Raw genomic sequence first — 288,358 nt, 5'->3', positions numbered from 1 at the left:
CATGAAGCTCAAGATTTCTACACCTGGAATTTTATTAACTCTTGCAATAAATATTATACATCACCACAGTTACATAACTATGTTCTTTGAAATAAATAAAATAAAGACACTCCAGATGTGTGTCTACTTCATACCCTTACATTAAAAAATATCCTACACATTCAGAAATATAATAAAATGGATGGTGGTTTAAGTTGCTACAAATCTAATGTTGTCATGTAATCATTTAACATAAAATGTGATGTGTTGACATGAATATTAACACTGCCAAAAAAAACATTTACTTTGAATTAAAATAAGTGTCCCTGGCCAAATGTCCATTTGCTTAATATCCATATGGGTGAAACTTTCACCTGCATCACCGTCATCCTTAATTGGTTGTGTGTTGGGCTATCCCAATTAACTACCCGTCATGGCAGATTTGTTCAAAAGAAAACAAGTATCAATGTTTGAAGAATTGTTATTGCTCTTACAGTCTTGACGCTAACCCCTAGCCCAATAGCCCGGGGCTAGTGATATGTATTAAATTTGGGCTATTAAAATTTCCTGATTCATATAGTCGAGCTAGTGGGTATTTTAATCTGTTCTATTAAAGCATAAAGATTCAGGCTGCCGTTAGTTGTTCAAAAATGCTAAAGTGAAGACTGCTTGTATATGCTGGTTAGTCTGAGACATTCCAACCAACAAGCAATAACTATGACAGTCCAAATACTTTCTCATTAAAGTGTGTGTATGTGCAGGAGCTTGTGTGTGTGTTTGGTACAAGCTAATCTCAAAAACTGATTCACTATTTAGTTTTTAACCTAATAGAAGTAAAACCTGACTGTAAAATGAATACTATCATTGTAAATAGTATGGTGTTGGGATGAAATATTATAAACTGTAATCCCTATGATTAACACAGAAAACATTAACCGAAAGCTTATTCCTGTTGATGTAGCTCGATTGGTCATTGTCGGCTCGGGTACTACTTACATGTACCCCGGGTACTCTTAAGTATACTTACATGTACCCCGGGTACGATAAATATACTTAATCGTACCCGGGAAATTTGACGCTAAATCGGTCGTTGTCGGCTATTTTTTTCAAATTTTAATGATATTGACATTTATATCAATTTTCTGTAAAATGGCGTCTATATTATCGAAACTCATACTCAAAAAGCATGTTGATGCAGTTTTTTTAAAGAGAAGTTTGTTTAAGTTAATCGAAAGCGCGTTTTACAACATCGGATTTGGGGAGGAAATACTACTCGGGTACAGTCTAATATCGACCGGGTACGATAAAGTATATTTACCGTACCCGGGGTACATGTAAGTATACTAAAGAGTACCCGGGGTACATGTAAGTAGTACCCGAGCCGACAATGACCAATCGAGCGTTGATGTAGCAGAGCCAAAGGACCTGGCAGTATAAATGGTTAATGGGTGATGTTCCTTATGATAGTACTAGTAGGTACTAGTTGGTTTGTCGTTTTGGATACATCTAATAGTAATTTTTTTCATTAATAATATGGGGTTAACTCAGTAATCCTGCTCAGTGGTTGAATCTTCAGGAAATGTTAACATCAGCGCATAGTTACAATGTATTTGATACATGTATGCCGGTGACCCTCAACTGCAATTTTGGTAACAGACAGGGTAGCCTAAGGTGTAATTATTTCTAAGAGATGAACCCGAGTTGAGGCTTAACTTACCAACCCATGAGTGAGTCAGAGATCAGCACTCTACCGTTTAACTGGCCGGGGTAAGCTTGGAATTGGGGACTTACTTTTGCTTAATAATGATCTTAAATAATATTATAGTTGTCAACAATAGATTTTTATGTATTTTAAAAGCACAACAAGTTAGGCTTGCAACAAAAGTAATAAAAATATATAGATTATTATACAGTTTACAAATTTAACAATACAGTAGTCTTATGTTTACTGAAATGTGCAAATAGATCTACCTGTACCAATTGGTTTTTATTTCTGAAAATTTAGAAAAATGAGCTAATATAATATAAAAAAAAATTTTTTTTATTAGTGGGTGGGTTTAAATTGACTTGCACGCAAAAATTATTAGTCTGGGGTTGATTTAATTTCTGACACTTCAGCACACAGTACAGTAACATGAGTAAGGTATGATCTTGTTATTTTTGTCAGTACCGGTAGTTAATTACGGAGCCGTTAATTACAATGATACTGAACTATTATCGAGCAGATGGTCGTTGAACGTAATAATAAAAATTATGATTGTTTTTATTAGTAATAAATCGCAATTTATCGCTTTTATTTTATTTATAAAGTCAATATAGCGGATAGGTAAGGTGTCTACTGTAGAGCGAATACTGTCAGACCCCACCCCCGAACCCTTAATCTCGCGTTATCTCGGCAGTCTCGTTACGCGTGATTTAACAATGTCGAAATCGTCAATTAAGTTTTATGCAGATTCGTTCATACGACACAAAGACACTTATTTTGTTTCACGGATCATTTCGTAATGTTCAATCAAGTAAAATAGTATAAGTCACAAATCAATAAGATTGCATATTATTTTATTAAAGTGATATTATGAATTGAGCTGACAAAATTAACAGGTCAAAAGAGTAAGTTAAAATGTGGTTAATGACCAATTATCTGCAATGCATCTTGCTACCAGTTGTTTATATTTTTTTTTATTATATTCGATAGTTTACGTGACTGGTGAGTCCTCTTAGTCGAAATAATCCGTAAAACAAAATAGTGTCTTTGTGTCGTATGAACGAATCTGCTTAAAACTCAATTTCGATTCACATTGTAAATCGAATCATTTCTGTCGTTAGTTGTCAAACGAAAGTACGGTTGATATTCAAAAGCATTAAATTTCTCTTTCCGGGATATTTTTTCAATATGTTGATGCTGCATTTACGAATATACGTGTATATGAAGAGAAAACACCAAAAATAAACAACGGTTGCGATAGACACCTATAAACTGCTAGATGCACATAATATCACTTAAACATAAGCTCATTTTTGTTGTTGCAGAATTTATATATGTCGTGCATTAATTTATGACATCAATCTTAACTTGTTATATCTAATTTAAATTTAATTAGCATAATTCATATTGTTTCACATGTTTCTCATTAAAATAAACGCTTGCATTTATTCGGCTACTGCCGTTTGCATATTTTTGCTACTGACGTTTGCCATTCCTAAACGTACTACTTACGTGTGCCATATTTGTTTTCACTCTTTAAATGTTTATTTAATATCTGATATTTATTTGTGTTTGTTTATGCACAGACATAGGTAATATATGTTCGTCCGGTATAGCATAGACAGTTCTGTGATCGTTAATTTTCGAGAACACTGACTCTTTGTAATTTTACTACTGACGTTTGCTTCTTAAATGAAAATTTACGCCGAGGTGTTTTCGAAAACCAGAGCAACGCACAAAACGCGTGATATACCGATCGAAAGCTATATGCATGCCATATTGCCTGCACTAGGTCGTATGAAAGTCAGAGGATGATCAGCAAAGATATTGGAAAAAATACCTACCTTGCGCGGCTGTTTGTTGTCATAAAATGACTACTGACGTTGACTTTTGTAGTCACGTGACAGTTTTTGTTTATTCACAGTGAAAAGGATAAGTTTGTGCGTGAGGCGATAGTCATATCACACCCCTACCGGCACCACATGTACGGTGGAACGATCGTTCAGCACGCTGAGCCGAGTCAATACATCGTCGCTTTATTGCTATAGTGCTCTATTTCCATTTTTTTTTCAAAAATGAGTTTTTTTTTATATCGCTGTGTTCGTGAGAACGAGATCTTTAATATGACGTAATCGGATTCAAGATTCAGTCGTCACAGAAGAAGTTGTTCGATTCCATTTTGCTCTATCTCCCACATTTTGTATATAATACAGAAGTTTTCCATGGGTGATAAGTTGGTTCCTTTTTCCTAGTTCCTTATTCCTTTTTCGAATAAGGAATGAGGAACTGTTCCTTATTCCTTATTCACGCGTAACATATTTGATATAGGGTTAAAAGAACAATAATGCAAACATTTTTGAAGTAAATCTAAACAAAATAACTCGAATAATTTACTTTATGTATTACGTTACATATATTCATGTTTCTTCTTCGCGCTTGCATAGGATTTCTTGTTTAAAACAAACCGATATTTTCTAATTCGAATACTAACTTAACATCAACAAAACCTAAAGCATACACTATTATTTTACATGTATGTAATAAACAAAAATCAAACTTGTACATTTAAACATGTTTGTTTTTATTTATTATCCAGTTCCTTATTCGAGGCTGAATAAGGAAAAAGGAACCAGTACCTTATTCATTATTCAAGCCAAATAAGGAACTGGTATTTTTTACTTAAACATCAATACAATTGATCCAAAATTAGCCACATATAAATGTACATATTATTTATATATTGGTTTATATAAAATTCTAATTGCAATACATTTCTGCTAAGTTTTTAATGATGATTATCCAGTTCCTTATTCAGTGTGAATAAGGAATACGGAACTGGTTCCTTATTCCTTATTCAAATCGAATAAGGAACTGGAATTTTCTTCCTTTAAATTATAAGTCAAAATGAATCAACGAGACGAATAACTCATCGAAAATTATTGTAAATGTATGTCGGGTTTAACAAATATTAATTGAACCAAATTTCTACTTTGTTTTATTTAATAATAACATAGTTCCTTATTCGGTCTGAATAAGGAAAAAGGAACCGAAAGCATGTATTATGGAGAGGATAATTAGAAAATGGTATTGCCTTTCTCAAACATAAATTAAAATTAACCAAAGAATATAAAATGTCGATGAAAATCGTGGTTTATGTAGGTTCGAAGTTAAAAATATGTATTGCAATATATTTCTACCTAGTATTTTTTAAAATTTTCAAATCGAATAAGGAACTGGCATTTTTATACTAAACAAACCATTAAAATGAACCAAAGAGACCGATATATCAAAAAAAATAATTATAAATTCAGGTTGGGTATCAAAATCATTAATTGAAGTACATCTCTACTTTGTTTCATTATTGATAACTAAGATCCTTATTCGGATTGAAAAAGGAATAAGGAACTGGTACCTTATTCCTTATTCAGATCGAATAAGGAACTGGCATTTTCATACTTAACAAAATATTAAAATGAACCAAATCATCAATAAGTCAAGGAAAGCATTGTAAATGTAAGTTGTTTATAAAAAAACATTAATTGCAATGCATCTCTATTAAGTATCATTTAATGAGAGCCTAGTTCCTCATTCGGATTGTATTCAAATCGAATAAGGAACTCGCGTTTTCATACTAAATAAAATATTAACATGAACCAAAGAGACCAATAAATCAATGAAAATCATTATAAATTTAGATTTGGTATTAAAAACATTAATTGCAGTACACCTCTACTATGTTTCATTTAATCATAACCTAGATCCTTATTCGGATTGAAAAGGGAATAAGGAACTGGCTGCTTATTCGAATCGAATAAGGAACTGGCAGTTTCTTACTTAAACATCAATGACATTGATCCAATATTAACCACATATAAATGAACATATCATTTATATATTGGTTGTATATGTACAATTCTAATTGCCATACATTTCTACTAAGTTTTATGTGATGATTAGCCAGTTCCTTATTCAGTTTGAATAAGGAACTGGTTCCTTATTCCTTATTCAAATCGAATAAGGAACTGGAATTTTCTTTCTAGTAATTATAAATCAAAATGAACCAACGAGACGAATAAAGAAAATTATTAAATATATGTTGGACGGGTATAAATATATTAATTGCAGTGCATTTCAACTTTGTCGTATTTAATTATAACATAGTTACTTATTCGATATGAATAAGGAATAAGGAACTGGTTCCTTACTTAACAAATTAAAAAATATGAATTAAGAGACGCATAAATCAAGGAAAATCACTGTATATGCAGGTTGGGAATAAAAAAAATATGTATTTATTACAGGACATTTTTTTAGTACTCTTGTGTAATGATAACCTAGTGCCGGTTTTGTATATGTACTATTCTATATGCCATACATTTCTACTAAGTTTTAAGTGATGATTAGTCAGTTCCTTATTCAGCTTGAATAAGGAATAATGAACTGGTTTCTTATTCCTTATTCAAATCGAATAAGAAACTGGAATGTTCTTTCTATTAATTATAAATCAAAATGAACCAACGAGACGAACAACGAAAATTATTGAATATGATGGACGGGTATAAATATATTAATTGCAGTGCATTTCAACTTTGTTGTATTTAATTATAACATAGTTACTTATTCGATATGAATAAGGAATAAGGAACTGGTTCCTTACTTAACAAATAAAATAATATGAATTAAGAGACACATAAATCAAGGAAAATCACTGTATATGTAGGTTGGGAATAAAAAAAATATGTATTTAGTACAGTACATTTCTTTTTAGTATTCTTGTGTAATGATAACCTAGTGCCGTTTTCGCAGCTGAATAAGGAAAGCGTAACCAGTTGCATTATCTAAAGATATCACATATAAGTTATAACCACCGAGAACAGTGCAATTGTGTCGGTTCTCACGACTTTTAATCGTGCGCCAATGTTGAAGGTTGCCGGATGTAAAGTAGGCATCCTAGAGCGAAGAAACGCGCTTTCGGAGATAGAAAATCTATTTAAATAAAACCACCCAATTACAGCTATGTTAGTTTTGGTTTTTAATGCGAAATAAACAACAGCAACAACGAAATACAGAGGAATTTCGATGAAACTTTCCAGTCTAATAGAGGCACCGTGGCCGCTGCATCCGGTTCAGTCTCGCTTTATTGTGACATCAGTGACGTCGCACTGATGACAACTCTGTCCGGAACATTGGCATTCGTTTTGTGCCGAGGTTGAAAGTCGCCAAATGTACCGTCGGTCTGCATGACCGAGAAAACGCGTATTCGCACTAACAATATTTCAGAAGAAAAGACACCTTTACAGCTAGTATGCGCGCTTTTTCGTTTCAATTATAAAATAAAACTAGAAATGGCGCGGCAGAGGCCGACGCGTATCCCCACGCCGAATGTTTGACCTAGGTGTGCCCCAGGGTTGGTAATGGGGCCATGCATAGCTGAGATTGACCGTATTGTCATAAGAGAAGTTCATCATCAAATTAGAAGTGAATTGGTGTAGAAATGAAGAAGTTATAGTAAAAGGCAATTTTGGGTGGGTGTGACATATGTGGGCAGGGCGCCCCAGGGTTGGTAATTGTGCCATGCATAGTTGAGATTGACCGTATTGTCATAAGAGAAGTTCAGTATCAATTTGAAGTGAATCGGTGTAGAAATGAAGAAATTATAGTAAAAGGCAATTTTGGGCGGGTGTGGTCTATGTGGGCGGGGCCCCAGGGTTGGTAATGGGGCCATGCATAGTTGAGATTGACCGTATTGTCATAAGGGAGGTTCAGTATCAATTTGAAGTGAATCGGTGTAGAAATGAAGAAATTATAGTAAGGCAATTTTGGGTGGGTGTGGTCTATGTGGGCGGGGCGCCCCAGGGTTGGTAATGGGGCCATGCATAGTTGAGATTGACTATATTGTCATAAGAGAAGTTCAATATCAATTTGAAGTGAATCGGTGTAGAAATGAAGAAATTATAGTAAAGGCAATTTTGGGTGGGTGTGGTCTATGTGGGCGGGAACCCAGGGTTGGTTATGGGGCCATGCATAATTGAGATTGACCCTAATTGTCATAAGAGAAGTTCAGTATCAATTTGAAGTGAATCCGTGTAGAAATGAAAAAATTATAGTAAATGGAATTTTTTGGTGGGTGTGGCCTATGTGGGCGGGCGCCCCAGGGTTGGGATTGGGGCCATGCATAGTTGAGATTGACCCTAATGTCATAACAAAAGTTCAGTATCAATTTGAAGTGAATCCGTGTAGAAATGAAAAAATTATAGTAAATGGAAATTTTTGGTGGGTGTGGCCTATGTGGGCTGGGCGCCCAAGGGTTGGGAACGGGGCCATGCATGGTTGAGATTGACCGTATTGTCAAAAGAGAGGTCCAGTATCAATTTGAAGTGAATCGGTGTAGAAATAAAGAAGTAAATGTAAAATAACCTAAAAAAATGAGTGATAATTTCTGACGCGGCCCCACCCCAACCGCTATAACTTTTGACCCAGGGGTCAGATCAAAATTCCAAATAGTGCAGGGTCGCACATATGCTCATAGCTACCATGTGTGTAAGTTTCAAGGTTCTAGTGCTTTTAGTGTAGGAGGAGATAGTGGCCAGGACGGACGGACAGACAGACGGACGGACGGCGGAGATAACCACAATATCGCCACCTTTTTTTCAAAAAGCGTGGGGATAATAAAATATTGAGGCGTTTTGATGAAACTTTACAGTCTTAAAGAGGCACTTAGACTGCTTTTATGGAGACATGTTGAAATCAATTTGCATTCTTAACCATATCCCTTCGTAACAGTTTTCGTATGCAAACGGAACAAGATATCTAAAACATGTTTAGTTTTCAGCTATTGTATAGTCTTGACCAAAGTTCAGTGTCAGATAAGACTTAAAGAACTGTACCAGAGATATAAGTAACAAATCTTACACAAAAAATCGCAAATAATAACGAATATAAAGCTGTGCTATTCTTTAATCATCCGAATTAAAGTATCCGAAATTATGGCCCCTGAATAATGAATTAGGTGTAAAGTTAGTTCCTTATTCGGAAGCCTGTATTTCGGACAATCACTTTCGGATATGTTATATTTTAGATGGTGTGTGGGTTATTTAAGCTTGAATATGTTATATGGACGTCTTCTGTCAGATTTCTTTTAATATTCTACGTGACGATACACGCTGAAAACAAGTATTATGAAGACGAAAATCAGGAAATGGTATTGCTATACACAAACATAAATTGAAATTAATCATATAATATTCAATGTCGATGAAATTCATGGTTTATGTAGGTTCGAAGTAAAAAATATTTAATGCAATATGTTTCTACCTAGTATTATCTAATAATAACACAGTTCCTTATTCAGTGCGAAAAATTAAATTTAGGATGGGTATCAAAACATTATTTGCAGTACATCTCTACTATATGTTTCATTTAATCATAACCTAATTCCTTATTCGGGTTGAAAAAGGAATATGGAACTGGTTTCTTATTCCTTATTCAAACTGAATTAGGAACTGGATATTCCTCACTTAAAACTTAATAGAATTGTATTGCAATTATAATTTTAATATACAACCAATATATAAGTAATATGTTCATTTATATGTGGTTAAGGAATAAGCAATAAGTAGCCAATTACTTATTTCTTTTTCAATCCGAATAAGGAACTAGGTTATGATTAAACGAAACATAGTAGAGATGTACTGCAATTTATGTTTTTGATACCAAACCTAAATTCACAATGATTTTCATTGATTTAGTGCTCTCTGTGGTTCATTTTAATATTTTATTTAGTATGAAAACGCCAGACCCTTATTCAATTTGAATACAATCCGAATAAGGAACTAGGCTTTAAATGAAACTTAATAGAGATGTGCTGCAATTAATGTTTTTGGATAACCAACCTACATTTACAATACTTTCATTGATTTATTGATCTCTTTGGTTTATTTTAATATTGTGTTAAGTATGAAAATGCCAGTTCCTTATTCCTTTTTCAATCCGAATAAGGAACGTAGTTATTCGAATAAGGAATAAGGAACTAGGAAAAAGGAACCAACTTATCACCCATAAACTTAAGCGTGACAAGTGTTTATGTTCCATCTACTTTCAAAACGCGAGTACGTTCATTAAATGTAAGGACCAATATCTCATACGTCAAGTATGTAGGACATTACATAATGTTTTGAATTGCATTAAAATAACACTTGTGCACACTTAAATGTCATAACAGGTGGCAAAGTGTCACGAAAAGAACTGTTAAAATCTTCATAATTGCCTTTTAAGAGTGTAGCATTTTGAAAACTTTCTTTCGCGTCATTCAGTTGTAAGAGTTTGATAAATACATTAACATACGTTGAATGAAGTTAAGTATTTAAGTGTGTTATATGGCAAATTACCTATATTTATATTTGTATTGTTCGTTATATAACGGCGTACACAAATATACAAATAAGACTTTTAATTCCGCAACCTCAAAATCATGTTTGTATTATTTATAATTATTTCGTTACGCATATTAGGTTGACTGATAAAAAATGTATATTTATATCCCTGGTCGTATATTGAAATATTTATAAAAAAAACACAAGTCATATTTGAAATTTCCTTACGAGTGCCAAATCTTCAGCGCTTAATCTATTCAGTTTGTATTGTGTAAGACCATGAAATATCCTCGATTGTTTAAAGCAGAAATTAATGCTCTTTAAAAACTATGACAATTTTGCCAGTAAGCAGCATGACATGGTTTCACATTAGTATATGTTATTTTTAGAAGCCCTATGTGCAATAAGTTGGTATTGTCTTGTTCTGATATACCCGCAAACATGAACAAATCATCTGCGTTAAAATCATATTGTGTGTCTACTTTAAATGGATAAGTAATGATAGCAGTGTGTTTTACGTTTAATGGCGGTCTTTCTCCAGGCATAACAATATAAAAACAATAATAACAAAAAGATGTACGTGTATATGACGTTTGCGACGGCGTTACTCGACGTCGCATCAAATTCCCAACATTGTCCGGGACGCAAAATGTTAATAAACATAAAATACAATAATTAAATCTACTGATACTATGACTGATACTTATAGTTTCAATAGTTTGAAGCTGGGTCACACAGCATCCTAAAAACTAGAAATGGCGCGGCAGAGGCCGACGCGTATACCCACACCGCATGTTTGACCCAGGGGCGCCAAAGGGTTGGTAATGGGGCCATGCATAGTTGAGATTGACCGTATTGTCATAAGAGATGTTCAGTATCAATTTAAAGTAAATCGGTGTAGAAATGAAGAAGTTAATGTAAAATAACCTAAACAATGAGGGAACATCTCTGACCTTGCTCCACCCCAACCCCCATAACTTTTGAATCAGGGGTCAGATCGAAATTCCAAATTGTGCACTGTCGCACATATGCTCAAAGTTACTATTTGTGTAAGTTGCAAGGTTCTAGTGCTAATAATGTAGGAGGAGATAATGGCCAGGACGGACAGATGAGGGAGTTAACCACATAATAGATTTCGAAATCTAAACGCGGACCCTAAGTTCAAGGTCAAGGTCATAGGGGTAAAAAAATTCGCGCATGGAAAGGTCTTGTCTAGATACACATGCATACCAAATATGAAAGCAATATCTGAATGGACACAGTAGTTATAAGCCTTTTTCGAAGCGCGGTCGCAGGAAAATCTCTGACCCGGCTCCACCCCAACCCCACTAACTTTTGACCGAGGGGTCAGATCGAAATTCCGTCTTCGTCACCGTCGCACATAAGCTCATAGCTACCATATGCGTAAGTTTCAAGGTTCTAGTGCTTATAGTGAAGGAGTAGATAGTGACCAGGACGGACGGACGAACGGGCAGCGGAGATAACTGCATAATTGTCCACTTTTTCTCCGAAAAGCGTTGAGATAACAAGGTCGCTGAGTCGAATCTCAGAAAAAAAACGTTGTCTCCAATGTTGTGTCCAAATTAATGACTCAAAAACCTAGTTCATCACTTCATTCGGTTGAAAAAAAAAAGTTTTTTCAAGTCTTAAAGGTCCTTTGTATTACTTAATTTTGATGAAACTAATGTCGATATTGATAATATCGTACGCGAGTTGAATACGGGTCAAGTGCTTCCAAAAAACAAACTAAGTGACCAGGTCAAATGCTTAAAAAACCTACAAGTGTGTAGACCATATTTTAATTTTTATCAAGAGCGGTCAAAATCTGTGTCATTAAGTTACGTCCTCGACAATAAGTGTATCACGATGTCAGGTGAACCTGCAGGAAAATCTTTGTCCACTTGTTCTTACTTTTCACATGTGTAACAATTTTATTACAACATATCGTATTTATTACGACATGCGGACTCTTTTTAATGGGTGGGGACATTTGTCCACGTATAAAGGTTATGTTATTTTAAACTCCTTTCATCAAATATAAACATACCTAGTTGTTTACTGATTGCTTTGAGTACTTGTATGAAAGAAGTCTCTTACTCGGCTACATGCATGTACTTTTTGTTATTTGAAGTGTGTTTTTAACAGTTTATACCCGACATTATTCGTATTAAATATACGACGTTCCTATCCGATTTAGTCACTGTGGTATGCGCATCGTAGCATACAGCTAACCTAGAATAAGTGAGACAAAACGTGGACGAAATAAACATAACTCTTTGATAAACACAGTTGACGGAATATGCAGTCGTAGCTAAATACCTGCTTTCGCCATTTCTCGATAATCCACGAATGTTCAGAGCAACGGAAGCTTAAGATCATACGAAACCTCAACGGAGAGACATCGCAGCACATCGAGTAACAGTGTGTATTCTTTGTATTATATTTGTGTGGTTTATATCAGATAACATGGGTTTTCAATGAGACACACGTGTAAACCTGTCATCATAGCGATGATTTAACATTCATGAGCAACATGGAACGGATACGTTTTTAGTGCCGGTTACATCGTTAAATGATTTTCTCCAATTCATGGTTAAATTTAAATATAATTTTAGATTCCATGGAAATGATTAAAAGTATTTGTTTACTCCTATTTCAAATATGACAAAATGAGTTGATAAATGAAAAACGTCATCATTGCGTTAAAAGTACGATTCAGTGTATAAAATAACAACACAACATTCACACTGACAAGGTTCAAAGAAACAAGAACAAACGATATTCGTTGAACCTTATACAATGTATTTAATTAAAATATACACAAGTAACAGCAAATCACAAAGAGCATCACCCGATTGCTAAGGAGCACTGACATCTGTTATTCGAACACTGCCACGTTCGGGGGCAATTTAAATACGAGATGATTTTGCAGTCCATCGGGGTGGCGCATAATGTGTTAGCTGAAATGTTAGGACACAGCCTGAATGAGCGCTTCAAGTAAAATAATTTACTGTAATATAATCAAATAAACAGACCTATATTTACTTGAGTACAGAAGAAAATACAAAAGCATGATATGAAAATGATCGAATGGCACTATGGCGTTTGCATATTTAAAATGATAACGGGTGCTACCTCATTTACGGTAAAAAGCTTAGCTATTTAATGACCATGTATTGTAACAAATATATGGAATTATTGTGTACACAATATTACAAGTATTTAAATAAAAAGTAAGCATTCAAGTAAAATCTTATTTCGTTGCTTGATGAAAGAACGTGTTATATCTGCCAAGCTTTTAGACCTTATATCTTAAAAGTTTGTGTTTTTTGGCCACTGGAATACAAAGCTGGTTCAGTGGCTTCGGCGTAATGGATAAGGTGTCCGCTAAGCGACCGGTGGTTTCGGTATTGATCCCTTAAGCGGTAGATTGCTTTAGATCAACCGAAAGACACCAAGTACTGGTCCTACCCAGGAAAAAATGTTTCATCACGTGTCTCATTTCAACCTAAAGCTGTTTATTCTATCATAAACTGATTTTACAGAATGTGATGCGTCAAATCAATATTGATTGACACGATAATCAATGTATAATTATTGTTTGTTTGATGTTATATGTTTTTTTCAATTAACATAATAATCAACTTCTATAGCTTGACATTTGACGTTCAAAATAGCTACCATATGCTAATTATATACTCTACCAATGGTTCAATATATAAGCTTTTTATCAGTCCATGTTTACAAAAAACTTTCTTTTAACTCCGAAATGAAATATTGGTACTTTAAAGTGTGTTCATTTTTTATGGAGAAATTGAATAGTTTTCATATATAAGCTTACTCTTAGAGGGGTTTCATGTACATGAAAGAATGTATCATATTTGCACTAATAGTTTATAAGACAAAATTTATGATATATTACACTGTCCAGAATACAACAAAGTTTGAGAATTACTGTTTGAAAAAAGTTTGTAATTATAATATAACGTAACGAATATTTGGGACATTATTGAATTAATATAATAATCGAAATTTGTATCAATGCAATGAACCAAATTTCATACAATCTTTAAAAGGCAGTCACGCATAGATCAACATTTCATAGCCTCTGGTATCAAACGTCAATAAGTACCGGACACGAGTCCTTGTTAACCTTGTTAATCAAAACATCTGTCAATTCCGTATGTATTCTTTGTGTGTCCGTTGCATACGTCATATTTACGTTGCAGTTGTTTGACACGTGACTTTGCACACGGTCCATCATAATTTGCACACGTTTCAATCGACTGTGTAGTTATTTATATCTGTATTTTGACTTTTGTACCTAGAGAGTATCGCGCAAACAGCCGGGTGGAAGACACACAATTTGTTTTGTAGCTGGGCTGCGGCCGTTTCGCCGCATGTATCTTGTAGTTCAGAATATCATACGGACATTGGAAAGCGTTTGTGTCAAAATGAAATCAACATTAATAAATCACTAAGAAAATTGAAATGGACGTGTTATTGTGTTCTCCATGAACTACCTTACAATAATTCGGTTTGTGATTAACATAGTGTGAAGGATAAATTAAGCTTCCTGTTGTCAAATAAAAGAGTATAAAAAAATCCTACCAAACAATGCTAAAAGTAACAATAGACCTATATTGTTTGAACTGCTATTAAATTTAAGATCTTGTGTACGAATAGTGTCGGTAGAAAACTACAAATAAACATCTACATTTTGCAAAACACTCACTTGGGCACATTCCGTTCACACATCCGTTGGGGAAGCCGTCATCACATTGCAATCACCATGCGTGACGCATTGGTCCGCAATAACCATCGTAACTGCAATCATTTATAAACGTTTTCATCGAATTTTTCTTTTACATATAGAACAACTACACATCGCAAGTTGAAAATCACTTAATCCCCTTGAAAGCGTCTATTCAACACTTAAGGACCATTCATTTTTTCGAAGGTTGAAAAAACCATCAACCATCAAGAGTTAATAAACATAACATGCAACAACTGATAAGACCTATGAACATCTGTTTAAACGTCTGAAATTTATTTGTTTTAAGTTAATATACAAGCAGCATAATCAATACAATATTGCAAAAGCATTTCAAATAAATTTACCGATGGTGATGGCAATCAAGCAGGCAATTATTTTCATGTTAACGCTTATTCTTGAATTTGAATACCTTGTTGTATACTGTTCTCGTATACATTAATCAACGCTTTTATCTTGATATTAATTCCACTAAGACACACGATTTCGTGCAAGTCTCATACAGCTCGCAAACGCACTGAGTCACGTACTTCAGTAGAATGATAGATGTGTCCTCCAAATGAGCGCTCATATCAAGAATAGACCCATTTCATCAGGTTCTGAATGAATAGACCCATCTCATCAGGTTCTGAATGAATAGACCCATTTCATCAGGTCCTGAATGAATAGACCCATCTCATCAGGTTCTGAATTGCCAAATCATGCTTTTACAGATGGAATATAGTCACATTTACAGCATATGTGTGCGTGGCTAATTGTCGCTTATCAATTCTATTGCCAGCGGTATGAGATCCATATGAATAAAGTTGATGTATACATACATGTAATTATGTTCTGTTTAAAAAGATAACACCGAACGGATTGTTCATTTACGTAACATCACATAAGTTTAACGTATTTCAAAAGACGTTGTTTTGTTAACAAAAACAAATAAACAACATGAATAATATAAGATTTAAAGTACAGGACTACTTAAACTCTAGAAACATTACAATGAGAGAAATTCTAATAACCGCCCTCGAGTCTTTTATTTAAGACGAGTTACCAACCGCCTATTCAAAACAGGACAATAATACTACACATCATCAAACACTAAGAAAATTAAAGCTAGGATCTCAGCCTTTGATCGATCATGCAAAACATTTGGGATTTTCCTATGAAAACGCAACAGTCTACACGTAACTTTGTTTCATGGTTTGACCACAATATGTTACCATAAGCGTACACGCAGTCTAATTATTTAAATTATCAGGGTCAAACGATGCTTTTCAATTAGGCGCTTACAATTAAAGAATGACATATATATATATATTGTCTCAACTATTTAATCTTTCACGTACCTCCTTTTTCTGGGTCAGATTTAGATTTAGGTTATTCATATTTTAATCTTCATAAACCATCCTGTAATTCTGGTACATTCTACATTTAATAAAGAAAATTTATATAATTTTTATAAATTTTTGATCTTGTGTCTGTTTCACATTAGCCTTTGGCATAGGCACTTGATTACTGCAAGCAACATACGGTCACTGTTTGCCAGCTTATTTGAAATGCTGGCCAACGCTCCGGATCAAGTACCAATCAATTTACCACATGACCTTGAATTTTGACCTTGAGATTTTATCTAGTGACATGTCTTTGGTGCGCTAAATTGGCTCGCCATGGTTATTAACTCCGCATATTTGTTTGAGAAGCGATGAAAGTTACGTTAAGGATATATATTTCTCGCTCAAATCAAACAAAACCAAAAGCTAAAGACTACATTTTGTTATTTAAACATAAATAAATATTCAACATAAAAAAATATGATAATCGGAACTTTTCGATTTTCAATTAAAAAAGCAACAGCAAAAAGCGAAACTTGTGCAGGCATAAATTACTAAAACATCTTAAACACAGTGTCATATAGCTACTAATTCGTCTATTCAATGGTATTCTTCAAATAAAAACTAAGTATTACAAGTGTTTTTATGTTTCATCTACTTTCAAAACGTGAGCACGCTCATTAAATGTAAGGACCAATATCTCATACGTCAAGCAAAGTATGTAGGACGTTATATAATGCTTGGAATATAATTTAAATAACACTTGCCACACTTAAATGCAATAAGAGGTGTGAAAACGTCACGAAAAAATACGTTTGATGGGTGAAGAATTTAAGTGTGTTATTAAATCAATATGGCAAATTACCAATATTTTTAGATTTAAATTGTTCGTGAAATAACGTCATGCAAAATATACAAATAAGACGTTTAATTCCGAAACCTCAAAATAATCTATGTATTATTTATAAATATGTCGGTACGCATATTAGTTTGGCTGATATAAATGTATATTTCTATCGCTGGTCGAATATTAAAATATAAAAATAAAACACAAGTCATATTTGAAATTTCCTAGCCAGTGCCAAATCTTCAGCGCTTAATCTATTCATTTGTATTGTATTAGACCATGAAATATCCCCAATTGTAAAAAGCAGAAATTAATGTTCTTAGAAAACTATGACAATTTTGCAAATAAGCAGCTTGACATGGTTTCACATTAGCATATATTATTTTAGCAGACCTATGTGCAATACGTTAGTATTGTCTTGCTCTGATATACCCGCAAACATGAACAAAATCATCTGCTTAAAATCATATTATCCGATGGTTAATACGTAATTAGCAACCCTTTGTTTAACATATAATGTGAATGCCATTCTAGTATTTGTAATCAGATCATATTCATATATAGCTTAGAAAATTTTCTACTGATAGCTGTGTGATTATGCCAAATAAACACAGGGCTTTTGAAGCAAAATAAATCTCATGATCAATAAAACATGTTATTGATTTTATATTTTTATAGAACTATGATACATAGCTGAGAAACTTGTTCCTGGTGTGTTGTTTTTTTTTTTCAAATATTTACCCTTATTTTTAAAACTGGTGAGCACAGTTACCCATTTTGCGTAACTGGTGTTTATGCAAAAGTCAGAGTACACACATTTGAAAAAAGGAAATCCGAACAAAATACTCATGTTTAGGTTTGCTTTGTTTATTATTGATGTGTTACTATAATTTGTGCAGTAAAACAAAACTAAACAATGACAAAGAGAAGACATCGGAAACATTTTTTCAATACACTTGCGAACGCATTGCTTTCTTTTGCGCACAAATTGCGTTTACATGCTCACGTCTTGCTTTCACGTGCGAACATACTAGTGAATACGTGCGCACGTACTCACGTTTGCTAGCGCATGTATTATATTTACCTATATATTTTAGTTCACAATAAACACAATTTATAATGTTTATGATGGGTAGGTAAAAGTATATTGATGCTGATTTATTGAATTACTGTGTGGAGAATTTAACTACTATGACAATACAGCTGTACCAATACTACATTAGTCAGTATTTGATGATGTTTTAGGAATTGAATTTATTACATTTTGCATGTTGGTTGATATATTATATGGTAAACAACTCTGGACATACAATTTAATTATTTTCACTCTGCAGCTGATTTTGTTATTTATATTGCCTTTAAGTTAATTAGGTAACCAAAGATTAACATTCATATAATTGAACTGTACTAAACAGTTTTTATTTATATAAGATAATTGTCTATTTGAAGATATCGGTTGGCATATGTTGATGTGAGCCATGGATGGATTGCCAACTACTATAACACCTATAGATACAACATATCAGACGGGCATTTTCACGCGCACTACAATGTATAACAGCGAATGACTAAAAGTGTCTGATAACAGTTACAAACATATCAACTATTTTGTTGGAAATAATTTTATATGACGTGATAAACAAGCTTCGAAAGACTGTTCCTTTCCTTCCAACGCTTAGTTTGTTAGGTGTCTCGGCATATTTTATCTGTGGTGATTACTAATATTCTCCATCTGTTTGTTTACACATGCTCATCTATATAATAATAATATATTTTAGTTGTTTAGTTGAATATATATGATTTTTCAAATTATCTTTGAAATTATCAAACCATTTAAAATCAGCCATATTATTCAAGTTATTAAAATTCAGAATTACTTGTTTTGCCTAAATTACTATCAAATTAGTGTATAGATATTACAAAATACATGATTACTTAATGCAAAAATTGAATTGATTCGATTGGTTGTCAGTTTAAATGTGGTGTGTGATGTGTACCTTGTATTATGTAAAATGTTTGACAGTTGTTTTGCCTGCATAAATTTACATTCTATATTTTGTTCTTCACATGTAGGAGATGAAAGAATCTTTGGAAGGACCTTCCTGAGACTTGAACTATCCTGATCAATGAACAGCTAATAGAAATAACCAATGTTCAAACGTGTTATGGAGTGATTAATGAACAGTTAACAGAAAAAGTAAATGTTCAAATATCATTGAGTAATGCTTTTTAAACTCTATTTTGTTTGAATACAGTCTAACCAATCTGTGCTTGGTTGTAGACTGCTCCTCTACCAACATCATCAGCATGGATGCCGCCGTCTTAGAATGTTTCGACCCGTTTAATTCCATGAACATTCTGATAGCGGTGGGCTCACAGTGATGATCAGTCACTGCGTGTTGGTTGATTGCCTCCAGCTCTTCTCCTCTCGCCTTAGCCACAGCCAGCTTGATGCCCCGTTCAGCTGCTTGTCTCAGTCTCTGAATAGCCACTTGTCTCTCCCTGCCAGTAGTTCCTACTGCTATCATCAGACTGTGCACGGACTGCGAACAGAACCCTCTAACGCCAACTTCCACGGGAAATAGCCAAGTACGCCAGCCTTGTTGCTTGCACAGATCCATGAGTTCTGTGTACTTTGCCTTCTTCCGCTCGTAGGCCTCTTCACATCTTGCCTCCCATGGTACTGTCAGGTCTATGGTGGCGAGCTTCTTTACTGTCTCTGACCACATTACAATATCTGGTCGTAGGGTCGTCCGAACCACGTTTGGGAAAACAAGCTTTCTACCAAGGTCAACTTCCATCTTCCAGTCTCTCGTGCCATCAAGAATTGATGCTTTTGTTGGTTTCTGTGTCTTCATGGTCTCACCCGATTTGACGAAAGCGATGTGCCCATGGCGGGGGTAATCACCACGTTCCTTCTTTCGTTCCTTCTCTAGCCAGTCAGCCAACTTTCTGAGGACCAAGTCATGCCTCCATCTATATCTTCCCTGTGTCAGTGCTGTAGTACAAGATGACAGGGCATGCTCTAGGGTGCCTACTCTGTCACAAAGGCTGCATTTTGGATCTTCTGTGAGTCCCCATCGGCACAAGTTCGCTGGGGATGGGAGTAGGTCATAGACAGAACTGAGAAGAAAGGAAAACCGAAAAGGCTCATACTTCCAGATGTCTCCCCAGGTCAACTTCCTGTCTGCGGTTTTCCGTGTGGTCCATGCCCCCTGCGCTCCCATTTCTATAGCCCATGCTTGTCTGGCATTTTCTTCTGCTCTCCTGACCTCAGACTCGCACCAATTTCTTCACGTCCAACAGCAGTTACTCCGACAATGTCTTTGTGCATGAGCGCGTTCTCTGCCTGGCACACAGACTCTGTCGCTGACCATTTCCTGCTCGTTCAGGTGTGGATCCCTGCCTCCCGGATAAGCTCATCCGGAGAGTCCCTCAAGGTCAACACAAGTCTTGCTTTTGCTGTCTTGAACTCTTCTACCAGTGAAGATAGCGGGAGCTGTAACTTGTTGCTCTAACCGTAGAGTCCAATACTGGTAAAGCTGGGTGGAACTCCTAGCCACTTCCTGAGGTGTCGACTAGTGGTTCTCTCCAGGGCTTCCACTGTTGTGCTGGGTACCTCGTAAAGCATCAACGGCCAGATTAGTCTTGGAAGCAGTGCGTGCTGGTAGAGCCAAGCTTTGAACTTGCCGGGTAGTCCGCAGCGGTCTATTCTCTTGAGACCCTCCTCTACCTGTTGCTCTAACTTCTTGACATTGTCGCGATCTTGTAGGCTTGAATCAAACCACTTGCACAGGCATTTAATTGGACTTGTCACTATGGAAGGAATCTCTTCGTTCTTTACGTAGAGTTTGAACCTCTCTGTTGCCTGTCCTTTCTTTATGACGAGAGTTCTGGATTTTGCTGCTTTGAACTTCATTCTTCCCCATGAAGCAACATCCGTCAGGGCTGTCAACATCCATCTAGCTTGGACATGTGTTGTTGTCGTCAATGTGAGGTCATCCATGAAGCCTCTGCTAGATGGGAGATAGATTCCTGACTCTGTCCTTGGTCCACGTGTCTCTCGTTGGGCAGCATTTATCAGCAGGTTCATCCCCATGATGAAGAGCACCACGGAAACTGTGCAGCCAGTAACGATTCCCTTATCCAGGGCTTCCCCTGGCTCAAAAATTTCATTAGCCAAATTCACCTTGCTATTGCAAAATTCTTCTATTTTTGGCTATTTTAAGGTTTTAATGAAGAAAAAGTTGAAGCCAAATAGAATTTTCTTTAGCCAAAAAGGTCAATTTGTAGCCATTGGCTAATTTGGCGAATGGCAGAGTAAGCCCTGCTTATCCAACCTCTGCCATCTGGTTAGATGGTCACCAACAGTAAACCGGAGCTTGATTCCATCCAGGTACTAGTAACTGGTGATGATTATCTGTATGTGGCCGTCCACATGGTAGTGTCGGAGCGCTGTATACATGAGCTGGTGTGGAATGGACCCGTTTGCGTTGGCAAAGTCGAGCCAAACTACAGTGAGATCTTTCCTCCCTTTCTTTGCCTCACTTATTAGGTGTGTGATAGCACTGGTGTGCTCTATACAGCCGGAGAAACCGGGCACTCCTCCCTTCTGGGACGAAGTGTTAATGTATGCTTTGCCTGTCAGGAAAGATTTAAGTCTTCTTGCAAGGATGGCGAAGAATATTTTCCCCTCGACGTTGAGCAACGAGATCGTTCGGAACTGGTTGACCGTCTTGGAATTGCGTTCCTTTGGTGTAAATATCCCCTCTGCCTCTTTCCAAGCCTCTGGTACATCCCCCTTCCTCCAGACTACTTTGAGAAGCCTCATCAGACGCTTGAGAAGTAGTGGGCACATCTTGTACACTTTGTACGGGATGGCATTGGGTCCTGGCGCTGAGGCAGCTCTGGCCTTTTTCACAGCTTCCTTCCCCTCGCCTAGCGTTGGTTCCGTCGCATTCAGCTGTTTTTCGGGTTGCTTCGCTGTATCTATTCGGTCGCAGTCTCCTAGCACGTCCTCTCGATTGGGGTCAGAATGGGTCACATGAAGGTAGTTCTCTACTTCCTCTAGTGGAGTTTCCAACTTTCCCGATCTTTTTTTGTCGAGAAGAGATCTGCCGAACTTGTATGGGTTGGCTGTGAAGGCTGCCCTCTTCTTTGCCCGTTCCCGTGTCTTTCTTCTGTTGTTTTCGGCTTTCCGTAATGATGTCAGCTGTGACCGAACTGTATCTCTGAGCTGTGTAAGTCCAATCCTCTCTATGGGTGAACTAGCACAGTACCTTCGTCTCAGCTGCTTGAGTTCACGTCTCAAGTTCTGGATGCGGACTTGCCGCCTGTTTGGTCTTGGAGGTTCCTTTCGCACTCTCCTCTTATAGTCCAAACCTCTCCTTGCCTACTGAATATATCAAGGTTGTGAGCGTGGACAGCTTCCGGTCTACTGGTCCTTAAATGGATGCTTCGAGGATGTTATCTAGGTCCTCGTCCAGTTGGGTCCATGATGTCTTGTCTGAAGCCTTGGGCCACTTACTCCTTGGTTTCCTAGTTCTAGTGGCAGTGTCTTGCTGTGGTCTATCTGGACCGGTCGCCTGGCTTGCTTCAGAGCTGCTTTGAGTCTGTAAGAGCTCTAAAAGGGGGTCCTCATCCTCCTCAAGATTTCGGAAGGCATCATGTGGGGTCTCCTGGACGGAGAGTTCTTCAGTACTGTGGGTTGAATCCAGACTGGAGTACTCCTGCGTCTCACTAGCCAAGATGGCTATGCGCTGTCCTTGTGACCTCACACGTTGACAACCTAATTTCCCTTGATAAATGCGTAGACCGCGTTGGTTCTTGCACACCTTTCCGCACTTACAAGTGACCGATCCATCTCTATTCAAAGTCGGTTGAGCAGGCCGTGTCGATTCCATAATATCCGTCCATGTCAGTCTATCATCCTCCCCCCCCCCCCTCTCGGTAGACTCTGGGGGTGTCTTTCGTTTGTGGACTCTGTAGCTGTTTGTTGGGTGTCCCCTCTCGAAGACTGCATTTCGGGATGCTACCCCTAGTGCCCCTGTTCCAGTCTGTTCCTGGCACCATCTGTCTCTCCAGCGTCACCATTCTGTTCTTGGTTGTCATCCAGTCTTTCTTAGAAGTCACTGGTATCTCCAGATATTGTATTTGTTTGAATACAGTCTAACCAATCTGTGCTTGGCTGTAGACTGCTCCTCTACCAACATCATCAGCATGGATGCCGCCGTCTTAGAATGTTTCGGCCCTTAATTGACCAGTCTTGACATGTGTATAGAGAGATTTGCAATTTCATAAATTGACAGATTAAATCTTGTAAATACTGCTGTACTTTTTTATGAAGTTGATAACGAATCACTATTATATATGTATGCTTACTATAAGGTACTGTAATTATGAATTTAGTTTATATTTACATATATTAAAAACATATGTGCATGATATTGGAAACTAAAGAAACTTTAATAAACAAGCATCATTCGATTTGTATTGTTATTTGTTATAACACCACTGATTTATTAACATGCACAATCAAATTTCATATGCATCAAAATAATATGAGTAATAACATAGAAACACAAAACATAAATATTAACTAGTATAATTACACGCACTTAGTTTGCATAATTCAAAAATAAATATAAAATGGTTTGTTTATTTAGTTCGTTGAGAGAAAAAGCTTTTCCTAACACCAATAAATGAAGCAAGTTCTATCACTAAGGTTGTAATATTTAACTTATTGCAAAACTACGCGGTCTCGGTCTTTCGATGGTTTTCAAGTACTTTTTACACAGCTTCGTATCTTCAAATCGGTACCAATCTTTCAACATATCCTTGTTAAGTCTGAAACATAACTGAAGAATAACTAATTTTTACTTAAGTGCCTTTAATTTCTTTTACTTTTTAATAATACAAAAGTTGTGTGACAAATCAAACAAATGAATATTGATGTTAATAACAGACAATACATACATATGAAGATAATATTTTATTTTAGCATAATATATGTCTGTTAAAAAAGACAAAATATAAAACTTCAATATAGTGGTTTATTTCATACTTTTGGTCATCGAATTTGGTGCATATATTACATTACAAGAAGCATCCTGGTGTTCATGCAAGGTAAATTATGATGGTTCTTGAGTCCACCTCTCAATAAAAACTGCTGAAAAATGCACATACAATTAACTGTGTCAATCGTAAACAATCAGGAACAACTTGTGTATAAAATCTTCAATACCTTTTTTAATATTGATAATGCGTCTACATAATTTATACCGAGTTCAAATAGGTATCAGTGGATCATCTTGAGCGTAAGGATAATAACGAATAAGTATGGTAAAGGTACAACCCTTTCAAAAATTAGGACGACAACATCGAACAATCAGCCGTTGGCAGCCATTTTGAACACCAGTTAATATTCTTCTCCCTTACATCACATCCGTTACTTGCGCACGATCTAGCACCTGCTAAAATAAAGCTATTAATTTCGGAAATATATATATTGCTAAAAACTCAGGGCATCATAATATGTATTCCAACGGATGATAAGTGTAATGTAGGCTTTTTATACAAATTTTGCGCCAATTATTCTTTTCAATATTGTTTATAAAGTTGCCCTGAGCAGTCGTTGATTTAAATGTTTCATGGACAAGCTCATTCATAACAACCAACCCCGTTTCATTGTAGGAATGTACATACGGGATAAGCAAGGTTAATTTATGATATTATGTACTATACTAAAACAAATGATATCCTGGGTTTACTTTTCTGAATAGACTTCGAACAGGCATTCGATTAGCGTAATCCTTTGTACAATATGCACGTATCGTCTCTAATTTCGGTCCAGATGACAAACGTTGGTTTCAGGTTTAATATTATAAATCAGCAGTTTTTCAGTGTGATTAGCTATCTAATTTTCTATTCAAATGACAATAAAATCTCCTTTCATTATTAAATTTAGCATAATTGGATACAATTTGTACCCCCATCACGCCGGTTTTTAACATAAATAAATAGTTTCAAAATATATTAAGCCTACGTAAAGCGTCTCGCGTTTTGGGGCATTTATTTGGAAATTAGAGTTTGCAGTACGAAGGGGTTATGTATTGTCGAATAACCAGCTCGAGATCGGGATTGACTTTCATGTGTTTTAGAAAACGCGTGAGCATAGAACAATTACCGTGTAGTAATCACACTAGTTAACACTAGTTAACAACTAACCGAATACATGTATATCTAACAATTATATGCCTCGATAGTTTTGAGGACAGTTAAGATCACAATTGTTATGTCTTGAAACTATTTTAGCGGAGCTCCAGTCCGATGGAAAGCAGCATGTATTACATATTCGGTTTAATAAATGCACTATTATTATTATTGGTAAGTTATGCGAATAGGTATGCGAATATTTAAAGAATGCAGGGGAGAAGTTCATCTTGACCTGAGCTCTTAGAGTCATTAAGAGCTCTTATACTTGATATTTTATAATAGTGATTTCACTATTAAATCATTCTTCTTCCATTTCGGCAAGTGATTTGTAATATTATGGAAAGACAGTATATTGTCATTGTTCGCATATGCCGTAAACAGTGTTTCAAAATTCATTTGTCTAGTAATATGTGTTAATGAAAGGTACATTAATTTAATTTCTTGATTATAAAATCATAAGAAACAAACTTCATACTTACACTGATGAGCCTTAAGCTATATATTTGATGTCCATAGTCATCCCACATAAGTCAACCATTGAGTCAACCAGTATACACTCTCATTCTAATAAAAGTATTGATATTGGTTGCTGCCGATGATAAAAGCAATGTGTCTGCTGCCAATGATAGTCAAAAAGATGAATATAATGTGATCACAAGATAATAGAGACGGATCAAGCTGCAATTCACGTTTATGCTATGTTTGCGAACTCAAAACTGCAAAGGCACTATTGTTGTTTGCTGTCAACGACTGTTTGATATAAAAGATCGGTCCTGTGATTACAGTATAAACCTATCCGCGTAACTAGCATATCACCTTGCATTCACTGCATTTGTATGTCTCTTAAAATTTTGTAACTAAAAACTGCCTTTATCTAAGTGGTATCACTACTTGTTAAATGAAATAAGACACTATGTCAGAAAAACGGGGGTTTAATGGATATACAACTTTATTGAAGAAATGCATTTATTTGTGCAAACCTTTGTCATTAAGTATTTATTGTATCCCTATTCGGAGTCTCTTGGGGTATGACCGTGCAGTGAACATAAATATACGGACATTAACAAGAGTGCCAAACTGTCACACGATACGCTCGTTTGAAGGTTTTGGACACCATACTAACTGCTTGAAATGCACTAAGTGACCTTGTGATCTATTTTTTGACCGGACAAGACCCATATTTGAACTTGGCCTAGGTATTGTCCAGATACAACTTCTGACCAAATTTGGTGAAGATCAGATGAAACCTACTTTCAATAAGGGAGCGGAAGCCATGCTAATTCCTTGAAATGCACTAAGTGACACAGTTACCTAGTTTTTGACCTGGCATGACCAATATTCGAACTTGACCTAGATATTGTATAGATACAACGTGTGACCAAATTTGTTGAAGATCGGATAAAAACTACTTCAATTAAAGAGCGGACACCATGCTCAATGCTTGAAATGCACTAAGTGACCTAATTTTTGACCTGACAATGAAAAAAATTACCCATATTTGAACATGACCGAGATATCATTTCCACACAACTTCTGACCCAATTTGATGAAGATTTGATGAAAACTACTTCAATTAGAGAGCGGACACCATGCTAAATCCTTGAAATGCACTAAGTGACCCTGTGACGTAGTTTTAGACCCGGCATTAAACATATTCGAACTTTACCTAGATATTGTCTAGATACAACTTCTGATCATATTTAATGAAGATCCGATGCAAACTACATCAATTAGAGAGCGGACACCATGCTTAATGCTTGATATGAACTAAGTGACATCGTGACCTAGTTTTTGACCGGGCATGACCAATATTTAAACTTGACCTAGATATAATTTAGACACAATTCCTGACCAAATTTGGTGAAGATTGGATGAAAACTACTTCAATTAGAGAGCGGACACCATTCTTAATCCTTGAAATGCACTAAGGGGCCCATGGCCTAGTTTTTTATCCAGCATGATCCATATTTGAACCTGACCTAGATATTGTCTAGATACAACTTCTGACCAAGTTTTGTAAAGATCGGTTGAAAACTTTTTGAATTAGAAAGCGGACACTGCTGTGGACACCGCCGCCCGCCCGCAGCCCGCCCGCCAAGAGTGAAACTATAATACGTCACTTTTTTTTTAAACGGGCGTATAAAAAGTAATTTATATTCACACTTGTTTACTCATTGAATAATCGGATGAAAAATTGTATATTATGAATTAATAACATATGCTAGTAAAGTTGGAAATAAATGTTCATCACAGAATACAATAATAACCAGTCAAGAAGAGACCGATATTTAAAGCTACGTCTCATGTGTTTTTTTAACAAAACAAATATAAACCCTTGATAGTTCAACTCAAGTATCAGTGCAAAACAGCTCCCCAAATGCGCGGTGTTTTGAATGGCATTTGTGTTGAACGCTGAAGTATTTTATGGTTCAATAAATCGGTATTGTCACTGAAAAACTAGGACACTAGAAAGAATGTATACATGAGTGCGTAAAGCGGTTATTCATCCTTGAGGTGTCGCTCGTTTCAGGTAATAACGCAGCAATACAACAGAAAACCTTTGAAACGATACCGTTGTAATTTGGATTGTGTGTGCGTTTGTTTGTTGTTCATATAAATATTAACATTTTCTTACACGTAATACAATGATTCTAATTAAATACTCGGTGACCGTGATCAGCGTGGTATGGATACACATCGCGTCTTGTGTAGCGTCTGAGAGCCCCATGCCTCAGGTTATGTACCAGTGGAATATCATCGAGTATGAATGGCCCAACGACACCGTGAAGCAGGCAAAGACAGCCAGCGGCGAGTACATCCCCAACAACAGCGCCATCAACGGAATCAAACTTTACAAGGACAAGGTCTTCGTCACCGTCCCGCGCCTTCGTCCCGGCGTGCCGTCGACGCTCAACGTGCTCGTCAACGTGACGTCCCCGAAAATGACGTCATCCAACATGACGTCATCGAATGTCACGTCTCCCAATATGACGTCATCCAGCATGACGCTATCGAACGTGACATTGCTGCGACCCTACCCCAACTGGGAGATGCAGACGTTGTGGAATTGCGACGCCCTTCAGCGCGTGCAAAGTATGGAAGTGGACCCGCACGCTGGTCACATGTGGATTGTGGACACTGGTAAGCTATGGCATTGGTGAATAACACATCAAGCAACTTTGGTATTTTAATATTGATTAGGATGTTGAATAAACCCATTAATGCCTAGTTGGCTCTCCCATCCTTCTAAATTGGATCAATTTATTTCCTAAATTTGTAATGTCTAGTATATTTTTTTCTATATATAGAATATTTCTTACAGGAATTCCTTTAAGCAAACAGCGCAGACCCTGATGAGACGCCGCATCTTGCGGCGTCTCATCTGGGTCTACGCTGCTTGCGGCGTCTCATCTGGGTCTACGCTGTTTGTCAATGTCTTTTTTTCTAGACGCTAGGCATAAATGGGTTAAATGTTTTGGAATTTTCGAGATCCAATTTTTAACAGGTGCATTTTTTCTAGATTTGAATTTAAATAACGGGTAATGCGTACTTAAAAATAATGCTATCACGAAACAAGGACACTAGCGCGGTGGTAGTATTTTAATGTATGATTTTTTTTTTAAGATCGACGAAAAGTGCATGCCAAATTTAGGTGAAAATGCGCACTGAAGCTTTTATACATGTACGTTATTCTAAACAAAGTGAAATTACTCCTTGAAAAATCATGTAAGCGCAAAATCTATTCAATTTGGGAAGTGGTACTATGTAAAAAGGTTGATGAATATCACATGTAAAAGAATTACGCAGATACATAATACAACAAAAGCACATGGGATAGGTCCTGTGAAAGGAAATTCTTATATAAGACAAATAAACAATTAAAGTATCAAATGTAAACATATGATGCAATATTTTGACCTATATTTGGATCGAATCCAGGACATGTCGGATTGTGTCTCGTTCGTGGTACATGTATAAGGCCAAACATCAAATGTCATTTGTTTTCTTCTTACTTGGCAAAAAGTATGGCTTTTTATGAAACACGTATTATCTTAGGGCGCAGGGGTCATTTGAGATAGTAACTGCAAGTAACTGAATATAAAAATACGTGGAAAGCAAAGGCAAACTATAACGGGCACACGTTTACTTATAACATTTTTACAAGTTCATTATGCAATCATATGCTAAAAAAATCAAGTACGACAAACACGAATGGCTTGTTGTTTAGGAATTACATCCATATGAGTTAGCTCTCACTCTTCCACTCAAGTGGGGTGGCGATGTTGTCATATTCTGATTACTGTTGTTCCTCCGTTGCTAGGTTATCGTGAGAGCATGAGTAACGTCAGCACCGTGCCCAAGGACGCGTGCCCCCCAAAGATCATCATATTCGACATCAACAGCCACTCCATCGCCCACAAGTACACGTTCCCATTGGACGTCACGGGCGTCGGCAGATTCTACTTGAATGACATCGTTCTAGGCTTCGAAAACGGCGCGGCACGGTACGCCTATATCTCGGACACGCTGGCGTACAAGCTAGTCGTGTACGACTATAAAACGGATCTCTCATGGGCGTACACCCACCCAAACATGGTGGCGGACGCTGCGTACAAGAATCTGACGATTGGGAATGAAACGACGACGATCATCACCGGTATCAACGGCATCGCGCTGTCCCCCGATTATCAGTATCTCTACTACAGCTCCGTTGCTGGTGTCGGCCTGCACCAGATCAAAACGTCAGTCCTGATATCGGCGAGAGGCGACAACGCCAAATTCGCAGCCGCCGTACGGACGATAGGCACGAAGGTCTCCCCCGGCGACGGCATGGCGTACGGAAGCAACCACAATCTGTACTACTCGGCGCTTGGAGAGAACGGCATATATAAATGGGACGTACGTAAGGATCTCGGAAGCGCCGCCGGAAGTTTCGATTCAATTGAGATGAAGACGCACGCGGAGTTCGTTTCAGATGCCCGGATGCAGTGGGTGGACACGCTCGCGATCGACGGCGCCGGTTTCCTGTGGTTCACGACAAGCCGCCTGAATAAACTGTTTAGCGAGGGGGGCGTGCAGCACCATGAGCCGAACTTCTACATCTGGAAGGTTTACGTCGGTGATACCAACTACATGACTGTGGCGAGACCAACTCTGGGCGCCGGAAGTACTTCTTCTTCCATTCTGATGATCTGTCTGAGTGTCATTTTTGCTGCTTGCCTTTTGTAAATATCATTGACCTGCGACGTTGTTACGATTTTCAGCTCCTTATAAAAATGCTTTGATTGTGACGTGTGTGTCCGTGTTTGGTGATGCACACCCGTTTGAAACTGTGATATGGTTAATCACTTTTGCGAACCCTTCACCAAGGCCTTTTTGAACTGAACTTGTTTATTATAACAAAATGCCTATTATTTACGGATACGCGTAAATTGTGAGTTCACGATTATCCTGTGTAGTCCCTAAATATCGTGTATGGAATGCACACGCTTATCTGGGACGACACTTTAGCCCGGCTTTCCAGACCACGACTCATATACATGTATATAATTTGAGTCGTGTTCTGAGAAAACTGTGCATAATGCATGTGCGTTCCGCAAAGGCTAATCTGGGACGACACTTTAGCCCGGTTTTTCAAACCATGGCTCATGTACATGTATATAATAATATATTATATATTATATATAAGGATACATATCGTAATCTTTCAATTATAACCTTTGATATCACATTCATTAACTTCCAGTTCTGATATGAAATGTTGTTCGTTTTTTTATGTTAAGCTTTTAATATTCGCATTGTCTTGTTAATGTTACAGTAATGTTCAATCATGTGTGTGACATGTGCAGGTTTCAGAACCGAGAACCTCACTTATCAAACCTATTGCTTATTTGTTCATTTTGAACATGTCTATGCATTCTTGTTTTATACACCGTATACTAATAATATTTACAGTATTATCTTTGTGTTCGTGTAGATATTTTATTGTTAACACTGGTATACTATTAAATAATAATAAACAATAATGGTACTGTCATCTTTTAATACACACCAATCGACATGTAGAGAAGCTCGTATAACCGTTTACAAAACAATTCTATGCTCTGTAGTTCGTTCTTGCTACCTGATAGGTTCAATATCTTCGTAAGTCTGCGTTGTCTCCGCATACATGTCTTGGAAGAAGTAAATGATCAAAAACCTTCTAAACTAACGTATTTGTGCTTTTTGCTCGTAGAAGTGTTATGTACATTTATATCAGATAGTGCACATCAATGAAAACTTGGCAAACGAGCTTGTTCTAAGTGATAATTCTTGTTTTTGTATTACCATATTATCTACAAATAGTACTGCTAAATTTATCATCGAAATAAACGTGTCATGTATATTTAAATTAAATATACTTTTTCGAATCTCTTCACCGCTTTAAACTGCTTTTAACTAGTCGATAACCCAGATAGTGAGATGTTTTAACACATTTAAATTACTATTGCTGTTTTATGGTGTACACCCTTTCAATAAAATGACCCTACGGAGTTCATTGGATGTTATCTCTTTCATTGATTTGAACACAAGTGCAATCCTTTTAACGCAAACATGATTTAAGGAAGATCGAGAACAATATGTGTTGATATTATTTAAATAGACCAGTTATCATGTTAATGTCTTTCTGCGATATGTTTTGTCATGTGTAACATACACAAAATTGCTTTTGCACACATTTGTAAAAGCAACGCATTCTCCGTATCGTATTTGTAATTGTAGCATTGTATAAAGGCCCTGTACTTTCTTGAATAAAATCATGAATTAGGGGTAAAATCTATCAACAACAAAACTGGTCTTCTGTTAAAATATATTGTTTACCATATATTTAGATCGGTTCATTTTCTTTCAACGATTCTTTCTGGATCGTGCAGCGACGTTTTACACTGTATTTTTTATGCATTTTGGATACAAAGTGTAAATTAAAGTGTCATGCCAACTTGATCGGACTAACCGAAACTAATCATCTCTAAACAAATTCACGCAAGTATAATGAACTTCATGCAAATATGTAAATGACCCGCCAAGTAAAAATAGAATCAATATGGCGGGTTTGACATTTGAGGCTTATCTCGTTCTGAAATCACAGTAACGTGGGTATATAGGTCTAGCCTTATAGGAATTAAATCGTCCGAATTCAACAGGGCAAATCATGCGTTTGTATAATTTTGTACAGATAAAGTTTACATGTCCTAAGTATCATGTTTAAAAGAATTGTTTTCAGACCGTTCATGTTTATTTTTCGTGATATATGAGCAAATGTAGGACAGTGTCATGAATTATGCGGTATAAGGCGCATTTAAATTTATGAACATGTTTTTTATAAAACATATAATGGAAAATTATTTTATAATAGGGAATGAAAGCAATACATAACTAAGGGAAATATTGAGGAAATTGTTTAGTTTATACAAAATAAACGTTCCTTCACTCACTAATAAGGTACCTTATTCATCTGTTTAATCAAGAATCTCCATTAAGAAATTATACACACCTTATGTCTTAAGTGACATAAACACATTCCTATACCCCCAATTAACCATGCAATCATAGCACAAGACCACTACAAACATAATATCTTGACTTCAAAGTTCGTTTTGACTATTCGACTTCTTTAACTTATTTTTATCACCGTATTTTTGTATACTACAACTTGCGTTCGAAAGTGTTATCTATTTCTTCCAGATATGAATACAGGAAGTATCAGAAAAAAGCAACTGATAATGTAGAAGAAATTCGGACAGAAAAGAACGGAATCCAAAATAAAATGAAATGGATTAAGTCCATAATGTACAAAAAACTTTCTTCAGGCGATTTTAATGTTTGCAATGTCCTTTTAGAACGGATATGTACATACATTTCTTATAAACTCCATTCTTTCGATATCTTGGTAGATATACTAGTATGGCAATTTGTACGAAACTATTTCATTCAAACGATAGTAATGATGTCTGCAGTCTTTGTAAGAACTTGTGATGAGCTGGCTAGAGGACCAATAACATTGGCTACTATTTGTAAGTGCTTTGTAGATTGAACAAATACAAATAGTGCACATGGACTCATTCTCAAACTCTCGGCTCTAAAGGAAACAAACCAAAAACAACATGACTGTGCATTTCCTCTTCACGTAGTTATATTAGTAAAAGAGAAACTATGAAAACGATACTAATATCCACCAATTAACAATGGATCATGAAGTTATCTAATACAATGTCATATGTTTATCATACAAGCGGGGCCTTATGACATGTCGTTCACTTATTTTAAGTGGCATGATGTGACGAAAAAAGATACGATTAAGAGAATTTAAAACATGATGTGACGAAATATGATACGAAAAAGAGAATATAACACACATGCACAACTAAAATGTCGGTTACGATGCGTTTATATAATTCAGCGTACCACAACATAAATTTCATTGGTGGTTACAGACACGTTTGTTAACCGGCCATAAAGAGGATATTGACCTAGAGGGTTCTACTTACCAGACCAATTTTTAGACATCACAGTTAGTGATCCGATGAAAGAATTTATAGTAACTGATTTCGTCTAACCATAATTAATTGTAAGGAACGACACTTTCCGCTTTTATGCAATTTTTCGTTAAAAAAAGGCCTTTTTTAAAGGAACATTTCAGATTAGGTGGAAACGTCCCGTATTAAGGCAGCTTGGACTGCACAGGCTAATGTTGGGATAACACTTTACGCACATGCATTTAGCCCAGTTTTCGTAGAACGCGGATCCGCTGATGCAACTGTTGGACACGTGTGTCTGTAACAATTAAATCCCACAAGATGCTTGAGATTTTCACGCATTGATGTTCTAGTTTTGTTCCACAACTTGCAGAGGGTTTGAATATTAATTTGTCATACCAGGTCATCAACACTGTCGTTATGACTACCTAATTCGTGAGTAAAAAGTATTGTTCGCATATTTATTGTTTATTGATTTTCATCAGTTATATTATTGTATATTTTGAATTCTTATATGGTGCCAAAAAACAAAAGTTTTGTAAAGGGAATTTCCATCATAAAATTATATTCTTAATGTGATGTAATTCGTTATTCCAACAATATTCTTTGTATATGAAAGTGATTGTTAATTTTATTTTATATTAAATGGTTCTCATTAGTTCTCATTATACCATTTTCATCATATAATATATGCTTTTAGAACGTCAAAAAGGGACATTTTGTTGTTATTTTGTCTAAGTTAGCTCACATATCTAACATAAATAGGCTGATAAACAGTGCACAAACACATCCCGACAGGTTCATAAAGACACACTAATGATCAATTTGAATTGGTTGTGTTAATTCTAAACGTGCGATTTAAAAAGCAAAAACCTAATTTTGAAAAATGAGTTGCGTCCAAGATTATGCAATAGCGAACATCTTAGTGCCTTCAGATCTTTGATTTTATCTGCAAACAGAACCGTCAATCCGTTAATCGTGATAAAATATCGAACCACAAGCCTCGGAAAATGACCCATTTTGCGCTTTACGAGAGTTTTCTTGCTTGGTTTGTTTGTTAACGTTGTCATTTATAAATTACACCCGTTATCATGCGACAACCTTGAGGCGAAAACACGTTATTTTATGATAAGGGTAGATTAACTTTGCTTTTTAGCTGAAATTTTCATAAAACGATTTGCCAAATCAGGTCAATTATTTTCATGCTCGAAATTTCAGAATAACATTGTGTAACTAAACAGATAAAGTCCGTGTGTTTATCTTGGGTTTAATTTCGAGCTTATGCTTGGTTTTGTACAAATCAGATATAAAAAGTAAAAGAGTAAAATACGATTATATCGATGAATTGATGTGACCAAATTAAAATGAAACTCAGGATCATACTTGTAGTGAGCGTTCTCTTTGCAGAAACTGATGGTATGTGAAACGTTATAGTGTTACTTCTTCACAATTTGCTTATTTATTTGTATTTTCGTTGACCTAATTCGTAGTTCAAAAACACGTTATTTGAGTTTTATGTATAAGAATAAGGCTTTTGAAGTCTCGCTAAATAAAAGTTTTTTTGATTTAACACTTACCTAGTTTGATATATATGTTCTTCTCTTAACAGCAAGTTGTGGTGGATGGCGTTCCTGTAGCAGTTCGTGTGGCGGAGGGCAGCACGACAGGACCTGTGATAGTGGACTGTTCGGCTGGGGCTCGGAAACCCAGTCCGAGGCTTGCAACGAGTTCTGTTACAATGGCGGTTACTACAGCTACTCCAGGTGCTCATGCCATCCTTGGCGAAGCGGAAGTTGTTGTGAATGTATGTTTTGTTTCGTGTTATAAATGCTGTCCATCTCATTGCCGGTTAGAATTGAAATCAATTAAGCTCGTATTTGCAGTGAGTTGTTAACTATTTAAGTTTGTATGTGTATGATTGGTTGCCGAAATATAAAAACAATAAAATGTCGAATAAGCGTAGTATGCTCGTATTAATGAATCATCATTAAATCTCCGTTCATGATTACAAAGTATAACCCAATAGACATTTCAAAGAAATTGATTGACGATGTCGTTTCGTTTATTGTCAAAAACGGCGTAAAGCTGCGTTGGGCCATTAACAAAAATTATAAAGATTATGACCAAGACACACAGACAAGTATCATATATATACACACAGTCATACATACATAAACCCGCATACTATATCACTATTTTATAATATATACATCAAATAAGTATATTCAGAGTTCACACAGAAAGCAATGCATCACGTGAACTCATAGCATTAGGAAAATATTAAGCAACGCATCTTATTTTTCGTTTAGACCTAGATGACACGAAATTAATAAACATAATTATAGACGGCCCTACTTAATAGGTATTTTTTTCTTATGTCAGTAAAAGCAGTACAACATAACAATGAATGGTATTCAGACTCAATAGTGTTTAATGAGCATAATATCCACACTATTACTGCGATCTACATTCATGTATCTATCCGTTTAAATTTCTAGATTATGAGAGCCCAGACGTAGTCTTGTAAGTGATATTCTTGATTTTGCCTGTGATACATAGTCTTAATAGTCCTCATATTAACGTCATGACGTTACTTCCGGCATAACAAGTTTTAAAAAGCTCCGTTAAATTATGCGCTTTATCTAAGATTTTACAGAAAATAACAATGATATCAATGTGAAATTTAATGTAAATAATAGAGTATTTGACAGCGGTCATTTTGATACCAATTGAACATGGCAGAACGGATACAGAATTGCGCGTTGATCGCTACAAAAAAATCCGGACTTGAAACAACAAGTGGACCGATGGAAACAAGAGACTACGAGTTAAATAGTGAAAAGGCAATGAGAAAGAAACTCTATGCGACCACAAGGGACCACGCGATTGTCAAGGTGACTGGTGGTGGGCTGAAAATCGAATTTAGTACTGGTATGTATGAACTTTTCAAAAGCTGTGCTGATGAGTTTTACCAGTCTGAAACTTTGAAATTTAAATGTCAAAAAACACCAGTGTATGATAATATTGGTAGTTTAGTGGAAACTAAATACAGGCTATCATCCGGAAGAAATGGTGTGTATACAATTAACTTGTATCACACAAAATGTTCGTGTCTGGTTAATGGGAAAATGGTGAATCAGTTTGCGGAAAGTGACTTATTAGAAATCATACAACTCACTTCAAATAAATTAATAACAGAAAACTTGACCGTCGATGAAGTGAACGCAAAATTTCAAGAAATTCTTCAAGAATGCATGCTAGTGTTGACAAATAAACAAACTGAAGAAAAAGATGTATGTTGTTTGAGACCGGAAATAAATGATTTCAATTTCATGGTAAATACCAAGCAACCTGAACATTTCGAATCGGTGTTAAAAGTTCAACACGTGAAAATTGACGCAAGTACTCAAACGGAGAGCACTGGGATTGAATTTGATTTTGAAACACTTTTTTGTTTGATTCAAACCATTCAAAAGTCTGTAAGTGATATGCGCAAAGATGTATGTGAGCACAGCTTAAACACCAATCGCGGATTCAATGAGATGAAAGACATTATCCATAGTGTAAAAGTAATTAGTACAACGAATTCCCGAGGTACGGAAGACAAATGCGATTGTTTACAGGAAAACGTTCAAGACCTGAAGCAAACACTCGACCAATTAAATATATCTGTACAGAAAAAATTTCAATCGCTCGGAGATATACTTAAGGCAAACTCCCTACCAAGTGTTCTTTCCAAAGGTTATAGGAATGGCTCTGTAGAAGCAACAAGTAAACGGATGTCCGATGATTCCGTTGAAAATGACACATTACTAGAAACCGAACAAATGACACTTGAGCCTAGCCCACAAGCGATCTCCGATATACAAGAAAGTACTGCGCATTTTGAAGAAGAAACCAATAAAGGCGAGCATAGATCGAACATTACGCCACAAACGTCGAAGACGTTACTGATTGGAGATTCAATTTTGAGAGGCATAAATAAGCGAGGATTATGCGAATCTGTGGACATATGCACTTTGCCAGGGAAGACAATGCTGGATATCTGTGAAAAGCTGCGAAAAATGAATATCTCTGACTTATCTAAAATAATAATATTTGCTGGTGGGAATGATGTCTCGAATGGCCAGCCAATTTCAATAATCAAAGATGTAATCTTGCAGACTTCGCAATTCATTCAAGATCAAACAAATTGTGAAATATTTATTTGTAAAATAAGTCCTCGACGTGATGTTGATGTACGCGATTTCAACTCAATGCTAGAAGATGTATCAAGCGAACTTCCGGTAAAGCTGATCGATTGTTATAATTGTTTTGTGTACGGAAACGGACAATTGGCGAATCGACTATTCAGACCTGATGGAATTCACCCAAGTAATTATGGATCAAGTTCACTTGTGGCAGCAATCAATGAAGTAGTGCATATAACTAAGAAAAGAATGCAGCAGCAACAACAACAACATCGTCAACTTGATCAAAATCAGCGGAGGCGAACTTCTAACGGTGACTTCAAAAACGAGCATCGTGAATACCGGAGCGCTAAACCGAACTTCCAATACGGGCTTCATGGCTTTAGGAACGGGCATCGTGACTTCCGGAACGGTTATCATGACTTCCGGAAAGGGCATCATGACTTCCGTAATGGGCACCATAACTTCTTCAGGCAGCATGATCTAAGGAACGCACACCTGGACACCCGGAGTGAATATCAGGATTGTCATAATGAAAATCGTGACTTCCGGTACGTTCGTCGACACGTCAATCATGAAAACAGTCGACACTGCACGAACTGTGGACGTCAAAATCATGTTACACGTGACTGCAGACTACCCAAAAGACAATAGGTTACTGATGACAGACGTACTACATCGTTATATAGCACAAATAAATTTGACATTCTTTCGTCGGTATGTAACCAATGTGACTCGCACAAATGTAAGTGTAGTTTAATTATTGCTAATGATGATACAAATCAACATAAACCACATTGCTTAAGATTGAATAATATTAAATGTAGCACAATAAATAATTTAGACACTGATATATCATCCCTGGATAGTAACGTTCTTATGGAATCTCACATACAATCTACTTTAAAATGTAACATAAATAATGATTATTATATTCCATTTACATATAAAGGTTTGCATATTATGCATTTGAATATCCAACATTTATTGCCTAAATTGGATGAAATTCGTGTTTACTTACACGAAAATAGTTCTTTAGATATAGTAGGCTTTTGTGAAACATTTTTAAATGATAAAACGGAGATTAATACAATATCCATTTCCGGTTACAGCATTGTAAGACGTGATAGGGCTATTTCTGCTGGAGGCGGTATAATAGTTTATATAAAAGATAGCATCTCTTTTGTACGTAGACATGATTTAGAAAGTGACGATATTGAATCTATTTGGCTACAAATCAACATTGTAAAGTACAAACCATATCTAATTAACTTTGTTTATCGCCCACCAAATAGCCCTCAATCTTGGATTGACTCATTTGAATTACAGATAAATAAGGCAGACATGGAAGATTGTAATATGTATTCAACCGGGGATTTTAATTTTCATTGTTTAAGCCAAAACATATTTAACAATAAGAAATGGGAAAAACTTATCACTGATTTTAATTTAAAACAACACGTGTCTTTTCCAACAAGGGTTACGGAACGTTCATCATCAATATTAGACCATTTGTATTCAAAATATGACAACATTTCTGAGATAATCATACCAAAAATAGGCATAAGTGACCATTACCCAGTAGTTTTTACATTAAGCGTCAAAGGTAAAATTGTTAAAACAGATGATCATAAAATTATTAAGTACAGATGTTTTAACAAATTTAATGAAATCAATTTTCAAAATGACTTAGCAAATGCTAATTTTGATATGGTTGAAACAATAGAGGATGCTAATGAGGCATTTGAAGTATTTTATAACATATTAAACTCAGTCCTTAATAAGAATGCCCCTATCAAATATAAAAAAGTGAAGAGATTACAACAACCTGGTTGGTACAACGAAAACGTAAAACAAGCAAGGTCTTTAAGGGATAAATATAAACGTGAATCTAATTGGCCACAATATAAGTTGTGGCGTAATAAATGTAACAGTGCAATCAAAATGGCTAAAAAAGAATATTTTTCGAATGCGGTACAAAACAAAACAAGTGCGAAATCGCTCTGGAAAACTATTAAATTAGCATCAAATGAACACACAGAATCCTCTATTTTGCCAAATGTAATAAGGAAGGATGATCGGATAATATCTGGTAAAACAAATGTAGCTAATGCACTTAATGATCACTTTGTTGACATCTCGAAACTTATTAAAAAGACTAAATTTGCTGAACACGATTTCCACTCACTAAAAACATATCTGGATGCTAAGCTAGAGTCTAAGCATTTCTCTGTTCAGTTTATTACCACATCAGAAGTTAGTACTTTAATTAATCAACTTCATTCAAACAAATCTGCTGGGGCTGATGGTATAGGACCCAGCATTATTAAACTTTGCAAAGATTTCATTATACAACCAATCACTGCTCTTATAAATAACTGTATATCACATGGAACCTTTCCCGACATGCTTAAAATTGCAAACGTAATACCTTTATACAAGGGTGGATCGGTAGAAGATCCCAATAATTATAGACCAATATCACTTTTACCTATTATATCTAAAATATTTGAAAAGCATATAGCTAAACAATTGCATATATATCTAGAATCTACAGGTCTATTAAACAAAACCCAGTCGGGTTTTCGCAAATATCATTCTTGTCAAACAGCATTGATTAATATAGTTGATTCATGGCTTAAACAAATTGATAATGGAAATCTGGTAGGTACAATTTTCTTGGATTTTAAAAAAGCATTTGATCTTGTGGACCATAGGGTTCTTTTACACAAATTAAAACTTTATCATTTTAATGATAGTTCATGCGACCTATTTTCTTCATATCTCCGCAATCGATTTCAGTTTATCAAAGCAGAAAACACTACCTCTACTTGTAAAAGCATCATTGCTGGTGTTCCCCAAGGATCTATTTTAGGACCTCTTCTATTTCTTATTTACGTTAATGATCTTTCGCTAGATCTTACATGTGATTCTGCAATGTATGCTGATGATACAACATTGCACACTGTGGGAACAAATATTCAAACACTTCAAAATAAGCTACAAACAAATCTTTCAATTGTAAATGATTGGTGCCAAACTAATAACATGATTATTAATCCACTAAAAACTACTTGTATGGTATTAGGGTCAAAACGGAAAGCTCAAAACATGACAGATCTAAAACTTAAAATTTCAGATACAGTGATCAAAACAGTAAATTGTCAAAAACTTCTTGGCCTTTATATTGACAATACTCTATCTTGGAAACAACACATTAACAGCGTTTGTTCAAAAATGTCATCACGAATGTTTCTTTTGCAAAAAATAAAACCATATTTAACCCTTGAAATGCGTAAGCTCTTCTATAATGGTTATATCTCACCTATATCCGACTACGCATGCGTTACCTGGAGTTCAGCGGCCAAAACGGAAATTAATAGAATAGTCAAAATACAAAAGCGTTGTGGTGCACATATTTTAATTAAAAAGTACAGCACAAATTCAAAAACACTATTTAAAGATCTAAAATGGTTGACTTTCGAACAGCGTAATCACTATTTCACGTCAGTTATTGTATTTAAAGCATTTCACAATCAAACCCCAACATACATACGTGACCTTTTGACACCATCACAAAATATTCACTATAACTTGCGATCTTGCGAAAAGGGGGATTTAAAGCTAGTGCGAATACCAAAAACAAACTATTTCAAACAATCGTTTGAATTTTCTAGCAAAACAATTTGGAATTCGTTACCCCAATCTATACGTCAAACAAACAATTTAATTACATTTAAGAAAAAATTAAAAGCTTATCTTTCTTCCACACTTTATGAAATAAACTGAACATGCTTCATGTTGTTTTAGTAAATAACATTAGTTTAATGTTTAAATACTGTTCTTGCATAAATGGTTATTGTAGTTTTATGTCTGTCATTTTGTTTTTAATTATAATATATATCATTATATGTGTATGCATATATGATTCTTTATGTTTTGTTCTTATTGCTCAAGATGAAATATGATGTATTTGTTGTAAATTGTTTCTTGTTAGAAGACCTTGTTGAAAATAAGAAATGTATTATATAAATTGCATATTATGTAATTTCATCTGATGTATTTCTTAACAAGTCTATCTTCTTTAAATAAAGATTTTATTATTATTATTATTATTATATTCAAAAGTTCTTTTAAATTTACAGTAGTTAGATAACTTAGGCATATTTGATATGGATTCTAACCATGTCTGTTGGAACTGGTCACGGATCCGTTGTTTCACAGAGGCAAAATTAATGTTGACATAAGGATGTTCAAAAAGATCACAATTCCCAAGACAATCAAAGTAGGATTTGCATGCTTTTAACCAGCAAAAGGTATTACGATTTCGTTGATTTGCGAACACTCAATACATAATGTCGATTCAGTAATCCTTTCAATAATAAATTGATGTGGAGTTTTGGGGAGCATTATTTTTCATTCGTTGTCATAAAGCCTAAATAATTATTTGCTCGTTATTTGTAGTCAAATATGCCAACGTTTTTGGGAAACGATTCTTAAAAGAACGCTACGTAAAATGCCTTGCATTAAATGAATTCACAGATTGCAGCCATATCTACATTGCCCATTGCGTGGCCGGGCGTCAAGAGTGCGGTGGCAGCCCAGACGGCATCCGGTGTACAGAGTGCGACCCGCCCTACCAGCCGGCTGGCTTCAATAACGGATGCGGTAAGCGATTCTTGTGTTAAATAAAACGAAATTTAATGAAAGTTCCTAGTTTTAAGATTTACAAAATTAATGCATTCACGCACGTTAAGTTATGTGTGGCATTTATCCCAATGAAACTTCTCTTTTTCAGAAATTAACATGTAGTAATGCCGTAAAAATGAATACAATATTCGAATATGCGGATCCCTTTTCCTTATTTCTTCAATTTTATGCTGACCTGATTTAATGGATGCACATATATGTCAAAATGTAATCCAACGTTATACGTTAGAAAACAAGATGATCGACGTTGTTATAAGAACGACATAATATATCATTTAACCTTTTTTTCGAAAAATGATTTAAAATTATTTAGTAAAAAAAATTCCGATTCCAAATCTAAATAAGTGATATTTGCACACTTAAACTATGATGTTAAACGTTTTATTTAAATAATGAGGTACATTATAAAGGTAGATTTTACTCTTTGAATTTTACCGAGCGAAACATGTACTGGAACCATGCTTTCAGAAGACATGGTTTAATTAATATACAACGCAGGTTATATATTTTACAATTAATGTAAAATTCTTTTTAAATCGCAGCAAAATTTGCCAACACTATATATGAAACATGTTTTTGCAGTGCGTGCACCATGCAGCGACAGAAATGGTCTATGCGACCAAATCTGTAGCACAGTTTCAGGAGTGGCACAATGCGGGTGTAACACGGGCTATCGACTTGCATCAAATGGCTATTCTTGTACAGGTAATGTTTGTGTAAATTTCTTGCCATGTTATAAAGAGAAAGCAACTTGAAAGTTACACAAAACATTTATTAAGAAGAATATAGAGGCAGTAATATATTGCAAAAGGGCGATTACTCAAACTGAGTGGAATTCAAATAGTACTTGCATGTACTAACATGTAGCAATATAAGAATTGACAAATATGTCGTACAACGTCGTTTGCTGCAATGATAGGACATATTTGTTGCCTATATATTTGCTTGTTGGCCGTAAAACGTATTTAACTGAAATTACTTTATTATAACAAATAGACGGCATAATAATTTTGTCACGGTGTCGATTCCCAGACATCGACGAATGTGTAGAAGGGACGTCACGGTGTGAGCACAACTGCACCAACAACCCCGGATCATATGTGTGTAGCTGTGTGTCTGGATTTCAACTAGATACGGATAGCCACAGCTGCGAGGGTAACGTCATGCTGACTTTGCTCAGAAATAAAATTGAAACAATCATCTTAGGAATTATAAAGAGGAATTTCACAGATTCTGGCATGTATTGATTTTTTTCATTATTAATTATATTGAAAAATGTAAATATTTGACCTAAGGCTCCAGTAAACACAACAAGAATAAAATTTAAGAAAGACAAAAAGTAACCCTCAACTGGGCTCGAACCACTAATCCCTGGACTAAAAGTCCTTTTTTGTATGAGTACAAATTCCAATTATGGCAGCTTAAAACATCAGAACTCAAAACATATATGTTGCCTTTATATTTGCTTGTAGACCGTAAAACATATTTACCTTAAATTACTTTAAATAATCTCCTGTCGTCATATATATTTTATTATGTACTATCATATGTACTTATTACGTTCTTATTACGCACTATAACAAAAAAGACGTCATAATAATTTTTGTAACGGTGGCGAATTCCAGACATCGACGAATGTGTAGAAGGGACGTCACGGTGTAATCACAACTGCACAAACAACCACGGATCATATGTGTGTAGCTGTGTGTCTGGATTTACACTAGATGCAGACAGACATAGCTGCAATGGTAACGTCTCACTGGCTTTGCTTTGAAATGTAGTTGAAACAATCAACTAAGAGCATATTTAAGGGGCTTTTTCACAGATTTTGGCATGTATTGAAGTTTTTCATTATTATTTATATTTAAAAAATGTAATATTGGACCTTAAAGCTCCAGTAAACAAACACAAGAATACTATTAAAGAAAGATTCAAAGTAACCCTCAACTGGGCTGAACCACTGACCCCTGGAGTATAAGTCCTTTTTTGTATGAGTTCACATTCCAGTTATGACAGCCTAAAACAGTATAACTCAAAACATATTTGTTGCCTTTATATCTGCGTGTAGGGTGTAAAATGTATTTAACTTAAATTACTTTAAATAATCGCGTTTTGTCATATATATTTTGTGATCACATGCCATACCCTGCTTCCCATGTAAAATTACCTTTACGAATAGTTTTATCTTACACATGTATTATATACTTTTTATGCGTTTTATTCGCTTAGTTTGTGTTCGATTGACCAATCGTCTTTTGTTATTTTGCTGAAATGACGTTGCAACGTCAAATGACGTCACGAAATTTACACAACATTTAAAATTAATCATTATGTTTGCGTTAATAGTTATTGAATATGCCCCTTTAAAAGCATGTGACAAAACAGATCTGACACCCGTTGTCATTTCATACCATATTTTATTACACTATCCAGAAAATGCGTTAGTAAGCTCGCCAAAGGCTCGCTTAATAACAAAATTCATGAACTCGTCTGATCAAATATGATATGATACGACAACTCGTGTCAGATCCTATAATTATGTACTATAATATGTACTTATTACGTACTTCTTAAGTACTATAACAAATAGTCGCCATTATAATTTTTGTCACGTTGTCGATCGCCAGACATCGACGAATGTAAAGAAGGGACGTCACGGTGTGAGCAAAACTGCACCAACAACCACGGATCGTATGTGTGTAGCTGTGTGTCTGGATTCAAACTAGAGGCGGATAACCACAGCTGCAATGGTAACGTTATGCTGACTTTACTTGGAAATATAATTGAAACAATCATTTGAAAGTAAAACATTGGATGATCCTTAAAACCATACCCCGAGTTGCATATTTTCTATCGTTTTTTTGTGTGTTTTTAAATGAAGTTTTCGTATGCGTGACCTTGCTAGGAATTGTTTCATGCAAAGCACATCGTCTACAATATCTTCGAAAGCTTATTTTAACGAGAGATAGTGTTATACAGCGTAATACAGATCAGCTGGCTATCAGCGGTCTTCTCTATTAAGCGTTCTGTGCGCTGTTAGTGTACTTATTGCACAAATACTTTTATTATAATTAGGAGTTGATATGATATGATAGTTTATTTCACGAGTTCCAAAAGGTCAAAAGACCCATGAGGACAACATATTTACAAGCAATAAATGGCAAGACGGCGCTTACAAAGTATATGATAATAAACATGTACATGTAGGTAGAAATAGTACCAAAAAACGTTTTAATACATGAGAGCAGGATGACAGAGGGATTACAACAAAACCCATGAGGACAATATATGTTACTTGTACAAGCAAAAAACAACAAAACAGCGCATACAAAGTACATGATAATAAACATATAGGTGGAGATAGTGCAATAGATGTTTCATTATATCAAAACAGGCCGCCTCAGGGTGACACAAATTTAATATAAACTTATAAGGTGAAATGGAGATGTTTTACATCAAACTTACGAAACAGATAAGCATGTATTAAAAGTGTTCTGGTAATGTGTGATTGAGCATGTTATTGATGTAAGTACTGTTTTCTCAACTCAAAAGAATAGAATATATAAGCTCAAAGTTTCTAAGTACTTTTCTGTTTCTTGTTTGAAGTAATTGTATGAACTTATGCATACTTGATCTTGTGCGAAAAAACTTTGGTATATATTTATATCGTAAATCTTTATATAAATCGCATTCCATGATAAAATGGTATTCATCTTCAAGTTTATCACAAAAGGAGCATGTTCTATTTTCAACTGGTGTAACAATTCCATCGGCCTGACTCAATATGTAATATATGTGATGACACACGTAATTGTGTCCTACAAATGCGAAATTTTTTAATGTTAACAAGGTTAAGATATTCTTGGAATTCAAAAGATTTAATGTTATTATAAAATAGGGCCCTACAAGAGTCACTTAATCGACTTGACCAGTTTTGCACAAACGTGTCTTTAAGACGCTGATTGACTGTCGACAAGAAAAGTTTTACATTTCCGACGCCCTGCATTATCCAGACATCCTGAAATCCCATGGTACACAACAGAGCTTTAACTTGTGAGCACCAGTTTGTTTTGTTTTGGTTATTTTCAAAGTCGTATTTCAGCAAATTGTAAACTTTTTTGGCAAATTTGTTTTCATTGCATTGCAATAGTTTTATCCAGTATTTGATTATGTTAAAATGCCTAATATTCTGCATGGACACCTTTCCCAGCTCACCATATACAAATTCATTCTTCGTACTTCTCTTAACGCATAGAGTATTTTTGCAAAATTGTAAATGTATACGTTCAATGGCTTGGCCTTTGTTAAATCCCCAGACTTCGCTACCATAATTTAAAATAGGAACAATAAGTTTTTCAAATAAGTCTAACCTGTCTTTGACAGTCACATCTGTAAATTTGTATAAGTATTTGTTCATTTTAAATATAGCTTTAAGTGCTTGCCCTGATAGGGTGTTTTGTGCTTCATTAAATGAGCCACCGGTTGTAAAATCTATGCCTAAATATGTAAATTTGTTAACAATTTCTATAGCGTTATGTTTATATGTAAATGCGAGGTTTTGATAGTTTCTTCCACCTTTACGGAAAATCATTACTTTCGTTTTTGACGTGTTAACAGTGAGTTTCCATTGGTTACAATATTGTTCAAGTAAATTAAGACTAGTTTGCAGTTCTTGGCCGCTGTTTTCAAAAATTACAATATCATCAGCATACAAAATAAGAAACATTTTGAACGTGTTTACATCAATACCCGGTAAGCCGCTGTGAAGGTAGATGTCTTCTATATCATTTAAAAACATTGCAAACAAAAACGGGCTTAAACATTCACCCTGTTGTACCCCGAGCATGCATGGAAAACTTCCACTTAACATATTACAATATTTAACACGTGATTTAGTTGAGTCATACATGGAGCGTATAATATTTAAAATCCTGCCTCTAATTCCTAATTTTATAAGTTTCAACCACAGGTTATCTCTTGTAACATAGTCAAATGCCTTCGAAAAAACTATAAAGGCACACTATAGCTGTTTACCTGAATTCAATATATGAGATATGAGACCATGTAACACAAAAATATTGTCTACTGTGCTCATTGTCAGCCTAAATCCTGACTGTACCTCAATGTAAACATTATATTTTTCGGCCCAATTTGACAAGCGTAAAATTTAAAATTCGTGTAAATAATTTACCTAAATTGCTCAGTAATGTTATGCCCCTATAATTGTTAACATCATTCACATTTCCCTTTTTATGTAGAGGCACTACATATCCTTCTGACCATTCAGTTGGAAAATATCCAATTTCAAAAAAAAAATTAAACAATGATTCTCACAAAGGAAATAACACAACTTTACCATAAATGAAACATTCATTTAGGTAATCATCTGGCCCGCCACATCTATTTGTTTTTAAATTATTAATGCCTTTTAAAATTTCATCGGTTGTAAGGCAAACATTTAGTTCATCAAACATACATGTTAGCTCATCGCGTTCGTATCTTTCAATAATAAAAAAAAACAAAATCTTCATCAGGAGTGAAGAAATGTGTTTCTGGGTTATTAACCGCTTTAAAATACATCTCAAAATCAGACAAAGGTACTGTCGATGGTTTAACATTGGCACAGCCCTTCAACATATTCCAATAAACTTTCGCGTTTTTATAGCGAGCATTTGTTAATTCGGTTGTTTTATTTTTATCATATTCAAACCTACATTTACGTAAACATGTTTTATATTGACTTCTTGCTGTAACCATATTTACTCTATTTATATCCGATTTATTTGTACGGTAAATATTTAGCATATGATAAAACGTATCCCTTTTTGACGATGCTGGAACAGCATCGTCTAAGGTATGATAACCATAAAAAAAATTCTTCACAATGGCGACCTATCTTAAAAGACCGAGCCAGTCCGATTGAGATAACTCGATTTTTCAGTTACTTCCCTTGGGCATTCGATTCTCCTAGCAGAGTTGTCGTTCGTGTTTCAACATTCAACAATGGCCGCCCCCATGAGAGTCTCGATTCAAAACTTTCTTACGGCATAAATTGGCTTGTTTCGCTATTTAGAAGCTGTCATTTATGATATATGAATTATTTATTCACTAAATCTCCGCTAATGACAACAATGGATGGAATTCGAAGGATATATTCGATGTGAATGGATCACTTTCTACAACAATAGCTTCGCCCATGAGAGACTTTATAACACTCGTGTCAAAACTTTCTTACAGCTTAAATCGGCTTGTTTCGCTATTTAGTAATGCAATAATAAATGGAATTCGAAGGATATATTCAATGTGAATGAAGCACTTTCAGGATCTCGACAGCTTGACAAGGCAAAACTGGCATACTGATGATACTGGTAATTTTAGTTATCAATTTAAGTCACATTTTGCTTTATAAATTTTGTTCGAGCATTTTGCGACTTATTGAATGGCTATAATACCCGAAATCAACATGTCGTATGGGATTTGCATATCACCAAGCTGTCCTGAAATACAACATTGATTACAAACTCTTTACTCAAATTACTGGTTTGTATGAATTCTTTCTTCTTTGTATTTAATGTTGTTTTTATCATTATAGTCCAAATAATTAGACGTAATTTACCGTTTAGTCAATGTATATCGACCTCATATTTATAGGAGTAGATATTAATTATGTTAAAGGGGCCTTTTCACAGATTTTGACATGTTTTGAAGTTAGTCATTAAATGCTTTATATTGATAAATGTAAACATTGGATCTTAAAAGCTCCAGTTAAAAATCCAGAATAAAATTCTTTACAAATAAAAGTACTCCGCAGCAGGGCTCGAACCAGTGACCCCCTTAGTCCTGGAGTAAAAACGCATTAGTCTGCTCAACTATTCTGCCAAGTTTAAATGGTTGGCGTATTTTATACCTAATATAAGCAATCTTCGTAGTTTCACACAATTAAACAACAACAACATAACTCTTCAAATTATTCAATCGTTTCGCGTTGCAACGCTTTATAATTTTTAAATCGTTAAAAGATGTATGTAATGGCTATATTAGACCATGGTAAATGTTCAGTAATACTGTTTCCTAAAAGTAACATTACTAAAACGAAAATTTGCGAATCCGATACAACTTTTTTCAATTTTTGTCAATTTACCAAAACGTGAAAAGATCCCTTTAAAGTTAAAGTGATAGAATGGGCATTTTGCACTGTTGAATTGAGCTGAAAAGAATTAACAGATCAAAAGAGTTAGTTAAATTGTGTTTACTGATCAATTTTCTGCAACTCATCTTGCTACCAGTTGTTTGTAAAAATATATTTTATATTCGATATTCTTACGTGACCCACCCAGTCCTGTAAGCCGAAATGATCCGTAAAACAAAATTGTGTCTTTGTGTCGTATGAACGAATCTGCACTTAAACTAAATTTAGGTTCAAAGCCTACATGCATGATCAGTTGTCAAATGAAAGTACGGTCGATATTCAAATGCATTATTTTTCTCTTTCCGGGATATTGTTTTAGTATGTTGATGCTGCATTAACATATAAGTGAATATGGAGTGCAAACACCAAAAATAAACAACGGTTGCGATAGACACCTTTAAACTGTTAGATGCCCATAATATCACTTTAAATGAACTGTATCCCAGTAAAAGAGACATTAAGGCGATTGTGGCCAGTTTAGATCCAGTTGCTTTAAAGCTGTTTGCTTAAGAGCGGTTTTCTGACATTGACAAATAGTTTAATTGGATACTGATTAGACTGCCCTTTTCCTGTGACCTGGCTAATTAAATTCAGAAGCCTGGTTACAGTTTAACGTTAACTTCTACTTCGTACTTCCTACAGTCAATTGCTGACTATTACAGGAAGGCCTATTATAGGCAGATGTGGACATTGTCGAGTCCGTTTCCTGGGAAGAACCAGTACTTGGTGTCTGTGGAGGAGCTAATGAGATTGATCCCCGAGTAGGGAGCGAACCCACGAACTCCCGATCGCTAGGCGGACACCTCATCCACTACACCACCGCGACCTTAATGTTACCAATGTGTCAGACCAGGGCCTGGATTTTGAAATCTAGAACATGCATGGTCAGAAGATGTCATTTAAGATCATACATTTTTCAAACACATACAAATGCATACAAATATAAATAGTAAAATGCACTAAGTCAGAAGGCGTTTGACTTCGGCTGCTGCCTTGGCACACCAGGTGTTTCGGTTGCAATAGTTTGATGGACTCACTACTTGGATGTGTAGTTACATTATTTACGGTGTATCAAACAGTAATAGTGTATTATTATGCCCCCCTTCGAAGAAGAGAGGGTATATTGTTTTGCACATGTCGGTCCGTATGTCCGTCCACCAGATGGTTTCCTGATGATAACTCAAGAACGCTTATGCCTAGGATCATTAAACTTCATGTGTACATTGATCATGACTCGCAGATGACCACTATTGATTTTGAGGTCACAAGGTAATGGTGACCCGAAATAGTAAAACGGTTTCCGGATGATAAAACTCAAGAACGCTTATGCCTAGGATCATGAAACTTCATAGGTTCATTGATCATGACTCGCAGATGAACCCTATTGATTTTCAGGTCACAAGGTCAGAGGTCAAGGTCACGGTGACCCGAAATAGTAAAATGATTTCATGATGATAACTAAAGAACGCTTATGCCTAGGATCATGAAACTTCATAGGTACATTGATCATGACTGGTTTATAACCCTTATTGATTTTCAGGTCACTTGGTCAAAGGTCAAGGTCACAGTGACTCATAACAGTAAAAAGGTTTCCTGATGATAACTCAAGAATAGTAAGGCCTAGGATTATGAAACTTCATAAATACATTGATCATGACTAGCAGATGATCCCTATTGAATTTCAGGTCACTAGGTCAAAGGTTAAGGTCAAGGTGACCCAAAATAGTCAAATGGTTTCCGGATGATAACTCAACGACGTTTATGCCTAGGAACATGAAACTTCAAAGGTACATTGATCATGACTCGCAGATGACCCCTAATGATTTTCAATTCACTAGGTCAAAGGTCAAGGTCACAGTGACTCAACTTTAAAAAATGGTTTCCGGATTATAACTCAAGAATGCGTTCGCCTATGATCATGAAACTTTTTAGGTTCATTGACCCGGACTCGCAGATGACCCCTATTGACTTTCAGGTCACTAGGTCAAAGGTCAAGGTCACGGTGACTTGACACAGTAAAATGGTTTCAGGATGATAACACAAGAAAGCTTACGCCTAGGATCATGAAACTTCATAGGTTCATTGATCATGACTCGCAGATGAACCCTATTGATTTTCAGGTCACAAGGTCAGAGGTCAAGGTCACGGTGACCCGAAATAGTAAAATGATTTCATGATGATAACTAAATAACGCTTATGCCTAGGATCATGAAACTTCATAGATACATTGATCGTGAATCCCAGATGACCCTTTTTGAGGTCACTAGGTCAAAGGTCAAGATCACGGTGACCCGAAATAGTTAAATGGTTTTCGGATGATAACTCAAGAACGCTTATGCCTAGGATCATGAAACTTCATAGATACATTGATCATGACTCGCAGATGATCCCTATTGAATTTCAGGTCACTAGGTCAAAGGTTAAGGTCACGGTGACCCGAAATAGTCAAATGGTTTCCGGATGATAACTCAACGACGTTTATGCCTAGAAACATGAAACTTCAAAGGTACATTGATCATGACTCGCAGATGACCCCTAATGATTTTCAATTCACTAGGTCAAAGGTCAAGGTCACAGTGACTCAACTTTGAAAATGGTTTCCGGATGATAACTCAAGAATGCTTACGCCTATGATCATGAAACTTCTTAGGTTCATTGACCCGGACTCGCAGATGACCCCTATTGATTTTCAGGTCACTAGGTCAAAGGTCAAGGTCACGGTGACTTGACATAGTAAAATGGTTTCAGGATGATAACACAAGAAAGCTTACGCCTAGGATCATGAAACTTCATGGGTACATTGATCATGACTCGCAGATGACCCCTATTGATTTTCAGGTCACTAGGTCAAAGGTCAACGTCTAAGTGCCAAAAAACGTATTCACACAATGGCTGCCACTACAACTGACAGCCCATATGGGGGGGCGTGCATGTTTTACAAACAGCCCTTGTTTCAAAAATGTTTTCTTGTAGTATACTTATATTGATATTTACAAAATTGATGCATATGAATGATAGACTTTACTAAAATCATTTTAATGATACTGAAATCATGACAGTGAATTAATACTGATAATTATTTAATATATTTTGCTTGATACAATCATGTACATCTATATCAAATGAGATCATACTGTAACTTCAGTGATGAATTTCATTGAATTAAATCAAATCCAAAATATAAGTAACTCCTATATCTCTCCCGCAGCGCGCCCATTTAAACAACCCTGCTGTGTACCTATCAAGATCCAGATAAAAAGATATGATACATAATTATGTATCATCATGTTGTTCAGAGGGGATGATTTTACCTCTGTTGTATCAATGTATTTTTTTACTTCTTTAATCAGTGTGTGTAAAGATATATAAACATAGCTCCAGGGTCTTTGCTTCAGGCAATACATATTTCATATCCTGATCTCTTTTTCTAATGGATATTTTAACTAGTTCCTACATTCAATACAGTCAAATATATGTTAAGTAGTATCTGTACACATTGGTAGATTAAATTTGTACATCAAATATTATTTTTTAATTGTTTTAAAAAGATATATTTCAAATGTTCATACTAGATTAATTTAGAACCTTAGTCATGTCACGGAGATCTAGAGTCCGTGGTCATGTGGTAATTAAACATTTTTAAATATAACCACTTTTATATGGAGTCCTGACCAGATCTCAAATGCATATCCTTTTTCTCTGTCACCCTGGTCATCTCTTATCAAAATGGCAAATTATATGCAGATCCGTTCTTTATACACAATGGTTGAATGAAAAAATTGACATCCTTTTCACATGGAAATTTCACTTTGACAGTCATGGAAAAAGAGCATGCACAACACAGATCAAAAATACTTTTTATTTGTGGATAATCCCATATCTTGAAACTCTTATGTGCATAAATATCTCAAGTCTTCATGAAATCAGGACAACAAAAATGTTTTTTAAGTCCTTAAAGCGAGATTATACGATTTTTATATGTGTTGAATTGTAATATATTGATACAAATATGTTATAATAACACACAATATGCAAGAAAAATGATACATTTAAGACGAATTTCATAAAATGCAGCAAATACAAATTAGCGCCCCGAGCCGATTGTGACGAAAATAATTCGTACAAATTTTCCTACAATAACCGATGCATTCGTCTTTTAAGTAAGTGTTCGTGTGTCGTATGAATCGATTGCTGCAGGAATTTCAAATAAACCGTTAGACTAAATTTAGATTCACATCGTACATGCATGATATACATGCTAGCGAATTCGGCTGTACAGCCTTTTTCGATTTCAGAATTAAATATCTGGCTTATTTAGCACTTTTCGACACATGTTCTTCTTAACTTTTATTTTAGTTTATATTGAAATTTATGTATAATCAGTTTTTTACACATTTTATATTAATTTATAAATATTTGACAAGATCGTATATACCCGCTTTAATTGACCTGGCTATAGTAATCAGATTATTATAAGCTCAATTATTTCATATGCTTTGTGTATTGTAAACATACACACAATATTGCAGGTACATGATAGCAATAAATAATAGCAAAGCCATCCATACTATAAAGGTCAGTGAGAAAAATTTGAACGCATTGAGTGTAATCACACAACGTGCTCATGGTGAGCTTTTGTGATCGCTTTAAGGCCGTCGTGAGCCGTCAACATTTGCCTTGTTAACTCTGTGGATGCCACGTTTATATTCCAATCTTCATAAAATTTGGCCAGAATATAAGTCTCAATGATATATCGGATCAGTTCGAAAATGGTTACAATTGGTTGAAAACCATGGCTGCCAGAAGGTGGGGCATTTTTCCTTATATTGCTATAGTAAAACAGTGTTAACACTCGAGAGGTCACATTTATTTTCCGATCTTCATGAATTTTGGTCACAATATTTGTCCCAATAATATCTTGTTATCTCAGGTGAACGACTTTGGGCCTTTCAGGCCCTCTTGTTTGTTCATCTTACCATTTGAAGAAAAGATATCATTGCACAGATATCTTTAACTTTTAGAATGTGTTATGCTGCATTTTTATGTGGCTTGTTCGGGGTATATTGTTTAGCACATGTCGGTCAGTCCGTCAGTCGGTCCGTCCACCAGATGGTTTCCGGATAGTAACTCAAGAACGCTTAGGCCTAGGATCATGAAACTTCATAGGTGCATTGATCATGACTGGCAGATGAATCCTATTGATTTTCAGGTCACTAGATAAAAGGGTAATGTCACAGTGACTAGAATGCTTACGCCTAGGATCATGAAACTACATAGGTACATTGATCATGACTGGCATTTGACCCCTATTGATGTTCAGGTCATTAGGTCAAACGTCAAGGTCACAGTGGGTCAAAACAGTTTAATGATTTCCGGATGATAACTCAAGAATGCTTACGTCTAGGATCATGAAACTTCATAGGTACATTGATCATGACTTGCAGATTACCCCTATTGATGTTTAGGTCACTAGGTCAAAGGTCAAGGTCTAAGTCCCAAAAAACGTATTCACACAATGGCTGCCACTACAACTGACAGCCCATATGGGGGCATGCATGTTTTACAAACAGCCCTTGTTTCAAAAATGTTTTCATGTAGTATACTTATATTGATATTTACAAAATTGATGCATATGAATGATAGACTTTACTGAAATCATTTTAATGATACTGAAATCATGACAGTGAATTAATACTGTCTCTCAAAACTCAAAACAGTAAAATAGCATCCGGATGATAACTCAAAAATGCTTACGCCTAGGACCATTAAACTTCATAGGTACATTGATCATGACTGGTATATAACCCTTATTGATTTTCAGGTCACTTGGTCAAAGGTCAAGGTCACAGTGACTCATAACAGTAAAAACGTTTCCTGATGATAACTCAAGAATAGTAAGGCCTAGGATTATGAAACTTCATAGGTAAATTGATCATGACTGGCAGATGATCCCTATTGGTTTTCAGGTCACTAGGTCAAAGGTCAAGTTCACAGTGACAAAAAATGTATTCACACACTGGCTACCACTACAACTGACAGCCCATATGGGGGGCATGCATGTTTTACAAACAGCCCTTGTTTGTCTTATGTTGGTAAATGTTCATCTCGGTCAATTCTAGGTTAAGTTTGAAAGTAGGTCATATGTGGTCTAAACTAGGTCAACAAACCAAATCACAGAAAAGGTTAGAGAACACTCCAGAGGTCACATTTTCTTCCAGATCTTCATGAAAATTGGACAGAATGTTATCTCGATGATATAAAGTTTCAGTTTGAAAGTTGGTAGTTTGTCAAATATTAGGTCATTAGGTCAAAATATAGAAAACTTCCTTTACCTGTCTACAGGTCACATTATCTTCCTGATTTTCATGAAAATTGCTTACAATGTCCATCTTAATCAAATCAAAAGCTGAATTTGCAAGTTGGTCATGTGCAGGCTAAAGCTAGGTTACAACTTAGTCAAATCATACACAAGTTTTTGACACTAAAGAAGGAGTTTTGGGTGAGCGATACAGGGCTATCTTGTTTTAAAACAGCCTGTAGTAAGAAAGGGAAGGTATTGTATTTGTTTCAAAAGTAACATTTTATTGTTATTGGAAGTAACTGAGCAATTATATGATGTCATAGTTTTGGTTATTTTGCTCACTTGTTATGATGTGACAAGGTGAGCTTTTGTTATCACTCTTTGTCTGTTGTATTTTATCCAAAGTTTATTGTGAACACATAAGATATCATTTTACAATGTTTAAATTTGGGTGTCACCTCTTTGCCAGATTCTTATGAAACTAGTCACTTCTATGTCATTTTGGGTCTCATATTCTATCAAAAATTGGGGCACTAGGTCAAATATAAGAAAAGGTCTGTTAATACTTTAGTGGTCACATTCTCTCTTTGATCCACTTGTAAATTGGTAAGAACATTATTTTAAATGATTTCAAAGTCAAGCTTGAAAGTAGCATATTCAACATTTAAGTCACAAGGTCTAGTCTCAGTGATTAACAGGTCACGTTCCAAAGTGGGTGATGTGCTTCCAAGCATTTGATCAATTACTAAAATCATTAAAATCTATGTTAACACTTACATTTTTTACCTGATCTTCATGGAAGTTGATCAGAATGTTCAAATAAATAAAAGTAGGAACTCGGTAACAAGGCTCAACTAGATCGGATAGACGCAAATAGTTTGTTCATACTCACAATGCCTTTTTTTCTAGATCTTCATGAAAAATTAGTTAACACCTCTAGGAAACAATCAGTTTCAGGTGAGCCACATTGTGCTGTTAAAGCTATTTATGTATAGTATAGATTGTTACAAAACCTTGTTAATCAATAAAAATAAATGAAAAAAATGGCTTTCTAAAAGTTGTAGTCTTGGATGATATATTCTTCAACTTATAATCTACGACAATCTTTTGAGAAGAAAAACAAAATTTGATTATTATTATACCCCAACATACTGTGATTGGGGGCTAGCACAGGAATTCTCAATTATGTTCCTTGAAAAATAATGGGTTAGCATATTGTTGCTATTTTATCCAGTTGTCTGGACCATTACTCCCAAAAGAATTGTAAGTTCAAATATGAGATATTTAGGTAAATCAATCTCATTGAAGGGAGTGCAGTGTCCAAGAACGAAAAAGATTGCACCCAACCATTAACTATTGACCTGCGGATAAATGACAAGCAATAAAAATTACACAATTGCGGTGATGTAGATTAACTTTAATGGATGCTTATTTATTTTATGCTTTCCGGTGATTTATACAGAAATATCAGTGAAATAAACTGGTATTTCACTGTTTTAAACAGTGAAAAATAACAGTGAAAATATCGATATTTTTCGCTGTTTTTCTGGGAAAATCGATATTCCACCGAATCCAACAAATATCTTCTATATATCCATCCTCTTCAAAAGCATCGTCAAACCAGTACTTTCAGTACTTTGATTATAAAACATTCTTCGTTAAACCATTTATTATTAAATGTATGTTTTTTATCAGATGTTTTACTTTGTTCGGCAATATTAAGATTTTGCTTAAACAAGGGAGACATAACGCTATCCATACACAGCTTAAATTCACTAATACATGTGGTTATGTACTCTGGATTTACAGCGCATGATAATGAACGGCAAATGTGTCCCAGCTGATTGCGAACAAGGAGGGATGATATGCTATTTTCAAAACAAGTTTTTTTTCCGATAGTCCCATTTATATACATAATCTTTACCACCAGTTTAAATTATTGTCGTCCGGAATCGATTCTTTTCGGTACATATTAATCCCAAAATAAATTGAACAGTGATCACTTAGTATGTTTGGTTCGTTGACATGAAAATAATTAATAACCGGCAATAAGTCCGGTGAACAAATAACATAATCAACTAAGCTTGAGCCCCTATGCCCAATAAAAGTACATTTACCAATATATTTATCGGCACCCATTCGACCGTTAACTATACGTAATCCTGAAGATTTACACAAATCCAATAGTTGATACCCGTTGTTATTAATGCGGCCTTTATCTTGTGTGTAACGTTTAATTTCTACATCGGCAATATAATCGTCAGGTAAAAAATCTAGATTCGAGTTATACTAGTTGTATACCGTTGCTATTTTTCCAAGTTGAGCCATGCACGTTTGATCCCAACACGCAGTGTATCTGGAAAGATGCCCCGTCTGGCGACGACTTTGACTGGACAATGACCAGCGGTGAAACACCAAGCTCCGGGACAGGGCCGTCCATGGACCACACCATGAAAAACAACTTGGGTAACGCTAATATAAATGGGCCGTGCTTTTTAAATAGGGGGTGTAATGTAGTGCGTAAAGTGTCGTCCCAGATTATCTTGTGCGAACTTCACAGGCTAATCTGGGACGACACTTTACGCCTTAACTGGATATTTGCTAAGAAGAGACTTTCTGTAAACGACAAAAACCATAAAAGCGTTAAGTGTCGTCCCTGATTAGCCTGTCTCGACTGCACAGGCTAATATGGGACGACACTTAACGCTTGTATGGTATTTTTACACCCCTTTTTACAGAGCACGGCCCAAATACAAAATAATACCATTCACATAATAATACATCATAAGAACCGTTGCTCATACTCAATGTCTAAGTAGTTAACAATATATTGATAACCGGTATGTTCCGAATCAGGAAAATACCTGTTCATTGAAACCAGCGGATCCAGACAGACGGGAGACAGAGCCTGGTTAGTGAGTCCCCTACTACCTCCGGTATCACATCCGGAACGCTGTCTGCAGTTCTGGTACAATATGAACGGTCCTACCATCGGATTTCTGAGCGTCTTCAAGACGAGACAAGGTGAAGCGCCCGGGACCAAGATCTGGGGAATGTCCGGTGATCAGGGACCTGAGTGGAAAAATGCTTCTGTCACCGTGGCGTCAGCTGACCAGTACCAGGTTATACCAAATACTAATTTTGATTTCTCTGTTGTGATGGGTTTAATTCTAACATGCTGATTCTAATTCTTCTTAATTAATATTATTAATTCATGAGTTTGGCTATTAAGTAAATATATATTTGAAATAATTGAAAAAAACTAATGGTTTTCAAATAGGTACATGTAATTATCATCAGTATAATTTATGTCCGCTCGCGAAAGAGGTTTTACCTAATGGACGAAATTAATATATTTAATATTTTGATTTAAAAGATGTTTGACTATAAGGAAGACAGATTGTTTATCCAAACCGAAGCCTTAATGACCATGTCAAAATTTCAGTTGATAATTGAAGCGGTTGCTGGTAGCAGTTATTTTGGAGACATTGCCATTGACGACATCACGATGTCCCCAAGTGCGTGCAAGCAAGAATTGAATCCTTGATATTGATTCGCATTTTTTAATATAAAACTGAATTTAATTAAATGAACATGAAATCTCGTGTTTCGGAAAACATTAGTGAACATTTTTTTGAGTGAGAAACATGCTAATGATCAATACCCAAATTCTGTTAGTTAACGTTTTTATCCGATTGATTCGTGTAAAATAAAAAACTTTTTCTGGATTTATACTTAAATTAAGATTCTTTTATTGTCGATCTTTATGTTAAAATAAGGTACAATTTTTTATCATTACGAGGGATTATTCAAATTCATGGTATTAATTAATAATGGACAAACATGAAGTCGAATATTTGTAGAATTTGAGAGCGTGAATATATTGTGTGATTGAAAGCATATATCGTGTTTGTCAGCCTTAACATTATTTAAAAACTTTTTTTCTTCAATTTGTTCTATACAAAAATATTGACAACACAACAAAAATATTGTATCAGTTAAAGTTTGTTTAAAAAAAAAAGCAAAAAATAAGAATTTCGTCGTCGTTGAACAATGTGGATCTGGGCAATAAAATGATTATCTCCGTTTTGGTGTTAGGATGGAACATATCGACATAGAAAACTTAATAACCTATTACAGGAGTACAAATCGAACCAAACAGAAAATATATTTGCACGTGTAACCGTCATACTGCGACGTAAAAGTATAGGGTACGAATGAAACTGAGCTATTGATATGTTACGTTTACGACTTATGGCCTTATTGTTTAAGTGTGTATATGTATTTCGTAATAAATTTACATTTTTTTAATAAGGTTTGATGATTTTGTCTTTTTTCTCTATATACGTCGATATCAGATCGGTAAATTTTGAGAGCATTCTAATATGTAGAAAAGATCGCGGTGGTGTAGTGGATGAGGTGTCCGCCTAGCGATCGGGAGTTCGTGGGTTCGCTCCCTACTCTGGGGGTGTTCTCATTATCTCCCCCATAGACACCTAGTACTGGTTCTTCCCAGGAAACGGACTCGATAATGTCCCTCTGCCTATAATACTCGAAAGAGCGGTTGGCAGTAATCAGAGATACATAGATATGCAAACTACTATACAAAACATTTACCCTAGAGCATGCAGTACATTAAAGCATGACTGACACATTTACACAACCTACTCGTTGTATCGGTATTGTGTGCTTTTATTGAAAATGAAGCAACGCAACAACACGTAAACTTTGACTCCCATGCCAGTCAGATATCACATCCTTTTCGAAGTTAATGAGGCCCTTCTGCGCCTGAAGCTGCATTATTTTAGGACCCTGATTTTGTTCTAGCACTCATTCCTTACTAACTTACGCTCAACTGGTAATTGTCTGCTCGGGTATTACTTCAATGTACCCCGGGTACTCTTAAGTATACTTAAATGTACCCCGAGTAAGGAAAACATACTAACAAGTACCCGGCCAATTTAGCCTGTACCCGAGTTTTATTCCCGCCCAAAGTCCGATGTCGTAGAACGCGCGAAGGAATACAAAACAAAATTCTCTTTGAACAAAACATTCTTCAACATGTTTTTGAGTAGTTATTTTCGATAATGTAGAGGCCATTCAACAAAATATTGACATAATTATTAGCATAATTAATTTGAAAAAGCCTACAACGACAAATGTATCGTGAAAATTCGCGGGGCACGTTTCAGTACATTTCCCGTACCCGGGGTACATTTCAGTATACGTAAGAGTACCCGGTAGTACCCAAGCCGAAAATGACCAATCGAGCCTTACTAACTACACTCGCAAACGTTGGGACGAACTTGAATTGTAACTGCATTCCATGTATCTATTTTTATTTGAAAACTTTAGGTGTGGTCTAGTCCTGTGGGGAAACCGGAGTACCCTAAGGAAACCCTACTAATCGATTAACTATGAATTATATATTACTTAACTGTTGAATTAGACATAAGATAACTTCACATTGCATGCTAAATATAATTATTTAATAAAGAATGACGTAACGACGAATCAGTTGTGTGTACTTATACATGTGTGCCCTTTTAAGCCGGCTGTACTAACTTGATCGTGCAGGTGTGAACAAACACAACTCAAACCAACAGTTTTACATATTTATATATTATGATTATAATCACGTTGACCTAGTTCTCTCTCTCTCTCTCTCTCTCTCTCTCTCTCTCTCTCTCTCTCTCTCTCTCTCTATATATATATATATATATATATATATATATATATATATATATAGCCGGGAAACAACCCGTCTATTGCGACATTCTATACATGGAAGATGTCTTCCCTACGTTATTGTCGGCTATTGCGATGTAATTTACCATTGAAATCTGCCATTTCGGCTTGCTTACGCAATAAACGGTCTATTAATAGAAACAAGAAATATCTTTTAAAAAGATATACGGCGTTGATTGTGGTTGCAGTTAATGAAAGGTAAAGACTTCAATGAATGAGATCAAAGATAGCGAATGTCTTTTTCTGTGCAGTTCTTAGCTGCAGCAAACGCAGTACGGGATGATACGCGGAGTTTTCGCGGCTTATTTTACATTATTACATATTGCTGGTCATAAACGTATAGATACAAAACAGAAAACCAAAAGAAGAATGGAAGTGAAATTAAAACATATGAGTCAACCGGCCACACGCGAAGTATCCGTATATATTTTAAATATTTATACGCGCGTTCTTCGAACAAACCTGTTTTAGTGGTTTGTCTGGCGTTGCTATTTGATTCGACTTTGAACAGTATCGAGAATCATTGCGCTCATGCTTAATTCATTAGTCAATATGATGGCATAACTCTTGTTAAATTAATTAAAAATAATATTTATCGTGGTATTGTTGCAAAACACATTAAGAATCTATTATTGACATACCATATGATATCGCTGGATATCTTCATTTAACATCTGTCTGGTCTAAAGAAAATTCCAGTTCACCTAGTTCACGCTATAGCGTCTTTATTATGTAACGATTATTTTCCTGGCCGCGAACTCCGATCAGCACATAGGGTAGAGACGCAGCGATGACCATAAGATATACAGCGTTGATTGTGTTTGCAGTTAATGAAAGGTAAAGACTTCAATGAATGAGATCAAAAATAGCGAATGTCTTTTTCTGTGCAGTTCTTAGCTGCAGCAAACGCAGTACGGGATGATACGCGGAGTTTTCGCGGCTTATTTTACATTATTACATATTGCTGGTCATAAACGTATAGATACAAAACAGAAAACCAAAAGAAGAATGGAAGTGAAATTAAAACATATGAGTCAACCGGCCACACGCGAAGTATCCGTATATATTTTAAATATTTATACGCGCGTTCTTCGAACAAACCTGTTTTAGTGGTTTGTCTGGCGTTGCTATTTGATTCGATTTTAACAGTATCGAGAATCATTGCGCTCATGCTTAATTCATTAGTCAATATGATGGCATAACTCTTGTTAAATTAATTAAAAATAATATTTATAATGGTATTGTTGTAAAACACATTAAGAATCTATTATTGACATACCATATGATATCGCTGGATATCTTCATTTAACATCTGTCTGGTCTAAAGAAAATTCCAGTTCACATAGAACGCTATAGCGTCTTTATTATGTAACGATTATTTTCCTGGCCGCGAACTCCGATCAGCACATAGGGTAGAGACGCAGCGATGACCTGTATGTAAACTCTGACATTCACACACAGTGGCCGCAAATTGACCCGATATACCTCGCGAGTTGAAATGCAATGCATTAAAGTGAGTCTTCGCTTCGCTTCCACTGCTCTCTATACTTTAACATGTTAACATGTTGACAGGAATATTAGTACTTAATATGAGAAAATAGCCTTTAAGTGCAAACGTTCTCGCGCTGAAAATCTTCTGAAAATAAAAGGTGGACGCACAAACTGTATTGATGTAAAACTGTTCTATCTATTAAGCCTTTTTATTAAAATTGTTTCATGCTGAACACGCAGTAAAACAGTGTTACAAAGACGCGGACATGTTTCCAATGTTCTGGTCGTATTCTCAAATCAGCCAATGCAGTCAATGAAGTGTATTCATCTGTACTTGGCCGCGGGAAGTTTTATTTGAATTCTATTGGACGCTAACAAAGGTCAGGCTAAGTTGAAAAGCTGGCTTAATACAGCACGCCGAAAAAAGGCGGTAGAAATTGACTCGGGTTATGAAAGCGTCACGCGTTAGTACGTACATTGATCGGATATTTTCCGAAACTTACACAACATAATTTAAAATAAGATTTTGGTATTTAAATTGTACTGCGTAGCATTTTACAATAATAATCTTCAATAAAAATCATCCTATGCCATAATTTCAGAAGTATAATTGTACATATTCTTTGACGATAATTTCTACAAAATTTAAAACACATAGTTCTGTTTCATTTGCATAATTTACGCATGCTTTACAATTTCATATATGTCTTCATGATAATAGTTTTCTTCAATCATACAATAATAATCATTTTAAAGATAATTTCTACACAATTTAATAATATAAATTCTGGTTTTATTAATGTCTTTATGATTATAGTTTATACAATAATACTCATGATCTATATTACTAATTTCTGTGTGATTTATTATTTGTTCTACGAAGATAAAAATGTGTCTATATCTGTTTTACACGTATTCATTACGTGACACAATATAACCTTCAATTCAAAGTAATCAGGCTCGAAATCAACTCATGTTGACACCTCCTCTCCTCTCCTTATTGTGAGTTCAGTCCCTATGTAAAAGTAATTCGTTTTGTCATGTATATCGCCGTCTCTTAAAGCGAGATTATACGATTTTTTCAAATATTTATGAATTTATATAAAATGTGTAAACAAAACTTATTATACATATATAACAATATAAATTAAAATAAAAGTTAAGAAGAAACATGTGTCGAAAAATGCGAAATAAGCCAGATATTTAATTCTGAAATCGAAAATGTCTGTACAGTCGAATTCGCCAGCATGTATATCATGCATGTACGATGTGAATCTAAATTTAGTTTTACGGTTCATTTTAATTTCCTGCAAAGATACATATTCAAACGACACACGAACACTAACTCTGATCCTAAAAAATGACGAATGCTTCGGATATTGTAGGAAAATATGTACGAAATATCTTCGTCACAATCGGCTCGGGGCGCTAATTTGACTTTGCTGCATTTTATGAAATTCGTCTTCAATGTATAATTTTTCTTGCCTATTTTGTGTTATTTTATCAAAATATTACAATTTAACACATATGAAAAATAGTATAATCTCGCTTTAATAAAATGGGATTGCCATTGGTGACACTGTTTTTTTACTTGATCGCTTTTATTGCACTTGAATTGTTATTGACGATCCTGGAACAGCATCGTCCAAGGTATCATAACCATAAAAAAAAATCATAATGGCGACCTATGTAAAAGACCGAGCCAGTCCGATTGAGATAACTCGATTTTTCAGTTACTTCCCTTTTGCATTCGCCACTGCGTAGGAGATTGCTCGTCATTGATAACATTCTCCTAGCAGAGTTGTCGTTCGTGTTTCAACATTCAACAATGGCCGCCCCCATGAGAGTCTCGATTCAAAACTTTGTAACTGCTAAAATTGGCTTGTTTCGCTATTTAGAAGCTGTCATTTAGGATATATGAATTATTTATTCACTAAATCTCCGCTTATGACAACAATAGTTGGAATTCGAAGGATATATACTCGATGTGAATGAAGGACTTTCTGGATTGTAACAGCTTGACACGGCAAAACTGGCATACTGGTATTTTTAGTTATCAATATAAGTCACATTGTGCTTTATAAATTGTATTCGAGCATTTTGCGACTTATTGAATGACTATGATACCCGATATCAACATTTCCTCGGGGATTTGCAGATCACCAAGCTGTTCTGAAATTCAACATTGATTTCAAACTCTTTACTGGTTCGTACTCTTTCTTATTGTTAGTACTTTTTATCACTTTAAAGTTAAATGAACTGTGTCACAGAGACATTAAGGCGATTGTGGCCAGTTTGGATCTAGATCAGCCTGCAGTCGCTTGAATGCTGTTTGCTTAAAAGCGTTTTTCTGACAATAACAAATAATTTAATTGGATACTGATTTGACTGCGCTTTTCCTGTGACCTGGCTCAAATAATAGAATTGCCATTAATCAAATTATTTATTTCGAACATTAATCAATTGTTTTTCTTGTTTCTCGGGATCAATGACTCCAGCACTTTCCTGTTGATAATTGAATACTGCTAAAGGCGTTGCTAGGGTGCGTGAGAGATGTTGCACCTTCCATTATCGCTCGATTGTTCATTGTCGGCTCGGGTACTACGTACATGTACCCCGGGTACTCTTAAGTATACTTACATGTATCCCGGGTACGGTAAATATACTAAAATGTACCCGGGAAATTTAACCCTAAATCAGTCGTTGTCGACTATTTTTTTGTAATTACACATTTATGTCAATTTTCTGTAGAATTGCCTCTATATTATCGGAACACATACTCAAAAAGCATGTTGATGCAGTGTTCTTTGAAGAGAAGTGTGTTTAAGATAATCGGTTGCGCGTTTTACGACATCTGATTTTTGGCGCGAATACAACTCGGGTACAGTCTAATATGGACCGAGTACAATTACGTTTATTTACCGTACCTGGGGTACATGTAAGTATACTTAGAGTACCCAGGGTACATGTAAGTATACTTAAAAGTACCCGGGGTACATGTAAGTAGTAACAGAGCCGACAATGACCAATCAAGCTCCATTATCCCTCATGAACCGACTCAAAAAACCGAGTCGGCAATATTTGACTTAATTTTTGGTTTGGTTGCTCTCGAGGGATCGAAAATTTCAGAATCTTCCTAAAAGCCCTACGGGTTTGATCCCCAGAAGCGACATTGAAAACTAGCATACTTTGTTATCTAAAAGGCTGCTAAACCTGATATACAATGATAATGTGAATTTTCTCTCACATGATGTTCATCAGTCATATTATATAAAAACTTACAGCAGTAGTAAACAACTGGACAATAATTAATGAACGCATCTTTCATTTGTCTTTGACACTTTGATTTTGACATGGCCTAGATTTAAATATGTGACTGGACTTTAACAGCACTCTTGTAACAGAGCTAACGTTTAAATGTACCATTGAAGATCACCTAAATCCAGATTTGCTATTATAGACGTGTGAAAAGTTTTAAGGGTGTGACAAGTAAGCAAAAATTGGTCATTACCCAGAGGCCACAACTGATCTATGACTGTATTAAAACAAGAAAAATCAGTGCCTGATTTAGATTTCCTTAGATAGTTCAATAAAAACTAATTTCATAAGCCTGGTAACAGTTTAACGGTAATGCTACCAATGTGTCACACCAGGGCCTTGAATTTGAAATCTAGGACATGCATGGTCATTTCTTCATGAAATCAGGACACAAAATTGTATTTTAAGTCCTTAATTGACCTGGCTATAGTTCTCAGATTATTATAAGCTCAATCAGTATATTTATATCATTATTTATGCTTTGTGTATTGTAAACATATACACCATCATGCAGTTACATGATAGCAATAAATAATATCAAAGCTACCCATACTATAAAGGTCATTGACAAAGCCTATGGTCAAAATGTGAACACATTGAGTGTAATCGCCCTCTCGTGCCAGCAAAAACAACACGTTGACAGGTTGTCATTTTTGACAGTTCTACTTTCACTTTCATTTTGTGATATCAAACTATTAACAATTATGTGGCTGAGAAAAATATCGCCATTGCTTTTTATGCCCCCGGTAGGGTGGCCTATATCAGTTGAACTGTCAGTCAGTCAACCAGTGTGTCAGTCTGTCCGTCCGTCCGAAAACTTTAATGGCCATAATTTTTTTAATATTGAACATAGCAACTTGATATTTGGCATACATGTGCATCTCATGGAGCTGCACATTATCAGTTGTGAAAGGTGAAGGTCATCCTTCAAGGTCAAATGTCAAATATAAAGCGTCTGTCTGTCGGTCCGAAAACTTAAACATTGGCCATAACTTTTTTCAATATTGGCGTGCATGCGTATCTCATAGAGCTGCACATATTGATTAGTGAAAGGTCAAGGTCATCCTTCAAGGTCAAGGTCAAATTTTGCAATATTGAAGATAGCAACTCCATATTCGGCATGCATGTGTATGTCATTGAGCTGCACATTTTGAGTGGTGAAAGGTCAAGGTCATCCTTCAAGGTCAAAGGTAAAATATATGGCTTCAAAGCTGCGCAGCAGGGGGCATTGTGTTTCACAAACACAGCTCTTGTTTAATATATTTTCTACACATTCCTTTAAAAAACTTACATCAATACATGATTTTCTTCGTTAATTCAATCATTCCTGACAGACTTGTGTACATATTTCGCTAACATTTTGACGCGCATAGGTAGGGTCGCATTAACGCTTCCGAAATGTGTATTCATACTATTGCCTTCGAGGAACTTATCTGATGTTTGACGGAAAGGGCCGAAAATGTGCGAGTGTGAGTCAAGTTCCCCACAGGTAATACTTTCCCGTTCCCCCAATTTTTTTTCCGTACCTAAAATTTTTCGTACCCAATTTTTTTTTCGTACCCAATTTTTTTTCATCCCCAATTTTTTGTTCGTACCCAAATTTTTTTCGGTCCCAATTTTTTTGTTCCCAAATATTTTTTCGTACCAAAATTGTTTTCATACCCAAATTTTTTTCGCAAAATTTTTGTACCAATTTTTTTTCGTACCAACATACACAATTGTGGTGATTGTGGTGATGTAGATAAACTTAACTCGATGCTTTAATATCCATCCTCTCAAAAGCATCGTCACACCAGTACTGTCAGTACTTTGATTTTTATAACCCAGATCACTTGTATACAAATGAATTTGGTGAAGTGATACTTCCGCTAGCCGCTGGGTTGCATTTGTAGAGGAGTCGACGTATGTATTTACTGTTTAGAGTAGACATAAGTTTATGGAATACAACATAAAACGATTAAGTAGGCCTTATTAAGTATGATCTAAAAAATTAAAAATAGACATGATACCTAATTGAAATAAAAAATAAAACTTAGGAGAATTTTATATAATAAAATATCGTGTAACCATTGGCGTCCGTAGAAATTATTTAGGGCGCTTTAAGGGGGGAGGGGGATGGGGCGGCCCCGTTTTGTCGCCGTGGGCATGGACTATTTTGAGAATAAGGACAGACAAGTGGACATCATGAAGTATATCCGGAAGGTTACCAGTTAGGATTTGTAATTGATAAATTGACTGTATTGTAGTGGATTATGCTTTTTTCTTTCAACTTTGATCATAGTGACTTTTGTCATATACAATTCCCATCAGTCATCACTCATCATCTGAAGACATTCATTATGTTTAACCCACACCAACGAATGTGATAGGTACGTCGTGATATGGATCGTAAGTACCCGTTTCAGGACGGTACCTGTGTATTAATCATTTCATCGAAGATATTTTTCATCTACTTGATTGAGATGCTTATAGTGGGGTATTTTCTCTCCAGTGAGTTTCATGAAGGTACACACGTCATCATGCAGTTTCGACAAAAAACTTACGAATGTTGTTATTTTGGTACATTTGGCCTATTTGAATAAGTCCTCATGACGTTTTCAATTCATTTAAATACTGGATGATGGGCCTTGTTAAATTAGTTTCAGTATAATTTAGAGGGAACGCCGTCGATTTGTTGGTGTTGAAGACAAGTCTGAATCAATATTCTCAGCTGTATGCGAGGGGTGATATTGTTACTGAAGCAACTGCATCTTCAATCTTAGCGTATGAGACAGCTGATATCTCGGGAACGGGGCAACTGTCTATCGCACTGAGAGTTTTCGTCACAAGTGAAAAGTTCCTTGGATTGGATTTGTAGCACTTGATGATAAGGACGCAGACACTATTGCAGGGACAATCGTAACACAGTGCAAGAACGACGGTCTGAACTTGAACAAGCTACGCGGCCAAGGATACAATGGATGCTCGACTGTGGCGGGAAAAGAGCACGGTGTACAAGTCCGTATTAAAGCCGAGTATCATCTCGCCGTGTTTGTACATTGTTCAGCCCTCCTTATTCACCCCCGGAAACCCGATATGATGTGAAAAGTTGGGCGTGCTTGGAAAAGTTTCCGATAAATTTGCTGAATTTCGGTATGATAAGTAAATCCAATTCTATAATTGTTTAAATGCATTTTGAATTAAAATATCTATATTTTGCTTAAGACTCAGATTAATAAAATATTGCATTTGCTCTCTCCTACGGAATACCATAGTATCATTTACTCCACAATTGTTTCAAACAGTAACTTGGTTGATATTATTTTCGGTGCAATTTTTTTTTCAATGGCATACCTTTAAAGAAATGTGTAAATAAAGTGCTAAATAGGGGACAAATCCCTGCATCGTCGACTTCAAATAGCCATATTTCAATAAATCCTGAATAATAATAATAATAACCAGGATTTTTCTAACAGACTTGATAATACCTCCTGTGCATTTACTAAAAGCTATATTAATTCAAAATGTCTTTGAACAAGTATAGAACTGGATTTACTTACCCTACCGAAATTCAGCAAAATTTATCGGAAACATTTCCAAGACCGTCCAACTTTTCACATCATATCGGGTTTCCTGGGGTGTTATTAGTCGTGTTACAAACAATCTAAATACAATTTCTGACGAACATAATGCCATCGGATCTGTGAAAGCAATCAAAAAGTATGTCAGAGAGAGCCTTAAGAAAAGATCGATGGTTAGTTCCGAACACACCATTTTCAAGCAAAACAAGGTGGATTGAAAAGTATTAAAGCATACGAATCTTCGCTAACTATTCCATCGAAATACGCCGTCCGTTAGAATATTAAGCGCAATATGAACTGAATACAAAAGAATGACAGACCGCACATCGGCGAGGGTCGGCAACTGGAACGGCGACATTTGTGATAACGATCCACATACAGTAGCCAAATATTCGTACATTTTAGAGATCATCTCGCAAGGACGTCAAGCTGTTCAATTAGACATGTTTGGTGTGAAAAACACGTCGATTATCTGACATCGATGTTCACCGAGCATCGCCTAATGCGGAATCAATTTTCGCGGAGGATATATTCGGTCGGGCATTAAAAACAGCCGCAGAGTTGTGTTTTTTTTTTACAATGACGATACCACGACAATGTGGCCGTCAAGTACACTTGGCAAATGTTGATTGAATCAGTGAAGAATACTACCAACGCCCAATTATATTCCGTACATGGACTTACTGATCCAGTCTCTAGTGAGCCGATTTTCAGAATCGTATATGCCCCCGTTATTGTTATATCAACTTCATCCGAACGACATACATTTTTTCGATTGATCTGACTATAAAGATACACTCTAAACCATCAACGAATTTTATAGAATCGATACTTTTGAACTAAATGCAATGTCATGGTACGACATGAGCAAGAACGAATCCACCAAACAGAATACGTAAGTCGGATTTTATTGACTTTGTTGAAAAAAGGATTTGTTTGTGCGTGAGGCGATGGTCATATCACTACCCATGCCGCCACCACTTGTACGATGGAACGATCATTTAGCACGCTGAGACGAGTCAAGACATGGTTAAGATACCCAATGTCGCCTTCGCGTTCTATTCAGGGACTGAATAAATATCAATCGATTTTATTCTACCCTCAATTTCACACGAATGAATCATGTTTAAAGCAATATTTTGCGGGTGAAAAAAAGTGCAATAACCGCACATGATTTGTTTACATGTAAATGGGAGTTGATGTTCGTGTGAAACTATCCAGGGACATTCTGACCCAAATTAAGGACTCATAATTGTACACCTTAAGATTTTTTCATATTCCGCTCAATTGTTTGCGCAACGATATTCGAGAGTGTGTCTGTGTGTGTGTGTGTGGTGGGGGTGGGGGGTATCAGCGGATCCCGTTCGCCCCCATGTGCGGACGCCCATTCGTGGAACAGCATTTCATAAATGTAATAAAAGTCATCAAAAATAGTGTATAAACAAGCAAAAGAAGATAAAAGTGATCAATACCGGTAAAAAGTGGTAGATTTTTTTACTTTTGTAAAGGTCAATGTCACACACGAATTTCAATATATTTGTAATATGAGGATATGCATCGCCAATAAATCACCTTCCGTGAATTTCAACTGTTCCTTTTCCAATATGATTGAATGCGTATGTGAGACGAATAATATGTTCTTTATGTGTTTTCCTCGTGTATTTATTAGCACTATCACAGTAAAATAAATACAATTGCCAAAAATATTTGATTAATAATAAAATAGTGTTCTTATCTTTGTAAATTTTTATTATGGCATTTTCGTGCAAAGTTTTTACATTTTTATTATCGGCAAAACATAAAATAACATTTTCGTACAAAGTAATTACATTTTTATGATATGCTAAACATAAAATATACAATTTATTTCGAATTTTGAATTTATTATTATCAAACACTCTGAACATTATAATCATTCAGAAACAGAAGAAATTTTTGAATTTTCTAACCAAAAAACAGTGTGCCGAACAAACATACATGAAATCACTCAACAGTATGGAACACCGAAGTCGTTTTTGAGGCATCAAAGATACCAAGTCTTTCTTTTTTAACTTCTGTGAATTTGTACAGCGTTTTGTTTATTTTTAAACATATAAACAATACCACAGGCACTCGGCATTAGTTGCTACCCATCCCCCCCCCCTGGTACTCCTCTACCCCCCGCCCAGCAGCTACCCCCTTCAAAACCCTCAAAATAGGTCCATTTATGACACAAAATATAAAAATATATTAGTCGAACAATTTTTTGTTTTACTTATATATGTATATAACAATGTATGTGACTACGAGCCTTGAAATGCTGAAACGCTGCTCAAAAATAGTCACATCTCCTTTATTGACCAATGTTGAAAACTATTTTGAACTCGTCAATTACGTAACAATTGTAAAAGGTATGGGTTGAATACTTGGAAAGCTGATTCTCGCAGCATATTGTAGTAATATGGATATATATATGTAAGTAAGTGTTACATTTGTGAAATTTTGATTGTATTCGATTGTATGTCATGTGTATTTTTGTTGTTGTTGTTGATACTTTGTTTCACAAATGGACAATTTTGAGAGTTTTGGGGCGGGGGTAGCAGCTGGGGGACTGAATAGCATCTATGCAGAGTGCCTGGGAGAAAGACGAGATAATCGCTCTGTAGCAGAAAAAGAGACGCGGCAATCAAATTCTGTGAAGAACACACGTGATTGTCAAACGTTACATAGAGCTCCTGTCGGTGTTAGTGAACCATACACTCGTCTAAGAAATAATGCTGTAGTGATTACAAGTGAATACCAAACAAGACGCGGTTCAACATAGTCATGTTCAGCATGTATGTATATGTGACAAAATCACAATTGACTGTACATGCTAATCTGGGACGGCTTTTTCCACACATGCATTAAGCCTGTTTTTTCAAGAGCGCGGCTAAATCTTCATCACTATTTGTATTTCCAGTGTAACAGTGTCTTCAAATGTGCATGACACATTCGGTATAAAGAAATTGTTTTAACATTAAGCCAGCTTATAAGATGGTTTAAGTAACTGTATATGAGCATAATTGACAACAGGAACAAAATAATCTCTTAATGATTAAACAAAATTAAGACACACACACAACTCAAAGCGGTGACCGAGAACCCAGGTTCGTTTTGGCTTGCCAGACTGATGGACTCAATCGACTGTCGACTAGTCATGTCTGTCGTAGTGCACGTGCAATTCGCGTTCGCAATGTCAAACAGGACATTCGCGCATGTTTGCCCAAAACTGGCTGGAATACACTCGCTGGTTGCCGTCGCGTTTAGTCGCAATTGGTTGCATTCGTTCGCGTCCGTGACAAATGAACCACCAAAGAAACACGGCTGAAATTCTGCTTCAGTTTCTTCTGAGGTTGCTTGAATCACAGTGGAAGTGAAGTTTGAGACCCCGCATATCGGGCACCTGTTCGTGGTTTTTCCTTCCCCAGTAGGCGGTGCCCACGTCTGTAGGCCACATAACACTGATATCGAATTCAGGTTTGCCACAGTCGCGGGAATGGTTGCGCTTAGACGCGGCATCACTTCGTCGTACTGAAAGTTTCCATCCGCAGACCGTTGTATCATCACAACGGCTTCGTTGCCTATCTGCATGTGCTCCTTAGTCCCTGAGCAGCCATTTCGTGGCGAGATTCCCTGAATGACGATTTGCTCATTAACTGTCACCCCGGCACCGGCTTTAAAGACGCAGTACACGTCAAAAACGGCGTTTATAACATACGGTGCGTCAAACGAAACCCGTCCCGCTTTGTGTTGAATTGTCTTCCCATACACTACGGTGTTTGCCGATAACAGCCGTTCTTCCATCGGCATGTCTCGCCACTTGTCTGATATCGAACAGACTAGTTGAGAGAGTTCCACGCAGGATAGTAATGAACAAAGTATAACAATTGTTTGTAATAGCTCCATCTTTTTGTTTGCGTTTATCGTACACAAGTCCGTACTTTTGCTTGATTTTACCGTACCCAATCACCGACATCGGGGTGATCAAAAACTGTGACTTGAGCGTTAATGTAACATGCATTGATTACGTTAAACAAACCAATTACTTTTCATCGGATTAACCTCTAAGTGATTACTTAAAGAATATAACAAAGAGTTTTGATCATATGGTGTACTTAAATAAATCGGAACACGAACTAATGCCTTAATAGGATCCAGTGGGAAGGTAAAGCATTTATTTCGCACCGGATTATGATTTAAACTGTTCACCTCTAAAATTAAGTTAACTCTCTTCAAGCGTTTGCAATCGGAACTTAACACAAACGATTTACACATTTTTTACTTTAACTAAATATAAATATAGTTTAAAACTCGTAAGTAGAAATTGAAGATGTTTTGGACAACACTATTTCTGATCGGGTTGATTTCCAATGGCAACGGGAAAACGTGTCAGTTGGAGAATTATTTCCCGATGACTTTCAGCGAGGTGATGTCCTCGGCGGACATTCTGGTTTACGGAGAAACCATGCAGCATAAAGCGACTAAAATCGACGGAACGTACGTTATTGAGGCCGATTACAAGGTGCGATGCGTTTTCAAGCGCGTAATGGATCCGATTGAAGAGCGCATAACCATTACACGGATATCCCCGCGCGATCAGTGCATGGGCACGCCGATCAGTGAAATGCTGCGAATCGGCGACCACTCTATAGTGTCTATTAAGAAAAACGACATAATGGATGCCAATGTCGTCCGATATGATTTGAACGAGGTAATGGCCGGTACTTCAGCCGGTTTCATAGCGTTGCGACCTTACTTCCTAACCGTGTCCAAACTCTGCGGTCTACAAAGTTGGGAATCGCCAAGTGGCGCCGTCAACAACACATGTCCCGTTTGCGGTACAGCCAATGTTTCGCCCGAAGTCAGTATCCTCTCAGATCCGACAGTAGTTTGCAACTTCGCAGGCAACGCCACTATCAGCGACAATACTGGCTGCGATTTGTACATGGATTTCCAGTTGGCCGATGCCAATACCCGGACCTGCGTTCAAGCGGATTATTCCAACACGTGCGTCAACCTTACCCCGAGGCCAAACACGGCTGTGTGCAACTGCGGCGTCGCAAAGGATATTACAAAAATCGACGTCGATATGGCAACGACTAATGTTCCTCGAATGTGGCTGATTGCGATGATTGCGGTCCTATCAATGATACAACTTTTCTCACCATGGCTCTGAACAGCATTATGTACTGTTACAAGAATACATAATACGAAGTAAATAAAGACGCTTTTTAAGGGTTTACAGCTGTCTTAATATGTTTATTATTGTCGTTTTATGTGTTCTCAACCAGAGATATATTAAACGCTTTATTGATGTGTGAATATTTGTAACTGATGTTTTTTTATGATTTATTAAAAGTATAACAGATTAAGTGTGTATACATTATACAAATTTTACACAAAAATAAACATGTACATGTACTAATATTCAATGCAATGGAATTAATTATATATATATTTGTCAGAAATTACTTAGTATTCAGATCACATGAAAAAGGTAAGTTTTCTCTCTATAATAAATGTCTCTATTTTGTTATCTTAAAATCCGTAAAATTATAAAGTAAACCGCCACATGTGTAACCCTTAAATACACAGTTACCATACTTTATATAATTAGACTTGGTTAGGGAAATGGCAAACAAAACAAGACCAACATGGCACAAATTGAAAATAAACAGTTACATAATACATGCAAGTAATTGGGAAAAAAAGAGAAAAAGTTTTACAATAATTAATTCCATAGAAAATAATATGAAATACAAGAGACCCACTGTTGCTCACCTGAGACTTTAGGGAACTGAACTGCTCTCTGCAACTTTTGAGATGTTTCTGAAACCATTTTCAAACTGGGCAAAAATATCAACTAAAGTTAACAAAGTTTAACAATAGTCATAATAGTCTGGGTTCCTTCCCCTTTCACTACATATCCGCAGTAAAAGAGGCAGTGGACCAGACTATAGTCATAAAAGGAAAGATGCCCAGCCCTTTGGCGGCCATGTTTTACAACAGACGGGCATTATTTTCGAAATTAGCCCAGATATTATAAGAACAAAATTTCTGACCCTAGTTTCATGAACATTGGACTTAAAATGTGACTTCTAGTCACAGTGTTCACAAGGTTTTTCTACAACCATAAAAGGAAAAATGCCTTGCACCCTGTCAGCCATATTCTTTTGACAAATTATAACCATTTTTAAATTAGGCCGAGCTATCATAAGAATAAATTTTCCAACCAAGGATTGGAAATAAATGTGACTTCTAGAGAGTTAAGAAGGTTTTAATATAGCCATATAAGAAAAAAGGGCACGACCCTGGCGGCAATGTTTTTCGACGTACTGGAACCATTTCGAACTCAGCCAAGAAATCATTAGAACTAATGTTCTGAACAAGTTTCATGAAGATTGACTTCTAGAGTGCTAACAAGGTTTTACTATAGCCATATCAGGAAAAATGCCCCACCCCCTGGTGGCCATATTTTTTCAACGAACCATACCCATTTTTTAACTGAGCGGAGCTATCATTAGAACAAATGCTTTGACAAATTTTAACAAAAGTTCTGGGGTCGGAGACATATGCCTCGGATACAGGGCTTAAAACTAGTGACCCTAATTTCAATAGGGGTCATCTACTGTCCAAGGCCAATGCACATGTGAAGTATCAAGCCAATCCGTCAATTGGTTGACAAGTTGTTGATATAAAAAAAACACTTATTGTAACAGTGACCTTAACCTTTGAACTAGTGACCCAATTTCAATAGGGGTCATCTATTGTTCAAGGCAAATGCACATTGTAGTATCAAGCCAATCGGTCAATTTGTTGACAAGTTATTGATCAGAAACGTTTTTCCCACTTATTGTGACAGTGACCGTGACCTTTGACCGAGTGACCCCAATTTCAATAGGGATCATCTACTGTCAAAGTCCAATTCACATGGAAAGAATTAAACGATTTTCACACTTATTGAGACAGTGACCTCGACCTTTGACCAAGTGATCCCAATTTCAAAGGGCTCATCTACTGTCCAAGGCCATTGAACATGGGAAGTATCAAGCCAATCAGTCAATTTGTTGATGAGTTATTGATCGGAAACGATTTTAACACTTATTGGGACAATGACCTTGACCTTTGACCAAGTGACACCCATTTCAATAGGGGATCATCTACTGTCCAAGGCTAATGCGCATGTGGAGTATCAAGCCAATCGGTCAATTCGTTGATGAGTTATTGATCTGAAACGATTTTCACACTTATTGTGACAATGATCTTGACCTTTGACCTAGTGACGCAAATTGCAAAAGGGGTCATCTACAGTCCATGGCCAATGCACATGTGAAGTATAAAGCAAATCTGTCAATTCGTTGACGAGTTATTGATAGGAAACGAACTTGTCAACCGACAGACAGACCGACTGACATCCAGTAAAACAATATACCTCTTCTTTTTCAAAGACAAGCAAATTCGTTGAATTGATATCCCCGCCATTATACTTCTGGACACAAAAAAAGTTCTGGACGGATGGACAACGCCAACGTGCATTATCCTCTTATCCATATATATAATCATACCAAGCGTCAATGAAATCTGTCAAAGCACTTCCAAGATATGGCTCCAGACACACAAAAAAAGAAATTTTTCAATATACAAAGGACCATAACTCCATTATTATCCGATGGTGTACAATGCCATTTGGCATGTATCATTCTCTTATCCATATATATACTCATACCAAGTTTCAAAGAAATCCCTCAAGCACTTCCAAGATATGGCTCCGGACACAAAAGTGCCGGATGGAAGGACAGAAAGACGGACGGACAAACAACGCCAAAACAATATCCCTCCGCCTATGGTGGAGGATAGTAAATAAATTAGATTTTGAGAGAGTTAACCAGGTTTACTATAGCCATAAAAGAATAAATGCCCCGCCACCTGGCAGCCATGTTTTCCAAGAGACCAGAACCATTTTTTAACGCGTCAAACATTTCATTACAAAAAATGTTCAGACCCTGTTTCATGAAAATTTGACTATACATGTGACGTTTAGAGTGTCAACAACATTTTAATACAGCCATCTAAGGAAAGATTGCCCGCGCCCCCCCCCCCCCCCCCCCCCCCCCTGGAGGCCATGTTTTTTTAAACAGACATGAACCGTTTTCTTATTCATCCAAGATATAATTAGAACAAATGTTCTGACCAAGTTGGACCATAAATGTGACTTTTAGAGTGTTAACACGGTTTTACTAGCCTTTTAAGGAAGAATGCCCCGCCCCATGGCTGCTATGTTTTTTTATCAATCAGAACCATTTTTAAACTAGTCCCAGATATCATTGGGAGAAATCTTCTGGTCTAATTTTATGAAGATCTGACAATAAATGTGGCCTCTAGAGTATTAACAAGACAAATGTTGACGACGCACGATGGACGACAGACAAGACGCAATCACAAGAACTCATCATGAGCATGCTAAGGTGAGCTAATAAAAAAATATATGTTTATTATGTGTTACCATAGAAACAATTCAGAAAAGAACTTTTCTCATGAACTTGTACAGCAGGTTCTTTTAGGAAGAACAATTAATGGTACAGAAATTATTTGTATTGTAGCAGATAACAATCGTGATTGACCCCAGGAAAGAACTATACATGAACACCTTGCTTGACATTCCTAAAATTACAAGTGAATATGTAACATCATCATAAATAGGCATATTGTATGTGTATCACACTAATAAATGACAAAAAAAGTGTTTTGTCATGGACTCATAAACCTCACATCTTACACAATAAATCATATTCATATAAAAAAAAGAGTGGAGTAGAAACAAATAAGGAAGCACCGAAGCCAAATTGCACATAATCAATTGCAAGCTGCATGTTGAAATAAAAGGTGAATCAAGCACCAATTCAAGAACACTTTATGCAAAACATGGCATAAAAAAAGATCTATAAATACCAGGTAATGTTTAGTTATAACCTTTGTTTATTTATAGATCTTTGAGCAATTCAAAACAAGAAAACATTTATTCAGAAAAAAATCTAACAAAACAAGAGTAAAGGGCACCACCATTATACAATTAAGTACAAAAATATGCAGTCATCGTTACGAAAAACACAAAACCTAATGAATAAGTTATAGAAACGTTTTGTTACTACCCAAATGGAATGTATTAAATGTTTATAACAAGATATGTTTGTGAAACACATTGTACCCCTATATGACGTTTGACCTTGTAGGATGACCTTGACCTTGACCCTTCACCACTCAAAATGTGCAGCTCCATGAGATACACATGCATTTCAAATATAAAATTGCTAGCTTCAATATTGCAGAAGTGACATTATATGAGCAATTTTGACCCATATATTTGACCTTGAAGGATGACCTTGACCTTGACCTTTCACCACTCAAAATGTGCAGCTCCATGAGATACACATGCATGCCAAATATCAAGTTGCTATCTTCAATATTGCAAAAGTATTCATAAAATTAGCGATTTGGGCCACATATATTTGACCTCTGACCTTGAAGGATGACCTTGACCTTGACCTTTCACCACTTAAAATAAGCAGCTCCCTGAGATACACATGCATTCCAAATATCAAGTTGCTATCTTCAATATTGCAAAAGTACTCATAAAATGAGCGATTTTGGCCACATATATTTGACATCTGACCTTGAAGGATGACCTTGACCTTTCACCACTCAAATTGTGCAGCTCCATGAGATACACATGCATGCCAAATATCAAGTTGCTATCTTGAATATTGAAATACTGCAAAAGTGTACATTAAATGAGCGATTTTGACCCATATATTTGACCTTTGACCCTGAAGGATGACCTTGACCTTGACCTTTCACCACCCAAAATGTGCAGCTCCATGAGATACATATGCATGCCAAATATCAAGTTCCTATCTTCAATATTGCAAAAGTAATTGCAAATGTTAAAGTTGGCGCAAACCAACCAACCAACCAACAGACCAACAGACCAACCAACAGACAGGGCAAAAACAATATGTCCCCCACTACTATAGTGGGGGACATAAAAACTGTATAGATATAATTGATCATAATCTTATCACTTCCGCTAAATTGAAATATAAAAAATAAGAAGCTTCACATATGTTTAAAGAGCATTCAAGTAAAAATGCCTCATCATCAAAGTAATTTTCTTAAAGTATATCATTATATGCTGTTAGCACTATGTATATACCCATCACATTCGATGGTTAATAGTTAATAGTTAATGGTTAAAAGGGAAGTATTAATTGAACAACAAGCTTTATGAGAAAATAGCCCAATTATTGCATATATATCATCCTGTTTTACACTTCCCACACCTCAACATATGTCCTGTCTCTCTTTTCAAGCATCTGATCACAATAAATTAAACTTGAATTAAAAACGTCAGCAAGAAATGAATGATGATATCTTCTTAAAGATGAAGATTTTGCAGTTTTCCAATAAACTTGAAACTTAAATCTTTATCTTTTAAACACTACATATAAAATTCCAACAAACAAACATTTGCATTTCCTCTGAAAATTGTGAAAACTAATTTTAAACTTTAAGAAGTTACGGAACATATGAAGTCTCAAATAAGCCATGTTTTTTATATTTATCATGCTGGCTACACAGATAAAACTACTCGTAGTTGGCACAGATTTTCAATCACAATTAATATGAGACAATTGTTCATAATATATATAGATTGGTTATTGTCGGCTCTGGTACTACTTAAATGTACCCTGGGTACTCTTTAGTATACTTAAATGTACACAAGTACAGAAAATATACTAAAAGGTACCGGGCCAATATAGACTGTACCCAAGTTTTATTCCTGCTCAAAATCTGAGGTCCTACAACGCACTACAGAATAGTACATGAAATTCTCTTTGAACAAAACCTGCCTCAACCTGCGTTTTTGAGTATGCATTTTGATAATATAGAGGACATTTGACAAAATATTGACATAAACATGAGCATAATTCATTTGAAAAAAAAAACGATAATGACCAATTAAGCGTTAGAATTCCCGGGTTTGTTTTAGTTTATTTTCCCAGGGTACCCAGGGTACATTTAAGTATACTTAAGAGCATCCCATGTTCATTTAAGTAGTACCAGAGCCGAGACCAATCCAGCCATAATAAGCATTAGATACATTGCCAAAAAAACAACAACATTACATTGTATACTTAAAACACTTAGCTGGCACAACCTTACTTTGCCAAAATTGTATTCAAATTAGATATTCCACAAAGTTTATGGGTAATATCTTTATCAGACAAAAGAGACTTTCAGATATTACACTCTACAGTAAGCTCTTGTCAAAATAATCATCAGCACCCATTCACACAATCAGCAGCAAATATGTAACACTATACAGTTTAAATTTAAAGATGCTAAACATCCTATGGTCCCTTATGTAAGCTTTTAATCTAGATATACTTTGACCAAATAATTAGAAGCTAATCTTCGTTTACTTGGAAGAGAATATCTCTATATGAAGTACAAATATTAAGTTGATAGTTTTACACCTCTCTCAGTTAGTTTTGAACATTCCTATATAAAGAAAAAATAAAGATTACGATGATACAAATGGTGATTTGAATACATGAAGATAAAGTCAAAATATGCTGTACTACACACAGTAAGCTGGGAATAGCCCTCTATGAAGTGCACATTTAAAGAATTAAAGATGCAACACTTCTGAAAGGTGAGCTGAAAATATCCTTATATGAAGAGAAAGATGCTACACTTCACAAACGAATAGCACTGCCACTTTATAACCTGTTCAACTTCTATAGGTAACCAAAGAACATCTCTTTTGGGTTACCACTGAATGTCCTTTTTTGCAGAAAAAAAACACATCACAGTCTGCTCAATTACTGTCAAGTAACTCGAACCCAGGCCCGCTGAAGCTCGATTAAATTTTAAAGTGCCCCATACTTCTCATCAAGTGTTACACTTCACATAGTTAGCTGGAAATATTCCAATCTTGCCATGGCAGCTGCCTTCCCACCAGTCATCTTGAGTATCTGTCCTTGTCAAAACCGTTATTTTCTCTCCTAAAAAAGAGACAAGAACACAATTCTGATTTACATGAACATCTTGCAACAGAAAATGTTAATGATGTTATATTTCATATTAAACATTGCATTTTTATTGCAGTTGATATAAAATGCCAGCTTCTAGGTTGCAATCAAGTTATGGTAAACCATAAAATCTGCCATTGAATACATGTTGTTTCCATTACTTCGCAATTGGTTGCAATCTTGGTCTATCTCTTCATAAAAGAATGTCTTAGGTAGGCAAAATTTGAATAACAAAAAAGGTACTAAGAATATAAGCTGCTTATCTGTAACAACATGGCTATGATGTTCAAGTTAAATGTACAACAATAGTGGAAGACTTTATCTTATGACCTTGTTTTTACCTAACTTGACAAAGCACGGTTCAGATATGGTAATAATGTTGCCATGCTTTATATTCTTATCATGTTTCATTACGATTGAGTGATGTGGCTTTTAGAATGGTAATATGGGTTTACTAAGTTTTGACCTAGTTACCTAAGTTTTGGACAAACATGATCCGGATTCAAACACATACAAGATATTGTCAAGATAAACATTCTGACTTGATTTCATCAAGATTCATGATTCAAATATGTGGCTTCTAGGGTGGTTACAAGGCTTTCTTAAATTTTACCAGGCCACATTTTCTTGGACGGCACATGACCCAAAGTAAAACTTGTACTAAAGTGTCAACATAAACTTTCTTACCAAGTTTCATAGAGTTTGAGTAATAAATGTGGCCTCTAAAAAGATAAAAAGGTTTCACTGAGATTTGACTTGGTGGCCAAGTTTTAAGACACAATGACCCAGATTCAACTCATTCTAGATATTGTCAATATAAAAAATATGGCAAAGTTTCATCAAGACTGAGTCATAAAGGTGGCCTCTAGAGGGATAACAAGATTTCTTTTTCAAAGTTTTACTGTGTGACCTAGTTTTTTGATGCACATGAACAAGATTCAAACTTGACTTGATCCAGAGTTTATTTGTCATCTGCTGCGGGATGTGTCCCAGTAACTGGGGTAGGCAGCAGGCGGCTAGAGCTTCTAACCCCCGATTTCCACGTTCCTCTGTTCTGTGGGTCTGTGTCTCCCATGCCACAGGTGTGCAGGTAATCTTTAAAACAGTCAGACCACGATTTTCTTGGTCTCCCTCTACCTCTAGCACCAGGAATTGCCATCTTCATGATTGAGTTGATGCAAGAAGTGGCACGCTCGACATGCCCATACCACCTCTCTCTGGCTCTCAGTGATGCCGTGACTTATGGTATCCCTAGTTTACCATACAGTGTGTCAGTGTCGACTCCCTCATCATGCGGATGGTGCCCACACTTCACTACCATTTAACATGGCAGAACGGACACAAGCATTGAACACTTTGCCACGGGTTTTAAGGGAAACATGCTTTTACGTCAGTATTGGTAGGAGCTTCTTAAACTATCCCAAGGCAGTGCAGCATCTGGTGATGATGGCAAGTTTGCTTTCCATACCATCCTTCCAACCTTTCAGTCAGGAGAGACACTCCTCCAGTGAGTCCGCAATCACAGCAAGATCATCAGCATAGAGGAGCTCCCATGGAACATCTGTGTTAAATTCCCTCCGCAGAGCCTCAAGCACTAGGATGAAAAGCAGGGGACTGAGAACAGAACCCTGATGAATCACTACTCCAACTCCAAATTCCTCGCTATACTGTCTGTCCGTTGACGCATACTCAGCTCCTGGTGCCTGTGTACATACCCTGTATCACACGTACTGCCCATTCCGGAACCCCAAGACTCCTCAGTGCCCTTCAGAGGACCTTCCTGTTTCAGTTTCATCGTCTGGTCCGTAATCTTTAACCCACGGTAATTTCCTATGTCTAGAGCCTCTCCTTTACCTTTGTAAAGGTTAAGGATGTGGCTCTTCTCCCAGTCATTGGGGATCACACCATTGCTGAAAACAACCTCAGCCAGCTGTCTCAGCATTTCTGTTTCCTCCTCACCAGCTGCTATCAACATCTCGGCAATCACACCTGACGGTCAGGCGACTTTGCCCCATTTCATCTTGCCAAGAGCTTTTCAAATTTGTTCTTCTGTGACTGGTGGAGGAGGCCCTTCCACAGGAGCAACTTCAGGGAGTAGCTCACTGGGCCACTCAAACTCAACATTTAGTAGCCTTGAATAGTGCTCAACCCAGGCTTTCATTTTCTCTTAATCACTGAGAGACAGTTCACCCACATAATTTCTAACACATTTCTCACTAACAACATCCTGATTTGTCCTGTCCAATTGCTAGGCCAGCTTGAAGATACCTTCATCTTATGGAGAGAGGTTGGCGATTTTCTCTTTGTCAGCCTTAGACTTTGCTTACCAGACAGGTTACTTAGAAGCACGTTTAGCCTCTCCGTAGGCAGCTTTGGCAACTTTTGCCTCAATGGTAAGGCCAGCTTTATTCAGAGCTTTGAAGGTTTTGAAGCGGGTTCGCTTCAACTTCACTGCATCTTCAAACAAACTTGGTCTAGACATTTGCAAGATAAACATTCTGACCAAGAATCATCAAGATTGGTTAACAAATGTGAACTTTAGAGTGTAAACAATTTTTTTATAGAAATTAATCAGGCTTACTTGTTATTAGAATGTACTTGATCAAGATTCAAACTCCACCTTGGTTCTGTCTAGATAAACATTCTGATGTTTCATCAAGATTTAGTCATTGACCTTCTAGAGAGGTAACAAGGTTTATAAAAGATTGAAAAGGTGACCTAATTATTCAAGGCATGTAACACTGATTCCTATCAACCCTTGAAATTTTGTCCACATAATATTCTTATCAAGTTTCAATAATATTTGATGAAAAATGTGGCCTTTAAGGTTTTTTAGAAGCTAAAAGATAATGACGCACAACGACGGACATAGGGTGAGCACAACAGTTCACAATGAGCACATAGCAGTCAAGTTAGCCAAACATTGCAGCTTTAGCTTTAAATCACAACATTGAAGATAGAACCAACCTGCTTTAAAGGACAAATCACACGCTATTTGACCTTCAAACGGAAACAGGGCTGTAGCGGTCAACTCCCAAGAATCCATAGAGCCTACGCTGTTACCTAGCAACAAAGTCACAAATATTAAACAAAAAACGACAGGAAGAAAACTTTCTACTTTAAACGTGTAATTATGATCTTAAGTATGAGCCTCACTCTGTGAAAATGGAGCTTAATGCAAGCGCATAAAGTGTCATCCCAGATTAGCCTGTGCAGTTCTGCCAAACAAAATTTAAAAACAAACATTCAAAAAGTGCTTTATCTCTACAAATAGGGGGCCAAACTTTCAAGTTGATGCCTTAAATAGTTTTCAAAAAATGTTCCAGACAAAATTTCTGTAAAAAAAATACCAAAGGGCAATGGGTCTATAAATAGAAAGCAAAATGTATGGTTCTTTTGTACTTTATACCCCATAAATGAGATCTATCTATGATAAAATTTCAAGTAAATGTCTCTTATAGTTTTTCAAGATATGCTTTGACAGGAAAGCCTGGCAGAAAGACCGGCTAAAATGAAGCCTCCACACTGTTCACATGGCAAGTATGAAAGATGTACAAAGACCATAGACTGCTAAATAATGTACATATGTTGACTTGAAAAATGGTTTATGTTACACAATGCTATTGTAATTTATCTTAGTTTTCGGATACTTACAAATAATTCGTTTTTTCGTGCCAGAAAATAAAGGTATCAAAAATATTTAAAACAAGAGATGTGTTTGTCAGAAACACAATGCCCCCTATTGCGCCGCTTTAAAATAAAATTTCAATATATCATTTGGCAGGTTTAGAAATTATCTCCCTTTTAAAGCTTATTACTTTCCTTGGATTGTATTTTTTTTACTTTTGACCTTGAAGGATGACCTTGACCTTTCACCACTCAAAATGTGCAGCTCCATGAGATACACATGCATGCCAAATACCAAGTTGCTATCTTCAATATTGCAAAAAGTTATGGCCAAAGTAAAAGTTTTCGGACGGACTGACGGAAGGACAGACACCCTACCGGAGGCATAAAAATACAGCTGTTAAAAAATTTAGAGACAAAAAATACTGTGCGTAAAAAATTAGAGATACTAAAAATAATGTTTTTATGATCAGATATGGGTGTGCAATATGCATAGCGTCCATTGTTTCGACCAATAATAGCACGTAAAAAACAAGCCATATAGCATAATTTACTTTTAATAATGTTGCACTTTAAGCTGTTGGTCTAAAACTTTGTCTTTTACCGCTATACATAGTTTTTAACCCAATAATTCAAAGGTAATGGATAATTCCCTTAAGGCATTTGTCTGACAGGTTTTATAACATAAACCGGCTGTAAAAACGCAGGATCAAAGTGTCATCAGATAGGGGTAACAGAGCAGAATTCTGGTAAAATAACATGGAAGAAAATGTAGATTTTAGAGTGTCCAAAATCTTAACAGTAATTGCGTTTATACATGACGAAGAAACTTGAAACTAGTACTTGTAGATTACTTCCATATAATAGTAAATGGCCTTTGTTAACTTTGTGACTTCTGTCAGCTTTGAAGTTCTTTCATAGCTTATATTGGCTAATTGTAAAAATAAGCTATACTAAAAAGCATACAAATACTCTTTACCGTAATTACTCTAAATTTCGGACACTACGTTTTCGGACACCCTCTTTTTTCGCCAAAATAAAATATTTTTCGTGACTATATTTTCGGACATACGGATTTTTGTCCATAATTAATGACTCCAAATTTCCTGACAGTATATTTTACAGCGCTAGTTTACTAGATTTCTACCCTGTTTTCACTTATCTGGGACCCTTCGATCATTAAGTTTTACAACCGGATTAACGTAATAAAACCTGGCATAGAATGCCCTGAGGGCAATGGACCATTACAATTGCATAATTGGGTAAATTACCATATGTTTACCTGTAAAATAAACAATGGTTTCACCCAACAGCATTTGACATGATATCGTATTCAGGAAGCAGTATGGTTGTTTTTATGACATATTTATATACCATTTTAGGTCAGAGATTGCATATAGGTGAAATTGTACTTAACTTAAAACAACACAATAAAATTATTGCACATTAATAATTGGTTTTATTTCATTATAATAATTGACAAACAACAATAACATGTATGTCTCTAAATTTTCAGATACTCGTCATTTTTAAATATTTTTGTATCTAAATTTTCGGACAGGAATTTTTTTAATTATTTTTAAGTGTCCAAAAATTACGGTAATACTACATACAAGTGTAAGTAAGCCACCTACCTGACATAGACCTGGGCCGTTGCATCCCTCGTGATGACACAGTGGGACCGGATGACTTGCGGTGAACACTCTGACTTGACCAACTTGACAACCCACTGCTACTTTTTACACCACCGGGTGAAGAGCTCTTTGTCACTCTCTTTGTTGTCATGGTTGTTGTTGTCCTCGATTGCACAGTCGCAGATCTGGACAAGGTGGGTGACTCGATAGAATCATCTGAATCATACTGTTGTTTCGACCCACCAGTAGCACCATCTGTGTGTTCCCTCGACTTTTTTTGAGACTTGAATGACTTAGTAAAATTCTGGAAAAAAACAATTATAACCAAATTGATTTTTAGTAACAAATGTACCTTAGATATTTTTATTATATGGATTTGAAAAGGCTGGGCATGCACAAATGGTGAGGCAATATTGATTTTTCTACTTTCTGTTATGCCAGGTACTGATACTTGGCAAACCATCCATTACTCCCCCTCAGTTGTTAATGCCCACAACAGACAGCTTTTTTAGGAAGCACTAATACTTGTAGGTCATAGTTTGTTGTCAAATTACCAACTGCTGGCAATAAGAAGTGTATGGGAATATAGCACGATTGATCTGATACCAGGAATCTTAACTTACAGCCGGTGTAACACCCCATAATATGTTAAACATGAAGTTTCATAAAAAAAATACAGTCATGCTTTTTCTACATATTGAGCAGAAATCCCAGTTTGGGGTCAAACTGACCAACCGTACACCCAAATAAAAAAACATTGAATTTAATGCGGGGGGGGGGGGGGGGGTAAACAATGTTTTAAATGCAGCAATGGAATATGGTAAAATGGTTTTTGTTTGAATACCCATATAAGACTATTTTGTTAAATTAAAAAACAAAAATGGAATATTCATATTCACCAACTGCTCATAACTTCTATGTCCCTTGAGATATAACCTTCATATTTAGTATGCATGTGTATATGGACAAGGCCTTTCCATGCGCACACAAATTTTGACCCCTTTGACTTTGAACTTAGGGTCTGCGTTTTGGTTTCAAAATCTGCGTTCAGGTTTGAAAAATGCGTCATCCTATGAAGACAGCTCTTGTTTTAATTCTTTTAATATTTATTTGATGGTATTCCATGACTATTACAACGATCATTCTCATGATTTCTGGTGTTCATTGGAAAGCAGGTCACATTTATTCAAGGATGATACTATGATTTTTAACTTACGTAACACATAATCAGTCACCACATCATATTATATTCAATATATTCAATATGCACACAAAGCCGGTCTATACGAAGTTTGCATGACAAGGTGCTTAAAAAGAACATTCTTCAGGTATCCTACAGGTATGCGTGTTTTTTGTGTTTTTTTCATTTTTAAGTGTATGTATTCATTGAGAGGGTGAAAAAAACGGATAGACATGCTACTAAGTCCACATACTTATTTCAGGCTGACAAATGCCCTACTTAAGTCAGATGTATTGGTGCAAATAGCCGTAGAAATAATATCAGGCAAAATACCCACACAGGTTATGCTAACATGCAGAAAATGAAACCTGCTATCCTTTATACAAAAAAAATATTAAAAAAAAGTTAGTAATATAGGTTACATTACACTGAATTTGCTCTTCAAATCAGGGACTTCCCCAGATGCAACTTCCATAGCTTTCTTCTTAGCCATTCTCACAATCTCTTTTTCTGCATTTTTGCGATGACTCTCAAGTGCCTCATACAGGGGTTGACACTCTTCCGGTGGGTCAACATCCCCTCGTAGGATCTCGAATGCCCGTATGTCTCGCCCATAAAATCTGGGAAAACAATGCATGATGCAAGAATGAGCTACTGTGGTGTTAAGACTGTAAAGGATTTCATAACAAAAAACTTTTACATGCATGTGTCATTTAAAAAAACAACATGTATAATGATATGATATTATCCAAGCAAAGTTTGGTGACTATGCTTCAAGATAATGTTACAAAACTTGAAACATCCTTGCGTTTTTTAAATTATATAAATTTTCTGTCTCACAATAGGAAGTCATGGTGCCTGCAACTTTACTTTGCTTCTAAGATACTCACTTCCTGTTGGCATCCTTCCGTTCGATAAGTCCACTTCCTTCAACAGAAATTCCTGCAAATAGTCCTCGAGTTTTTGAGTAAGTATAAATAGCTGCAGTGCTTCTCAGCGCAACATCCGCTTCTAAATTACGACCCACCGGTCCAGCAGCAATGGTGAAATTTCCACCGAGGGTCAGGTTACCTCCCTTGGAAAATGCATCAACTGCTGAGCGCTTGTTCAAAATGATCACGAAGTCTGTGACCTGAAAAAAGGCTTATGATGTGATTGAGAACTGTTAAATACATGATAATGTTTATGCATTTATAAGGCGTAATTTTCCAAGCAGTTCAAACACCAACAAAATGCAGATACAAGCTAGGTCTATGCAGCTTTGCCATGTGCCAAGTTTCATGAAGATCGGTCAAATAAACTGAAGTTATTGACAGGAAAGGCCCTGTTTGCTGTCTTTTTTGTTTTTAAGAAACACTTACATAGACCTTGACCAGACTTTCCCCATATGCAATCCCATGCTAGGTCTTTCGTAAACTATATACACTCACAATTTTAGAACATGTATCCACATAAGCTTGAAATATTCAAAGATTTGTCAAAACTAACAAAAGTTCTGAACAAAAAATTCTTTATGCTGCACTATAGCCTTGTTGCCCATATGCAGAGCATTCTTCAGGCTTATTTCAATTTTCAAGGATTTCCAACTACACTTGTTTCCAGAACTATTTAATTCTTACAACAACAACAGCACAAAGTGTATTCAATTGTCAGATAAACTTTCTTACCAAGATAAATAAAGATTTAGTTATACATGTAACAATAATAATAACAAGAGCATCGCATAACGGGTGTCACGCTCCGCTGCGGATGCAGTTGTGAATAAATGAAAGCTTGTCAGATTATTTTTTTTTAGAGGTCACAGTGACCTTGACCTTTGACCTAGTGAACCAAACAAGCGTGTGGCATGTAGAACTAATCAAGGTGCAGCTACATACCACGTTTCAAAGTTGTAGGTTGAAGCACTTTGATTTTAGAGCCAATGTTCAAAACCTTGACAAAATGTAAAGGTTTTAGCACGACGCGGACGACACGACGAGCTGGCTATGACAATACCTCAGGTTTTCTCCGAAAACAGCCAAGCTAATAATAATATCATTCTAAGCTCAGTTTTAAAACTCTAAAGGCATATCTGCTGGCTTGCGAATTCCATTTTTGTTTCATATGTCTGTTAAACAGTAATTTATTACCGGTACCTATCTCACACGGAAAAACATCATTTTCATCCTGATACTTCATTCTTCAATGTCTTTTGCATTTTCATGAAATAACAGTATGATAATTTATATTAAAATTTCAACAGTAATTGGTAGTACCTGAACAAAGAGCTAACAAAAGATTAAAAGCCTATTTAAACAGACCAAATACGACACAAATACATAATTGTTATTTTGATACTTACTACTTTATTAGACCTAGACTTCAAACCTGAAATAATACATAAGTTAGTATTGTTCTTAAGAGCTTTACAGATATGACCCCAGGATTCTTCTCAGACAACATTGTGTATCTTACCTCAGCCCCAATTTCAAACCCGCCACCTAGACCAGCTATACCGATAGCAGAGGGCGCTGACCAGGCTGTAATCCAATATTTAAAAAAACAATATAATACAAGTTACATTATATAAATGTGTTGCATTCAATGAATGTGTTACATTTTACAAATTGCCAGTAAGGAGTAACACTCTTTTTATTTTTTTACAATGAGACAACAATGTCACAAAATTGAAACAAAAGCTTTGCACTCAGTACCAACAAATGTTTTTTCATTTGCAAAGTTAAGTTCTTAGAAAATTACAAGAAACCCAAAATGGAAAACAACAGTTTATTGAAAAAAATTCTCTCATTTGCTCCATAAATTACAATATCAACAAGCAATGTGTTTGTGAAACACTATGTCTCCATATATTTGACCTTTGACCTTGAAGGATGACCTTGACCTTTCATCACTCAAAATATGCAGCTCCATGAGAGATACACATGCATGCCAAACATCAAGTTGCTATCTTCAAATTTGCAAGTGTACACTAAATGAGCAATTTTGACCCATATATTTGACCTTTAACCTTGAAGGATGACTTTGACCTTGAACTTTCACCACTCAAAATGTGCAGCTCCATGAGATACACATGCATGCCAAATATGAAGTTGTTATCTTCTATATTGCAAGAGTAATGGCAAATATTAAAGTTTGCATAAACAAACAAACAAACAAAGCAACAAAGCAAAAAAGCAACAAACCAACAGACAGGGCAAAAACAATATGTCCCCCACTATAGTGGTGGGGGACATAAAAAGCTGTAAATTGTTTTGAGCTTTGATGTATTATAATCAGGTTTATTTAAGCTTGATTACATCAGATGCTACCTGAGTCAATGCCATCATCCAGTTTAGCTATGACAATACCGCTTCCACCTCGTGCAGTTACAAGGAATCCTGCCTTCACAACAGTCAATATAGCAAGCCCTTTTGCTTTTAGAAAGATTCCACCTTAAAGAAGCATGAATCGATATTGCTGTTTTTAATTGGATATCAAAAGATATGTTATATAATTATATTTAAAATATAGATTATGCAACAGAAAAATAATAACAACCATATAACTATAAGCTTCAGTCGCCTTCACTAAGGTATAGTTTAGTATACAATGTTAGTGCTTGAAACATAATTGGCATACAGTTACTGCAAAATTATAACTACTAAGCAATTGCAGCCATTCTTTTTCCTCCTTTATAAAGTACCAAAAAACGTCACTTTCCCAATTAGGAAAAACATACAAATGTCCCAATTGCTGTCCAAAAAACATAAACAATTGAAGTTTTTGTTGTTGTTTTTATAAATGTAATGCAATATTTAGTTAGTTTCCCTATGCGACTCTATTGCTTGAACCCAAGTAAATATAATATTGACAACTTGTAAACACCTAGTTGTCAATTTATAAGTATTTGGGAGCAAAAAATCAAATACACCATTTTCCCAATATGAAGACTACACGACTCCAATTTTCACAAGTTCAGATTTTTTGCGCACATTTTTCCCAATTGGGTTGGTACCAGTACTTTTCTCGATTATGCAAAAAACAACAACAACACTGTCACCTTTAAAATCCATTCATCTCTTTACAAAAAAATACTTTGCTTATATTGACATTTATCCCAGAAACTATACAAATACAACAAAAGAAATCATTATTGAACATTATAACATAATTTACCTGGTATCAATTTATCAGGACCCATTTTTGCTGTGGGGACAGTAAACTCCTTCAAAATCTTAGCAGCCTTTTTTGCTTCTGATTTCAAGCTATGTGGTATGGGGGTATTCACCATGATTCCTGATCTAAAATACTAGAACATCTTAGCTGAGAAATGGCAACAATGTGACAAGAGACCAATCTGAATTTATCCTGCCTTCTATTTAAGGCATTACAAACTGTGATCTGTTTAAATATTGTTTGTAAATTTTTTATTTTATGACAAGCCACTTTGGACTATACATTATATATTATACAATTCCCTTATATCGAGCGTCAATGATTTCAATAACTTTGTTTAAAGTAAGAATGATGTTACACACATGCGCTCCTAGTATTCTGTTTCAATTAGATCACTTAGTAGCTTGAAAATAAATACACACGACCAAAATAAGGAAAAAACAAGTATAATTTCATTTCAAAATCTTCTTTCTACTGAAATAATCAAAATTTATCCACATTCTATTAAACTTTTTGTTATTGTCCTCTTTATTAAAATCCCACATTAATTGCAAAGTGAGGCAGACAATTGCACTAGTGTAAACACAACACTTTAATTTTATTTGATTTGTTTAAAAAAAAAATCTTTTACTTTTTCCTGATTCTAAAAAAATGTTGCATAAAATAATCTGTGCGCACACATAGCAAAAATAGGTGACATGACAATATTTGCATGTTCAGTGGGTATACCTTGTCTCGATTTGATGCTACTTTTATAAAATCTTTTAATAGTAAAATTTCTATGCTGAAACTTATTTGAACAAATGGAAAACATTTGTGTTTTGAAATTCTTGAACAGTCTGATATGTCAATGTTGCTTAAAAGAAAAATAACCGATAAAACAGAAACTTGTTAAATTGTAAATATAAGTTATACAAAAGTTTAATTACAGTCAATTGGTGTATAACGGATAGCTAAGGACTTTGAGTCTCATTTCAACGTCAACACCATGCATTCAGTAATTAAACCATTAAACCTAGATAGACACATGTCTTTCCTATTGAAACATGCCAGCGATTTTAAATTTCCGAAAAAATATTATTTGTTTACAGTGCGAATTATATGGTACACTGATTCAGCCATTACCGGATCGCTTCGGTCTTTATCAGATTACATGTGTATGGTGTTATTTCTTGAAATTTGACACAGCATTTGTAAAAAATAATTGCAATATATGTACATTTTTAGAAAGGCAATTCATTTCTGCGTTTAATAAGACCAAGTTCATGGAAATCGCTACCCAACTGATGAAGTAATGGCTGTTCAAAGCGATGCACCCTATATTTGGGTCATTTTGAGTTGAATACCTTGTTATATATATACAGATTTGATATTGAAAAATATGTTTTCAGAGAAATTGATTTTTCGTTATAATTTGATTATTTTTCATTAAAAATGATGTTTTCACTAATTAATATCATAGCCACACACTAACCACATGTGTATTGGACAACTTCCATTGAGTTTATATTTATTTTGAGACAATCCCCACATTCCTGAATATGGGTCACCACATGTCCGTTATTCACTAAATCATGAGTTGCAGCTTTCATGCTTATTTGATATGGTACTCATCAATTTGGTTTCTGAGCATTCTTAATTTGTAAATGACACATAATACTAAAATATTACATCAATGAACATTATGTTAACCAAACAAAATCTGCAAAATTCAAGAAACCATTCGTCTGCACTTTTCCCGTCATTACAAAAACGGTTTTTACATAACGTACCTTGTTTTGCTTTTGAAAAAAGAAACAGTTGTAAACATTGACACACGTCAACAAAAACATGAATCGACTTAACAATGATGATAGGCTTTTTGTATTCAATTCATAGAAAACTATAAATCTTTACAGAAATAAAAGTATTTTGCAAAAAACGTTTAACATAATGCGTTACTCACAAAGATCCGCTATACACCAATCGACTGTACTGTTTCAGTCTGTATGTTAAGTGAATCGAATTTTTGTAGTTATGTTGGTCTGATGCCTATTGCAGTCGAGTAATTCGCTTTTTGGATGTGATGTCTAATTACCAGGAACAAAGGCTAGTAGCGTATGTTATTGCAGATGTGTATGGAACTATGGGCTTTGCGTGGTTAAACACGCTGTAAATAAACAATTTTGACATGGAATTAAATAAATCTTAATAGGTAAATCATTTATTGCAGCATTGTCTGCATAAATTCAGAAATTCTTTAACTTGTTTCCTTAACCCCTTGAAACTGGATAATCAGATGATAAAATAATATCTAGTTAATAGTGAATTAATAGCTACTCAAACTGTATCAATCTAGTTCTAGTTCTTCTTGAATTCTCTGAGCTTTTATGAGTACAACGAATTTTTGTGGATTACGCAATCAATTGAATTTAAAATGTGTAAATAAATGGTAAATGTGTAATGAAATAACAAAATTAATTACATAAATCCCTATATTGAGCAACAAAACTTCAACAAACTGCTTGCATGCGTCGAAATTGGGCACTCGAGGATACAAAATCCAAGACAAAGTTCTACTTCCGCACCTCTTCGTTGACTTAATATGTTGATAAAATAGGTTGTCATATACAATTATAGAACTTTTTCTACTCAAAAGTAAACGATCTACATAATGCATCTAACGTGTACACGGATACACGACAAGTCAATGGATTAAAAAGAGTTTTTAAAGTGAGCTTAATTATAAGTTAATGCAAATATTAAACTTTGTGTTTATTTTAAATGTATATTAGAGTGCTTTCCCTTGGAGACGATTTACTTATCCACCGTATTTTAGCGTACAGTACTTGACCATTGAGTCACCAATCGTAACACTTCGTCCATCTCCGGATTCTCCGTAAAGAGTAGACTCGTACCTTACTACCAGCCATCTTGGCTTTGATTATGCAATAATCTTCCTTATGCAATAAAAAGCCGGTTGGATCCAGAGTGTTGAGTCACTAGTGGATGACAAGCTCTCCTTCCAAAAATATATAAGTTTGAAGTTATGAAAAAGTAAATCCTATGTATGCAGTAATCCGAAGAACATTCCAAACCCTAGATGTAAAAAATTCTGCAACTATACAAAGCACTAGTAAAATCACGTCTAGACTACGCCAGTTCAGTTTGGTTTCCATATTAAGAAATGTACAAGGATTTAATGGGGCCTTTTCACAGATTATGGCATGTATTGAAGTTTGTCATTAAATGCTTCATATTGATAAATGTTAACATTGGATCTAAAAGATCCAGTAAAAATCAATAATAAAATTAACAAGATATGTGTTTGTCAGAAACACAATGCCCCTTATTGCGCCGCTTTGAAATAAAATTTCAATATATCATTTGGCAGGTTATAAAATTATCTCCCTTTTAAAGCTTATTACTTCCCTTGGATTGTATTTTTTACTTTTGATCTTGAAGGATGACCTTGACCTTTCACCACTCAAAATGTGCAGCTCCATGAGATACACATGCATGCCAAATATCAAGTTGCTATGTTCAATATGACAAAAGTTATGACCAATGTTTAAGTTTTCGGACGGACGGACTGACTAACTGACGGACGGACGGACAGACAGTTCAAATGCTATATGTCACACTACCGGGGGCATAAAAAAATAAAATAGTAACCATCAACAGGGCTCAAACCACTGAACCCTGGTGTCATGGAGTAAAAGTCTACCACTTATAGACCACTTGGCCACCCGTGCTCAAACAAGGAGGGATGTATTTTATACTTTATATAAGCAATCCTCGTAGTTTCGCAAAATATAACGACAACAGAACTCTCCAAATTATTCAATAATTTCGCGTTGCAACGCTTTATAATTTTCAGGTTTTTATATCATCAAAAGTCGCATATAATGGCTATTTTAGAGCATGGTAAATGTGCAGTAGTACTGTTTCCTCACAAATATTAAAGGGATCTTTTCACGTTTTGGCAAATTGACAAAATTGAAAAAAAATGTTTCAGATTCGCAAATTTTCGGTTGAGTTATGATATTTTTGAGGAAACAGTATTACTGAACATTTGCCATGGTCTATTACAGCCATTATATGCATCTTTTGACGATTTAAAAACCTAAAAATTATAAAGCGTTGCAACGCGAAACGATTGAATAATTTGGAGAGTTCTGTTGTTGTCGTTTAAATTTGTGAAACTACGAAGATTGCTTATATAAGGTATACAATACGCCTTATATGTATGCTTGGCAGGATAGCTCAGTTGGCTTATGCGTTTTTACTTCAGGATTCCGGGGTTCACTGGCTCGAGCCCTGCTGAGGGCTACTGTTTTTTTCCTTTTTTAAATTTTATTTTTGATTTTTTACTGTAGCTTTTTAAATTTAATGTTAACATTTATCAATATAAAGCATTCAATGACAAACTTCAAAACATGCCAAAATTTGTGAAAAGGCCCCTTTAATATCATAACTAAAACGAAAATTTGCGAATCTGAAACAAATCTTTTTTAATTTTGTCAATTTACCAAAACGTGGAAAGGCCCCCTTAGTCGAAGGTGTCTAAATGCCAGCCACAGGACAACCCACAGGCTTCAACAACTTGCATTATGAAGAATCCAAGCTAAAGCTAAAACTACCAACGCTCAAAAATAGAAGGCATCGTGGGAACAGCCTTCCAGACCAAGTACCAAGTGCAAAAAAACATAAACTCATTTATGAACGGGCTTGATAACCTGGCAAAATCAAGATATGTTATATAATTATACGGCAAATAAAAAATGTAAGACCAAAAGTCACATAAGTCGCGACCTTGAATATTATGAAGAAACTCCTGAATCCGGCAGAGTCTAGAGTATCCATATGTATGTTAGTATTTTATTTCCCTTAAGCTGACTGCATACGTTCAATTGCTCTGGTTTTAAAATCGTTGACTTGTCTGTAGTCACTGCCCGCCATTACTTTTCGGCGATAAGTAAACTGGTTACATTATTCGAACCGGAATAAAACGGTGGATAGGTTTTACTATTTTCAGGCAGGTATTTTTTTTTACTATTTTAAGTAAGTTCAGTTCTGTCTGCATTAACACATTGCTTTCAAGAGCAAATGGCTGTCATTCTTGCAGTAGCACACATCCGAGGTCTAATTCAGACAGATAAACATGAACAAAAGTATTTAACTTTATAGCGTAATAACGCTCAACGGGTCTTTGTCGACCTGAAATGGCTTGAAGTCACCCCAGGGTGACTAGAAGCCGATTCATGTCACCCTGGGGTGACTTCAAGCTGATTCTAGTCACCCGGTCGGCTTGAAGTCACCCAATGGTGACATGAATCGGCTTCAAGTCACCCTAGGGTGACAAGTATCGGCTTCTAGCCACGCCCGGGTGACTTGAAGCCATTTGCCATTTCAGGTCGACAATGACCCAATGAGCGTAACTGAAATGGCTTGAAGTCACCCGAGGGTGACTAGAAGCCGATTCATGTCACCATGGGGTGACTTCAAGCCGATTCAAGTCACCCGGTCGGCTTGAAGTCACCCCAGGGTGACATCAATCGGCTTGAAGTCACCATAGGGTGACAAGAATCGGCTTTTAGTCACTCCCGGATGACTTCAAGCCGTTTCAGGTCGAAAATGACCTAATGAGCCGTAATAGCATAATACGGATACATTCAAGTATGCCTGTTTAATAAATACGGGCCCTTGGTTATGTTCAAATGTCCAATAAAACATAATTATCGTATTGTAAATTAGTCTCCGCACTTGCTTGTAAAATGTAGTGATGATAACATATTTGAGACAATAACTATGAAATAAAGTTTAAAAAAATACGTTTCTTAATTAAATTATTGTGTGATTTCTCTCACTTATTTGTCGCATGTCCATCGCATGAAACGTGTGTTATTAAGTGCACGTAAATTCAAACAACGCAACATTTTTCACAGATAAAAATGTATTGTACCAAAGATCACATAATATGTGTCCTCAAAAGACTTATTATAAGATATTTTTCACCATCGAAATATTTGGTATGTTAATATTTGATTGACACGCAGTTTTCTTTCGACACATTCAAATCACACTTGCAGAGCCACGTCATGCGAAAACTGAATTTGCCAGTTGACTATAAATAACAATGTTTGATTTTAAATTGAAAAGTATTGTTCTTATATGTTTTATTTACAAGACGCATTTGGATTTTAAAAGACCCGCGTCATGCGAAAATAGGTCTTTTGCCATATGCGGCCAGAGTAGCTCAAGCACTCGAGCAACATTTTACTCTTCCGGTAGTGTTTGTTTTTCATCGTGAAAGAAATAGTGTGCTTTTGACGTTTTAAGTCCATTATGTCTACCACTGACGATTTAGTGACCGAGTTCTGCCCGACACTGGATCAGCAAACGATTCATTGCATAAATCTCTCTTGGGATTCCGAAGATAGTCGTTGTATCAGGATTAAGAACTGACCATGAAATTATGCGATATGGATTTTAACGCGTAATTGTAACTGGGCAAAAAAGTGGGTATTTTTGTCGTATGAACACGCAGACAGTAGTCATATATTCCTTACATTGAAAAATATTACATCTTTAACGATGTACACTGGAGCAGTGATTTGGCTAAAAGTATGGGGTATTTCTCTCGTATCATTCAATTATTTATTCGTATGTATTCATTCGGGTCTGCTGACGTTTATGTAAAGGTCCTTTCAGGTAAAAAGCTGGATTAAACGGCCACGCCGAAAAAAGCTTTTCCAAAACGCTCACTGGCTCCATACATCTACTCTCAGTGGTAAGTGGTCCCTTCAGTTCTAGAGGATGTTATCACTATTTTGTCACTTTCTTCAAAGGGGCATAGTGGAGTCGTCATGACGATTTAAACATCTAAGCCAGGTAAGATGCATTTGAGTTGAGTTTACTTAAGGTATACTGAGCAACTAGGAATGTATACTTATCCAGTGATCCAGTGCATGATTGATAGATTAACTGTCAAATATATTTTACTTAAATTAAATATTTTTAGAATGTTTCATTGTGTGACTTTTAATTTCAAAGTGATTTTTCTCTCGAATAATACAGTATGTACTACAATGTAGTCTTATACCAACACCCCAACACATCTGAAGTTATTAAAGAACGTTTCAGAATAGAAATAGTTTCCCGTTTTCCTAAATTGTTTGAATGTTATCAAGATTATTGTTGGATAATTCCATTTTAGTTAGCAGCAAATAATTTGTCCAAAATTAGTATTAGTTTATTACTTCGTAATATTGTAACAGTGTAGCTGTAAGTAAGCAGGTAGAAATGCGACTTGGTTTAGAACGTTCGAAGTCAGCCAATCAAAACAAGCGTTTCATGAAGCGTGGACATTTTGAAAACATTAGATGTCGGAAGTTTGCGACAAAATACTTGCATGAAAACGAAAATCGAGCTAAATGTTGTTTAATAGGTACGGCTTGCTTGTGAAAACACTCAGGTCTCTGTGTTTTTCAATATATGTATTCCAACATCTCAAATCACGGCCATATTGGAATGTACGATCAGAGCACTAACAAATGTCAAAAGTCAAATTCAAAACGACTGGTTTTGTGAACAGTGTGGCCTGTGGGTCCGTTGGCGTTGGTGACTTTCTTCAACTTTTTCAGTAGATATTATCGATTATTGTTGCATTCATATAAAATACAGATCGACGTTACAAGCACTTTTGATACACACTCACCAGCATGTCTTAATCCATTCATGATACAGACCTTTTCCTGGGGGTGTGGTGTATCTACGAGTCCCTTAAGGTAGCGCACCTCTAATGGGCACATATCCAAATATAATCTAATTAATTATTTTCTTAATCAGCATCATTTCACTGAACTACATGCAAATTTGTAGGTAGGCTTTCCATGATTTTTAAAAAATATATCGATTTCAGTGCTCCAGCCAGCTTTTCAAAATAGAGGGGAGCTTCCCCAAAAAGGGCAAATTTCACGCGTAATTTTCGGAAATAGGGCATTTGGTTATAAATATACTTAGGTATATACTTTGCTTACACTATATACTTATGAATTGTAAACATAAGTGCACTGGATGTTTTCACCAATTGTATGCTGTTCCTCATTTTGTGTAATGAAACTATAATAAATATATTACTATCTACATTGGCGCTAAGGAAAACAACTTCGTAGCCAATTTCGTAACCGACTTGGGTTAGCATCCGACTACACGCATTAGAGATATGTAGATCTATATTGACAAATTTAAAGTCTGAACAATGATCAATGTCACCATGAAGTAGCATCCAGTCTGGAGATTAAAAATGAAACATTGATACATTTATTTTACAACACGTTATTTCAACTAATATGAACAACGTTGACAGTTTTGTTAGGTCGCGAAAATATATGACATTATCAAAATTACATTTTACTTGCAGAGTGATAAATCCTCCATCAAAACAAGCTCTTTATTTGTTGAAATAACAACTGTCTGCCCCTATTCATGTTAAAATTCATCATGATTGAGGACAGAGAGTGTTTTAAAGTTCAGAAATAAATTCCAAACACAAATACGTTTTTCAAAGCCGTAATTTCGGACTTAAAATTAACCGCATATTCGCATTAAAAAGGATGATTTATTTTCAAATTTTAATAGGTGTTTTGAATTAAAAATCACTATTTTGGCAAACAAAAAATCATAGCCAAACAATTAAGAAGTTTAAAAAAATCAATAGTGCTGAGTTTGATTTCATTCGAGTGTGATTGTGCCTAACCAAGCGTGACCTCAGAGATAATCTTTCGCAGCATGTTACTATCGTCTGCAACAAAAGGCTAATTAATAATCTGATAACAAACCATGCCCTTTGGGCTTGTTTGTTCACAATGTGTTGACTTATTACGCCCAGGCAGTCATTTACCGGTAATTGTGTTATGTGTATTCATGTCGATGTTTCTGGCGATTTATACGGCCGAAAAACAGGAATTTAGAGACCAAAAGGGCATTTGACAGAAAAATAGAGGGGCGCTTTTTAAGGGGGCAAATTTTAGAGGGGCGCAGCGCCCCTCTATTTATTGCTAGCTGGAGCACTGGATTTTTAAAAACCACCCCCACGCTTGGCTTTTGTCCAGTTTATTTTCACCCATGGGGTATATTAAAGTTCCATAATTCATTCAAATTTCCAAATATGGGCATGCAGTTGGTGTTTACAGATGCAGTAAAGGTTTTTAAACAAGATGAAATAAGTAATCTTTTACATACATTTATTTTACAAATTTTTATCTATGGTAGAGCGCCATATGAAATGTAAGTTATTTCAGCCAAGTAAAAAATTGAGTCGGTTAAAAACAAAGTGTCATAAAATTCAAAATAGTATCATTTAAGTTATATTTTAAACGTAGTTTTTATAGAAACACTATATACAGCAAAAATACCAAGAAAAAGACAGATTTACAGTTTACTTTTTGAAAAAACAATAAAAAGGCAACATGCATCATTCGTATTTTCAGCAGTTTATCACCCAATTTAGCCATAATGTTGATTTAATTTTAAAAATTGAAGGATGTTCATAAAATGTTCAACATATTTAACAATAAACATAGCATATATGCTATATTAAATCAAATTACGTTAGAAAATAAATAAAACGCTTCACAATAAGTATGCAATGTCAGCAGGATTCAAACCTGCGCGGGAGATCCCAAAAGATTTGCAGTCCATCGCCTTAACCACTCGGCCACGACACTTCACATTTGTGCTAGCTTAAATTACATTTCCATAAGTAAACAGGTAAAAAGGCTCGTCGATCTTTGAAGAAATCACGAAATCGTATTTTTTCAGATGATATTTTGATCAAAGTCAATATTTATTGTGAAAATAATGTATTCTCAAGGAATTACGTAAACATATATCAAAATTCGAAGTTGGAAAAAAATAAAATGCATCTCTTGGAAATAACCGATCATTGAAGATCGGCAATGATCGTAAAATATATCGCGGGAAATCATAAGGGGTGTGCTACCTTAAACTGCTTTTTCAGCCCCAAGGTTTTCGGCCCCAGTTAATTCAGGCTCATTCGGTCCCTATTTCAGGCACATTTGGCCCTGACATGGCAAAAGACTGTTACAATTTACAGGCCAAACTAGCTGTGCTCAAGCCAGGATTTGCAAAAGGCAGGAATTAAAGATTGTATTTATTTGTATAGTTTAACCTATAACAGTGTCCGACAAATCCATTGCCCGAAGCCCGGGGGCTACCAACATTTTTCATCGGGCTACTGAAATTTTCCAGCTGACGCCCGCCGGGCTACAAAAAATCTATAAGAGCGGTAGCCCGGTTTATTGACAGACATGCGTAGAATAAACACGCTGACCATGTGTTTGTACACTGTGTATTGCTTATAATCCGATAACAAAGTGCAATCAATTAACTTATCAGTCACCGATCACTTGCAGTAATGTCTTAAACAGTAACAGTGTATTTTAATCATCCAATCAGAATCAACATTTGTCGTCTGCTAAGCCGGTTGGATAGTTGGCGCACATGATGCAACATCATTTCGCAGTTTGGAATTCTTTGTTAACCGCAACAATGAGTAATTGCGACAACGTTTTTGATGTCGTTAAATATCCAAGGACGCCAAACATTAAATAAATCAAAACAATAGCGGATTCTTCAAACGCGTTAACGGTAACGAAACCGAAAATGAATATTAATGACAACTTTGTGAACGCGGTTAACACCTGCTAATTAGTTTGCATTGTCAATTAATAATTGGATTAATCGACTGTAAATCAATAATCCCATATATGCCCAATTTATAATATTTTTAAAACCAAATTATGGGTGGGTAATATAGACTAAAGTGTAAAATGAATTTCGGAATATGGTTCTATTTAAAGATATGATGAAATAAGCTCCCAATCAGGACCGTTGTATTGCAACATGCGTAAATAACCTGCCACGGTTTGCACGTGTTGTGTACAGCTATTTTAGGTTACAAAATTCTACATTTAAGAAATGAATTTCTTTGTCCTGATAAAAAGCGCGCGAAAATTGGCGTGGGTGTATTTATTTGTAAATAAAAATTTCGTAGCAGGTACAACATTGAGATCATTTAATTTCCATTAAAAGTTTCGTTGTGAATTTCAACTAAAGTACCGGGGTATCTCGCGAATTATTTGGCATTGACATTTTCTCTTAATAAAATATCATGTAAACACGCTGTATCGTTACCGTTATGCTGTATCAGTTCCTTCATTATTGAAACAATTGTTGTATTGTATACTGACTGCACACAAGTGTCGTAACATACGGATGCAATACGTAAATTCGGACAGTACTTAAAGTCGGACACAAGTACATGTAAATAAATGATTTAATACTCTTGATTTCTTGAAACTCTGTATTTGTTGTTAAAAAGGGCAATTGCATTGATTAACACCATACGAGTCAATCATATTGATCATCTAAACGCTTTATTTACGTTTACGACTTAACGTGCTGACCGAATTTAAGTACACATACATGTGCACATACATGTAATATCTACATGTAGTATATGATTTTCTTTGGTACATTTACATTTAAGTACACGGTGCCTGTTCTGTAACATTAATTTACAATATTGACTGTGTACATCAGACTACTTGCTGTTTTATGTATATGTATGTATACATATTATGTATATGTAAATAAAGAAATAAAATAAAGATGAAAACCTGCCTCTTATCATTCTGTAGGAAAATTTTATGGGCTACCAAATATTTTTATTGGTAGCCCAGTGGGCTACCTGAAAAATAAGAAATTTGTCGGACACTGCCTATAATATACTGCAACACGGTTGACTCGTGGTACTTGGGAATATTCACTTGCGTCTAGAAACCATCTTCATATATCAGATACATGATTAAAAGGACAATTATATTTAACTTAACCATATTGGACCATTGTCTTTTTATGATTAAAATCCTTCAAAATAATCTGTCAATGCGTTGTATGAATAAATCCTCATAAATAGTGGTGATTTTCCAAAAGAGTACATGGCTTGTGTTCATGAAGGAGTGTGCTGCACAGTATAGAAAAAGAAAATGATTCGCTATTTAAAATAATATCTCTTTCTTTTGTTATCTTGTACTGCTTCAGCTGACATTTTATACTAGTTTTGAGTCATATATGTTATTGTTAACAGTTTGATCTTTTTTGACAAGGAATTATAAGATCAATCATTATATTTACTCACTTTTATCTTTATAACAACTTTTATGCATCTTGATCAGGCTTCCTGAAAAGTCACAAAAAGTGCCAGTCTGATGGAAAAGTTTGCCTGTCCGGACAAAAATTCACTTGACCGAACAGCGTGAGTTTATAATTGAATAATTAAGTAAAGTTTAACTCATATTTATTGCAGTGTGCAGCCTGTGTACAAGTACACTCGATAAAATAAAACAAAACGTTAGCGTGTTCTTGTGATTTGAGTGTATGATGGACAACAGCTTTAAATTATAGTCAGACTCAAAACAAAATAACAAAACACGACTACGCATTGATTAGTAGACTTGCACCGTATTGGATCGTTTCAACATACGTCACAAAACATATTGATTGTGACTCGTCATAATGCAGCCAACTTCTGTCAGACTTCTACTACTTTGAAAAGTTCTTTTCACTTGTTTTGCTTCATATTCTTTCCATTTTTTTTCCCCTCATCACTAAGCTTCCTTTTCTGGCCTTGTCTAGCGCCATTGAAACTTTAGCAACAACATTTTTTCATGTGTAGTTTGTGCTGCAACGTTTGTAATTGGATAGGTGGTGATATGTCGGACCAATAAAATTGACGTTTTTGAAAAGCAAAACAAAGGGAGAGCACTCTTATAAACTAGTGACGCGTTAGTGATCTTGATAACAAAAATGCTCGATATTCACAAAAAGAGGGATTCTAATGGGGGTGTTTTCGTTGTTTTGGCAAGTATGAAGTATTAGACTTTTCGGTATTAAGTCACACTTTTTTGGCCTGTCACAAGGTCTGGTGATATTAGAAATTTCGCCGGACCGTAAAGAATTTTGCCGGGCAAGACCGGCGGTCCGGCCTTCTCAGGAAGCCTGCTTGATTCAACAAACCCAACATGTTCTATAAGACCTTTTTCCCATATGAAAGGTCCCTTTAACATCATGGTTTGGTACACATTGACTGTCACATGATATGCTTAAAACTTATTATATTAAAGTCTTTGTTAAAAGGAACTGAAATTTTGCATGAAATCTGATCATTTTGTATTTTTATGCAGAAATGCCTTTGCCAAGCAACAGGAAGAGAGCCCATGAGCCGGATATTGAAGCAGGAGGTGGTGATGCTCCAAGCAGCAATGTCAAAGTTGTCGTCCGAATCAGGCCTCCAAATGTGAAAGAAGTAGAAGGAAACTTTCGTGAAGTTGTTCAGGCAGTTGATGAAAATGTGCTTGTGTTCGACCCAAAGGAAAATTCCTGCAATGACTATAGGAATGGTACTGGGAGGAAGAGACCCAGGGATATCAGTAAACGGGCAAACAGAGATCTGAAATTCGCATTTGATCGGGTCTTTGCTCCAAATGCCACTAATATGGACATTTATAATGAAACAACAAACTGTGTGCTAACTGGCATTTTAAATGGTTACAATTGTTCAGGTATATGTTCATGTGATTGTAGAAGATATTTTTAGTAAATAATGTTAAAATAAATGTTTGACATTTATGCAACAAGTCCTTGAAATTTGTACAGTATGACAATTCAGAAGTTGTTCTTTTGACAGTTGTTTGGTCATTTGATAGTTAACTTCATTTACTAGAGTGTGGTCGACTATAATACTTACAATACAGTTTTACATAATTATTATATTCAATCTACACATGTAGGATGCTGTACTGGATTGTATATTTTGATCAATCTGACACCAAGTCAAACATGCTTATTGCAGTATTTGCATATGGGGCCACAGGGGCAGGGAAGACCCATACAATGTTGGGGAGCAAGGAGCACCCTGGGGTCATGTATCACACCATGATGGACCTGTACGCCCGCATTGAACAGATGAAAGACACAAAAACATGTGATGTTGCTGTCTCGTACCTTGAGGTTAGGTTTACAAAATATGTGAAATATATGGCAATAAATTATTTCTTATTTGTTTTGTCAGTTTTCAGATATATGATACTTGTCAAAACAACTGTAATGGTTTATCAAAGATTGTAAATAATTAAAAAAACAGCAAATTTTGACATTGTTTGGGGAGAGTTATTTAAAACAACTTTATTTGGGGAGAGTTATTTTGAAAACAACTTTGTCTTAAATTTTTAGCTCACCTGATTACTCAGGTGAGCTTTTGTGATCGGTCTTTGTCCGTTGTATGTCCGTCCGTCCGTCGTCCACATTTGGTTTGTAAACACTCTAGAGGCCACATTTCTTGTTTGATCTTTATGAAACTTGGTCAGAAGATTTCTCCCAATGATATCTCGATCGAGTTCAAAACATGGTCATGCTGGGTCAAAAACTAGTTAACTTGGTAAAAAAAAGAAAACCCTTTTAAACACTGTAGAAGTCACATTTCATGCCCAAACTGCATGTAACTTTGTCAAACTGTTTGTCTTAATGATATGTTGGTTGAGTTCAAAAGTGGTTCTGGTTGTTGAAAAACATGGCCGCCAGTGGGCGGGGCAGTTTTCCTTATTTGGCTACAGAGAAACCTTGTAAACACTCTAGAGGCCACATTTCATGTCCGATCTTCATGAAACTTGGTCAGAAGATTTGTCCCAATGATACCTCAATTGAGTTTGAAATTGGGTCATGCTGGGTCAAAAACCAGGTTACTAGGTAAAAAAAAAAAACAACCTTGAAAACACTGAAGAAGTCACATTTCATGCCCGATTTTCATGTAACATTGTCAAACTGATTGTCTTAATGATATTACCGCCGATTTTTGGCTGCTTCCCAATCGCAAAATTCTACGTTTTTTCCCAAAAATCTTATCAAAATTTCCCCAAAAAGCCCTATTTCCAAAAAAATTAATTTTTTTTATAAGAAAGAAGTCTCTTATGACTTAATAATGATTTCTTAACTCTAGATCTCAACTTTATTTTTTAAACATCCTACAAAAAACATAACTTTAATTAAGTCCTTTTTGTTGATAAATAATTCCCTAATTTGCCACTTTATTTGATTTAAAAAAATCCCAATTTGACCAGACTCCTTTTCCCAAAATGGCTAGAAAAACCCCTGAGCATGCACTTAAAAATTAATTCTGTTACTTATCAGTGTCCGACAAATCCATTGCCCGGAGCCCGGGGGCTACCGAAATTTTTCATCGGGCTACTGAAATTTTCCAGCTGACGCCCGCCGGGCTACTTTAAATCTATAAGAGCGGTAGCCCGGTTTATTGACAGACATACGTAGAATAAACACGCTGACCATGTGTTTGTATACTGTGTATTGCTTATAATTCGATAACAAAGTGCAATCAATTATCTAATCAGTCACCGATCACTTGCGGTAATGTCTTAAACAGTAACAGTGTATTTTAATCATCCAATCAGAATCAACATTTGTCGTCTGCTAATAATATAATGAGAGCCGGTTGGATAGTTGGCGCACATGATGCAACATCATTTCGCAGTTTGGAATTCTTTGTTAACTGCAACAATGAGTAATAGCGACAACGTTTTTGATGTCGTTAAATATCCAAGGACGCCAAACATTAAATAAATCAAAACAATAGCGGATTTTTCAAAACGGTAACGAAACCGAAAATGAATATTAATGACAACTTTGTGAACGCGGTTAACACCTGCTAATTAGTTTGCATTGTCAATTAATAATTGGATTAATCGACTGTTAATCAAAAATCCCACATATGCCCGATTTATAATTTTAAAACCAAATTATGGGTGGGTAATATAGACGATAAGAGTCATAAACACAAAGTTTGAAATTTTCTCAAGTGTTGAATGAATTTCGGCATATGGTTCTATTTAAAGATATGATGAAATAAGCTCCCAATCAGGACCGTTGTATTGCAACATGCGTAAATAACCTGCCACGGTTTGCACGCGTTGTGTACAGCTATTTTAGGTTACAAAATTCTACATTTAAGAAATGAATTTCTTTGTCCTGATAAAAAGCGCGCGAAAATTGGCGTTGGTGTATTTATTTGTACATAAAAATTCGTTGTGAATTTCAACTAAAGTACCGGGGTATCTCGCAAATTATTTGGCATTGACATTTTCTCTTAATAAAATATCATGTAAACACGCTGTATCGTTACCGTTACGCTGTATCAGTTCCTTCATTATTGAAACAATTATTGTATTGTATACTGACTGCACACAAGTGTCGTAACATACGGATGCAATACGTAAATTCGGACAGTACTTAAAGTCGGACACAAGTAAATAAATGATTTAATACTCTTGATTTCTTGAAACTCGGTATTTGTTGTTAAAAAGGGCAATTGCATTGATTAACACCATACGAGTCAATCGTATTGATCATCTAAACGCTTTACTTACGTTTACGACTTAACATGCTGTCCGAATTTAAGTACACATACATGTGCACATACATGTAATATCTACATGTAGTATATGATTTTCTTTGATACATTTACATTTAAGTACACGGTGCCTGTACTGTAACATTAATTTACGATATTGACTGTGTGCATCAGACTACTTGCTGTTTTATGTATATGTATGTATACATAATTTTATTATGTATATGTTAATGAAGAAATAAAATAAAGATGAAAACCTGCCTCATCATTTTGTAGGAAAATTTTATGGGCTACCAAATATTTTTATTGGTAGCCCAGTGGGCTACCTGAAAAATAAGAAATTTGTCGAACACTGTACTTATAATCATATTTATAATGCTATTTTTCCCAATTTTACGGTTTATCGCGGTAATTATCCCAATTCAAATGGCACAGGCTGTAACAAATAAAAGCAAAAAAAATCACTGTGGCTATAGAGAAACCTTTTTAACACTCTAGAGGCCACATTTCTTGTCCGATCTTCATGAAACTTGGTCAGAAGATTTGTCCCAATGATACCTCAATCAAGTTCGAAACTAGGTCAAAAACTAGGTCACTAGGTCACAAAAATAAAAACCTTGTAAACACTGACTGTAGAAGTCACATTCCATGCCCAATCTTCATGTAAATTTGTCAAAATGTTTGTCTTAATGATATGTTGGTTGAGTTCAAAAGTGGTTCTGGTCCGTTGAAAAACATGGCCGCCAGTGGGCCGGGTAGTTTTCCTTATTTGGCTATAGAGAAACCTTGAATACGCTCTACAGGCAATATTTCTTGTCCAATCTTCATGAAACTTGGTCACAAGATTTGTCCCAATGATACCTCGATCAAGTATAAAACTTTGTCATGCCGGGTCAAAAACTAGGTCACTAGGTAAAAAAAAGAAAAACCTTGAAAACACTGTAGAAGTCACATTTCATGCCCAATCTTCATGTAACTTTGTCAAAATGTTTGTCTTAATGATATGTTGGTTGAGGTCAAAAAGGTGAGCGAACTAGGGCCGTCTTGGCCCTCTTGTTATTATGTTAGTCTTGTTTGTTGATATTTTATCTCAATTTACGTTTTTTGTTGAAGGTGTTAAAAGCACACTGGTTTAAACACTTCACCTGCTAGCTTTAGATACTTGTCAGGACATATATATTTCATGTAATTATGGTCTCAGGTATACAACGAGACCATTCGTGACTTGCTGGTCCCTGGAGGAAATCTGCCAATCAGAGAGGACCCGGGTCACGGCGTGGTCATACATGGATTGTCCCTGCACAAGGTATTGTTGCCAATCTGCTGTCATTAAAAAACATTAAATATTCAATAAAAAGCTGAGCTCCAGCTAGGATTTGAAAAGGGCAGGGGGTGATATTTTGTCAAAAGTTGGGTTATAATGTTGTAACCATTTTTCAACTAACTTCAGTTTAAAAATTTAAGAAGATTTACAACTACGAATATTAACTTAAATCGGAAACTGTTATCCATGTCAAACTCAAATCTGTTGGGAAATAATTATGAAACATTTTTTAAAGCACAAGAGATTCTGTGCCTTTACATTGTTCAGTTCTTAATTACAACGGAGGAGCAATTTACCTTTTGTCTTCCATTTAAGTGACAAGAATTGGATATAAAAATGCAGGACAGGTATTGCCCTTCCATTCAGGCCCAGCTTGAGCATTGTAAACTTAACATAACACCTGCATTTGTTTTCTGTCAGTTTAGTTTTTGATCATATACCTGAATATTCCCTTTTTGTATTATTTTGTGCCTAAGTATTTTCATGAGAATATATTTAATTATGTTAATTTTCTTGTATACTAGTACAGTTAAGTGCATGCAAACAAGAATATTCTGCATAAGCTTCTTCAAATTGTCGGTAAAATTAAAAATAGTGTTAAAAGCTTGCAGGGTTATCATTTTTCCTCCTTTCAGCTGATTTCCTCCCTTTCAATGTCAAACTAGTTAGCTCGGCTGTTTTCGAAGAAAACCAGAGGTATTGTCATAGCCAGCTCGTTGTGTCGTCCGCCATCTGCGTCGTGCTAAAACCTTAACATTTTGTTAACCTTTTGAACATTGGTTCTAAAATGAAAGTGCTTCCACCTACAACATTGAAACTTCATATGTAGCTGCACCTTGATGAGTTCTACACGCCACACCCATTTTTAGCTCGACTATTATATATGAAATATATATAGTGGAGCTATCCTACTCACCTTGGCGTTGGTGTTCCCGTGAGCGTTGAAATGTTAAAGTTTGCGTACCACCTCAAATATTTTCAATGTCCCTTGACATATTGCTTTCATATTTTGCATACTTCTTTACCAACATGACCGCAATCTATAAACAAGAGCAGACAACTGTATCGAGCATTTTATAAGAATTATGGCCATTTTTTGGCGTAGCTGTTTAACGTCACTTTTGACCTTAGGTGACCTTTAGGTTACATTCATAAAAATTCCCCCGGCTACCCACAAATGAATACACTTCATTTAGTCCATTGGCTGATTTGAGAATACCACCAGAACTTTGGAAACATGGCCGCGGCTTTCTAACACTGTTTTACTGCGTGTTTAGCATGAAACAATTTTATCTCTTATGAAAAGGCATGATAGATAGAACAGTTTTACACTCAACTCTTCACATCAATACAATTTGTGTGTAGATTCTACACCTTCGTCAGTTCGCGGTTAGTGTGTGTGAATGTCAGAGTTTACATACAGGTCATCACAGCGTCTTCACGACTACCTTATGTACTGACCGGAGTTTGTGGCCAGTAAAATAATTGTTATATAAAAAGACGCTATAGCCTGAACTAGGTGAACTTGAATTTTCTTTAGACCAGAAAGATATTAAATGAAGATATCCAGCGATATAATTATGGTATGTCAATAATAGATTCTTAATGTGTTTTTTCAACAATACCATGATGAATATTATTTTTAATTAATTTAACAAGAATTATTAAGCATGAGCGCGTTGATTCTCGAAACTGTTAATACTCAAATCAAATAGCAAACAAACCACTAAAACAGATTTGTTCGAAGAACGCGCATGTAAATATTTCAAATATGTACGGATACTTCGCGTTTGGCCGGTTGACTCATATGTTTTAATTTTACTTCCATTATTCTTTTGGTTTTCTGTTATGTATCTATAGGTTTATGACCAGCAATATTTAATAATGTAAAATAAGCCGCAAAAACTCCGCGTAACATCCCGTACTGCGTGTGATGCAGCTAAGAACAGCACAGAAAAAGACATTCGCTATCCTTGATCTCATTCATTGAACTCTTTACCTTTCATAAACTCCAACCACAATCAACGCCGTATATATTTTTTAACGATATTTCTTGTTTCACTTAGAATATGCATATTATTGATAAATCTATGTTAAAGTTTGCATACCACCTCAAATATTTTCAATGTCCCTTGACATATTGCTTTCATATTTTGCATACTTCTTTACCAACATGACCCCAATCTATTAACAAGAGCAGACAACTGTATCAAGCATTTTGTAAGATTTATGTTCCCTTTTTATACTTAGAAAATTAAAAATTTGGTTAAGTTTTGTGTTTAGTACCACTTTATTCCTATAGTAGCATAGCTATTGCTTTCATACTTGCAACACTTACTAACTTAGTAACTATCATAAGAGGACTGTGCAGGCAAAGTTATGTTACTCTGACTGGCATTTTGACAGAATTATGGCCCCTTTTATACTTAGATAATTGAACATTCTGTTAAGTTTTGTGTTTTGGTCCACTTTGCTCCTAAAGTATCATAGCTATTGCTTTCAGAATTGGAACACTCAATTACTATTGTAAGGGGAGTGTATAGGGCAAGTTGCATAACTCTGGTTGGCATTTTAACGAAATTATGACCTTTTTTTGTCTTAGTAACTTTGAATATTTAGTTAAATTTTGTGTTTAGATCCACTTTACTTCTAAAGTATCGAGGCTATTGATCTCAAACTTCAAATACTTTCTTACTATCATGAGGGTATTGTACCTGGCAAGTTAAATTTGACCTTGACCTGTGAATTACCTTGACTCTCAAGGTCAAATTATTAAATTTTGCTTAAATTGCTATAACTTCTTTTTTAGGATTAGATTTGATTCATACATTGACAAAACAACACTTACCTGACATACCACAATGGACTCCATCCAAATCATCCACCCATGCCCCACCCCAGAATCCCCCTCCCCCCAAAAAAATATTTGTTTTTCCTTTTTTTCTCTTATTTTTGAAAGATCATCTAATAATTGACCACACCCCCACATTATACTCCACCTTCCACCCCTATACAAAAATAATTTATTTTTTGAAACATGGTTAAAATAAAACACAAATATTTATTTATTTTATTTTTGAAGGTTGTCCAACCATCCGACCCAAGCTATTGCTATCAAACTTGAATTAAAATCTTATTAGTTTGTTTTATGTCTTTACAAATGTTCAATAGATTGTGGAAAATATACCTGAACTCAGAATTGTCTATAAAGTACAACTTCTTAAAACATACGCGATCAATATGTGTCAATTATGGTCCTCTTCCACTTAGAAAATGACTATATTGCCTTGACCTTATAGAATATGAACATTTTCCCCACAATAGCCAACGTTATACTGCTGTCAAACGCTCAAATAGTTGAGCGCTCTGTCTTCTGACAGCTCTTTTTGGGTCACTAGGTCAAAGGTCAAGGTCACTGTGACCTCTAAAAAAAATTCTGACAAGCTTTCACTAAAATTTATTTATTCAAAAATGCACCTGTAGCCTAGCGTGGCACCCGTTATTCGGTGTTTTAATAAAAGTGATTAACTTTTCTGGATTTATGTACAAATGAATCATTTAAACGGTTATAACATTTTCATACATTGACAAAACAACACTTACCTGACATACCACAATGGACTCCATCCAAATCATCCACCCATGCCCCACCCCAGAATCCCCCTCCCCCCAAAAAAATATTTGTTTTTCCTTTTTTTCTCTTATTTTTGAAAGATCATCTAATAATTGACCACACCCCCACATTATACTCCACCTTCCACCCCTATACAAAAATAATTTATTTTTTGAAACATGGTTAAAATAAAACACAAATATTTATTTATTTTATTTTTGAAGGTTGTCCAACCATCCGACCCAAGCTATTGCTATCAAACTTGAATTAAAATCTTATTAGTTTGTTTTATGTCTTTACAAATGTTCAATAGATTGTGGAAAATATACCTGAACTCAGAATTGTCTATAAAGTACAACTTCTTAAAACATACGCGATCAATATGTGTCAATTATGGTCCTCTTCCACTTAGAATATGACTATATTGCCTTGACCTTATAGAATATGAACATTTTCCCCACAATAGCCAACATTATACTGCTGTCAAACGCTCAAATAGTTGAGCGCTCTGTCTTCTGACAGCTCTTGTTGGGTCACTAGGTCAAAGGTCAAGGTCACTGTGACCTCTAAAAAAAATTCTGACAAGCTTTCACTAAAATTTATTTATTCAAAAATGCACCTGTAGCCTAGCGTGGCACCCGTTATGCGGTGTTTTAATAAAAGTGATTAACTTTTCTGGATTTATGTACAAATGAATCATTTAAACGGTTATAACATTTTCTTTCCATTAGGGGATTCTTAAATCACACCCTTTGGTTGTAGCTGGTCAGGGTTATTTCCCAAACATTTTTTTAAAAGCCTCATATATTTTGTTCCTCCCCCTTTGTTTACTTGTACCATTTTGAAATGTTCAACATTCACATTTCAAATTGATTACTAGACTTCGTTGACCTTAGTTGTTTGTGTTATGTTACAGCCCAAGAGTGCCGAAGACTTGCTGTCGATGCTGCAGTACGGCAACCAGCATCGCACCCAGCATCCCACAGACGCGAACGCCGAGTCGTCAAGGTCACACGCCGTCTTTCAGGTACGCAAGAGATATTTCAACAGAATCATGCTATAGAAAAGTCCCCTAGGTATCCTGGCTATTTTGCTAAAATACATTTTTTCAAATTGGGATTTTTATGCCCCGGTAGGGTGGCATATAGCAGTTGAACTGTCAGTCCGTTTGTCTGTCTGTCTTTCTGTGTGTCCGTGCGAAAACTTTAACATTCGTCATAACTTTTTATGCCCCCAGAACCTATATTAAAATAGCACCGTCTGTTAGTTAGTCAGTTAGTAAGTCAGTTAGTCTTTCAGTTCGGATTAGTTTCTGCTCAATAAGTCAAGCAATTGTCATCAGATCTTCACCAAACTTCATGAAAATGTGTTAGGCAATAACATCTAGGTCAAGTTCGATAATCGGCAAAATTGACCCAGACACCCTTGAGTTACGACCCTTGAATCATCGTAAAATTGGGTTTTCACTTGTTTCTGCTCAATAACTCGAGCAATTGTCATCAGATCTTCACTAAACTTCATGAAAATGTGTAAGACAATAATATCTAGGTCAAGTTGGATAATTGGCCAAATTGACCCAGACACTACTGAGTTACGGCCCTTGAATCATCGTAAAATTGGGTTTTTTCTCGTTTCCACTCAATAACTCAAGCAAATGTTGTAGGTTCTTCACCAAAGTTCATGAAAATGTGTAAGGCAATAACATCTAAATCAAGTTCGATAATCAGTCGAATTGACCCAGACACTGCTGAGTTACGGCACTTGAATCATCTGAAAATTGTGTGTTTTCTCGTTTCTGCTCAATAAATCAAGCAAATGTCATAGGATCTTCGCCACACTGCATGAAAATGAGTAAGGTCATGAGATCTAGGTCAAGTTCAATAATCAGACAAATTGATACTCCTGAGTTACAGCCCTTGAATCATCGAAAAATTGATTTTTTTTTGTTTTTGCTCAATAACTCCAGCAATTTTCATCGGATCTTCACCAAACTTCATAAAAATGTGTAAGGCAATAAAATCTAGGTTAAGTTTGATAATCAGCCAAATTTACCTTGGCACTTATGAGTTACGGCCTTTGAATCATAAAAAAATTGCGTTTCCGCTCGAAAAATGCTCATAACTTCTATGTCGCTTCAGATGCAACCTTCATATTTGGTATGCATGTGTATATGGACAAGGCCTTTCCATAGGCACACAAATTTTGTCCCCTTTGACCTTAACCTTGAACTTAGGGTCCGCGTTTAGGTTTCGAAATCTGCGTTTAGGTTTGGAAAAAGCGTTTTTCAGGGGCATATGTCTTCCGATGGAGACAGCTCTTGTTTCCCTATGTTGCGAAGTTGTGCATGTTGGATTGTTATTGTCCTATATCAAAACTTAACTTTTTTTATGCCCCCGGTAGTGTGGCATATAGCTGTCACACTGTCCATGCACTTCTGCGTTTAGGTTTCAAAAATGCTCATAACTTCTATGTCGCTTCAGATGTAACCTTCATATTTGGTATGCATGTGTATATGGACAAGGCCTTTCCATACGCACCCAAATTGTGACCCATTTGACCTTGAACTTAGGGTCTGCGTTTAGGTTTCAAAATCTGCATTTAGGTTCCGAAAAAGCGTTTTTTGGGGGCATATGTCTTCCCATGGAGACAGCTCTTGTTCAATATTGAATATAGCAACTTGATATTTGGCATGCATGTGGCTGCACATTTAGAGTGGTGAAAGGTCAAAAGTCAAAAAATTCAATCCAAGGGAAGTAATAAGCTTTAAAAGGGATTTCTAAACCTGCCAAATGATATATTTATATTTTATTTCAAAGCGGCGCAATAGGGGGCATTGTGTTTCTGACAAAACATCTCTTGTTTATTTATAACATGGTCCAAATGGGGATTTATTACCAACAAATATTGAAACATTAAATTTTGTATTTGCATTTATATATTATTAGTTTAAGCATTCAGTTAAGGTCAAGGAATTGTAAAGTGAATTGTGTTATAGGACTTTAATGTGTATACAATTGTATTGATATCAAATTTATCAGTTCATGGTTATCAAGATCCATTCACAAAAGTATTTTCCTGTGCTTAAAGTTTTTAAAGAAAAAAGCTGTGCCAAATCTGCATTTTTCTGAGTTATCGCCATTTGTAAAACAATTGCCATTTCAGCTCTCTTTTCTCTTTCACTGTTTTTAAGATCTAAATAAAACTTTTTACATATATTTGTTCCGATAAAATGGAAATCAAGATTGATAACCAGCCAGATAATATGGCATATCATGAGGTATTGTTTACAATTGCATTTATTTCTGTCCATGTCCTTGTTGATTATTTGCAGGCCTTTTCCTGGGGTATCTAGGGGTCTGTTGAGCAAACCCATTTCTTAAGCAAAATTGTAAAATTCCCAATCGCGAAATTGCATTTTTCCGAAAATGGCCAGGAAAAGGCTTATTTATGTTATACAGGCGTGTGATTCTCCTCCTTTCAGCTGATTTCCTCCTTTTCAATGTCAAAATAATTTTACAAAAAGTAATTAACTTTGCAGGATCTATATAGAAATGAAGAATTAAGTTGAACTGTGTAAGGGGGTAGAGCATTTTCCTCCATTGTGGTGGTTCTCAAATCACACCCTTGGTTATTGTCCACAGGTGTTTGTTCGACAAAAAGACAGGACGGCCAACATTTCCACTGAAGTGCGGGTGGCCAAGCTCTGCCTTGTTGATTTAGCGGGCTCTGAAAGGGCCACCGTCACGAAGAACATGGGATCGCGAATGAGAGAAGGGGCCAACATAAACAGGTCCCTTTTGGCACTTGGAAATGTCATAAATGCTTTGGCAGAAAATAAGGTATGTGTTTTGTGTCTGTTAACTGTCCTTCAAAAAGTGTGTGGAGTGTTGTAGGGTCATAGACCTTTCTTACTCGATTGAAGTTTTAAAGGCATTACTTCCAACCCTTAGATGCTGATGAACAGCAAGCAGCATATGACCTAGACAGACAGCGAGTTACTTTCAGGCTGTTCTGGTTTTATGCTGTTTGCACTTAGCCATTTTCACTTTGCTTCTGAGCGGGAAAGTGTTAACCTGGTATCATGAACCTTTGGTCATTGAAAACAGTAGAGTTAGCTGACATAGCTGTTGTTACAGTCATAGATGATTAATCATTTATTTGGTGATATAGTATCATTTGATCATTTTATTTTTCATACTGTTATACTATTTAAGAACAGATTTTATACAGGCTATGATATTTGTCAAAGTTCAGCTGCCTGGCATGAGCTCATAGATTAATGACCCACAGTTCTTAATAATTATATATTCAGTTTAACTTTTAAAACAAAACCAATGTCTCTGACAGTAGTTTCACATGTATAAACATTTCAGCATTCTAATATGCCCATCACAATGCATAGATCCCATACAACCATTGAATTTATCAGAGAGACAGTTGTTGTGATGTTCACATGTTTCCATAATCATTTTGAAATTTAGTAAATTGTTTAGTAAATACTTTGGTGTTGTTTTCTCCGATGCAGAGTAAGGGCTATGTTCCATATCGAGACAGCAAGCTGACTCGGCTGTTGAAGGATTCACTGGGAGGCAACTGTCAGACAGTCATGATAGCTGCTGTCAGGTAGGCTCATACACATGTTTGGAAGTTCTAGCAATCTGCCATTCTTTTGTCCGATGAAAAACCATATTTTAAATTTTGAGGTTCTATTGCATTATTTTGAGTATGAAGAAGTTAATGTGAGGAGTACTGCAGTAATTAAAGTTGTTAACCAGGTTTTCCAAAGGAAAAAACTGGTTATTAGATTGAAGAATGCGGGCGGGCGGAACAAGCTTGTCCGGGCCATAACTATGTCGTTCATTGTCAGATTTTAAAATCATTTGGCACATTTGTTCACCATCATTGGACGGTGTGTCGCACGAAATAATTACTTCGATATCTCCAAGGTCAAGGTCACACTTTGAGTTCAAAGGTCAAAAATGGCTATAAATGAGCTTGTCCTGGCCATAACTATGTCATTCATTGTGAGATTTTAAAATCATTTGGCACATTTGTTCACCATCATGGGACGGTGTGTCGCACGAAAGAATCACGTCAATATCTCTAATTTTTTTTAAAACAAACTTGCAAAGGGGGTTCATTTTGTTTGTTCATTTCAAAAGTTCAGTTTGAGTTTTCTCCCTTTATCAGATTTTTGTTCACAATGAAAACCTGGTTTTGTGACAATTTTGTCCCTTGTTACCATATATTTTTGTTTACTTAAAATATAATATTTTATACTTTTATCAACAATTTCTTTCTATACATAATATATGGATCAATGTGTTTGAAATCAATTACTGATGCACAAATAATTTATTTCCAAGTGTTTGGAAAAAAATAATGTGACCGAGTCGTGAAAAGGGGGTTAAATGCATGTGTGTAAAGTGTCGTCTCAGATTGACCTGTGCAGTCCGCACAGGCTTATCAGGGACGACACTTTATGAGCATGCATTAAATCCCTTTTTCACAGAGCACAGCCCAATGAAAATGTGCATATCTATTTCAGTCCATCAGCCATGTCATTTGAGGACACTTATAACACATTGAGATATGCTGATAGAGCCAAGCACATCAAAGCGGAGGTAAGTTGTCTTTAAACATGCCTTACAGAAATTAATTCACAAAAATAATAAAGTATTTATTTAAGCTTACTGTCATAAGTGACAATTTCCCATGTACATCAGCAATCGTCCATTTTTATGCTCCCCCAACATTTTTTGGGGGAGCATATAGTCGCTGCTTCGTCTGTCCGTCCGTGTGTCCATCCGTCCGTGCACAATTTTTGTCCGGGCTATTTCTCAGCAATTAATGACTGGAATTCAATTAAACTTTATGGGAAGTTTAACTACCAAGAGGAGATGTGCATATTATCAGCCGGTTCTGGTCAGATGATTTTTCACAGAGTAATAACCCTTTGAAATTTTCCATTAACTGTACATATAGTGCAATTCTTGTCCGGGCTATTTCTCCCCAACTACTGACTGGAATTCAATGAAGCTTTATGGGAAGTTTAACTACCTTGAGGAGATGCACATGTTGTTTTGGGGTTCTGGTTAAATGATTTATTTAGAGAGTTATGGCCCTTTGAATTTTTTAAATTGCTAAACCATCCATCGTACTATTTTGTCCAAAGTTATGCCCCTCAAGATGTTTCCTTTTATTAACCAGGTTTTCCGAAGGAAAAAACTGGTTATTAGATTGGCGAATGCGGGCGGGCTGGCTGGCTGGCTGGCGGGCTGGCGGAATAAGCTTGTCCGGGCCATGACTATGTCGTTCATTGTCAGATTTTAAAATCATTTGGCACATTTGTTCACCATCATTGGACGGTGTGTCGCGCGAAATAATTACGTCGATATCTCCAAGGTCAAGGTCACACTTTGAGTTCAAAGGTCAAAAATGGTCATAAATGAGCTTGTCCTGGCCATAACTATGTCATTCATTGTGAGATTTTAAAATCATTTGGCACATTTGTTCACCATCATGGGACGGTGTGTCCCACGAAAGAATCAAGCCAATATCTCCAATGTCAAGGTCGCCACGACTAAAAATAGATTTAAAAAAAAAAAAAAATTACAAAGGGGGTTAATTTTTTTTGTTCATTTCAAAAGTTCAGTTTGAGTTTTCTCCCTTTATCAGATTTTTTTTTCACAATGAAAACCTGGTTTTGTGACAATTTTGTCCCTTGTCTGAATATATAGTGCAATATTGTGACAAAAAAACTTTGGAGAGCACCACCCGTCTCCGACGGTTTCTTGTTTCTCTTCAGCTCAAGAAAAATGTGCTCAATGTCGATTTCCATATGGCGCAGTATGGGAAGATTGTGCAAGAACTCAGAAAAGAGGTTGGTATAGAGCAATCAATATGTTTTTTATTCATAAAAATAGTTACCCTATAATATAGCTATAGCATCGAAAGTCCAGATAAGATGCTAATCAGGGAAAATATTAATGAGTGGAAAACAATGATGATGGATTCCATCACAACTGGAAAGCAGGTGAATTTTTAAAACAGTTCAGTTGCTATCACGCTGTTGAAAAGATGCAGCCAATATTGACAAAAACCTTTTTGAAGCTAATATTATGAGTGTTACGTTCATTACTCAAAAGAAATCGTGTGTCCTTATATATTAGTACACTGCAAAAATGAATATTAAACGGATATTTTGGAAGATTTAAAATGTGCTTGTCGTGCTTGCGTACATTGTGAACTAGAAATTTGCCTCAAATGATAGGCCAAACTACTCATCTGGTGTCAAATATTTATATAACCTTGAATAGTACTCAACTTTACCCATAGCCTGCGCTTTATTTCGTCAAAATAGAGTAAATAATAAGATACTTACGTGGATTTGAAGTTTCTTAGCAGAGGCAATGTCTACAATTTTCTACTTGGCGGGCTAGCCAAAATGACGTCACGGACCACGTGGTATGGCCACACTAAAAATCCTGTTAAATTTTATGTGAACATCTGCCCGTCTTACTTTTTTTGCGTGCAGATAAAAGAGCTGAAAGGCAAGCTACAGAGCTATGAGGGTGGCTCCCAGGTGTCATCAAAGATGGCTGCACCACCACCTGTCAACATGTTCAGCTGCAGCAAGTAAGAGAACTTTTGTTGTTGTGGAGTTGTCGCCGTTCAAAAAGTATTTTCTCCTTTTAACATCAGCCCATTTAACTACTTAGTTCACATTCTTACAGGCATGGCGAAATTAGAAAAAATCTGCCGGTCATCCGGACAGGCATTTCAGAAAATGTGCCGGTCCGGAGAAAATTTAGCCGGACCGTAAAGCAACAACAACTTAACAAGAAAATTCAAAAATGGCAGCGATCACATCTTGATCTCTTTATTCAACCGGCCGTTAAATTGATTTTAATCGCTTAGAGGTTACACTGGCAGCTAATTGGTGTTAATCGGTTGTGTAATGTCAATCATGTTGTGAAAAATTCGCGTGTCAGTTTTTATTACATGTATTCCCTATTAGAACGGTTCGGTGCGATAATTTCAATAACGTATGTGCAAGCCGAATAATTATCAAATTAAAGTTATTCGAAACGATTTAAACATTCTTACTTTAATATGATTGCAGTTTGGAGCGGCTGTTAAAATATACTGCGCACAGTACAAAACACGTTACCTGACATTTAATGATTAAGGCATTTCATTTTTCAGAACGTTTACTAGTAATTAATTAAATAAAAAAGACGATTTATTTACATGCTAACGCAGTGTAATTGTTAACAGAGATTCATTTTCATTTTTGACCAGTATCAGAAAGTCCCCGGGAAGCACGTTTTTTTACATGGCACTGCATATGATGCAATAAAAACATTTCTTTGTACATGTATCGTATTGCATTCAATCTAAATTTAAACTCGCTCGTCCAATGAAAGCTCTGCCCCATAATGCACTGTACTCTTTACACTTATGAAAAATGGCGTATGCATATGGTTGTGTTTATCACGATACCATATTTTATTGTCCTTATCCTACTCGAAAAATATGTCAAAGCTATCAAGATCTTGTTTGTTAAAACGCAGTTGGCGATTTTGCAAACGAGTTTAAAGTAGGTGTTGTGTAACAAGTTGGATTTGCTAATTGTACGTAACAAACCTACAGCAAACATCAAAACAACGAGCGATTTCATTTTCATGATGTAGTAAGCGATTTGCTCTTCGAATTTTCAACTTGAAAAAAAAAGATTTGTTTGCAATCATTTCACATTTTGCCGGTCACCAGGACCGACATTCTTGTTAAACCTGCCGGACCAAATTGAAATCTACCGGTCAGGACCGGCGGACCGGCAATTTCGCCAAGCCTGTTCTTATGTCATAACTGACAACTGCTTTACCTGAATCAGAGGTAAGGAAAAAAATATCTGTCGAAATAATCAGAAAATTATTATGTGGTTGGAGACAGTAATTGAAAACCTTATCCTCTGTCATTGGGGTCTATGACACTACCCAATTCACATACTTATGGTAGTCAATACCCAACCTGAAGAAAGGAGTAAAAAGCTGTCAAAATAGAATGACACAAATTCTGGGCCGAAAAAAGAACAACTGGATCCTTCGATTTCTAGTCCAGCTCATCACCATTTTAACACGTCTGTCAGTTTATGTTAGTTATTTCAAAATATCTTTTTCTTGAGGAGCTAGCCAGCATGCAAAATAATTGGAAAATAATTTAGAGTATTGGTATCTATTGTGCTTTTTTATGCCGAAGGAAAGTATGTTATTTAATATTTTTACATTTCTCTTTTGACCACAAAACCTTTTGTCAAATACCATATTAATCTTTATAGAACTGCACTATAATAATGAATACTTCTTTACAACTTAGCAGAACAACATGATAGATTAAAATCTTTTCTAAATGGGCAATCAATTTACAATGAGAGCAAGTTAAAGAGGGAAGTAGCATACCCCTTATTGAAGCAGATTACCTACACGCCCTGTATGACCATCTCCAATTAGAACTTATGCAAGAAATCATGTGTTTTCCAGGTATGAGGGTGAGATATGCAGCCTGTATGCCAATCACCAGGCAGTGTTCATGGACCAGCTTCAAGGGGAGATTACTCTGCGCAGCCTGCAGTGGAAGATATACCGGAGATCACGCTGTCTCAAACGACTGGCAACATTGGATGAGGCAGCAAATGTTGAGGTGATCATTTTGTATAATGACCAATAGAGCTGCAACAATATGCCAAAAACCGTATTGCAATATATTGTCAGTTCGAAAACCGGTATTGCAACATATCGCAATATATTGCTAACTTGTACCAGAATTATAACTTGCAAATTACCCGATAATCCCGTATATTCCAGTTTTAAAGCCAATTCTGGTAAATATTTTCTATAAAAGTGCTCAAGAAAAACAAGACACACAAACATTTGCAAATTTTCTTAAGTATCAAATACATTTTGGTATTTGTTACTATTTAAAGATGTGAGGAAATAACGTCAAATCGCGAAAATTGCCGAACATGATGCTCCTGTTTTTATACAACACAAAATACACCCACACTTTCCATGTGACGTTCTACATGTCTTCATAATTTTCGCGCGCTTTTTATTCAGACAAAGGATAAAGCACTTTTTATTTGACGCTAGAATTTGTTATTGTCGCGTAAGCATTAAACTTTGGAAGCGTATTTCCGAAATTCGGATTACAAATTTAATAAAGCTCATTTCAGAATGGAACGAAACATTTACAGTTGTGCGTAATTATTTCAACGATAATTCAATCAAAAGCATCGAACGAATGCTCCCATGTAACAATGCTACTCTGTATAATAGACTTTTTAGAATGCTATTTTTACGTAAAAATTATTTTTACTAAACACCGCTTTGTTTTGTTTACCTTGATATCATTATTTGAGATGGCTTTTATGGACGAAATGTGGATGAATTTTTGTAAAATTTTCGTACCGGTATGATCAAAACCGTATCACAATACAATATGCGGATTGGGTATTGCGATATATACTGATATACCGGTATATTGTTGCAGCACTAATGACCAAGACTGAATGTGACTTTCAGTCCTTTCAGCTGACTTCCTCTATTTCAATTTGAACCTTGGTTATCTCATAGTCTTTACCCATTCATAATCTGTTTTAAAAATGAAGAGCTTTTGTGAACCCAGTAAGTGTTCTACTGTATGTTCATCCCAGAGATGTTTCAACATTTGCAATTCAGTACAAAAAAAGATAACAATGTACTCAGTTTTTAGCTCACCTGAGCGCAATGTGCTCATGGTGAGCTTTTGTGATCGCTTTTTGTCCGTTGTCCATTGTGCGTTGTGCGGCGTCAACATTTGTCTTGTTAACTCTCTAGAGGCCACATTAATTGTCCAATGTTCATGAAATTGGTTCAGAAGATTGGTTTCAATGATATCTTGGATGAGTTCAAAAATGGTTACGTTTGCTTGAAAAACATGGCTGCCAAGGGGCGGGGCATTTTTCCTAATATGGCTATATATGGCTATAGTAAAATCTTGTTAACACTCTAGAGGCCACATTTATTGTCTGATCTTCATAAAAGTTGGTCAGAAGATTCATCCCAATAATATCTTGGATGAGTTCGAAAATGATGCCGGTTGGTTGAAAAACATGGCCGCCAGGCGGGGCATTTTTCCTTATATGGCTATAGTAAAACCTTGTTAACACTCTAGAGGCCTCATTTATTTTCCAATCTTCATGAAACTTGCTCAGAAGATTTGTCCCACTGATATCTTGGATGAGTTCAAAAATGGTAACCTTTGCTTGAAAAACATGGCTGCCAAGGGGCGGGGCATTTTTCCTTATATGGCTATATATGGCTATAGTAAAATCTTGTTAACACTCTAGAGGCCACATTTATTGTCCAATCTTCATGAAACTTGGTAAGAAGATTCATCCCAATACTATCTTGGACGAGTTAAAAAAATGATGCCGGTTGGTTGAAAAACATGGCCACCAGGGGCGGGGCATTTTTCCTTATATGGCTATAAATGGCTATAGTAAAACCTTGTTAACACTCTAGAGGCCACATTTATTGTCCAATCTTCTGACCAAATTTCATGTCCAATCTTCATGAAATTTAGTCCGAAGATTGGTCTCAATGATATCTTGGATGAGTTCGAAAATAATTTTGTTTGCTTGAAAAAAATGGCTTCCAAGGGGCGGGTCATTTTTCCTTATATGGCTATAGTAAAATCTTGTTAAGACTCTAGAGGCCACATTAACTGTCCGATTTTCATGAATCTTGGTCAGAAGATTCATCCCAATAATATCTTGGACGAGTTCAAAAATGATGCCGGTTGGTTGAAAAACATGGCTGCCAGGGGGCGGGGCATTTTTCCTTATATGGCTATATTAAAACCTTGTTAACACTCTAGAGGCCACATTTATTTTCCGATCTTCGTGAAACTTGGTCAGAAGATTTGTCTTAATAATATCTTGTAATCTCAGGTGAGCGACTTTGGGCCTTTCTCCTGGAGCTGCACATTTTGAGTGGTGAAAGGTCAAGGTCATCCTTCAAGGTCAAAGGTTAAATATATGGCTTCAAAGCGGCGCAATAGGGGGCATTGTGTTTCTGACAAACACATATCTTAGTTTTTTAAGATTTCAGTTGTCCAATTAAGCAAGGGTTATCTTTAAATGATATTTTCAACAAACATTTTTGTATAGCTCAATTGAAAGCAATCAGCCCAGTTTCAAAAAACCATAATAAGAAAACCGTGTTATTATTTTATTTTTTTTAAAGACAACAACATTTACCTAGAGTTAGCTGAATTCTGTTATTGAAATGATTTAAAGACAACAAGCCTTTGCATTGGTAAAATTTAAACATGGCTTGCGCATGTTTCCAGTTTAGGGCATGATAGTTCCATTTTTTTACCTCAAGTAATACAAATTTGGGACTTGCTTGGTTTAACTGCTGAAGTTTAATAGTTAGTGCTGCAGCGAATCCAAAATTTCAATTGGATCCAAATTCGAATCCAAAGGCTCGGATATCGAATATCGGTTCAAATCCTAATTTTCAAAGTAAAAATACTCTAAATTCATTATAATTTATATTGCTATAACCCAAATTATGTTTTGAAACACCAGATCTTATATATTTGTTATATAAAAAAGTAATTCACTTTTATTATTATTATAAACTTTACAGCTAATAATATTTATACTACTTAAGCAGCATTAGAAGATGCAGCTGCAGCCGCAACAGCAGTAGTGGAAGCTGAAATGACAAAATCAAAAACAAAAACAAATATTAAGTAGATGAAAACCAAAAAAAATCGACTTGCGTTGTTCGAACAAACTCTTATACCCGGGTCCAGATTCTGCAAATTTCTAAAAAATCGAAAAGTGTAAGCATTTTGACGACAAACATTAATAATAATGCCTCATATTAAACACATCTATGTCAGTCAGATATAATGTGAATAACGCCGTATTTTAACAATAAAAAAAACGCATCACACGCAATCTGCAATAAGTATCAATAAAATACTTCGTAACGACCATCTATAAGCCAGCATTAGTATGCTGATAAAACCCAAAATGCTTCCACACCGAGGATTTTAATTGTTTATGCGCATCGCGATTTTTCTTCTGCACCATTATGCACTATTGAAAACAAAAGTAGACTGTTTAGTACCATGTTTTTGTTGAAAAATACGCGATCATCGCAGTACCCTCACACCTCTTTGGGGGAAGGGGTCCGCAGCCCTAGGGAGGGGGAATTTTTTGTAAATGGGGGAATTAAAAAAACAAAAAACAACAACTGTGTTTAACTGTAATATACATATATTTCTATATGTGACTGTCTATAGGACAGAAAGGTGGACTTTTACTCAATCTAATGACTATATAACAGTAATCTAATTTAAATGTGTGTCGGTAGGTAGGCTTTTTTTCTTACCACAACACTTAATTGAATATTTAACTCAATGAGAATGTCATTATTTTCAGGTATCAGCATTGTGAAATGCATGACGACATAGTACTTACTTTCAGATATACATGTAGTTCTTAATAAGAAGATGTTTGATCCAGATTGTCTTTCTCTGTAAATAATTGTACAAATAAATATTCTTTGAAAACTTAAGACTGCATTTTGAATAAAGCATTTTTTGACTAGAATTAATGTAAATGAAACAAAACATTAACAAAAATAGCAGTTCTGAACGATTCAGACGCTTTCCACAGTTGCATAAATTTCGGACATAAAATTCTGACGCGGATTTTGTAACAGAAAAAGCTTTTGTCTTTATCGGTAAATTACTGTACAAATAAATCTTGGAAATCTAAATACTGCATTTTGAATAAAGCATTATTAATTAGAATAAATGTCAATGAAACAAAACATTAACAGAAATAACAGTTCTAAACAATCCAGACGCTTTCCGCAGTTGCGTAAATTACGAACATTAAATTTGGATGCGGATTTTATAACAGAAATTTTTTTGAGTCTGCGGTTAAAAAACAGGGTCGTCGGGTAACCAGAAGCAAGACTTTTTTTTCGTTAGGACTATATTGGACAAAGCCATATAACGGACCGTGATTTATTGGAGTCAATTTTCAACTATAAATCAGCGATTTTTTGTTGTTGATCTACATATTTACATTTTCTGAGGGGGGAAAAATCTGTTTCAGGGGGAAAAAAATTAACTTTTCAGGTGGGGGACTGCAGCCGAAATTTGGCGGCAGATTTGATAGATTGAGGGCCCTGCATCGTGACAAACTACGTACCAGTCAGCCTTTAAAACTGAAAGAAACAATTTAACGAACAGTATTAGGGCGCAATTGCCGCAAAGGAAAGGTTAAACTCAAATAAGATCCGGATTCGAAACCGATTTTACCAATCTTGGTTAGATCCGCGAATCCTCATTTGGATCCGCGAATCTCAGATATTTCGGATATCCGTTGCAGCCCTATTAATAGTATGAATATTTTGGAAACATGTAGGATTAGGGACATACTGTTATTTTCATGGTTTGAATTTTTTGCGGATTCAACTGACCTAGTGATCATTTCTGAGAATTGAGAATCTTGTTAATTTGATTGGGGTTTTAGGGGGCACAACAAAACAAACAGCAGATTTTATTAGAAACCAAAATATTCAGGTAAAAAAAATGCTCCAGATATTTTACTGCTTTATGGCATTGGCTGTTATTTAACAATTTTTCAATCAGTTTTTAAATATGTGTTTGTAATTTGTTTGGAAATTGTTTTGTTGTGATGAAAATGATAATTTTCAAAAGAGGGGCATCTCTCACTTAATCTCAGTATTTGACCCATCAGTGTAGAACTCATTTAAATGGGAATGGCGGCTAGAAACAACCATGGATATAAATCAATACCAGTTTCTGAATGGTAAAGGAGCATTGACTGTCCTGGATAGGCGAGAACTACCTGTCCCATGGTTCAGTGTAGCTGTTGAATAGTATAAGGCAAATTTAAGATTGTTAATGTGTGGACCATATTGCATAAGTAAAATTATTAAGCATGGATTGATGTCAACCCAAAATAATGCTGTTTAATTTGCATCCTTAGTATTTGTAGTAAAAAGGGGTTTTAGAAACATGTTTGTGTAGTGCAACTGTTAACTTGAATGTTGTTTTTAAGAGGCTTGTCTCTCTGATATATTAGTCAACATCTTTTTTCTCCCCTTGGACTACTCATTGAACTCATTTTGTAAGGAGTTATAGCCAATAGAAAGGAATACATTTCAAGGTGGTAATTATTGCAATTCAAATTCATTCAAAATCTTTAAAAAAAATGATTGTGTTTGCCTACCTTTTTGACAACTGTATTTTTGTTATGAGCACAAAAGGGGAAGAATGGGGAGAGGGTAGATAAGATAGCTGTTTCATTTTGTAATGGAAAAAAAACAGAAACTGCTTCAAAAATGTAAATATTCAATCTGGAATCCTTATTCACAGAGTGTAAAAGTAGTGGACTCACTCATTTCTGGTCTAGGCCAGAAAGCTGCATGCATGGAAGTCTCGTCTAATACTTCTAGAGGCAAGGTGGCCAATAGCTTCAAGCATCTGGCTGACATGGAGCAGAAAATGCAGGCTCATGCTATGAAGGAAAATAACAACAGAGTTCCAGAGGTATAGGGCCATCTTTGTATGCCTCATGTTTGTATGTGATGTGGGTGTGTGTAAAAAATTATTATGATTCAAGGTTTAAATAAGGTATCGTTGTAGTTTAATGACAAATTATCACTTTGGAGGGCTGCGTCGTGAATGCTTAAATTAGATTATCATGGATTTAATATATAGGTATTGTAATAAAAAATATTTACCTTCAGTATGCTTATGATAATCATATAAATTTATGTCAGCTTGTATGCAAACAATGACTTATACATGTAAGTTGTCTACATGAAACCAACAATTTAACCTTGCACTTGTACATTTTTAGGAAGTTTAAGCATAAAAATGTAATATTCAAATATAAATTTTGGATTTGAATTTTCAGTTGATTTCAAAATATTAAAATATTTGTTTTAATTCCTAGTTTATATCTTGAGCTTCTTACAGGTGCAATGTATATCTTAGTTCAAGTTTTGTAACTTTTGGAATAGAACATTTCTTATCACAATTTTTGCATAGGGATTCCATATTTAAGTGGCACTTGAAATAGTTTTGAAATACTGGATAAAAAAAAAGGAAAGAAAAATTTAACTGACAACAACTTGTAATGATTTTGCACATATGTACCCTTTTAGAACGAATTAAAATAAAATCAAATCTTTGTAACATTTTAACACCTGGGTGATGCCCTGAGCAAGCCCTGGTAATAAATGCATAGTGTTTTACAAGCTAAAAGTCAGATGTGACAGCCATGACTGTACAACATTTACGCATTAATGTAAATGTGAGTTTAAAAATGGTAAAGACCCATTGGCAAAATCCCACAGTTGGCTCTAGGTTTTATTATTTTTATGCTCCCCCAAAATTTATTTTGGGGGAAGCATATAGTCGCCGCTTCGTCTGTCCTTCAATCCGTCTGTGCACAATTTTTGTCCTGGATATTTCTCAGCAACTAATGACAGGAATTCAATGAAACTTTATGGGAAGCTTCACTACCAAGAGGAGATGTGCATTTTATCAGCGGGTTCTGGTCGGATGATTTTTTACAGAGTTATGGCCCTTTGAAATTTTCTATAAAAAAATTATTGTCCCCCCAACGACTGTGCCCTCAAGACGTTTCCTTTTATCTGAATATATAGTGCAATATTGTGACAAAAAAAACAACTTTGGGGAGCATCACCCGTCTCCGACGGTTTCTTGTTTTTATTTATTTTGTATGTTTTAATTTTGTGTCCTTTATGAATTTATGAATGACTTAAGATGTAAAGCAAACACATCAGATTATATTGTAAATTTAGTCACATTGGTACCCCTAATTTGGTCCATCAGAACCCCACCGTTTGAAGGCTGTGGGGAAAGGCTTGGTTTTAATTCTATTCAGCCCAATGCATGGTTTGTACATGTTCAGGCATTGCCTCTGCGTTGCCAATTTGAGCGTCTGCGCTGTGAGCTGGATATCAGTAGGCAGCAACTTGCCTTCACCCAACAGGCTGTCAGGTGTCAAGAACGCGAGCTTGTTCACAATGAACGGTAGGTATTATTTTAGTCTGATATTTTTTAACCCTTTCCCACTCAGAAGAAAATTGAAAATGGCTAAGTGCAAACAGCATAAAACCAGAAAAGCCTGCGAGTGATGTCTGGCGTCCGTTGTGCGTTCGTGCGTGTGTCCTTCAACAATTTGTTTGTCTAGACAGTAGAGGTTACAGTTTTCATCCAATCTTTATGAAATTTGGTCAGAATGTTTATCTGGGTTGGGATTGTATTTGGGTCATCTGGGGTCAAAAACTAGGTCACTAGGTCAAATAATAGAAAAACCTTGTGTAGACAATAGAGGTCACAGTTTTCATCAAATCTTTATGAAATTTGGTCAGAATATTTATCTTGATGAAATCTGGGTCGGGATTGTATTTGGGTCATCTGGGGTCAAAAACTAGATCACTAGGTCAGATAATAGAAAAACCTTGTGTAGACAATAGAGGTCACAGTTTTCATCAGATATTTATGAAATTTGGTCAGAATATTTATCTTAATAATATCTGATTTTGGATCGTATATGGGTCATCTGGGGTCAAAAATTAGGTCACTGGGCCAATTCTAGTAAAACCTTGTGTAGATGAAAGAGGTCACAGTTTTCTTCATGTCTTAATGAAATTTTGTCAGAATGTATTAATTAATGAAATCTGGCTTGGGATTGTATATGGGTCTGATAGAATTTAAGTTGATGTAGCAAGGTTAGTCAGGTGAGCGAAACAGGGCCATCATGGCTCTCTTGTTTTCCATATGGAATAAGGTCACAGTCGTATGACATTTGCCACTATATTATTTTTATATGCCCAATTGATTGAACCAAAATTTCTGAATCTGAATTGACCGTATTCCTACAAACATAAACATGCACAGTATATAAATATTACATGGCTGACAGGGTGACAGTAAATTTGTCGACTTAAGGAAATACTGTCAACCGAGGCGAAGCCAAGGTTGACAGTATTTTTCCGAAAGTTGACAAATTTACTGTCGCCCTGTCAGACTTGTAATATTTATTTTATTATACCGAATAAACTATTCAAACATTAACAATTTATATGAACCATGAACAATTTTAATATTCAATAATTGAATTTAATTACAGCAATGAACAACCATTAATATGTTGAGTGGTTCAGATTTACGGGCAGAGCAAAATGAACTACGCTTTATTCGGCACTGACCTAGTAATCAATTTATCCCATCAATTTTCTTAGTCGTCAATTATTTCTTTAAAAATATATAACAGGACCAGCTTTCCGTATTTTATTTTCATCACTTGATTACGCAATTTATGACGTACTTGTGTGACGTCATTTCGGTGACGAAACATTTTGGGACAACGATATGGACGTGGTGGTTTTTTTAACAGTAAAATATTTGTTTAAAGCATCGAACGAATCCAAAACGTATTTCGGATTTTGTGTTTGTCATGCATAACACCTTAAGAACAGACACTGGAAGTGAATATCGTTGTAACTTTATTGTTATTAGCATTGGATTAAAGTTGCCTTTGAGGTAAGCGTGTCGTTTATACTAAATTGATTTTCTTTTTGACTCCTGTCAAAGCTTAAATAATGGCATTAATCTATTCTACAGCACAGTTTCAGCTGCAATCGATATTTTAATTATCCAAATACAACGGACACGCAAAACTGCCTACTGCGCATGTGCGAATGGGACAGTATAATTTTCGAACATTCCGCACGTGATTGCTAAGGCAGCGGGATACAGTATTTTTTTGTCAGTAAATTTTTTCCCGCTGGTGGCACGTGATTGCTATGGCAGCGGGATACAGTATATTTTGGACAGTAAATTTATTCCCGCTGGGTCTGACAGTATTTCTATGTCATGATGGCCTATGGGAGTTGAGCATTGTAAATAAAAGTGAGGTATAATAATACAAATTGTCAATTAAGTACTAGTTATTTCTTTCTACTTTTTTTTGCAAGGCACTCAGTTAGTGCTTACACCAGTCATACAGTCTGTCTGAGGTTTCTGATCGTATTATACCTCAACAAACAAAGGTGTGGTTGGGTATACTGGAACCACGTTGTGCGTGGGTTGATTTGTCAGTTTGTCTTTCAGGCTGCATATGTGAACTTTGTATAGCAAATATGTCTCATAGTTTTCTGCCTATCAACGTAAGAGTGTTTTTACGTGTTGTCGATACTCTGTAAAAGTGTTTCTTTGCAGAGTTTCTTACCCTTGAACTTAGGTCATCTTTGGACACTTAATACATGTTTACTTGTAAAATTGTGCTTTGTTTTGCAAATTACAGTATTTCAGTTTTTTGTGAATCAAAACAACACTCGATAGGATTTTTTCATGCTATGTAGCAGTGCAAGACATTATTTTTGTGTATGTCGTATTAATTTGTTGCAGAGTTATGTGCCCTTAAGAAGTTTATTCAATTCATCAAAATGAATGTGTTTGTGTTTGTAGTAATCAATGGGAAGTAGAGAAAAAACTAATTTTGAGATAAATGGTACTAAATACTAAAGTTTTGTTACTTGCATGAAGTGACCCATTTCGTGCATAATTGTCATCTTCAATAAATTTTCTTTTATTCATTGTAAGAGATTGACCATTAGTAATAAATACTTGTTTTAATTGGTTGCAAATAAAAATGAATTTGTTTCATCCACTTACTAATACATTTTGATGGCACGCTAGTTTAAAAAATATGTTAACACTGAATTCGAAAAATAACATCTGGCATGTTTTATTACTTATCATTTGAATTGATAAAATAGTAATTCATCTGAGCTTTGGATATTAATCCATGCCATTTTTTGAAAACAGGCTACTCCATCAACTTTTAAAGCTCGTAAAGCATCAGCACTACATTCTGAAGGGTCACAAGATTCTGACCTCTGACCTTGTGTCCATGTACGAGGGGGTCAACAGGTGGGCTGCTGGGCAGGAAGTGAGCTGGGAGGATTCAGAGCAGGGAGGTGAGGACAGCTATGTGCGGGGTTATACCCTGGAACAGATGCTGGACTTGCCAGTCCTCGGCCTCAAGCATGAAAGTGCAGGTACTGTAATATTGGACATATTTGTGTATGCCTCCTTTAGAAGAAGGTGGCATATAGCATAATGACTCAATACATATATATAATTTTCATATGTACCAGTTCTACATGCCACTATTAGTTGTTAGATATATTAAACATCTCACTTAATGGTGCAAAAGGAGCTCATTTTGAGCTTGAAATGACCCACTTTGGTAATGTGATGTATTAGCGAAATGAAGTACTGCATATTGTATATATATATATGGGGAGCATATAGTTGCCAGTTTGTCCTTCAGCACTTCCGTACTTCCGCACTTCCGTACTTCTGTTTGGTCACACTTATGTTACAGTTTCTCATAGCACCTTCAATACTTTACTGATCTCTTTCATATTTGGCATGTAGATACCTTGCATGGACCTCTACCTTTTGATGACATTTGAGGTCACTGGGGTCAAGGTCACCAAGGCTAATAATAGACTTTTGTTACAGTTTCTCATAGCACCTTCAATACTTTAACAATCTCTTTCATATTTGTCATGTAGATACATTGTCTGAACCTCTACCGTTTGATGATGTTTGAGGTCACTGGGGTCAAGGTCACCAAGGTTAATAATAGATTTTTCTGTCACACTTTAAGGTCAAGGTCACACTTTGAGTTCAAAGGTCAAAAATGGCCATAAATGAGCTTGTCCAGGCCATAACTATGTCATTCATTGTCAGATTTTTTAATCATTTGGCTCATTTGTTCACCATTATTGGATGGTGTGTCGAGCGAAAGAATTACGTAGATATCTTCAAGGTCAAGGTCGCCACGACTTAAAATAGATTGATTTTGAAACAAACAATGGGGGTAACTGTGATGAACAATCAGTAGTAATGCACATTGTAGTTGAAGTTGTCTCCCTTTATCAGACTTTTTTATCCCCTGCCATAGGCGGAGGGATATTGTTTTTGCGTTGTCCGTCTGTTTGTCCGGCACTTTTGTGTTCAGAGCCATATCTTGGAAGTGCTTTGGCGGATTTCATTGAAACTTGGTATGAGTATATAAATGGATAAGAGGATGATGCACGCAAAATGGCATTGTACAACATCGGATCATAACTGAGTCATGGCCCTTTGTATCATGAAAAAATGCTTCTTTTGTGTGTCCGGAGCCATATCTTGGAAGTGCTTTGACAGATTTCATTGAAACTTGGTATGAATATATATATATGGATAAGAGGATGATGCACATTGGCTTTGTCCATCCATCCAGAATACTTTTGTGTCCAGAAGTATAATGGCGGGGGATGTCAATTCAACGAATTTGCTTGTTTGTATTGAAAACCTGGTTTTGTGACAATTTTGTCCCTTTTTATTGAGCGAATTAGTTTAAATATTTTATAATAATATTTTCTGTTCAATTGATTATCAATATATGTCTATTATACAATTGTTGTTTTTATGTCCCCTGCCACTATAGTGAGGGACATATTGTTTTTGCCCTGTTTCTTGCTTTGTTTGTTTGTTTGCACCAGCTTTAACATTTACCATGACGTTTGCAATATGGCAGATACATGTAGCAACTTTATATTTGGCATGCATGTGTATCTCACAGAGCTGCACATTTTGAGTGGTGAAAGGTCAAGGTAAAATATATGGGTCAAAATTGTTCATTTAATGTACGCTTTTGCAATATTGAAGATAGCAACTTGATATTTGGCATGCATGTATATCTCATGGAGCTGCACATTTTGAGTGATGAAAGTTCAAGGTCATCCTTCAAGGTCAAAGGTCAAATATATGGGGACATAGTGTTTCACAAACACATCTTGTTTTACTTATTGTACAGGAGACGTGCTTACGTCTCAGTAGCATGTAGTGTGACATGTTTGTTAATTGGAGTCAAGCTCCGGTATGTTCATTAACATTTTGAATAAAAATTAATTACAGTTAATTTCTTAGTTTCTTCGTTCGTGAGTTGAATCCCTTTAATGCATCAATTTATGTAAGATTTAGGAACCTGCTCTTTTACATGTATGTGCTAGGTAACTGGTTTTCATTTTCTGCAGTCAAACGATATGCACAATTTATTTTATATGCAAAACACATATATTATTTCTGGACAGTTGTAATCGGATACAGTATTTTTGTTGATTTGAATATATTTTCTACGTTTTTTATACAACATTTTATAGAATGACAAATGCACATGCAATTAAACGGATGGTCTGGATTATTTATTTATTTATTGTATACACCAACCATTTTTTCCTAACACATGCAATTAAACAGATGGTTTGGTATATTTATTTATTTATTGTATACACCAACCATTTTTTCCTTACACATGCAATTAAACGGATGGTCTGGTATATTTATTGTATACACCAACCATTTTTTAATGTTTAAGACCTGCAACCTGAGCGGCCTAGTATTCCTGATTACAAATCAGGGACAATGGACACCCCTGTTTGCTTTTTTGACCTCTTTTGACCTGACTTAAATGCAGCATCTTGTTTATTTACATTTTGTTTTATAGAGACCAAGGTTACAATCAATTGATTGGCAATAATCCATTTGTGTCTAAAAAAGAATATGTATTATATTTTCAAATTTTGTTATTGATCTGAAAGGCTCGCGCTTCCGGCGTTCTAAGCCTCGCAACATAAACTTCTCTGTATTCAACACTAACCTAGTATTCTCTATGTGTCTAAAAAAGAATATGTATTATATTTTCAAATTTTGTTATTGATCTGAAATAAATCCATTCTAAAATATTTGAAAATGTGCCATGAATTCAATTATATACAAAGTTGGATTATCAATAGCCTATATATACATGTAAAACAAGAGTAGGTTATGGTTAAAAGGTATGACATTTAACTACCAGACTATCTTGTGCATATTTAGACACCCAAGATATGCCGATCTTGGACAAGCCTGTAGCAGAGGAGAACAAGGTGTTCCGGTTCACAGCAACCAGTGTTAACACTGCACCGCAGAGCTTTCCACAACGGGGTACGAGCGTTATCATTTATTATCCATGAGAAGGTTTTTTTATTGATACGAAGTTTTAAAACATAAAGTAACTAAGGTGTACTGAATCTAGTTAACCCTTTCCCATATAGAGCCAAAGTGGAAATGGCTATGTGCAAACAGCATAAAGCCAGAACAGTCTTTGAGTAACTCGCAGTCTGTTCAGGTTTTATGCTGTTTGCTGCTCATCAGTATCTAAGGTTTGGAGATGAAGCCTTAAAAACTTGAATCTAGTAAGAAAGGTCTTAATTTAAATATAACTTTATAAGGCACTACAAATGCTTGAAAATAAGTGTCTAAGTGGTGAAGGGTTAAACTAAGTTTTATGTTAAGTATAGAAAATTTAAAGTCTCTGTAGTCTTAGTGAATATTTCAACAGTTTATGTGGAACCTTAAAAGTGTAGACTTGTTAATCATCTGTCTGTTTCATGCAGTTGATGAATGTTCTCCACCAAAAGCTAAAAGAATGATGTTAGCCCCTTCATGTTCACAACCAGCAGCCATGAGGGTGAAAGGTCACAGAGGGGTCACGACCCCAAACCAAAGTAGGTCCAATGTGCGGTCCAAGTCACAGAGTGAGGGTTCTAGTCAGAGACATAGGTTGCCTAGCAACTTGGCCAGTGGTGGGGGTGGTAACCATAGAGACAATAATTGTCCACAGAAAACTGAATACCCTTCAAGAGTTTTTAGTAATAGTTCCAGACGACCTGCGAACAATAGTAGATCAAAATTGTCTAACAGTGTAAATACCAGTGATGATTTCGAAGATTCTTGTCCAGCAAGTGATATTACAAAATCCAAATTTTCTCATGTAAATGACACTATAACAAAGTGTAAAAAATTCTCAAACCTGCATGTAAAATCTGACAGTGTGCAAGAGACAATACCAGAAGCTGACTCAGACAACCTAGACAATACTTTCACTATTGAACCTACTGTGAATCCTGAAGTGTTGCCACATGTAGACTCTACCTGCCATACAAGTGTGAACAAATCCAACTTAATGAATGAACATGGGGAAACAGTGGCAGATGTATATAACCCAGACCCTGAGCCGGCGCTGAACTATAGTAACTGTGTGGATGAATCTCGAACTGGGTTGTCAAACAACTTGGGTGAAAACGATTCAGGAACAAGTACAATAGTTGACCAGTCTGCCAACAGTGTAACCAGTCTAGCCTCTGTTTCTACTCTTGTGGACGGTCCACAAAATTCATCTCAGAATCTCTCGGGACTGGACGAGGCTCAAAACTGTAGGACAAGTTTGGAACCTCCTAGGGCGAAAGAAGTAGCGAAACCGCCGCGAGCATCTATTAATAGCAACACTGTTGTGAAGTCCACTCGACAGAGTTCAGAAAAACCTGTATCTTGTAAAGCGTTGCGCTCCATTACGTTTGAAGACAGTGGCAGTATATCATCTTCTAAAGGTATGACTAAAGGCATTCATCAAGCGTATTGATAAGGCTGGCAACATGGTTTCTAGTTATTCTTATGGATCGTGTGGTTGTCCAAGACAAGTAAATGATTCCTTATTAGCAATCTCAGTTTTGTCATATATGAAGCTGTATTTTACAGGTTGTAAAATGTCTGCGTTAACTTATATCTGTTTTTAGCTCACCTGAGCGATAGCTCGGGGCGAGCTATTGTGATCACTCACCGTCCGGCCGGCCGTCCGTCTGTCTGTCTGTCTGTCTGTCTGTCTGTCTGTAAACAATTTGTAAACATCTTCTTCTACTAAACCATTGAGCCAATTTCAACTAAATTTCATGTGGAGCATCCCTAGGTCATGGGACAAAAGAATTGTTAAAAAAAATTTGATCACATAACCAAGATGGCCGCCATGACCATATATGGTAAAAACCTTAAAAAATCTTCTTGTCAGAAACCGCTCATCAGATTTTCAAAAAATTTCACAGGGATGACCTTTGAAGGCTCCCCTGAAAAAGTTGTTCAAAGAAATTTGATTCGTCAAAAAACATGGCCGCAGGAGCTCGTTGAACTTTGCATGTTTATTCGTTTTTGCCTATTTTGTGAAAACTTTCAAAAATCTTCCACATTTTTTTGTCCGATCCTTTCCAAATTTGCACTGTGTCCTTATATCAATGAGGACACGAACCCTACAAAAAATGAGCATTATTGTTCCATGAAGTACAGAATTACCTCCCCTTGAATTGAGAAAATGGTGTTTATGCAATAAAGTCTAAATTTTTCATCCAATTCTTTCCAAACTTGCACAGTGTCTTCATATCAATGAAAACTCGAGCCCTGTCGAAAATGAGCAACATCGGACCATTAAGTTCAGAATTATCTCCTTGAGATGGCAGATTTAGAAATAATTATAGTGTACTCTTTTTTCCAATTAATAGTGCTATTAGAGTAAAGGATTTGCTGGCTACAGGCCAGGTTTCTCTGACACGATTCTCTTCTGATGGCTTTGCTGCAGACCACATAAACCCTTAACCCAGAACAGTTAATTCTTTCTGCAAATGTTTGTGACTGTGGAAATCATTGAAATAAAGGAGAAATTGCTGAAATTAGCATTTTCTCCTTTCATCACAATGCTTCCTACCCTATTAAATCAGTTTCTTCTTATTCCATTATAATTTAATTTGTCGTCTGCAACCTCTTTCAATTTGGAAAAAGGTTAACTACCAGAAATCAATTAATGCTGTAGTTTTGTTGATGAGAAATTATTTTTCCTTTAAAATGGGAGGTGATTATTGCTTAGGAAATTGCTCTGGTAGGGTTGAATCATTGTGGGAAATTGAGAAATTGTTCAGTCCAAAATATGTTGATTGGTAAAGGGTTAAAGGGATACCATTTTTAAAATGGGAGGTGATTATTGCTTAGGAAATTGCTCTGGTAGGGTTGGATCATTGTGGGAAATTGAGAAATTGTTCAGTCCAAAATATGTTGATTGGTAAAGGGTTAAATGGATACCATTTTTTTCCAAGTTACCCTTTTCCTTATGCGAACATGGGTTGCCTGTTTAGTGGATGATATCTTGTCAATTTTGAGAAAAAAGAGGAATCTCTTCAAAACAAGCAAAAATTCCTTTTATCTCAATGTTTAAGTCCACTTTTTAGCGTACCTGAGCAGATCATATTTTCCTCCTAAACCATTGAGCCAATTTCAACCAAATTTCATGTGGAGCATCCTTACGTCACGGGAAAAAAATATTGTTAAAAAAAAATTTGGTCACATAACCCAGCTGGCCGCCATGCCCATATATGGTCAAAACCTTAAAAAATCTTCTCGTCAGAAACGGCTCGTCGGATTTTCAATTTTTTTTACAGGGATGATCCTTAAAGGCTCCCCTAAAAAAGTTGTTCAAGAAAATTTGTCCTCAACCAAATAGGTAGAAAACATTGTGTTTAAAGGAGATTTTGCTTGCTATGAGCAATTTCTTCTTTTGTCTTCTTAAGTCATCTGAGGTAGAAGGGTAACTCCCCTAACAGTACTTCAAGAAATCCTTCATTGCATAACACCTGTGAAGATGTAAGGTCAACTTCTGTTGAACCCATAAACCCTTTACCAAATGACAACTTTTGGACTGTCCCAAATTCAAAGAGGTCGCAGATGACAAAGAACATTGTAATGGAATGTGAAGAAATAGCTTTGGTAGGGTTGAAATCATTGTGATAAAAGGAGAAATTGCTCAAAATAAGCAATTTCTCCTTTAATCACAAATGATTTCTAGAGTCGTCTGCAATAAACCAGTAAATTTTTGTTATTGTTTGTAATGGGTTAATCCATTTCCACATTTTTGGTTGGAATAACCCATTACCAAACGGTAACAGTATTTTATGGGTTTGGTGCAGAAGACTGTATAAATCATTGTGATTAAAGGAGAAATTGCTCATATTGAGCAATTTCTCCTTTTATCACAATTATTTATACTCTTCCAAAGCTATTTCTTCATATTCCATTATAATTTTAAGTGTTGTCTGCATCATCTTTCAATTTGGGACAGTTCAAAATGTGTCATTTGGTAAAGGGTTAATGCTTTACCGTATGACACATTTTGGACTTTCCAAATTAAAAGACTTAAATTGTAATGGAAAATGAAGGAATTGATTTTGGTATTTTATAAATCATTGTGATAAATGAAGAAATTGCTCAAAATGAGCAGATCTGGCATCATCATTTAGACTTTTTATATTAGATATATACTTCACTTTAATGTTTACATGTTGGAGTATATAGGGTCTACCATTCCCTTGGTCCTCTTGTATTACTTTTTATGTTAATTCAATAATAACAAATGTGCGCAAATATAAATGTACATTATTTGATTTATTTAGTTATCTGTGTGAATTTGTACACATTTTTATGCCCCTGGTAGGGTGGCATATAGCAGTTGCACTGTCCATCTGTCTGGCATTACATTTTCCGGACTTTTTTCATAAATGCTTTGAGATATTAACCTTATATTTGTTGTGTTAGTCTACCTAAATGACTTACAGATGAATTGAGAGTTTCATTCCGGTCCATTGAGTTATGGTTATTGGACTTGGGATTTCTTTATTATAAATGTTTTCCTGAGATTTTTTTTTTTCAAAAGTCTTTCAGATATTTAGCTGATTTTTGGTATGTAAGTCTATCGACTTGACCTTCAGATGAAGTGTTAGTTTTGTTCTGGCCCATTGATTTTTGGTGATGTTATGGACCTTTGACTTGGAAATTAATTTTCTCTATAATAACCGTTTTCCGGATGTTTTTTTATGAAACGCTTTATGATATTCACTGATATTTTGTTTGTGAGTGTACCTACATAACTTAAAGATCAAGTCAGACTTTCATTTCGGTCCATTGATATTTGACTAAATCAGCGGCCTTGGGCTTTTCTTAAAAATAACACTTCGGGAGATTTTTCCAAAACGCTTTCAGAAACTGTCCAAGGCCCTAAACTTTGTCATATATTAATGGACCATAACTTTGTAGTGATTTTAAGCTCATCTGTCACTAAGTGACATAGTGAGCTTATGTGACCGTGTGATGTCCGTTGTGCGTCCGTCCGTCTGTCAACAATTTGTTTGTGTAGACAGTAGAGGTCACAGTTTTCATCCAATCTTTATGAAATTTGGTCAGAATGTATATCTTGATGAAATCTGGGTTGGGATTGTATTTGGGTCATCTGGGGTCAAAAACTAGGTCACTAGGTCAAATAATAGAAAAACCTTGTGTAGACAATAGAGGTCACAGTTTTCATCCAAGCTTTATGAAATTTGGTCAGAATGTTTATCTTGATGAAATCTGGGTTGGGATTGTATTTGGGTCATCTGGGGTCAAAAACTAGGTCACTAGGTCAAATTATAGAAAAACTTTGTGTAGACAATAGAGGTCACAGTTTTCATCCAATCTTTATGAAATTTGGTCAGAATGTTTATCTTGATGAAATCTGGGTCGGATTGTATTTGGGTCATCTGGGGTCAAAAACTAGGTCACTAGGTCAACTAATAGAAAAACTTTGTGTAGACAATAGAGGTCACAGTTTTCATCCAATCTTTATGAAATTTGGTCAGAATGTTTATCTTGAAAAAATCTGTATTGGGATTGTATTTTGGTCATCTGGGGTCAGAAACTAGGTCACTAGGTCAAATAATAGAAAAACCTTGTGTAGACAATTGAGGTCAGTTTTCATCAGATCTTATTGAAATATGGTCAGAATGTTTGTCTTGTTAAAATCTTGGTTGGGATCAAATTGGGTCATCTAGGGTAAAAACTAGGTCAATAGGTCAAAGTTTAAAAAAACTTGTGTAGACAGTAGAGGTCACAGTTTTCATCAAAACTTGATAAAATTTGGCCAGAATGTTAATCTTGATGAAACCTGGGTTGGGATTGTATTTGGGTCATCTGGGGTCAAAAACTAGGTCACTATATCAAATCATAGAAAAAATTTGTGTAGACAATAGAGGTCATAGTTTTCATCTGATCTTTATGAAATATGGTCAGAATGTTTATCTTGATAATATCTGATTTTAAATTGTATATGGGTCATCTGGGGTCAAAAATTAGGTCACTTGGCCAATTCTAGTAAAACCTTGTGAAGATGAAAGAGGTCACAGTTTTCATCACGTCTTAATGAAATTTTGTCAGAATGTATTAATTGATGAAATCTGGCTTGGGGTTGTTTATGGGTCTTTTAGAATTTAAGTTGATGTAGCAAGGTAAGTCAGGTGAGCGATTCAGTGCCATCATGGCCCTCTTGTTATTAATGGCTTTGAATGCCATTATGTTATAATCCAGACTAATTAAATGGCAGATGGCCTGAAAAAGGGGAGGGCAGCCGTTTACTTCAGGGCTAGACACTAACAGTGGTCCGTTGACCCGAGGTCAGTAAAAAATAGGGAGGACCAGTGAAACTAGAAATTTGGTTGATCCGTCGGACCAGTTATAAAAATCCCAGCCAGCTTATTGTGAAATACTGGTGGAAAGCCGTTTTCATCAATAAAACAACTTTATATGTTAATAATAAACCGATAATTTCATCATTATTTTATGCGCCGACATGAGACTGGGATAAAAATAGCAACATATTGGAAATTCCAATTTTTCCAGAAATTATCGACAAAAACCTGTTGTCGGATAAAAAATCGATTTGTGTTCCGCAAATGTCTCCGGAATTCGCGTGATAGATACACAAATTGACATAAAATTTGAATTGTTGGATTGAAAAATGAACAAAATGGCAGATCTATTTATTATTTTGAAAAAGAAGCAATAATCAGCATTTTATCGATCTTAGTACCATCAGAATATACTTTGTTTACCATGGGAATTTACACTGGAGGGCGCCGAATAATTTTTTGATATTGCCGGAGAGTAAACGTGCTTATTTTCAAGATAACACGTTTTGAAATATTATAAACCACACTGTCTGTATCACCCCATGTGTATTCGTCATTCTATTTCTTGTATAAAGAACTTCGAAAATAAATTATAATCAACGAAAAAAAATGTATCCGAAAAGTCAAAACGACACAAGAAAAATTGTACCCGTTTTGTACATGAAAAAAATGTGCATGTCCTTTGACTGCGGAAAATGAAAGCCAGTAACCTAGCAAATATGTTATTAACATACAATTTGGTTGGCATATTGCTTAACAATAGCATAGTTTGTGGGTAAAAAAAACTACTTAATTATTACCTTTAAATTTCAAATGATAATCAGTAGAAAGGTGTAACATCATCGACATAGAACTAATTATTTAATTATCATCCTTTAATTCAGATCGATAGTCGGTAGAAAGGTGTAAATTGATCAACTTAGAAATTATTTATTTATTTTTACGCTTCTTTTCATTTGTTTATCTTTAAATACAATGTTTGCCAACGGCCGCTATATTGTTTGCAGACCACAGTTATTTAGGTAAAATAACATAGAAATTCTCGGACCAGTTGAAATCTTGGAGGACCAGTAATTTCTGAAAGCTGATTGTCCTTTGGGTCAGTAGGTAAAAAAGGTAGTGTCAAGCCCTGTACTTGGTAATTCCTTGAATGGTAAACTTAGTATACTGAAAGTTGCTTGATTTATATCCAATCATAGATTCAGGATCATTCTATTAGGCATGTTCTAAATTAAAAATGATTTGATGTTAATCTAAAGTAAATTGTCAATAGTCAAAATACACATAGGAGTTTTCTGTACCTACCAGAGAATTTACAAATAAAAAAGTGACACAAATGGGTGAGACATATGTTGAAAGGATGGGGCATAAAAATGGAGTACACATCGTAACAGGGTGAGGCATAACAGTGGACGGGCCCCCTCTTTGCTACTCTGCTTTGCTAAAAATTATACTGAAATGTTTTCTTCTCTTTTTTCAACACATTCTCCTGATAATGTTTAATTTCAACAACTGTATTTTATGAATACAGGTGAGCAACAAACTGATGTTTCACAAAGTAAGACACCAGATAGAAAACCACTGAGACAGGTGGGGAGTGGCAATACACCTAATTCCCAACAGCGCAGGTAACATGTTAGAGAAATCTTTAAGTTGGCTAGATACTAGTAATTATTTCAGCTACATTTTATTGGCTGAGCAACTCATGAGAATAATTAGTGTAGCAAATGCATTTTGTTTAATTCTGCATTTCTACTTTTTATGCCCCCGGATCGTTAGATCAGGAGTGTATTGTTTTTGTCCTGTCTGTCTGTCATTCTGTCCCAAAACTTTAACCTTGGTTAAAGTTTAATAACTTTTGCTATATTGAACATACCAACTTGATATTTACCATGTATGTGTATCTCATGTAGCTGCTCATTTTGAGTGGTGAAAAGTCAAGGCCAAGGTCATCCTTCAAGGTCTAAGGTCAAATATCATTGTATTTTTCTTTCCTAAAACTTTTACCTTCATCACAGTTTTATCATTACTTTTTATACGCCCGTCTATGACGGGACGTATTATGGTATACCCCGCGTCCGTCTGTCCGTCCGTCCGTCTGTCCGTCCGTATGTCTGTTAATGTCGTACGCTACGTCAAATATCCTTCGATGGATTTTTTTCAAATTTCAACACAATCTTAATATTGATAAACCCTGATCCCCTTTCGTTTTTGACGGAATTCTGAATTGTCGTTCCAGAGTTATGGGACTTTGTTCGTCAAAATTTCGTTATTTCATTGAATGTCCTACTGTAGCTATATAAAAATGTTAAAGTTGTTATAACTTTGGTATGCTTGGACCTAGAGTCTTGAAACTTGACATGAAGGTTGGCCAGAACTAGTAAGTAACCCCTGGACATTTCAAGGTCATTCATTTGAAGGTCAAGGTCACTGTGACCTTGAATGTAAAAATGTTAAAGTTCTTATTTCATGTTATAACTTTGGTACGCTTGTACCTAGAGTCTTCAAACTTGAAATAAAGATTGGCCAGTACTAGAAGATGACCACTGGTCATTTCAATGTCATTCATTTGAAGGTCAAGGTCACTGTGACCTTAAATGTTAAAATGTTAAAATTGTTATAACTTTGGTATGCTTGGACATAGAGTCTTCAAACTTGACATGAAGGTTTGCAAGCACACTTAGATGACCACTGGTCATTTCAAGGTCATTCATTCTAAGGTCAAGGTCACACAAGGTCACTGTGACCTTAAATGTTAAAATGTTAAAATTGTTATAACTTTGGTATGCTTGGACATAGAGTCTTCAAACTTGACATGAAGGTTTGCAAGCACACTTAGATGACCACTGGTCATTTCAAGGTCATTCATTCTAAGGTCAAGGTCACTGTGACCTTAAATGTTATTGTTGTTCATGTATCCTACCGTAGCTCAAATATCCCCCGATGGATTTTTTATACGCCCGTCTATGACGGGACGTATTATGGTATACCCCGCGTCCGTCTCTCCGTCCGTCCGTCCGTCCGTCCGTCCGTCCGTCTGTTAATGTCGTACGCTACGTCAAATATCCTTTGACAGATTTTCTTCAAATTTTAACACAATCTTAATATTGATAAACCCTGATCCCCTTTCGTTTTTGACGGAATTCTGAATTGTCGTTCCAGAGTTATGGGACTTTGTTCGTCAAAATTTCGTGATTTCCATGCTCATGTACTTATAAAATAAACCATGTATTCAAATACAAATAAACTGAAGTAAAAAAATGATTCAAAGGGTTATTTATTACCTTACTACTTCATTGGCGAACGACGGGCGTATCATGCGCTCATGGCGCAGCTTTTATTTAATATTGAACACAGCAATTTCATATTTGGCATGTATGTGTATCTTGTGGAGCTGCACATTTTGAGTAGTGAAAGGTCGAGGTCATACTTCAAGGTCAAAGGTCAAAATTTGAAAAATAATAATTTTCATTTCTCCATTCAATAATTTACCGGGGTACTTACTTCTGGTGCAGATGCACATTTTTAGTGGTGAAAGGTCAAGGCCAACCTTCAAGGTCAAAGGTCAAATATCATTGTATTTTTCTTTCCTATAACTTTAATCTTCATTAAAGTTTTATCATAACTTTTTATGCCCCCGGATCGAAAGATCGGGGGTATATTGTTTTTGGCCTGTCTGTCTGTCATTCATTTATTGTGTGTGTCCCAAAACTTTAACATTGGTTAAAGTTTTGTGATAAATTTTGCAATATTGAAGATAGCAACTTGATATTTGGCATGCATTTGTATCTCATGGCACTGCACATTTTGAGTGGTGAAAGGTCAAGGTCAATGTCATCCTTCAAGGTCAAAGGTCTAAAAAAACAAATCCAAGGGAAGTAATAAGCTTTAAAAGGGAGATAATTTCTAAACCTGCCAAATGATAAACACTTCAACACCGATTTTTCGAAGTCGTCGGGAACGTTAAAAAAACTTCGGATTAATGATAATTCGAAATAAACATTTGACAGAAGACTTCTTTGATTCTCTAAAAATAAAACGCTATGGACTTCGCATGGTTCGGTTACACGCTACTATTAATAATTCAGTGCTCCAGCTAGGATTTGAAAAGGGCAGGGGGGCTTTTTTGTCAAAAGGGCACTTTCGACGCGCAGTATTTTGTCAAAAGGGCACTTTCGACGCACAGTATTTTGTGAAAAGGGCACGTTCGAGCGCACGGGTGTTTCTTGAATGCTTCCTATTGCATGTTAATTTATATGTTATAAATAATTGTATTATTCCCATTATTATTAAACCATTCAAATAATATGTCTACAATGAGGATTAAACTAATTACAATGTAATAAGAGATTTATGAATTATCATATGTAAAAAAAAAAAAAAAAAAATTTTTTTTTTTTTTTAGGGGGGTGGGGGGCAGGGCGGAGGTTCGGGGGGCAGGGCGGAGGTTCGGGAGGGCAGTGCGCGGCGCCCTTTGATTTAGGCCTAGCTGGAGCACTGATAATTGTTTTACTTAAAAACGTAAACTAGTCAGATAGCAATAGATTGCTACTAACGGAGGAATAAAACGATTATTTTTCTTCTTTTTTATTTTCCTCTAATTACAGAACATATAAAATATAATCAATAGCACAAAGTATCAGAACCTTGTTAGAGACATGTTGACAGTGTGTTTGACAGAACACCAAATTATCTGCTATTTGCTACTCGAAGACGACAAAGTTTAATTATCGGCTTTAGACTAAGGTGTGAACTTACGCTTAGTGTTATGACTTCGGATTAAAGATTGATAATTAGGTGCGAATTTTATTGTTGGGACCGACAGAATCACTTCGAATTAACGATTTCTTGGGGTTAACGAAGTTCGGATTAACAATGAAATTTTACATTAAACAAAGAAGAACCAAAAGCGGGACCCGAAAAATACTTCGAAATAACGGTGACTTCGAATTATCGGTGTTCGAAATAACGGTATTGCAGTGTATTGAAATTTTATTTCAAAGCGGCGCAATAGGGGGCATTGTGTTTCTGACAAACACATCTCTTGTTATATTTATGCCCCCCTTCGAAGAAGAGGGGGTATATTGCTTTGCACATGTCTGTCGGTTGGTCGGTCGGTCCACCAGGTGGTTTCCGGATGATAACTCAAGAATGCTTGGGGCTAGGATCATGAAACTTCATAGGTACATTGATCATGACTTGCAAGATGACCCCTATTGATTTTCAGGTCACTAGGTCAAAGGTAAAGGTCACGGTGACCCGAAATAGTAAAATGGTTTCCGGATGATAACTCTAGAACGCTTAGGCCTAGGATCATGAAACTTGATAGGTAGGTTGATCATGACTTGCAGTTGACCCCTATTGATTTTCAGGTCACTAGGTCAAAGGTCAAGGTCACAGTGACCCGAAATAGTAAAATGGTTTCCGGATGATAACTCAAGAACGCTTATGCCTAGGATCATGAAACTTCGTAGGTAGATTGATAATGGCTGGCAAATGACCCCTATTGATTTTCAGGTCACCAGGTCAAAGGTCAAGGTCACGGTGACCCGAAATAGTAAAATGGTTTCCGGATGATAACTCAAGAATGCTTAGGCCTAGGATCATGAAACTTCATATGTACATTGATCATGACTCGCAGATGACCCCTATTGATTTTCAGGTCACTAGGTCAAAGGTCAAGGTCACAGTGACCCGAAATAGTAAAATGGTTTCCGGATGATAACTCAAGAACGCTTATTCCTTGGATCATGAAACTTGATAGGTAGATTGATCATGACTCGCAGATGACCCCTATTGATTTTCAGGTCACCAGGTTAAAGGTCAAGGTCACGGTGACCCGAATAGTAAAATGGTTTCGGGATGATAACTCAAGAACGCCTATGGCTAGGATCATGAAACTTCATAGGTACATTGATTATGCATGGCAGATGACCCTATTGATTTTCAGGTCACTAGGTCAAAGGTCAAGGTCACAGTGACAAAAAAACATATTCACACATTGGCTGTCACTACAACGGAGAGCCCATATGGGGGGCATGCATGTTTTACAAACAGCCCTTGTTTAAATGTGCTTTACAGGAGATTTTGACGGGAATAATGACCTTATGATGACTAAAATCATTTGGAAACCAGGAAAATTTTAGTAATTGCGGATGATAGAATCCTTTTAGAAGTCACTGATATTAATATTTTTTATGCTCCCCCAAAATTTTTGAGGGGAGCAGATAGTCGCCACTTCGTCTGTCCGTGCGTGTGTCTGTCCATCCGTGCACAATTTTTGTCCGGGCTATTTCTCAGGATCGGATGATTTTTCACAGAGTTATGGCCCTTTGAAATTTTCCATTAACTGTTCATATAGTGCAATTCTCGTCCGGGCTATTTCTCAGCAACTTATGACCGGAATTCAATGAAACTTTATGGGAAGCTACACTACCAAGAGGACATGTGCATATTAGCAGCGGGTTCTAGTCAGATGATTTTTCACAGAGTTATGACCCTTTGAAATTTTCCATTAACTGTACATATAGAGCAATTCTTGTCCGGGCTATTTGTCAGCAACTAATGACCGGAATTCAATGAAACTTTATGGGAAGCTTCACTACCAAAAGAGAAATGCATATTATCAGCCAGTTATCGTCCGATGATTTTTCACAGACTTATGGCCCTTTGAAATTTTCCATTAACTGTACATATAGTGCAATTCTTGTCCGGGCTATTTCTCAGCAACTAATGACCGGAATTCAATGAAACTTTATGGGAAGCTTCACTACCAAAAGGAGATGTGCATATTATCAGCCAGTTCTGGTCCGATGATTTTTCACAGAGTTATGGCCCTTTGAAATTTTCCATTTACTGTACATATAGTGCAATTCTTGTCCAGGCTATTTCTCAGCAACTAATGACTGGAATTCAATGAAACTTTATGGGAAGCTTAACTACCAAGAGGAGATGTGCATATTATCAACTGGTTCTCGTTGGATGATTTTTCACAGAGTCATGGCTCTTTGAAATTTTCGATTGTACATATAGTGCAATTCTTGTCCGAGCTATTTCTCAGCAACTTATTACGGGACACTATTTGGGAACTGCACATTAATCGATCATTTATAATGGTTTTTATCAGGTCTTCATTCAGCAAAGACAGCAATCAAAAGAGGTTGTCAGCTGGAAGATCAACACCATCCAGGCTGTCTGACAAAGAAAACATGGAAAATAAACTTGACGACCTCAGTCGGTATGGCATGCCTTCCCTTGTGGCCGGGAGTCTTCTCAATACAGGTGAGAATTGTATAGTAAAGTGGTTAGCTTTCTGTGTTTAGCACAGAAATAGCCTACAGTGAATTTTGTCATTGGTTGTTATGCAATTACTAGTGCCAGTTGCAAGCATTTCTTTTTGGTTTGCAACTTCTCTCAGCCAGTTGCAAGATTAATAAAAATCATGGATCAAGCGACGCATGATTCACCTGAAAAAATCATATGTTATATGGGATGAAATTCTGTCAAATATTGCAACTGCAACAGTACTGGACTGCAACCATTAAAGAATTTGCTTCCAAATTGGTATACCTTAACTTTTTATTATTTTAAAGTTAAAATAATTCTTAATTCTTGAAACAAAATTAATTGTATTCCCCCACAAATTTTGAAGCAATGAAGCAATTGACCTGTATGCAGATAGTGCACTTGAAAGCACATGATGTGTTCAGATCTATATGTGGATTTTGCTTCAGGGAGGACGATCAAGACTGAGCAAACCTCTGGGAGTACCCCTAACTACATGCAGGCCACCAAGTCTCACATGAACAGGAAGATAGTCCACCTTAATAAGTAATCTTTTGCTTACCTTTATAATGATAAATTATTAACTTACAGGGTTTGTGTGCTAACATGAGGTTGATTATGGAGAGACATTTTTAGGATATTGTTAAGCTAATAGATATAAAAGAATGTTTTTTCCCTATGTATTATAGATATAAATATATATAAAAAATCCTATGTATTATTTGTTCAGACCATTTAGTATGAAATTATAAGAAAATGGCATGTCTATAATGCAAGTAGTTTTCTGCCATTCACTTCTTTGAATTGAAACTTAAAACATTTACAAAATGGAACAAATTCTTTGTAAGACTACAGCTTTTTTGTAAATGTACAAAATGAAGATGTTTACAATTGAAAGTAATGATTATATTATTAGGCTTTGTGGCCACCGATTATTAAATGATCTTGTATTATGAACATTGATATGTTATTTAACCCTTTCCCACTCAGAAGCAAAGTGAAAATTGCTATGTGCAAAGAGCATAAAACCAGAACAGCCTGTGAGTAACTTGCAGTCTGTTCAGGTTTTATGCTGTTTGCTGCTCATCAGTAACTAAGGGTTTGAAATGAAGCCTTTAAAACATGAATCCAGTAAGAAAGGTCTTTAATTAAATTTAACTTTCTAAAGGACTACAAATGGGTAAAAATACATATTTAAGTGATATACTTGTAGGGTGAGGCATAACAATTCTGTGCTTATAAGTAATGGATGAAAGTGTGTACAATTGTAATTGATAACATGTAATGTGTTTCACCCATGTCCAGAAATACCTCCCTCAACTCCAGTGATGACAGTACCGGCCTCTCCAGCACTGCAGGCTCTACAATGGCCAAGTCAGCCTTTATCAGTAAAAATGCCAGGCCACTTGGGTAAGTTCTGGTCACATACATGATCTTTGATTTTTGGCAGGGGAGCCTTTGTTATAACAAACATCTATTGCAGCGCTCACTTTGCAATTCTTCAATTTTTTAAATGGTTACAATTACTGATTAGAATTAAGAATTCCCATTTGATGTCATATTTAGCTTGCTGTGTGGTAAAAAGTTCACTGACGAAGGACAATAAATGACCTTTATTATCCCCCGCCATAGGCGGAGGGATATTATTTTGGCGTTGTCTTTCCGTCCGTCCGGCTTTTTTGTGTCCGGAGCCATATTTTGGGAGTGCTTTGGCGGATTTCATTGCAACTTGGTATGAGTAAATATATATATATATATATATATATATAATAAAAGTAAAAACACGTGTCTGGGATTTTAAATATATATTGATTTAGCCAACGCGTTTCGCATAGCTCATCAGGGCATAATACAATATATTACAACGTCAAAATGTCATGGAGATAACGTCATATCAATTATGACGTCATAACGTCAATAAATATTAAATGAAATTTAATTTGGGTTTAAATACATGTATAAAATGTTGTTCTTTTGCTAACCTAGCTGAAATATTGTTCGAAAATAGCTTATAAAATGGAAATATTTTAAATTTTGGTTCATTATGTGAACATTCATCTAAATGTTTACTTAAAGGCATCTGTCTTGTTGAGGGGTCTCGCATTTGTTGTTCATGGACAGATCGCCTATTTCTAAGTTTATCGCCAGTTTGGCCTATATAATATTGTTTGCATCCATTGCATAATAATACATAAATCACATTTTGTATATCACATGACATATTAGTTTTTATTTTGAACATTTTGCCATTAAAATCAAAAGAATTCCCTTCAATAATATAACCACACAGGGCGCATCTAGAGTCATTACATTTGGATACTCTTGGTTCTTGAGATGAAAAGTAAGATTTGGTTAACAGACGTTTTAAATTAGGTGGCTGTCGCTTACATTTTATTATCTTCTGATTTGAAATTATTTTATTCATAACCGGGTCTGTTTGTAAAATGTCAATGTTGTTTTTTAATACGCCAAACAGTTCTTTATTTTTTGGATTTTGTGTTGAAATAAATGGAATTATATTACTCTTGTCTTTTTGTGTTGATTTTGAAAGTAATTCATGTTTAGGGATGGAAAGTGCTTTTTTAATACCTGTATTTATATATATATATGGATAAGAGGATGATGCACGCCAAATAGCATTGTACACCATCTGTTAATATCGGTGTAATGGCCCTTTGTATCTTAAAAAAAATGCTTTTTTCGTGTCAAATATAACCCTTTTGTGTCCAGAAGCATATTAGCGGGGAATATCATTTCAATGACTTTGCTTGTTTTAGCAGCATTATGCCCCATTTTGTAGCTGAAAAACTCAGTTTTAGTTATGGCTGCAATCAAAATTTAAGGTGAAGATTAGCATGCATCATGAACATTTATTTTATGCTTTCCGGTGGTTTATAGAGAAATATCAGTGAATTAAAACTGATAATTGCACTGTTTCAAACAGTGAAAATTAACAGTGAAAATTATCGATGATTTTCACTGTTTACTGTGAAATGACTTCATTTTTTAGACGAAATGACGTCATTATCTCAGCGAAATTCTTTAAATAAACTATTTAACAATGTATATAAACTGTGAAAAAAAAGCATAAAGTAAAAATAAAATTTGTTGGATTCGATGGAATATCGATTTTAATTCACTTGTGATCATAGAAAAAATATATTTTCTACAATCACTCGTGAATTAAAATCGATAATCCACGAATCCAACAAATATCCTTTATATCTTGTCATCAAAAAGTGGAATCAGTACTAAGTGACTGATGAATCAATGAATAATGACTTAATTTTTGAAATTGTGTTTTTCTGTAAAAATATGTAATTTGATAATTTTTTTCATTTTAAATGTCAAGCCGTTCTATTTGTTAATCATGGTGTTTGTTTAAACATGAACTTAATACAAAATATTCTGGTTTAAAACAAACAAATAAAATGGGCAATTTAGACTTTTAAAAACCATAAATCAGAAAAACGTCTTCAGTAATGTTCTTGTTACCCAAGGGATAACAAAACCTGGATGTGGGATGTAAGCAGATAAAAAAGATCAGATATTTGATGTAGAATTTTCTAATTCTTAAATTTTACCGTTAAAATTTGTTTCAAAGATTGTCTTCATAGAATTTTTCTAACACAATTTTTTGTGAATATTTTTAAGACTATTTTTAGTGTAAAAACTTTATTAGAAAATAAAACAAATTTTGTTTATAAAACAAATCTGTTTTGGCAAAATCTATATAATGTTTACAAAAGGTTTTATGTTTTATGTTTCACATCAGTCCATGAAAGTTTGTGTGGCTCAGTCGTAGTGCATCTTCTAACGGATCATGACGACTCGCCTATAACGGCGATGTCAATTTTTTTTGTTTAACTTTTTTTCTTACTCTAAAAATGTGTTAAATGTATTAAAAACATTAAACAAATTTAAGCAATCATATCTTGTGACATTTGAAAAAATGCCAAAATCTGATTACAATTGCCTTAAAAACGTGGATGAGAAGAAGATATTGATTAAATTTTCGTAGTTCCACGACTTTTTTCATCTGCCATCATTTCAGTAAATAGGTTCCTTACATTTTTTGCTTACTTCTGTATACTCTGTTATGTGTTTGTACCAAAGTGAATCTGTTCATATTTGCTTTTGAGATAACATACTTTTTAAATGTGTATTAATTGAGTAAGTTACTTTAAATACTTTTAACGGATACATTATTGTCTTGTTTCTTGCAGAAGATTGTCAAGTTTTTGTGTTTCAGTGCCCACATGCGCAGCAAGTCGGCTTGTAATCTTGCAACAAGAGCAGCGTGGCAGTTTTGACGTCAGGTCCATGCTGGGATATATTTACAACTCAAGTCCTATATTCTTGGACACTGCAAGTGGAAAATTATTATGCATTTGGGACAAAAAATTATTTTTGATTGTCTTCAATTATGTTGCCAAAATTTGCTTGCATTTTGAAGCAAGAACTGAAACAAGAAAAATATTGATAACCAGTAATTAGCATAAGACTGAATGACTGCTAAAAACTGTACCTTCACAACTAATTTTGAATGACAAGAACCTACTTTGGATACATATGATGCCAGATATTTTTTGTTTAACCTTTCCCAATCAGAAGCAAAGTGAAAATGGCTATGTGCAAACAGCATAAAACCAGCACAACCTACGAGTCACTTACAGCCTGTTCAGGTTTTATGCTGTTTGTTGCTAATCAGTATCTAAGGGTTGGAAAACTTGAGTATAGTAAAAAAAAGTCTTGAATTAAATTTAACTTTCTAAGTGACTACAAATGCATCATAATATGTATCTATGGGGAAAATGGTTAACGGTGATTCCTTAGTAAAATTTGTTTAACCCTTTACCACTTAGATACATATTTTGATGCATTTGTAGTCTCTTGGACAGTTTTATGTAATAAAAGACCTTTCTTACTAGATTCAAGTTTTAAAGGCTTCATTTCCACCCTTAGATACTGATAAACAGCAAACAGCATAAAACTTGAACAGACTTTGAGTAACTCGCAGGCTGTTCTGGTTTTATGCTGTTTTCCAGATAGCCATTTTCTTTTTGCTTTTGAGAAGAAAAAGGGTTAATATGAAAATACCCTTTTTAGCTCACCTGATTACTCAGGTGAGCTTTTGTGACCGGTCTTTGTCCGTCTTCCGTCTGTCGTCTACATTTGGTTTTTAAACACTCTAGAGGCCACATTTTATGTCCGATCTTTATGAAACTTAGTCAGAAGATTTGTCTCAATGATATCTCGATCAAGTTCGAAACTGGGTCATGCTGGGTCAAAAACTAGGTCACTAGGTAAAAAAAAAGAAAAACCTTGTAAACACTTAAGAAGTCACATTTCATGCCCAATCTTCATGTAACTTTGTCAAAATGTTTGCCTGATATGATATGTTGGTCGAGTTCAAAAGTGGTTCCGGTCCGTTGAAAAACATGGCCGCCAGTGGGCGGGGCAGTTTTTCTTATTTGGCTATAGAGAAACCTTGTAAACACTCTAGAAGTCACAATTTTTGCCCAATCATAATGAAAGATGGTCAAAACATTGGTTTTATTGATATCTCGGAGGAGTGCGAAAATGGTCCAGATCGGTGAAAAAACATGGCCGCCAGTGGGCGGGGCATTTTTCTCTATATGTATATAGTGAAAACATGTGAACACTCTAGAAGTCACATTTTTGGCCCAATTTTCATGAAATTTGGTCAAAACATTTGTTTCCTTGATATGAGAGTTGAGTTCAAAAATGGTTCCGGTCAGTTGAAAAACATGGCTGCGGGGGGGGGGGGGGCAGTTTTCCTTATTCGGCTATATAGAAACCTTGTAAACACTCTTGAAGTCACAATTTTTGCCCAATCAGCATGAAAGTTGGTCAAAACATTGGTTTCATTGATATCTCGGTCTAGTTCAAAAATAGTTCAGATCGACGACAAAATATGGCCGCCAGTGGGTGGGGCATTTTTCTCTATATGTATATAGTGAAAACATGTGAACACTCTAGAAGTAACATTTTTGGCCCAATTTTCATGAAATTTGGTCAGAACATTTGTTTCCTTGATATGAGAGTTGAGTTCGAAAATGGTTCCGGTCAGTTGAATAACATGGCTGCTGGGGGGGGGGGCAGTTTTCTTATATTTATATAGTAAAAAAAGCTTGTGAACACTCTAGAAATCACATTTTTTGCCCAATCATCATGGAACTTGGTACAAAGATTGTTTTTATATATATATCACATAATTAATGCCATAATTATTGCCATCACATAATTAATTCCATAATTATTGCCCTTAGATAGTCCAAATTTTCATTTTTATTATACAAAATCCTTGTAAACACTCTAGAGGTCACACTTTTGTTTCAGATTTTATGAATCTTGGTCATAATATTTATTTTTGTAAGCAAAGTTTGATGATTGGGAAGGGGGGGGGGGTCAACTCAAAATATAGGTCACCAGGTCAAATCGGACAAAAACAAAAACACTCCATATGCCAGAGTTTTGGTTCAATAATGATGAAACTTGACCAGGATGTTTGTCTGAGTTTGACGTTTTGTAAAGATTGAATGAACCGACTCCTCTCAGGTGAGCGAACTAGGGCCATCTTGGCCCTCTTGTTATGACTACAATTTGTTTTTATAGTGTTATAACAAGACCTGCAGAAGTTAGTTAAATTTGAAAAATTAATGTAAATAAAATGTAAATTTCAAATGTATCTTGTAGCAAATCTTAATGAAGTTGAACCATGTTGAGTGCAATATATTTTATTGGCCTACTTTTATTGTACAGTTCAGATTCTTTACCCATAATCATGGTCTTTTATATGTATAATATAAACCTAACAGTGTTGTGAACATGATTGTTTACTGGGTGATGTGTGTAAGACATCCCACGACTTTTTGTACGCTTAAAACTAGAATTTAAGAAATTAAGACTATTGGTGCTTGCAAAACACTTTACACAGAGTAAATATTATATTAATTGTTTTTTCTAATTAATTACTGTGTATTTTTTTTTTCTTACATTGTTTTGACTTATGCATTGGTTATTATTTTCTTGTAACTTATTTATTGCCTTGACATGTTTATGTCTGAACTATTGTCTTTCTATCAAGTCTTTTTTTATGATCCCCTTACTAATAAATAACTGTTGGATAAAAACATTGTGTTACAAATTTAACAGTGAGTGAATTAATAAGTATGCTCTAGTAATTTTTATTAATTTATAGTTAAGTTGCTTACAATTTAATTAATAAAAATATAATTGTTATGCCCCCGGATAATGATCGTGGGTATATTATTTTTGGCCTGTCCGTCAGTCATTCATTCATTCATTCATTGTATGTGTGTGTCCCCAAACCTTAACCTTGGTCATAACTTTTGCAATATTAAAGATATCAACTTGATATTTGGCATGCATGTGTATCTCATGGAGCTGCACATTTTAAGTGGTGAAAGGTCATGGTCATGGTCATCCTTCAAGGTCAAATATATGGCTTCAAAGCAGCGTAATAGGGGGCATTGTGTTTCTGACAAACACATCTTTTGTTAAATTAATTGCTGATTAAAATTGCGTGCATCAAGGCCCATTCCCCAAACATGAAGCAAAATATATTGTAAGTCTTATGTCAAATTGACAGAATACCTAAAGAGTGTGGAGAAAATATATACTACATTTGTTTACAGTTCCAATTGTGTCTGTATCCTAGATTTATTGCCAGCTTCTGTCATTGAATGTGAAGTTTGACTCAAATTTTACAAACCAAACATATTTGTTCATATGTTTATACTACTATTGTTTTCAGTCTTGCAGTTTACTGCAACAATATTACATGTAGTTAATAATAACAACATAAATTTAATTTGATTTCTGTGGACACACTATTTGTGTGCTTTCGATGGCTGAAATTACTGTTTTACTTGTTATTATTTGTGTAAACAGTAGCTTTAGCATTCATGTGAAGTACACAATGCAGTGGACATGCTTAACAGTTTTGCGATTAGCTTTTAAAAGAAATAATTTTAAGCATAGTACTGTGTATCTAGTTCAAGATTATATTTCTGCTTCTTGCTTGCATGCTTGGGTGTGCTTGAATAATATATAAAAACATTTTGCACTTTTCACTTATATTTAGGAACATAATGTTGATGTATTTTGCTCTTATTTCAGAATATAAAAATATATTTTCAAATATATTCTTGGGGCATTATGAATTGAAATTAGTAACTGTTGCTTGTGTACTAGTCGCCTGCAAGGCATGGCTATGTTGTATGCTACACTGGTTACATATGATGTCAATTATGTAATTACTCAGTATAACAGTCTTTTCTTTTTACTAACACTCATTGTATATCAGCTATGTTAGATTGTCTCTTGGTATTGTGTACAGCCAGACTATGTTTAGGTATTAAACACTAACTTTTGTTTTTAGTTTTATTTTAGCATCATGTTTTCAACCTGTTGATTTTTGTTGGCGCTTAATTAAGACATTAAATATAGAAACCTAAGCATTAATTGTAAATAAAAAAATAAAGAAGTTACTTTTGCTTTAAATTTTCACTACAATTTAACTTAGCCTCCCTCTGTGAAAAGGGGGTTTAATGCATGTGCGTATAGCGTCGTCCCAAATAAGCCTGAGCAGTTCGCCTAAACTTGATTTTTGCAAAATATTATACAAGTGGAAAGTGTTGTCCCTGATTAACGTGTGCAACACTTTACGCACATGCATTAAACCCTTATTTCAAAGAGCACAGCCAATATGCATTTTGTCAGAATATATAGACTTAATCTAAATATTCACTGGAAAGCTTTGTGTGGTACGCCTGATTAGCTATTGCAAAGGCTGTTCTTTGAATGTGGGTCTGCACTGTTACTTCATTATTCCTAATACAGGTTTCAATGAAGGATCACAAATGGTCACCACAGGTGACAAGTTGTCACTGGTATGGTCGCACTTGGGTATAATACAACTTGTGCAAACTGTAACTATATCATCCGTGACGCAAGAATAACTTGGGCAAATGTTCTCCATTTCAATAGGCATGTCACTTGAAGTCCACTGTATCAGGCTCAAAGCTCATATGAAAGGTCGTGAGTTAAAGAAGACATAATTTAGCATTTAATAAAATAACTGTCCACAAATGTTCAACATGTGGCGATAGGGAGAAGAGTGCAATACCCGTGTCAAAGGTACACAACACATTTAAAGGTGTATGAGCAAGATTCAGCTTGTCTAGACAGCATCTTCCTCATACATTCATCTGGCAATTTTACAATAACTTGCCAAAAATGTTCATCATGCAGCAATTACCATTCCTTACTTCTTCACTTCACTCATCCTATTAAGAATATGTGTTTATAATGTATGTTGCCCGAGCTCAAATGTTGTCTTAATCCTTAGGACACATCTATAATATGAATTATTTAATTGACAAAAGACTGGATATATTGTGACCATGCGTAGAAATAAAGCTTTTCCGTTCATAACTTCTCTTTGAATTGAAGGACTTTAAAAAAAATAACATGGTAACGGATGTTAATCCTTATGAAACTGTGACTCTTCTCATTAACTGCAGCTTTACATCGAAGGTCATGCAACCCCAAACATTATGTGTAAGTTTAAAAGAGTCGTTTGTTAATGATTAAAGTGCGCCCTGTAGTAGTCAGGGAAACATTAAGATTGTTTTAAGACCAACTTCATTACACTCTTCAAGAATATAGGAGGTTTTTGTGTGACGTCACAAGAGGGGTTTTCCGTTACTAAAAATAGATTGGCCGTCAACTTCTTGATCGCGGCCAATTACATTGTATCAGAGTAAAGGTCGTCGGAAGACTAAATACTTATAATTTCACTAAACAAAACTATAAATACTCGTATTCTTTTTTTAAATAAGAATTTAATAAATGATATTTCAAAAATAATAAAACATATAATAATTTGAATATTATTATCAGTGGTGTGAATGCGATAGTGTTATTTTTCATCAAAGATTGAAATTTATTGTAAGGGGTGCATTGAATCAGTTATAAAACAAAGCCCTAAAATAGCTCAATACTTTTCAATCTTGAAATACATTTTTTATTTTCTTTTACATTGAATGAATTTTCGTTTTGTTAACATTGAATGAAAATATTAATAAATTTAAGCATTCGAATTGAAAAAACACCTGCATATTTTGCAAATTGAACTGTCTTTGCATCACGTATATTGAAAACTCGTCTGTAGTGATAATGAACGATACAAATCTAGCATTTTATGATACCATTAATCTACACATTTAATTTATTTAACGCGAGTATTTTATATCCCTATAGTGACCAAACGCGATTGCTCGTTTTCATGATGATGTTTCGAACACTGCAGTAACGCAGGATCTTTACACATTATAGCAGAGTTTACATTTGCAGGTACCCGTTAAATACGTTAATTGTGTAGCAGTAAATGTGTACAATATTTTAAATGTATAGTTATTAAACACTTCATTATTATGTTTAAACTGGCTAATATATATACTTAATAGTTCCTAGCTGTTAATCCATATCTTACAAATGTCTATTTTTAAATATGTTCAAATATTTTATTAAAGCAACTGTTAAGTTTTTTACTTACTATGTCGAGAGATGACATGGACGTATCATAAATTGTGTTTAATGACCAGACAGATGTGGTTTATGCAGAGACCCCATACAGAGTCATACAAGTATAGGTCCCTGTTTTCTTAGTAATTGTCTGGACAGTATCCGATCATATCGAGATAATTGGTTTGTGATAAAGAAAGGGGCAATTAAACACTGGGTTAAAATGCTGAAACAAAGAGTGTCAAAATTGGTGTGAACAATTAAATAAAAACCATTAACATTTATCAAGAGGATTTAGTTAATCTGTAACAAGGTAAGTTTTTACAGACAAATAGGTTCAAATCAGTTTCTGTATTTTGATTACATAAAATAAATCAATTTGTTGTTTGTTTTCGTCCTTAAATGTGTTCGTTCATTGGATTCAATTCAATCTGAAAGAATTTCAATTTCTGAGTATTTTTTGTTCTTCAAAAGGGTCGCGTATATGTTTGTAACCTTATCACGATGCGCTTTATCAATGCAAACAATAGCAGAATGGCCGCAGTTTTGACGGCCAAAATTTGAGCATGCGCAAACGTGACGTCATTATCGGAATCCCCAAAAACCTCCTATGGGTACCGGTCTCCATTTTCATAAGATCTAATCGACATGCCCCGGACTCAAAGTCAAGGCACAAAGCGCACAGACAGTACAGTACAAAATACACAACGGGCAACCCTAAATTACAGCATAATTATGCGAAGAAAAATCTGGCAAGTCTGACGTCTAGCCTTCTTCATTCAAGGGACTGAAGACAACTTGTTGCAGTCAAATGTTACTCAGTGTGCTGCTGTTTTGTTGAAAGGATCTGTGGTTGAATTTCCCGCCACGACGAGGAAACGTGGTTAAACAGAAATTAATTGCAATGGACACAAACTTGCCCACAGGCTTTCTCGTGCGTGTGAAGGACGCTCAACGTCAAAACTTGGAGGCATAGTTCTTGATAACATACCATGTTTTGCATGTAAGATTTTATCATCCTAAGTTAAACAAGAAATATCTTTAAAAAAGATATACGGCGTAAATAGTTTAATGAATGAGATCAAGGATAGCGAATGTCTTTTTCTGTGCAGTTCTTAGCTGCATCACACGCAGTACGGGATGTTACGGGGAGTTTTCGCGGCTTATTTTACATTATAACATATTGCTGGTCATAAACCTATAGATACAAAACAGAAAACCAAAAGAAGAATGGAAGTGAAATTTAAACATATGAGTCAACCGGCCACACGAGAACAAACCTGTTTTAGTGGTCTGTCGGGCATTGCTATTTGATTCGATTATTAACAGTATCGAGAATCATCGTGCTCATGCTTAAAGTGATATTATGGGCATTTTGCACTGTTAAATTGAGCTGAAAAGAATTAACAGGTCAAAATAGTTAGTTAAAATGTGGTTACTGATCAATTATCTGCAACTCACCTTGCTACCAGTTGTTTATAAAAATATATTTTATATTCGATATTCTTACGTGACCCACCCAGTCCTGTAAGCCGAAATGATCCGTAAAACAATATTGTGTCTTTGTGTCGTATGAACAAATCTGCACTAAAACTAAATTTAGGTTCAACTCGTAAACGCATGATCAGTTGTCAAACGAAAGTACGGTTAATATTCAAATGCATTATTTTTCTCTTTCTGGTATATTGTTTTAGTATGTTGATGCTGCATTAATTACTATAAGTGTATATGAAGTAGAAACATCAAAAATAATCAACGGTTGCGATAGACACCTATAAACTGTTACATGCTCATAATATCACTTTAGTACATTAGGCAATATGGTGGAATAATTATTGTTAAATTTATTAAAAATAATATTTATCATTGTATTGTTGAAAACACATTAAGAATCTATTATTGACATACCAAAATTATATTGCTGGATATCTTCTTTTAACATATTTCTGGTCTAAAGAAAATTCCAGGTCACCTAGTTCACGGATAGCGTCTTTATTATATAACGATTATTTTACTGACCGCGAACTCCGGTGATGACCTGTATATAAACTCTGAATGTCCGCGACTTGACCCGAAACCTCGCGGGTTGAAATCCAATTCTTTAAAGTGAGGCCTCGCTTCCACTGCTCTTTATACTTTTACATGTTAATATGTTGACAGGAATATGGAAGTAAGTACTAAATGTGAGAACATAGCCTTTTAAGTATAAACGCTTTTGCGCTGGTAATACTCTGAAAATAAAAGGTGTACGCACAAACTGTATTGATGTCGAGAATTGAGTGTAAAACTGTTCTATCTATTAAGCCTTTTCATTAGAGATAAAATTGTTTCATACAGTAAAACAGTGTTACAAAGACGCGGATATGTTTCCAATGTTCTGGTGGTATACTCAAATCAGCCAATGGAATAAATGAAGTGTATTCATTCGTACCTAGCCGCGGGAAATTTTATTTGAATTTTATTGGACACTTACAAAGGTCAAGTCAGGGTGAAAAGCTGGCTTATGCAGCTTACGCCGAAAAATATACAAGTTCAAGGACGGTCTAGGAACAGCAATACTTACGCTGTGGACGGAAAAGTGTTTTACAGGCAGTGGGTTTTATTTGTTCTGCACGAATTTGAGATAACCTCTAAGTCCCGACGTTGATACGATGTATTTGCGTCTTTCTCATTAAAATAAGGAAGCTGTTAGACGGTGTATCCCACGCAAAGAATGCATTGTTTTCAAAAAAGTTCAGTTAGAATATGCGATTGAATTTAAAAAATGAAGACAAACTGGAAGTGTCCTGCCCTGAAATTTCAGTTATTTAAATTATTCGATGTACGATGTGAGTCTAAATGTAGCTTTCATGCAGATTCGTTCATACGACACAAAGACACAATTTTGTTTTACGGATCATTTCGGCTTAGAGGACTGGGTGAGTCATGTAAAATATCGAAAATGATATATATTTTGTATAAACAACTGGTAGCAAGATGAGTAGCAGATAATTGGTCAGTTACCACATTTTAACTAATTATTTTGACCTGTTTATTCTTTTCAGCTCAATTCAACAGTGAAAAATGTCCATAATATCACTTTAAAATAAGGCTTTTCTATGTCATATCTATCTAAGGGCAATAACTCCTTAAACATAGCTTCATTACGAAATATTGACAATATGCGCTGAAGCTATAATTTTTATATAAAAAAAAAGTTTGACGAAAAAGGCAAGCAAAAGGTAACAGGTGTTCTGCAAATGTTTGACCTACCGGTATTTTACTATCGAACAAATCAAGTAACCGTGGAACATTAACAACATACGCTTAGATCTAAGCACTTTTAGAAAATTAGTGTGCACACGTTAGATAAAAACGCACGCAAAATCAGAGACGCGATCTACGTGTCTGGCAAAATGTACGCGGAGTTGCACACAGACGCTTTTACGTGCAATGTCAAACAAAGAACAATACCTCTTTATAAACAAAGCAAATTCGAAACCTTAACAATAGCGCGGTAATCAATCAGTAAAAGTTTAATAGAAATATCATGCAAAATGAAGAGAGCGATGCGCACAGAATCTTTAATATGAAAATATGAATACGGGGCATAAAGTAATTAAGAAATTCAATCGCGAAACACATATCACACAAGCGCGTTAGAGATAATTATTATGAACAAGGTTGGCGAAAATCGCATGCAAACACACAGCAGAGTAGGACGGACATAAACACGCACGCATTTAACCACACACATACGCGCGCGCACGCATGCGAGCTCGGGCGGAATGACGCCTAACATGTCTTTCGGCGTGGGATAAAAAGTCAGTGACAGTGGAATAATCATTTTATGACTGTCCCGCGATGTCATATTTTAGCATACGACACTTGTAGGGGTTTATGCTTATGTATTAATCTATCTCTAGTTTGTCGAGTCCATTTTTAGTGAAACAGGCAACATTTAGTACGTATCATGTTCATTATGGTGTTGTCTGTGATGTGCCGCGGGTTTTATACGGTTTTGTGCGGTCATGTATTTAGAAGAGGTAAATTAAATATGGAAATTTTCGGGAAACCGCTTTTCTACGTGTTATGTCATGATACAACAGCAACTTGTCCATAAATTATTCGTAAATGGTTTGAGAGCTTTCTTGCTTACGCAAGTACCGGTATGTAGGATCTGGTTAACTCGACATTAATTCTTTAGGGCTCTAAGAAAATCTTCAATAAAGTCTAACAGGATTCGATTTCTCGGAGGCATCTGAAGCTTTCTAAGAGACTTGTATTTCACGTCACGGCCGTTGATCACGCGCGCCACCTCTTTTTTTTTTAGATGCATTAATACATGAGCAAATGCAACTTCCGAGGTGGCGCTCAGGTCCGGATGTTTTGAAATTTCATGGATAATTTTACAAGGTGATTAGTTTTTATGGTTCTCTATTTTTTTCGCATTATTTTTTTTTTAATAGGACAATGTAGTTAAATTCCGCAAGAATAATTCATCCAAAAGTATACAGAAACATACATTTTCAACCCATTTAAAAACGCGAGAACCTTTATAAGTTGTGGCATGGTGGGGTTTTAAAAAGCATTGCAATGAGTTTTTCCCGTGTGACGAGAAAATTTCCACCAAATTAAATCGCTAACGGCATCAAACGATTGCGTAAAAAATATATTTTAGCTGCATGCACAAAAATATTGGCTTCTTGTCGACGTAGTAGATAATTTTGCATTTTTCCAAAAGAGGTGGAGTCAATGCTTAGGAGATGGCGCTTATGATATGAGGTGGCGCCAATATATTTAACACGATATATCGCCCTTGTGTAGGTAGCCAAAAAGGCGATATGTCGTGTTAAATTTATCGTGCGTCGCCGCGACTGTCGCGAAAACTATCGTGCGTCGCCGCGACTGTCGCGAAAAACATCGTGCGTCGCCGCGACTGTCGCGCAAAATATCGTGTACCGCTTCGTGTTTCTAGTGTCGCCCTTGATTAAAGAAGGGCGAGAGTATAGTTGGCATTATCCGGATTCCGTATTACAGCGATATTTGATCAGTACAAATATCGTGCGTCGCCGCGACGGTCGCGCAAAATATCGAGTATCGCTTCGTGTGTCTAGTGTCGCGGTCTGAAATTAGACCGCGATACACGAGATTCTGATAATATGGGCGATATTTGAATAATAAAATATCGTGCGTCACCGCGACTGTCGAGCAAAATATCATGCGTCGCTTCGTGTGTCAAGTGTCGCCCCTTGAACGCGAGACACAACACACGAAGCGACACAATATTTTCCGCGACCGTCGCCGCGACTGTCGCGAAAAAGATCGTGCGTCGCCGCGACTGTCGCGAAAAATATCGAGTATCGCGTCGTGTGTCTAGTGTCGCCCTTGATGAAAGAATGGCGAGATTATAGATGGCACTATTCGGATTCCGTATGTTTCCTAAAATTCCATCCTGTGATATAATGTACTCTGGAGCTCTTTAAGAGACTGTTGTTCACGGTTGAGACTTGTTGTTCACATTGCATAGACATGTGGTTCATAAACGAGAGCTCGTTTATTTTGTACAGTGTAGTTGGAGGATCTTAGTTACCTCCCTTTACAAGCAGACCACTTCACAACTTGTGATAACACTTTTAACTCGCCGTGTAGCACAGAACGTAAACCAGACAGCAGGTATCGAAGCCGGCGAAAACTTCTGAAAAGACTAGAAACTAGAGCGTTTCAATAATGCCAGGGTCCGAAGCATGGGTAATAACTCATTCACATTACAACTCAATTGTTACAAATATTGTCATGTGTGAAGCATGAGTATCAAGCAGCATGTAAATCGTTTAAAATAACCGATAGCCATTTTGGGTGGGTGGGGTATGCTCACTAAGGGTTATGTTCGATATTTTAGTAAGGTAATCTATTCAGTGTACTTGCACTGATACCATACATCATCATTGGTCAGAAACATAGCAAAAAGACAGCTGGTAGATTAAAAAGTAAACCACAGATGAAAAGTATATATACCTGATACTTAGTCCTTCTTGAATGCTCTGAGCTTTCATAAGTACATAGGTACAGCTCAGAGTTCTTCTTGGTAACTTGAAATTCCATGTCAAAAAATAATTTCTCACATACATCTATAAAATCGAGTTCAATACACCTAATACATCTTTACAAACACAATACCTGTTATTACCAATATCAATTTGCAAATGAATTGTAGAGAAATACTCAAAACAAAAACTTTTTACAAAAAGTGTTATCACACCGAAAGCCAAAGTTTTATATTGACGATTCGATCTATGTTACCGATGATCTGGAGATAGTCGGTATATTACGATTGGTAGATTAGACACGAGATCTATCACACCAAGGATTCCGGAGATAGTCTATAGCGTATATATGAATTCAGAATTATTCGGAATATTCAGATTTGTCCATCACAATAACATAGACATTTAAATGAACCGTTGACGGGTTTGAAACTTTGGATGAATATCAATATTATGCGAGCATAACATATCATGTAAGTCTTTTTAATTTGCGCATTATGGATATATTTACTATCTATTTGTGTTTATTTATGCCAGAAAATATATTATGTGGCTAATATTTCCGATTAAACTGCCGCCCAGATTCTTGGCGGCATGTTTCTTTGGAAAATCGGGTTAGCAGTTGCAACTCCCAGCGACCCGGAGGGTCAATTAATAGCTGGGAGTTGGATTATTGCAACTAACCTGATACTTAGCACCAATGATTGACTCCAACTTCCACGAACATTGTTCTTCCATGTGTAGTAGCAGAGTTCTCTTAGTCTAGCATACAGCACTACTCCTATCAACCAGTTAGAGCAATTTCTGTCCCCTTTTTAGCTCACCTGAGCACAACGTGCTCATGGTGAGCTTTTGTGATCGCCTTTTGTCAGTCGTCCGTCGTGCACCGTCAACATTTGCCTTGTGAACACTCTAGAGGCCACATTTATTGTCTGATTTTCATGAAATTTGGTCAGAGTATTTTTCCCATTGATACCTTGACTGAGTTCGAAACTGGGTCATGCTGGGTCAAAAAGAAGGTCACTAGGTCAAAAAAAAGAAAAACCTTGTGAACACTGTAGAAGTCACATTTGATGCCCAATCTTCATGTAATTTTGTCAAAATGTTTGTCTAAATGATATGTTGGTTGAGTTCAAATATGGTTCCGGTCCGTTGAAAAACATGGCCGCCAGGGGGCGGGGCAGTATTCCTTATATGGCTATAGAGAAACCTTGTGAACACTCTAGAAGTCACAATTTTTGCCCAATCATCACGAAACTTGGTCAAAACATTGATTTTCTTGATATCTCGGATGAGTTTGAAAATGGTCCAGATCGGTGAAAAAACATGGCCGCCAGGGGGCGGGGCAGTTTTCCTTATATGGCTATAGTAAAACCTTGTTAGCACTCTAGAGGCCACATTTATTGTCCAATCTTCATGAAATTTGGTCAGAAGATTGGTCTCAATAATAACTTGGATGAGTTCGAAAATGGTTACGTTTGCTTGAAAAACATGGCTACCAAGGGGCGGGGCATTTTTCCTAATATCAGGGTTCGCCAAAACCGTCGGTCCGCCGGACCTGACCGGCAAATTTTTCTAAGGACCGACAAGTGATTTAAGATAATCGGTCCGACTGACCGACACAATCGGATGAAAAATGGTTTCAAAAAGATCACTCAAAGTGTATAATATGCTATTGGATAAATAGAAGGTAAATGCTTTTTGTTCAACTTCTGTCAAAATCCTTTTTTTCTTACCTTCATTTTGATGTTTTGATGTTTAAAGTTGGATTAGAATTGACTATCACATGGGAGTTCAAAATCAACGGTCTTTGTTAAAAAAAGCAACCGAGTGCGTCCGCCATTTTATTTGTTCCATTTAATTTCTCCACAACAAAAACCGCATGAAAACTTGTTTCAACAGGCAATTGTGAGCATTTCTGTTAAATAGTTTCATTATTATATTGTTCTGTAAAGGATATATTTTAATTTACACACCAACAATTTCTGAAATCAAAATTAGATTATTCACCCGATGTACTATATTTCTGATATTTTAAATTCGGACATAGGGATATTTATGTTTTGATTTGTTGTTGATAGTTTGTAGCAATATGTTTTGTGTTATTTCAGACAAGAAGAATAGATGGTGGTAATTTTCATGGGCCTTTCTATCAAGAAATAGGTGTGAAAGACATTCATTTAATTGAACCTGGAAATCAACCACCTCAGCTTGTCTTATTTATAAGACGCGCAAAGAATCTAGAGATACTTTTTATATGGGCTAAATTCTTTGAAACTATTACCCATATAAAAAGTAGCTTAATATTTAAGAGCGTCAAAAATTTGGACTACCACGTCAGCTAAGAGAAAATAGGTGTTGTTTTAGAACTTGTGAAATCGGCTAATTAACAGAAATTGAAGTCATCCAATGAGTGTGAATGGGTGTGTGAGATTAAGTCAAACTTGATTGGATGTCACCCTAACTTTTCAAGAACACGGATCTGTAGAGCTGTGCAGGCTAAAAAACAGTTTGACAAAAAGAAGTCTAAAAAGAATACCTTTGGTTTATATGTGGTTTATTATTAATATAATAATTGTTTAATTATATCGACTTCGGACATGTTTTTATTGTATTTTAATGTGATCAAAACCTATAAACACTAAAAAGGTACTCTCTTTTGTAGTGTTTTGCTGTTATAGTTTAGTCGGACAGTGGGACTGACAGAAACTGATTCGGACTGACAAAAATTTCAAGTCTGTCAGTCCGAATGACTGACAGATTTTTCAAGTTTTGGCGAACCCTGTAATATGGCTATATAAGGCTATAGTAAAACCTTGTGAACACTCTAGAGGCCACATTTATTGTCCAATGTTCATGAAATTTGGTCGGAAGATTGGTCTCAATGATATCTTGGATGAGTTAAAAAATGGTAACCTTTGCTTGAAAAACATGGCTTCCAAGGGGCGGGCCATTTTTCCTTTTATGGCTATATATGGTTATTGTAAAATCTTGTTAACACTCTAGAGGCCACATTTATTGTCCGATCTTTATGAAACTTGGTCAGAAGCTTTGATCCAATGAAATCTCGGCCGAGTTCGAAACTGGGTTGTGCCGGGTCAAAAACTAGGTCACTAGGTCAAAAAAATAAAAACCTTGTAAACACTGTAGAAGTCACATTTCATGCCCGATCTTCATGTAATTTTGTCAAAATATTTGTCTTAATGATATCTTGGTTGAGTTCAAAAGTGGTTCTGATCTGTTGAAAAACATGGCCGCCAGTGGGCGGGGCAGTTTTCCTTATTTGGCTATAGAGAAACCTTGTAAACACTCTAGAATTCACAATTTTTGCCCAAGCATCATGAAAGTTGGTTAAAACATTGGTTCAATTGATGTCTCAGACGAGTAAGAAAATGGTCGAGATCAGTGAAAAACCATGGCCGCCAGTGGAAGGGGCATTTTTCTCTATTATGTATACAGTGGCAGTTTTCCCTATTTGGCTATAGAGAAACCTTGTAAACACTCTAGAAGTCACAATTTTTGCCCAATCATCATGAAAGTTGGTCAAAACATTGGTTTTATTGATATCTCAGACAAGTTTGAAAATGGTCGGGATCGGTGAAAAAACATGGCCGCCAGTGGGCGGGGCATTTTTCTCTATATGTATATAGTGAAAACACGTGAACACAGTAGAAGTCACATTTTTGGCACAATTTTCATGAAATTTGCTCAGAACATTTGTTTCCTAGATACGAGAGTTGAGTTCAAAAATGGTTCCGGTCAGTTGAATAACATGGCTGCTGGGAGGGGGGCAGTTTTCTCATTATGCCCCCCTCCCCCCCTTCGAAGAAGAGGGGGTATGTTGTTTTGCTCATGTCGGTCTGTCCGTCCACCAGATGGTTTCCGGATGATAACTCAAGAGCGCTTATGCCAAGGATCATGAAACTTCATAGGTACATTGATCATGACTCGCAGATGACACCTATTGATTTTCAGGTCACTAGGTCAAAGGTCAAGGTCACGGTGACCCAAAGCAGTAAAATGGTTTCCAGATGATAACTCAAGAACGCTTATGCCTAGGATCATAAAACTTCATAGATACATTGATCATGACTCGCAGATAAACCATATTGATTTTCAGGTCACTAGGTCAAAGGTCAAGGTAACGATGACCCAAAATATTAAAATGGTTTCCGGATGATAACTCAAGAACGCTTAGGCCTAGGATCATGAAACTTCATAGGTACATTGATCATAACTTGTAGATGACCCCTATGGATTTTCAGGACACTTGGTCAAAGGCCAAGGTCACGATGACCCGAAATAGTAAAATGGTTTCCAGATGATAACTCAAGAACGCTTATGCCTAGGATCATGAAACTTCATAGGTACATTGATCATGACTCGAGGATGACCCCTATTGATTTTCAGGTCACTAGGTCAAAGGTCAAAGTCACGGTGACCTGAAATAGTAAAATGGTTTCTGCATGATAACTCAAGAACTCTTATGCCTAGGATCATGAAACTTCATAGGTACAACATTCATGACTCGCAGATGACCCCTATTGATTTTCAGGTCACTAGGTCAAAGGTCAAGGTCATGGTGACCTGAAATAGTAAAATGGTTTCTGGATGATAACTCAAGAACGTTTATGCCTAGGATCATGACACTTCATAGGTATATTGATCATGACTCGCAGATGACCCCTATTGATTATCAGGTCACTAGGTCAAAGGTCAAGGTCACAGTGCCAAAAAACGTATTCACACAATGGCTGTCAAAGTCACGGTGACTCAACTTAGAAAAATGGTTTCCGGATGATAACTCAAGAATGCTTACGCCTAGGATCATGGAACTTCATAGGTACATTGATCATGACTCGCAGATGAAATAATGATGAAACTTGACCAGGATGTTTATCTGGACAATATCTAGGTCAAGTTTGACATTTGGTAAAGATTGAATGAACCGACTCCTCTCAGGTGAGCGAACTAGGGCCATCTTGGCCCTCTTGTTTTCTTATATGACTATAGTAACACCTTGTCAACACTCTAGTTATGTTATAAAGTGCTACTTTAATGTATTCTTACAATGAAGACAATGTTAAGTTAATATCCTTCCTATTTTGCATATTAAACTTGCATTCGGTATAGATTCTTAAAATAAAATATCACCATTTATTTATAACGTCTTTTTTTTTTTTTTTTTTTAATGCAGTTGCCCAATCTTCATGAAATTTGGTCAGAACATTTGTTTCCTGTGTAGTAAAGTTTGGTTTTATTATGTCATTATTATGTACCATTAACTGTTTTATTTATTTTTTCATAACACAGAATTTTCATAATTAACAACTGCTTTAGTCATTATTACTTATGGTAAGCCTATCAACTAATATTTGATTGCTGAAAGAAAGACAACATGAACACAATTTTGCAGTATCTATTTCCCTTGTTTAACCTGCTGAGTCATATTCCCCAATCTATTTTTAGCTCACCTGATTGCTCAGGTGAGCTTTTGTGACCGGTCTTTGTCCGTCGTATGTCCGTCCGTCCGTCCGTAAACATTTGCTCGTAAACACTCTAGAGGCCACATTTCTTGTCCCATCTTCATGAAACTTTGTCAGAAGCTTTGTCCCAATGAAATTGCGGCCGGGTTCGAAACTGGGTTGTGCCGGGTCAAAAACGAGGTCACTAGGTCAAAAAAAGAAAAACCTTGTAAACACTGTAGAAGTCACATTTCATGCCCGATCTTCATGTAACTTTGTCAAAATGTTTGTCTCAATGATATCTTGGTTGAATTTAAAAGTGGGTCCGTTCCGTTGAAAAACATGGCCGCCAGTGGGCGGGGCAGTTTTCCTTATTTGGCTATAGAGAAACCTTGTAAACACACTAGAAGTCACAATTTTTGCCCAATCATCATGAAAGTTGGACAAAACATAGGTTTTATTGATATCTCGGACAATTTCGAAAATGGTCCAGATCGATGAAAAACATGGCTGCCAGTGGGCGGGGCATTTTTCTCTATATGTATGTATGTAGTGAAAACATGTGAACACTCTAGAAGTCACATTTTTGGCCCAATTTTCATGAAATTTGGTCAGAACATTTGTTTCCTTGATATGAGAGTTGAGTTAAAAAATGGTTCCGGTCAGTTGAATAACATGGCTGCCGGAGGGGGGCAGTTTTCTTATATTTATATAGTAAAAAAAGCTTGTAAACACTCTAGAAGTCACATTTATTGCCCAATCATCATGAAACTTGGTGAAATGATTAGTTTTATATATATCTCAGATGAGTTTGCAAATGGTCCTGATCGGTCGAAAAACATGGCCGCCAGGGGGGGGGGGGCAGTTTTCCTTATGTGACTAGAGAGAAACCTTGTGATCAAACACTATAGAAGTCTCATTTTTTGCCTAATCATCATGAAACTTTGTCAATACATTGGTTTTATTGATTTCTCGGATAAGTTGGAAAATGGCTTAGATTGGTGAAACACACTTTTAAGCTAACCTGATTGCTCAGGTGAGGTTTTAGAATTGGTCTTTGTCCGCTGTCCGTTCGTCCACATTTGCTTTGTAAACACTCTAGCATTTACACTTCTCAAGCATTCTTTATGAAAGTTGCTGAAAGATCTCAGTCAAGTTTGATAATGAGCAAAATCACACAATTAATGCCATAATTATTGCCCTTAGATTGTCCAAATTTTCATTATATTATACAAAATCCTTGTAAACACTATAGAGGTCACAATTTTGTTTCAGATTTTATGGATCTTGGTCAAAATTTTTATTTTTGTAAGCAAAGGTTGATGTTTGGTAAGGGGGGTAAACTCAAAATATAGGTCACCAGGTAATATCTTACCAAAAAAAACACTCCATACGCCAGAGTTTTGGTTCAATAATGATGAAACTTGACCAGGATGTTTGTCTGGACAATATCTAGGTCAAGTTTGACGTTTTGTAAAGATTAAATGAACCGACTCCTCTCAGGTGAGCGAACTAGGGCCATCTTGGCCCTCTTGTTATATCTATTCTTCATTACAATTTACCAGTACTGGTTTTTTTAATAGCAGTACGTACATTACAAACATTAAATTTCGGAATACAACTAAACAAAAAAAAGAACATTATTAAAGAATTTTATTAAGTGTTTACATTTCAAAAATTTAATCATTTTAGGCTCCCAGTAGGATGGCATATAGCAGTCACACTGTCTATCCATCTGTCCGTCCAGTGTTCAATTTACTGGAGGTTTTGTTAAGCAATGCTCAGATATTAAGTAAATTAACTGCTTAATTTATGGTATGTGAGTCTTTCTACATGACCTACTGATATAGTTCCAGTCCATTGATTTTTGGCAAAGTTATGGGCCATGGACTTGGAAATTTACTGTAAATAACCATTTTGCAAATTTGTTTTACAAAACACTTTCAGATATTTAGCTGATTTTTGGTGTGTGAGTCCACCTACATGATCAACAGATGAAGTGTAAGTTTCACACCAATCAATTGATTTTCGGCAAATTTATGGGCCTTGGACTTTCTTGGATTTTTTCTTCAATATCAGCTGTGTAGTTTCAAAGTGCAGTAGGGGGCAATGTGTGTCACAAACACAGTTCTTGATTACATTTTTCTTCAAACTGAAAACAAACACAAAATTATGGCAAAGATGTCATTTATTTTGTCTCAGTTAACTGAATAACTTGACTCGTGGTTATAGAAACAAATATGAGTAATAAACTGTAAGCCTTAGCCAGTTTTTATGCTTCCCCAAAATGTATTTTGGGGGTTAGCATATAGTCGCCGCTTCGTCTGTTCGTGTGTGCATCTGTCTGTCTGTCCGTGCACAATTTTTGTCCGGGCTGTTTCTCAGCAATTAATGACCAGAATTCAATGAAACTTTATGGGAAGCTTCACTATCAAGAGGAGATGTGCATATTATGAGCGGGTTCTGGTCGGATGATTTTTCACAGAGTTATGGCCCTTTGAAATTTTCCATTAACTGTACATATAGTGCAATTCTTGTTCGGGCTATTTCTCAGCAACTAATGACCGGAATTCAATGAAACTTTATGGGAAGCTTCACTACCAAGAGGAGATGTGCATATTATCAGCGGATTCTGGTCATATGATTTTTCAGAGTTATGGCCCTTGAAATTTTCTATAAAAAAATTCTTGTCCCCCCAACTACTGTGCCCTCAAGACGTTTCCTTTTATCTGAATATATAGTGCAATATTGTGACAAAAAAAAACTTTGGTGAGCATCACCCGTCTCCGACGGTTTCTTTTTTTTGAGTTGGTAAAATAATCTAGCATTCTATTTATGGGAAAAGTGCATTATCTTAAAGAAATCCTGGGGAAAACAGCTAATATTAGATTTTGGAAAAAAAGCTTGGTAAATTAATACTAATTTAACCCTTTACCACTTAGTTACGTATTTTCATGCATTTGTAGTCCCTTAGAAAGTAATATTTAATTCAGGGATCAAGCAACTGGGCGATTTGGGCGATTATATCGCCGTGGCTTCCCTTTAATCGCCCGGATCAAAAGCACCAGCGATATCACTTTGCCCTAAAATCTGGCAATTATCATATCCGCAGCGCTATCTAAGTGGCTTCTGTTTATTACCGAATACACGCCAAAGTCAATCAACTGACCGAATCGACGAAACTCCGCCCCCTGGCGTAGTAAATTACCTATAGAAAATTGATAAGCAACCATTGACAGCGCTAGTCATTCGGGTATTTGGCAGGAATCTCTTGACCAAGCAGAGTGAAATCACTGAAGCGTGTAAGTGTTACAAATGGTGTTTTTACTGCTATTATCAAGTTTTATGGGGGTTATTATCGCATGAACGGCGCCTATATGATAGTGAGCAATAAATAAAGAAACACTGTGACAAACTCTCACCACGATAAAAAATTATAACGATTATTAGGGCTGCTATTTCTTAACCATTTAATAAATAGTGACCGTCAGTACCACTTGCCTGGCAAAAGCATTTAACAAAAACAATTTCTCCACAAAAACACATGAAATCTTGTTTCAACAGGAATTTGTGAGCATTTCTGTGTAATAGTTCATTATTGTAATATTTTGGGAAAGGTAAAGTTTGATTAAGAAACCAACAATTTCGGAAATAAAAAGTATACCATTCACTCGTTGTACTATATTTCGGATATGTTAAAAATTCTGACATTTAAAGATAGGGACATTTATGTGTTGGTTTGTTGTTGATAGTTTGTAAAATTATGTTTTATGATATTTCAGGCAACTAGAATGGATGGTGGCAATTATCTGGGCCTTTCTGTCAAGAAATATGCGTGAAAAACATTCATTTATTTGAGCCTAGAAATCATCCACCACTTACAGAAAACGTTTTAACAACAGAGGCTGTCAAAGCTGATGTATATCATGTCCAAATGACCAAATATAACTGTTTAACAATATGAAGTGAGATGCTTTATTTTCTGATGTTTTCTCTTTCCCTTTCAAATGATGTGAATTGGTGTGATTCTATGTTTAAAATTTAATAGTTAATTTTGAAACATGCAGCATACTGTTACATTGATGTTAACATTTTTATATTATTTTGGTTATCTGTGTTGTTTATCAAGATGAAAAAAGTTATTTATATACAAATAAAGCTTATTAAGAATTATGAAGGTATAACTTATGAAGGTACTTATAGTTTTTTATGTATTACCATATTTTTTTCAAGTGATAATACAGGCAATGACATTAATGTAATGTAGTAAGGTTTCTTTAAATAATCGTCCTAAATTATTGTTCATATTAATAAGGTTGGAATAACAGACAGTTTTCACACTGCGAAAAAGTGGCAACAACTTTTTTGGGGCCAGTGAAACTCCTGGGTCATGGTTCACAATGGTCCGTTGGTGATCGCAAAAGATCCACTTCTCCCTAAAACTGCCTCACTTCTCCCTCTCCAGGGCTGAGGGAGAAGTGACTTCTCCCAAAAATTGGAGTCTAGGTTGATCCCTGTAATTTAAGACCTTTCTTACTCGATTTAAGTTTTTAAGGCTTCATCTCCAAATCTTGGATACTGCCAAGCAGCATAAAACCTGGTTACTCACAGGCTGTTCTTGTTTTATACTGTTTGCACATTTTTTCTTTGCTTCTGAGTGGGAAAGGGTTAACAGACTTGCATAGGAAATGTGATATGAGGAATGCTTAAATCTAGGTGCACGACCTGCGTCAGTCCGAAGTACGGGCGTCCTAGAGGACACATTCAAAATCAAGTGGTATTTGTCCGAATTAGTAATTATTACGAAACATTATTTTACAAGGCCGTATCTGTCACACGATAATCATTCTACAAACAATGTTTCCATAGGCTATGACCGGTAACCCCACAGGCATTTGTAGGTAACCAATATGTGTATTCATTTTACAATGTCTTCGTTGAGATTGTTTTTGAAAGGCTTGGATGATCATTTCTTATCTGTTAGATTTTAATAAAATATGCCTACAAAAGTAAAATAAACTATGAGTCATCAGAATCAGTCTTATGATCTCCTTGATTGCTTGGCAGAAGATGCCTGAAATGAAGTTACAGAGAAATTGAAGAAATCGGAATTTGTGACAGTGTTGACTGATGAAATTTCGGATATAAGTAATCAAAGAAGACAAGTGGTCTACGCCCAGGTCCTGAATGAACAATTTACGCCAGAGACTCTTTTTATGCCCCCGAAGGAGGGCATATAGTGATCAGACCGTCCATCCGTCTGTCTGTCTGTCCTTCCGTCACACTTTTAGTTAAGGTTTCGCATTTAGGTTTCGAAAAATGCTTATAACTTCTATGTCCCTTCACATAGCAACTTGATATTTGGCATGCATGTGTATCTCATGGAGCTGCACATTTTGGGGGGTGAAAGGTCAAGGTCATCCTTCAAGGTCAAAGGTAAAAAAACATGACTGTATCAAAGCGACGCTGTAGGGGGCATTGTGTTTCTGACAAACACATCTCTTGTTTTATTAAGTGTTGAGTGCTTAGAGCCTTCGGGTGCTGGTATAGCTAAAACAGTTCTGAATGAGATGAGGTGTAACCGTGTTGGTGCAAAAAAAAATCATGTCTTTGGTATTTATTATTTATATTATTTTGTTATTTCTAATCTATTCTTCCAGAGAAATTGAAGAAATCGGAATTTGTGACAGTGTTGACTGATGAAATTTCAGATATAAAGAATCAATAAAAAAAGACAAGTGGTCTACGCCCAGGTCCTGAATGAACAATTTACGCCAGAGACTCTTTTTATGCCCCCGAAGGAGGGCATATAGTGATCGGACTGTCCATCCGTCTGTCCTTCCGTCACACTTTGCGTTTAGGTTTCGCATTTAGGTTTCGAAAAATGCTCATAATTTCTTTGTCACTTCACATAGCAACTTGATATTTGGCATGCATGTGTATCTCATGGAGCTGCACATTTTGGTGGTGAAAGGTCAAGGTCATCCTTCAAGGTCAAAGGTAAAAAAACATGACTGTATCAAAGCGACGCAGTAGGGGCCATTGTGTTTCTGACAAACACATCTCTTGGTAGGCTCACACTAATGTTACAGACCATATTTTGCAAATCAGTATGTGCTTAGAAGCCTTAGGTACGGTATGGAAAGACAACCACTGCCTGTTGTAGCAGACGACAAATGCCATTCTTCTAGCTGAGTTGTCGTTAGTGCCTCAACATACATGTGAATGTGATGAACCGCAGTGTAAGAGAGTGGACAAATGCTATGAAAGTCTGCTAGGAAAGATAACCAGCACTTTTGCCTATTTATAGTTCACCACTGGTACACTGCAGAGGGTTTATATGACTAATAGTGTTTAACAGCTTGTAAGAGGAGATTGGAGAGTCTGGTGTTTATCATTGAAATCTGTACATATTGGCTTCTTTCAGGGAAAACGGGGCTTAATGCATGTCAAATAAGATTAGCCTGTGCATACTTATTAGCCTGTCAGTGCGCACAAGCTAATCAAGGACGACATTTTACAACAGCGAACACCTACAGTGCCTTCAGCGCTTTGATTTTATTAAGTGTTGAGTGCTTAGAGTCTTCGGGTGCTGGTATAGCTAAAACAGTTCTGAATGAGATGAGGTGTAACCGTGTTGGTGCAAATAAAAATCATGTCTTTGGGATTTATTATTTATATTATTTTGTTATTTCTATTATATTGCTTGTCAGGAAAGACCTAGTCATGTTTATTTATGTTCACGCCGTTAAAACCTATGATTAAAACTTAGAAACTTTGTCTTAGTGATATTTTCTTCAGTTTCATCATTAAGCACTACAGGACTCATTAATTAAGTTTAGGACTTAATTGGATTTTCCCAGGGACTCATAATTTTCAAATATGCTAGTCCTGGGACTCATTGAAGTAAAATTCAGTAGATTAATCACTGATGCATTAATATGCATTACACTGAATAACAATTAATATGCATTACACTGCATAACAAACATTTCATGCTGTGGTTAATCAACAAACAACTGAAAAAATAAAAACTATATAACTCTGCTTTTATTTTGATTATCTCAAAATGTAACTGTACAACCTTTATTATCATAATCAGAATATATGCCGAATATCTTTTAACAGATTATTTCTTGTTAACTGTACACATGTTTTGTACCATGCATTAACAGCAGACACCAAAATATATTTAATGTCATATCGTTAAATTTGATCTTTAATTTAATTAATTGTACCAATATATAAATTATTGTTTTTAATGATATCGGTAAATTTACTCCACCAAATGATTGTATATATCTTCATCACATCATGCATTGCGTGTGCCTTTTCTTTTATGAACTGTTTAGTACATGTATACTGTACTAGTGCAAGTTGTGTGCTATGCCTAGACAGTGGACATCACAAATATTTTGAAGGTCACATTAAGCTGATCTGTGTATCTACAGTGCAAATGGGAAAATGGCTATTAGTTGTGAGTATAAATCATATTGATGAATAATATCAAGGAATGCTTGTGTTAAATTAAGACGTACTGGTCGTGTACGTAATTCCAGCCACTTTTGGGACTATTTTAACAAAATCTTTTGTTTTAGGCAACTGGTTTAAACGAAACTTCACATTTATAATCCTGGGTTCAAAACTCACCTAGCATGAAAATTTCAATAGAATTAGATCAGTGTATGTTACTTTTATGAACAGAAATTAATGACATATAAACTATCAATTTTCGTACGGCAATTGTACCTAAAAAATCGGCCACTTTTCAGTTTAATATGCAGGTACAATTACAAAGCAATATCTTTAGACGAATGTCCTCATTTTAAGAGAATTAATAAAGGTTTTCACAAACACAATTTTTGACTTGAAACTTATAAAATATGCGACATTATTATACCAGTTACTCCCCCTACCCATTTGAATAAATATTAACAGGCCTGCACGGTTAATGGGGAAATACAAATGTGTGTATTTGAGATTTATTTACAGGTCGTCCAGCGTCTTCTCGACTACAGATGTATCGACCTGCCCCTGTGACCCTTCAGGGGAGAAAATAAGGTCATATTATACATCATAGCACGATGGCCAATGAGACCTTAATGTGACAAGATGCTCTTTTTTTTTTTTTTTTTTTTTTTTTTTTTTTTTTTAATGGATTATGTAGTGGTTTGCCTTTTATCAAAATGGTTTTTGCAGTATTCCTATTATCTCTAGATTATCATTATCCTTATTGGCATTAATGTTAATTCCTTATAGTTTGTGTGTGGTTTTTGTGCTCTCCGCCCCAAGAGGTGTTAGTGGGGGTTCGAGCGGGATACAGAGGGCGCCCCGATTCCAGAGGCGCCCCTGGTTCTTTTAAGTGCCCGGTGTACAGCACCGATACACTGCACCCCCATTTAACGTCCCTCGCGGAGGACTTGTTAGTACATAAACATAGATTAGTACAGATATAACTCTATTGCCCTGTGTCTTGTTGTAAATTCACATGGGCTCTCTCTGTTGTGCTGGTGGATATTGTCAGGTGTTTAATGGTGTTGCAAGGGTCAGAATAGTTTTGAAGTTTAATATAGTAGAAAAAGGGCTGCGTTTGTGTGGTTGGACCGAGATGACTGGTTGGTTGTTGGTGGTACAGGGAGGACAATATCTGGTTCTACACTTTCGTTCTTTGGGAGAAAATTTTCACGCGCCTTTATTTGTTTTTGAGAGAGAGAGAGAGAGAGAGAGAGAGAGAGAGAGAGAGCGCACGTTCTTCTTCCTGTTTATATTGCTAGTGGTTACACAGATGGTAATTATATGTATTAGTGCATTTTGTTCAGGAGGGAATAGATCTGGGATGTTAATGCTGACCATCCCTCTAATTCGATCTGATCCTCATAGTGACAAGGGTAATACGTGCAGGTTAGCAATACAAGGTTTGCAATTCAACGTCAAACGTAACAAGGCACAGGCATGCAAGGAAAAAACTTACACTACTCTACAAGAAAACATCACCTACGCTACAGTAGGGGAAACAACAACAACAAATACCGTCACCATTCTCTTTTTATTTTTATTTTTGTCATGTTGGGTATGTCATGTCAACGGGGCCAGAGTGCATGGATGTCATGTCAACGGAGCCAGAGTGCACGGGCGAGAGATATCTCTTCAGGCGCGCCCTCTGGCCCAGCTGACACGCTCTACTCAACATGTTTAAGTCTTGTACATATGGGAAAAATGTTAACTAATCGCATTTAATTACAACAATATTTACACCTATAGGGGTTGCACTGTGGGTAAATTTGCCCACGTGCGCACTTACTGCGTCTTCCGATCCTGCGTGGAAGTATGTTGTCTGTGTGCTTTTCCCCTACCTTCGTCGTTGTTGCTGATTACAGCTTAAGAGAAGGAAAGCGAGGGTCTCGCGGAACCCTGGGTTTTGTTACCTAGAGCGCTATTTGGTTGTAAAAGAAGGCTTAGAGCTTATCCATAGTGGTCGAAAGGGGCCAAGTGACATATGTATTGGGGGGGGGGACGTACCCTTCCGTCGTTTTAGTATTATTAGTCTTTATCTATTTATTTATTGGTGTAATTTTCCTATATATCATAAAGCGCAGACGAGGAAACCGCGAACGTTCGTTATAGACAGCTCCCTCATCTTTGCCTTGTTTATAGTATTGTTTATTTATGTATTGACGTCAACAAGGTGTTATTGGACACTGCATTGTAATGTACTACCAATCCAAAGTACATTTGGACCCCAAATACAAATATAGGTTCTCGGCGTGCACATTACATGCAGTGTTTCTATATCTATTTATTTATTGATGCAATTTTCCTATTGTCATAAGTACATAAGATAGTCATTATTAATTGGAATCTTTAAAATTACATATATCATGGATTGTTTTACGGTACAGTTTTAGAACCAAATTAATTAATAATAGTATATAAGTTCGAGCCGGGCCCAGACGAGTGGCCATATGGACAACACCGGAGTGACCATCGTCCGAGACCCACCCGTCATTAGTACATAAAGTTGCCATTATTGATCTGAGTTTTTATTTATTTATTTTAATTTTTCCTATAGGGCCGGGATAATATGGTTAGGTTCAGTTCGGGCCCAGACGAGTGGCCATATGGTGCACACCGAAGTGACCATCGTCCGAGTCCCGCCCGTCATTAGTACATAAGATTGCTATTATTAATTTGAATAAATGAAGCAGTATATAACTGACGGTATGTGTCGTTATTTCTATCTACCGCTAATAGTCCAATGGAATATTATATTTTATCTAAGTAGCCCGTGTCGCGCAAAAATTTAAACACGTGCAGTCGCACAACAGGAGCGATTCCGCTTGGAGGCATCAACAGTGAGTCGCGATTAATGATAAGTGGGTTTTTGAAGGCCGCTATTACCCCTGCACTTAGTTCTAGTCTCTGTTCAGCGTGTTTAGGGCATATAAAGAAAAGATGTTCAAACGTGTTATGAATGTTGCACTGGGGGCAGAGGACAGTTTTGTAATAGTCGCCGTGCAATCTGGTCACCCTTAGGCGCATGCGCGAGTAAGCCCTGTCCTCCCTTTTAATGGGACTATAGATGTTAATCTTATGGCTAGGGTTGGTTAATATCGGTAAATTATGATCGGCGCAGTAAATTGACCATTTGTGATCCTGTTCATTATACCCTTTTTGGTTAATGATTGCAATTAGTTCGCGCGCGCTAGGCTTTAAATCAGAGGGTAGACCTTCATGGGAACCTATTCTGGCAAGTTGGTCAGCGTGTTCGTTACCCGGAATGCCTACGTGACTCGGGATCCATACGAATTGGAGAGTGATATTGTTGTTTGCTAGTTTTGTGATTCCCTTTAATGTTGCACATATAAGGTCGGGACGCGTTTTCGATGATCCTGCATTAAGTGCTTGTAAGGCGCTGAGAGAGTCGGTTAATATCGCGTAGTTTGAGCGTTCGTGGGTTTCAAGTTCATTAAGCCACTTTATGGCGCTGTTTATTATAGCTAGTTCGCAAGCAAATATAGACAGTTCTTTATTGTATTTTACCTTGCACTCATGTATAATGACATTTTTGGGTTGATACACTACAAAAGCCGCGCCTGCTATTTCAAGTTCCTCATTTTTGCTACCGTCAGTGAAAATCTGGGTGTAATCCCCATATTTATCTGTTACATAGTTTTGAGCTATAGAGCCACTGTTTGGGTCGTTGTCGGATTTTTTAATTAATGTTGTCAGATGTAAGTCAATATTTGGTTTTGATAGATTTCTTAAGCTAAAGTAAGTAGGTTCCTGAGTTTTAATGTCAATAGTCTCATAATAATTTCCTAGCTCGAGCACGTTCTGCGCGTACGGGAGACCACTCTTCTTTTTCCTTTTTTGGTAGGCCGGGTCTTCAGTAACACTAAGGTTAATTGGGAGGTGTGGTCCCATAGATAGCGTGCGCGCGCGGTATTTTAGTTGGTTAATTTGCCTTTGTTGACCCAGTTCTATCATTCCACATTCAGCGTGCAACAGAACGGTGCTTGTAGATTTACGTGTACCAGTTATAATTTTAAGTGCCGTATTTTGGATTACTTGTAATTTATTGAGTAATGTTTCACTGGCTGAATTGTACGCAATGCTTCCGTAGTTTATTTTTGCCCAGATAGTGGCTTTATAGATACGCATAAGGGCTTTTTTATCCGTACCCCAGTTGTTTCTTTGGATGCATTTTAGAAAGTTGAGGTCCTTTTGGCAGCGTACAACTAGTTTAAGGATGTGGTCTTTCCATGTTAAATATTTGTCAAATGTCATACCCAAAAAAGTAATGTTGTCAAGAAGCGGAAGAGGAGCACCACATAGAGTAAGTTGTGGGGGGTTAGGGGTTTTCTAAGATCGAGTTGCTTTACGTGCATTGGCCGCTACTTTTTGTGCACTGGCAGGGAATAAGATTGCTTGGGTTTTTGTGGGATTTATTTGGAAGCCATACGATGCGCTCCAGTTTTCTATTGCAGTTAGGGCTTTTTGGATTTTAGTAATTGCTAGATTCGGTGATTTAGATGTGGTCCATATTGCACTATCGTCTACAAAAAGTGATAAATTGATTAGATCAGTGTTATTTTGTGAATTATGTGCCTTAATTTCTCTGTCTAGGGTGTTCATAGTCACGGAAAATAATATTGGAGATAGGACACTACCTTGGGGACAGCCGTTTATAGTCTCAACTGATTCTGATGTCGCGTCATGCAGTCTCACTTTTATTTTACGCGTTGTAAGAAAAGCTGCAAGCCAGTTGAGCATTTTACCCTCTATTCCTAAAGTATTAAGTGTTTTAATGGCGTTTTCGTTCCATAGTTTATCGAATGCGGCTGTGAGGTCTAAAAATACGGCTGCTACGGTTTGACCAAGATTTTGGGCTCTTTTAATATCAGCTTCAAGGCGTACTAAATGATCTTCGCAAGAGTGGTTAGATCTACAGCCCGATTGGACTTCTGAAATTTTGTTATGTTTTTCTAGATACGCGCAGAGTCTCGGTTTTATCATTTTCTGCATTAGTTTGGTGAACGTAGAGGTTAAAGAGATCGGCCGATATGAGGCTGGAGAGTCTTTAGGCTTATTGATTTTAAGGATCGGAATTATTGTGGCCTCGTGCCATTCATCAGGAAGAGTACCTTCAGACCATGATTTATTATAAAGGGCAAGTAATTCTTGTTTCCCCGAGAGTGGAAGTTGTTTAAGTATCTTATAATGGATGTAATCGTCGCCCGGCGCGCCGTTTTTGCATGTAAGGAGAGCTGATTCGAGCTCGAACAGGCTAAAAGGAGCATTGTACTTGTGAGTTTTTTCCTCGGTAAGAGATTGTAACCAGACAGGAAATTCATTTTTTGTTTTAATTTTCTTTGCAATAAACGTTTCAGAGTATCCTTCGTCACTGCTTACTTTTTGATAATGTTTTACCAGGGCAGAAGCTTTATCAGCGTTAGATACAAGAACTTCGTTGTTAACCCGAAAGATAGGTGTATTAGTAGGGGGTCTGCCTTGCATGCGCTTAACTTGATCCCATAGTTCTTTGCTAGTTGTTTTATGTGAGAGATTATTACAGAATTCGTTCCAGCTTTCTAATTTTGCCTTTTTTAATACTTGTTTAGCACTTTTGCGGGCTTCCCTATATTTGTCATACTTAGGTCCGGTTCTGATTCGGATACATTTTCTCCTACATTTTTCACGATATTTAATGGCGTCTGTGCATTCTTGATTCCACCATGGTACAGACCGTTTGAGTTTTTTAGGTGTTTTGCTTACAGGGATTGAGTTATCAAGCGCAGTTTTAAGTTTTGTTATATAGGATTTAAAGTAAGAGTTGGTGTCAGTATTATCTACATAAGGAAGGAACTCATTATTACACTGAGTTTTAAAGTTGTTCCATTGTTCAGGTGTGGCTTTGTGTATTTTCCATTTGTGTTGTGTGGACGGAAGGGTATTCTCTATTCTTGTCTTAATGTTTATTATGATTGGAAGATGGTCACTTCCAAACGAGTCGTCAATGACATTGAAATCGCTTATAGCTTGAAGATGGGCTGAGGTAAGAGCTAGATCGATCGCGCTGTCGGGTTGATCTTCGCGATCAGACAATCTCGTTATTTGACCGTCGTTAAGGAAGTTTATGCTGTTATTGTTAATTAATTTAAAGAGATTTTCAGAGTTATCGTCGCATCGTGGATCACCCTCGGGGTTCCAGCAGGAGTGTTTTAGATTGAAATCGCCAACAATAATATTATTCTTTCTATGTTCAACTGAATGGAATATTTTTGCATAATTTTTACACGTATTATCTTTAGTTTGAGCATATACGCATTGAATGCGGAATGATTGGTGCTTAGTCAAGTACAGTGTGAGGGCACACGATTCAATAGGGCAATCTTGATCAATGTTTATTTTAGTAAATGAAATGCCCGATTTTACATATATTGCTACCCCAGTGCCTATAAGTTTTTCTCTTTGTTCACCTCTCACAGGTTCTTGATATCCTTTTAAATGTACTTGTCTGTGATTACTTTTGTAGTTCGTTTCCTGGAGACATACTACATGCACTTCGTTGTTATTAACATAATTTTGAAGCTCGTACATTTTTGCATTTGAGTTATGAGTAACCCCTCGGGCGTTCCACGACATAATTGTAAGACTGTTTATATTATGAGTATGAACTGTCGCAGACATTTTGGGGTTTGGTGTGTTAAATTGACCTAACGTACGGGCTTAAGGCTACTGGATTAACTTAATATATTCCGTACGCGTGGCGAAAGAAGACCGGAAACGGCGGTGCAATCGCGTGTCCTTTGCGGAGGCTATGGCGCATGATCGGGGTCGAGCTGTTACGGGCCATGCGTAGCCGGTTTCTATGTATAATGAAGGGAGAATACGCGGGGTGGTCGGATATCCTGTGTCGTTGCTGATGATGGCGTTGTTGCCTAGGTTGTTGTTGTTGCCTTGTTTGTTGCGGTGATGGTATAGGATTGAGCATTTTTTTAGGGTGATCTGAAGTTTGTGAGCTGGAGGGTAGCTTATGCTGTTGTTGTTGCTGATGGCGGAATGTATGTTCAACATTGTTTGTGGCTACATTATTTGTGGTTGATGTTGATGCCGGTTGTTCGGGCGGAGTAGGAGTGGTATGCTCAATATTATATTGCGCCTCATTTTCGGGGAATTTGTATTTGAGTATGGACAAAATTTCTGTTTCAGATTTACCAACTAACTGTTTAGCTATTTGGGCAAGATTGGGTCGCTTATTTATAGCTTGAAGGTTATTGATGTATTGATTGGTAACCTTTAAGTTTTTGCTGTTGATAGTAGATTGGTATTTGAGATAGATCGGACACCCCTTATACGCCGCGCTGTGCCCGCCGCCACAGTTTGCGCATTTCCTAGCGTGCCTGGTATTGCACGACGCGTGCGAATGATTCCCCGCGCAATGTGGGCACTTCGCGTTATTGTTACAAACATTGGACGCATGGCCGAACATCTGGCATTTAAAGCATCGAAGAGTTGCTAGGAGCGCGGGCTTAACGTTGTGGCCTAGTATATTTGTTGGGGCGTTTTCCGTCTTGAATGTGACCGTAATGACATTGTTTTTAAGACCACTATGGACTGCTTCTACATTGGATTTGTTTTTTAGATCGTTTTTTAATTTGTCTATATCCGCGTTTTTGGGAACCTGGATGACACCCCTTGCAAGTTTAGTTTGAGCAATTAGCTTGAAGTCAAATCTATCAAAGGAGAAATGTTTAGCTTGGTTGAGTGCGTCGTCCCTAATTTTGAAGAGGAGACCAGCTTTGGACTCTTTTAGGGGTCTTACTCTCTCAGAGCCTAGCAGTTTGATAAAGGCTTCCCCTATTGCCTTAGCCTTCTCTCGCGGGAAGATCACCGCGACAGTGGTAAGGCAAAAGGTAAGCCATATTGCCGGGGCATGTTTATGGGTTTGGGAGCATGATGGCCCGTTGGCAGGGGGAGTAGTCTGCTTCGTGGTCGATGGGGTTTTGGTCATATTGTCATTAATTGTCTGGGGAGTCACGGTTACAGGGACGACTGGGGTTATTGAGGTGTCATCGGTAATACGCGTCGCTGAATACGGAGCGCCAGACTCGGAGTCAATTGAGATGTCCCCGGGGCGGAACATTGCGCGCTTGATTTTAGGGGTTTCCGTCATTGAGGTTTCCTTACTGGAGAACGACCTCTTCATTCTCCTGAGAACTTTCTTAAATGGCCCGGACATAGTAATGATAGGAAGTGCGGTAAGGTTTGATTTAGAATAATACGTGTACGGTAGTCGTTTTTCTTAAGTTTATCTTAATTATTATTTCCCTTGTAAAATCTCAGTCTTGTTTTCCTTAAGCTGTTTGTATGTAATGGAAAGAAGCAATTGGGGTACTTATGTTTGCGATTTCGCCGCTCGCGCAGTGTTCGGATTTAAGTTGATTGAGGAAAATTCTTTGTTCTTTACTTGCGAGTAGTTAATTATCTATCAATTATTTGCGGTTTGATAGGGACTTCGCGAGTAGTCTAATAGGTCTTAATTGAGAACTAAATAGGGCCCTTTTGATCTGTTACTTAGTACAGCGGTAATTAGTAGTAAACAGATGGTCCCTGTTTTCGCGTTCTAGTTAGTTTATTTTCAGTTATTAGCGGTTTGATGAATGATTCGCGAGTAGTCGAATAGTAAATGGTATCTACTTCTAATTGGTCTTAGCCTAATAGGGGTCTTTGGGCGCTTAATTGGTAGTCCGATAATTGGTAGTAAACAGAGGGTCCCTGTTTTCGCGACAATTGCAAATTGCAAGTGCTAATTGTTACGCGATCTCTAATCTTAATGAGCGTAGGTTTTTATACTGTAGAGGGTCTTTTTGCATTACACTTAAAGCGCTTATTCTGTATCTTATTTTCTTATCAAATAGCTTTTCTTGGAAAAATATTGTATGTTGATTAACTGAATACAATATTGAATTGATATAAAACCATGTATTATACTGTTTTCTATTGTTAAAACTTTAAAAGCACACTCTAATGAAAAACTATTGAAATTGGCGTTATTATCTTTTAAATGTTAAATTGGCTAGATTCTTTTAGAAAAGGTTGGCGTACTACGCTATAGACTTACTACTTTTCCGTAGCCCTTCTTTTTCCCTGATTCTACCGATTTTATCCACACAATTATCACTTAAATATCACCTTTCCTTCTAACACTGGAGCACTTGCTTTTAAATTAAACACTTAGATTTAATTATATCCCATTAATTAATTAGATAATTTTCCTTCTTGCACTGAAGCACTTTAACGCTAATTACGTTTTTATTTAACTCCACTTTTCGCCTTCAAATAGAAGATCTTATTAGACCCTAAATTTGATTTATTATTTCCAAATTAATTTTACTATTAATCCAATTTTATTATTTAATCCAATATTTCCAAGATAATCCGCTTAATTTCACGACCTAACCTAACGCAACGAAAATGCCGAGGTGCGAAGAATACGTCCGAACACCGCGAGATGAGCGACCGGGGAAATACAAATTCAAAAAAAAAAATAATTTATTTTCAATAGTTTTAATCAATTTTTACTAACATAGCTAAGAAAGTAAAAACATTTTGTTTAAAAAGTTGACTTTAGTGTCGATTTTTAGTAATCACTTATATTTAATTTTACAACATGTAAACTATTAATATTCAAATCAAGGGAGGTAATTCATATATTAAAAGTTTATATTTAGCTCCTGATTTTTTGTTTTAAATGTATGTTTTTATACAATTAATTAAAAATACCTTAATTAATGTTTATCAGATAGAAATAATAATAATTTTATCAAATATATTTGTTTCTTATATGAATATAATTTTGCAATGGATAATGACGTCACTTTTCCCATGAGAGAAATATCTTGTGTTAAGTTTGAGACATTTTAATGCAGACTTTTACAGTGATATGCGTCTTTAATTTGCAAAATATTGAGATTAGGGTTGGTTTTCAAGTTGATTGTTCTAAAAATAATCAAAACATGTGTGTTTAGATCATGAAAATGATTAAACACAGGTGGCCGATTTTTTACGTACAGGCCGGAATTACGTACACGACCAGTAAGCTTTTCTGTGGCTGCAGACCCATACCAGTAAGGCAGTATGTGATGTCCTGAGTCATAAACTTGCTTTGCTATCAATTGGTTTGAATCATGCAGCTTGAAACCTACTGATAGTGATACATAGACTGTTGTAGATGAGCTTAAGATTTACATATTACTTTTGCTTTAATTTACATTTACTTCACTTAATATATCATGTTCTGATAAAATCTCACCATTACTATACTGGAAACTATATTTGACAGTTGAAGTTTAAGCTGTAATGTAAATAATTTATGCTGATATTTTGTTTGTCTGAGGCCCTTGTTGATTATTTATATTTGATGAAAATAGGGCCATTAATCTGGATTTCAGATGAAGAAATAAAATAAGTGAACATGCTATTGTGTTTAGCATATTAATGATCTGGGTTTACTCATGTAACCCTCTAACTTTTTGAAACCTTTTCTATTAACAGGATTTCTATTAATAAAATCCTTTTAGAAACTATTGTAGATGATTCAGTTTCTGTAGCTGTCTAATGTGTTTACAACATCATTTAATCTCTTAACAGCCACAACAGTCAATCTTATTAAAAGCTTTTTGTTTTCAGATAAAACAATTGATTTTTTATTTTTTGTTGCTAAACAAGTTCAATTGTTGGGAAATTTCTTACATCAATAATATAGGCAAATGGCAGTGTGTGGCAGCAATATTTTGACTGTTAAATGATCCAACACCCAGATAAAAAGTCCCCGCTTTGTCTTTGTCATCTTTTGCATCAGCTTCTCAGTTTGCTCTGGCGTCAAATGGGATTACTCCAAGATTTTTAATAAATCCGTTTTCTTCTATCAACAAAAACTTTTATACAGGTGCAAATATTAAAAAAGAATAGGCAGACATGTTTGCTGCAATAATTTGGTGTGTACATAACCAGCTCCCAACCTGTTCTTTACCTTTAATTTCTCAGTGGTTTTAAAAATTAGTGGATGAAAAATAACACAGCAAGTTTGTTTTTTTACTATGGTAAATAGCTGTGCTGACAACAAGTTGCCAATAAGACACTCTTCCCCTAACATGTCGGAAAAAATTCGCAAAAGTGACAGTGTCTCAAAAGTGTTTGGCTGTTGTCATACACAATTAATGCCTGACAAGAAAGTAAAAAGATCACAACTAACAAGCAAGAATGCCTGACAGATACTGATTATATTATATTTCTGCACAGATACAAACTAAATGAGACCATGACTCATAAGCAAAGATAAAATGACTGCAAGCAACCAGCATAAACAATAACAGCCTGTGAGAATCTGTCAGGTTTTCAGGTTTTATGCTATTTGCTGCTCATCTGTATACATGTATAAGGGTTGGAAAATTTCTTTAAAACTTGAATCTGTTAAGAAAGGTCTTAAGTTTAATTAGATTTTCTAATGGACCTCAAATGTGTCCAAGTGTGTTTCTGAGATGTTTAAGTTATGCGGTTTTGTGGGATCTGAGAAGTCTTCAAAAGGAAGCTGTCTTATTTGTTCAGGGTGTCCCAGTGCTGGTTGGCACAGTGGTGGTGGGAGCCACAGCTGTCCTGGCCAAACTGTTCCTGTTTGGAGACAAGAAGAAGAAGGCTCCTGTTACACTGCAAGACCCTACCGTTAAATACCCACTGAAACTTATTGACAGAGAGGTAAGGATTTTAGCTCATGCTGTCACTACCTATAGCTGTGACTCCTGCTTGTTTTAGAAGACCCTTCCATGAAAAAGCCTTTAAAATTCATTGACTTAACTCATTATCTGTGACTCCTGTTTTAGTTCATGAATCTACCATAAAATACTCAATCATTGAACAACAGGTACTGACACGTTGCCAAAGGTGGTTCATCCGTCAGTCTGTCACAAACTTTTCGCGGTTATATCTCTGAAACTATACCAGATATAAACATGAAACTTAATGGGTGTATAAATATCAATCAGGAGAAGTGCCATGCACAAAAACCATAATTCTTCACTGTCTAAAATAACAGTTATTGACCTTTTTTTGTAAGATGTAACTTTTATAGGGTATATCTCAGATATCACTCACGATTTAAACATTAAACTTTAAGGGTTTTGTAGAGATCATTGAGAAGAAGTGCACTGCACAAGAACCTCAACCCTACACTTTCTAAGATAAGAGTTATTGCCTTTTGTTGTTTGCGTATGCTTAACTTTTCAGGGCTATATCTCAGATAAGATACAAGCATTCAACATGAAACTTCATGAGTGTATAGACACTCATTCTCAAAATTTCGGCCAATTTTATTTGGTCAAACATGTGAAAAAAAAATTCTGATTTTACCAGAAATTAATTCTAAAATCGAAAGATGGACATATCTACAAAGCTTTAATACACATAGTTATCATCTACATGTGTTTTTTTTCGTCTAAATACCTACTTGAAACTTTTGTACATTTACAAGTTGTATTTTACATGACGGTTTGGTGTGCTAGCCAATAACTTGCATTACAGGCGAATCACAAACACATACAGTTTTCTTGTTAATCAAAAGTTACTTTCAATAACTACTGTTTGTATTCAAAATAGCTTTTGACCAATTTATTTTCAAAAAAATGGATTGCTGGACCATCATATATATAACATTGTTTAAATCGTCAGCTATTTTCCTGACCATTACTTCAGTTTTTTTTAACATTATTATAGGAAAGCAACACCAAGTGATTTCTTCGAGACCATGCACAGATATCACCAATGTGAATATTTCATTCATTAAAATCTTGTGTTCAAGACATTTAGCGCAAAAGAAGTATGTGCACAATAATTTTGAAATACCAGACTGAACGTCACGTAAACTACCACAATTACGTCTAGAACAGAGAGTGTTAAACTATTAATTGTATTTGTGTATTTTAATAGAATATGGTTATTTTATGATAATTACTTTTGAAAGATGCTGTATTAAGCAATGTTTTTATTTTACAATTGTAACTGACGTTTGTCACGTAAAATACCCCTTCAAACATAGAAATAAAGAATCGCTAATATAAAAGTATGAAACATTTTAATAACTGCTAAAATTAACAAGATTCATAAACACTTAACATCAAACAAATAACTTAAAACGTTATCCATTACTTCTTAATAATTGTTAAAACATGTATACATCTAATGACTTTCATCGCAGTTCTTTTAGCAATTCCTTTTGCGCAAAAAATTAAATTGTATACAACACAGTTCAGTAAACTTGAAAAAAAAAAGCCTTGCTTTTCTGTAGAAATATGTTCGTCAACTTTAACGATATCATTTGATTCTTGATACAATGTATATTCTGTTAAATATGTTTTCTGTTTTGTTTATTAACATTAATAGTATGTGTCATGTAAACTACCAAAATAATATTTAATTACAAAACCCTTTTAAGGGAATGAAACAATGGAATAAACCTTGAAATCAACACGATCCATAAACTTCAAACATCAACAATAAGTTATTTGAGTCATTATTCCTGACTTCGTAATGATTGTTTAAGAAATAACAATAATGCCATTCTTCCACTTGAGCCTTTGAAAAACAGAACAAAAAGCGATATCCAAGATGATGAAGGCAGTTTTTGTTCACACTTCTAGTTATGGTAACAAGTGTTAGTTTTGCTTAGCGATTTGAATCTTATTTCTGTCTAGCTCTGATAATTTGAAAAAGCGCTTTCCTTTTCCTGTTGAAATGGGTTCATCTACTTTGCAGATAATTTGGCCCTATCCACAGTATGTCATCTTTTATAGGCCACTTTAAACTATCTATCACTTTTTGTCCATGTTCCATGAATTTTATTTCAAATAACCCTTCATCTATATTTAAAACTTTCCCAATATATGTTTCTCCATCATATTGCGCAGCGACGAAATCTTCTTTTGTAATCTCTTCTTCTACAGTATCGCACTCGTTTTCTCTGTCCGGATGTTGTGTGTAAGCTGGAACAAAATCTTCATTTTCAAAGGCGACATTTTCGGCGGCTTTGTTCTGATAATCTTCTTCAGTCTTACTTAAGATCTCTTTTCTCCATCCACAAACGTTATTTTCTGGCCAAATAAAGCCCTTGTCAGTAAGGCAGTTGCTGCAGGCACAAGTTGTATCTCTCACCATAACTTTGTGTTCATTAACACCAACAACAGCATGTACTTCAAGAGTCCCTTTTACTGTGTTAAGATGTTTTTGGCGGACATCGTTCTTCTCTTTTGCTTCTTCATACTCTGTTCTCTCGATGAATTCATACTTGATCTTACTGTCTAATTTCAAACCCCATTCATAGAAATCTTTCCCATTTGTGATGTTTACCTTTCCCGATTTTAAGGCTGTGTCTGCGGTCCGTTTAACCACACCCCCAATACCATCACAGGCCCCTTTGCCATGGCCCGCCTCGAAGTAGTGCCAACTTGCTTGAACCCCGTACAATCGTGGATGATTTGCAACGGCATCAAAAAGCATTTTGTTGCGATACTGTGAGACAGGGGAGTCAGTCCAGTAATGAATGAATTTTACACCTGGATGAACTCCCTTTACCCACTGCAAAACTTTAACCAGTATTGCCAGAACCATGGACGAATTATGATTCAAGACCTCTGATACTACAACCATGCTTGAGTGGGATATTATGCCATTGTTATAATACATAACTACTGGATGCAATGTTACTGACTCTTGGTTCCAATACGCACTTTGTATTTCTTCCATTTCCTTAATGCCATAGTTTTCGGCAAAATCCATTTGCACCAATACATGATCTTTCTTTTCAGCAAGACTCATTTTCATTTGCTTGAATGCTTGATACTGTTCAGTTACCTTGCGAGCATGCTCCTTGAATACTTCAAATTCACAAACGGCAGTTTCCATGAACTCTACTTTATTCTGATCTACGTCTAGCAATTTGGTCCTAAATTTTCCATCATCACACTTGACTCGTTTCCATTGCTTGAAACATATTTGCTGTTCTTGGATCGATGTTACCTTATCTCTAAACTCTTGTACAGTTGTTGTTTCCGAAAAATTATCTGGACTTGTATTTGTTGATACACCATGTCGCTTCAAACAATTTAGCCGTAAAGCAAAATTCTGATGTTTTGTGCACAAGCATGTAACCCTGGCAGCAAAATTCACCAAAGTGACATGTTTTGGCCTTGCCCGACAAAACGTGGCGAAACTTATTTTCTGATTCGGAAATTCTGCTTTGAATTTTATGAATATGTTTCTAAGATAGTCATTCAAAACAAACTTTTGGACTCTCTCTTTCTTTTCGTTTTTAATTGAATCGGCTTTACCAGGTAATTGTCTTGAATTATCCTCTCTTTCAAGGAATTCTCTTACTGCTGTGTATATCTTTTTGTGTGACTTCTGTGTCGTAGAGCTGTGATTCATATATTGCTTAGACCTCACACGGACTCCAACAAGTCTTGCTGCATATTGTGTTAGCCTATACTTTCTCAGAATAGAACCAGCAATAATTCTTTTGATGATTTCACCCCCTTTTCGATTTCCCGAGGCTATTCTCTGTTTCATTTCATTTGTTATGCAATGTCCAAAGACAAGTTTCTTCCTAATTGTTTCATGTTGATTAGGCTCTAATCCTGCTTCTTTCATTTCTTTTTCAGCTGTTGATCTTGGGGTTGTTGGTGTTTTCGGTCCTTTTCCTTTTGTTTTCAGCTTCATCCGTGACACGGCTTGCCGCAATGATTGGTTCTTTCTTCGCAAATTCTTGATAACCCTGGCAAAGTAAACGATTTTCTGTTTCTTTTTCTTCTCTGATGTGCTCTTTTGCTTTCTTTGGAATTTCATTTTTACAACTAACGTTGAATCAGAACTTGTAACTTCTGCCATTTGTATATCATTTCCGGAAGTACTCGGGCGTGGCTCTTCTGATAAAACATTACCAGTGTTTGTATTGCGTATTATTTCATTGGCATGATCAAACTTCTTGCTTGCACGATATACTGCCTGTTTTACTCGCAGTTTTTCTCTCCTCTTTGCCGCCTCTCGTTTACTTAGCTTGCTCACGTTCGTATAATATTTTTTTGTCCTTTTACTCTCCTTTTCCAGCCATTGAGAACCTCCTTCCGCTTTCTTCCTCTCTCTATATTCTTTCTGTCGCTGCGCGTGTGACTTGGCCATCTGCAAAATGTAAAAACACTTATTGTTAGTATTGTTTTTGTAGGTTCTTACCTTACACTTATGGATATTTGTTCAAATGTCATCAAACATGGCAATAACAATATTGCACACGTACGGACATTTATTCAAATGTTATCAATCATGGCAATAACATTTTTGCATACTAAAATGTTTTAATGTAAAGTCGCTCCCTATACGTCTGTGTAATATTCAACTTAAGATATCAGTCCCTAATTATACTGCTTAATTCACATAAGCAATCTTTACGAATATATGTGACAAACATTTATTATGTGTCTGGAGATATATAGAATTACATGCACAGCGTTTTATGAACACGGAGAATTTAATTGGACATAAACATAATTATTTGACATTCATATAGAGGTTACTGCCAGATTCTGTATTTTACGTGACTAAATATCTACTAAATATCTAAATGTAGAATATGCATTGAATGATAAATGTATACCTAAAACCGTATGCATCTTCTATCGCAGATGTTTAGTAAATGTGATATCTTCTGAAAAATCCCCATATTTGAGACACAGACAACATCGAAATAATATTAAAAAATGTGCTGTAGACATGCCATCCCTAAATTATTTTAGAGCTGTTATATTTCTTAAATTTAAATCGAATTAATGTTTTCCATTTCTTGGATAATTACAAGGCAATGAAAAACAAATATTCATATTGAAAAATACCAATCTAACATACTAACGTCCTCATGAGTTAATTACCCCGTTTGCCACGATGAATTTTACGTGACAACAATGTGTTGTTTACGTGACAATAGTTAGCGTGAAGAATTTTCATACTTTGCTAGAAATCATTGCATATACATAAAAAATCAATATATCTTAAACCATCGACAAGTTAAAATAAAGTACTATAAGTAAGATTTTCCAGCAATCGCCTAAATTATACGATCAATCAAATATCAGTCAAAAAACTTACCTTGAATAATCATAGATTCTCACAGTTCCACACAAACGAATCCTTAAGAAATGGCGATTTTCTCAAACAGATGACGTCAGCAAAGTGTCTATGACGTATTTATAATGACAGGGTTACTTATATCGCTGTAGTTTTTATCTAAACCCTGTAAAGATTAAAATGCGTCACGTAAAGTTACAGTCACGTAAAATGTTTTTCATCCGTGCAATTGAAATGTGCAGGCCAATCATGATAGTCGACTAAAAATCTTTTCATTTCTCGAGCATAGATACAAGACTAACATTTCAGTGTTATATTAGATGACAGAAAACGAACAGAAGTAAAGCTGCGCTCGTCACGTAAGGCTTCAGTGAAAAACGCAGACACTTTAAAAGAAATGAAAACAAGTACAATTTTTTTTATTATTATTTCACTCTGTATGGAATACATTTATCAACGTTATGCAATAGGATACTGTATTATATATAATAAATGTTCTTTCATTTTGTGCTGAATGGTAGATACTGTGAGTGTTCAAAGTCGAATGTCACATAAAATACAGTGACCTTGGTACAAAATTAAATCATAAAAAACGAATGTTTGCAAGTGAACGGATAACTTTATATGATGTTTTTTATATTATCTCAAGACTACAGAGTTTAAATAAATACCATACATGATAAAAGCAAACAAATTCAACTAGAATATCTCCATATAAATGAATGTGAATGGAGTTGTGACATGCGTTTTTGGCGTGGGGTGCGCGTTTTGAAATAATTTTTTTTAGTCAAAACACTTCGATTGAAGCTTTATTATGTTTTATTTCCTTAAAATAAAAGTTTCCCGGCCCTAGAATTATTAAACTGACATATTTCACTTCTTTTAAAGGTCACACAAGTTTGCAATTACCTTGTGACATGCTTTTGGTCGTTAATTTGAGAATGAGTGTAGATTTCAATGAGGAAAATTGCCTCGCACAAGAGTCATAACTCTACACTTTCTTAAATAAGAGTTATAGCCCTTTGTTGTTTGTGTATGATGTAAATGGTCAGGGCTATATCTCAGATACGCTCCATGATTTCATCATGAAAATTTATGGGTGTATAGTTATAAATGAGGAGAATTGCAATTCATACAAACAATTACCCTGCACTTAATCCTTTTTAAAAATTATGCTGTTTATCAAGGGATTTGGTGCATCAATAACAACAATCATTTTGTGTGGAATATTAATTGAATGAATTTGCTTGTTTCATTTGTATGTAGCTGTAATGCCTTATGAAACTAATTAATTAAGAGTTGAGAATATCTAGCATGTTAATTGCTTATACTTGTGGGGTCATTTAAAAGAAATTTGTTAAATTTAGATTGGAAGATTTTAATAATCTTTGAAAATCTATAAGTTGAACACTTCTAGTTAAGAGGTTAGCTTGGCAATTTCTACTATATTTTCGCAAGAAATATATGCTGAAAACTTGTCATAATGAGCAGTAGTTTGAGAAAAATGTTTTTTCTTTGAACATTTAAAATAATATTTCGTTATGATAATTTTACAGCTAAATTTGTAATGCTGATATTTTTCAGGAGGTTAGTCATGATACAAGAAGGTTCAGATTTGCTCTCCCCTCCATGGATCACATCTTGGGCCTCCCGGTTGGTAAGTCAGAGAATGGGAGAAAACTTCTGTACCTTTGTACCAGAGTTATACAGTTAATGTTTTCTGTACATTTATGTTGTTGTAAATAAATGCATCAAAGAAGAGTGCATGGATATAAGTTCTACAAGTATTTTCTGACATTTTAAGTAACATTTTTTAATAAAAATATTTTAATATGTGTGATATAGGTAACATAACATTGACATGAAGAAAGCGATGACGAAATTGAGTTGCTTGTTATCAATTTCTTTGTAAATGTATTTAAACATAGACTCAGTATTTCTTTGTTTACTAGTATATAAAAACATAAGAGTCTAAATTACTGTCCTTACATTATTTTTGTTCTACCGTTTATTTATTTCCTGATGCTCTCATTTCTGTGCCTTTGTTGAACACTGATGAAACTATTTTTATACTATTTGTGTTGGTCTTAGGTCAGCACATCTACCTATCTGCCAAGGTGGATGGTCAGTTGGTGATACGTCCATACACACCTGTGTCCAGTGATGATGATAAAGGCTTCATGGACCTTGTAATAAAGGTAAAGTGTTCATTTCATACACTATACTTTCATGATTGATCCTTGAAATACATTTTACACTGGATGTATATTTTACACTTAAATTTTATTTGAGGCTTAAAGTAGGCTTTGAAAAAACATACACAATTTGAGTGTGAATTTAAAAATTTATGCATACAAATTGGTGTGTAGGTACATGCAATGCATGTATTTCTTTATGTTAATATAATATTAATCTTTGTTTTCAAAATTTGATTCTTAAGCTTGAAAAAATTTGCAACAGCAAAAACTAGGACAAATCCTCACAATTTATACATGATTTTCCTATTCATCAATATAGACAATACATTTGTATTAACAAATCTGTTTTTATTTTCAAAGTAATGTAATCATGTTTCAGTATCTCATACAATGTAGTCAAATTTCATTGTAAGAAGGATTATCAGGCTGTACTTCTTGTCTTAGATCAAAACAGCCGTTCATTAACCCTTTACCCCTTAAATACATATTTTTACACATTAAAAATAGAAAGTAACATTTAAGACTGTTCTTACTAAATTCAAGTTTTAAAGGTTTCATTTCCAACCCTTAGATACTGACAAGCAGCAAACAGCATAAAACCTGAACAGACTGAGAGTTACTGGCAGGCTGTTCTGGTTTTATGCTGTTTGCACATTTTCACTTTGCTTCTGAGTGAGAAAGGGTTAAGAGATGTCATATCCTGTTTTGAAATACAGGTTTACTTCAAAAACGTGCATGAGAAGTTCCCGGATGGTGGTAAGATGTCTCAGTACCTGAACGACATGCAGATTGGCGACTACATTGATGTCAGAGGACCCAGTGGCCTCCTGCAGTATGAGGGCAAAGGTAGAAAACTGATCTCCTAGTCGCCAACCTCCTCTGACGGAAATAAGCAGTCCATTAATAATAATATGTTAAAGTGAGAGCGTGGTCTAGTGGTAGGATGCTGGTGTAGGAATCAGAAGGTCCCTGGTTCGAATCCAACACAGACTACAGAATTTCTGACCAAAAATATATAAAAAAATCTCACACTTGCTTTTCTCCACCCAGGTGGCTGCATATTGGATTTTTTAAGAAATGGGAATTTTTAGGTCCCATTTGGGAAAAATTTATACCTTTTTTATACGCCCGTTTTAAAAAAACGGGACGTATTATAGTTTCACCTTGGCGGCGGGTGAGCGGGCGGCGTCCACAGCAGTTTCTGCTCTCTAATTCAAATAGTTTTCATCCGATCGTTACCAAACTTGGTCAGAAGTTTTATCTAGACAATATCTAGGTTAAGTTCGAATATGGGTTATGCCGGGTCAAAAACTAGGTCACAGGGTCACTTAGTGCATTTCAAGCATTTAGCATGGTTTCCGCTCTCTAATTGAAGTAGTTTTTTTCCGATCTTCACCAAACTTGATCAGAAGTTGTATCTGGACAATATCTAGGTCAAGTTCGAATATGGGTCATGCTGGGTCAAAAACTAGGTCACGGGGTCACTTAGTGTATTTCAAGCAGTTAGCATGGTGTCAGCTCTCTAATTGAAGTAGTTTTCATCCAATCTTCACCAAATTTGGTCAGAAGTTGTGTCTAGACAATATCTAGGTCAAGTCCAAATATGGGTCATGCTGGGTCAAAAACTAGATCACGAGGTCACTTAGTGCATTTCAAGCATTTAGCATGGTGTCCGCTCTCTAATTGAAGTAGTTTTCATCTGATCTTCACCAAATTTGGTCAGAAGTTGTGTCTAGATGATATGTAGGTCAAGTTCAAATATGGGTCATGGTAAAGTTATCAAGTTGTCCAAAACCTTCAAACGGGTGTATCTTGTGACAGTTTGGCACTTTTGTTTCCATTGGGAATACGGTAATACTGGACCTGATTTTGAACAAAAAAAAACACTCACTGACTTAACATTCTGCATATAAATATCATATTTCCTCTCTAAACCTTGTACACTAGTACTGAACAATTAACATTCTGTATTTCAATCTCCTATTTCCCATCCATACCACACGAAACCCCGCTTTATCACTCTTAAAGGGAGATTGTACTATTTTGTCAAATATTTATGAATTTATATAAAATGTGTAAAAACTTATTATACATATATTTAAATATAAATTAAAATAAAAGTTAAGAAGAACATGTGTCGAAAAATGCGAAATAAGCCAGATATTTAATTCTGAAATCGAAAATGTCTGTACAGTCAAATTCGCCAGCATGTATATCATGCATGAACGATGTGAATCTAAATTCAATTTTACGGATTTATTTAATTTCCTGCAACAATATCTTTTCATACGACACATGAACACTATCTCCGATCCTAATAAAGAGACAAATGCTTTGGTTATTGTAGGAAAATATGTACGAAATATCTTCGTCACAATCAGCTCAGAGCTCTTATTTGTCATTGCTGCATTTTATGAAATTCGTCTTCAGTGTAAAATTTGTCTTGCCTATTTTGTGTTATTATCTCCCGCCAACGGCGTAGGGATATTGTTTTGGCGTTGTCCTTCCGTCCGCCCATCTTTCCGTCCCTCTTTCCGTCCATCCGGAGCCATATCTTGGAAGTGCTTTGGCGGATTTCATTGAAACTTGGTATGAGTATATATGTAGATAAGGGGATGATGCACACCAAATGGCATTGTAAACCATCTGTTAATAACGGAGTAATAGCCCTTTGTATCTTGAAAAAATACTTTTTTGAATGTCAAATATAACACTTTTGTGTCCAGAGGCATATTGGCGGGGGATATCAATTCAACAAATTTGCTTGTTGCAACATATTTTTATGCCCCCCCAAAAAGTTTTGGGGGGAGCATATAGTCGCCGCTTCGTCTGTCCGCTTGTCCTTCTGTGTGTCCGTCCGTGCACAATTTTTGTCCGGGCTATTTCTCAGCAACTAATGACCGGAATTCAATGAAACTTTACGGGAAGCTTCACTACCAAGAGGAGATGTGCATATTATTAGCGGGTTCTGGTCGGATGATTTTTCACAGAGTTATGGCCCTTTGAAATTTTCCATTAACTGTACATATAGTGCAATTCTTGTCCGGGCTATTTCTCAGCTACTAATGACCAGAATTCAATGAAACTTTATGGGAAGCTCCACTGCCAAGAGGAGATGTGCATATTATCAGCGGGTTCTGGTCAGATGATTTTTCACAGAGTTATGGCCTTTTGAAATTTTATATAAAAAATTCTTGTCCACCCAACTACTGTGCCCTCAAGACGTCCCCTTTTATCTGAATATATGGTGAAATATTGTGACAAAAAAACCTTTGGGGAGCATCACCCATCTCCGACGGTTTCTTGTTATCAATATATTACAATTGAACACACATAAAAATCACATAATCTCCCTTTAACTATTCTAAACTTTACATATTTCCTTCCTACCAGGAGTTTTCAGGATCAAAGCTGACAAGAAGTCCGAGGCACGCACTGTGCATGCCCGGCGGGTAGGCATGATAGCGGGCGGTACGGGTATCACACCCATGCTGCAGATCATCAGACAGGTGCTCAAGGACAGGGAGGACAGGACTGTGCTTCATCTGCTGTTTGCTAATCAGGTCAGGAGAGATTACTTGCGGTCTGCCATTGCTTCATCTGCTGTTTGCTAATCAGGTCAGGAGAGATTACTTGAGGTCTGCCATTGCTTCATCTGCTGTTTGCTAATCAGGTCAGGAGAGATTACTTGAGGTCTGCCATTGCTTCATCTGCTGTTTGCTAATCAGGTCGGGAGAGATTACTTGAGGTCGCCATTGCTTCATCTGATGTTTGCTAATCAGGTCAGGAGAAATTACTTGAGGTCTGCCATTGCTTCATCTGCTGTTTGCTAATCAGGTCAGGAGAGATTATTTGAGGTCTGCCGTTGCTTCATCTGCTGTTTGCTAATCAGGTCAGGAGAGATTACTTGAAGTCCGCCATTGCTTCATCTTCTGTTTGCTAATCAGGTCAGGGGAGATTACTTAGGGGCTGCCATTGCTTCATCTGCTGTTTGCTAATCAGGTCAGGAGAGATTACTTGAGGTCTGCAATTGTTTCATGTGCTGTTTTCTAATTAGGTCAGGAGAGATTACTTGAGGTCTGCCATTGTTTCATCTGCTGTTTGCTAATCAGGTCAGGAGAGATTACTTGATGTCTTCCATTGCTTCATCTACTGTTGCTAATCAGGTCAGGAGAGATTACTTGAGGTCTGCCATTGCTTCATCTGCTGTTTGCTAATCAGGTCTGGAGAGATTACTTGAGGTCTACCATTGCTTCATCTGCTGTTTGCTAATCAGGTCAGGAGAAATTACTTGAGATCTGCCATTGCTTCATCTGCTGTTTTCTAATCAGGTCAGGAGAGATTACTTAGGGTCTGCCATTGCTTCATCTGCTGTTTGCTAATCAGGTCAGGAGAGATTACTTGAGGTCTGCCATTGTTTCATCTGCTGTTTGCTAATCATGTCAGGAGAGATTACTTAAGGTCTGCCATTGTTTCATCTGTTGTTTTCTAATTAGGTCAGGAGAGATTACTTGAGGTCTGCTATTGCTTCATCTGCAGTTTGCTAATCAGGTTAGGTGAGATTACTTGATGTCTGCCATTGCTTCATCTACTGTTTGCTAATTAGGTCAGGAGAGATTACTTGAGGTCTGCCATTGCTTCATCTGCTGTTTGCTAATCAGGTCTGGAGAGATTACTTGAGGTCTTCCATTGCTTCATCTGCTGATTGTTAATCAGGTCAGGAGAGATTACTTGAGGACTGCTATTGCTTCATCTGCTATTTGTTAAGTCAGGAGAGATTACTTGAGGTCTACCATTGCTTCATCTGCTGATTGTAAATCAGGTCAGGAGAGATTACTTGAGGTCTGCTATTGATTCATCTGCTGTTGGTTAATCAGGTCAGGAGAGATTACTTGAGGTCTGCTATTGCTTCATCTGCTGTTGGTTAATCAGGTCAGGAGAGATTACTTGAGGTCTGCTATTGCTTCATCTGCTGTTTGTTAATCAGGTCAGGAGAGATTACTTGAGTTCTGCCATTGCTTCATCTGCTGTTTGCTAATCAGGTTAGGAGAGATTACTTGAGGTTTTCCATTGTTTCATCTGCTGTTTGCTAATCAGGTCAGGAGAGATTACTTGAGGTCTGCCATTGCTTCATCTGCTGTTTGCTTATTAGGTCAGGAGAGATTACTTGAGGTCTGCCATTGTTTCATCTGCTGTTTGCTAATCAGGTCAGGAGAGATTACTAAGGGGCTGCCATTGCTTCATCTGCTGTTTGCTAATCAGGTCAGGAGAGATTACTTGAGGTCTGCCATTGTTTCAACTGCTGTTTGCTAATCAGGTCAGGAGAGATTACTTGAGGTCCGTCATTGCTTCATCTGCTGATTGTAAATCAGGTCAGGGGAGATTACTTGAGGTCTGCTATTGCTTCATCTGCTGTTTGTAAATCAGGTCAGGAGAGATTACTTGAGGTCTGCTATTGCTTCATATGCTGTTGGTTAATCAGGTCAGGAGAGATTACTTGAGGTCTGCCATTGCTTCATCGGCTGTTTGATGATCAGGTCAGGAGAGATTGCTTGAGGTCTTCCATTGCTTCATCTGCTGTTTGTTAATCATGTCAGGAGAGATTACTTGAGGTCTGCTATTGCTTCATCTGCTGTTTGTTAATCAGGTCAGGAGAGATTACTTGAGGTCTGCCATTGCTTCATCTGCTGTTTGCTTATCAGGTTAGGAGAGATTACTTGAGGTCTGCAATTGCTTCATCTGCTGTTTGCTAATTAGGTCAGGAGAGATTACTTGAGGTCGCCATTGCTTCATCTGCTGTTTGCTAATCAGGTTAGGAGAGATTACTTAAGGTTTTCCATTGTTTCATCTGCTGTTTGCTAATCAGGTCAGGAGAGATTACTTGAGGTCTGCCATTGCTTCATCTGCTGTTTGCTTATTAGGTCAGGAGAAATTACTTGAGGTCTGCCATTGCTTCATCTGCTGTTTGCTAATCAGGTCAGGAGAGATTACTAAGGGCCTGCCATTGCTTCATCTGCTGTTTGCTAATCAGGTCAGGAGAGATTACTTGAGGTCTGCCATTGTTTCAACTGCTGTTTGCTAACCATTGTTTCAACTGCTGTTTGCTAATCAGGTCAGGAGAGATTACTTGAGGTCCGTCATTGCTTCATCTGCTGTTTGCTAATCAGGTCGGGAGAGATTACTTGAGGTCGCCATTGCTTCATCTGATGTTTGCTAATCAGGTCAGGAGAAATTACTTGAGGTCTGCCATTGCTTCATCTGCTGTTTGCTAATCAGGTCAGGAGAGATTATTTGAGGTCTGCCATTGCTTCATCTGCTGTTTGCTAATCAGGTCAGGAGAGATTACTTGAAGTCCGCCATTGCTTCATCTTCTGTTTGCTAATCAGGTCAGGGGATTACTTGAGGTCCGCCATTGCTTCATTTGCTGTTTGCTAATCAGGTCAGGGGATTACTTGAGGTCCGCCATTGCTTCATCTGCTGTTTGCTAATCAGGTCAGGAGAGATTACTTGAGGCCTTCCATTGTTTCATCTGCTGTTTGCTAATCAGGTCAGGAGAGATTACTTGAGGCCTTCCATTGTTTCATCTGCTGTTTGCTAATCAGGTCAGGAGAGATTACTTGAGGTCTGCCATTGCTTCATCTGCTGTTTGCTAATCAGGTCAGGAAGGATTACTTGAGGCCTTCCATTGTTTCATCTGCTGTTTGCTAATCAGGTCGGGAGAGATTACTTGAGGTCAGTTATTGCTTCATCTGCTGTTTGCTAATCAGGTCAGGAGAGATTACTTGAGGTCTGCCATTGCTTCATCTGCTGTTTGCTAATCAGGTCAGGAGAGATTACTTGAGGTCCGCTATTTGCGTATTGGGAGACTGTTTCAATAAGTTGTTGTAAGTGATTTTCAACTCCGGAACCAGTTACAATACTTACATCTTAATATTATTGGTTTAAAAACATCATTGTTACTGTGGCTGATTTACAAGTAAATGCTAACATACAAGGTTTGTTGGAAGAGTCTCCAGGTCAGAACAACACTGGTCTCGCCCCTTGCTTATGACTTACAAGTAGTGATTCATTTTGAAATCTACATCAATGAGTCACTGGGACTCGCATATTTTGAAACAATGGGTCCAATCTGAAAACAATGGGTCCCAGATTGTGTCTTTGTAAATTCGTTACATATAATTTTCTTAACATGATACGCCTTTGCCAGGGGCTCTTTTATGCAATTTTACAGCTAAAAACAGGAATAGGTTTATGGAAGTAAAATCTTTATTTGTTTTACTTTTAATAACAAACAGTGAAACATATAACATCTTAAACAGAGAACTTTTAACATCTTTATTAATTTGGACTGACTAGAGTTTTAATAAATCGGATGACTAGTGTTTATAATTTTATGGTCAAAATTAGCTCTATCAAACAGTGTGACAAAAGACAATTTCTCTTTTGGTCAAAAGGTTTACACCTTCAATACAAATTTAGTGTAACAACACTCATACTGTATATAAGGTCTATAGCCTTCTCGCCTTGTTATTTCTCCAAACAGGGAGAGCTTTTACATGAACAGCAGATGTCTGTGTCGTTATATGTACTTACATTCTACGTTACATAGGACGGAATACTGTACGATCTGTATCACTATTATCTATGTACCGTATCCAAATAAAAGATTCTATCTATTTCAAAACTTGCAAATTTTTAATTGTCACTTTCTAAAAAAACAAAAACGCTCAATTAATCCAGAAAAGTATAATAACATTGCTTTACTATATAACTGTCTGCGCTCACAACAGAAAAATGCAAACTGTATTTTTAGCTGTTTATTCTTCACATTTAGACCACATGGTTTACATCGAGGCTGCGTTATCGATAAATATCTTCCCAGCGAGTTTAAATTGTTGAGGATCAATTTTGAAAACCTTTTTGGGTAACATTTTCTTTGTTTACCATCCTGGACAGCCAATTAAATGTCCAACGAATTTTTAATAAAATGCCATAACTGATTGGATAATTGATATATTTCAACCAATCAAAATACGCGTACTACATTGCAAATGTAGTAATGTGACTTCAGTTCTACTTTGTTGACGGTGTTGACATAAGTTTTGCTTATCTCCTCATATCCAACTCGGTATCATGTACAACTTTTGACGATGTTGAAAATCAGAGTTTTTAAACAATGCGTCCCAAGGATGCACATGTTTGAGAATGATGCGTCCCCAGAAAAAAAACGTGCATATGGCACGCGGGACGCACGGCAAAATGAATCACTGAACAAGACCAACAAAACTGCAGTTTGACATTGGCTCATCAGTTTTACATGTGGTTGCAGTTTTTATGCCCCCGGATAGAATGATGGGGGTATTTTGTTTTTGGCCTGTCTGTCTGTCATTGTATGTGTCTGTCATTTTGTCCTAAAACTTAAACCTTGGTCATAACTTTTGCAATATTGAAGATAGCACCTTGATATTTGGCATGCATGTGTATCTCATGGAGCTACACATTTTGAGTGGTGAAAGGTCAAGGTCATCCTTTAAGGTCAAAGGTCAAATATATGGCTTCAAAGCGGAGCAGTAGGGGGCATTGTTTTTCTGACAAACACATCTCTTGTTTTATCAGGTTACTCTTAATGATTATTTACTGTTTTAAGCTCGACTATTATATATGAAATATATATATAGTGGAGCTATCCTACACACCCCAGTGTTGGCGTTTGCGTGCAAATGTTAAAGTTTGCGTACTACCCCAAATATTTTCAATGTCCCTTGACATATTGCTTTCATATTTTGCATACTTGTTTACCATCATGACCCCAACCTATAAATAAGAGCAGACAACTGTATCAAGCATTTTGACAGAATTATGGGCCCTTTTATACTTAGAATATGCATATTATTGATAAATCTATGTTAAAGTTTGCGTACTACCCCAAATATTACCTGTGTCCCTTGACATATTGCTTTCATATTTTGCATACTTGTTTACCATCATGACCCCAACCTATAAACAAGAGCAGACAACTGTATCAAGCATTTTGACAGAATTATTTCCCCTTTTATACTTAGAGTATGCATATTATTGATAAATCTATGTTAAAGTTTGCGTACTACCCCAAATATTTCCTGTGTCCCTTGACATATTGCCTTCATATTTTGCATACTTGTTTACCATCATGACCCCATCCTATAAACAAGAGCAGACAACTGTATCAAACATTTTGACAGAATTATTGCCCCTTTTATACTTAGAATATGCATATTATTGTTAAATATATGTTAAAGTTTGCGTACTTCCCCAAATATTTCCTGTGTTCCTTGACATATTGCATTCATATTTTGCATACTTGTTTTACCATCATGACCCCAACCTATAAACAAGAGCAGACAACTGTATCAAGCATTTTGACAGAATTATTGCCCCTTTTATACTTACTTTTTTTACATGGTAAACTAAATTCAATAGAATGAATTGGTAAAAATTGAAAATGTAATTTTTAGCTCGGCTGTTTTCGTAGAAAACCCGAGGTATTGTCATAGCCAGCGTCTTGTGTCCGTCGTCATGTCGTCTGCGTCTTGCTAAAACCTAAACATTTTGTCAAGGTTCTGAACATTGGCTCTAAAATCAAAGTTCTTCAACCTACAACTTTGAAACTTCATAAGTAGCTGCACCTTCATGAGTTCTACATGCCCCACATATTTTTGGGTCACTAAGTCAAAGGTCAAGGTCACTGTGACCTCTAAAAAAAAAAAAAAATCTGACAAGCTTTTATCTATTCAAAATTGCACTCGCAGCCGAGCGTGGCACCCAATATGCGTTGCTCTTTTTTGGCATTGTCACATTTCTCGTTTTAATGTATAAATGTTCACATTGGAATTAAAATATGCAATATAATTTTTCACAGATATATATTTTCATTTTTGTTATGCTCCCCCAAAATTAATTTATTATGTGTCTGTCCATGCACAATTTTTGTCCGGGCTATTTCTCAGCAACTAATGACAAGAATTCAATGAAACTTTATGGGAAGCTTCACTACCAAGAGGAGATGTGCATATTATTAGCGGGTTCTGGTCGGATGATTTTTCACAGAGTTATGGCCCTTTGAAATTTTCTATAAAAAAAATTCTTGTCCCCCAACTACTGTGCCCTCAAGACGTTTCCTTTTATCTGAATATATAGTGCAATATTGTGACAAAAAAAAACTTTGGGGAGCATCACCCGTCTCCGACGGTTTCTTGTTTCTGTGTGGTTATTATAATGGGAAACTGACAGAAAATGTTCATTATACCACCAAAGTGGACGAGTAGTCAAGCAAGCTGAAAAAATATTTTTTTTACAGTTTTTGCTCAGTTCATAATGATCCATGTTTTTTAAGGGACGATATTCCAACATTAGGATCTTAGAAGAACAATTTAAAATCTGACTGAAGTAATTTGTAAGTTTGCCTGATAACTTGTTCATGATTACTTGTTCATTTCTTTTACATAATTCTATTCAGAGTGTGAAATAAAAGTTTGATGCTTACAATTACGAAAATTATATTACATCAATAGCAATGTGATTGTTATTTATTGTTATTTTCCAGACAGAACAAGACATTCTGTTGCGTCCGGAGCTGGAGGACCTGGAGCAGAGTTTCCCAGACAGATTCAAGCTCTGGTACACACTGGATAGACCCCCTGCAGGTACATGCTTGTTGATATCACATGGTACACACTGGATAGACCCCCTGCAGGTACATTCATGTTGATATCACATGGTACACACTTGATAGACCCCCTGCAGGTACAGGCAAGTTCATATCACATGGTACACACTGCATAGACCCCCTGCAGGTACAGACATGTTCATATCACATGGAACACACTGGATAGACCCCCCTGCAGGTACATGCATGTTCATATCACATGGTACACACTTGATAGACCCCCTGCAGGTACAGGCATGTTCATATCACATGGTACACACTGGATAGACCCCCAGCAGGTACATGCATGTTGATATTACATGTTACACACTTGATATACACCCTGCAAGTGCATGCATGTTGATATCACATTGTACACACTTGATAGACCCCTGCAGGTACATGCATGTTGATATCACATGATACACACTTGATAGACCCCTGCAGGTACAGGCATGTTCATATCACATGGTACACACTGGATAGACCCCTGCTGCAGGTACAGGCATGTTTATATCACATGGTACACACTTCATAGACCCCTGCAGGTACAGGCATGTTCATATCACATGGTACACACTGGATAGACCCCATGCAGGTACATGCATGTTGATATCACATGGTACACACTTGAAAGACCCCTGCAGGTACATGCATGTTGATATCACATGGTACACACTTGATAGACCCCTGCAGGTACAGGCATGTTCATATCACATGGTACACACTGGATAGACCCCCTGCAGGTACATGCATGTTGAAATCACATGTTACACACTTGATAGACCCCTGCAGTACAAGCATGTTCATATCTCATGGTACACACTTGACAGACCCCCTGCAGGTACATGCATGTTGATATCACATGGTACACACTGGATAGACCCCTGCAGGTACAGGCATGTTCATATCACATGGTACACACTGGATAGAACTCCTGCAGGTACATACTGTTGATATCACATGGTACACACTTGATAGACCCCTGCAGGTACATGCATGTTCATATCACATGGTACACACTTGATAGACCCTTGCAGGAACAGGCATGTTCATATCACATGGTACACAATGGATAGACCCCGTGCAGGTACATGCATGTTGATATCACATGGTACACACTTGATAGACCCCCCTGCAGGTACATGCATGTTGATATCACATGGTACACACTTGATAGACCCCCCTGCAGGTACATGCATGTTGATATCACATGGTACACACTTGATAAACCCCCTGCAGGTACATGCATGTTGATATCACATGGTACACGCTTGATAGACCCCCTGCAGGTACAGGCATATTTATATCACATGGTACACACTGGATAGACCCCCTGCAGGTACAGACATGTTCATATCACATGGTACACACTGGATAGACCCCCTGCAGGTACATGCATGTTCATATCACTTGGTACACACTTAAAAGACCCCTGCAGGTACAGACATGTTCATATCACATGGTACACACTGGATAGACCCCCTGCAGGTACATGCATGTTGATATCACATGGTACACACTTGATATACCCCTGCAGGTACAGGCATGATCATATCACATGGTACACACTTGATAGACCCCCTGCAGGTACAGGCATGTTCATATCACATGGTACACACTTGATAGACCCCCTGCAGGTACATGCATGTTGATTTCACATGTTACACACTTGATATACACCCTGCAGGTACATGCATGTTGATATCACATGGTACACACTTGATATACCCCTGCAGGTACATGCATGTTGATATCACATGATACACACTTGATAGACCCCTGCAGGTACAGGCATGTTCATATCACATGTTACACACTTCATAGACCCCTGCAGGTACAGGCATGTTGATATCACATGGTACACACTTCATAGACCCCTGCAGGTACAGGCATGTTGATATCACATGGTACACACTGGATAGACCCCTGCAGGTACAGGCATGTTCATATCACATGGTACACACTGGATAGACCCCTGCAGGTACATGCATGTTGATATCACATGGTACACACTTCATAGACCCCTGCAGGTACAGGCATGTTGATATCACATGGTACACACTGGATAGACCCCATGCATGTACATGCATGTTGATATCACATGGTGCACACTTGATAGACCCCTTGCAGGTACAGGCATGTTCATATCACATGGTGCACACTTGATAGACCCCCTGCAGGTACATGCATGTTGATATCACATGGTACACACTGGATAGACCCCCTGCAGGTACATGCATGTTGATATCACATGGTACACACTGGATAGACCCCATGCAGGTACATGCATGTTGATATCACATGGTACACACTGAATAGACCTCCTGCAGGTACAGGCATGTTCATATCACATGGTACACACTTGATAGACCCCCTGCAGGTACAGGCATGTTCATATCACATGGTACACACTGGATAGACCCCCTGCAGGTACAGGCATATTTATATCACATGGTACACGCTTGATAGAGCCCTGCAGGTACATGCATGTTGAAATCACATGGTACACACTTGATAGACCCCTGCAGGTACAGGCATGTTGATACCACATGGTACACACTGTGATAGACGCCCTGCAGGTACAGGCATGAACATATCACATGGTACACACTGGATAGACCCCCTGCAGGTACAGGCATGTTGATATCACATGGTACACACTTGATAGACCCCCTGCAGGTACATGCATGTTGATATCACATGGTACACACTTGATAGACCATGCATGTTGATATCACATTGTACACACTTGATATACCCCCTGCAGGTACATGCATGTTGATATCACATGGTACACACTTGATAGACCCCTGCAGGTACATGCATGTTGATATCACATGGTACACACTTGATAGACCCCTGCATGTTGATATCACATTGTATACACTTGATAGAATCCCAGGTACATGCATCTTGAAATTACTAACAACATATTAAAGATTGTCTGGATAAGTGAGTTAAGTTAGTGAAACACTGTACCACAAATCTGAGGATTGCGATAACAATCAAGGCACATAGCTTGTAAGGAAATGGGACATGACGTTATTTTTATTGACATTCTTCCTCTACATGTGACTTCAATGGGGGAGCTGTCGGTTGTTGGAACACGTATGTGCAGCAATTTTTTTCCCAATTGGGAAAAATACTGGTACCTGTCCATTTGGGAAAATTGTGCTTGAAAAACTGTACAATTGGGAAAATTTGCATCATGAAGTCTTCATATTGGGAAATAGGTGTTTTTGATTTTTTGCTCCCAAATACTTTTAAACTGATAAATAAATGTTGTCAAGTTTACAATATTACAATTATTAGGGGTTCAAGCCGTATAGCTGCCATATGGAAACAAACGAAATGTTGTTTAAAAAAAAAAAAAAAAAAATTAAAGAAGGAAAAAAATCGCTGATGTGTGCTTTTACAATTCTATTGAGATTTGTTGAATTTTCTTTCATAAATCAAGTGAGTATATGGGCTTGAAGGCAATGAAAATCTATACAAGAACAAATTTGTCATAAGTTATGGTGATGTATTTATTTGCGTTGTTGGTTGTACAAATGATCGTACAATATTTTGTTTTCGGACAATATTTTGGATATGATTAGACCTTTCATCATCTTAATTTGTCAGCTAGTAACGTGGGAGTTTGGGATGATGACTGTGAATTTTTATGTCAACAGATCAAAAGTCAAGTTCACAGCCACTTAAATTTATATAGGTACAATGTTAGTTAAATAAATGTTTATGTCCATGAGAAATTTCAATGAATATTGGGTATGTTATGGTATTGGCTTCAGTCAATGCATTTAATCCTGGTGTTTCATTGGTGTTTATCAAAAAAACTGCCAATTTTATTGCACATACTGTGATTTGTGTTGATTTTCAACACATAAATATTGGGGATCTGAATATTGTTATATTGAATTCAGGCTGCAAAGGATGGAGGGGGGGGGGGAAATATATTTGATACAATTAAATATTAATTTAATAATGTCTTTCCCCGTCTTTATTTTCTTTGCTCTCTCAATTAAACGTTTCTCCATTTCCCATGTGTTTGGTGTGGGACTATTAAAAACATGTACTCTTTCGACATTACACCATGCTAACAATGCTTTCAGACTGGAAGTACGGTTCTGGTTTCGTGAACTCTGCCATGATATCCGAGCACCTGCCTGATCCAGTGGATGGCTCGATAGTGCTGATGTGTGGACCTCCACCCATGATCAACTTTGCCTGCCTGCCCAACCTGGACAAGCTGGGCTTTACATCCGATATGAGATTCTCGTTCTAGGGGCAGACATGTGGCACCTCTGACACGAGATTCATGTTCTAGGGGCAAACATGTGCCATCTTTGATATGAGATTCATGTTCTAGGGGAAAACATGTGCCACCTCTGATATGAGATTCATGTTTTAGGAGCAAACATGTGTGAATGTTAATCCAATGTATTCTTGGACAAGCTTTTGAAAATTTAAAATAAAAAACGCTATGTGAATACCAAGTAAAAATGAGGATTCGGTTTGAAAAGTCTACAATAAGTTGTAAGTTACTGTTATTGGTTGATGAATATTGGTAATGGAAATGAGTTTATGGAATTAATCGTACCAGTGTAAGGAATATATGTGTATATATCAACTTGGCTTGGAAATACAAGTAAACGAAGAAAAAAAATTAAACAAACACATAAACATTAATACATGTAGTTAACGTCCTTTCTATTTAGTTCAATGAATCAAAATCATATATTATGATTGTGTAGGAAACTGTATAGAATTGACTCCCCATGTTTATTAAAATCTAGTAGTGCTTAATTTTATAATTATTCCATTAATTTTTTCAGTTATTGCCTAATACAAGTATGATGCATGTTAAGATTATTATGTGCTTGGTGTTACAGTACAAGAATAACTTTTTATTTATGTGCCTGAGCCGGTTGTAATTTAAGTGTCCTTGAACAATATTAATGTTATTCACTGTAACTTTTTGTAAAGTGCTTGTTCTGTCAAGATTAGTGTATGTTGTTCTTAAATCTTGAAAAAAACAAACATTTAAACATAAATTCTACTTTATTATATTTTGTAAGTGAAACAACTTCGTGATAAAACTGAATATTTGTAGCCAAATGTTCAAAGTTACATGTAACTACAAATTATTTTCTTAAATTTATTAATTTGTAACATTTACTTCAATGTCTGTTCTTCAATGTCTGTTCTGTAGCTTGTTGGCATCACGCTCTATTTATATATTCATATCTTAGTTTTTGATTTTTTATTTGATATAAAATTGTTAATGGCGAGCTTATGGGCATTAATAAAATGCTTAACACAATACATGTGGAAATATTTTTTGTTGCAATATTTACATATTTGGAGAAAAACATTCAGTTTGTACAATCAAAGCTGACATGTGTAGTAAAGGTTGGTAGTACATGAACCATGCTCTGTGAAAAGGGGGTTTAATGCATGTGCGTAAAGTGTCTTCCCTGATTAGCATGTGCAGTCCGCACAGGCTAATCAGGGATGACACTTTTCACTTAAATTGATATTAAGGGCATTTTTCACTGTTGAATTGAGCTGAAAAGAATTAACAGATCAAAAAAGTTAGTTAAAATGTGGTTACTGACCAATTATCTGCAACTCATCTTGCTACCAGTTGTTTATTATTATAAAAATATATTTTATATTCAATATTATACGTGACTCACCCAGTCCTGTAAGCCGAAATGATCCGTAAAATAAAATTGTGTCTTTGTGTCGTATGAACGAATCTGCACTAAAACTAAATTTAGGTTCACATCGTACATGCATGATCAGTTGTCAAATGAAAGTACGGTTGATATTCAAATGCTTTATTTTTCTCTTTACGGGATATTGTTTTAGTATGTTGATGCTGGCATTAACAAATATAAGTGTATATGAAGTGAAAACACCAAAAATAAACAACAGTTGCGATAGACACCTATAAACTGTTAGATGCCCATAATATCACTTTAAACTGGATTTTTGCTAAGAAGAGACTATTATTAAACGTAAAATACCATAAAAGCAGAAAGTGTCATCCTCAATTAGCCTGTGTGGACTTTACACACATGCATTAAACCCCCTTTTCACAGAGCACGGCACATATGTAAATTTGAAAGGATTTTAAAGTGGTCAGCCTTTGATTGAACCTACAATAAGTTGTTTTTTTTTCAAAATTTAGCCCATTCTGGAATAAGTCTAAAGCATTTGGGTGATAAATGTAATTTTTGATCTTTTACGAACAACTAGGAGAGCAAACACGGAAAGGCTGGATTTGTACAAAAACATGTCTACATTATAACATGTTCCAATCACAATTATTAGTTGAAAATGTGAGACTTTTTGAAATAAGTATTGCCGATCATTTACTCATTTTAACTCAGTTGATCATAAAGAAGACAGAATTTTTATTGACCTTTCATTTGTAAAACAATTGTAGAGTACAGACATTTTCAAATAACAAATATTGTTCAAATTGCTTCATCAACAAACAGGTAAAAATGCTTTGTTCTAAGTAGTGATTACAACAAATTACATCCATTCATTCACTCACAAAAAACTGGACATATATAAAATCAAGTAATGCACAAATATAAATATATAGGCGGGAAAAACATACCAGAACAAATTTGGTCGCTCAAGTATGTGGTCTTATTCATTACATTCTGTTAAGGTTTTCTTGATGCATACAACATCTTAACTGTCACTGGAGTCTAATTCCACCAAAAAAAAGCCCAACACTTTTTTAACAGACTGGTGTACAGTTAAGCATATGTAAGGACCTTTGTAGCAGACAGAATCTGTCGGACACAGTCTATGTACTGGAAGTTGGTTTCATGGATACGTTCCTTGGCCTCTGGACTGGAATACTCCATCAATAGGTGGTACAAGTTGGACTTGAACTGTAACAGATATTAGGTGAACTGAAATCATTTGAAATATTATTTTATAAATAATAAAACAAATGTTTTTAACAAGACTAATTTTTATCAGATAAACCATTTTTTAACTAAGATTTTTTAAGCGGCAGCCATCTCAAGATACCATAGTTTGTGTATATTTTAAGCAATTACAATTAACCATAGTTTGTGCCTTTCTAACGCAATCACAAGATACCTTAGTTTGAGCATTTTTTAAGAAATCACACATACCAGAGTTTGACAATTTTTTAGCAATCACAAGATACCATAGTTTATTCATTTTAAAGCATGTCAATTGTTCTTTGAAACTGGAAAAATATTGTGGCACCAGAAGTCATCCAGTTTCAAAGTACATGTGATATGCTTAAAAAATGAACCCAAGGTTATACTTTGGTGGTTCAATATTAAGGGACTGTCAATATGTTTCAGTACAAATGGTTGCTAAAAATTATTTACATAATTATTAGAACCCGATTTACACCCAAAGTCAACGCATATTTCGTAAAATAAAGTTAAACCATTAAAAATCAGTGTTCCTCGTAGAAATAACCAAACTTTCAACACTCGTTGCGGTATGGTAACATCGATTAAACATGATACATAATGCTCGTTTTTATTTTTTTGTCACAAAACATGTTTATTCCTGGTGAATTTCCCGTTACGATATCTGAACATTTACAAAGGAACGCCAGATTAGCTTCCCGAAGCAATTCATGCATTCACTAGTAAATATTCGCATATCGTCACGGGACATTCTCATGGAATATTTTTTTTTAATATTGTTAGAAATATTTGTTGATTTTGAGTGTTTATGGGACTATCCCTATTATCCCTATTTATGGCAGGGGATGAAATACATATAGGATCTGGCACCAATTGTCATATCATACCATATTTTATTAAATGAGTTCAGGTATTTTGTTAGTAAGTGAGCCTTTGGCGAGCTTACTAAGGATTTTCCTGGACGAGTTTAATAAAATATGGTATGATATGACAACAAGTGTCAGATCTTTTTATCACATGCTTTTAAAATGAGCATTAAATAAATATTTATGCAAACATAATGTTAAATCCCGAATGTTATTTACATTTTGTGGCGTCATTTGTCGTTGCAACGTCATTTTAGCAAAATAACAAAATGCGAATGGTCAATCAATGAAAACTAAGCCAATGAAACGCTTAACAAGGGCTGTTTGTAAAACATGCATGCCCCCCATATGGGCTGTCAGTTGTAGTGGCAGCCATTGTGTGAATACGTTTTTTGTCACTGACCTTGACCTTTGACCTAGTGACCTAACAATCAATAGGGGTCATCTTCCAGTCATGATCAATGTGCCTATTTCATGATCCTAGGCCTAATTATTCTTGAGTTATCATCAGGAAACCATTGTACTGTTTCAAGTCACTGTGACCTTGACCTATGACCTAGCGACATGAAAATTAATAGAGGTCATCTGCCAGTCATGATCAATGTACCTATAAAGTTTCATGATCCTAGGCCTAAGCAATCTTGAGTTATCATCCGAAAAATATTTTACTATTTAGAGTCACTGTGACCTTGACCTTTGACTTAGTGACCTGAAAATCAATAGGGGTCATCTGCCAGTCATTATCAATATACATATGAAGTTTCATGATCCTAGGCGTAAGCATTCTTGAGTTATCATCCTGAAACCATTTTACTGTTTCAAGTCACTGTGACCTTGACCTTTGACCTAGTGACCTGAAAATAAATAAGGGTCATCTGCCAGTCATAATCAATGTTCCTTTGAAGTTTCATGATCCTAGGCGTAAGCATTCTTGAGTTATCATCCGGAAACCATTTTACTATTTCGAGTCACTGTGACCTTGACCTTTGACCTACTGAACTGAAAATCAATAGGGGTCATCTGCCAGTCATGATCAATGTACACATGAAGTTTCATGATCCTAGGCCTAAGCGTTCTTGAGTAATCAACTGGAAACCATCTGGTGGACGGACCAACCGACAGACCGACGGACCGACATGTGCAAAACAATATACCCACTGTTCTTCGAAGGGGGGCATAAAAATGTTGTATTACACATGTACAAAAATATGTGATGGTTATATTAGCTGGGAAACGGTATAGCATGTGATAAATCAGTATACTGCTGTGTTTGCATAATCCCACAAAATGGAAGCAGGGTGAACCAAAACGTTTGTAAGCTTACATGTGTGCCATCCGCATGGTTTTCTTCGAAGGCTTCATCAAACTCGGTCATTTTCAGCTTCATGCTTCGTCGCTTTGTCATTAAATACAGGGACCAGGTCTCCTGAAATAGCAATAAGAAAAAATGTAGTTGAAAAATGTAGTTGGAATATATAATTTCGCACAAGAGCTCAATTATACCATTATAAAGGGAACTACAGATATACAGTTTGAACAAACGGTAGAGCATAACAAATATATTGGGACTTTCAAAGTGGATATTATATTTAAGTTATTTGAACTTCACTACAACCTTGTTTTGAACTTATCTTAACAAAGACAAAACAGTTAACTGTTTAAAATTGTTTTCAAAGTAATTATTTAATAATGTTGCTTGAATTAACACCTTAAATAGTCATTTAAAGCTACACACCTTATTTGGCATAGTAAATTTAAGTTTAAATAAGAAACATATTTTATCTATGCCAATTAGAATATATCTGGTGGTAACAAGATATAAATCCGTCTTTTTTGCGCTTTAAAATTTAAAAATAATCGCGTTTGACGACGTATATGTCTAGAATCCTACTTTCGGTTTTAAAAGCGGTACCGTTTGAAATAATTATAAATTACTTGCTAACTAGGCTTTAGATTTAATAACGATTTTGTACACTTTCAAATTGCATCTATATGTATTGATTATCATGTATTTCATTTTAAAGTCAGAGGCAAGGTGTGTGGCTTTAAGTCATTTTGAGAAAATGTCAAAAGCGTGACTTCACACCTAAAAAAAGATGTTTTTCTTATTTGAAAATGATTTGTTTTTTTAAATAAATTCAAAAAAGATTATTTATCTCTATTTGTTACTATTGAGTTAGATTTCTTTCGATAAATTGTTAAAACACAAAAGCGCATTAATGATCTTTCTATTTTAGTGAACATTTATTTGATTCCATGAGTTTTGTCAATACCAGAATAATGATGAAACTGTCACTCTAATGCATGATATATGTCTTGCAAGCTTCTTTGTCATTCATTTTTAAAACAAGGGACGAAATTGTCACAAAACCAGGTTTTCATTGTGAAAAAAAATTTGATAAAGGGAGTCAACTCAAACTGAACTTTTGAAATGAACAAACAAAATTAACCCCCTTTGTAAGTTTGTTTCAAAATAAATCTATTTTAGTCGTGGCGACCTTGACATGGAGATATTGACGTGATTCTTTCGTGCGACACACCATCCCATGATGGTGAACAAATGTGCCAAATGATTTTAAAATCTCACAATGAATGACATAGTTATGGCCCGGATAAGCTCATTTATGGCCATTTTTGACCTTTGAACTCAAAGTTTGACCTTGATCTTGGAGATATTGATGTAATTCTTACGCGCGACACACCGTTTAATGATAGTGAACAAATGTGCCAAATGATTTTAAAATCTCACAATGAACAACATAGTTATGGCACGGACAAGCTTGTTCCGCCTGCCAGACCGCCAGCCCGCTGGCCGACATTCACCAATCTAATAACCAGTTTTTTCCTTTGGAAAACCTGGTTAACAAAAGTAAATAAACTCATAATATGTTATTGAGAGTAATGGTTCTTGAAAGCTTCATTAGTACAAACAATAAAGTTTGATATACCACTCAATTTTCCAAATATGCGCTTTACAAAACTTCAGCATCTCCTAATCAAGGGCAATAACTGTGCAATTTTTGAAAACAAATGTTATGGTTCTCATGCACTGGCCCTTAATGAGATATGGAAGACTCATTAACAGACTCGAGCCCCCTAGAAGACTCTCCTCTTGGAGGGGCATGTCATCAACAGATTCTGCCCCTTGATAGACTCACTCCTGAGAGGGGCATGTCATCAAGTGACTGCCCCCTGATAGACTCACCTGTGGGAGGGGCAGGTCATCAACAGATTCAGCCCCCTGTAAGACTCACCTCTTAGAGGGGAATGCCATCAGGTGACTCTGCCCCCTGATAGACTCACTTCTGAGAGGGGCATGTCATCAACAGACTCAGCCCCCTGTAAGACTCACCTCTTGGAGGGGAATGTCATCAGGTGACTCTGCCCCCTGATAGACTCACTTCTGAGAGGGGCATGTCATCAACAGAGTCAGCCCCCTGTAAGACTCACCTCTTGGAGGGGATTGTCATTAGGTGACTCTGCCCCCTGATAGACTCACCTGTGGGAGGGGCATGTCATCAACAGACTCAGCCCCCTGTAAGACTCACCTCTTGGAGGGGAATGTCATCAAGTGACTCTGCCCCCTGATAGACTCACCTGTGGAAGGGGCATGTCATCAACAGACTCAGCCCCCTGTAAGACTCACCTCTTGGAGGGGAATGTCATCAAGTGACTCTGCCCCCTGATAGACTCACCTGTGGAAGGGGCATGTCATCAACAGACTCAGCCCCCTGTAAGACTCACCTCTTGGAGGGGAATGTCATCAAGTGACTCTGCCCCCTGATAGACTCACCAGTGGAAGGGGCATGTCATCAACAGACTCAGCCCCCTGTAAGACTCACTTCTGAGAGGGGCATGTCATCAAGTGACTCTGCCCCCTGATAGACTCACCAGTGGGAGGGGCATGTCATCAACAGACTCAGCCCCCTGTAAGACTCGCCTCTTAGAGGGGAATGTCATCAGGTGACTCTGCCCAATGATAGACTCACCTCTGGGAGAGACATGTCATCAAGTGACTCCGCCCCCTGGAAGACTCATCTCTGGGAAGGGTATATCATCCAGAGACTCCGCCTCCTGATAGACTCACCTCTGGGAGGGGCATGTCATCCAGAGACTCCGCCCCCTGGAAGAGCACTTTCTCCCTATTCTGCACCTCGCTGTTCCACTTCGACCAGGAGAAGGCGTAGGCTGATGAGCACAGCGCCATCTGCTCATAGCACCACTCCTCAATCACCGGGTGCTTAAATAAAGTACATCTGGTGAGTGAATTAAATGTTGCACATGTTTTTCAATAATTACTTTTATAACCTGGATCTCCAAAACCCATGTCCTCCACACACAAAATGCTGACATAATTTTTGTACCAACAAAAGTTACATTCAAACTTTCAAAATCGATACGGTATGTTATTTTGAAAAGGTTTTAAATTGATCTGTTGAAATTTTACAGTCAGGTTCATGGGTTTTTCATAACCTAAAAAATTACATAGTAAATCTAATAATCTTTTATATAATTAAATAAACAATATATATTACATGCCCCTATGCCTTTAATCTCTTGATCTTGAAATTAGCAGGGATCTTACCCAAAAGACTAGCCAGCATTCCAATTTAAATGGATTGTCTTCCACAGATTAGTTACAAACTATTTTCATTTAACAAGCCAATTATCTGAGCCTCAGAAATTACTTGGCATCTTCCTTTCCTTCCATGTAGCCAGCATTGCTTAAACAATGAAGTTCTCTACACATTGTGCAAAAAATACAGTTTATAGAGTAAACTGTTTTTAGTTAACAGGCCACTGTGAAATAGACGGATGTCCAGAAGACATTAAAATCAACAGGCAGTGTTCTTTCCTAAAAAATAACCAGATATTTTCAAACATCAAATCATTCTCCAGACTTCTTGCATACACAAAATGTTCTATGGAGAGACCTGCAGACCAATTACACAATTGACAAGCACAAAACTATATACATTGTACCCCAACTCTTCAAGGAGGGGCATTATAAAGTAATACAAAATGTTAACATCTTAGAAGAACATCGCAATCAAAGACAACTCAAATCAGAACAAAAAATAACTTGAACAAGGGAACCATAGCAATCACATATGAGATATTGCATTTTCCTAAAAATAAGTTAGAATATGAAACACTCAAGTTTTCCAAATTTTGCGTGTGGCTATGATATTAATTAGTGAAAACATCATTTTGAATGATAAATTATCATACTATAACGAAAAATCAACTTTTCTGAAAAAAAAATAATTTCACTATCAAATATATATATAACAAAGTATCCAACTCAAAATCAGCCGAAAATGGGTTGCATCGCTTTGAACAGCCATAACTTCATCAATTGTGCAGCGATTTTTTCGACCTTGGTCTTATTCAACGCAGAAATGAATTTCCTTTCTAGAAATATATATATATATCTTGTCATATTTCTACAAATGCTGGGTCAAATTTTAAGAAATAACACAATACACATCTCGCAAAACCTACTTGATACCGATCAGACAGAATTATTGAATGAAATCGTCAGTTGCAAAGACACACCTTCGCATTGGACCAATGAAATCACTTGTGTGTTTAAAATGTTGGTTAGTTGAAATGTATGTAAACAAAGGTTTCGAACAGCGCTGGACAGTTAGTTTTGATGCATAATGCAACGGCAAGCATGGTAAGAATGTTTTTTCATACGTTTTATTGAATTATGGTATCGAGGTCCGTGAACTTTGCAGGGAAAATGCCCTTTACTCCGTGAAGATTTCATTCATTTATCATGTCTTATCGATGTTAAGTAGGTCAAGCGAGTTGTGTATCGAGATATTTCTTAAAAGTTGACCCAGCATTTAAAAAATATTGCCAAAAAGGAAATTCATTTCTGCGTTGAATAAGACCAAGATATTCAAAATCGCTGCACAATTGATGAAGTTATGGCTGTTTGAAGCTATGCACCCTGTTTTCGGGTGATTTTGAGTTGGATACCTTGTTATATATATATATATATATGATGGGGATTTTTTATTTCCCCAGAAAAGTTTATTTTTTGTTATAATATGATTATTTATCATTCAAAATGATAATTTCACTAATTAATATGATAGCCACACGCTAACCAACTGTGATACATAAGAGGCATAAGAGAATATAAGACACCCACATGAACTAATTAGAAATATTCCATAGTATGCATTCATACATGTTTTTTAAGTCACTTTTGCATGTTATTATATACAATTAAAAATGTAAAAAAAATCAAATTGGCTGTGTTCTGTGAACAAGGAAGTGGATTAATGAATATGCGTAAAATGTCGTCCAAGATTAGCCTGTGCAGTCCACATAAACTAATCAGGGACGACACTTTCCGCTTTTATTGTATTTTTTTGTTTAAAGAATAACCTTTCTTTATGAAAATCCAGTTTAGGCAGAAAGTGTCGTCCCTGATTATCCTGTGTGGACTGCACAGGCTAATCTGGGACAACACTTTACACACATGCGTTAAACCCCTTTTCATAGAGCACTGCAAATAATAAATAATAATAAAACTTTAATCAAAAAGAAAACACAATGTTTTCTGACATAGTTACATGTAATTTAACAAGATGTGTTTGTGAAACACTATGTCCCCCATATATTTGACCTTTGACCTTGAAGGATGACCTTGACCTTTCACCACTCAAAATGTGCAGCTCCATGAGATACATATGCATGGCAAATATGAAGTTGCTATCTTCAATATTGCAAAAGTTATGTATATATTAAATGGGCGATTTTGACCGATATATTTGACCTTGAAGGATGACCTTGACCTTTCACCACTCAAAATGTGCAGCTCAATGAGATACACAAGCATGCCAAAAATGAAGTTGCTATCTTCAATATTGCAAAAGTTATGGCAAATGTTAAAGTTTGACGCAAACCAACAAACATACAGGGCAAAAACAGTATGTCCCCCAGTATCGTTACACCCAAGCTTTAAATTCAAATGACTTAATGTTGTACACATGCAGGATAATATTTATGCTATGTTTTATATTGATAAGTATTAATGAGAAATACATTTGCACTGCTTATTTAAGGCTAGCATTGGTTAACATTAACATTACAATTTAGAAGGTCGGTTTGGATTACTGGGTACAAATTTAATACTGCTCATTGAGGATACAACAATAAAATTTTCAAAAACATATGCTATGGTAATTTGTATATGTACCAATTGAGTGGACATTTTAATGTATTGGCAATATTATGGAGCAAGTGCACAATTTCCACAAGGATTAAATACAGTTGCTTTCATCAGTGTCCCAAGAAACTGGCCCCGATTTATCGTGGAGATGTACACTGTAGAGACCCATTAGTGTGGTAGGTATTACAAAGTCAACAAACTGCCTCAAAACCACTGACATAATCTAATGATAGTGACACAGGTTTATTCAAGCATTACAACTGTTTACATCTTCAGTTCCTTCGGGCCTTATCTAACATGTGCATTGACTCAATTAGAGGTATTGTGATGATTTTTTTATATTGACTTGAGAATTTCAGAAAATTGTTGGACCAAAAGCCACTAATTTGAAAAGGTTCTTTTTAACTGACTGATTTTGTATTTGTTTATTGTATTTTGCTATAATTGGGGAAAGTAAAAAATTAAAAGCAAAAAATAAAATAATTTTAGGACAACTATTTTGTCTTGAGTTGCTTCTTTTTAAAATTATATTAAACAAGGGCTGTTTGTAAAACATGCATGCCCCCCATATGGGTATCTCCGTTGTAGTGACAGCCATTGTGTGAATATGTTTTTTTGTCACTGTGACCTTGACCTTTGACCTAGTGACCTGAAAATCAATAAGGGTCATCTGCGAGTCATGATCAATCTACCTATCAAGTTTCATGATCCTAGGAATAAGCGTTCTTGAGTTATCATCCCGAAACCATTTTACTATTTCGGGTCATTGTGACCTTGACCTTTGACCTAGTGACCTGAAAATCAATAGGGGTCATCTGCGAGTCATGATCAATGTACATATAAAGTTTCATGATCCTAGGCATAAGCGTTCTTGAGTTATCATCCGAAAACCATTTTACTATTTCGGGTCACCGTGACCTTGATCTTTGACCTAGTTATCTGAAAATCAATAGGGGTCATCTGCCAACCATTATCAATCTACCTACGAAGTTTCATGATCCTAGGCATAAGCGTTCTTGAGTTATTATCCGGAAACCATTTCACTATTTTGGGTCACTGTGACCTTGACCTTTGACCTAGTGACCTGAAAATCAATAGGGGTCATCTGAGAGTCATGATCAATCTACCTATCAAGTTTCATGATCCTAGGCCTAAGCGTTCTTGAGTTATCATCTGGAAACCATTTTACTATTTGGGGTCACTGTGACCTTGACCTTTGACCTAGTGACCTGAAAATCAATAGGGGTCAACTGCAAGTCATGATCAATCTACCTATTAAGTTTCATGATCCTAGGCCTAAGCGTTCTTGAGTTATCATCCGAAAACCATTTTACTATTTCGGGTCACAGTGACCTTGACCTTTGACCTAGTGACCTCAAAATCAATAGGGGTCATCTGCGAGTCATGATCAATGTACCTATGAAGTTTCATGATCCTTGCCCCAAGCGTTCTTGAGTTATCATCCGGAAACCACCTGGTGGACCGACTGACCGACATACTGACCGACATGTGCAAAGCAATATACCCCCTCTTCTTCGAGGGGGGCATAATAAACCAATAACATATTAACTGTACATCGTACATATAGCAAGTACTTCAATTCTTATTTTTGTAGTGTGTAAACAATTTTGGTGTAAAACAAAATTGTTTAATGAAAACAACAAAAAATGGTTATATTAATTACTTGCACATTTATGCAATTATTACTCAAACTTAGTGTAATTCTGACTTTTTAGTTGTTGTCCATTATAAGATGCATCTAAATATAAGACAAATTCAACTTTTGTCTGGAAAAAAAGTTGCGTCTTCTATAACAGAAAAAGTTTTTACACGTAGAAAAATGTAAAAAAAATCAACATCTGAAATAAACTGGCTAAATGCTTGGTCAATTATAACTTGAACTGTTACCTTGTCCAGGGGTCTACCACCAGTGACTTCCTATTAATGTTTATTTCAAATCAGTATTTTATGGTCAGAAGGCTCTAAGAGAAGGTTTTATCTAGGTTTTATCTTAAGTTGTCACTAAATGAACTCTTAAGATCAAATGTTCTATACTCAATCAAGTGTTTTTAAACTTACCAAAGTAGAGCATATAAATTATTTAAAAAATCTTTACTTATTTACTTGGCTTTAACAATATAATGTTAAAGTAAACCTATACACGAACTTGCCAGATAAAAAGATTTATGAAATCATATAAATTAACGAAATTTCATTTCGGAGTCAATTAAATATGATCTCAAATCATTAAAAATTATAAATCAAAACAAGACCAGATACCATCTTCTTGTATTTTGATGAATTCTTTGTTGAAGCATTATGAGAAAAGATATATAATTGTGCAAACAAATCATACAAAATCCTGAGAAAACCCTTAACATTACAATATAGTCATGTAATGTTTTGAGAAATAAATAACAAGTTTTCAATTGAACATTACAATTTCAAACGATCAAGATAGCTGCCATGGATAGCGATTATGCAAGGCAACCTCACCTTGTCCTGAATGCTGACGTACTTGGAGGAGTCGTCTGCTGGGAAAACATTGATGCCAACCCTTCGTAACGTCTGAAAACACAGAAACTTCATTTATTTGTATCAATTTACTGCAGAACATGTTTCTTTACATGAATATTCAAACAACTTTATGTGTTCCACTAATGCCATTATTTATTGTCATATATTAAAATCATTCTTATGTTTATTAAAATGAATGAAGGGCCCGCAAAGACTCTTAGTTTTATGTAGCATGCTTGTACTATTGTCTCTGTATAAAGAAATAATAATGTGGATGGAGAGTACAACTACTGCTTCTTGTAGAGAAATGTTAGGCATACAGTTCCCAGCCTAATCCCTGATATGAGACCTAAGGAATGCTTAGTGTAACTGCTAATTCTCATGGGCTGACCTTGATGAGATCCAGTGGGGTCATCCATCTGCCCTTGATGTGCTCCAGCTCCGGTTTGTCATCTGGTTTGCTGAGGCAGCACATGGCGTCCTGTGTAGCCATAGGACAGTATCATATAAACACATTGCAGTGTGCATGTCTTAACTAATAAAGAGCATTAGCATCTTGAATACACCTTTATGATATATTTCAACATCAACCTCAATGCTGCCTATAGATCCCTACCCATCTTCATGATCATAATGTGTCTTGTTATGTGAAAACTGGGCAAAATGCATGTGCGTAAAGTGTCGTCCCAGATAAGCCTGTGCAGTCTGCACAGGCTAATCAGGGACGACACTTTCTGCTTTTATGACATTTTTGTTTAAATGAAGTCTCTTCTTAGCAAAAATCCAATTTAGGAGGAAAGTGTCGTTCCTGATTAGCCTGTGCGGACTGCACAGGCTAGTCTGGGATGACACTTTACACACATGCAATTAAGCCCAATTTTCTCAGAACACAACACAAATTATATCATTGCTTCCTTTCCTACCTCGCTGTTATTTCAATCTATATAACAATCATACTCCAGACATACCCGCACTCAAAGCTGTCCTACCATTACCAGCTGTTCTTTAACCCATTTATGCCTAGTGGACTCTCCCATCCTTCAGAATTGGATAAATTCATTTCCAAAATTAGGGATGTCTAGTATATTTATTTTTATATTTAGAATATTTCTAACAGAAATTCCTTTAAGCAAAAAACGCAGACCCTGATGAGACGCTGCATCATGCGGAGTCTCATCTGGGTCTACGATGTTTGCCAAGGCCTTTTTTCTAGACGCTAGGCATAAATGGGTTAACTCTAATCAACAAGCTGCTTATCTTTGTCTGAATCTCGTATTTGTGATTTCTATCTCAGAGCTACCCTACAAATACCTATCATTCTTTGACTCTACTACAAAGCTTATTTACCATAATAATCTCAAAGCTGGCCTTCCATTACCAACTTTTCTCAATCTTTAAATCAATACAGTCCTTTAATTACTCAACATTCTTTATATCTATCTCAAACACGCCCTTCAATTGTCCCCTATTTGTAATCTCTATCTCAACACTGCATATGAAACACTCATCTGTATTTCAATTAATATCTCAATGTTGTTAACTTTACAGACATTTGTGTAGATCCATATCACAATTTTACTTATCCCAACCTACTTTAATCAATACTTACCGAATACATCACATTCAAAATCATTTCTATCTCAGGATCCATATCAATCACTAATATCTCAGTATCCATATAAATCATGCATCTCTCAGTATTCATATCAATCACTCATTTCTTAGTATATATATCAATCACTCATATATCAATAACCATATCAATCACTCATTTCTTAGTATATATATCAATCACTCATATATCAATAACCATATCTATCAATCACATCTAAGTATCCATATCAATAATTCACATCTCAGCATCCATATCAATCACTCCTCTATATCAATTTCTCATATCTAAGTATCTATATCAATGCTGGCCACCTCTACCCACCTTTATCTCAATCTCTATCTCAATGATGGCTGCAATTATGGTGAGGACAGCTGAGTTGGTGTTGTGAGGCCGTAGTTCCCAGGACTGGAACGGCATGTTGATGTGCGCATCCTGGAGTAGTGCCATGGTGCCAAAGTAGGCCGTCTTAAATGTGAATATCCGTGTCTCTAGGAAAATAAAAATAAACTAATTCATTAACATGTAAAAAATAATGTTTAGACACATAAACATTTCTGTGATCCGATACTTACTGATCAAAGCACTTAATTGATTTCTTCAAATTGTGATTCATTCTCAACGCACCAGACTAATTGATTAAAAAGAATTCAGAGTAAATAAAGAAGACAACACAAACCGATTACCTTCAATGTACTTGAAGTCCGTGAAACCATCCTGCCGCCAGTGTTTCTTCTTCTCATCCCAGCGAGCAATCTGGGGCTCCTCAGTGAACAGGCAGTCCTCCGGCAGTCTGAAATACACAGATAAGGAACACAATACTTGATATAATGATATTCAAGCAAGATAGATTTATTTATATTCCACATTACTCTATGTTTTCTGATGATTCCATCAGCTCAAAATGTTTTACCTATCTTTTGAAAATAACAAAAAAAACAAGAACACAGAAAAATAGGCAGAAAAAAAAAATACATTAAAATGTTCAAATACAGCTTAGATTATCCCAAAAGACTGTAGATTGTTGTGTTAAAAAAAACTGATTTAAAATTAAAGTGTTTGTTTTTTAGAGTGTAAAATCACACGGTCAGCTTGTTCAATATAGTCAACTGATTAAAAGAACAAAGCGTAATATTCACCAATAATCACTTAATCAAAAAGCTCTATTTTTTTTTAAATGTAATGCAGTTGCTACAAATATTTATTTGAAATGGCACCTCATGTGAACTGTAATAGGGGGTCTGTCGTCCCTTTTGGGCTGGTCTGCCCCCTTGTCCGGCTGGATGGGAGACTGACCCTCCTTGTTGACGATAGGGTTCATCGTGTCAGCTATGTACTCTATGTACTCTATGTTTGGTGGGTCCACCACTGGAGACATAACGCATGGGGAGAAATATACATGGCTGCTCTTTAAAAACTGATCAGGGTAAAAATATGTGTGAGCAATCAACATGGTTTGTCTTAAAAAACAGATCAAGAGCAAAAAAGGAATGTGTGAGAAATAAATGTTCAAATAATTTCAAACTTTTACCATTTTCTGAATATAATCGATGAATATTTGTATTGTTTGAACGATGAAAATATTCAGTTTATGTCCCATTTCTCAAAAAGATGAGCTGAAATTCATTTAATCACATTCAATACCTGATGATAGGTTAAAATGGTACTCAAACCCAAACATCCACAAATGCAAGCATACTCATGGTAATCCTCCATTCCCCCATGTCTTAAAGTCTTTGAATGTAGGGTAGAACCATTTTAAGGTCAAGCTAGGTTATTTGCATGAAGTGCATTTTATCATGTCCCGTTGTTTCAAAACACTAGAACGTTTGCTAGAGATCCATTAAAATTCTTTTTAGATGCTTATGACCGTGTCATTTTAACTTCCGTGCTTAACAAGCTCAAACGATCTTAAGAAATATCCAAAAGACATTATTTTAACATTATTAAAATATACGATTCTTAATTAGAAATCTATCTTAAAAGATGTTTGCAGGATTCCTTAATTTATTTCAATATATCATCCCAATAAAGAGACAACAACGAAAAATCTAGAATTTCTACAAATAATTCCAATTCCAGCATACATCTTGTAATCACCCAGTCATTGACAATCTTGGGCTGTGGTGGGAGGGACATCAGATTGAAATGGAACACGCCCCCAAGCACGTGATTGGCTCGCAGGTCTACTACATCCTCATCCTCATCAAAGTCCTCCCAGATGGGCGGCTCTGTTTGAATTATTGAAAGGGGTCATTCACAAACAAAACAATGGGATACATGTATTTAAATGTTAGTAGAGTAATAATTAAGTTCATGACTTTGACAATTACAAATTTGAGAGACTTTACTATTGGCATATGGGGCACTCTTTACGATTGGTTGGGAGGTGTCACTCACATGCACAACTATGACTACAATGAGCAAGAAGAGAAACCAGACAACTATGCACTTTATAGTCTTCCAGTCCACACATTATTATTCCCAAACATGCAGCTCAGTGCAAATAAAATACAGGACTTACGTCGATATCAAAAGCAAGAAAAATAATTGTTTTTTCATTATATTTGTGTGTTTTGGTGTGAAAATGTTTTATATCCTTGACAGTAAGAAGGACAATCAATATTTTCATGAGAAATAGATACTTTAGTGAATAAAACAAATCATTATGGTCAAGAAAATGTGAAATAATGAAAAATGATAGGAACTACATTATACCTTATTACCTAAAAAAATAGGGGAAAAAAACCCAAGGAATACTTACTCTTTCAAAAAACACACTAGTTCCAAATAGTAAAGAGTTGTATTTTACATGCAGTTGAAAGTTGGTATAGCAAACACTTTTGATTCCAATTTACCAACATTTCCAACTTTTTTACTGCTTTTGCGTTTTTCTTTCTTTCTTTAACATATATTTTTACATTGTTCATGGTAAATTCCTCATTTGATTTTATCTCTATTTTGACCAAAAAAATCCCGGCCCGGCATGTTTTTCTTCACACTTTATAATCTTCATTAATTTCAAAGTCGCACATTGGCATTCAAGGTCAGACTATGTTTTGCCCCTTTTATTGTTTTCTTGCTAACAAAATCAGTGTTGACTTCACTAACTTGACTAAACTCCATGGAATTGCATCTAAGTAATTTATTTTATTTCTTACTTTTTACAGTTAAAATCAAGATTGTGCCTAGTATCAGTTATATTTGTTTTAAAATGGGCCATGATCTGTGAAAAGGGGGTTTAATGCATGCATGTAGTGTCGTTCCAGATTAGCCTGTGCAGTCCTGCATAGGCTAGGAAGAGACAACACTTTCTGCTTAAAATAGATTTTTGCCACGATGAGACTTTCTTTACCGGTACATAAAAAATATCATAAAATTGTTGTCCTTAAACAGTCTGTGCGTATTGCACAGGCTAATCTGGAACAAGCCTTTACGCACATGCATTAAGCCCCCTTTTCACAGAGCGCTGCTCAATTATAATATTTGTACATGAGCATTTTACAGAGATATACAACTTTAAGCAATGTAATTGGGTAATCCATGACATAGAATTTGTGAATTGGCATACAAAATACTTACCAATTATTTCATCCACATAATAGATCCCAATTTTTACACCAAAATGTTTTACAAGAAATATAAAAAAAACATCTATTATCTTTATCCTTGATATACAAACCGTTAACATACCAAAATTAATACCATAATCCAAACCATTAGAAGTACCCTCAATAGACAATATCCAATACAGTTTAGAGCAAAACCATCAGAATATGATGGTGGGATACTATCTCAAAACACCACTGCCACAGAAGGTGAAGGGATTTCGTACAAACAAGTGTGTTTCATACATATACATAATAATGGAGGTCAAAAACCAGATCAACTCACGACAGTTAAGAATCACATAAAGGGTAATAATCTAACAAATTATCATAACAAAGTGCTTTAATTATAATTTGTCAAACTTGTTCTTCTTGTAAAGAGGCAGATCTAGGGATCCATTATGATTTTATATCCCTGATAAATATCTACTTCTAGGAGACTAATTTCTTATTTTTCCATTCATACAACCACTTTCGTCTTTTCATGAAAAAGAAGTATGCATAATGAAAATGTTAGTAATTTTTTTATATTTCTAATGAACATGTATAAACAAGTTAATGGGTTTAAAGTTGTTGCAATTTACCCTTATTCTAAAAACTCTTACCAAGTTTCCAATTATGCCATGCTAAGTAAACAACACAACATAGATTTTTTTAAATATGTGTACATTGCTTAAACATTTGCCGAAATAGCTATTCAAATATAAAAAGGGAAAACAGTGGTATCATAATTGCTAAAAAAACATCAAGTCCAGAATCAACTGCAAGAAAAACAAGTTAAAGCAAGTTAAATAAATATGCCCACGTTTTAGGAAAAAAAATGTTTTAAAGATTGAGCAAAAAGAGTCAATTAGAATCAACAAAGAATGATTATTTAATACAACAACATGATCTTTAAAAGGTATTGATTTAACCCTTTCAGTGCGGGAACCGAATTTTGAAGGCCTTTGCAAACAGTTTGGATCCAGATGAGACGCCACAAAATGTGGCGTCTCATCAGGATCCAAACTGTTTGCTCTTCTGATAGTATTCTTTGAACAAAATAAAAGAAAATGCTGATTTAAGAAATTCAGCAGACGACATTTAAGCAGACGACAAATTTCCCAGCATGCAAAGGGTTAAGTCCAAAAGAAGGTCAATTTCAAGGCAAAATGATGTCACAAAATATGAGTGTGCTAAGTGTTTGTCAAAAGTATCAACCCTTTTAAGTAACTAGTTTTGATGTTAAAGTACTGGGAAAATTGAGTTAATAAACATTTTGACCTTTCAAATTAGTTTAAATCCAAAAGCAAGTCAAATTTAAGCCATGTTTAAATGGGGTAAAATTTAGTGTTTTTGTTAATAATTTCATAGAAATAATCCATCATAATATCAAAGCTTTGTAGGAAGCATTTTGATGTAAGACCAAGCAAATTATTTTGGGTTAACAAATTATTAGGACCATCTGAATAGTGTACATCAAATAGAATGTCATTTAAGGGACCCAAGAAAATGGGGGTTTAAAATAAACTAGCAGAAATTAAAATTCCCACAATTGAAAATTGCTGCCAGGACATTCTTCTTTGCATTTATAGAAACCAATTGGTAACATAAATACTAGATCATTGTTTTAAAAAAAAACAATTTTTACCACCATCCCTACCTATCCTCCGTCGTCATTATGCTTTTTTGTTGTGGTTTTTCTCTTCGGTTATTTACATTGAAACCTTGCTCTTTTACCTTGTTTTTTGTTGTTGTTGTTTTTGAATGTTTCATGTATGCAATATAATGCTTAATTCTTGCATAATATTCGTGTTCATATTGTATGCCATACTATATTTCTTGCTTGCATAATATAATATACATGTCATGTTGAGATTATCCATATTCTCAGGACTTTGTTGTTCGTCCAACTTTATGAAACTATGTTGCATATTTTTACTGATTTCTTTTCACTAATTTGCTTACGCATTAGACAATTAATAAATGCCGGTTGGCGCTCTGCACCAGCCATTTTCAATCCATTTATTGTTGTCTAGTTTTTTGTCCCACAAATGAACTATAGGAAATTGGAGAGCAAAAATATAAATACTATCTGTACATAAATGTATAGAATATTTACCAAGCTGTTGCAGATTATAAAGCAACATATTTGAAAATTGACCTAAATGCAAATTTGTTATTTTCAAAGTGTTAAAAACATTTAATGGATAAACAAATAAAATTAACTTAATAAATGAGAAAAGGTCTTTACATATCAAAGAACCAAAATGTATAATGAAGGATTGACATATGAAGATACAATAAACAAGCAAACCTCCATATATATTCAACATGTCAAATGCTGGAAGGCACAGTCTTGATATATTAAACAAGAGGGCCTGAAAGGCCCAAAGTCGCTCACCTGAGATAACAAGATATTATTGGGAAAAATCTTCTGACCAAGTTTCATGAAAATCAGTAAATAAATGTGGCCTCTAGAGTGTTAACAAGGTTTAACTAAAGCCATATAAGAAAAAATGCCCGGCCCCCTGGCAGCCATGTTTTTCAACCAACCAGCATCATTTTTTAAATCTTCCACGATATTATCAGGATGAATCTTCTGACCAAGTTTCATGAAGATCGGACAGTAAATGTGGCCTCTAGAGTGTTAACAAGATTTTGCTATAGCCATATTAGGAAAAATGCCCCGCCCCTTGGAAATCGTCCAAGATATTATTGGGATGAATCTTCTGACCGAGTTTCATGAAGATCGGACTATAAATGTGGCCTCTAGTGTTAACAAGATTTTACTATAGCCATATATAGCCATATAAGGAAAAATGCCCCGCCCCTTGGCAGGGCTTTTTTTCATTTTTTTGGGAAGATAGCCCATGGCTTTCAAATTGGGAATTTTATCGGCATTTTCAAGAAATTGGGAAAATAAATTGGGATTTAAAACTACATGAATGAGTTCAGCATCTTTAATCACAAACACCATCATGATCAACAGTTTTCCACGTAATAAGCTCACACAAAGTCTTCAGTCACATCAGGCACCATTTTTTTAGGAGGCGCTTCATCTTCTTCTGAAGAACTACGGCTTTCAACATGTTGAATATCATGCAGCACTTGGCTTTCGGAAATCAACAATGACGATGCAAAAGAGTCACTTGTTAGAAAATTACTATCATTAACAATGAAAGGAGTTTCAATGGGAAGACTTGTACTTCTTGACGATGTTTATTTATTTAATGACGCTTGCTTAACAAATTAAAAAGTTTTCATTTTGCCGCCAGGGTTTTGCTTAGGAATCTTTTTCAAGTTATATTTCGAATTGCACAACATATTTGTTTTCCATGCAGCGGAATCACAAAACGCTTGAATTTCGTCGCAATTAAAATGAGCGCCTGAACAACACAGAGAATATCGTGCACACGAATAATGCCGACAATAACCAAATCGAGGTATAGTCTAAAACCCGTACGAGACAGGATAAGACTTCGTTTTGTTAAAAAGCCAAACAGCCGATGTCGTTAGCGGGTTTTTTCCCAATAGGGAATTTTTTAGCAAATTTTGGGGAAAAAGTATACTTTTTGCTATTGGGCATATAGTTGAATTTCGGCTATGAAATCGGTCCAAAAAAAACCCTGCTTGGCAGCCATGTTTTTCAAGCAAACGTAACCATTTTCGAACTCATCTATGATATCAATAAGACAAATCTTGTGACCATATTTCACGAAGATTGGACAATAAATGTGGCCTCTAGAGTGTTAACAAGATTTTACTAAAGCCATATAAGGAAAAATGCCCCGCCCCCTGGCGGCCATGTTTTTCAACCAAAGGGCATCATTTCTGAACTCATCCAAGATATTATTGGGATGAATCTTCTGACCAAGTTTCATGAAGATTGGACAATAAATGTGGCCTCTAGAGTGTTAACAAGATTTTACTATAGCAGTATATAGCCATATAAGGAAAAATGCCCCGCCCCTTGGCAGCCATGTTTTTCAAGCAAATGTTACCATTTTCAAACTCGTCCAAGATATCATTGGGACAAATCTTCTGAGCAAGTTTTATGAAGATTGGAAAATAAATGTGGCCTTTAGAGTGTTAACAAGGTTTTACTATAGCCATATAAGGAAAAATGCCCCGCCCCCTGGCGGCCATGTTTTTCAACCAACCGGCATCATTTTCGAACTTTTCCAAGATATTATTGGGATGAATCTTCTGACAAGGATTCATGAAGATCAGACAATAAATGTGGCCTCTAGAGTGTTAACAAGATTTTACTATAGCCATATATAGCAATATAAGGAAAAATGCCCCGCCCCTTGGCAGCCATGTTTTTCAAGGAAACGTAACTATTTTCCAACTCATCCAAGATATCGTTGAGACCAATCTTCTGACCAAATTTCATGAAGATTGGACAATAAATGTGGCCTCTAGAGAGTTAACAAGGCAAATGTTGACGGCGCACGATGGACGTCTCATGACGGACAAAAAGCGATCCCAAAAGCTCACCATGAGCACGTTGTGCTCAGGTGAGCTAAAAACCCGAATTAATTACAAAGCACTTTAAGTAGAGTGTAACCTGGTGTGATTGGGTCCTGAAACTCTTCCACCTCCTCCACCTTCTCCTCAACCTCCTCCTGTTTCTCCTCAACAGGGGGAGCCTCGCCCTTCATCTGACGCAGCATCGCCATCAGGTCCTGAGAGATAACAGTCTTAAGAATGTCCAAACCAGGTTCTGATTAAAATGGTTTAGAAATTTGCAATAAGAACATTTTAAATATTGCCCGCTCGTGTTAATTTGAAATTTGTTCTCTTGATCTCAAAATTTATAGTGAACTGAATGCCATAAAGAATAACCAATATAATTATTGAAACAATCTTTATTTGTAGCTTTCTTTAGATATCATTAGGAAACATATCTGTAAGATAAGAGCCACTGTGCTATTGACCTTTAACATCTAAATCAATAGGCCTTTCCTTTCCTACCAAGTATTCAGTTTATCAATTTAAAATAGTTATCAAGATATATTGGGGACAATTTCATGCTAAAAGCCAACGTGATCTTGATCTTTCATCTACTGACCTTGATCATTAATCTACTTACATCCAAATCAATAAGCATCTTCCTCAAATTCCTTCAAACTGACCAGCAAACACATTTTGATGATCACAGGTCATAGGTCACTAGATATTGTTTGGACAGCAATTTTATATTACCAGCCGCACTGACCTTAACCTCTGACCAATTGACCTCAAATTATCAATGGTCTTTTTTTACTCTGAATAACCAGCATATCAAATATATATATATATATATATATATATATATATATATATATATATATATATATATATATATATATATATATATATATATATATATATATATATATATATATATATATATATATATATATATATATATATATATATATATATATTATAGGGCAAGGCATTCTATAGATACTGTGCAAAAACAAATGTCATTTTAAATTCCCATGTTACATAAACAATCATATATTATACCTGATGACCTCAAAACAAATAAGAGTTTTCCTTTGGTCACAAGAAACCAATTTAGATGATCACAGTTTAAAGCTGATAATTATCTACCTATCTTCGGGAAAAAATTACAAGTTTTGTGAGCTTGACCTTCAAACATGTTTTCCTTCCAAGTAACAATCATATTTTTTGTGTGCATTATTGTAGCTTCCTCTAGCTAGACCAACCATCTGACCTACTGTCAGGTGCAAGGCAATATAATGTACATGTAACTCCACTTCTTCAAAAATAGTCCAAACACATATCTTTTAAATATTAATTATTCTAGTATTGCTAATTAAACAAATATAATAATTATGGAGCATAAAAAGCTCATACTATAAATCTCAAACAAATATGTAGAAATTAAGGAATATCTTTGGTGCATCTACTATTTTTTAATTTACTTTTCAGCAAATAAGAAAATTAAAACAACGCATTATTCATATTAACGTATTCCAATCCCATTTGTCCATTTCCAGTTAGAAACACTTATGTATTCATTATAAAAAGCACTCAACAATTCTTGCAGAAAGTTCACTGGCAGGTTAACATTGAAATGATTTTCAAAGGAAATAACCATCACAGACAGTATTGTCTCAAGGGCGTGCAATACTGCTTCCAATACTTATTTTATTATTTCAAACAATTTTCATTTCTTAAAAAAATGTGGGTTTTTATTTATTTTCTCTTGTTTTTAAGCACTTTGAAATTATGAAATGAAATGAATTATTTTAACAACCGAATGGTCAATTTATGGACCTTAAGCATGTAAGTTTAGGATTACATGTACATGGCAACATGATTATCAAACACAAACACTTTCAAAAGTAGCACTTCTCGAAAAACAAACACACGCATGAGTACATACCCCTTTGTCCTGTAAAAGTTTTACAAACAGTTGGTGATGAATGCATACTAAATGTATTGATAAGCAGTTAATAGAGAAGTGTAGAGAAAATCAAAGAGAGGAGAACATAGAATACACTCAACTTTATGGACTTTTCTGTTTGAAGGAAATACAGTTTGACCATAAAACATCTGACCAGTGTCCACAAACTACAAAGACTACTTGAGCCACATGCATTAGATTCAGTTTTCCAACTATACACTTCTAAAATTAAGAAGAAAGCAGGAATGGGTCCCAATATCATGGCAAAACAACACGGCCTTGTTTAAGAAAAAATTGTCATCTATTAATTAACCTTTCAGCTCATGCATTACTAAGTCTAAGAAAGTATTATAACATGGTTTCTATACAAATTCATGCAATAATTTTATGTAAAAATTTTATGTAAAAACAACTAAAACAAGAAACTGTCAAAAACGGGTGATGCTCCCCAAAGGTTTTTTTTGTCACAATATACTATATATTCAGATAAAAGGAAACGTCTAGTAGTTGGGGGAACAAGAATTGCACTATATGTACAGTTTATAGAAAATTTCAAAGGGCCATAACTCTGTGAAAAATCATCCGACCAGAACCGGCTGATAATATGCACATCTCCTCTTGGTAGTGAAGCTTCCCATAAAGTTTAATAGAATTCCGGTCATTAATTGCTGAGGAATAGCCCGGACAAAAATTTTGCACGGACGGACGGACACACACACGGACAGATGAAGCAGCAACTATAAGCTCCCCCCAAAAATTTTGGGGGAGCATAAAAATGTCATATTAAAAATTAAATTAAATCCTACTCAAAGTAAATTGTACTCTCTATACTACTTAAAAACAAACTGATGCTACAATAAATCTACTAAATAATGCCCATAATTAGACTTTCAGATAAGCTTCTCATGCCAAAAAGGAATATTCCATATGTGGCCAGCACAGCTTAAGACCAGCCTATACATATGCGCAGTTAGGTCAGGAGATAACCTGTCTGACATATGTCAATCAAGTCTTTGTGGTCTCCTTAGGGGCCAAGGTGCTCCTGACCAACCTATGAAAATGCGCAGGCTGGTGTGGAGCTACACTGACCTAATATGGCATAAGACCCATGTTTGCACGATGGAGCTGTTAAATAAAATATCATAATGCTTAACCAAACCATTTTGAACAAATGCATGGCCATATCTAAAACATTCCAGGAACATAAAGATTTGTCCATATAAACAAATTAAATGAAATTGCCATTCCCATTTGCCAAAAGCTTTGGAAAACCTGTCAAGTTCTGAAAAGCCCCATATTGAAAACACCTCACACAGTCAAAAACGCTAAATACTTGAACTTACAACATACCAATTCCTGGATAATGAAACACAGAGTATTATAGTGGTGTTAATTCTAGGGTTACAATTCACCACATGGACATAATTGCAAAACTGACATGAAGCTTAAGGTAACATAGTTCAGCTGTAGGTCAATCAGGTGACAAGTTTGCAATATTAATTTCATTTCTGGTATACGCATTACCTCAAACAAACGCGCATATTTACAAACCCATTATTATACATTTAAAAAGACAGACTTAGACTTATGAACAAATATGTAAATGTTTAATTAAAAATTGGCAACAAATTGTGCTTTTGTCAAAGAAATTTTTTCTAAATCAAAAGAGATGTAACGTTACTAACATGGAATGTGTTTAATTCTAGGTTAAAATAATATAATGCTCAATTAAAATAATATGTATTCTCAAATTTAACTGAGGCATTGGTTGGTGAATACGGGCCCAGCTGATATTATTCTCATAATTCTATGATAATTAACAAAATGTTAACATAACAGTAATGATTCTATCAATATATCGCAAGGTCATATTCGAAAAACACTGATGGACAAAGTATTGAGTGTCTTTTATTGTCCTTTACGGACAAACAAAATTCCCAATATTTCATTAATTAAGTTGTTGGTGATAAGTAATGTTATTAGTTACCTCAGTGTCCTCTTTTTCCGCCCCTTCCTCTCCTTTCTCCCCCTCATTTTCTTCCCCCTCCTTCTGTTCACCCTCTTTAGCCTCTTCCTCCTTGACTTCTGCTACCTCAGCCACAGGCTCTGTAGTTTTAAAATCACATAACGTCCCTGCATAATTTAATAATAATTTAATGTTGCAATGTAATTTACCCTGATTGGGCTTTAATTTGAGAATACACTCAAACTCTTTGCTTTTCTGATGCCAGGCAATTTGTGAAAACATGGGACTAACCACCTCATGGTTTTATTTCTTACTAGCATCAAACATCTAAATAGTTTTTTTGCAGACAAACAATAAATCACAAATGTTTTCTTTAGTTAATGAATAACTTTGTGCATACAGGCCTTAATAATGATTTCTTTTATTGACCCTTTGACACTAAGAAACGTATTTTTACGCATTTGTAGTCCCTTTGAAAGTTAAATTTAATTTAAGACCTTTCTTACTGGATTCAAGTTTTAAAGGCTTCATTTACAACCCTAAGATACTGATGAGCAGCAAACAGCATAAAACCTGAACAGACTGCGAGTTACTTGCAGGCTGTTCTACTTTTATGCTGTTTGCACATTGCCACTTTCAATTTGCTTCTGAATGGAAAGGTTTAATGTCCATAGCTTCTTACCCTCCTTTTTCTTCTGACGTGGGTAATAAGATTTGCAAGTGGAGGAGTAGTGATCAAACTTGGAGAAGAGGATGCGGAAGGCACAGTCTGACAGGGTCAACATGCGGGGAATCTCAAACTGGAATCCCTTCTCCTTGAACTCAAAAGATTTGATTCTGAAAAAAGAACAATAACATTTGTGACTTTTGACTTTGGACTACTTAAAGATTCATAAACACTGACCAATACTATTATGCTATATGATGACTTCCAACAACAAAAAGCGCCATTTGAACGTTTTAATTACAATAGGAAGACCCTAAAACAAACAAGTACCATTGGAGTAAAAATATTTAAATACAAAAATTCTGAACTTTTTAGCATCTAAAAATCGTTTCACGATGTCATCTTGTTTTGTTTTACGGATGATCTCGAGTCAGGAACAGCTTCATAGGGTTTGTGTTAATTTGCATAATTTGGAGTGAACTTGCCTGTGCTATCCTTAGATGAAGGTGCTATTATAATAAATAAAGGGCAACTTCAAAATCATGGGAAAACCCAATTCGTTCCTTGACGTACTTCCATTTGGTAATATATTGCCCCACATACACTTTCATTTTGCATTCACTCTCTTTTTTTTTCTGAATCACTAAGAGAAGGATGTCCTCGCTTGAACTCCTCTAATAAATAACATAATGATTATCCATGAGAACTACATCTGACAATGCCTAAAGCCAATTCGCATTTGTTGGTAAATGTTCAGATATCGTCATGTGAAATGTAAATGGAATAAATAGTCCCACAAAAAAATAAAAACGAGCATTTTGTATCTTGTAGCAATGTTACCAGACCACATCTAGCGTTGAAATTTGGGCTATTGCAATTAGGAACACTGATTTTTAATGGGGTAACTTTATTTTACAAAGTATTTATTGATTTTGCATGTTAATGGATCTTAAGGGGTTGAGGTGGGGGGGGGGGGGGCAAAATCCCTTTCTTAGTATAGGATTTTGAAAGTCAATTCAATCTTTTTTTCATGTCTGTTACTGCTCAGGGAAAAGCTGGATTAATTTCATACTAATATTGCATAAATTATAGTGTCCATGACTTATTTTGTATACCTATTTATAATTAAAACTGAAAATCTAAGATTCAAACTGCAAATCTTAGATTAAAACAAAGTTTTTTTGCATTATTGGAGATTGAAACCATTTAGTTAGTTTTGCATATCTGAGTTCCAAACCTTGGGTTTTTGGAGAGGTTTCCCCAAATGCAGAGGCAGACGTCCTGGTTGGCCTTGAGGTAGTGCAGGTTGAAGGTCTCGTTGTCACACAGGTCTGTGGCCTTCTGCAGGATTTTCACTGTGGCTGCATCCAGCTTGTTCTGCAGCAGCATCTGCAGGTCTTCACGCGTCTAAAGTGGAACACAACTATATGTTTGTAAGACAAAGCTAAAGTTGTACTGGTGAAAGCACTATGATTTTAGAGCCAATGTAAAGGTTTTAGCACAACGCCTACGGCGGACGGCGGACGAGCTGGCTATGACAATACCTCGGGTTTTCCGAAAACAGCCAAGCTAAAAATGGGTGTGGCATGTAGAAATGAGGAAGGTGAATGTACATACGAAGTTTAAAAGTTGTAGGTGGAAGCACTTTTATTGTAGAGGCTATGTTAAAGTTTTATATTAGAGGTCACAGCGCCTTAGACCTTTGACCTAGTGACCCAAAAAATGGGTGTGGCGTGTAGAACTCATATAGGTGCATGTACATATGAAGTTTCAAAGTTGTAGGCGGAAGCAATTTCATTTCAGAGCGAATGTAAAGGTTTATGTTAAAGTTTTATATTAGAGGTCACAGTGACCTTGACCTTTGACCTAGTGACCCAAAAATGGGTGTAGCATGTATTTTAAAGCCAATGTTAAGGTTTTAGCACCAAGCCTACGGCGGGCGTCGGACGACGGACGGCGAACGACGAGCTGGCTATGACAATACCTCGGGTTTTCTCAGAAAACAGCTGAGCTTATAAAATTGGCAACACCCAGCCAATTACAGCATACCTTTCAGAACTGTAATAAAACACTTGAAAGTTTGTTATTTTTATGCATATTTCCTAATGTATTTGTAGTCTGCATACGAAATCATAGTTTAAGAAAAATTTACTACAAAATAAAGGTTCTAAGACATTTCAACTTACCATGCTTCAATCTTTTTCCCCCAATTTTTTTCTTACCCATTTTATTGTACAAATTTACCACTTACAAAAATATATATTGATAAAAAAAAACCTGTTTGGTGTAAATTTTAAAATAAATGCATACAATATGTGTTTATGATAGTAAAACATAAGTTGTAACAAGTGGATTAAGACAAAATATGCACATATGTGTTGTTATTTCTTCTAGAAAACAAGAACAAATATCAATCTCTCAAACAAGAACACAAAATTCAACCTTGAACTGAAAGTCATCTGAAAGCATTTCCAATCATTCCTGGAAAATAGTTATTTTAAAGAAAAATTCTTAGGTTAAAGGCCTTTTACTTTGTCAAAAATCAGGTGAATACATGTATCTACAAGCATTTAGCAAAACATTCTGGAAAACTGTTATTATAGAGAATTTTTTTAAGTCTTAACCCATTAACTTTGCAAACTCAATAGACCAGAACAAAACTCGAAGTTCCTATGTAACTCATTCAGGTAGACTCATACATCAAACAAATAGTAAATGTCTCAAAGTGTAAAGGAAAAACTCCCAAAACGGAATGCTGGCAGGAAGGCCAGACAGACAGACGGCCAGAAAGTCTCACCGCTTTATACCATCCTACTGGGGGCATAAAAAAGGCTAAAGGAAAATACAAACTTTGATCATAAACATTTTCTTTGATGTACATGTGTATTACTGATTGAAAAATATATAATTATTTTAGTTTCATTGAACACATGTTTATGTCCTGCTTTACTTGCAAATGTTATCCACAAATGGATGTTCATTACCATGCTGCAGTTGAGACTTTTTTATGGTGCATGATCTAAGGAAACTTATCTCGTTTCATATACAACTATCATAAAATGTATACAGTTATAAATAACTTTTATAACATTGTTGAAATTAAAAGCTGGCCATTTAAAAAAAGTACAAATTGCTCTATGAAGCAATAATATTAAAAATGACATAGTTTCCATATAGAACAGTTCAACAATGCAAACATGTTTGAATATGTGAATATTATGGATAGTCCATAATAAACATATAGTATAAAAAAATAATTCCATAGTACTTAGACAGGTCAGGAAAAAATTACTAACATAAACCTTGGAGTTCAAAAAACGTTGTCCTTCATTTGAAAGATGCGGGAAGTTTTGACTAATGGACTATTTCTCAGACTGTTTTTTTGTATGTCATTTGAATTATTTATTGACAACACTATTATATTTGCTTAAGTCTCAAATAAATAGGATAGCAAACAAATATTTATTCAAAAACTGTGACTGGATTCAAACATTGACCTCCCCATGTAAAATCGTCACCATGTGACGGGGACTTGCCAAATGTTTTTGTGTGTAATAGACCTTCAACATATGTGTTGATTTTGACCTAATAATATTAGTTGTACAAACATAATTTAAAAACGTCTGGGAGAGGGAGGGGGCCATATATGACATTGGGCAAATTTACACAAAGGTTATTTCGGTTTATTTCGTTAATAAATTAGCAGATATTGCACAGTCGCATTGCAGGACATGAATCTGTTTCCTTTTTTACTTTTCTTTATCAAGGAAAATAAAATTAACACATGATCACATTTGTTTTACATGGTGTAGAGTCATTGAAGTTATTGTGAGATGTTCATTTACAAATGACCCTTACAACAGCATTTGATTTCTGTCAAAACGTGTTTTTCAGTGATATACATAAGTAGTTTTTGTTTTAAAATATCACTGCTTATCAAGAATATTGAGAATTAAGTTTTATTCTATTTCTTACGAACCTATTGCAAAATTGATTGGAATTAGTATAAATTGTTAGTTCGTAACAATGCATGAGTAAGGCAAATACAAAAATCAAGTATTTACTTCTAACAGCCATGCAAAATATTGAAGGCAGGTTGGGCAAATAATGTTTACATTTGATCAACATTTCAAAACAAAAACATCAATTATAACAATAACATCAACAAAAAACAAAGTAAAACTAAATTTCAACACAACCAAACAACATCAAAACAATAGATGTTTGTCCCCTACATGCAGCCTACAAGTGTCAATTTGCAGAATTATCAAGATTTTTTTTATTGCATGCTCCTGTGACAATGAACTTTGACCTCTTGATTTAAAAATTGAAGGTTGAGTTTTTTTATATATCACATGGAGCAAAATAGTTTAAATTTCATGTTAAAACCCTTATGATCTTGACCTTTACCCAAGAAAACATTTAGCAATTAGCATGATTGTAGGTCAAAGCGTCCTTTAAATATCAAATATAAACAAATTTCATAATACAAGCATTTGAAACCTTGACGTTTGACTTGTTTAACTCGAAAAATATTGCCTTTTTGTTTAATCCCAAATAAAAGCAATAACAATGTATGATAACTGGTCAAAGCGTTCTTCAGAAATAGTGCCAAACTGAAATGATCAATATTTTGTGTTAAAAGCCTGATCTTGACGTTTGACCTGCTGAACAAAAAAGGCATTCTTCTTTCATCCCAAGTAACCATAATACCATTTCAATTATAGTTTAAAGCAGTCACATATCGCGCAGAAATCATATGGTCTACATACTTAAGAAGTGACTATACAAACTGCCGACAGACATGTGCAAAGCAATACTGCCCCCTTTATCAAAGGGGTCCTAAAGATTAAGCAGAAGCATTCAACATTTTAAAGTCAAATAAATAACGTCATACAATATCACACACCAACCAGGTCATCATTAAATGTATCAAAAGAGCATTACACAACCTCTGAGGGTTAACTAAAAAATACATATATAGTTATAAAAAATATATCTTTAAGCCCATTATAATTAAACATCTGACAAAATTTTAGTGTTATTAAACAATCGTGAAAGAAGTGAATTACATAAATATAGAAAGACAACTTAAGAGGGTTTATCAATAGTGACACTATTCTTAAAACATTTCCTGAAAAGGTGACAAATGCAAATGCTTGTGACATCTTTTCTTTATTTCTTTCCACTGGATATTTCAAATTTTAAAGCTTAAGTATGTATGTAGCACTGAAACCACAAGCAACGAAATTGGCATTTAATGATGACCTTGTAAAACCAAGACTCACATTCTTCAGAAGTTCAACAAACTTATCTTTCCCATCAGCAACCTATATTCAATCATACAACTAATACAGTAATTAATGCACTATATTTAATCATACAACTATTACAGTAATTAATGCACTATATTCAATTATACAACTATTACAGTAATTAATGCACTATATTCAATCATACAACTATTACAGTAATTAATGCATATCACCATGCCTATGTCCTTTAGCAACATGAAGTTATGAAGGTGGTACACAAAACATGGTGCTTATTATGTGCGACAAAGTGCAATAAACATTTCATTTCTTCTTAAAGTTCTTGTAATAAAAACAACAACAATACATGTTCATTCTATGACAGCAAAGAGTAAAGTCCATCAAATGATTTCATGATGTGATTATGTCAAACTCAAGTACCTCATTAATTTATGTGCATAAATTTTATATAAATTATTCATTCAAGATATGATATATAGAGAGAAGCTTTCAACCACTATAATGTATTTTGCTGATTTTGAGAAGCAAGGAGTGCAACTTACTGCTTTGAAGCAGTTCATTTCCTGCAGGTCCATTTCCAGACTGGGCGTGTCTTCAAGCAGGAAGTCCAGCTCATTGATCAGCTGTAACAGATTACAAATACACCAGTCTAACATGCTGCTCTTGTATCAAAGTTCTCCACTGCTCCCACAAGATAAATTCTGTACCTATATCAAAGTTCCCTTTCTTGACAGCTTACTTACTGTACCGGTATCAAAGTTCCCTTACTTGACAGCTTACATTCTGTACCTGTATTAAAGTTCCCTTACTGGACAGCTTAAATTCTGTACCTGTATCAGAGTTCCTTTAAATTCTGTACCCGAATCAAAGTCCCCTTACTGCACAGCTTACATTCTGTGTCTGTATCAAAGTCCCCTTACTGGACAGCTTACATTCTGTACCTGTATCAAAGTTCCCTTACTGGACAGCTTACATTCTGTGTCTGTATCAAAGTCCCCTTACTGCACAGCTTACATTCTGTACCGGTATCAAAGTTCCCTTACTTGACAGCTTACATACTGTACCTGTATCAAAGTTCCCTTACTGGACAGCTTAAATTCTGTACCTGCATCAGAGTTCCCTTACTTGACAGCTTAAATTCTGTACCGGTATCAAAGTCCCCTTACTGCAAAGCTTACATTCTGTGTCTGTATCAAAGTCCCCTTACTTGACAGCTTACATTCTGTACCTGTATCAGAGTTCCCTTACAGTACAGCTTACATTCTGTACCTGTATCAAAGTTCCCTTACTGGACAGCTTACATTCTGTGTCTGTATCAAAGTCCCCTTACTGCACAGCTTACATTCTGTACTGGTATCAAAGTTCCCTTACTTGCACTTTACTGGACAGCTTACATTCTGTGTCTGTATCAAAGTCCCCTTACTCGACAGCTTACATTATGTACCTGTATCAAAGTTCCCTTACTGGACAGCTTACATTCTGTACCTGTATCAAAGTTCCCTTACTTGACAGCGTACATTCTGTACCGGTATCAAAGTTCCCTTACTTGACAGCTTACATTCTGTACCTGTATCAAAGTTCCCATACTGGACAGCTTAAATTATGTACCTGTATCAGAGTTCCCTTACTTGACAGCTTAAATTCTGTACTGGTATCAAAGTCCCCTTACTGCACAGCTTACATTCTGGGTCTGTATCAAAGTCCCCTTACTGGACAGCTTACATTCTGTACCTGTATCAAAGTTCCCTTACTAGACAGCTTACATTCTGTGTCTGTATCAAAGTCCCCTTACTGCACAGCTTACATTCTGTACCTGTATCAAAGTCCCCTTATACTGGACAGCTTAAATTCTGTACCGGTATCAAAGTCCCCTTACTGGACAGCTTACATTCTGTACCGGTATCAAAGTCCCCTTACTTGACAGCTTACATTCTGTACCTGTATCAAAGTTCCCTTACTGGACAGCTTACATTATGTACCTGTATCAAAGTTCCCTTACTTGACAGCTTACATTCTGTACCAGTATCAAAGTTCACTTACTTGATAGCTAACATTCTGTACCGGTATCAAAATTCCCTTACTTGACAGCTTACATTCTGTAATTGTATCACAGTTCCCTCACTTGACCACTTACATTGTGACCCCTTTCATTAACAGTAGTATAAATATTCTATGAATAGATGCTTGTTTGAAACCAACTTCTAGAAAAGTCTTCCCTTTTAAAATTCTAATTTGATCTCTTGATTTGAAAACCATGCAGGGTCATCCTTAAGACCATCCAGCACAATTATTTACATGATGTAATAATTTTTCTAGGTATTAAGGGCAAACAATTTCATACATAAGCACATGGGACTTTTGATATCTGATCTGTTGAACGCAAAAATCCTCTTCGTTCCTCCGAAGTATTAAACATGCCATGCAATTTAGCTGATTAAAGGTAAAAGCGTTCTCAAGAAATTGCCCAAAATCAAAATCCATGATACAAACCTTTGTTATCTTGACCTTGACCAACTAAACTTAAATATAAAAGGTGTCTTTCTTTCCATCATCGTAAAAACTTTACTTATTTGCATGATCATGGGTCAAAGCATTCTCAAGATATTGAGCAGAAATGAATTTCATTATATGCCCCTATGTCCTAGACCTTTGAACCACTGACCTTAAAATGAAGAGACACCAAACTTTCCTCCCAAGAAACCAACATACCCGGTACTAATTAAGATGATCATATTTTAAAACAATGTATACAGTCATATTCTGCAGAAACCAATTTCATGTGACCCTGACCTTTAACCTGGTGATCTCAAAATGAAAATGTTTTCTTTTTTTTCCATGTTACAACTATTCCAATCGGCATAATCATAAGTATAAAATGTTCTCAAAATATAGTGCCAATATGAATTTCCTTTTACAAACCCATGTACATTCACCTTAAAGCTGGTGCCCTTAAAATAAAAGGTATTTTTCCTTTCACTCAAATAACCACAATACAAATACGTATTATTAAAGCTCAAAGCATTCTCACGATATAATGTGGAAATAAATGTAATGTTTAAAGCCCCTAAGACCTTGACCTTTAACCTATTGAGCTCAAAATCAAAAGTCTTATTTTTTTCTTCCAACTGAGCAATACTAAACGTGAATGGTTGTACATGAAAGTATGAAAATGAAAAGTTTACCGACCAACCAAGTCATGTGCAAAGCAACATAACCCTGCTTCTTCAAAGGTGGGCTTAATCATTACTCATTTCAAACAATGTTAAAATTTTGTACCTATCTGCCACCCAAACAACACTTACCCATTGAAAATCAATGAAAATATAAACTATTGTAAAACTAAGCACAAAATAAAAGCATAAAACACCTTACACTAAGGTCCAGTTCTCCTTGTTTTAGAACTTCCTCGATATCATCCCGTGATGAATCTTCAAGACGTAGGTTTATGTACGTGTTTATCTCCCCTGGAATGGTGGGATTTGGCGAGCCATCGCAACGCATGTATCGAGCCCACTTAAAAAGAAGAAATGTAAGCCCACTCAGTAAAGAATCTTGGCTGGTTGAAACAAAAGGGCAATGATGGTTCTTAAGCGCTCACCTGAGTTCAGTGTATACCAACTGTAGAAGTTTTTGATCCAACCTGATCAGACTTCAAACATTGTCTTATAATGGCATTACAAACATTCTGACCAAGTCTTGTCAAGATTTAGTGAAAAATGTTGCCTTTTATAAGGTAACCAGTAACAAAAAAACACACAATGTTACGCACACAATGTCGTGCTCAGGGGAGCAAAAATACATCAAATTTGCATGTACAAAGATTGTGCCTAGAAGGCTACATACGGGTTATGTTACTAAGAAATCCTTGTACCTTTATGATCAAGGTAATAATAATTATAATAATTAATGTCACAAGCAGGTTACATATGCTTCAGACATCAAGCTAAGTATTAACAAGAAACCGTCGGAGACGGGTGATGCTCCCCAAAAGTTTTTTTGTCACAATATTGCACTAAATATTCAGATAAAAGGAAACTTCTAGTAGTTGGGGGGACAAGAATTGCACTATTTGTACAGTTTATAGAAAATTTCAAAGGGCCATAACTCTATGAAAAATCATCCGACCAGAACCGGGTGATAATATGCACATCTCCTCTTGGTAGTGAAGCTTCACATAAAGTTTAATTGAATTCCGGTCATTAATTACTGAGAATTAGCCAAGTGACTATATCGAGGGGTGAAAGCGAAACAGCTCTAAGTGACATTTTTTCACAAAATGACTTTTTTGTATATTTTACATCGCAACATCCATGCCCATCATGTATTAAAATATCTTAGTTCCAGGCAATCAAAAAAAAAGTAAAATTGAAATTTGTCCTAAAGCTCTAAGTGAAATTTATTTATTTTTTTAGTGCGAAAAGGCTCTATTTGCAGTGAAGTGCTACTTAGAGCTCTTTCGCATTCAGGTTGTTGATGTCAAGATAATTCTAAATGACACTTTTATCAATTATTGAGGAATATATTTACAATAAAAAATATATTTGTATTTGAAAAACCTCCTGAACAGATAATATTATGTAACTGATGAAAAAATAAGAAAAAATATTGATAAAATTATGCACTTAGACCTTTTTCGACTAAATTTTCTGTATTTTCATTAATTTTCCTTAAAGGGATCTTTTCACGCTTTGGTAAATTGACAAAATTGAAAAAAGTTGTTTCAGATTCGCAAATTTTCGTTTTAGTTATGATATTTGTGAGGAAACAGTAATACTGAACATTTACCATGGTCTAATATAGCCATTATATGCATCTTTTGACGATTTTAAAACCTAAAAATTATAAAGCGTTGCAACGCGAAACGATTGAATAATTTGGAGAGTTCTGTTTTTGTCGTTAAATTTTGTGAAACTACGAAGATTGCTTATATAAGGTATAAAATACTTTAAGTATATGTACTCGGCGGAATAGCTCAGTAGGCTAAAGCGTTTTTACTTCAGGACTCTGGCAGGACTCCAGGGGTCACTGGTTCGAAACCTGGTCCGGGCAATGTTCTTTTCCTTTTTTTAATTTTATTCTTGATTTTTTACTGGAGCTTTTACGATCCAATGTTTACATTTATCGATATAAAGCATTTAATGAATAAGTTAAAAAATGCCAAAATCTGTGAAAAGGCCCCTTTAATTATTTTGTGTTGAATAACATATTTGATAAAATATTTTGACAACCTTTATATAAGGATTTTATGGCTATTTCAAATTATATTTTATACATACCTGTCTATACTTAAAACTATAAAGCTAATTGAAACCTTAATTGCATAAAAGCTAGTTGAATTTAGTATGAATTTCAAGGCGATGTGATCCTTGTTTCACCCTCTTCCTAGTTCTGAATGTAAAACAATTTATTTTGTGACAAAACCACGAAGAATAAACTCATTAAAGTGTGTTGCGTTAAGAATTTTAAGTTGTGTAAATGTCAGATACTTTTATATATTTCTATTTTGCTCTCTTGTGAAAAATGCGTTCAGAATTACCGAGAACCTAGTTAGTTGTATGCATAGACAGTGAAACATATTTATTAACATTTCTCAATAAATAAATAGTAACAAACATGAATGTAAATTAGTTGTTTTTGTGGTATTTACAAACACTAATTTGTAACTGAGGTGAGATGTGAATAAGTTGGTCAATCCATTAATAACTTTTTTGGAAAGATGTGAATTTGTAGGAAACTGTGCTCATAACTCTGCTGCTATGATGTAACTTTAAAGATTACCATGCTGGTGTATTGTAATGTGGTTGGTTACCATTCTAGTGATATGTTATTTTATTGGTAACTGAGATGGTGAATTGTGGATCACTAGTAAACCATTCTGGTGTGGTGTGATTTGGTTGCTTACTGTGTTAGTGAAATGTGAATCCTTAGGTAACCATTCAAATGTGATGTGATTCGGTTGGTAACTGAGATGGTGAAATGTGAATCAGTAGGTTACCATTCTGGTGAGATGTGAAAAGGTTGCTTACTGTGTTGGTGAAATGTGAATCCTTAGGTAACCATTCTGGTGTGATGTGATTAGGTTGGTAACTGAGATGCTGAAATGTGAATCTGTAGGCTACCATTCTGGTGTTATGTGATAAGGTTGCTTACTGTGTTGGTGAAATGAGAATCCGTAGGTAACCATTCTGGTGTGACGTGATTCGGTTGGTAACTGAGATGCTGAAATGTGAATCTGTAGGTTACCATTCTGGTGTGATGTGATTCGCTTGGTAAATGAGATGGTGAAATGTGAATCAGTAGGTAACCATTTTTGTGTGATGTGATTTGGTTGCTTACTGTGTTGGTGAAATGAGAATCCGTAGGTAACCATTCTGATGTGATGTGATTCGGTTGGTAACTGAGATGGTTAAATGTGAATCAGTAGGTAACCATTCTGGTGTGATGTGATTTGGTTGCTTACTGTGTTGGTGAAATGAGAATCCGTAGGTAAACATTCTGGTGTGATGTGATTTGGTTAGTAAATGAGATTGTGAAATGTGAATCCTTAGGTAACCATTTTGGTGTGATGTGATTTGGTTGCTTACTGTGTTGGTGAAATGTGAATCAGTAGGTAACCATTCTGGTGTGTTGTTATTGGGTTGGTAATTGAGATGGTGAAATGTGAATCAATAGGTAACCATTCTGGTGTGATGTGATTTGGTTGCTTACTGTGTTGGTAAAATGAGAATCAGTAGGTAACCATTCTGGTGTGATTAAATTCGGTTGGTAACTGAGATGGTGAAATGTGAATCAGAAGGTAACCATTCTGGTGTGATGTGATTGGGTTGCTTACTGTGTTTGTGAAAGGAGAATCCATAGGTAACAATTCTGGTGTGATGTGATTTGGTTGGTAACTGAAATGTGAATCAATAGGTTACCATTCTGGTGTGATGTGATTCGGTTGGTAACTGATCTGGGTAATTGTGAATCAGTAGGTAACCATTTTGGTGTGATGTGATTCGGTTGGTAACTCTGCTAAGGGATGATCATCAGTTAGTTTCTATTCTGGTATGATGTGATTTGCTTGGTATCGGTTCCAGTGGATGTAAATCAGCAGGTTACAATTCTGATGAGATGTAATCAAACAACTGAATGTTGTCAATTTGTGCAAATCACGATATTTTGTAAATTTGCTAATTATTGCCTTATAACAGTTCAGTTACCTATCTAAGTAATGCAATGCCCCTTCTAAAAATACTAGGTGTGTTATGTATTATACAACGTACAACACCATGCTAATACTTATTATTGTAAATCTTTAAAAATATAAAGTTGTAAATAACTTTCCCATAACGTTCGTTGTTTAATGGACATGACTGCCTACAAAATAAGTCCAAGATCTGCCAAAGTATTAATAATATAACAAATATGATAAATATAGCATAATGATGGATAAATCAACATTGAATTCCAATATGTGTTTCAAGAAGGAATGAAAAAATTAAGGTTCAATCAAATTTGTTGATACAATTCACTTTTTCTAACATGTTACTGATTGTTGGAAACGCACACAACATCTACTATACTTTCGTCAAAGTGTATCTCGTTATTGTTTTTGTAAAACAGTACAATATAAAAAAAATCCATTCAGTGTTTTGGGACATTTGATTACAAACAATTGCAAAAAAAAAATGTATTTAGAATAAAATAAGATAAATTGTCAATTTGACCTTTTCAACACTATTAAATGATATAAGATGTGACAGTATTTTTATGCTATCTGTTTAAAGCAAAATGTTTCTAAGTAACAATATTTCTAAATACATTTCAAAATACTCATATTAAGAATGATAGGAGTATTTAATTAAAAAAATATGCAATAAAGAGAGAATTTCCAATACTTTTCAATTCACTTTATGTCACTTAGAACTTTTCACTCTGAAAAATAAGTTGAAAAAAAATATTTTTTCAGTGCGAAAAGGTTCTAAGTGCCATTTTTTGCATTTTATGTATAATATTCTAAGTTTCAAAATGTAGAAAGTATTGCATATGAAATAAATACTGTAAATTGATCATTAAACGTTGTTTTAAAATCACTTAGAACTTTTTCGCTCTTAACTTTAAGTAAAAAAAATGTGAAATTTTAGTGCGAAAAAGGTCTAAGTGACATTTTTTCAAATAGCTTCTTTATTTGTGAAAATACAACCATGTTTAAAAAATTGTGATTATAGCAGACTATTCTCAATATAACTTTAAATTTTAAAGGCTTCATTGTTTGAATTGTTCTTCTGATACAGTTTAAACCTTCTCCTGAACATTTTTGAAAAATGCACTTAGAGCTGTTTCGCTTTCACCCCTCGATATGCTCCCCCAAAAAATTAAGCATAATAAAATCAAAACTGCTCTTTTAACTCTTTCCCACTCAGAAACAAAGTGAAAATGGATTTGTGCAAATAGCATAAAACCAGAACAGCCTGCGAGTAACTCGCAATCTGTTGAGATTTTATGCTGTTTGCTGCTCATAAGTATCTAAGGGTTGGAAATACAACCTTTAAAACTTGAATCTAGTATGAAAGGTCTTGAATTAAATGTAACGTTTTAAGTGACTACAAATGCATGAAAATGCGTATCTAAGTTGTACAGGGTTAAGCCTAGTGAAGATATAAAATAAGTTTAAGGAATACCACCATAATTATCTATCCAGGATTTTTTTTATTGGATAACTTTTAAATATTGTATTATGCAGGTATTGTGACGCAAAACAATATTTTTAAAGATACATCCCAGAACTTTATTGTCTATACAGATTGATTTCCAAAGCTTTATATCAAATGATGTCAACTGAGAATTATTATCACTGGATTTGCTCAAAGTATGCTTATAAAATACAAACCACCATAGAAAACAATTGGATATCAAACTAAAACATTATACATTATTTACGATACACTATTTTGGATTAATAAGAAATAGAGATTGTAGATCTAGTTGGTTTTTAAGAGTTTTTAAAAAGTATTTCTCTTTTTTTTTGGAGTGGTCTTTATTTTCTCCGCTTTTTAAAGTTGTTATTATATCATTAAATAGTGTAACATGTATTCAAACTGAGTTCATTTATTCCCAAATTGCTGCAAAATAGTCATCTGAATAGTTTTATTTAGCAATTACTATGCAATTTGTACTCCCAAAATGCTACAGTTGCATATATTTGCTCATGTTGTTTTATGATCAGGGGTCGTATTCCAGAAACATCTTAAGTCATTTCTTAAATAATTTCACTTAAGTTCAAAATTACAATGTTTTGTATTTCTTTACTAAATAAGGAAATACATGATTGTTTGGTATTCTTAAAATAACATTAGCATAATGATGTTATTTAAATGTATATCTTAATGTCAATCTATCGCAATATGAAATGAAACACTTAAGAAAATTTCCCAATTTAAGCATAAGAATCAAATTTAACTTAAGATGCTTCTGGAATACGACCCCAGAACATTATAGTGGAATACTCTTATCAGGTAAGGCAAATTTCTATTGTCAAGGGTATTATTAAATCTCAACCAGGTGGCTGGAACCGAATTTTGAAGGCCTTTGCAAACAGTATGGATCCAGATGAGATGCCACAGAATGTGGCGTCTCATCAGGATCCAAACTGTTTGCTATTTTGATAGTATTCTTTGAAAAAATCGAAGAAAATGCTAATTTTTGAAATTCAGCAGACAACATTTTAGTAGACGACAAATTTCCCAGCCTGCACAGGGTTAAATCTCAAACAGGTGGCTGAACATATAAGACTTTACGAGTTACATTAGTTACATGCCATTAATAACAAGACTATTGTCAAGCAATATGGTCCCCTACCGGCTCCACCATTGTCATTTTTGTGTTGTTGCCATAGCAACCAGAATTTTTGACGTAGGAACGAAATGAAATGACGTGCATAATCTCCATATTGCCATCTATCCATGTTTCAAGTTTCATGAAAAAATATGAAGAACTTTTAAAGTGATCGCAGGATCCAGAAAACCACCATTTTCAGCAGTATTTCTAGTCTATTTGTTACCATAGCAACCAGAATTTTTGACATAGGAACAAAATGAAATGACGTGCATAATTTCCATATTGCCATCTATCCATGTTTTAAGTTTCATGAACAAATATTAAGAACTTTTAAAGTTATCGCAGGATCCAGAAAAGTGTGACAGACTCACAGACTGACTGACGGACACACATAGCGCAAACCATAAGTCCCCTCCGGTGAAACCGGTAGGGGACAAAAACTTGAAAAGTTAACAATTATGACATGTGATGCATGTTATTTGGGAAGTTGGTCTTGATGAACTAATTTTTACAAACTACCTTTTTTGTCATTGCAGCTTTTATCAGTGATCAAGTTAATTTTAACACACTTATAAATTAATTAGTTTAGTTGGAAAAAAACATGCTGCATAACTGCAAACGTTTTTGAAAGGCTGGCGACCAAATGTTATCATTTTATTTTACCATGTTATTTGTATGTATTATCTGTATAAAAATTATCAAAATAATCTATTTTTCGGAAATTAAAATGAAATGAGAACCACACCCCTTAAAGTAAATATATTTTATCATGAAATAATGTATACCTCTTTCATATATCTATACAATATCATACATGTGTTCACTTTTTCAGATAGGAAGACCCTTTATTTTGGCACACCTTTGATTTTTTCCTCCTTTCACTGTGCAGATCATCCAACATCTTCCGATTACGCTCCTGAACATCCACCAGTGCCAGCATCTCCATTCTACGATTCTCTTTTTCCTTGAAGAGCAATAAAAAAACTTAAAAATAATCTCAACATCACATGTTTCTGTTATTGTCTTCCTTTTTATCAAGTTAATTATGTATCAGGTATTTCAAGTTTTACTTCTTTAAATTGTATTATCTCATGATAATTAATTTGGGTCGCACTCTGAAGAAAAGGTGTTTAATGCATGTGCGTAAAGTGTCATACCAGATAAGCCTCCGCAGTCTGCACAGGCTAATCAAGGACGACACTTTCTGGATTTTTGCTAATTAGAGACTATCTTTAAAAGAAAAATATCATTAAAGCCAAAGTGTCGTCCCTGATTAGCCTGGGCAGACTGAACAGGCCAATCTGGGACAACACTGTTTGCACATGCATTAAACCCCCTTTTCTCAGAGAGCAGCTCATTTATAAAATAGTTGATGTTCAACTGGCTGAAAAGTGCTTTACTCTTTTAAATCATAGTATAAAAAATAATAATACAGGGTGGTTGGGACCATTGAACAATAACTGGTCTCTCAAAAACTGGCCACAATTTGATGGGTGATTGTTAAATGGAGGTGATCAATAACCTAGCATTTGGTGCACACAATATTTAATAATGAATCACACTTTAATGCTAAGTTATGACTCAAACAAAGTACCTACAGCATTTTCAAGTTTACGCCTCTCTGCCTCCTCAAGCTTCTCTCTTTCTTTTTGCTTTTTTGCTTCTTCTTCTGCCTTCTGTCTTGCTTCCTCTAAAAATAAATTACACATTACCGGTAGGACATCCTTTAGCTGTTTTGTATAATGATACTGATATATAAGTTCATGACAATTAAAACTTGCAGTTATCTTTCTTTGTTAAAAACAACACACTCCCAAGATTTTTAAGAGATAATGAAAGTTAATTCATTTTAAAATGAATTGTTATTTTTATAGTACTTTATTGCTCGCAAACATGTGCGGAGTTTCAATTGAATATAAGTAGTAATAACAGAGATATGTACTTGTGGCATGCAAAGCATGATCTACATTTCATCAGGCACACATACCTTGACCAGACTTCTTAAGTTCAAATAGAGCTAAAAAGCTGGTCACAGCTCTCTATTGGTTGGTCCATGAATGTTTATTAAAGACCCTGAACACACTTGTTTAGTGTGACTGCACTACTCATAGTAGATATATAACCATGGAGTAGTTAAATAAAATATTACAAAATTATAAAAGTACAAAAAGGTCTCGATTCGGCTCAATCGCAAGTCAGAGTTATGGAACTTGGTAAGTGACCTCACACAATAACCCATAACACATCTGTGAGGTTTCAATTGAATACCTTAGAAACAGCAATATGGCAACTATAATTATGACTACTTCTGTAAATAGTCAAGCTAAAACTGCACAAACCTTCTTCTAATGCCTTCCTCTCTTCTTCTTCAGCTTTCAACTTCTCCTTGTCTGCCTTTGCAAGCTTCTTTTTGCCTGCTGATCCCTGCTTTGGAGGCTGTTAATATGAAAATATACTTCAGAAGCATGAAGAAAAGCGAGATTGCATCTCTTAAAATGATTGATACACATAGACTTGTATAATTTGCCTTGTAACATATCATATTACCTAGTCAGTTTGCAGATTTTTCAGCACAGTCCAACAGCCTGCATACATGTCATTATTATGTCCTACAATGTTTTGACAATACTTTCCAACTTTTGCAAGGTTTGTCCCTACATCCTGCTAAGATGCTTTGGTGAAATTTTATAAACATAATACCCTTCATATTCTTTTGGTTTTTATTACCGTAATTTCGGACACTAAGTTTTCGGACACTCTTTTTTAGTAAAAATAATTATATTACATGACTCTTAATTTGCGGACATACGAGTTTTCGTCAATAATTAATGTCTCTTAATTTTCAGACAGTATATTTTGCAGCACTAGATAAGCGAAAACAGGGCCAAAGTTTGTAGAAACAAACTTTGGCCCTGTTTTCGCTTATCTTGTGACACTTCGATCATGGATTTTACAACTGGATTAAGGTCATAATACCTTGCGGATGCATGCCAGAGGGCAATAGACCATTATATTTGCGTAATTGGGTAATTAACTATGTATACTTGTTAAAAATAATGTATTCATACAACAGCATTTGAAACAGCGTCTTCCTATAAAGGAAGCAGAGTGTTTTCTGTTTTTTATTAATTTGTGTTCTATATCATTTCAGGCAAAAGTGAGCAAAGCTGTGAAGTTGTATTTTCTTTTTAAGCAGAAAAAAAAGAGTTAAGCACGAGAAAATTATTGTACATAAATTTATTGCATTTATTTCAATATACATGTAATAATAATTTTCGGACACCTCAATTTTTGTCTCTAAATTTTCGGACACCTGTAATTTTTTAGTATTATTTGTATATACATTTTCGGACATGATTTTTTTTATAGTATATGTAAGTGTCCAAAAACTTAGACGAACTACTGTATTTATTTTTATTATATTGGATGAAAACGTTTGTTGATCATATGATTTCAAATCCAGGCAAAATCAGTTTCAAACAAATAACATACAAGTTCCAGAATCAGTTGCATCAGCTGCAAATACAACATTATTTGGCAATTTATATGCCAACACTTTAGATGAGAATGCCATGACACTGTACGTGTCAGTATATTTTTTGTAAGTTTTCCTCAATTAATATTGAAGGACTTTTGTCATAAAAAGGCAGTAATCCAATAAAGTTAAGTTAAATATGTCTATCTTTTAAATCATTTATATGACGTAAGTGAATATTCCTTAAGAACCGCAAGACTACCGTGTTTCAGGCTTTAATGAAACATTTAGTCCAACTTGTTGACGCTCAAATATTAAGCTACTTTTTATATTGGTAATATTTGGAGCGTCCGACTGGGCAGGCATTCAAAATATGGTGGAATGTTTTCCTTCTTTGTCTATATTGTTGCGCAAGGATTTTGTGCGCAACATTCAAGCCCCGATATCAGACACTTATTATCAACGGATTGCAATAATATTTACATACCTGTGTAGATAATTCATTTCTCGATAATGTTCCGTAAAAATTATGAAATGACACTTTGAATTTTACACGCCTGAGCAATTTAAATCCAACCACTATTCAAATTTTCAATATCTCTCGATTCGCTCGCTGTGTAGATATAAATCGATAACACAACCTCGATGTAAAGTATTTGGTTTAAATGTGGAAGAATAAATGGCGTAAAATTCAGTTTGTGTTCGTCTGTTGTGGTGCAGAGCGTTACATAGTAAACCGATGTTATTATACTTTTCTGGATTAATTAAACATTGTTTTTTTTCTAAAGTGACAGGATACCGTCCTATGTAACGTAGAATGTAAGAACATAAAACAACACAGACAGAGGTGCCAAAAAGACATGCATAAAAAGTTGCTGAAACTTAGAAGAGTGAATAGAAACTGTACCATATCTGTTTTGAACATATGCTTATCAAATCGACAAAGATGAGCATACTAGATCTAGTTAGGTAAAAGTCGGTGTTAAAAGCTCATGTTAAATAAAATTACGCGTACACATTACACCGTAATGCCTTCTTCTGATTGGTTGATATTTAAATCTGTTTCATAATATGGCAAGAGGTCAGTGATTGTAAGAACATAAAACAACACAGACAGAGGTGCCAAAAAGACATGCATAAAAAGTTGCTGAAACTTAGAAGAGTGAATAGAAACTGCACCATATCTGTTTTGAACATATGCTTATTAAATCGACAAAGATGAGCATACTAGATCTAGTTAGGTAAAAGTCGGTGTTAAAAGCTCATGTTAAATAAAATTATGCGTACACATTACACCGTAATGCCTTCTTCTGATTGGTTGATATTTAAATCTGTTTCATAATATGGCAAGAGGTCAGTGATTGTTGCGATTTAAGCAGAAGTTTAACTGAAGAATTTATGCCTTTATAACTTCAATTCGACGATATTTGAGGTAAAAATGGACTTCTGAACTAAAACTGAATGAGTTGGTAATGTTATTTTGCAATTTTACGCAAATTGATGAAAATTTAAACTTTCTAGTTTTCAACACATTTTTGACTTTTCCCCGATGAGACGTTCCAAAGAATTTAGCCCATACAAAAAGTATCTCTAAATTCTTTGCGCGTCTTATAAATGAGACTATGGAAACATGCAACAAGTGCTTCAGGTCAAGTTCATATAAAATTGAAAATCAAAAGTAAAAAAAAAAAATTGTACCAAGAGAACCTAGCTGAAATAATTCGCGTTCAGAATAAATCTGAACGCTGAAACTCCGGTCTGTAAAAACCATAACGAAAAATAAATACAATACGCCAGTAAGGAATAACTGCCAGATAGTCAATGATGAACTGGTTTATTTAACTCTCAAGTGGATACAACAATTTGGTGAAAAACGCAGTTTCAACGGCAAACTTCCAACAAAGGGGAGTAACTCATGGGAATATACCATGATAACATAACAGTGGTGTAAGGGAGAGAACTCGTACTAATTATGTACTGGCGGAACCTCTTTTCCTTCAAATGAACACAACTCATACTTCATATAATAACACATACAAAATCAGTACAGGATTAGAAAATTAAACCCAATAGATTAAAAATGTCTAATGATAGAAACACAATATTTAACTTCTACAACTATTAAGTACATAACATGTATCTTGCATATTTAGAATTTGCACCATAAAACCAAGGATAAGAAATCATTGAACAAGTCAGTCATATATACTAAGAGAACCAAACACTATTGAACATGACAAACAAACTTGCACCACTCTAATCATTCTAATACATAATCATCAAGATATTTTGGAGGCTGTCGTGAGCGTTGAGGTCTTTGCGCTGGCTCAGTGTAACCGGGCGAGGTCATACTCATAGAACTTGTTTCTGGAGACACGTGTACTTGGGGGGGGTTCACAAAATGATGACGTCATATCCGGCTCATACACAATAATTGGAACTGGTTCTACACTTTCTGGCGTAGTCAATGTTGCAGGAATGCTTGAAGGTGCTGGGGGACCACTATCAGTTGGTGAATGAACACATTCGTCATCAGACTCATGGTCTGGGTCGGAGTACACTAAAGGCCTTTCGCAACACATTTTATCATACGGAACACGGTAACACTCGCTTCGTTTAACTTTATAGGATGAAGCCCGTAACTGATTTCCCGAGAACTTTTTAACAAAGCACCACTCTTCATCGCATGACACAACTAGATACCTATTGCGAGCTTTCAATTTGCTTTTATCTGAGATAAGATACACTAAATCACCGACACTTACATCACCAACACGTACCGGAACACTAGCCTTGGACTTAGATTTTTCACTGTGGGGGTGATTTTTCATACGTGAATCATGCCGCTGGAGGATCACATCACGGTCAGACACAGGGAGTTGAACATGAGTGAACTGAGAGCGTTGGGTCCACAATTCACGGGAAGACAGGCCCGTATGGCGTAGACGTGAATTCAACCTTGCGACTACAATAGCAAGGCCCATGCAAGTAACGGGGCCTCCACCTGGTTCATACCGCAACAACTCATTTTCTAGCTCTTGTATAGCCTTTTCAGCCACAGGATTCTTGTTTATGTTCTTAACACGGCCGATCTCCAACACGATGTTGAGACGTTTCAAGGCTTCGTCGCTTTGCAAAGATGCAAAACCCGGGGCGGGATCTACACGAATAACTGCAGGGGGACCGTCTAATGGATGGAGCTCAGTACACAAACACACTAAAGCATCTCTTAAAGTGTCCCTTTTTTCGTCAGGAATAAGACAGGCTTTAGTATAAGAGGTAACACTCTCACGCACGACTAGAATAGTTTGTTGATTACGTTTCAGTACATCTGCGGCGAACGACATGCCAACAACTTCTGGAGGGTCTTCGCTTGTATGCTTTATAGCGGATTCTGGTAATGACTGTAATGAAGCACACAAGTGGCACTGCCGAGTTACAGTTTCAATAGAGCTACTCAAGTCCAACGCGTAAAAGTGACGCTTCATCACAAGTTCAAGCTGGTGCTTAGATGGATGGTCTAACTTAATGTGTAGAGCGCTGACCAATCCGTCTAAAACGGCACGAGGAACAACTATCAACTCAGATGGTGGCAATAAAGGGTCACTGCGTTTTACCACCAGTAAATTATCTCTGGCGATTGATGCGACTTGAAGGTAACGTTTAACATCTTTGATCTTTGTTAGTTTTTTAGAGGGACGAGTACCTTGTTTGAGATGCGCGTGTGTACGTCGCAGATCTGGACACTCGGATTGAATTTGAAGCCACGAGGATCTGGTAGCAATAGGCAAACGCGATGTTCCATTCACAATACTGTCAATGCAGACGTTACGAACCACAGAGTCTTCAGTATTACAGATAAATGTACAGATTTGACAGGTTGGCACAGAACACTCGGGGGCATTCCTACTTGCAAAGTCTGACGGCACATTGGCAGAGCCAGCAAGATGTCTGACGCTTATCTGGAAACGACTCACAGTTGACAAAAATGACGTCACTCTCGGACTAGCGGAAAACTCACCGCGACATAGCTTCTCTACAGCCTGTACGCAAGGCTGACTGTCAGTAAGTACACAAGCCGACACAGTAGACTGTATTATGTAAGGGCCAAAGTGTTTAACAGCGGACGCGATGCTCAGAGCTTCGATTTCACACGGAAGCCAAGTGACTTGATGTTTCCGCAGCTTGGCACTGAAAAAGCCTGCCAAGTGCAACTTGTCATTTCTCATCACATACAGAGTTGCTCCTATACCACGCTGAGACACGGAACCATCGGTAACTATCCACAAATGATCTGTGGGTCTCGGTATGACAATCGACTTATGATTATGCAGTGCTGCCTGTGCATCTTTGAATGATTTTAAAAAGGAGTCCGTCCAACCCACCTTGTCATGCGACTGTTTACCAGCGGCTAGGTCGTCTAGTGGGCTAACATATCGTGAACAGTTTGGCAACACACGCCCGAGAACCTTGTACGCACCGATGAACGAACGCAACCCTTTCACAGTATCTGGAGGTGTACACAAAGACAACGGGGCAATACGGTGAGGACTTGCAGATAACTGGCCAGCAGACCAAATCCATCCAAGAATTGTAGTGGACTTCGGACAGATTACAGTCTTGGATGGTGCTAGACGCAACCCACATCGAGACAGGGCGTCTAAAACACGCTCCCACTTGATCAATAGATCATCGACAGAGTTAGCGCCACAATAAAGGTCATCGGCAAGTTTTGCGACAAACCCTTCTTGAACGAAATCTCCGAGTACACGGCACATCAGTTCTTCAAGAGCTGTTTCTGATCCGGGCATTCCCATAGCACAACGAGTGTATACTCTAACACCGCGAAATGGAGTTGCTACACCACAATATTTCATTGACTGCTTTGACAGTGGTATCTGATAAAACGCATTTGTTAAGTCCGACTGTATTATATACCTCCATTGTCCTATTGTGCGTAGAGTGGAATCAACATCGGGCATCAGACTAGGTTGAGGCTTGCTGTATCGTCCAACATCGGAAAACGCAGTGACTAGTCTGTATCCGCCCTGTGGTTTTTTCACTAAGAAGGACGGGTTTAGGTATTCAGCCGTCACACCTACATCTTCTGGGCGACTGAAAACTCCTTGACTCTCTAACTCATCAAATTTCTGTTGGAGTTCGACAAGCTTGTCCTTCGCGTATTGTGGCACCCGTCCTTTACGCTGGGGAGGTTGTACAGGGCCCATGTTGATAACGGCTTTAAAGTCACCAACGGCACCGTTGTACCCGGATATATCCGACGCAAACACATCGTCATACTTATCACCCAATGTCAAAAACTTCATGCGTTGTTCATCTGTCAACACTTTATCAGGGTCAGTTGAGATGCATGTTGTATTAGACATGTGTAATTTGGGAACTGATTGATGGCTAAGCTGTGTTCCTGTAATGGGTGTAAGAACCCCAACTTTCATTGTCTCTGTATTCCTTATGAAACCAACATGTTCATGCCTTAACACTCGCTGTGGTTCCTGTGTCTCGTTGGCGATTCTGATGCAACCGCCAACTGATTCGATAACCTGCGGTTTTATCCAGGAAATACCAGAGTCATGTTTGGGCTCAATCGCCACAGTGTCCTCAGGTCCAATATCAGACGGCACATTCAACTCAATGAAGGAACCTGGCCATACGACAGATGACGTAGACTGAGCTCGTAAGACAAAGGCTTGGGTGCGTCGTACGCGGTTACTTGGCGAGTCAGATTTGGAGGAGCCATAATTAACATGTTCAATGCCGCCGATCAGTATTTCATGTTTAGCAGGTCGAATTGAAATGTCATTGGTACACATAAATGGTATCCCCGCTAGAACATCGACATCTAAGTCATTCACTACTAGAGCCTCTAATTTCAGATCAGTGTCACCTCTCGAGACATAGAAATGTGTCTCCCCAATGATTTGTAATGGAGTGACACCATCAGCCTGGAGTGCGCTCTGGTTTGTTTTCATCACCGGAGCTCCAATGTACTGCACGACTGAGCTTTTTATCATGCTAACCTCAGCCCCACTGTCCAATGTCAACAATATGGGAAACTGTCTATAGAACGTTTTCAAGACTGGTGACTGTATGGTGCTGACGCGTCGCGAACAGTGAGTTACAACTGGTTGCAAACTATGGGTTTCAGAGTCCAATGTATCATCATGACCAATATCCTCGTTTTCGTCAGAGTATGTAGTGAAGCGGATTTTTTCAGATGATTTCATGTACTTTCTATCTTCCTCTGGTAAGTATGTACACTTACTCAAAAAATGCTGGAAATTCGGTCTTTTTGCTTGCTTGCATATTGGGCAAGTTGGTCGCTTAGGTGGTAATTTCCGTTGGAAAGATGACCTGAGTACCTTCGCATCAGCAAGAGAATGAACTTCATCGAGTAGGCTAGAGATCGCCAACGATATTTCGGGTTTAAGGGATGCAAGCGTTCTAGATCTAAGATCTGTTGCGTACTTTTGTTTCACTAATGCCGGTAGATTTGGATGAATCAATCGTAACCATGTCAAGACTATCATATTCTTGACAGTAGGGGTCAGTTCCTCATCTTGATCTGGGACTTCGCCGTGGTGAGTTATCAATCCACCCCCTTTCATAAGGTTGTCGTCCACAAAGCTAGACAACCTCTGGTATAGATCCTCAGGACGTTCGTTGGGCTCTAAATGGATCTGATCTAGGTCTAAAAAATGTCCGCCTGTAGATTGGAAACCAAAATGTAATCGAACTGACTGCCATATGTTGTTAATGCTGACTGAATTTCGCACTATAGTGTTTCTTGCAATAATAGGGCAGTAATTGGCTATTTGACCCAACATAAGCTCAAGTTGCGCCACTTTTTGAGCAGCAGTACGACCTCCCTCTCCGCCATCATCTGTGAAACCGCGTAGGGGATTAGCTGCTGTTTTACGACCCCAAGTAGTTCCATCTACCAAGAATGTTGCAAAATTAGGATCTAGAGACAATGTGTATTGTAGATTTTGGCGCCATGCCTCAAAGGTAGTAATACTTTCAGTTCTTGTTAACTGCCACTGTTTAGGGGCACGGTTAGTATGGGCCATGGTGAAATGCGAAAACACAAACTGTCAGAGTTCACAATAGAGGGTGTTAAACTGCTCCAAGTTCACATTTGATGTACAGTGACTTTTACTGCTCTATCTGTTTATGATTTGCAATGTTCCTTTCCGATTAGATGTTTTGTAGATGACCGTAGGTTCGTATACAGTGCTGCCACTACGCCAGTAAGGAATAACTGCCAGATAGTCAATGATGAACTGGTTTATTTAACTCTCAAGTGGATACAACAATTTGGTGAAAAACGCAGTTTCAACGGCAAACTTCCAACAAAGGGGAGTAACTCATGGGAATATACCATGATAACATAACAGTGGTGTAAGGGAGAGAACTCGTACTAATTATGTACTGGCGATACTATTATATCAATATGCTTAAAATTGCAAACTAACATTACCAACTCATAAAGTTTTAGTTAAGAAGTCCATTTTTACCTCAAATAGCGTTGAATTTAAGTTAAAAGGCATAATTTGTTTCAGTTAAACTTCTGCTTAAATCGCAATACAATCACTGACCTCTCGCCATGTTATGAAATATTTAAATATCAACCAATCAAAAGAAGGCATTACGGTGTGAACGGCTGCATTATCGATTAAAATCTACCTGCGGTATACAGCGGGCACAGCGATTGGAATGGAAAACATGAGTAGTGTGTTGATTTAAATTGGTCAGGCGTGCAAAATTGAAAGAGTCATTACATAATTCTTACGGAACATTATTGAGAAATGAATTATCTACACAGGTATGTAAATATTATTGCAATCCGTTGATATTAACTGTCTGATATCGGGGCTTGAATGTTGCGCACCAAATTCCTTGCGCATCAATATAGACAAAGAAGGAAAACTCTCGCTATTAAAAAGATAGAGTGGACTATTGACGCCAACAGTCTGCCAAAGCAAAAATCATCAAAAGACTCTAAGGCGGCAATTAATATTGACTACAAGAGAACCTATACTGGCTCATAATAAAATTAACGCCGTCAATAAAATTACCATTGTTAACTGCTGGGCGTTGAAATCTGTAAAATAACACTAACACTAAATTCTACTCTGTGTACATTGGCAACCAATTCGGTATACCGTAAAATATCTACAATTTTACGACATTATATTTCATCGATTATTTAGTTGGACAATATTTGTGTGATTTTTCAAAAGGATTTAAAAAAATAAAATTAGATCTGATTGAGTATTGACTACTTGGTAAAAACACCATAAATGTTTTTAGTAAAAAGTCGGTGTGTATAAATACTGAATTCCCCGTAATTACCGAAATCTCCCGAAATCCCCCGAAATCCCCAGAAATCCCCAATAATATTCATTATTTTTCAAAATACTGCGGATATTAAGATAGAATATTACAAAATTTGGTAGTGAAAAAACTTACAATATAAATATTCGTATTGGGACTCCGAGTATGAATTCATAGTGCATATTTGCATAAGCACGATCAGGTGCAGAAATCCCCGCTGTAAAGACCTTCAAGTGTCAAAAATCATCTGGGTGGCTTTTTGATATTAGAAAGAAAAGGTACAGAAAAAAACTTAACAACAATATCCCACTTCTTTTGAAAAATATTGACTTGTAGCGGGGATTTCGGTAATTTTACATTCGCCCACAGAGTACCGAAATCCCCCATATTTACATCTGAAAGTGTCCAAATATTATTTGTATGCTTGGTTTTTGGCTTTGCTTGAATGTTAACGTGCAAAAAATAATATTAATGTTAATTATTAAACACACTTGACAGCATAAGTTTCCTCTTAGCGGGGATTTCGGTAATTCTACATTCGCCCACAGAGTACCGAAATCCCTCATATTTGCGCCTTAAAGGGTCAATTTGTCATCGGTATGATTGTTTCTTGGCATCGGATAACTGTAAATGTGCGAATAATTATATTAATATTAATTTTTAAGCACTCTTCACACCATACGCTACCTCTTAGCGGAGATTTCGGTAATTCTACACAAGAGCATAGACGCGCGCCGGTACCGAAATCCCCGCTGTACAAACCTGCAAGAGTGAAAAAAATCATTATATTGCTTACTTATTGTAGAAATCAGTCAGACAGACAAAAAACTATCAACAATATCCCCTTTGGTGACTTCGGTTGAAAAATTATCACTTAGGCCAGGGATTTCGGTAATTCTACATTCGCCCGCCGAGTACCGAAACCCCCCATATTCACGCCTTACAGGGTCAATATGTCATCGGTATGATTGTTTCTTGGCATCGCATGACTGTTAATGTACAAATGATGATATTAATATTAATTTTTAAGCACTCTTGACACCAATGTACGCTGCCTCTTAGCGGGGATTACGGTAATTCCACACAAGAGCATAGACGCGCGCCGGTACCGAAATCCCCACTGTACCAACCTGCGAGAGTAAACAAAATCATTATATTGCTTACTTATTGTAGAAATCAGTCAGACAGACAAAAAACTATCAACAATATCCCCTTTGATGACTTCGGTTGAAAAAATATCACTAAGGCCAGGGATTTCGGTAATTCTACATTCGCCCGCCGAGTACCAAAATCCCCCATATTCACGCCTTACAGAGTCAATATGCCATCGGTATGATTGTTTCTTGGCATCGCATAACTGTTAATGTGCAAATAATGATATTAATATTAATTTTTAAGCACTCTTGACACCATACGCTGCCTCTTAGCGGGGATTTCGGTAATTCTACACAAGAGCATAGACGCGCGCCGGTACCGAAATCCCTACTGTACCAACCTGCAAGAGTCCAAAAAATCATTATAGTGCTTACTTATTGTAGAAGTCAGTCAGACAGACAAAAAAACTATCAACAATATCCCCTGTGGTGACTTCTGTTGAAAAATTATCACTTATGCTAGGGATTTCGGTAATTCTACATTCGCCCGCCGAGTACCGAAATCCGCCATATTTGCGCCTTATAGGGTCAATATGTCATCGGTATGATTGTTTCTTGGCATCGCATAACTGTTAATGTACAAATAATGATATTAGTATTATTTTTATGCACTCTTGACACCATACGCTGTCTCTTAGCGGGGATTTCGGTAATTCTACACCAGAGCATAGACGCGCGCCGGTACCGAAATCCCCACTGTACAAACCTGCAAGAGTAAACAAAATCATTATATTGCTTACTTATTGTAGAAATCAGCCAGACAGACAAAAAACTATCAACAATATCCCCTTTGGTGACTTCTGTTGAAAAATTATCACTTAGGCCAGGGATTTCGGTAATTCTACATTCGCCCACCGAGTACCGAAATCCTCCATATTTACGCCTTAAAGGGTCAATATGTTATCGGTATGATTGTTTCTTGGCATCGCATAACTGTTAATGTGCAAAAATGATATTAATATTAATTGTTAAGCAATATTGACACCATACGCTCTCTTAGCGGGGATTTCGGTAATTCTACACCGATCAATCATACCGATAACATATTGACCCTTAAAGGCGTAAATATTGAGGATTTCGGGGCGAATGTAGAATTACCGAAATCCCTGGCCTAAGTGATAATTTTCAACAGAAGTCATCAAAGGGGATATTGTTGATAGTTTTTTGTCTGTCTGACTGATTTCTACAATAAATAAGCACTATAATGATTTTTTTGACTCTTGCAGGTTTGTACAGTTGGGATTTCGGTACCGGCGGGCGTCTGTTCTGGTGTAGAATTACCGAAATCCCCGCTAAGAGGCAGCGTATGCTGTCAAGAGTGCTTAAAAATTAATATTAATATCATTTTTGCACATTAACAGTTATGCGATGCCAAGAAACAATCATACCGATAATATATTGACCCTTTAAGGCGTAAATATGGGGAATTTCGGTACTCGGTGGGCGAATGTAGAATTACCGAAATCCCTTGCCTAAGTGATAATTTTTTAACAGAAGTCACCGAAGGGGATATTGTTGATAGTTTTTTGTCTGTCTGACTGATTTCTACAATAAGTAAGCAATATATTGATTTTTTGGACACTTGCAGGTTTGTACAGCGGGGATTTCGGTACCGGCGCGCGTCTATGCTCTGGTGTAAAAGTACTGAAATCCCCGCTAAGAGGCAGCGTATGGTGTCAAGAGTGCAAAAAAAATATACTTATATCATTATTTGTACATTAACAGTTATGCGATGCCAAGAAACAATCATACCGATGACATATTGACCCTATAAGGCGCAAATATGGGGGATTTCGGTACTCGGCGGGCGAATATAGAATTACCGAAATCCCTGGCCTAAGTGATAATTTTTCAACAGAAGTCACCAAAGGGGATATTGTTGATATTTTTTGTCTGTATGACTGATTTCTACAATAAGTAAGCAATATAATGATTTTTTGGACTCTTGCAGGTTGGTACAGTTGGGATTTCGGTACCGGCGCGCGTCTATGCTCTGGTGTAGAATTACCGAAATCCCCGCTAAGAAGCAGCGTGTGCTGTCAAGAGTGCTTAAAAATATATATTAATATAATTTTTGCACATTAAAAGTTATGCGATGCCAAGAAACAATCATACCGATAACATATTGACCCTTTAAGGCGTAAATACGGAGGATTTCGAGACTCGGTGGGCGAATGTAGAATTACCGAAATCCCTGGCCTTAGTGATAATTTTTCAACAGAAGTCACCAAAGGAAATATTGTTGACAGTTTTTTGTCTGTCTGACTGATTTCTACAATAATTAAGCACTATAATGATTTTTTTGGACTCTTGCAGGTTGGTACAGTGAGGATTTCGGTAACGGCGCGCGTCTATGCTCTTGTGTAGAATTACCGAAATCCCCGCTAAGAGGCATCGTATGGTGTCAAGAGAGCTTAAAAATTAATATTAATATCATTATTTGCACATTAACAGTTATGCGATGCCAAGAAACAATCATACCGATGACATATTGACCCTATAAGGCGCAAATATGGGGGATTTCGGTACTCGGCGATCGAATGTAGAATTACCGAAATCCCCGCTAAGAGGCAACTTATGCTGTCAAGTGTGCTTAATAATTAACATTAATATTATTTTTTTGCACGTAAACATTCAAGCAAAGACAAAAACCAAGAATACAAATGATATTTTTGACACTTTCAGATGTAAATATGGGGGGTTTCGGTACTCTGTGGGCGAATGTAGAATTACCGAAATCCCCGCTACAAGTCAATATTTTTCAAAAGAAGCGGGATATTGTTGTTAAGTTTTTGTCTATACCTCTTCTTTCTAATATAAAAAAGCCACCCAGATGATTTTTTTGACACTTGAAGATCTTTACAGCGGGGATTTCTGTACCTGAACGTGCTTGTGAAAACATGCACTATGGATTCATACTCGGAACCCCAATAATTATGTATATATTTTAGTTTTTCACTACCAAACATGGATACAAACAATATTTCATCAATGAATTAATTGTATTTTGCATTATTCAATCTTAATATCCGCAGTATTTTGATAAATAATAAAATTATTGGTGATTCGGGGATTTCTGGGAGTTTCGGGGAATTTTGGTAATTACGGGGAATTCGGTATTTCTACGCACCCGTAAAAAAGTCGGCTGTATTTACTTTACGACAATGTGACATTGAGGATTTTAGAATTCTCTGGACAACATCTTGCACAATTTATGTAAGTTTTTTTGTATTTCGCTCGTTAAACAAACATAACTTTATTTTCCAAAATAAATAATTGGTGAGTTTGAGCTATTTTTATTGAGTTATTTAAAATAAAACGTTATCGCGAAGTCGCGAAATTATATTGCATAAAGTTATAAGGTTAGATTCTACTAAATCCTATACAAACTTATAAACAAATATATTTTAATGTATAATTGATATATTTTCTAATGTAGTACAGCATATCATTTTAAAAATTAAATTTGGATGTCAGAGGGTTTGCAGTTCTCCATTGAACTTGTCTCATGTCTTGGGTACATAGGGTTCAGTAATTCACTGTTCTCTGTCTTGAATTCGAGAACTAATTCCAAATTGGCAGGTGTGAATTTCACGGTACCAAGCTTAAGCGGGATTGGTAAAAAGATGTGTGGCAGCCCGGTTTGCTCAGTCGGGAGAGCGAGGTTCCCGAGTTTGAGTACCCTGACAGGCTGCACACTTTTCAAATTCACCACTCAGCGACACATCTGCGTAAAGTGTCATCAATCATTAATCTGTGCAGTCCACACATGCTTATCATGGGAGACACTTTCCACTTTCATGATTTTTTTTTTGAAAGAAAGTTTTTTCTTAGCAAAAATCAAGTTTAGGCAAAAAAGTTTTGTCCCTGATGAGGACTGCACAGGCTAATCTGGGAAAACACTTATGACACATGCATTAAGCCTCCTTTTCATAGATCACGGCAAAATACATACGCATGTGACCCTGGCTTCTCCGTAAGGAGTTGGATTTAACATTATTGTCATAAATCAGTTTAAGTCTCTTAACATTTAGAATTTCTCCTGATTATAGTCGTAATACATTAAATTTAGGAACACTCTTTATAAATTTTTAATATGCAAAACGCTTTGGTGAGTACAGTTGGTGAGAACTAATTAGGTATATGCAATTGGGTGTGGGTCTGTTACATCACAGATTTTAAAGCGTTTTGACATTTTGCATGAAAATTTGTTCTGTACGGAGACCAGACTTTCAGTTGCACACAGACTGGTACGTGTGTGAAAAAACTTGTAACTGAACTTTTCTGTTTTCATATGATTAATTGTGAGACTACAGTCCAGTTGATTTATGTGTTCACGTGTATAATACATGTAATACTTGCCACAGTTTCCAATCATGCATGATGCACAAACTTAAGTTGGCTGCATAAACATGGACACAAACCTGCAAGACTAGAATATACAATACTAGATTTATATTGTAATCAATTGTATGATTGCTTTTATTTCACGTTTAAAGAACAATTAAATATGTATTTTATAGTGCTGATTGGTAAGTGAATGTAATACTTAAACATTGATTAGATATTTCATTGGTGAATTTTCAGTCATTTGAAGCATTTATTATCCTCCGAACTGGAGACATGACTCACAACCTGCTTCGCTCAGAAGTCATTAAATTATACAAGACGGTAAGCTGCTTACTTTATTGTGTGTCAGAATTCAGAAACATACAAGTGCCACAACAGTATTCATTCAGATGCTGGTTTTTATGCCCCCAGTAGTGTGGCATATAGCATTTGCACTGTCCGTCCGTCCGAAATCTTCAACATTGGCCATAACTTTTGCAATATTGAAGATAGCAACTTGATATTTGGCATGCATGTGTATCTCATGGAGCTGTACATTTTTAGTGGTGAAAGGTCAAGGTCATCCTTCAAGGTCGAAGGTAAAAAAATCAAATCCAAGGGAAGTAATAAGCTTTAAAGGGAGATAATTATCTGTACCTGCCAAATAATAAACAAGAAATATCTTTTTTAAAAAGATGTACGGCGTTGATTGCAGTTGTAGTTGGTGAAAGGTAAAGAGTTCCATGAATGAGATCAAAGATAGCGAATGTCTTTTTCTATGCAGTTCTTTACTGCATCACACGCAGTACGGGATGTTACGCGGAGTTTTCGGCTTATTTTACATTATTACATATTGCTGGTCATAAACCTATAGATACAAAACAGAAAACCAAAACAAGAATGGAAGTGAAATTAAAACATATGAGTCAACCGGCCACATGCGAAGTATCCGTGCATATTTTAGATATTTATACGCGCGTTTTTCGAACAAACCTGTTTTAGTGGTTTGTCGGGCATTGCTATTTGATTCGATTATTAGCAGTATCGAGAATCATCACGCTCATGCTTAATACATTAGTCAATATGGTGGAATAATTCTTGTTAAATTTATCAAAAATAATATTTATCATGGTATTGTTGAAAACACATTAAGAATCTATTATTGACATACCATAATTATATCGCTGAATATCTTCATTTAACATATTTCTGGTATACAGAAAATTCCAGTTCACCTAGTTCATGCAATAGTGTCTATATTATATAACAATTATTTTACTGGCCGCGAACTGACCCTGATACCTGGCGGGTTGGAATGCAATACATTAAACTGAGGCCATGCTTCCACTGCTGGAACGATGGCTTGTTTAAAACTCTATACTATTACATGTTAAATGTTCAATTTCGAAAACAATTTAAAATGGTTTGGCAGAAACGATTATCAGAGTTGTCGAGAGTTGAGTGTAAAACTGTTCTATCTATCAAGCCTTTTTATTAGAGATAAAATTGTTTCATGCTGAACACGAAGTAAAACAGTGTTACAAAGACGCGGTCATGTTTCCAATGTTCTGGTGGTATGATCAAATCAGCGAATGGAATAAGGCCAACATTTTTTATTAAAATGATTTTCGGATTTTTTTTCTAAAAGTGTCGGGTAGGAGGACGGAAAAAAAAAAGAACAAAAAAGATGGGTGACCAAATATGCACTCATTTTAAAAATGTTATGGTATGAAGTTCTTTTTACTAAGCAACAACAGTGATTTTTTTCAAACATGTTGATGTGCAAAATGATCATAATCAGACTGAAGGTCTTGATTTGAAGTTTTTAAATTAGTTTGAATTTTAAAAATATCTTAACTATATAGATATAAGTTTAAAAGTTATGCAATCTTTTCACTTGTCTATAATAAACTTTTTGGTGATTTTTTTATGTTTTTTTTTTCACAAGGAATCCATATGTTGCATTAAAAATACTTTATCTCCACAAACAACCAATAAGCTATTGAGGTTTAAAAGAAACATTTTTTGTTTATTGTCCAGTAAAAATCAATACCGCAGACAAATACAAATAGCATAATAAAACGCTTTTCAGGGGTTTCACTGGCCCAAAAAAAGTTGTCGCCACTTTATCGCGGTGTGAAAACCGCCCGTAATTCAAACTTAATCAATAAGGACAATCATTTAAGGAAACTTACTACATTAATGAATAATGGCATTTACTATATTTTTATTACTCTGAGAAGTATGTTAATACATAAATAACAATAAGTACCTTCATAAGTCTTAATATTAAAAGCTTTATTTTTATATAAATAACATATTTTCCACTTGATAAACCAGATTACCAACATAATATAATAACGTTAACAATAATGTTACAGTATGCTGCATAAATGTTTCAGAATTATTTATTAAAACCTAGAATCACACAAATATATATCATCTGAAATAATCCCGTAAATGTCACATCTGTATATAAATACATGGGTCTTCTTTTTACACCTAAATTATCATGGAGAAAAGCGAAAGAAAAACTTGCAGCCCAAGCCCGAAAATCTATTTTTGCTATTAAATCATACCAAAGTAACTTTGGATATTTTTCATACACTGAATATTTTAAATTGTTTGATTCAATGGTAAACCCTATACTTACATATGGCTCTGAGATTTATGGAATAGAATTCTCAGACATTCTCGAAAAAGTACAAATCGAGTATAGTAAATATTTTCTTGGTGTAAATAAATCTGTATATGATAGCATTGTACTAGGAGAATGTGGTAGATTACCTCTGTGTATAGAACATCATGTAAAATGCGTTAAATATTGGTGTAAATTGATTAGTATGACAGATGTCGAAAGCGACATGACGAAATCGGAAGAACTAATTGGGTGACATCTGTAAAAAATATTTTGTACCAATATGGATTTGGTTATGTTTGGATTAGTCAAGAGATAGGAAACGTGGAATTATTCTTAATTTCATTTAAACAAAGATTGATTGATTGATTGTAATTCACAGAACTGGATTGAAACTATAGGAAATTCATCAAGATGTGATACTTACAAACAATTCAAATCTATGCTAAACCCAGAAAAATATTTGTTTATCGACATACCATTTTATGTTCGAAAGTCAGTTGCTAGATTCTGTTGTTCAAGCCATAAATTAGCAATTGAAACTGGTCGGCATTTAGGAATTTCAAGAGAACACCGAATATGTACATATTGTTCCGTCTATTTTAATAATGTATGTATTGAAGATGAGTTTCATGTATTTTTTAAATGTCCCAGATTCAACCAAGAAAGGCAAATGTTTATCTTTTCATGGTACAATGTAAACAAAATTTCCTAAATTTTTGCAATCTTATGCAAATTTCTGATGAAAGTAAATTAAAAAGCATAGCCTTTTTTATAACTGAAATAATGAAAAAGAAAGATGTAGAACAAAATTGATGTTCAAACTTGATGTAATCACAACTCAAAAATAATAATATGTTGTTACTAATATATGCTGTATTTTGGGCCGGTGGCCTTTATTTACGAAATAAACTTTTTGTCTTGTCTTGAAAGGAAAAATAAATCAAACATCAGAAAATAAAGCATCTCAATTCAAATTGTTAAACAGGTTATACATTTGGTCATTTGGACATGATATACATCAACTTCTGTTTATTATCAAATTTCACAAATTCTAAAACAACAACTTTTGTTAAAAGGTTTTCTGATAGTTGTGGTGGTTGATTTCCAGGTTCAATTAAATGAATATTTTTTCACATCTATTTCTTGACAGAAAGACCCAGGATAATTGCCACCATCCATTCTTGTTGTCTGAAATAACACAAAACATATTTGTACAAACTATTTACAACAAATCAACACATAAATGTCACTTTCTTTATATATGTCCGAATTTTAACATATCCGAAATATAGTACATCGAGTGAAGGACCTACTTTTGATTTCAGAAATAGTTGGTATCTTAATTAAAATATATCGTTCCCAGAACATTTTAATTATGGAACTGTTAAACACAAATGCCTGTTGAAACAAGTTAACATGTGTTTTTGTCATGGTATTGATTAAAGAAATAGACCAATAGACCAATTCATTGTTATTGTTTTGATTCCGAATTTTCGCGCATGCGCGATGCGCTGGTAGGCAAAAGCACTGGGTACAGTTACGATAAACACTATGTAATATAAATACCGGCACGTGTTTAGTCAATATATCGAAAACATTAACTACAACATCATAACACCTAAATACTATTAAAGATATTGCATTTTTAATGTCAATATTGTTTAATTAATACATGTATTCTTATCTATAAAAAAATATATACTCGTTAGTCATTAGCATCAAGGTAAAGGTGGTCTGAAGACTAAACACCGACAATTTCACAAAACAAAGCTATGCATTAGCCGTTGTATTTCTTGCAGAAGGACTTCAAAAATTACAAAAAATAATAAAGCATCCCATTATATAATTATAATTATCAATTGTATGAGTATGAAAGTGTGGTAAAAAAAAATGAGTGAAAGAAAAGGGGTGCATTAAAATCTGACATACCGGTACAACAAAGCCCTATTAAAAGCGAAGTGCATGACAGTATTTAAATGTTATGATCATTTTCTTTTAAATTGGATGATTTGTTTTTAAGGTGAATAACACTATAGATGAATCGTAACATACAACTGAAAAACGCAACTTCACATGATGCAAATTAACCTGTGAATTCATGTATATTGAATTTCCTTTACAAGTGTATATGAGTGACAAATATCTTACATGTTATAATATATATCTACATTGTTTTTTATTTTTCGTAAATATTATTTACCCCGGTAGTCATACGTAATTTCTTGTTTTCATGATGTCGTTTGTGCATGGCCGTAACATTCAATCTTCAAACGGAATGACGTAGTTTTCATTAACCGGTACCCGCTAAATACGTTTAATGATTATATGTACATTTACCATTTATTAAATACGTTTTGTTATAAATTACCGGCAAACAGGCTAGTATCTTCAAAGCGTACATTTTCTGTTAATATATACTGGACAAATTACTTTATATTTTTTTACGATATGTAGCATATCTAATTGAACAGTTGAACTTTGGCGGTATATTACTCAACCCTAAATAACTGCTCAATACTACTAGAAAGAGAAAACATGGTGGTATCATCAATTGTGTTTAATGACCAGACTTTCATATACCACCTGTGGTCAGGTACCTATTGTTTGTATAGGTCCCTGCTGTAGTTTATGACACTTTGCTGTTAGTTAAGTAGGGATAATATCTGATCAAAACGAGATAATCGGCTTGTGCCGAACAAAGGGGGCAATTACACACCGGAATACAAAGGCTAACACGATTTTAAGATTGATGCAAACAATCAAATCAAACCAATTAAATTAAATTAATTTAATGTGTCAAAGTGTTAGTTTTCCTAGACAGACAGACAATACTTTTTTTAGTAATTTCCTTTTTACTCCCATCGTCAACATAATATATTTTGTATATAACAATAAAAATACATATATGTTGCTTTAAGGTAGGTGAAACTATGTCACAAAGTATATTTACATTTTTTTTTAGGGTAGGTGTACCCATTGAGCATAAAAAGCGCACAACGAATATACAATATATGTAATTTATTTTGTAAAGTCGCGATTAATTCCTTTTGTTAAATTATATTATTTAAAGGACACAAGAAAATCTATTTATGGTGTTGTTTTTTCCGGTTTGCCTGTTTGCATTTAAAAATAAAATATTTTGCCAATAATACTACCGAGTTTATAATGTGTGCATTGATGTAATCAGCTATATATATGGTCAGATTACAGAATGATATAATTGTAAAATTTAGTTCAATGTTTTGGAAGACTTTTTTTAGTTGACTTGCACAATGTACCTCGTCAACATCACAGTCATGTGGTTGATATTGATACGCGCCAGAAAACATATTTCAACAAACACGAGTATGAATAAATCAAATGTATATTGGGGTACATAAGATGGACAATGGGTAAATTACGTTATACGATTTAACAAATTTGATCTGATACTCAAAGATTCCTTAACACATAAACAAAGTGTTATTAGTTCAGACCCTGTTCTTTAGTTGCAGCAATTGTACATACTTAATAACAGATGGATTATGGATTATCATAGTGGTAGGTTAATATGCTGTGTGCATGGAATCGATCTATTTATTGTTTGTTTTTATTCTTATTTGTTTGAGTACAGTACAACAACTTTTGGGATGTTTAAATCTAAAATCTAAAAATGATCGTATACATGTCAAAATATATTAAATAATGTATTTAATATAGATGTAGAGCGTGACAATAAATATCGTGCTCGATATCTCCCCTTTGATCGTGTCTTTCTTTTGCCTACCAGAGTAGCACGGATAAAGATACGCAGGTGCGCGTGACGTCACGCGTGAATTGGTCTATTCACGCGTGACGTCACGCGCACCTGCGTATCTTTATCCGTGCTACTCTGGTAGGCAAAAGAAAGACACGATCAAAGGGGTGATATCGAGCACGATATTTATTGTCACGCTCTACATCTATATTAAATACATTATTTAATATATTTTGACATGTATACGATCATTTTTAGATTTTAGATTTAAACATCCCAAAAGTTGTTGTACTGTACTCAAACAAATAAGAATAAAAACAAACAATAAATAGATCGATTCCATGCACACAGCATATATTAACCTACCACTATGATAATCCATAATCCATCTGTTATTAAGTATGCAACTAAAGAACAGGGTCTGAACTAATAACAATTTGTTTATGTGTTAAGGAATCTTTGAGTATCAGATCAAATTTGTTAAATCGAATAACGTAATTTACCCATTGTTCATCTTATGTACCCCAATATACATTTGATTTATTCATACTCGTGTTTGTTGAAATATGTTTTCTGGCGCGTATCAATATCAACCACATGACTGTGATGTTGACGAGGTACATTGTGCAAGTCAACTAAAAAAAGTCTTCCAAAACATTGAACTAAATTTTACAATTATATCATTCTGTAATCTGACTATAGCTGATTACATCAATGCACACATTATAAACTCGGTAGTATTATTGGCAAAATATTTTATTTTTAAATGCAAACAGGCAAACCGGAAAAAAAACAACACCATAAATAGATTTTCTTGTGTCCTTTAAATAATATAATTTAACAAAAGGAATTAATCGCGACTTTACAAAATAAATTACATAATTTTATATTTTATATTCGTTGTGCGCTTTTTGTGCTCAATGGGTACACCTACCCTAAAAAAAATTGTAAATATACTTTGTGACATAGTTTCACCTACATTAAAGCAACATATATGTATTTTTATTGTTATATACAAAATATATTATGTTGACGATGGGAGTAAAAAGGAAATTACTAAAAAAAGTATTGTCTGTCAGTCTAGGAAAACTAACACTTTGACACATTAAATTAATTTAATTTAATTGGTTTGATTTGATTGTTTGCATCAATCTTAAAATCGTGTTAGCCTTTGTATTCCGGTGTTTAATTGCCCCCTTTGCTCGGCACAAGCCGATTATCTCGTTTTGATCAGATATTGTCCCTACTTAACTAACAGCAAAGTGTCATAAACTACAGCAGGGACCTATACAAACAATAGGTCCCTGACCACAGGTGGTATATGAAAGTCTGGTCATTAAACACAATTGATGATACCACCATGTCTTCTCTTTCTAGTAGTATTGAGCAGTTATTTGGGGTTGAGTAATATACCGCCAAAGTTCAACTGTTCAATTAGATATGCTACATATCGTAAAAAAATAATAAAATAATTTGTCCAGTATATATTAACAGAAAATGTACGCTTTGAAGATACTAGCCTGTTTGCCGGTAATTTATAACAAAACGTATTTAATAAATGGTAAATGTACATATAATCATTAAACGTATTTAGCGGGTACCGGTTAATGAAAACTACGTCATTCCGTTTGAAGATTGAATGTTACGGCCATGCACAAACGACATCATGAAAACAAGAAATTACGTATGACTACCGGGGTAAATAATATTTACGAAAAATAAAAAACAATGTAGATATATATTATAACATGTGAGATATTTGTCACTCATATACACTTGTAAAGGAATTTCAATATACTAGTACATGAATTCACAGGTTAATTTGCATCATGTGAAGTTGTGTTTTTCAGTTGTATGTTTCGATTCATCTATAGTGTTATTCACCTTAAAAACAAATCATCCAATTTAAAAGAAAATGATCATAACATTTAAATACTGTCATGCACTTCGCTTTTAATAGGGCTTTGTTGTACCGGTTTGTCAGATTTTAATGCACCCCTTTTCTTTCACTCATTTTTTTTTACCACACTTTCATACTCATACAATTGATAATTATAATTATATAATGGGATGCTTTATTATTTTTTGTAATTTTTGAAGTCCTTCTGCAAGAAATACAACGGCCAATGCATAGCTTTGTTTTGTGAAATTGTCGGTGTTTAGTCTTCAGACCACCTTTACCTTGATGCTAATGACTAACGAGTATATATTTTTTTATAGATAAGAATACATGTATTAATTAAACAATATTGACATTAAAAATGCAATATCTTTAATAGTATTTAGGTGTTATGATGTTGTTGTTAATGTTTTCGATATATTGACTAAACACGTGCCGTTATTTATATGACATAGTGTTTATCGTAACTGTACCCAGTGCTTTTGCCTACCAGCGCAGCGCGCATGCGCGAAAATTCGGAATCAAAACAATAACAATGAATTGGTCTATAGCGTCCCTAATAATCGTTATAATTATTGATCTTCGTGACAGTTTATCCCAGGATAACATAATTGCTAGTTCAATGTCATAAAGGAGCTGTTAATCCGATAATAGCCCCATAAACTTGACTATTTTATTTGGACATTCATGGTTTGAAATCGTTTTAGAAACGGTTGATTTTGCGATTTTTGAACTTTTGGTACGAACCAGTTTCGTACCCATTGAAAATAACGAAAAAACACATATTATATGCACAAATTCGTCACTACAACTACATTAAACAACACATAAAATTTTATTCTCTAAAATATGACCGTATTTGTGCGTAAAATATGGAATGTTTAAAGTTGTTAGGCGTAAATGGGTTTCGCATTTCGAGCACCTGTTAAATTAAAATCGTTCTTTTCTTATTGCTTTCATAATATTTTTTAGTCATTTTAATACTTTCAATTTTATAAAATTGTAAAGAAATAATCAAATATTTACTTACAAATCGATTGCATTCAGGATTTTATTTGACAGTTGCATAATTATTGGGAAATTAGCAGACTTTGCTGATGAAAGCGTTGTAGCGTTCATCAACTTCTTGCACAAACAATGATGGCGTAGCTGTTGGTAAATTTCAGCACATGTACACGATAAAGGAGGTTCGCGTATTAATGTGGGTAATTAAAACTGGGTTTATTATGATGATTTATAACTCATTTGAACTTTTTCTAAAACCCCGCAAGCGTTTCGTGTTTAAAAGCCACCTTTTGGCATCCGAAAAAAAAAAGATTTTAAATATTTTTTTTTGGTTTCGTCAAAAATTGGAGTCGGCGGGTCCGAAAATCATTTTATTAAAAAATTCTGGCCTAAATGAAGTGTATTCATTCGTGTCTAGCCGAAGGAATTTTTTTTTGAATTTTATTGGACACTTACAAAGGTCAGGTAAGGTCAAAAGTGACGTTAAACAGCTACGCCGAAAAAAAAAATGTAATAAATAAAACTGGCGCAGTAGAGGGCATTGTGTTTCTGACGAACACATCTCCTGCTATTATTTTAATTTAGGGGAACAGTTAACTCATTTAAACGAAATGTAACAAATATTGAAGTGTATGAAAATTCAGATTAGACCAAAATGACCAAACAGCATTTATAATTGTAATTCACAATTTACAATCAGTGCAAAAAAGAAATACTGAAACACTTATCATTATATTATAATATCATAATTATCAAATATTTTATAGCTCACCTGGGCATGAATTTTGATCATTACTAGAATACTTACCTTGCTGATATCTTGTCTGAGTTTTATGTCTCAGTCTTGCTAAAACTATATAAGAATGTTTGTTTAAAAAAAATCTAAGTTGAGCTAAAATCTGTGTCACATCCTTCCATAACAAGGTCACCATGTCAAATATAAGGAAAATTTTACTACTAGAGGCTGTAGAGTGAGTCAAACTTGATGAAAAATTGTCTGAACGGTTGTCTTGACAAGATGTACGCTTACTTCGAATCTGGGTCACGTGTGTTCCATGTGAAATCTTAGTAAAAAAAACTTGTTATCCCTCTAGAGACCACATTTATGACCAAACATAAATGAATTTAAGTCAAAATTTTTATCTTGACAATATGTAAGCCAAATTGCAAATCTTGGTCACATTGGGTAAAAAAGTAGGTAATCAACGATGGGTGCACCTCGGGCGCTTCATGGTAATTTTGTATGTTACCATACGCTAATTAAATAATAAGCAAACATACATGTCCTTATCACTAATTTTACCATTTTGTCATTTTACAGCTTATGTACTTGGGTAGGGAATATCCAGCTGGCTTCGAACACTTCCGAACACGTTGTAAAGCTGCTTTCATGAAGAATAAGAATGTGACTGATCCAGAAGAAATTCAGAAACTAATTGCCAGAGGAAATTATGTTGTTAAAGAACTGGAAGCATTGTACATGTTGAGAAAGTACCGGACAATGAAACGGCGATACTACCCTGAAGAGTCCAAGTTTACACCGCCTCAATGATGTGTTAACGAATTATTTAATGGATGTTCATTATTTTTGCAGGTTTTGTTCCAAAACATGTCTTTGCAACAAAAATAGGAAGAAGATTAATTGGCTATAGGTTACTTTGTTAAGTTGAATGTTTGATAAAAGCTTTTTTTTAGCGAGGCTGTTTTCGGAGAAACCCGAGCTATTGTCATAGCCTGCTTGTTGTCCGCCGTCCTCCGGCGTCGTGCTTAAACCTAAACATTGCCTCTAAAATCAAAGTGCTTCCACCTACAACTTTGAAACTTCATATGTAGATGCACCTTGATGAGTTCTACATGCCACACCCATTTTGGGTCACTAGGTCAAAGGTCACTGTGACCTCTAAAAAAAAATAATAAATAAATAAAATATTCTGACAATTTTTCGCAGCCAGCCGAGCGTGGCACCCGTTATGCGGTGCTCTTGTTAGTTATAATACTAATCAATTTGGCCTAGATAAGCATTGATTTAGGGATTAAAATATGCTATGTAATATTATTCAAGTGGCTCTTACGTGAAAAAGAAATACTTTGTCATTTTTTTATTGTAAGGCACATTTACATTTAATGACCCCTTTTCACAAACATCATTATATATAAAGCATGTTTAGTTAAAACCATTTAAACTGTGTATGAAATTGAGATGCACTTTCTTGTTTCATAATGACACAATCAATCATTTTGATGTGCCAGGTAGGGTGGCATATAGCAGTTGCAATGTGCATGCATCTCTCAGTCTGTCCGTCTGTCTGTCCTTCCGTCTGTCATTACGCTTTCCAGAGTTTTTTGCCCAACGCTTTCAGATATAGAGCTAATTTCTGTGATATGAGTCTACTTACATGACCAACAGATGAAGCGTGAAATTCATTCCATTCGGTTGAATTTTGACGAAGATATGGGGCTTGGACAGATTTGCCAAGGAAAGTAGTAAGCTTTAAAGGAAGATCATTTTTATTCTCTATTTGGCAGGTATACTGTCTAATTTTCAAAAGGAAAGTAATATTTTGGAAAGAGATATAATCTATTGGAGGAGCTTCTACTAATAGAAAGTGAAAGGCGTTGAGATTTGAGAATCAATTGAATATAGAAATTTTTTCTAGAATAAAAAGATTTTTTTTTCACAGCACTTTCATATATTGAGCTGATTTTTAGCTCTGAGTTTTCGGAGAAAACCCAAGGTATTGTCATAGCCAGCTCGCCGTCCGCGTCTTGCTAAAACCTTAACATTTTTTTAAGGTTTTGAACATTGGCTTTAAAATCAAATTGCTTCAACCTACAACTTTGAAACTTCATATGTAGATGCACCTCGATGAGTTCTACACGCCACACCCATTTTTGGGTCACTAGGTCAAAGGTCAAGGTAACTGTGACCTTTAAAAAATCAAAAAAAATCTGACAAGCTTTCATTTATTCAAAACTGCCCCCGTAGCCTAGCGTGGCACCCGTTATGTGGTGCTCTTGTTTGTATGTTAGTCTACCTACATAACAGACAGATGAAGTGTGAAATTCATTCTTGTCCATTGATTTTTGGCAAAGTTATGGGCCTTTGACCTTTTTAGGATATTTTTCTATTCTAACCGTTTTCGAGAGGTTTTTTTACGCAACGCCTTCAGATAATGAGCTGATATTTGGTATGTGAATCTACCTGCATGACTTACAGATGAAGTGTGATTTCTGTTCTGGTCCAAAAACTAGGTCACAAGATCAGATCTAGAAAAAAACGTTTCACACTCTAGAAGCCACATTTATAACTAAATCATGATAAAATTTTGTCTTAAGTTGTCTTTAAAATATCTAGGTGAAGTATGCATCTTGGTCATTTAAAAAACTAGGTCACAAGGTCAGATCTAGAAACACCTTTTTGACTGAATCTTGATGAAACTTGGTTATAATGTTTATGCTGACAATAACTAGGTCAGTCTTCAATTTGTGTCATGTTTGTTAAAGAAAAACAATACCAGGCTAAATCTTCCAAAAAAATTTTTACCAATGTACAAGCCTCATGTTTGACTCAACCTTTATGAAACTTGGTTGGAATATTTATCTTGACAATAGGCACAATATCTAGGTTAAGTGTTAAGCTGGGTCATGTGCATCGAAACTGAGGGTCACCAGGTCAAATGTATTACTCAATCTTTTTTAATCTTGTCAGAATGTTTATTTTGACATCAAGCCTACTATTGAATATTGGTAAAGTGGATTTAAAAACTAGCTCACAAGGTCAAGTCCTCAACAATTGGTATTCTGGTAACTCGGTTGTGCACCATATGGTCATAACTTCCTATTTTTGTTATTAAATTGTTTCCATTTGTGATTGAAACTCTTAAACTTCAAATTTATTGTGTTGTATGGCCTATTTACATACTCATTTACACCTACGTTTCTTAATTGCTTAAGATTCAGACTACAAGGAATTCGATTGTTGTTGTTGTTTTCGCCTCAATATGTTCAGGCCAATTATAATAAACCACATTGATCTCCATGTTTCTGATGTATATCTTTTCTATTTTGTTGTGTTATTGTTACC

At 35.7% G+C, this 288,358-nt stretch overlaps 7 protein-coding genes, 1 long non-coding RNA gene and 1 other non-coding gene across 23 annotated transcripts; 4 read left to right on the top strand and 5 right to left on the bottom strand.

The window, feature by feature from the left end:
- Positions 1-12,797: 12,797 nt before the first annotated feature.
- Positions 12,798-15,599, bottom strand: LOC127865317 (uncharacterized). Its single transcript, XR_008042584.1, has 3 exons — positions 15,243-15,599; positions 14,792-14,883; positions 12,798-13,016 (listed from the first exon to the last, which is right to left on the bottom strand). It is a non-coding gene; the product is annotated as an uncharacterized LOC127865317 (long non-coding RNA).
- Positions 15,600-21,401: 5,802 nt separating this feature from the next.
- On the bottom strand, positions 21,402-23,095 carry LOC127865138 (uncharacterized). Its single transcript, XM_052405027.1, has 3 exons — positions 22,958-23,095; positions 22,459-22,680; positions 21,402-22,394 (listed from the first exon to the last, which is right to left on the bottom strand). Exons 1-3 carry the CDS (start codon positions 23,093-23,095, stop codon positions 21,402-21,404), a joined length of 1,353 nt encoding a protein of 450 aa, XP_052260987.1.
- Positions 23,096-27,588: 4,493 nt separating this feature from the next.
- LOC127871323 (protein yellow-like) lies at positions 27,589-31,236 on the top strand. Its single transcript, XM_052414130.1, has 2 exons — positions 27,589-28,357; positions 29,538-31,236. The coding sequence occupies exons 1-2, from the start codon at positions 27,862-27,864 to the stop codon at positions 30,443-30,445; spliced, it is 1,404 nt and encodes a 467-aa protein (XP_052270090.1). The 5' UTR covers positions 27,589-27,861; the 3' UTR covers positions 30,446-31,236.
- A 3,649-nt stretch (positions 31,237-34,885) lies between these two features.
- LOC127871316 (multiple epidermal growth factor-like domains protein 6) lies at positions 34,886-60,438 on the top strand. 2 transcript variants are annotated; one of them, XM_052414106.1, is made up of 10 exons: positions 34,887-35,148; positions 35,342-35,536; positions 42,465-42,590; positions 43,215-43,337; positions 43,665-43,787; positions 44,258-44,380; positions 45,260-45,382; positions 58,442-58,588; positions 58,979-59,244; positions 59,568-60,438. In XM_052414106.1, the coding sequence occupies exons 1-10, from the start codon at positions 35,097-35,099 to the stop codon at positions 59,667-59,669; spliced, it is 1,380 nt and encodes a 459-aa protein (XP_052270066.1). In that variant the 5' UTR covers positions 34,887-35,096; the 3' UTR covers positions 59,670-60,438. The 2 variants fall into 2 exon arrangements, with proteins under 2 accessions (XP_052270077.1, XP_052270066.1); XM_052414117.1 differs by lacking the exon at positions 43,665-43,787 and having other exon boundaries at positions 34,886-35,148.
- Positions 60,439-75,592: 15,154 nt separating this feature from the next.
- Positions 75,593-95,726, bottom strand: LOC127871288 (SH3 domain-containing YSC84-like protein 1). 8 transcript variants are annotated; one of them, XR_008045279.1, is made up of 10 exons: positions 95,450-95,726; positions 92,949-93,073; positions 92,102-92,224; positions 91,248-91,312; positions 89,684-89,925; positions 89,221-89,413; positions 87,614-87,917; positions 85,320-85,415; positions 79,804-82,325; positions 75,593-79,645 (listed from the first exon to the last, which is right to left on the bottom strand). XR_008045279.1 is itself a non-coding variant. In XM_052414087.1 (10 exons), the coding sequence occupies exons 3-10, from the start codon at positions 93,061-93,063 to the stop codon at positions 82,213-82,215; spliced, it is 1,251 nt and encodes a 416-aa protein (XP_052270047.1). In that variant the 5' UTR covers positions 93,064-93,073; positions 94,894-95,097; positions 95,413-95,726; the 3' UTR covers positions 75,593-82,212. The 8 variants fall into 8 exon arrangements, 5 of the variants coding, with proteins under 5 accessions (XP_052270047.1, XP_052270052.1, XP_052270038.1 ...); XR_008045276.1 differs by having other exon boundaries at positions 75,593-79,797; positions 79,950-82,325; XR_008045280.1 differs by having other exon boundaries at positions 75,593-79,651; positions 79,950-82,325.
- A 4,542-nt stretch (positions 95,727-100,268) lies between these two features.
- Positions 100,269-159,735, top strand: LOC127871276 (uncharacterized). Of its 2 annotated transcripts, XM_052414048.1 has the most exons (22): positions 100,280-100,377; positions 105,191-105,270; positions 106,199-106,576; positions 106,867-107,024; positions 110,636-110,740; positions 115,288-115,398; positions 118,013-118,210; positions 118,897-118,994; positions 119,920-119,995; positions 121,180-121,254; positions 121,909-122,009; positions 123,914-124,073; positions 129,843-130,016; positions 131,410-131,531; positions 134,334-134,566; positions 137,439-137,546; positions 137,999-138,991; positions 145,446-145,542; positions 151,041-151,195; positions 151,648-151,744; positions 152,504-152,608; positions 155,451-159,735. In XM_052414048.1, the coding sequence occupies exons 3-22, from the start codon at positions 106,201-106,203 to the stop codon at positions 155,509-155,511; spliced, it is 3,603 nt and encodes a 1,200-aa protein (XP_052270008.1). In that variant the 5' UTR covers positions 100,280-100,377; positions 105,191-105,270; positions 106,199-106,200; the 3' UTR covers positions 155,512-159,735. The 2 variants fall into 2 exon arrangements, with proteins under 2 accessions (XP_052269999.1, XP_052270008.1); XM_052414039.1 differs by lacking the exon at positions 105,191-105,270 and having other exon boundaries at positions 100,269-100,377.
- Positions 102,578-102,658, bottom strand: Trnac-gca (transfer RNA cysteine (anticodon GCA)). Its single transcript has one exon. It is a non-coding gene; the product is annotated as a tRNA-Cys (tRNA).
- A 7,622-nt stretch (positions 159,736-167,357) lies between the features above and the next one.
- Positions 167,358-216,140, top strand: LOC127871246 (NADH-cytochrome b5 reductase 3-like). 3 transcript variants are annotated; one of them, XR_008045242.1, is made up of 9 exons: positions 167,358-167,503; positions 192,375-192,521; positions 199,515-199,587; positions 200,022-200,128; positions 200,845-200,974; positions 203,522-203,691; positions 210,711-210,810; positions 214,928-215,159; positions 215,202-216,140. XR_008045242.1 is itself a non-coding variant. In XM_052414001.1 (8 exons), the coding sequence occupies exons 1-8, from the start codon at positions 167,483-167,485 to the stop codon at positions 215,098-215,100; spliced, it is 921 nt and encodes a 306-aa protein (XP_052269961.1). In that variant the 5' UTR covers positions 167,358-167,482; the 3' UTR covers positions 215,101-216,140. The 3 variants fall into 3 exon arrangements, 2 of the variants coding, with proteins under 2 accessions (XP_052269961.1, XP_052269967.1); XM_052414001.1 differs by having other exon boundaries at positions 214,928-216,140; XM_052414007.1 differs by lacking the exon at positions 167,358-167,503 and adding an exon at positions 180,617-180,741 and having other exon boundaries at positions 214,928-216,140.
- Positions 216,141-217,220: 1,080 nt separating this feature from the next.
- On the bottom strand, positions 217,221-269,417 carry LOC127871172 (dynein axonemal intermediate chain 7-like). Of its 4 annotated transcripts, XM_052413911.1 has the most exons (21): positions 269,251-269,417; positions 260,019-260,115; positions 259,278-259,369; positions 258,539-258,643; positions 251,233-251,373; positions 248,403-248,483; positions 247,876-247,917; positions 243,825-243,994; positions 242,603-242,757; positions 241,942-242,060; positions 238,101-238,218; positions 232,028-232,171; positions 231,158-231,308; positions 230,627-230,733; positions 230,265-230,431; positions 228,720-228,809; positions 228,308-228,379; positions 227,720-227,749; positions 222,707-222,859; positions 219,944-220,045; positions 217,221-217,732 (listed from the first exon to the last, which is right to left on the bottom strand). In XM_052413911.1, exons 1-21 carry the CDS (start codon positions 269,251-269,253, stop codon positions 217,595-217,597), a joined length of 2,277 nt encoding a protein of 758 aa, XP_052269871.1. In that variant the 5' UTR covers positions 269,254-269,417; the 3' UTR covers positions 217,221-217,594. The 4 variants fall into 4 exon arrangements, with proteins under 4 accessions (XP_052269871.1, XP_052269879.1, XP_052269887.1 ...); XM_052413919.1 differs by lacking the exon at positions 227,720-227,749; XM_052413927.1 differs by lacking the exon at positions 247,876-247,917.
- Between the last annotated feature and the right edge of the window lie 18,941 nt (positions 269,418-288,358).

This window comes from Dreissena polymorpha, chromosome 1 (assembly GCF_020536995.1).
Source record: "Dreissena polymorpha isolate Duluth1 chromosome 1, UMN_Dpol_1.0, whole genome shotgun sequence".
Taxonomy (NCBI): domain Eukaryota; kingdom Metazoa; phylum Mollusca; class Bivalvia; order Myida; family Dreissenidae; genus Dreissena; species Dreissena polymorpha.
This window is presented reverse-complemented; position numbering and strand designations above follow the sequence as displayed.

Excerpts from the sequence above, each read along its gene's own strand:
- LOC127865138 (XM_052405027.1), bottom strand. The coding sequence starts at position 23,095 with ATGGTGACGCTGGAGAGACAGATGGTGCCAGGAACAGACTGGAACAGG. Across the intron at positions 22,681-22,957 it reads AAACGAAAGACACCCCCAGA|GAGACCCCACATGATGCCTT; the intron begins GTCTACCGAGAG and ends CTCTCCGTCCAG. Across the intron at positions 22,395-22,458 it reads ACCTAGATAACATCCTCGAA|GCAAGGAGAGGTTTGGACTA; the intron begins GCATCCATTTAA and ends TATATTCAGTAG.
- LOC127871323 (XM_052414130.1), top strand. The coding sequence starts at position 27,862 with ATGATTCTAATTAAATACTCGGTGACCGTGATCAGCGTGGTATGGATA. Across the intron at positions 28,358-29,537 it reads CATGTGGATTGTGGACACTG|GTTATCGTGAGAGCATGAGT; the intron begins GTAAGCTATGGC and ends CTCCGTTGCTAG.
- LOC127871316 (XM_052414106.1), top strand. The coding sequence starts at position 35,097 with ATGAAACTCAGGATCATACTTGTAGTGAGCGTTCTCTTTGCAGAAACT. Across the intron at positions 43,788-44,257 it reads GGATAGCCACAGCTGCGAGG|ACATCGACGAATGTGTAGAA; the intron begins GTAACGTCATGC and ends GGCGAATTCCAG. Across the intron at positions 44,381-45,259 it reads AGACAGACATAGCTGCAATG|ACATCGACGAATGTAAAGAA; the intron begins GTAACGTCTCAC and ends GTCGATCGCCAG.
- LOC127871288 (XM_052414058.1), bottom strand. The coding sequence starts at position 95,607 with ATGCATTATGTAGATCGTTTACTTTTGAGTAGAAAAAGTTCTATAATT. Across the intron at positions 92,225-92,948 it reads TCCTGATAAATTGATACCAG|GTGGAATCTTTCTAAAAGCA; the intron begins GTAAATTATGTT and ends TGCTTCTTTAAG. Across the intron at positions 89,926-91,247 it reads GGTTTGAAATTGGGGCTGAG|GTCACAGACTTCGTGATCAT; the intron begins GTAAGATACACA and ends GCCTTTTTTCAG.
- LOC127871276 (XM_052414039.1), top strand. The coding sequence starts at position 100,284 with ATGAAGCGTGGACATTTTGAAAACATTAGATGTCGGAAGTTTGCGACA. Across the intron at positions 100,378-106,198 it reads AGCTAAATGTTGTTTAATAG|AAATGCCTTTGCCAAGCAAC; the intron begins GTACGGCTTGCT and ends ATTTTTATGCAG. Across the intron at positions 137,547-137,998 it reads GCAGAGCTTTCCACAACGGG|TTGATGAATGTTCTCCACCA; the intron begins GTACGAGCGTTA and ends TGTTTCATGCAG.
- LOC127871246 (XM_052414001.1), top strand. The coding sequence starts at position 167,483 with ATGCCAGGGTCCGAAGCATGG. Across the intron at positions 200,129-200,844 it reads TCATGGACCTTGTAATAAAG|GTTTACTTCAAAAACGTGCA; the intron begins GTAAAGTGTTCA and ends TTTGAAATACAG. Across the intron at positions 200,975-203,521 it reads CCTGCAGTATGAGGGCAAAG|GAGTTTTCAGGATCAAAGCT; the intron begins GTAGAAAACTGA and ends CCTTCCTACCAG.
- LOC127871172 (XM_052413911.1), bottom strand. Across the intron at positions 242,758-243,824 it reads AACCTCTCCAAAAACCCAAG|AATCAAATCTTTTGAGTTCA; the intron begins GTTTGGAACTCA and ends TTCTTTTTTCAG. Across the intron at positions 222,860-227,719 it reads GTGGTAGACCCCTGGACAAG|CACCCGGTGATTGAGGAGTG; the intron begins GTAACAGTTCAA and ends ACTTTATTTAAG.